Source organism: Rana temporaria, chromosome 7 (genome assembly GCF_905171775.1).
Source record: "Rana temporaria chromosome 7, aRanTem1.1, whole genome shotgun sequence".
Lineage (NCBI taxonomy): Eukaryota > Metazoa > Chordata > Amphibia > Anura > Ranidae > Rana > Rana temporaria.
Window position 1 is genome coordinate 95370300 of NC_053495.1, and position 288358 is coordinate 95658657.

A 288358-nucleotide genomic window follows, 5' to 3' on the forward strand; every position below is an offset into this window, starting at 1 on the left:
GGGAAAAAAAACGCGCTAGTGTAAACAATAAATTAAACTAAATTTAAACTAAACATTCAGTAAGAGGCTGCAGCTGGCGTGCGATACACAAAATGACATAGAAAATAGGAACAAAGCCGCACCATAAACAGTAAACTACATAAATAGTGATTGCCAGAAGTGTATATGTGTCAAGTCCAAATATAAGGGTTAACGAACACAGGACACCCTTGAATCAAAACCAGTCCATATGGTGAGGTTGATAACCAGCTGTTAACATAGGTCTCAAAGTAGGAGATTTCGTCACACAAATTCCCAGGCAAACTTCACACCACCAAAGTGACTGGATACATAAAATTAGTGAACCCTTCACCGGTAATGAGAGGCCGCTTACCAGAGGGCATGCACAAATGAGCAGATAGCTATAGCCCAGCCGCGGCCTTTGGTATTAACAGAATCACTCGGGGACAGATATCAGGAACCGCACATATGGTGTCACCATCCGATATATCCAGTGAGAGAGTAAAAAGGAAATGCACCATAGCGTAACTTTGTATCAAATGGGCGTTTAATAAAACATTAGATGTACTTACAACACATCAAAGTAAAAACAATGTTTAAAATCAATCATAGCCGGCCGGCATACAAGGAGCCCTCCTCCTCTGTGTGGTGACGTCACTGCGTGTCCTCCCACTTTTTTTTACGCGTTTCGTCATCAACAGGACGTTTTCAATGGGGGTACGGCATAGCAGTGATTCACCAATTATAAAGGGCTGCACCTCATTGTGAAAGGGGAGCAATAGCAGCAAAAATGGCATCTTAATTGTGGTCAACTTGCCAGTAATAGGCGGTGCGGCGCTACACCCCTAGGCAATAAAACTACCTAAAAACCTAATAGTGGTATCACCCTCATTCGGTGCACAATGTCTAACAGATAAAAATAGGCCTGGTTATAACATTTGTAGTATTGGCGACCACGGACGCCATCTTAAGTGAGGCAATACTAGAGATCGTGAAACTATGCCATTGGGCATTAAGATTAAATGTGACCTGATAGAATCTGCCATCCTAACCGGCAGAGATAAGGTACTTGGATCTACATTTCATGGTCAGGCAGGAATGCTAAACAGGACAGCCTGGCACAAGCCGCCCGTCGTTGCACTCCGCCATTCCAACTGCTCTCTACCACCATCTAGGACACCAAGCGAGAAACGCCTTGGAAACCAGACAGGGAAAACAGTCAGGACCAAAAACCAAAAAAAGAAGGATGCAGTTAAATGTCATCCTACAAAAACAATATTTTTTACATTATTACTTGAGAATGTCCCAAATAGCTATCACTAAAAGGTAGGGCACACTCCCTACCCTACCCACTCTACTGATGTTGGTTAAGCATCACTAAAAATAATAAAAAATATCGAAAAAAAAAATATTTTGAAAAGATCTTTTTTATAAAAAGTTCTTAATAGTATAATAACCTCAAATACCTATAGATACCTATGGGTAGTCGTACATACCAACAAGGGACTAACAGCCCTATTGGTAACGGTTGGGCCCTGCACCTCATTAATTGACAGTGCCCTAGGCCACCATAGTCCTGGGTAATTTAGAATAAACGCCAATATGGCACATATATAAGGATGAATGAATCTAATTATCAGATCCGTCATCCAGTAGCACCTGTGAATACACAGGATAGATGACAATGAGATGGGCTCATTCCAAGGGGAGGAACCATTTTGTTGCTACACTTAGCCCATACCCAAAACCTTAGTACGGTAAGTTGAAAAAAAATGGGGGGAAAAGGGGGAAACCCAAAATACATTGATCGGAGAAAATAATGGCATAAAATATATATAGCTTTAGCCTTCTAGAAAAACCACCATTCACAATGGGTTAACATATCATGCATTATTGATTAATGCGTTTACATCAGTTTCGATATTTAACCCATAAGGGGTATATGTCTTTAAACAATATATCCATCCCATTTCCATTTTTAAAAATTTCTCTCACAAGATTGCTCCCTCTCCAATGTGGTTTAAATTTGTCAATTCCCCAAAAAAGGGTGTTGGATGGATCTTTTTTATGTTTAAGCCTATAGTGATTAGAGACAGAATGATTCTTAAATCCAGAAAGGATATTAGTAATGTGCTCATTCACTCGGACCTAAAAGGACCTTTTGGTACGGCCCACATACTGCAGGCCACACGGGCACTGCAGCAGATACACCACACCCATAGAGACGCAGGTGATGCAAGGTCTAATTTTATGTTCCTTTCCAGTCACTGTAGAAGAGAAAACAGTCACACGCCTCTGCGTGTTGGAATTTAGGGAACAGACCCTGCACCTTCCGCACCTGTAATAGCCTGTTAATTGGTCAAAAAAAACTATGCCCGGGTTCGGAGGATCCAGAACATTAACGGCTAATTGGTTTCTTAGAGGCGGCACGCCCCTAAAAACTACCCGAGGCTTAGGGGGCAAGATGTATTTTAATAGAGGATCATTCTTAGCAATGTGCCAATGTTTATTAACCAAATGGGTAATGGCCCTATGTTGAACAGAATAGGTAGTTATAAACGACACCCCTTCAAACTGTTCCTGCCCACCCCTAACCTTCTCGCAAAGGAGGTATTCCCTATTTAAGGCTACAACCCCATTTAGGCACCCCTGTAGGGATTCATGAGAATATCCCTTTTCAAGGAAGCAGTCTGTCAGTATACTGGTCTGGGTAAGGAACTCCTGAGGATCCAAACAGTTCCTCCTCAGCCGGAGATACTGACTCTTGGGAACCGCTTTGAGCCATGGCTCATGGTGGCAACTATCTGTAGGGATGAAGGAGTTTCGATCGGTCTCCTTAAAATAAATCGATGTAGCGAACATCCCATCCCTAACCTCTATCTTGAGGTCCAGATAGTGGACGCAAGTCTGGCTTGCCTCATACTTCAATTGTATCCCTCTGGAATTGTTATTAAGGGACCCAAAGTATTCTGCCAGATCATGTTGTTTACCGGCCCATAGGAGGAGGATGTCATTGATGTACCTGGCCCAAAGGACCACCTGAGGAAGAGCATCAGGATAGATGACATCCTCCTCCCACTTGGCCATAAACAAGTTGGCCAAGCTGGGGGCATACTTAGCCCCCATGACAACTCCCGTGTCTTGTCTAAAGAAGTTGCCATCAAACCAAAAGTAATTGGATGCTGCTGCAAACTTTAATAAGGCCATCACAAATTCCCCCTGTTTGAACTGAAGCCCAGACTCCCTCATAAGAAAGCACTGAAGTGCTTCAAAAACAAAATCATGGGGTATAATGGTATATAGAGATGTCACGTCTATAATGACCATCCACATGTTAACTGTGGGGGAAAGGCTAGAACGAATAATAATGATATGCCTAGAATCTTTTACATAAGATGGAATTTTTTTAACTAATGGTCGTAAGTAAAAATCAATATATCTGCCCACCGGGGAAGTAATTGAGTCAATTCCACTCACTATGGGACGTCCCGGGAGGGCAGACCGGATTCTTGTGTAGCTTCGGTAAATAATAAATGGTTGGGGTACGGGGAGCTTTAGGGATCAAAAAAAGCTTCTCTTTAAGAGAAAGGATTCCTTCAAAAACACCCCTCTCTACAAGCACCTCCAAATTTCTCTTGAATTTGTTTTTGGGGTCGTTTGATAATAGAGTATAGGTACTAGTGTCATCCACGATTTTGTGCATTTCTTTGAGGTAATCAACCTTATCTAGGATAACAACCCCCCCCCCTTATCTGCTGGTCTTATCACCAATTCCTTGTTTTTACACAGAGAATCTAGCCCTTCCTGGAGGGTCTTATTGAGTCTGAGGTTAATTGGTTTTCTGCAAGCTGGTCGGTAAGTAGGCTTGGTTTTTCCCTGGGCATTCCCCAGGCTTTTGTTGTTATCTGCTTTAGCCTTCCAATGCTACTTACTGTTATGGCCAGCTATAGAAGGGGGCAGTGGACATGTTTATGCTTCACCTGTGGTGTTTATATTGGTCCATCAGTGCACCAACACCTTTGCAGCCATTGTGCTACATGCTGGGTGCTTGGTGTGCTCTTGTACCTTTAAAGGAGGGGTGGCTTCCCTTCAGTTCACCTGCCCCTGTCTATCCATTAAAATGCATGTGCCTCCACTGTGGGGACGCTCATTGTTTAGTGTTAGGACCACAGATTACAGGGTGCCTTGGCGCGGCTCTGTGGCTCACGCATGCGTTTGCAAATGCGTGCGGTCTGAACCCCTGTTTTTAACGCATACTGTAGACAGGTTAATTGGTTTTCTGCAAGCTGGTCGGTAAGTAGGCTTGATTTTTCCCTGGGCATTCCCCAGGTTTTTGTTGTTATCTGCTTTAGCCTTCCAATGCTACTTACTGTTATGGCCAGCTATAGAAGGGGGCAGTGGACATGTTTATGCTTCACCTGTGGTGTTTATATTGGTCCATCAGTGCACCAACACCTTTGCAGCCATTGTGCTACATGCTGGGTGCTTGGTGTGCTCTTGTACCTTTAAAGGAGGGGTGGCTTCCCTTTAGTTCACCTGCCCCTGTCTATCCATTAAAATGCATGTGCCTCCACTGTGGGGACGCTCATTGTTTAGTGTTAGGACCACAGATTACAGGGTGCCTTGGCGCGGCTCTGTGGCTCACGAAATGCGTTTGCAAATGCGTGCGGACCGAACCCCTGTTTTTAACGCATACTGTAGACAGGTTAATTGGTTTTCTGCAAGCTGGTCAGTAAGTAGGCTTGGTTTTTCCCTGGGCATTCCCCAGGTTTTTGTTGTTATCTGCTTTAGCCTTCCAATGCTACTTACTGTTATGGCCAGCTATAGAAGGGGGCAGTGGACATGTTTATGCTTCACCTGTGGTGTTTATATTGGTCCATCAGTGCACCAACACCTTTGCAGCCATTGTGCTACATGCTGGGTGCTTGGTGTGCTCTTGTACCTTTAAAGGAGGGGTATCTTCCCTTCAGTTCACCTGCCCCTGTCTATCCATTAAAATGCATGTGCCTCCACTGTGGGGACGCTCATTGTTTAGTGTTAGGACCACAGATTACAGGGTGCCTTGGCACGGCTCTGTGGCTCACGCATGCGTTTGCAAATGCGTGCGGTCTGAACCCGTTTTTAACGCATACTGTAGACAGGTTAATTGGTTTTCTGCAAGCTGGTCGGTAAGTAGGCTTGGTTTTTCCCTGGGCATTCCCCAGGTTTTTGTTGTTATCTGCTTTAGCCTTCCAATGCTACTTACTGTTATGGCCAGCTATAGAAGGGGGCAGTGGACATGTTTATGCTTCACCTGTGGTGTTTATATTGGTCCATCAGTGCACCAACACCTTTGCAGCCATTGTGCTACATGCTGGGTGCTTGGTGTGCTCTTGTACCTTTTAAAGGAGGGGTGGCTTCCCTTCAGTTCACCTGCCCCTGTCTATCCATTAAAATGCATGTGCCTCCACTGTGGGGACGCTCATTGTTTAGTGTTAGGACCACAGATTACAGGGTGCCTTGGCGCGGCTCTGTGGCTCACGCATGCGTTTGCAAATGCGTGCGGACCGAACCCCTGTTTTTAACGCATACTGTAGACAGGTTAATTGGTTTTCTGCAAGCTGGTCGGTAAGTAGGCTTGGTTTTTCCCTGGGCATTCCCCAGGTTTTTGTTGTTATCTTATTGAGTCCGGCCTTCTTTGTTTCAATAGCCCCCAGGTCTCTAATTAATACATCCCTGAAAATTTTAAGGGATGATGCCAATCCACCCGGAGGATTGAAGATAGAGGCATTGGTCAAGCCTGAATGAACATACCCATTGGTGGGAAGATGATTAACAAATGAATTGCCGATCATATATCTTTTAATGTTTATTTTTCTAATGAACTTATGGATATCCATATAAGTGTTAAACTTGTTCAGGCTCTTAGGTGGCGCAAATTTGAGGCCTTTATCAAGAATGGAATTCTCAGAGTCCATCAGAATTTTTGAGCTAAGGTTAAAAATGCCCCGACCCCCTATGTTTGTTGCCTTTTGAGTGCCCTGAGTCGCCTCCCCCCTCTATTCTCTCGCCTCTTTCTCCTTGCCTTTTGGTACCCTGATTTGGCCTGTGAAAACACCAATCTGAGGCACCATTGGGAGCTGAAATGCCCACAGACACATTTGGACCCCCTTGTGATTGGAAAACCGGTGGTGCAAACCAAGACCCCCCACTAGGAGTGGGGTACTGGAGTACATCCGGGGCTTGATAGCTATCTGGGCAATTTTTGTCACCAAGGGGAAAAAAGGCGTTAGAGTTAGGTATATTGTATTCCCACACAGAATTTGACTCCGGATGAAAATAAGAGGGAGATGTATAGTCTCCTCCCCCATACTGGCCTCGATGCCAATTATCTACATTATCAATATATAATCCCCTCCCCCTAGGGATATTCTGACCCCAACCTCTCCCTCGTGGTCCTTGTCCATGTGATCTTGGTATTGGATCCTGATGTTGAATCCCCATGTTATGAAAGGTTTCATACCCAGGGACACCTTGATATGGCCCATTATTATGCGTAGGTCGGAAGTTCGCTTTAGGGACTCCCAATGGGTGCCCTTGGCCTCTAAACGATGATCCTCTCGGACCCCCTTGACCTCTTCTGGGGGACTGTCTGGCCTGATTCCCTCCTGTCCTTACATTGGGAAAATTGTGTCTAGGAGTTACAGGAGCTTGTAATTGGGTATTAGGGGCGGGGTTAGTTCCTATATAATTGGAAATCTCCATCTCAGTGGAAATTTGCTTCCTTTGTTCCTCCGAGAGTTTTTTTGCCAATTAAAGACAATATTCCCGTGGTAATCCTCTAGATCCCTATTGAACTCTTTCTTCTTTTGTTCCTTATCCTCCTTCTCAAGAAGGTTCAGGAGATTCAGGGATTTTTCTTTATACTCATCACCATCTTTACAGGGATCCAATTTATCTTTAATACTTTTAATCTCTTCATCTAATCTCGATCAGAAACCTGAGAAAGGAAACTCCAGCAAGATTGAAGTACTTAAACCAATCTGGGAGGACGCGCAGTGACGTCACCAGGCAGAGGAGGAGGGCTCCTTGTATGCTGGCCGGCTATGATTGATTTTAAGCGTTGTTTTTACTTCGATGTGTTGTAAGTACATCTAATGTTTTATTAAACGCCCATTTGATACGGAGTTACGCTATGGTGCATTTCCTTTTTACTCTCTCACTGGATATATCGGATGGTGATACCATATGAGCAGTTCCTGATATCTGTCCCCGAGTGATCCTGTGAATACCAAAGACTGCGGCTGGGCTATAGCCATCTGCTCATTTGTGCTTGCCCTCTGGTAAGTGGCCTCTCATTACCGGTGAAGGGTTCACTAATTTTATGTATCCAGTCACTTTGTTGGTGTGAAGTTTGCCTGGGAATTTGTGTGACGAAATCTCCTACTTTGAGACCTGTGTTAACAGCTGGTTATCAACCTCACCATATGGACTGGTTTTGATTCAAGGGTGTCCTGTGTTCATTAACCCTTATATTTGCACTTGACACATATACACTTCTGGCAATCACTATTTATGTAGTTTACTGTTTATGGCGCGGCTTTGTTCCTATTTTCTAGTTCCTGTACTACTTTTTGCGATTTCAGGCCGCGATTTACATTGACATCTTTGCAGAAACCTGCACAGATGTCTCTGAAATCGCAGCCGAACTCGGGACTGCCAGCGGGAGTGAAATTATGCGAGTTCAGCTGAACTCACATGGCTTCATTCACGCAGCACAGTGTGAACCTGGGCGAAGGGCCAGAGATGTCGGCCACCAGACCAGGGAAGTCCTGACTAGTTGGCTCACCCAGATTTGACAATCCAGGGACAACAAAGACTTGTCCCACTTGGACAGGATCTCCTTCTGCAAGACTCAAGTGAGGAATTGAGCATACGATCCTGCCTCGAAGGCCACCATGAGACCCAGGACTCGCATGCAAAAGCGCAGCGACGACCACCTGGGGGATGCCAACAGCTTCACTGCCACCTGAAGAACCTGTAATTTTTTCTAAAGGGAGAAAAACCTTTGCCTCTGAGGAGTCCAGGATCAAGCCCAGGTATTTCAGGCGCTGAGTCGGCACCAACACCGACTTCTGGAGGTTCAGTTCCCAACCAAATTCTTGAAGGGTCTGACTGGCAGTCGCTACATCCTTGTCAGGAAGGGCATGCCAGCACCCAAAATGGCGACCATGGAGGTCGAGCTGGGTCTTCGGCTTCCACGGGAGCGCCGTTAGCGCGTGTGCGTGCTCCCGTGTGCGCGCATGCGCGTGCACGAGCGGGCGCCGTGGCGTGCACTCTCTGAGTGTTTTTGGCGCCAGACAGGCTATTTAGGCTGGCCTCTTCTTGGACTCAGGTGCTGTCCGTTCTATAGCGTTTAGCGAACCTACCTAGTAACCTGTATCCTGTTTCCTGTACCGTTGAACCGACCCGGCTTGCCTTTGATAACCCCTGCTCTCCGCCTGCACCGACCCGGCTTGTTTTGGACCCTGCTTTCGCCTACTGATTCTGCTACTCTGCTGCCAGCCCAATACCGACCCAGCCTGCACCGCGACCTCGCTTCCGGCTTCCGCCTGTGTTCTAGACGTATCCGATAGTGCATGACCCGGCTTGACCACTTCCTCTACCCGCTGACAGCTGCCTGGGACTACCACCTGCACCTGTGCCTCTCCGCTACCTGCTCAGCAACTCCAGCTCAGCGACTCACCAGCGATCCTGCAAGGCACTCGTGCGACTTTGTACTTTGGAGTCTCCTGTCCACTTTACCAGGAGCTCGGAGTCAGAGCTGCAAGAGAGGCCGTCTTCCGCACATCAGGCTCTTACCGTCAGGGGCGTGACAGTAACGGACAGCCATGACTGAGCCTGTGCGGGGACCCTCTCCTATGGACGAACTATGCCAGCATCTGGCCGAACTAACACGGGCAGTAAAGGACTTACAATCCGGCTATACCCAGCTGCAAGGACAAGTGCAAGCTTTATCTTCTGCTGCCCCAGGACCTGCGTCTGCCTCTGCTGCCCACCAGGGGGCCTCCGCTACTCCGGCAGTCGTCATGCTTCCACCTGAACCCAGGGTCCCGACCCCAGAAAAATTCCTTGGAGATCGCAGCAAGTTTAGGTCCTTCAAGAATGCATGTGAACTATATTTTGCACTGCAGCCGCGCACCTTTTCCTTGGAGGCAAATACACCAAAAAGGAAAACTCTGCGCTCCTGAAAGTTCACCAATTATAAATCCACTTAATGTTTGTGAAGAAAAAAACATACATTAACACTTTAATTTTCGGAAGATCCAGTCCTTTATATGGTTAAAAAAGGGAAAGTTTCCACAATGTACACAATATAATAAAAAAAGTATAAAAAAAAAAAAACAAAAAAAAACTTTCCAAATGTCTGCATCAGACCAGCACCCTCTTCAGACTTCAAATGGTTAAAGCTTGCGGTTTTAGTTTGTGGGCTGTCTAGCAAGACATCATTAGTGCAAATGGTGAGCACAGTACATTACCCAGCCAGATGTACACATCGATCGAATGTCCTTCTCCTGGCTGATGTAACAATGTCCGGGATCCTAAGCTCTCTCCTATGCGGGTATGGAAGCTTCACAGACCCGATAAATGTGACTGCTGGAGACACAGGGTGGATCAGCCTATCAGAAAGGACGCTCTCCCTGGGTGAACATGCAAGCGTCCCACGTCTGAGACACTGTTTCAGTAAACCAGCTGTACTGCAGGGAGAAGTTTAGGCGCCCTCCAGTGGGCAAATTGCAGTATGCGCTTGTTGAAAAATCAACAGCGTTGCATGGCGATTAAAATAATCGGATATAAAAGTTCTTATGCATGAATAGGATCTTCCATCATAAAAGGGGGATATTAAGAGGGGTCCTAGACGACGCGTTTCGCCCTTACAAGAGCTTTGTCACAGTCCTTTGTCGGCTTTGTAATCTCCTTGTTGCAAGGGGAACCGCAATCCTGGGCCCATCGTCACCTAGAACAGAAGTCCGAGTGTTTAACTGATGCAGCTTAATTTTTCACCGCCATGGCTCAGTTATACGAGGATCCCCAGCAGGCCGCCTCTGCTGAAGCGGCTCTTCGCTCTCTCCAGCAAGGTCGCAGACCGGTGGAAGACTACGTCTCTGAATTTAGACGATGGGGCTTTGACACTGATTGGAACGATGTTGCATTACGCTCCCAGTTCCGCATGGGCCTCTCTGAGCCCCTTAAGGATGAAATAGCCCGTGTGGGAATGCCTTCCACCTTGACGGCCCTGATCGACTTATCTATTCAGATTGATCGCCGGTTGAGGGAACGGAGATTAGAGAGGGCTGCGGGCCAGTCACGCCCGGTATGGATGCTACCACGGATTCCCAGCCCATTCAACCCTGCTCCACCGGTCCCAACTCCGACCACTTCTGACGCACCAGAGCCAATGCAGATCGGCTTGCTTCGCCCTTCCCTTTCCTTCGAAGAACGTCAACGCCGCCGCCAGCAGAACCTGTGTCTGTACTGCGGAGGTTCAGGCCACTACGTAAGATCTTGTCCAGTCAAACCCCGTAAGTGCCTCTCAGTTACTTCACCTTCTGCAAATATGAACTTACCCAGCATTTCTGCTCACCTTGCTCTCTCCATCTCATTATAGCTGCCAGAGGGGACCATCCAGACGCCCGCCATAATTGACTCCGGGGCCTGCAGTTGTTTCGTGGACCTATCCTTTGCTGTGAAACACCGTATCCCGCTTCAACCCAAACCACAGAGACTCTCCGTCTACCTGGCCGATGGCTCCGTTATCAAGTCCGGGGCAGTTACACATGAGACTGTCCCTCTATTAGCCACCATGGCTAACGGTCACAAAGAACTACTCTGATTGGATGCCATCGCCTCTCCTTTATTTCCGATTATTCTCGGCATGCCTTGGCTGAAAGTCCATAACCCCAGCATCGACTGGACCACAGATGAAATTAACTTCCGCTCACCCTACTGCCTTCAGCACTGCCTTCCAACCCCTTGTGACCAGCCTTCCCTACTATGTCTTGATTCAGACTCTAAAGCTTGTCAATTGGTGCCTACAGTATACCACGACTTTTTGGACGTATTTAGTAAGAAAGGGGCAGAGACGCTCCCTCCCCATCGTTCCTACGATTGTCCAGTCGACCTCCTCCCAGGAGTTGAAGTTCCTTTTGGCCGGATTTTCCCCTTATCTGAAAATGAACTGGTAGCCCTTAAGGACTATGTGGATGAGAATCTGAAAAAGGGGTTCATCCGCCCTTCCACGTCCCCGGCTGGTGCGGGTATCTTCTTCGTGAAGAAGAAGGACCACTCCTTACGTCCATGTATAGACTACCGCGAGCTAAACAAAATTACGGTCAAAAACCGTTACCCCCTGCCGTTAGTGCCTGAACTTTTCCAAAGACTTGGTGCTGCCATCATTTTTACTAAGCTGGATCTTCGGGGTGCCTATAATTTGATCCGTATACGGGAGGGTCATGAATGGAAGACTGCCTTCCGTACACGTTTTGGGCATTTCGAGTACCTGGTGATGCCCTTCGGACTTTGCAATGCCCCCGCCACGTTCCAGCACTTTATCAATGATGTCTTCCGGGATTTCCTGGACCTGTTTGTTGTGGTGTACCTTGATGATATACTAATTTTTTCTTCCTCCTTAGATGACCATCGCAGACACGTCAGAAATGTTCTGGCCCGCCTTCGACAACATGGACTTTACGCCAAGGCTGAAAAGTGCGAATTCGAACGCCAGAGCATCCAATTTTTGGGCCTGATTATATCCACTGAGGGTATCAAGATGGACCCTCAAAAAGTCGCAGCCATCCTGGATTGGCCAGCTCCCAGTGATAAGAAAGGCATCCAACGTTTCGTAGGTTTTGCGAACTTTTACAGAAAATTTATCAAGGGGTTCTCAGCAATCATCTCCCCCATCACCCATCATCTTCTGGAAGGGGCCGCACACCCAATATTAATCTACACAGACCATAAGAACCTTGAGTATCTGAGAACGGCAAAAAGACTAAAACCACGGCAGGCCAGATGGGCACTTTTTTTTTCCCGATTCACCTTTCATTTGACATACAGACCAGGATCAAAAAACATAAAACCAGATGCGTTGTCACGCATGTTTAGCAAACCTCAAGAAACTTCCCCGCCCGATACAATCTTGTCTCCCGGCAACTTTCTTCTGTTGCAAGGAAACTTAATCAATCAAATTAAGCAAGCTTCAGTAGGTAACCCTTCCCCACTTGGGACCGTTCTGTTGGCAAGGGATGGGCTACTCTGGCACAGAGACAAGGTCTTTGTGCCAGAAAGCCTGCGAGTCCCCACCTTGGGGTTGTGCCACGACCACAAGCTTGCGGGACATTTTGGTGTGAATAAGACGTCCGAACTGTTGCAACGAACATTCTGGTGGCCCGAGATACAGTAAGACTGTAAAAAGTATGTGGAGTCATGTACCACGTGTATCCGTAACAAGAACAGCAGGTCTAAGGCCTGGGGCCTACTCAAGCCGCTTCCGGTTCCAAGCAGACCGTGGCAGATGATTTCCATCGATTTTATTGTAGAGTTGCCGCCATCCGGGGGCTATAATACCATCTTTGTGGTCGTTGACCGCTTATCCAAGATGGCCCACTTTCTACCTATGAAAGGCACTCCTTCTGCACAGGAGACCGCACAGGTCTTCATCAAAGAAATCATAAGACTTCACGGAGCACCGGCAAACATAGTCTCCGACAGAGGGGTCCAGTTCACCTCCAGGTTCTGGAGGTCATTATGTGAATCTCTGGGGATCGAACTTTCATTTTCATCAGCTTACCATCCGCAGACGAATGGACAGACGGAGAGGACCAATCAGACTCTCGAACAATATCTTCACTGTTGTTCTTCTTTCTCCCAAGACGATTGGATGCACTTACTTCCTCTGGCCAGATTTCGCCTATAACAACTCCTCCCACTCTGCCACCAAGCAATCACCCTTCTTTGCAAATTATGGGTTTCACCCATCCTTTTTGTTCAACTCGGTTCCTGAATGCTCAGTACCTGCTGTCCTTGAAACAGTGGACTTCTTTAATACCAACAACAAAGTGTTACAGGAAACAATGGCCAAGACCCAGGCTTACAACAAAGAAGTTTTTGATAAAAGGAGAAGAGGGGAATTAATACTAGATCCAGGCGACCAAGTTTGGTTGGCAACCACTAATCTGAGACTCGCTTGTCCCTCGAAAAAGTTAGGACCTAAGTTTCTGGGACCATTCCCTGTGAAGAGGCGAATCAATAACGTCGCTTATGAACTCGAGTTACCAGACTCCTTGAGGGTCCATCCCGTATTCCATGTAACCCTGCTAAAACCTGCTGTGTCTAATCCATTCCCTGATCGAGACGTTGGCCCACCTGAACCTGTGCTTGTGAACGGCGAGGAAGAATTTGTAGTAGAAGCGGTACTAGATTGCAGAAGAAGGAGGAATCAGGTCCAATACCTAATCAAGTGGCAGGGATACGGACCGGAGAACAACTCGTGGGAACCGGAGGACAATATTCACGCCCAAAGGCTCGTTCAAGCCTTCAAGAACTCTCATCCTGACAAGTTGGCTAGATTGGGCATCCGGAGGCTGCCCTTTAGGAGGGGGCAATGTCAGGAAGGGCATGCCAGCACCCAAAATGGCGACCATGGGGGTCGAGCTGGGTCTTCGGCTTCCACGGGAGCGCCGTTAGCGCGTGTGCGCGCTCCCGTGCGCGCGCATGCGCGAGCGGGCGCCGTGGCGTGCACTCTCTGAGTGTTTTTGGCGCCAGACAGGCTATTTAGGCTGGCCTCTTCTTGGACTCAGGTGCTGTCCGTTCTATAGCGTTTAGTGAACCTACCTAGTAACCTGTATCCTGTTTCCTGTACCGTTGAACCGACCCGGCTTGCCTTTGATAACCCCTGCTCTCCGCCTGCACCGACCCGGCTTGTTTTGGACCCTGCTTTCGCCTACTGATTCTGCTACTCTGCTGCCAGCCCAATACCGACCCATCCTGCACCGTGACCTCGCTTCCGGCTTCCGCCTGTGTTCTAGACGTATCCGATAGTGCATGACCCGGCTTGACCACTTCCTCTACCCGCTGACAGCTGCCTGGGACTACCACCTGCACCTGTGCCTCTCCGCTACCTGCTCAGCAACTCCAGCTCAGCGACTCACCAGCGATCCTGCAAGGCACTCGTGCGACTTTGTACTTTGGAGTCTCCTGTCCACTTTACCAGGAGCTCGGAGTCAGAGCTGCAAGGGAGGCCGTCTTCCGCACATCAGGCTCTTACCGTCAGGGGCGTGACAATCCTCCTCTAATTCTGAGTCTGAAGAAGCTCTCAGAAGGAGGTTGTCCAGGTAGCCCACGATAGCGATACCTTGCTGTCTCAGCAAGGCCAGAATTGGGGCGAGCACCTTGGTGAAAATCCCTTGGTGCCGATGCCAAGCCAAAGGGAGAGCCACAAATTGGTAGTATTCGTCCCCAACTGCAAAACGCAGAAATGCCTGATGCATATGGGGACATGCAAGTATGCGTCCTTGATGTCCAAGGATGCTAGAAAATACTAGACATGTGCACTGCCAAAAAAATAGTTTTTTCCGTTTATGTTTTTTTCGTTTTTTGAATTTTTTCGTAAATTTGGGATATTCGAAAAATTCGTTTTTTCCGTTTTTGTTTCATTCGTTTTTTGAATTTTTTTCGGAAATTCTGAAATTTTAAAAAAAAAATCGTTTTGTTTTTTTGCCCTTTTTGTAAAATCGGGAAATTTTCGGATTTCCGAAAAAGCAAAAAACGGAAAAAAACTAATGAAACGAAAAAAAACGAATGAAACGGGGAAAAAAAAGAATTTTCGGAAATTTACGAATTTTCAAAATTTTTAATTTTTCAATTTTCGTAATTTCGTTATTTTCGAAATTTCGTATTTTCGAAGTTTCGTATTTCAAATTTTTCGAATATTTGAATTTTCGCATTTTTCAGTTTTCGAATTTTCGATTTTCAAATTTTTCAATTTTCGAAATTTCGAAATACGATAATTCGTAAATATGAAAATATTCGTAAATACGTTAAATTCAGAAATATGACATTTCTAAATTTCGAAAATCGAATTTTTCCATTTTCGAATTTTTCAATTTTCAAAATTACGAATTTTTCAATTTTCGAAATTTCGAATTTTTCAATTTTCGAAATTTCGATTTTTTCAATTTTCGAATTTTTCAAATTTCGAATTTTCGTATTTTTCAAATTTCGAATTTTCGTATTCCCGAATTTCGAAAATTCGAAATTTCGAAAATTGAAAAATTCGAAAATTGAAAAAATTGAAGTTCGAAAATTTAAAAATGTTTCAAATTTCGAATTTTTCAATTTTTGAATTTCGAATTTTTCAATTTTTTCCATTTCTAATTTTCGAAATTCGTAAATACGAAAATTCGGAAATACGAAAACTCGAAAATTCGGAAATTGAAAAATTCGAAATTTGAAACATTTTTCCATTTTGGACTGGTTTTGATTCAAGGGTGTCCTGTGTTCATTAACCCTTATATTTGGACTTGACACATATACACTTCTGGCAATCACTATTTATGTAGTTTACCGTTCATGGCACGGCTTTGTTCCTATTTTCTAGTTCCTGTACTACTTTTTGCGATTTCGGGACGCGATTTACATTGACATCTTTGCAGAAACCTGCACAGATGTCTCTGAAATCGCAGCCGAACTCGGGACTGCCAGCGGGAGTGAAATAATGCGAGTTCAGCTGAACTCACATGGCTTCATTCACGCAGCACAGTGTGAACCTGGGTCGAAGGGCCAGAGATGTCGGCCACCAGACCAGGGAAGTCCTGACTAGTTGGCTCACCCAGATTTTGACAATCCAGGGACAACAAAGACTTGTCCCACTTGGACAGGATTTCCTTCTGCAAGACTCAAGTGAGGAATTGAGCATACGATCCTGCCTCGAAGGCCACCATGAGACCCAGGACTCACATGCAAAAGCGCAGCGACGACCACCTGCGGGATGCCAACAGCTTCACCGCCACCTGAAGAACCTGTAATTTTTTCTAAAGGGAGAAAAACCTTTGCCTCCGAGGAGTCCAGGATCAAGCCCAGGTATTTCAGGCGCTGAGTCGGCACCAACACCGACTTCTGGAGGTTCAGTTCCCAAACAAATTCTTGAAGGGTCTGACTGGCAGTCGCTACATCCTCCTCTAATTCTGAGTCTGAAGAAGCTCTCAGAAGGAGGTCATCCAGGTAGCCCAAGATATCGATACCTTGCTGTCTCAGCAAGGCCAGAATCGGGGCGAGAACCTTGGTGAAAACCCCTTGGTGCCGATGCTAAGCCAAAGGGAGAGCCACAAATTGGTAGTAATCGTCCCCAACTGCAAAATGCAGAAATGCCTGATGCATATGGGGACATGCAAGTATGCGTCCTTGATGTCCAAGGATGCTAGAAAATACTAGACATGTGCACTGCCAAAAAAAATAGTTTTTTCCTTTTGTTATTTTCGTTTTTTATTTTTTCGTAAATTCGTTTTTCCGGTTTTGTTTCATTCGTTTTTTTTTTTCGGAAATTCAGAAATTTCGAAAAAAAAATTTTTTTTTTCGTTTTATTCGTTTTTTTTTGCTTTTTTTCGTAAAATCGGGAAATTTTCGGATTTCCGAAGAAGCAAAAAATGGAAAAAACGAATGAAACGAAAAAAACGAATGAAACGAAAAAAAAATGAATTTTCGGAAATTTACGAATTTTGGAAATTTCAAAATTTCGAATTTTCGAATTTTTCAATTTTCGAATTTTGGAAATTTTCGAAATTTCGTATTTTCGAAGTTTCGTATTTCACATTTTTCGAATATTTGAATTTTCGCATTTTTCAGTTTTCGAATTTTCCATTTTTTCGAAATTTTCATTTTCAAATTTTTCAATTTTAGAAATTTCGAAATACGATAATTCGTAAATACGAAAATATTCGTAAATATGTTAAATTCAGAAATATGAAATTTCAAAATTTCGAAAATCGAATTTTTCCATTTTCGAATTTTTCAATTTTCAAAATTTCGAATTTTTCAATTTACGAAATTTCGATTTTTTCAATTTTCGAAATTACGATTTTCGAATTTTTCAATTTTCGAATTTCGAACTTCGATTTTCAAATTTTTCAAATTTCGAATTTTCGTATTCCCGAATTTCGAAAATTGAAAAATTCGAAAATTGAAAAAATCGAAGTTCGAAAATTTAAAAATGTTTCAAATTTCGAATTTTTCAATTTTAGAATTTCGAATTTTTGAATTTCGAATTTTTCAATTTTCGATTTTTTCCATTTCTAATTTTCGAAATTCGGAAATACGAAAATTCGGAAATACGAAAACTCGAAATTCGGAAATTGAAAAATTTGAAATTTGAAACATTTTTCCATTTTGAACTGGTTTTGATTCATGGGTGTCCTGTGTTCATTAACCCTTATATTTGGACTTGACACATATACACTTCTGGCAATCACTATTTATGTAGTTTACTGTTCATGGCACGGCTTTGTTCCTATTTTCTAGTTCCTGTACTACTGTTTGCGATTTCGGGACGCGATTTACATTGACATCTTTGCAGAAACCTGCACAGATGTCTCTGAAATCGCAGCCGAACTCTGGACTGCCAGCGGGAGTGAAATTATGCGAGTTCAGCTGAACTCACATGGCTTCATTCACGCAGCACAGTGTGAACCTGGGCAAAGGGCCAGAGATGTCGGCTACCAGACCAGGGAAGTCCTGACTAGTTGGCTCACCCAGATTTGACAATCCAGGGACAACAAAGACTTGTCCCACTTGGACAGGATCCTTCTGCAAGATTTTCGAATTTCGAATTTTTCAATTTTCGAATTTTTCAATTTTCGAAATTTCGAAATTCGGAAATACGACAATTCGAAATGTGAAAAATTCGAAATTTAAAAAATTTGAAATTCGAAAAATTCCAAATCTGAAAAATTCGAAATTTGAAAAATTTCAAATCTAAAAAAAATCGAAATTGGAAAAGTGAAAAATTCGAAAATTAAAAAATTCGAAATGTGAAAAATTTTAAAATTCTCGGTGCACTTCACATTACACAGCACCCTGCACCCCTTTACATTACACAGCACCCTGCACCTCTGGACCCCTTTACATTACACATCACCCTGCACCCCTTTACATTACACAGCCCCCTGCACCTCTTTACCCCTTTACATTACACAGCACCCTGCACCTCTGGACCCCTTTACATTACACAACACCCAGCACCTCTGGACCCCTTTACATTACACAGCCCCCTGCACCTCTGGACCCCTTTACATTACACAGCCCCCTGCACCTCTGGACCCCTTTACATTACACAGCACCCTGCACCTCTTTACATTACACAGCACCCTGCACCCCTTTACATTACACATCCCCCTGTACCTCTGAACCCCTTTACATTACACATCACCTTGCACCCCTTTACATTACACAGCACCCTGCAACCCTTTACATTACACAGCCCCCTGCACCTCTGTACCCCTTTACATTACACAGCACCCTGCACCCCTTTACATTACACAGCACCCTGCACCTCTGGACCCCTTTACATTACACAGCCCCTGCACCTCTGGACCCCTTTACATTACACATCACCCTGCAACCCTTTACATTACAGAGCACCCTGCATCCCTTTACATTACACAGCACCCTGAACCCCTTTACATTACACAGTCCCCTGCACCCCTTTACATGACACAGCACCCTGCACCTCTGCATCCCTTTACATTACACAGCACCCTGCACCTCTGCACCCCTTTATATTACACAGCACCCTGCACCCCTTTACATTACACAGCACCCTGCACCACTTTACATTACACAGCACCTTGAACCTCTGCACCCCTTTACATTACACAGCCCCCTGCATCTCTGGACCCCTTTACATTACACAGCACCCTGCACTCCTTTACATTACACAGCCCCCTGCTCCTCTGGACCCATTTACATTACACAGCACCCTGCACCTCTGCATCCCTTTACATTACACAGCACCCTGCACCTCTTTACATTACACAGCACCCTGCACCACTTTACATTACACAGCCCCCTGCATCACTGGACCCCTTTACATTACACAGCCCCCTGCACCCCTTTACATTACACAGCACCCTGCACCCCTTTACATTACACAGCCCCCTGCACCTCTGGACCCCTTTACATTACACAGCACCCCTTTACATTACACGGCACCCTGCAACCCTTTACATTACACAGCCCCCTGCACCCCTTTACATTACACAGCACCCTGCACCTCTGTACCCCTTTACATTACACAGCACCCTGCACCTCTGTACCCCTTTACATTACACAGCACCCTGCACCTCTGCATCCCTTTACATTACACAGCACCCTGCATCCCTTTACATTACACAGCACCCTGCACTCCTTCACATTACACAGCACCCTGCACCTCTGGACCCCTTTACATTACACATCACCCTGCACCCCCTTACATTACACAGCACCCTGCACCCCTTTACATTACACAGCCCCTTGCACCCCTTTACATGACAGCACCCTGCACCTCTGCATCCCTTTACATTACACAGCACCCTGCACCCCTATACATTACACAGCACCTGCACCCCTTTACATTACACAGCCCCCTGCACCTCTGGAACCCTTTACATTACACAGCACTCTGCACCCCTTTACATTACATAGCTCCCTGCATCTCTGCACCCCTTTACATTACACAGCACCCTGCTCCTCTGGACCCATTTACATTACACAGCACCCTGCACCTCTGCATCCCTTTACATTACACAGCACCCTGCACCTCTTTACATTACACAGCACCCTGCATCACTGGACCCCTTTACATTACACAGCCCCCTGCACCTCTGGACCCCTTTACATTACACAGAACGCTGCACCCCTTTACATTACACAGCACCCTGCACCTCTGCATGCCTTTACATTACACAGCCCCCTGCACCTCTTTACATTACACAGCCCCCTGCACCCCTTTATGTTACACAGCCCCCTGCACCCTTTTACATTACACAGCACCTTGCACCACTTTACATCACACAGCCCCCTGCACCTCTGGACCCCTTTACATTATACAGCCCCCACAGCTCTGGACCCCTCTTAGTACGCCTCTGAGCCCGGTTATATGTGGGCCCCGGAGCATATAGCTCACTGGCCACCCCTGGAGCAAACGGGGTATGTTGTGGCCGACCCAGCGCGTAGCTAAATGCCTGCTCACGTTCAATGGCCGGACTGGGGAGACTTCAAGGATCTATATTATCTAGCCTGTCACCCAGCCGGCAGTTGATAGTAGATCTCAGGATCCAAATTTGAAAATTAAAAAATAAAAAAGTTCTTCAGGATCAATGAGCCCCTAGGGAGCCAGGTCCTTCTCCTACACTAGGCAGAAAAAACTGAGCTGCTGAGTGCAGGGTGAGGGGTTTTGACCAGAGGCACCGCCCCCTGGGTGGGGCTGTTCAGCTTTGGTTAAATTACATGTTTTTGTATATCTAACATGTCTGCCTAGTTCTCTCCTAATAGACGGAACATAACCCACTTGTCAAGACTAAAGGAGCTGTGTCCGTCCATGGACGAAAGAGAAAAAAAGAATGGTTGCTCTACATAAAGATGGCCTAGGCCAGCGATGGTGAACCTTGGCACCCCAGCTGTTTTGGAACTACATTTGACATGATGCTCATCTACACTAGCGTGCATGGGAACATCATGGGAAATGTAGTTCCAAAAAATCTCAGGTGCCAAAGCTATAAGAAGATTGCCAAGACCCTGAAACTGAGCTTTAGCACAGTGGAAAAGAACAATCAAGTGGTTTAACAGGACATGTTCCATTCAGAACAATCCTCGCCATGGTCGACCAAAGTAGTTGGGTGCACGTTCTCAGCGTCATATCGACAGGTTGTCTTTGGGAAATAGACGTATGAGTGCTGCCAGCAATGCTGCAGAGGTTGAAGGGGTGTGGGAGTCAGCCTGTCCACGCTCACACCATACGCTGCATTAAATTTATCTGTATCGTTGTTGAAAAAAGACACAAGTCCAACATATGTGTGTGCTTATCTAATAATTCTTTGGAACTATCGATTTTTTCCCCATTGAGACCACCGCTTGTAGAAGGGAATTCCACATCCTTGCCACTCTTACAGTAAAGAATTCTCTATGCAGTTTAAGGTTAAACCTCTTTTCTTCTCTAATTTTAATGAGTGGCCACATGTCTTATTAAACTCCCTTCCACAAAAGTTTTATCTCTATTGTGGGGTCACCAGTACAGCATTAGTAAGTTGAAATCATATCCCCTCTCAAGCATCAGCAGAGAGAATAAGTTCAGTTCTTGCAACCTTTCCTCATAACTAATATCTTCCAGACCCTTTATTAGCTTTGTTGCCCTTCTTTGTATTTCCATTACATCCTTCTTGATGACTGTTGCCCAGCACTGGACAGCATATTCTAGGTGCGACCAGACCAGAGTCTTGTAGAGCTTTTTAATGCATGCCAATATTCTATTTGCTTTGTTAGCAGCAGCTTGGCATTGCATGCCATTGCTGAGCTTTTTATGTATTAGGACCCCCAGGTCCTTTTCCATCCCAGATTCCCCCAGAGGTTCTCCCCCCAGTGTATAGAGTGCATTCATATTTTGGCCGCTCGCTGTATCACGGGAGCGCGCCCGCAAGGACTCATCACCATGCGAGCTCTCTCGCATGACTGTGGTGAGTTCTTGTGGGGAGGACCAGAGACAGACCCCGAGGGACCCCAGAAGACGTGGATCGGGACCACTCTGTGCAAAACTAACTGCACAGTGGAGGTAAGTATACAATGTTTGTTATTTTAAAGAATTTTCTTTTTCCTATAGTAACCCTTTAATTTGTTCAGATCTTTTTGCAAGGTTTCCACATCCTGCTGAGAAGTTATTGCCCTGCTTAGCTTAGTATCGTCCGCAAATACAGAGATTGAACAGTTTACCCCATCCTCCAGGTCGTTTATGAACAAATTAGATAGGATTAAGAGGATTGGACCCAGCACAGAACCCTGGAGGACCCCACTACCCACCCCTGACCATTCCGATTACTCCCCATTTATCACCACCCTCTGAACTTGCCCTTGTAACCAGTATTCAATCCATGTACTCACCCTATGGTCTATGCCAGCGGACCTTATTTTGTACAGTAAACGTTTATGGGGAACTGTGTCAAATGCTTTTGCAAAATCCAGATACACCACATCTACGGGCCTTCCTTTATCTAGATGGCCACTCATCTCCTCATAAAAGGTTACTAGATTGGTTTGGCAAGAGCGATTCTTCATGAATACATGCTGATTACTGTATACTGCTCTCATACTAAAATCTTGTTTATAGTCCCTTATCATCCCCTCCAAGAGCTTGCATACTATTAATGTTAGGCTAACTGGTCTGCAATTCCCAGGGATGTATTTTGGGCTCTTTTTAAATATTGGTGCTACATTAACTTTTCTCTAATCAGCTGGTACAATTCCAGTCAGTAAAAATTAGGAACAATGGTCTGGCAATTACTTGACTGAGTTCCCTAAATACCCTCGGATGCAAGCCATCTGGTCCCAGTGATATTAATGTTAAGTTTCCCAAGTCTAATTTTAATTCTCTCCTCTGTTAACCATAGAAGTGCTTCCTGTGATGTGTCATAAGGATAAACACTGCAGTTTTGGTTACTAAAGCCCGCCCCCCCAATTCCCTTGTGAAGAATGACAAGAATAAATTCATTACCTTCTCCATCTCCCCATCCTTTGTAACCAGATGTCCTTCCTCATTCTTTATGGGGCCAATATTGTCTGTCCTCCCTTTTTTTTTACCGTTTACATACTTGTTTTTGCTCTTCTCCGCTATGTGTCTTTCATGTTCTCTCTTAGCCGTCCTAATTACACCCTTACGTTTCTTGTTGCATTCTTTATAAAGTCTGAATGTCGACGATGATCCCTCAACATTGTATTTTTATATGCATTTTTACATTAGAGTTAAGCTATCCAGGACTTTCGTTCGCCCTTTCACATTTATTACCCAATGGGATGCATTGGATAATGCCCTTATTTAATATGCTCCTAACGCAAACCCATCTCTCCTCCGTGTTCTTTGTTCCTAAGATTTTAACCCAATCCATGCCTTCTAGCAAGGTTTGTAGTCTAGGGAAGTTGGCTCTTTTGAAATTCAGTGTCTTTGTATTGCCCTGGTTTCCTATTTGTGCGATTTATACTGAAGCCAATTGACCTGTGATTGCCGTTTCCTAAATTGCCCCGTATTTCCATATCCGTGATCAAGTCTGTATGGTTGGTAATCAGTAGATCCAGTAACGCTTTATTTTTAGTTGGTGCGTCTACCATCTGAACCATGAAACTGTCCTGCAAGACATTTAGGAACTGAAAAGCCTTAGACGAATGCGTGGGTCCCTCCGCCCAGTATATGTCTGGATAATTAAAATCCCCTATTCTGATAACACTTCCCATCCTTGCTGCTAATCCAACTTGTGATAGATCCGTCTCCCCTCCTCCCTCAGGTTGGGGTCCCATAGCACACTCCCAGTATTTTTTTTCCCCTTAGCTTCATCCCTTTGGAGTCTACCCATAAGGATTCCACCTCCTCCCTAGCAATGTCATCTCTCACATTTACTTGTACATTATTCTTGATATATAGGCATACCCCTCCCCCTTTTTTTACCCTCTCTATCCCTGCGATAAAGGGTATACCTTTGAATGGTTGTCAGCCAATCACGAGAGCTGTTGAATCACGTCTCTGAAATTCCCACAAAATCCAAATCCTTCTAGTACAACAGTATGGCTCCTGGCATTGGTGAACATGCCATGTATGTTAGACCAGTCGCATACTATCCTCTTATTGGGTGTTCCGAGATTGCAACTAGGACTTGTTACTATACTTACCTTGCGTTTATGTGCTTTAATCAATCTACCACTAATGCCCCCAATACCACCCTTTGGAATATGTTCCACGCTGACTCTACCTCTGGGCCCAACCCCCTGTTGCCTAGTTTGAAAACCCCTCTAACTTTGTTGTCCCAGAAGGAAGCCGCATCTAAAAATGATGCACAAGAAAGCCTGCAAACAGTTTGCAGAAGACAAGCAGACTAACGGCATGGATTACTGGAACCATGTCCTGTGGTCTGAGACAGATACATTTATTTGGTTCAGATGGTGTCAACCAGGTGAGAAGTATAAAGACAAGTGTGTCTTGCCTACAGTCAAGCATGGTGCTGGGAGTGTCATGGTCTGGGACTGCACAAGTGATGCCAGCACTGGGGAGCTACAGTGCATTGAGAGAACCATGAATGCCAACATGTACTGTTCCATACTGAAGCAGAGCATGATCCCCTCACTTCGGAGACTGGGCGGCAGTGCAGGATTTCAACATAGCAACTTCAAACACACCTCCAGGACGACCACTGTCTTGCTAAAGAAGCTTGGGGTAAAGTTGATAGACTGGGCAAGCATGTCTTCAGACCTAAACCCTATTAAGCATCCTCAAACGGAAGGTGGAGGAGCCATGGTTTCTAACATCCACCAGCTCACTGATGTCATTATGGAGGAGAGGAAGAGGACTCCAGTGGCAACCTGTGAAGTTTTGGTGAAATCCATGCCCGAGGATTAACCACTTCGTTACTGAGCCTGTTTTTCAGATTCAGTGTTTACGAGACTAAAACTGTTTTTTTTGCTAGAATATTACTTAAAACCCCCAAACATTATATATATATTTTTTTTCTAACACCCTAGAGAATAAAATGGCAGTCATTGCAATACTTTTTGTCACATCGTATTTGCGCAGCGGTCTTACAAGCGCACTTTTTTTGGAAAAAATTCACTTTTTTAAATTAAAAAATAACACAACAATAAATTTGGCCCAATTTTTTTATATATTGTGAAAGATAATGTTACGCCGAGTAAAATGATACCCAACATGTCACGCTTAAAAATTGCGCCCGCTCGTGGCGTCAAACTTTTACCCTTAAAAATCTTGATAGGCGACGTTTAAAAAATTCTACAGGTTGCATTTTTTGAGTGACAGAGTAGGTCTAAGGCTAAAATTATTGCTCTCGCTCCAACGATCGCGGCGATACCTCACTTGTGTGGTTTGAATACCGTTTTCATATGTCGGCGCTACTCGCGTATACGTTCGCTTCTACGCGCGAGCTCGTCGGGACGGGGCACTTTAAAAAAAAATTTTTTCGCATTTATTTTTAGTTATTTTACAATTTTTAACACTGAAATAAAAAAAAAAAAAAATTATCACTTTTATTCCTATTACAAGGAATGTAAACATCCCTTGTAATAGAAAAAAGCATGACAGGTCCTCTTAAATATGAGATCTGGGGTCAAAAAGACCTCAGATCTCATATTTGGGCTTAAATGCAAAAAAAAAAAAAAACAACATTTGGAAATGTCATTTTTTCAAATGACAAAAAAAAAAAATGTCTCTTTAAGAGGCTGGGCGGGACTGACGTTTTGACGTCACTTCCGCCCAGCAGAGCTATGGGGGACGGGCGAAGGAGATTTTTCCTTCAGTCTCGTCCCCGCTCAGCTGCCGGATGGTCGCGATCCCCTCCGCCGCTACCGACGGCTCCGGTAAGCGGCGGAGGGCGCGGGACAGCGGCGGGAGGCCCCTCTCCCTCCACCGATAACGGCGATCTCGCGGCGAATCCGCCGCGGAGACCGCCGTTATCGTGTACAGGACCGTCGGCACTAAAGATGGATACCTCAGTTGCGACAGCAGCTGCTGCCGTTACTGAGATATCCATCTTTAAAAACAGGACGTATTTTGACAATGGGCTGGAAAGCAAGTGGTTAAGGCAATGCTGAAAAATAATGGTGGCACGCAAAATAGACACTTTGAGCCCATATTGGATATTTTTACTTAGGGGTGTACTCCATGTCCGCCGAGTGCCAGCGATTGTGTCACGGAGCTGCAGAAAGGGAAAATGTAAAACAAATCATTTCCCTGTTCTTCCTAGTGATCTACTGCTCCCTGTCATCAGGAGCAGTGATCACGTGTCACTTGTAGACCAGCCCCCCCAGTTAGAATCACTCCATAGGACACACTTAACCCCTTTATCGCCCGTTTAACCCCTTTCCTGCCAGTGTAATTTACACAGTAATCTATCATTAATACAGCGATCGGTGCTATAAGAAAAAATGCATTATGTTCCAAAAATATTGTCAAAAGTGTCCGCTATAATGTTGCAGTTAGGAGCGCTGATCACCACCATTACTAATATATAAAAAAAAAAAAAAATTATAAAAATGCCATAAAACTATCCCTTATTTTGAAGATGCTAAATGACTCTGCAATTTACGGCGCCTGCGCAGTCAGCTCTACACGGCAGGTGCCGTAAGCAGCGGAGAATCACGTTGGCTATTTCCGGATGGCGTGGCGCGCCTATCAAGCCCGTCAATCAACTGAGCTTGATTTAGGAATGCCCATTCCCCGACGGATTCCCCGCTCAGAGCCGGAGAAGAGATACGGCAACAACGATAAGTACAAAAAAAAAAATACAAAAAAAATCCAGCATACTGCAGATGTCAGCAGTATGCTGGATCTAGTGACAAAAAGTTGATTTTCGGGTGAACCTCCGCTTTAACTGGGAGGATGTCCATGGACGTCCTCCCAGAATCGCGCGCACACGGGAATGTCCGTGACCGCCGGGTCCACCGGACCCGGCGCATCACGGTAAATCGCCGCTGATAGCGGTGGTTTACCACGTGATCGCTCCGTCCAATGACGGAGCGATCACTTGTAAACAAACCGGCGTCATGTGAGGACGCCGGTTCCTCCCTCCCCTCTCTGAACCGAACGGTACAGTGTGAGAGGAGAGAGGAGAGAGCGGATGCAGCACGAGTGCTGTGGGCTGGATCTGTGACAAATGCAGTCACAGAGCCAGCCATCCCTGCCCCAAACTACTACTACTCTACTGTGCAATACCCCACACTACTCTGCAATACGCCACAATACCCTGCAACGTCACCAATAGGGATTTTTAAGTAGCGAAGTTTGGCACCATTCCATGAGTGCGTGCAATTTTGAAGGGTGACAGGTTAGGCATCTATTTACTCAGCGTAACTTTTTCACATTATGCAAAAGAATGAAGAAAAAAAATACTACATTTGCTAAATTTTATAACAGAAACAAAGAAATTCATTTTTTTTTTTTTTTTTTTTTTACAGAATTTTCAGTCTTTTCTCTTATAGTGCAAAAAAATAAAAAACCCAACGGTGATTAAATACCACCAAAAGAAAGCTCTATTTGTGTGAAAAAACGACGAAAATTTCATTTGGGTACAATGTTGTATGACTGAGTAATTGTCAAATTGTGAGATCACCGAAAGCTGAAAATTGGTCTGGTTATTAAGTGGGTTTACTGGTGGTCAAGTGGTTAAAGTTTGCTGCACAACATTTAGACAAGCTTACGAAATACTGGGAGAATAATGTCTGTTTATACAAGACCAAAATTGAACTCTTTGGATGCCATAATACACACCATGTTTGGAGTTCAAATGGCACCACACGTCACCCCCAAACCAACAGTGGAGTTTGGCTGGAAGGGCGGGGGGGATACGGACAACAACATGGTGCCGGGCTGTTTTTCAGCATAGGGAACTAGCAAACTTGTGTAAAAGAGGAATGGTACTACTGCGCTACCATATATAAAACAAAAAAGTGGAAAAAACAGCAAAAAATATCAAATAATAAGAGCTGCGTATCTATTAGGTGAACAAAACCAAATTAATATGAAATGAATAAGTGATAGCGCTAGTATTAACTAGTGCTGAGTGAATACAGTGTGAATAATAGTAATATAAATCATACACAGTGAGTATAAATAGCAACACTTATGAAAATTACTACTAAGTCCAATGAGATGTTGAAATGAGTTCCTTATGGGTTAAAACCCATATGCAGCCCTATGGTAATCAGCTGGCGTTTCCTCCTCAAAGCTTCTCATTAGACAGACAACGACCTTTCCCATTAAAAGATCCAAGCAGAAAAAACTCCAATATAAAGGAAAAAAGAAAAAGAAAGAGGACAAGCCTCATAGTACAATACTGTATAGTAAAGGACAATGGACAAGAGACTACACCGACGGTAATAAACTCACAAAACCGCCGATTAACACAGGCTCTGAGATAGATTGCCGCTCAGTCTGATAGTCTCCTCACTAGGATCGTAGTCCCGTCAAACATAGGCTCCTCCCCACGCGTTCCGTCACTAGGCACGTGACTTAGTCAGAGACCCATGACTAAGTCACGTGCCTAGTGACGGAACGCGTGGGGGAGGAGCCTATGTTTGACGGGACTACGATCCTAGTGAGGAGACTATCAGACTGAGCGGCAATCTATCTCAGAGCCTGTGTTAATCGGCGGTTTTGTGAGTTTATTACCGTCGGTGTAGTCTCTTGTCCATTGTCCTTTACTATACAGTATTGTACTATGAGGCTTGTCCTCTTTTTTTTCTTTTTTCCTTTATATTGGAGTTTTTTCTGCTTGGATCTTTTAATGGGAAAGGTCGTTGTCTGTCTAATGAGAAGCTTTGAGGAGGAAACGCCAGCTGATTACCATAGGGCTGCATATGGGTTTTAACCCATAAGGAACTCATTTCAACATCTCATTGGACTTAGTAGTAATTTTCATAAGTGTTGCTATTTATACTCACTGTGTATGATTTATATTACTATTATTCACACTGTATTCACTCAGCACTAGTTCGAACTAGCAAACTTAATTTCATTGAAGAAAGGATGAATGGAAAAATCTACCACGGCACTGATAATCATCCTGGTAGATGGCAGCAGATTTTTAAGATGAAACGACAAGACAATGATCTCAAACAAAAAGCCAAGGAAACTCAACTGGTTTTAAAGAAAATAAAGCTGCTAGAATGGCCCAGCCAATCATTTGACTTGATTCCAATAGAAAATCTGTGGAAAGAATTAAAAAGATCAGAGTTCATAGAAGAGGCCCACAGAACCTTCAAGATTTGAAAACTGGAAGAATGGGCCAAAAATTACACTAGAGCAATGCATGCGACTAGTTTCTCTATGCAGAAGCATGCGCATTGAAGCGGTCATTACAAAGGATTTGGTACAGAGTATTAAATATATTTCAGTTAGGGCTCTTTCACACGGGGCGATCAGTAATGATCTGTCCCGTGCACCTCCGCTTGCTCAGCAGGGATCGCTCCGTTGATCCCCGCTGAGCCGGCGGATGACAGGGCAGTCCCCGCAAAATGTGCAGGAACCGCCCTGTCTTTTCTCCGCTCCCCCCTATGGGGGGGGGGGGGATCGGATGAACATGGACCGTATGTCAGTGTTCACCCGATCCGCCAGACGGATGAAAAAGTAGGTTTTTCCTCCGTCACACTTTGGCGGATCGGATGTCAGCGGGCATGTTACCGCTGACATCCGCGGCTCCATAGGGGAGCACCCGTTCAGGTCTGCAAAAAAAAGTGACAGGCGGATCTGAACGTGCGCTCCGTGTGAAAGAGCAATTGGTGTTCAATATTTTCCCTGTGTCAATTTTAATTACACATAACTTAAATTTCTGAACTTGTTTTGGTTTCTTTGTAGGTATGGATTGCTAGACATGTGGTTAAGATGTCATGTCAATAGCAACTTTGAAATAAATTTACCTAGAGAAAAAAAAAAAAAAAAAAAAAAAAAAAAATGGTGACCCCCCCCCGGGTAAGACACATATAAATTATATATATATATATATAAATAAATAAATAAATGTGTGTATGTATGTGTATATGTATGTGTATATATATATATATATATATATATATATATATATATATATATATATACACATACACACACACACACACACACACACATATATATATAAAATTTATATATACACACACACACATATATATATATATATATATATATATATATATATATATATATATATATATATATATATATATATACACACACACACACACACACACACACACACACACATATATATATACACACACACACACACACATTTATTTATTATACACACATTCATAAGTTTACATACCCTGGCAGATAATTTCTTAGCCATTTTTCAGAGAATGTGAACACACTTTTTTCACTCATGGTTAGCGTTTGGCTGAAGCCATTTATTAAATCAATTGTGTTTAAACTTTTGATCAGGGTAATTTGGGCAGTTTTGTGTTGGGATAAAAAAAAAAAAAAAAAAAAATAAAGTAAATAAAGTAAATACCCCTGTTCTTAATACTGAACGTTTGAGATCTCCCCAGAATGGCTCAATAATATTGAGGTCAGGAGACTGAGATGACCACTCCAGAAACTACAATTTATTCTTCTGTAGCCAATGACCAGTTGACTTGGCCTTGGACATTCCAACATGACAAATGATCGAAAACAAAAAGTATGTCCCATGCGCAGCTTCCTGGCTGATGAATGCAAAGGTTTCTCCAGTATTTGATAATACACTACATTCATCTTGCCATCAATTTTGAACAAATTTTTGGTGCCTTTGTAGCTCACATCCCCAAACACCTGTGTTTCACAGTAGGATTGGTGTACCTTTCATCATAAGCCTTATTGACTCCTCTCCAAATGTAGAGTTTATTGTGGCCAAAAAGCTAAATTTTTGGTTTCATCACTCCAAATGACTGTGCCAGGTTTGAGGCTTGTCTGTGCTGCTTGGCATATTGTAAGTGGGATACTTTATGGCATTTGCGTAGTAATGGCTTTCTTCTGGCGACACGGCCATGCAGCCCATTTTTCTTCAAGTACTTCCTTATTGTGCATCTGGAAACACACACCACATGGTTTCAGCGAGTCCTGTATTTTACCTGAAGTTATTGGTGGGTTTTTCTTTGCATCCCGAACAATTTTCTTGGCAGTTGTGGCTGAAATTTTAGTATGTCTACCTAGCCGTGGTTTGGTTTCAACAGAACCCATCTTTTTCCATTTCTTGATTAGAGTCAACACTGCCGATTGGCATTCGCAATTCCTTGGATATCTTTTTATATATTTTTTTTAATTTTATACAGTTCAACCATCTTTTCCCACAGATCCTTTGACAATTCAATGAGTGAAAGAAAAGGTGTGCGTTATTCATATCTTCTGAAAAATGGCCAAGAAATAAATTCTGCCAGGGTATGTAAAAACTTATGAGCACAACAGTGTTATCCAACTCACAATTGCCAAAAGTATTGGGACACCTGCCTTTACACGCAAAATTAACTTTAAATGGTGTCTTAGTCCTTAGGGTTCCATATAGAGTTGGCCCACCCTTTACAGCTATAAAAGCTTTAAATCTTCTGGGAAGGCTGTCCACAAAGTTTAGGCGTGTTTGACCATTCTTCCAGACGCGCATTTGTGAAGTCAGGCACGGATGGACGAGAAGGCCTGGCTCACAGTCTCCGCTCTAATTCAGCCCAAATGTGTTCTATCAGGTTAAGTTCAGGACTCTGGTGTGGAGAAACTTGACTGGCCTGGGATTATGGTGTGGGGCTGGGCTTATTCCTTAGCTCCAGTGAAGGTAAACTATTAAGGCGTCAGCATACCAAGACATTTTGGACAATTTTATGCTCCCAACTTTGTGGGAACAGTTTGGGGACAGCCCCTTTCTGTGCCAACATGACTGCACAAAGCAAGGTCCATTAAAATATGGATGAAGTAGTTTGTGTAGGCCAGTCAAGTTCCTCCACCACAGAGTCATGACTTCAACCCGATAGAACACCTTTAGGATGAATTAGAGCAGAGACGTCAAACGTCAGTGCTTGACCTCACAAATGTGCTTCTGGAAGAATGGTCAAACTTTCCCATAGAAGCACCCCTAAACGTTGGGGACAACCTTCCCAGAAGAGTTGAAGCTTTTCTAGCTGAAAAGGGTGGGCCCAACTCAATATTCAACCTTACAGACTAAGACGGCATTAAAATTTGTGTGATTATATATATATATATATATATATATATATATATATATATATATATATATATATATATATATATATATATATATATATATATATATATATATATATATATATATATATATATGTCGCAATACCTTTGACAATATAGTCTACACACACACACATCTATGCTGAGCCTGCACTTTAACAGGCTCAAGCTGATAAGTGTTGTCCATCTGTCGATGCACCTGTTACAGAGGCAGTGTAAATTTAGGCTGGGTTCACAATGGTACGATATGGCTCTTGTACAACTGTCATCCTACTTTGCCCTGCGACATCGGTCCTACTTCCATTCGACTTGAAGTCAGATGGTTAAGACAAGGATCCAACTGATGATATTCAATGGGCTGAAGTAGGACCAAAGTAGTGCAGGAACCTTTTTCAAAGTCAGACCGACTTGTGTAGGACCAGTTAAGACAGCTCTCATAGGGAATCATTGATTTACACACGTCGTGAGACTTGTGCTCCCAAAGTTGGATAAGTGCTATTGAGAACAGCCATATTCTGCAGTATAGATGGGAACAAACTGCTGTCATCGCCAATATCTCTGTTCCCCCATGTCATAATTAAATCTTCTGGTACAACTGCAAAGAATACAAGTTTGTTGAATGCATGTTCAAAGGATCTCCAAAAGAAACCTGTTACAACGTTTGCAGCACTGATCATAGTTTATTATGTAAAGCAACAGCAACATTTTCCTGGTTTACGAGCTCTTGATTCTGAACATGACCAGGCAGCAGTAAAAAGGCACTTATAATACACAGGATGAACCATTAGAAATGAGCACCCTAAATAGGCAGTGATACCAAAAAAAAAAAAAAAAATGCATTTCAAAAACCACTTGACCAATACATTTAGGTGTGTGCAGATTAACAGTTCATATATATGGTGCAGTACAGACAGTTCTCCAGTTACATATTTATATCGTCTAGATATACAAGTATAAAAAAATACTTGTAAAAACGTGATCCATATTTATGATCAATACATTTGGTCCTTAACTAAACTCTTCCCAAACAGACAGTGGGTTCTGCTCTCTGGATACAAATCTTAAAGAAAGCAAGAATAAATGCATCCAGTCAGAAAGTGGCATTAAGCAAAACTGTAAAAGGCAGCAAGAGATTCAAAGACTGAAATTCAGAACAGTCAAGATCAAAAAGTGATACAGTGCTTAAAGTCTACAAATCCATTCTGGCTGTCACAATAGAAAGTGCACAGACATTGCCTAAAACTGAAAACGCTGTAACCACAAGCCATGATTGTACATACAATTACAAATCTGATGAAAGCTATGGCTTTGGTATCTTAGGAAGACATTTTTTTTCTTTCAGTTTTTAATTAAGGCCCCATTAATTTTTCCCACAATGACGAGAGAAAAAACTCCCCCTTTAACAGGCTTTGAATAATATGGCGATTTCTAAATGACTGAGCAATTCTCCTGTATTACACCAGGGCAAGATGAAATGTGCTGGTGAAATTCTTAGTCAGTAGATTTTGCATCTCCAGAATCTGCCTTTCCATCCAGATCATCATCAGAAGCTTCATCAACACCTTTCCTTCCAACACGTCTTGTAACAAATTGTACATCACCACCACCACGTCTGTGCCAAAAGAGGATAAAAAAAAGAAATATAAATGCATGAATATAAAAACAAAATTCCTTCAACTCAACTACAATTTTTAAAGTCTAAAAAATTAACAGCTTTTGTGTCATTTAGTTGACACTGGGTGCGTTACACATTACAAAAAACTTCAAAACACATCTAGTTATTCTCACACAGCCCCTCATCCTTAATCAGTGCATTATTAAACACCATTCAAATATGAAATAAGGCATACACAGTGGGCAATAGATGGTTTGAATCTCAGCTGTTCAGCAGGGACTAGCTGAGATTTAAACGATGTATGGGCAGGCTGAATGTACACAAGTTGATCGATCAACTTGGGTACAACAAGCCTGTTGGATTTTACATGCGATTGGCTCCATGGGAGGGATTACCCCATCAACACCAACTGATGGGGAAAATCACGTAATTTTCTTTAAGAAAATCACTCCATCTATGGACATTGGTACTGCCCACCAAACATGGGGATAAATCTTGGCATAATTAATTTCCACTGCCTTTGTGGCTTAAATGGAGTGATAAACACGCATCTGAACCACCACTCATGTAGATGGAATCGAACACCATTGCATCTGCAGAACAAGGGGATGCGCTGGAGGAGAGGATTAAAAAAAAAAAAGTAACTGTAGTTTACCCCCAATTAACTTCTCCCCTAAATTACTTTATTTGTGTAATGATGTTTTGATAAAATGGAAATAAAAGTAAAGAAAAAAGCTTGACATTTATAAAAATTACCCAAGGGGCCGCTGAAAAAATAACAGCCAAGGCTGAAATCTGTCCCTTAATGGTGCTTAAAGCGGGGGTTCACCCAAAAATCAACTTTCTGCCATTAGATCCAGCATACTGCTGACATCTGCAGTTTTTTTTTTTTGTACTTATCGTTTTATCAGCCTTTGTTATCCGGCTCCGAGCTGGGATTCCTTCCGGGTATAGGCGTTCCTAAGCCAAGCAGAGTTGATTGACGGGCTGCTAAAGCGCATCACGCCTTCGGAAAATACTCAAAGTGACACTCGAGTGTTTACGGCGCCTGCGCAGTCAGCTCTACACGGCAGGCGCCGTAAACACCCGAGTGTGACTTTGGGTATTTTCGGAAGGCGTGACGCGCTTTAGCAGCCCGTCAATCAAATTCGCTTGGCTTAGGAACCCCTATTCCCCACAGAAATCCCCGCTCGGAGCCGGATAACAACGGCTGATAAACGATAAGTACAAAAAAAAACCCCAGCATACTGCAGATGTCAGCAGTATGCTGGATCTAATGGCAGAAAGTTGATTTTTGGGTGAACCTCCGCTTTAAGGCAAGTTTTTGATCCACTCCCCGCTGCAAAAATAGCAGAATCCTGTAAACTGAATATGTACAGACGCAAGCCCATATCCTCACAGAGATGTAGGCCTTCCACTTGCGATGATCCGAGAAGATGACTTTCACGCCCTCAGCATGGTGGAGATTACTGAATACGACAGTAATGATGGTTGACATATACGCCACTGCCGTGGCGTTGTCCGACTGGATCCAAATTGGGCATCCCTGCAGCCTCCGTGACCAAGTGGGGAGGCACCCCGCCTGATCGGCCGAAGTTCCAGCACATTGATCGGCAGGCGGTATTCTTCCTGCGTCCCTGTGCCGACTGAACGCCCTAAACACCCCCAACCGGACAGGCTGGCGTCCGTTGTGATCACCGTCCAATGAAAGGAAAGGAACGACCTCCCAGCATGAAGGGTCGGAGACCTCAGCCACCAGACCAGGGATTGTTTGACTAATGGCTCACCCGAATCTGACAATCCAGAGACAACGGAGACTTGTCCCATTTGGACAGGATCTCCTTTTGCAAGACCCGAGTGTGAAATTTAGCATACGGTACCTCCTCGAAAGTGGCCACCATGAGACCCAGGACTTGCATGCAAAAATAGGATTTTTGTACTCACCGTAAAATCCATTTCTCTTCTGTTCATGGACGGACACAGCAGCCTTTGACCTTAGGGTTATATCCGCTTCCTTCCAGGAGAGTTGGGCAGAAAAAAGCATTTTAAGTGTTAAAACACTTTCCTCAGTGCAGCTCCTCCCAGGGGGCGTGGTTCCCTGGGTATAACCCACACCCTGCTCTAGCAGCCTCAGTTCGTAACAAGCAGTACAAACAAAAGGAGGGGAGGGTGCTGTGCCCGTCCATGAACTCAGAGAAATGGATTTTACGGTGAGTACAAAAATCCTATTTTCTCTTCCGTTCATGGACGGACACAGCAGCCTTTGACCTTAGGGACGTCCCCAAGCAGTGTCAAAAAATTTGAGGGGTGGGAAAACACAGAAAACCAGGTTACACCCCAAACAAAACCGGAGTTACTCAACGGAGGAACTCCAATCTTAAACTTCCGCCTGTAACACCTGGCGGCCGAAGGAGGCATCAGAAGGTGCACTCACATCCACCTTGTAAAACTTTGAAAAAGTGTGGACCGACAACCAGGTCGCTGCCTCACACACCTGTAACACAGAGGCTCGATGTCGGAAAGCCCAAGAGGCACCAATCGTCCTGGTCGAATGCGCCGTAACCTGAAAAGAGAGGTGCCCGCCCCTTTAGGGCATAGGCCTCCAGCACAACTTGTCTGAGCCACCTAGAAATGGTGGCCGATGAGACCGCCAGGTCTCTTTTAGGACCAGCCACCGACACGAACACCAAGTCCGACTTCCAGAACGGAGCCGTAGCAGACAAGTACACTCGTAGGGCCCGAACCACATCCAGGGAATGTAAAGTGGCCTCCTTCTGGTTTTTCGGCTGAGGACATAAGGATGGAAGAAAAATGTCCTCATTAATTTGAAAAGCTGAAACGACCTTTGGGAGAAGACGGCTGAGGCCGCAGCACCACCTTATCCCTATGGATGACCAAGTAGGGAGCCTTGCAAGACAAGGTCGCCAGTTCAGACACCGTCTGATAGAGATAATTGCTACCAGAAAAAACACCTTTTGTGACAGTCAACAAGGGGATCTTCCGAATGTCCTCAAAGGGAGCACCCCGAAGCACCGAAAGGACTAAATACAAGTCCCATGGGGGTAGTGGATGGCGCACCGGAGGGGCCACATGCCAGACCCACCGTACGCACCAAAGAGTGCAACGCCAAGGGCCACTGAAAGCAAACAGCCAGACCCGAAATCTGACTCTTAACCGTACTTAAGGCAAGAGCCTGATCCATTCCCCGCTGTAAAAACAGCAGAATCCTGGACACCACGTATGTACGAGGGTGCCATTTCATCTCCTCACACAGAGATGTAGGCCTTCCACGTACGATGGTAAATCCTACGTGAAGTAGACTTCCGTGCGCGCAGCATGGTAGAGACCACCGAGCCCGATAGGCCTCGGACTTTCAGCGCCTGCCACCAGACGCACCAGGTCCGGCCAATCTGAGGCGATCAGGATTGTCGGAATCCCTCCCGCTTCCACTCTGTGCAGCAAGCGAGGAAGAAGATTCAGGAGGAGGGAAGGCGTAGATTAGGCAATAGCGACCCCAAGGTGCCACCAACGCGTCCGCCCACGGGTCCCTTGGCACCTTCCGATTGAGACGGGACGCTAGAAGGTCCATGTCTGTAGTGCCCCACTATTGGCACAGACTCCGAAACACCTCCGGGTGGAGTGACCACTCACCTTGGTCTAGTGTTTGGCGACTTAGGAAGTCGGCTTGCCAATTCTGTACACCCGGAATGTACACGGCCGACAGAGCCGGAACGAACCTCTCGGCCCACCGAAGGATGTGCGCGACCTCCATCGCTTGAGCTGAACTCCGAGTGTCCCCCTGATGATTGACGTACGCCACGGCCGTGGCGTTGTCGGACTGGATCCTGACAGTCGGCCCTGCAGATCCAGGGACCACCTGACAAGGCACAGCATGATTGCTTAGAGCTTCAGTATATTTATTGGCAGACAGGACTCCTCCTGAGTCCAGCTCCCCTGGGCTGACTGGGTGTCCCAAACGCCCCCCCCCCCAACCGGAGAGGCTGGCATCCGTCGTGACCACAGTCCAGTGGCACGGCAGACGCGACTTCCCGGTCCGAAGCACCGGAGACACCAGCCACCACACCAGGGAAGAATTGACCAGTTGACTCAACTGAATCTGGTAATCCAGATATGACGGGACCTTGTCCCAACGTGATAGAATTTCCTTCTGTAGCACCCTGGTGTGGAATTGGGCATACGGAAACCGCCTCGCAACTGGCCACCATCAGACCCAGAACCCTCATGCAGAATCGAAGAGATAACCACTTCTGGGTCAACAACTGCCGCACCGCAGATTGCAGCGTCGGAAGTTTCTCCGTTGGGAGAAAAACCCTCGCCTCCGCGGAATCCAGGACTAGTCCCAGGTATTCCAGTCTCTGAGACAGAACCAACGCTGACTTCTGGATATTCAGAAGCCAGCCGAACTCTTGGAGAGCCTGACACGTGATAGACACGTACTCTAATTCCGAGCCTGAAGAAGTTTGCAGGAGAAGGTCGTCCAGATATCCCATTATAGCGATCCCCCGCTGTCTCAGCAGGGCCAGTATCGGGACAAGCACCTTGGTGAAAACCTGTGGTGCCAATGCCAAGCCGAACGGGAGGGCCACAAATTGAAAAAGGTCCTCCCCGACCGCAAAGTGCAGAAACCTCTGGTGCTTTGTGCATATGGGAACATGTAGGTACGCGTCCATGAAGTCGGACGCCAGGAAGTCCCCCTGATGGAGTGCTGCCATTACCGAGCGAATCGACTCCATCCCGAGTTTATGCACCTTGACAAAACAATTGAGGGCCTTGAGGTCCAGGATTGGACGGACCCCTTCCTTCTTGGGTACTACGAACAGATTGGAGTAAAACCCCTGAAACTGTTCCAACGAGGGAACTGGTACAATCACTCCCCTGACCAGAAGATCCTGGACAGCCTCTGACAGAGCCCGCCAGCGAACTGGAAGAAGCTGGAGGCAGGAAGGAATAAATCTGTTTGGTGGACAAGAGAGAAACACTATCTTGTACCCCGAGGAAACTACTTCGCAAACCCAACAGTCGGAGAGAATAGACCTCCACCGAGCCGTGAACTTGCGAAGCCGGCCCCCCACCCGAGACACTGGCGGGGGCAGACCTTCATGCGGAAGCAGGTTTGTCTGCAGGCTTGAGGAATCAGGGGAGCTTTAGCCCTGCAGCAGGCGCCTCAGCAACTTGCAAACCTTTACCGCCGCACGAAAAAAACACTTAGGGGTAGTAAAAGAGGGCCCTTGCCTACGGCGAGGCTCCTAGCCCTTCCCAGACTGTGGGAGCAGTGTGTTCTCACCACCTGTGGCATCTTTAATGTCATCCAGGGATGCCCCAAAAAATAGGATTTTTGTACTCACCGTAAAATCCATTTTTTTAGTTCATAGACGGACACAGCATCCTTTGACAGTAGGGTTATATCCGCTTCCCTTTAGGAGAGTTTAGGCAGAAAGAAAAAAAAAAAAAAAAAAAAAAAAAAAAAAAAGCACTTTAAGTGTTAACACATTCCTCAGTGCAGCTCCTCCCAGGGGGCGTGGCCCCCCCGGGTATAACCCACACCCTGCTCTAGCAGCCTCAGTTTGTAACAAACAGTACAAACAAAAGAGGGGTGGGTGCTGTGTCCGTCTATGAACTCAGAGAAATGGATTTTACAGTGAGTACAAAAATCCTATTTTCTCTTCCGTTCATAGACGGACACAGCATCCTTTGACAGCAGTGTCAAAAAAATTTAAAGGGTGGGAAAATAACACAGCAAACCAGGTTACACCCCAAACAAAACCGGAGTTGCTCAACAGAGAAACTCCAACCATAAACTGCCGCCTGTAACACCTGCGGCCGAAGGGGGCATCAGAAGATGCACACACATCCACCTTGTAAAACTTTGAAAAAGTGTGGATCGACGACCAGGTCGCTGCCTTACACTCCTGTAACACAGAGGCATGATGCCGGAAAGCCCAAGAGGCCCCGATCACCCTGGTCGAATGTGCCGTAACCCGAAAGGGGGGCGAACGCCCCTTCAGGGCATAGGCCTGAAGCACAATCCGTCGGATCCACCTAGAAATGGTGGCCGACGAGACTGCCAGGCCCTCTTGTAGGACCAGCCACCGACACGAACAGCGAGTCCGACTTCCGGAACGGAATCGTAGCAGATAAGTACACTCGTAGGGCCCGAACCACATCCAGAGGATGTAAAGTGGCCTCCTCCTGGCATTTCGGCCAAGGACAAAAGAACAATGTCCACATTAATGTGAAAAGCCAAAACGACCTTGGGGAGAAAAGACGGCTGCGGCCGCAGCACCACTTCATCCTTATGGATGACCAAGTAGGGAACCTTGCAAGACAAGGCCGCCAGTTCAGACAGACACTCGTCTGATCGAGGTAATTGCTACCAGAAAAAAAATCACCTTTTGTGACAGTCAACAAAAAACCTCCCGAATGTCCTCAAAGGGAGCATCCTGAAGCACCGAAAGGACTAAATTCAAGTCCCATGGGGGTAGTGGAGGGCGCACCGGAGGGGCCACATGTCAGACCCCCTGACCAAACGTACACACCAAGGAGTGCGAGGCCAAGGGTCACTGAAAGTAAACAGCCAGAGTAGAAATCTGACTCCTAACCGTACTTAAGGCGAGAGCCTGATCCACTCCCTGCTGTAAAAACAGCAGAATCCTGTACACCACGTATGTACGAGGGTGCCATTTCATCTCCTCACACACAGAGATGTAGGCCTTCCACGTATGATAGTAAATCCTACGTGAGGAAGACTTCCATGCAGGCAGCACGGTAGAGAACACCGAGCCCAAGAGGCCTCGGTCCTTCAGCCCCTGGCTCTTAACAGCCACGCCGCTAAAGCCAGTGGCTGTAAAACAGGATGGAAAATCGGACCCTGTAACAGAAGATCATCTCTCAGGGGAAGACGCTAGGGGGCATCTGCCACCAGACACACCAGGTCTGCTTACCAGGAGCGACGCGGCCAATCAGGACCGATAGAATCCCATCGGCTTCCACTCTGCGCAGCAGGCGAAGAAGCTTCCGAGGGGGGGAAGGTGTAAATTAGGCGATAGTGACCCCAAGGAGCCACCAATGCGCCTGACGCGTCCGCCCACGGGTCATTAAACCCGGCCACGAACCGTGGCACCTACCGATTGAGACGGGACGCTAGAAGGTCCATGTCCGGAGTGCCCCACTTTTTGGCATAGACCCTGAAACACCTGCGGGTGGAGAGACCACTCTCCTTGGCCTAGTGCAGTGCGACTTAGGAAGTCGGCTAGCGATACTGTACCCCCGGAACGTACACGGCCGATAGAGCCGGAACGGCCCTTTCGGCCCACCGAAGGATATGCGTGTTGATTGACGTACGCCACGGCCGTGGCGTTGTCGGACTGGATCCTGACCGGTCGGCCCTGCAGATCCAGGGACCACCTGGCAAGGCACAGCTTAAAGCGGTGGTTCACCCTATAAAAAATTTCTAACACTACATTCAGCCCAGTTCTGCAAATAAAATTACACTGACCTTTTTTTTAGTCGCCGTAGATAGCGTTTATCCTTAGAATTCACCGCGGCTTCCGGGTAGGGAATCCCGCGGAAGTGGGCGTTCCTATTGACATGCCAATTGATCGACATGCTAAACGACGGCGTGTACAGCGCGTCGCGACTTCCCGAAAGAAGCTTGGGCCGGCTCGGCTCTATTCGGCGCCGGTGCGCCGAATAGAGCCGAGCTTCTTTCGGGAAGTCGCGACGCGCTGTACGCGCCGTCATTTAGCATGTCAATCAATTGGCATGTCAATAGGAACGCCCACTCCCGCGGAATTCTACCCGGAAGCCGCGGTGAATTCTAAGGATAAACGCTATCTACGGCAAAAAAAAAAAAAAAAAAGTCAGTGTAATTTTATTTGCAGAACTGGGCTGGATGTAGTGTTAATTTTTTTTATAGGGTGAACCACCGCTTTAATTGCGTGGAGCTCCAGAATATTGATCGATAGGGGGAGTCCCCCTGAGTCCAGCGCCCCCGGGCGCCCCAAACGCCCCCCCCCCCCAACCAGAGAGGCTGGCATCTGTCGTGACCACTGTCCAGTGGCACGGCAGAAAACGACTTCCCGGCCCGAAGCACCGGAGACGCCAGCCACCACACCTGGGGGAAACATGACCAGTTGACTCAATGAACCTGGTAATCCAGAGATGACGGAAGCTTGTCCCAACGTGACCGCAGTTCCCTCTGTAGCACCCTGGTGTGGAATTGGGCATACGGAACCGCCTTGAAAGAGGCCACCGTCAGACCCAGAACCCTCATGCAGAATCGCAGAGATGACCACTTCTAGGTCGACAACTGCTGCCCAGCAGATTGCAGAGTCTGAGTTTTTTCCGTTAGGAGAAAAAACTGCCGCCCCGGCGGAATCCAGGACTAGTCCCAGGAATTCCAGTCCCCTAGACGGAATAAACACTGACTTCTGGACAATACAGAAGCCAGCCAAACTCTTGGAGAGTCTGATACGTGATAGACACGGCTCCACTAATTCAGAGCTCAAAGAAGCTCGTATGAGAATGTCGTCCAGACATCCCACGATAACAAACCCCCGCTGTCACAGCCGGGCCAGTATCGGGACGAGCACCTCGGTGAAAATCCGTGGTGTCGACACCAAGCCGAGCGGGAGAGCCACAAAATGAAAATGGTCCTCCCTGACCGCAAAGCCCAGAATCTCTGGTGCTTTGAGCATAAGGTGACATGCAGGTACGTGTTCATGACATCCAAGGATGCCAGAAAATCCCCATCCTGAAATTTTGCACTTTGACAAAAACAAATGAGGGCCTTGAGGCCCAGGATTGGACAGACCTTGTCCTCCTTGGGGACTACAAACAGATTGGAGTAATACCCCCGAGACCGTTCCATCGAGGGAACTGGCACAACCACTCCCCCGACCAGAAGATCCTGGACAGCCCTGACAGAGCAAACCGGCGAACCGGAGGAAAACAAAATTTTGTTTGGTAGACAAGAGAGAAACTATAACTTGTACCCCGAGGAAACCACTACGCAAACCCCAACGGTCGATGAGGAGAGACCTCCACTGAGCCGCGATTTCATGAAGCCGGTCCCCCACCCGAGACATGGGCGGGGGCAGACCTTCAGGCGGAAGCAGGTATGTCCGCAGGCTTGCGGAACCAGGTGCGCTGCTGCCCCGCAGCAGGGGTCTTGGCACCTTGCAAACCTTCCCCCACTGCACAGGGTGGGTGAAAAAAAACGCTTGGGGGTAGTAAAGGAGGGTCCTTGCACATGGCGAGGTCCCTAGCCCTTCCCTTGACTGTGGGAACAGCATGCTCTTACCACCCGTGGCATCCATAATGATGCCATTCAGGGAAGTCCCAAAGGGACCGTTCACCCCTAAAAGGCAATCCACCAAGGCCTTCTTTGAGGACTGGTCCGCAGACCAGCACTTCAGCCACACAAGGCGGCGCAGTACCACCGCATAGGCGGAAGCCCTGGAAGCAAGAGCGTAACCAGGACCGACTCAGACAAATTTAAGACCCAGAACTAATCGTTCAGCCAGGTCCTTGCAGGTCTCGGAAGCATCCTGCTCCTGCAGCAAAAAACGTTGCCCGTACACCAGAGTCCGTGGCACCAGAACTCCAGCCAAAACCGGTCTCACAGCCGAACCCCCTACCACGAAGATGGAGCGGGCCACAGCCTCCATTCTCCCATCCGCGGGGTCCTCAAAGGCAGGAGCCCCATCGACATGGTGGAACTCAACCCGGACACTGGAGGGTCCACGGACAGAGGAGAGACCCACTTTACTAAAAAGGTCCTCCACCAGGGGATAACGGGTCGCAAGCAAAAACTGTCTGCGGCGTATCCCATGAAAATGGCCGCCGAGCTATATAAAGAGCGACTCCGACAAAATGGCGGTCGTTGCGCATTTAAAAAGATAGCGACACCCCAGAAAAAAAAAAAAAAAAAAAAAAAAACACCCTCACAGCCGTCACCCAAATGAGGGAGAGTAAACAAGGGAGAGAGGAAAGCAGGGCAAGCCCTCAGACGACCTCCCAGGGGAAAATTCCAGCCAGACCACTTACCTGAGCAAGGGGCCACTACTTACCCGTCCTGCGACCACCGGCTGGAGGTATCCCAGACAGAACCAACGTCCGCTAAATGGCATGGCTGTCGGCCAGACACACTGTGACAAAGCCATAAAAGACCGGTCATGTGTGCCCTAGAACCGAAGTTCCCCGTCCGCCCCTGTCGTGGACCTCCCAAAGCTGAGCTAAGGACCGGCACACGCTCGATGGCCGAACATGGTGGGACTACATGAGTCAAGACCCAGCCTGTCACCCAGTCGGCTGTTGATAGAAGAATCTCAGGATTAAAAAATGCAGGAACAAAATAAGAAAAAGCAGAAAAAAAAAAAAAATAGCAAGAAAAAAATCTCCAGAGTACAGGACTCCAGAAGTGCCTGACCTCTCCTGTCGTTAGGCAGGAAAAAACTGAGGCTGCTAGAGCAGGGTGTGGGTGAACGGAAGAGAAAGCCGTTCACCCTTTAAGGGCAAATCCACCAAGGCCTTCTTGGAGGATTGGTCTGCAGACCAGCATGTCAGCCACACAAGGCGGCATAGTACCACTGCATAGGCAGAGGCTCTGGAAAGCAAGGGAAGCGTAACCAGGGCCGACTCACAAATTCTAGACCCTGAACCAATTGTTCAGCCAGGCCCTTGCAGGTCTCGGAAGAATCCGCTTCTCCAGTTTCTGCAGCAACAACTTTTGCCTGTACAGTCAGTGTCTGCGACACCAGAGACCCGGCCACAACCGGTCTCACAGCCAAACCCACAACTGTGAACATAGAGCGGGCCACAGCCTCCACCCTCCTATCAGTGGGGTCCGTAAAAGGGGGAGCCCCTTCCACAGGCATGGTGGTGGCTGTACTCAGGCTGGATACGGGAGTGTCCACTGATGGAGGAGAGACTCCTCAAAAGGGATAAAGGGCCGCAAATTTTTTAGGAATAGCAAAAAAAAAAAAAAAAAAAAAAAAAAAAAAAAAAAAAAAAAATTTGTGGCGTGTCCAATCTCCATACATTGCAATTGCTCCAAACATGGAATACAGGAAAATACTCTAGCGGTGCTGGGCGGTCTTGCGGAACCCAAAAGGGACCGGCACATCCGGTGACCCCGCCATCCTCAAGTTTATGAGCATCACCGCAGAAATAAGACAAATGCCCTATCATGTACTGACCGTGGGGCAGAGTCATCCTCACAGTCCGTGTGGGTTAAGCCTGCATCGTCTGACATGACAGACCAGATCTGTGTCAGAGATATCCCCAGAAGCAGGCTCAGGGAGGGGGCGCTTTTGTACCCCCCCTTCTGGGCACTAGCTGCTTCACCGACATTGCCTCAACAGATGCGGCAGGGGGATTAAAGTATAATCCAGGCATAAGCTAGGGCAGAAACAGGTCCATATTGTCCCACCGATGTGTACTGCAAGGCAGAACACCCCACCGGTCACCTCCCGACTGTAAAAATAGAAGGTGAAGCCTCCCAGGGACTCGCCACCCCACCCGGTTGCAGAGAGTGCTGAAAACTCCTGGTGTGCTGGGTCTGTCACCTCCGGGAAGATTTGCGGCGCTTTGCAGCTAAAACTGACACAAGAGGCCAAGACATTTCCAAGATGGCCGCCGTTTGAGGTAAAATCACCAGCGGGCTACAGGAAGATGGCCGCAGAGCTATGTAAACCGCGACCATGGCAAAATGGCGGCCGTGGCGCAGTTTAAATTTCAGTGATGCACCAAACACCTCACAGCAGCATACCGCAGCACCCCCCAGAGTAAAAAAAACACAGCCCCCGCTATACACAGGCCCCGGTGGTAATAAAGAGACCCCAGAAGGCCGCCCCTCACAGCCGCTACCCAAAATGGGGAAGGAGGGAGAGGAAATAAGGGTGAACCCTCAGTCGACCTCCCAGGGGAAAATTCCTTACCTTACCTGAGCAAGAGGACATACTTACCCATCCTGCGACCACCGGCTGGAGGTATCCCAGACAGAACCAACGTCCACCAACGGCATGGCTGTCGGCCAGGCACACTGACAAAGCCATAGAGACCGGTCATATGTGTGCCCTGGAACAAGAAGTTCCCCGGCCGCCCCTGGAGCCTGTCGTGGACGACCCAGAGCTGAGGGCCGACACACGCTCAATGGCCGAACATGGGGGGACTACAAGAGTCAAGACCCAGCCTGTCACCCAGTCGGCGGTTGATGGAAGAATCACAGGATTCAAAAATGCAGGAACAAAATAAAAAAAAATAAAAAATTAAAAAAAAATCTCCCAGATTACAGGACTCTAGAGGGCCTGTCCTCTCCTGACGTTAGGCAGAGAAAAACTGAGGCTGCTAGAGCAGGGTGTGGGTTATACCTGGGGAACTACGCCCCCTGGGAGGAGCTGCACTGAGCAAAGTGTTGTTAACACTTAAAGTGCTTTTTTTTCTGCCTAACTCTCCTGGAAGGAAGCGGATATAACCCTAAGGTCAAAGGCTGCTGTGTCCATCCATGAACGGAAGAGAAAGAGCAGTGACGACCACCGCAGCCTGAAGAGTCTGTAGCTTGACTGAAGGGAGAAAACCCTTGCCTCTGAGGAGTCCAGAATCAAGCCCATGTACCCCAGGCGTTGAGTCGGCACCAACACCGATTTCGGGAGGTTTATTACCCAAACACTCGAAGAGTCTGACTGGTGATCGCCACATCCTCCTCTAATTCTGAGGCGGAAGCTGCTCTCAGAAGGGAGGTCATCCAGGTAGCCCACGATTGCGATTCCTTGCCGTCTCAGCAAGGCCAGGATCGGGACAAGCACCTTGGTGAAAACACTTGGTGCCAATGCCAGGCCAAAGGGGAGAGCTACAAATTGGTAGTGCTCGTCCCCGACCGCAAAGCGCAGAAACTTCTGATGCCCGACGCATATGGGGACATGCAAGTATGCGTCCTTGATGTCCAAGGACGCCAGAAAATCCCCCCGATGGAGTGCAGCGACCACAGAGCGAACAGATTCCATCCTGAACCTTAGTTCCTTTACAAAGCAGTGGAGGGCCTCGAGGTTCAGGACTGGACAGACCCTGTCCTACTTTGAAAGAACAAACAGACTGGAATAGAACCCCGGAAACCTTCCCGGCGGCGGTACAGGTACTATCACCCCGAGCTTCAGCAGGTCTTGCACTGCCCCACACCGGGCATCTCGGCGCGCCGGAAGATGAAGGCTGGAGGGAAAAAACCTGTTGGCGGACAAAATCTTGTAGCCTAATGACACCAGTTCCCAAACTCACTGGTCGGAAAGGAGGGGCAAACCTTCATGCAGTCGCAGATTTGCTTGCAGGCTTGTTTGGCTTACGAAACGAGGGACGCTTCTGTCCCTCAGCTGGTGCCTTGTCGGCCTGGGAACGCTTACACAGCGAAAAATCACTTCTGAGCGGAAAAGGAGGGGCCCGGCCTGCGGCGTGGCTCCTTACCTTTTCTGGATTGTGGAAGCAGCGTACTCTTACCCCCAGTTATATTCCTAATGTCATCCAGCGAGGCTCCAAATGGCCTCTCTCCCTGGAAGGGTAAATCTGCCAGGGCCTTCTTAGATGCCCGGTCCACAGACCAGCATTTTAGCCAAAATCAGGCGACGGAGCACCACAGCAGATTCTGAGGCACTAGAAAGCAAAGGAGCCGTATCCAAGGCCGCATTGCAGACATACTTAAGGGCATGCACCAACTTGTCCGCCAGTTCCACGCAGACTGGGGAAGCCTGTTGCTTTTCCAACTCTTGGTGCAAAATTTTTGCCCATTCAGTGACACCAGGGCCGTGGCCAATACAGGCCGCAATGCTGACCCCACCACCGTACACGGGGACCGGGCGATTGCCTCGGCCCTCCTATCGGCTGGGTTTTTAAAAGCTGGGGTCCCCTCCACCGGAATCGTGGTCACCTTGTTTAACCTGGAGACCGGGGGGTGCAAACTCTCCTCAAAGGGGTAACGTACCGCCATGCGTTTTGGGACCAAAAAGGCCCGCTGCCGGTTGTTCCCATTCTTTGTAAATAAACGTATCAAAATTAGTTAAGTAGGTGGAACGCCTTAGCCATGCGGACCCGCTTGTGGGACCCAAAATGGACCAACAGGTCTGTAGATGTCCCTGCCGTATCCTCTATCTTTAGGGTATCCCGCACTGCTGTGATAAGTGCCCCTACAAGTGCCCTTTCCTGCGCTGACCCGGAGTCATTCTCACTGTCCTGGTCTGCATACTCTGACACTTCAGAACAGGGGCCGTGTGCCACAGCCAGGCCAGAGTCTAAATCAGAGCTTTCCCCAGAATACGGTGGGGGGGAGTTTTTTTACCCCCCCCCCTTGCGCCCACACGCTGCTTCCACCCTGGCAACGAAAGACTGCCGACAATGCGTCCATAGGCACTGCAGGTGAACCGGTTGCCACCATAGGTATGTCTGGGGAAGAAGTGCCAGCTTCTGACACCATGCTAACCCACACTCGCCTGACACCCGGTAGGGACCGCAGGCCAGTTACACCAAAAGTCCACCCTCCTCGCTGCCACAGACTGAGGGGGCCCCCCGCAGGATTCAACACCCTGTCTCAGGTACTGCGCTATTGCTGTCCGCTCTCCCTCATGAGGTGTTCTGTGCAATTTGTGCCGCTCCAGCGCTAGAGGCCAAAACCAAGGTGAAAACTGCAAGAACTTTTAGACTAAGGCTATGGGAAAATGGCCGCTGAACCTCCTGAAAAACTACAGGAAAATGGCGTGTCCGTGCGGAGGCCTCCCACAATGCACACTAAAAACACAGAGAAGCGACAGCAGAGCCCCATCCACACACAGCCCCCCCCCTGCCGATAAGGAGCCCCCCCGGAAGACCCCCATTCGGTAGCGCAGCGGCCCAAGCATGGGGAGGAGGGAAAGGACAGGGAGAGAAGGAGAATAAGAGACCCCCAATTCGACCACCCAAGGAATGCCCAGCTGCCCCGTCCTGCTGAGACAGGTGGAACCATACTTACCCCTCCTGTGGGGACTGATGGACACCATTCCAGACAGACCCATCACCCGAGCGGGGTGGCCGTCGGCCACGGCACACGGACAGCATTAGCCGGGTCATATGTGTCCCCCGGAGCATATAGCTCGCCGGCCACCCCAGGATCAAACGGCCACGTCATGGCCGACCCAGCGCGTAGCTAGAGTCTGCTCACGCTCGATGGCCAGGCCGTTGATAGATCACAGGAATCAAAAATCTCAACAAAAAAAAATCTCCACTACCAATGGTCCCCACCGGGAGCCAAGTCCTTCTACACTAGGCAGAAAAAAAACTGAGCTGCTGGATGCAGTGTGAGGGGTTATAAGTCAGTAGGACCGCCCCTTGGGCGGTACTGTACAGTTTTGCCGTTTTAACATGTTCTGGCTAGTCCTCTCCTGAAGGTGGCGATATAACCCTAAGGTCAAGATTTAAGTTGCTGTGTCTGTCAATGAACGAAAGAGAAAGCATTTTTCCCCCCACACCTTCTCAGAAAAGCAAGTTATAACCTAAAGGACTATTGTGCTTATTTATCAAATGCACCAACTTTGCTGCCAATCCAAAAGAGAAGCATTTAGACCCCTTTCACACCAAGGTGCTTTTTGCAGGCGCTATAATGCTAGAAACAGCGCCTGCAAAGCGCCCTGAAAGAGCTGCTCCTTTCAACTGCAGTGTGAAAGCCCGAGGCCTTTCACATTGGAGCGGTGAGCTGGCAGGATGGTAAAAAAAAAAAAAAAAAAAAAAAAAAAGAAGTCCTGCTGGCCTCTGTAGGAGCAGTGAATACACCGCTTCTAAAGCAACCCTGCACTTTGCGGGCCTTTTTAACCCCTTGTTGGCTGGTAGCGGGGGTTAAAAGCACCCCGCTAGCGTCCGAATAGCACCGCAAAAACAGTGAAGCACCGCTAAAAATAGCGTTGTTTTACCGCCGACGCCCCCACCACCCCAGTGTGAAAGGGGCTTTATAGAAAAGTTTCATTCAATAGTCGGCCGGCCTGTTTCAAATTTAGAGTTCTCATATCGAAGTTAACCTTTGATTGATACTGCAGACTACATACAGGGATGTCCAGGAAGGTTCAGAATGCTAGTAGTGTGTGTTTGAGACATTATGTGTATAAAGTGGAATATGCACATAGACATTAGAGACACAGCTGCATATATGCCAGCCACCACCTATTCATGTCTATGGGTTACTGTACATAGCATTAAGACATCCCTGCAGGCACCAACAGCAATAAGTTTGTCAATACTGAATTAAAAAAGTAAACAAGGCATTCAGAGTCGGTTCACACTAGGGCGACACGACTTCCAGCGCGACTTTCAGAGGCGACTCCGACACGACATGAACCACAGGGCGATCTGGGGCGATTTACAACACAACTTTAAGTCGTCTCCAGGACAGGAGACTTTCCAGTGGCCAATCAAACAACAATCAGCTCTGGGAGAGGGAGGGGGAAGGAGGGGTTTGCCTGAGAAATGTATGTTATCTTCCTGGAAAGTAGCTTCAGATAAGACAGTGATCAGACTTGGAGGCGACTTCCATTGAAATCAATGGGTACAAATCGCCTACAAGTCGGATTGAAGTAGTACAGGAACCTTTTCTGAAGTCGGATCGCCTTGAGTCGTGTGTATTAACACCGCTCCCATTCACTTCCATTGTTTTTCTCTACAGCGCGACTTGGGACGACTTGAGGCGACATGAAGTCGGATCGCAAGTCGCCCCAGTGTGAACCGGCTCTTATTTTCATATTATATTGCAAAAAATAAAGAAAAAAATTGCACTGGAGGAAAAGCATACATTAGTCTGAACCAAGACCAGGGGAATTATCATCAAGGCACCTGCATTAAGGTGAAAAAACAGGAAGGTTTACAACCCCTTTAAGTTAAAAACAGTTTTTTGCTAGAAAATTACTTAGAACCGCCAAACATTAGATATTGTTTTCCAGACACCCTAGAGAATAAAATGGCGGCCGTTGCAATACTTCGTCACACCGTATTTGCGCAGCGGTCTTAAAGGCATTTTTTTGTTTAGTTTTTAAATGAAAACAGTAAAATTAGCTTAATTTTTTTATATTGTGAAAGATAATGTTATGCCGAGTAAATGGATACCCAACATGTCATGTTTCAAAATTGCGCCCTGCAGGTTACTAGTTTTGAGTTGGAGGTCTTTTGCTAGAATTATTGCTTTTGCTCCAATGATCGTGGCAATCAGGGCTGTGGAGTCGGAGGAAATTTTGGGTACCTGGAGTCGGAGTCGGCAAACAATGCACCGACTCCGACTCCTACTAAATTTAGATTGGAATAAAAAAAAAAAAAGCAAGTTTAAATGTCCCAATTCACAAAAAGTTATAATTAATGACTTCTCTACTGTAAGAATAAAGACCAATGCATGCAGTGCCTCACGTAACCGCAAAACGAACACGTTAAGTGACCGTGAAGAAGCATGCTTTTCATGTGCTTCACTATATGGCACGCAACGCACAATTAGGAGCTGCAATACTTATACTTTCCATAGTGTTGTGTTCTGCTTTTACAGGGAACGCAGCATCCATGTGTAACCTAGCCTCTCACTGATAAGGGATTAAATAAATATGTTTTTTTGCAGGACTAGAGAGAGACACTTGTATAAGTGAAGGGAATGGAGGGCCAATAGTTCAAGACTGAAGCTGTAAACCGTTGGAAAAACTGTCATTTAGCTAAGGCTATAAAAACTTGTAAACTCTGATTGTTAGCTTAAACTTTAAAAACATGACTATGGGATTCTCCTAGGAAAATAATGTTTTAGAATAAATGCCCCTTTCTGGATCCTCCCACTGCCCTATCTTCAGCAGCAGATTTGTTTTCATTGTGTTTGTCTTTTGCTTAAACTGTGCAATACAGTAGACTGTTGGCTTCCCAGCCAGTAGTCCTGTGGTAGGTTGCGTTTCTGTCCCTCAAGGAATGTATAAAATACATTTGCATATTAATACAGAGGAGTCGGAAGTACATAAAACTGAGGAGTCGGAACATTTATCTACTGACTCCACAGCCTTGGTGGCAATACCTCACATGTGGTTTGAACAACCTCAACACTTATGTATGCGTTCGCTTCTGCGGGTGAGCACAGCTGGGCACTAAAGATTATTTTTTTTTTTACTGCCCTTAAAAAAAAAAAAAATGTACTAGCAATGGCTGCGATCTGCTATTTTTATGGGGACTGCGATATTCCATCGGACAGAGCAGACACTTGGCTATTTTTAGATCTGATCGCTGTATAAAAATGTCAATGGTCCCAAAAAAGTGTCAATGGCAGGGAAGGGGTCAACACTAGGGGCGATCAAGGGGTTAACTGTGTCCTAGGGAGATTTTAACTGTGGGGAGGATGGGACTGACTGGAGACCGATCATTGTTCATACTTAGAATGAACAGATCAGTCTCCTTTCCCCTGACAGCACAGAGAGCTGTCTGTTTACAGCAGGGATCCTCAAACTACGGCCCTGCAGCTGTTGCAGAACTACACATCCCATGAGGCATTGTAAACCTCTGACATTTACAGACATGACTAGGCATGATGGGAATTGTAGTTCCTGAACAACTGGATGGCCGTAGTTTGAAGATCCCTAGTTTACAGCGACAGATATCAGTTTTGTCTCTCAGGAGCAATCGCGAGTGCCCTGCGGTTGCGCCCCCTAATGCTCTGGAAGCGGCTGACGTATACCTACAGCAATTTTCAGACGAGCCAACCTGCTGCAGTATAACTGGCAGCTGGTTGTCTAGTGCAGTGTTTGCCAACTCCAGTCCTCAAGGCACACTAACAGGTCATGTTTTCAGGCTTTCCATTATTTTGCACAGGTGATTTGATCAGTTTCACTGCCTTAGTAATTACCACAGCCGTTTCATCTGAGGGAAATCCTGAAAACATGACCTGTTGGTGTGCCTTGAGGACTGGAGTTGGGAAACACTGGTCTAGTGGTCAAAAAAAATAAAGTTTTTAAACACACTCCGTCCCGCCGAGCTCACGCACAGAAACAAAACGCATTCGTCAATAGCGGCCGCATATGAAAACGGTGTTCAAAACACACATGCAAAATTATCATTGCGATCGGTAGAGCGAGAGCCCTAGACCTCCAACTCAAACCATGTAACCTGTAGAATTGAAAATGTGCCATATGGTGATTAAAGGGGTTGTAAAGGAAATGGCTTCCTTTACCTTAGTGCAGTCCTCTTTCACTTACCTCATTCTTCGATTTTGCTTTTAAATGTCTTTTTCTGAGAAATGTTCACTTCCTTTTCTTCTGTCTGTAACTCAACACCGTTATGCGAGGCTTTCTCCCTGGTGTGGAGAAAGCCTCTTGAGGGGGCGAGCAGGCAAGTCAGGACACTCTACTTTGCAAATAGAGAAATGAGCTGTGTGAGTGGGCGTCCTGACACTCCAGCTCGTACCCTCCCCCTCAAGAGGCTTTCTCCACACCAGGGAGAAAGCCTCACATTACGGCGCTGAGTTACAGACAGAAGAACGGGAAGCAAGGATTTCTCAGAAGAAATAAGGACATTTAAAAGCAAAAACAAAAGATGAGGTAAGTGAAGGAAGATATTTAGGGGAAAAAAAATGTTTACTTTACAACCCCTTTAAGGGTAAAAGTTTGTCGCCATTCCACGAGCAGGTGCAGCTTTGAAGCGTGACATGTTGGGTATCAGTTACTCAGCGTAACATCATTTAACAAGCTAAAAAATTGGGCCAACTAGAGTTTTCCAAGAAAAGTGCACTTGCAAGACGCTACGCAAATACGATGTGACAAAAGTAGTCATCAACCACCATTTTATTCTCTAGGGTGTTGGGGGGGATAAATAAAAAATAAAAAAAAACACAACAAAAAAACACAATGTTTAGAGGTTCTAAGTAATTTTCTAGCAAAAAACACAAAACAGAACAAACTGATTAACTTGTAAAACAAGTTTGAAAAACAGGCTTGGGGGCTGAAGTGGTTAAATTATCCAGCTATCATTTTAATGGTAGGTTTGTCAGTGGGCAAACCTAAATCAGCAAGGGATCAAATACTTCCCCCCCCCCCCTAACTGTATAGCACTCCGACTACACATTGCACCAAGGTGAGCGCCCATGCAGGATACACTGCCCAAAGCAACAGCATGGGGCCTGGGTACAGCTCCCAAGGTTTACCGAGGTTGTGCCGATACAGATGCAGTGTTACTAGAAGGCAGTGAGTTAAAGAAACCAAGGTATAAAAAAAAAATAAAAAAAAAAAAAGAAGAAAAAAAGATATAAAATTAAACTAGTTAAGCCAAGAAGGATCTCTCCATAAATGAGAGGTCTATCACGTTGGAACACTAGCACAAAACTCCGTGCTCAAAGGAATACAGTAGGTTATAGATGCTCAAAAGTTTAGCAGTGTCAATCACCTGAAGGTACAAGCCTATAAGCCAGAATCTAGGAATATTTTGCCCTGTATTGTAGAAAATATCGGCTTATATCACACGATGATACATTGCCCTGGCCAACCATCAAGAACCCAGCTGCAGTGTACCAAGTTTGGAGAGCAAGTGCTGTAGACATTAGGTTTAAGCAATGACTTACCGAAGCTTGCTCTTAAGAGTGTTCACCTCCCGATTCATGGCATCTGCTGTTTCTGTGGCATCTTCAAGTTCACGCTGCAGTTTGCGGCGCATTGCATTTGCACGCTGTGCTTCTTCTTCAGCCTCCTCCACCTGGCGTTTCAACTGTTTCATTCGAACGTTGTTCTTCTCAGCCTGGCATCAAAACACACATTTTTAAAAATTGTTCAACTAAAAACTGTTCTATAGAATTATATTCAATTTCTAACCTGATCTTTGTATTGCTCTGCATTGCGCCTTTCATCCTCCACCTGCATCAAGACATCCTTTAGTTTTTTCTCTGTACGGCGCACTTGCTTGCTTGCATTCTGCCTTTCCCTGTAAGGGACACAAATATGGAGTTCCTTATGAAAAAAAAAATCGTATTCAACTTCAAATATGTTATTGTCAGTTCCAACCATCCCCATACCCCATTATCCGTACAATTGTTACTCAGATTGCATTTGTTCCTCTGCTGCTTTGGGCTGAAGGGAATTTATATTCTGGTACTAGTATGTTATTAATACACGATTACTGTATATACACACACTCACACATTTACTTGTAGACTAGGTACCGCCAAAAAGCAATCTAACACATATTTCAGAGGGCTGGTGAGCAGCAGCCGCCAGGCATTCAGGATGCGATACTACCTCCTAAATACCTGCATTGTTTGAGATCTGAATGGGGATTTTGTTTGTAGATACGGCACCACAACTGCGAGCCAAGTGTTTTGTTTGTGGTTGCAACGTGCCACATTCACTTGAGTCACATTTGCCAGTGCCGCTACTGGTCGATTACGACAGGGGCATCATTTTTGGCGCATGTGTACAGGCCTTGGCGACAGCATACTAGGTGGGTGGTCAGACAGCTACTCAACAAATAGCTCTGTGCAACCCCCTACCACTCCCATGTGAACAAAGACAGATTGGTCTTTCCCTGGTTGGGACAACCAGGGAAGAATCTAATCAAACAGATCTGGGTATTTAACAATATATAGGCACAAAAACAGATCGGTGTTTGATTAGATGCTTTAAAAAGGAAGGATAAATTAGGGGTTCTAAACCCTGTCTCCATAAAGCAATCACTACCCAAAGCACTCCCATTAGCCTGTGTTCAAGCATGAATGGAAACACGCAAGTCCGGCACGCCCATGTACATGTTTGCAACACACGCAGTGGACGCCTTGTACGGAGAAACGTAGCATTGGGTGGAGCCAAGGACTCCAACGTCATCACACTCCAGTTGGTTTGGCGTGAGCCGCCGCTGGTAGTCTGTTTTTTATTCGTTTTTATTTGGATGTCAGTAACCCGTTAATTTTAATAAAGGGTACCTTTTTGATATACTGCACCATGAAGTTCCCCCCCCCCCCATTAATAAATATGCCCAAACCTGCTCATTGAACGCCGTTACCCATCACTATCCCGGGAGGAGATAGGGTATGTGTCCCGGGATAAAGATCCAGCTGATACAAAGGGTTGCTTGGTATCCCATGGAGAGGTGAAAAAGTTTGTCAAGGAAGGATTTTCTGCTGTGGATCAACTTCAATGTCCGGAGCCTGGTGAACCAACCCCGGTGTGCTGAGCCCGTTTGATCTCCGTAACAGAGATTCCATCTGAGTCGGTAAGCAGCCAATTTAATCTACCTTTACCCGATGGCAGCATAAAACTGAAAATTTGTATCCCTGCTCCTGTGTTTGATTGAATCCTTGTTTTTTTTTTACTTTAAAAGTTGCTTTTTATTGCTTTTTCTTTTGGACTTTAAAGTGGAGTTCCACCCATAAATATAACATTACATCAGTAGTTTTAAAAAAATGTCATTAGTCCTTTACGACATTTTTTTTTTTTTTTTTTTAGATGCCTTCAAAGTGTTGTTGCTAGGCAGAATAGTTAATCTTCCCACTTCCTGCACCTAGGTGCTTAACCTCCCTGGCGGTATGATTCTTTCAGAAAAAAAACATGCTGAAAGCGGTACCATTATTTGCAAGGAAATTTGGCGTTTTATACTGTAGGCCTGTAATTTTTAGAAATAACTCACTTAAATCTGACCAAACAAGATTCTAATTGGCATCCCGGGTATGACATTTTTTTAAAAACAAAATTATAATATAATAAATAATTATAAATAATTATAACAAATAATAATATAATTATAATAAAAATTATTCAATAATGTAATCAAATCAAAATCACTGAAATTTGCTCAGTTGCAGAATTGTTGCTGTCATTTTTTTTTTTTTATGACGAATTTCCCCACAAATCGCTATCGCACAATTCTGCAAGTGATTATAATTTATTATCGCTGTTTTTTAGCTGATCTAAAACTATTTTTGACATAAAGGGACACTTTTGGTTGCTATGGACAATCTACAGTTTGCAGGGAGAAAGAAACGTTTTTATTATAAAAAAATGACATGCATGACACAGGACAGACCACTAGGGACAAGGGGGGTGTGTTTTTTTTACATACAGTACTGTAATCTATAAGATTACAGTATGCTGTATGTAATGTGTTTATTTACTTTTTTGAATTTGGCGCCGTTCTCCGTCCCCGTGCGTCGTAACGTCGCAGGGAACGGAGATCGGCGTCACACAGAGGCACTGTGTGAATCGAGCGAGGTCCCACTCGCTCACACAGCGCGGTGGCATCGCTGGATCCAGGGACAAGGTAAGTAAACCATGCCTGTGGATCTAGCGAGGCAAGCCCGAGTCTGACTCGGGGTTACCGCTCGCAGCAGGAAAATCTAACCCCGAGTCAGACTCGGGAATACCGCCAGGCAGGTTAATGCTTCCTAACCTACACCGCACAGACTCCTGGGAATGCAGTGGGTGTAACTTTCCAGGAGTCTGTGCACTCCCCAGTCTCAAAGAATCATGTGACTTGGACAGCACAGGTGCTGAAACCTGATCTGACACTGCTTGTGCAGCACTGAGCGTGTGCGAGTTTTGCAAGGCTGAAATCCAGGAAGTCATACAGTCTGGCTTCATGATGCCCACACTTAAGATGGCCCCAGTCAATTTCTATTTTATAAAGTGTCTAAATGTATATTTAAAAAGTGAAATTGTGGCCGGAACTCCGCTAAGTGATCACTCAGGATTATTGCTGAAAGTGTGCAGCAGTTTTCATTCACTTATATTGCTGCTTGCTTTCATCGCTTGTGTATGAACGGCATTGTGTTTATATTCACATTAATTCTCATATTTTTTTTCAAGTTTATATACACTTTTATAGTCGCTTGTTTATGCGATTTTTTTTTTAGGTAGCGCATTACTCTCACTTTATTACATGTATTTTGTTTTGCAAGTCAAAACCTGAAAACTACACTGTCTACAGGGTGACAATTCTGCATTATTTCAGAGCTGCTCTAGAAAGTGTAAAAGTGGATTTACTGGCAGTATCGACAGGTAATAAAACGGTTACAACGATTACTATTGGTATAACCCCTTTCTGCATTATACATACTTTGTCTCTGTATCAAGCTGTTCCTCAAGTTGTACAATCTTTGCTTCCAATGCAGTGATTGAAGCTTTAAACTTAGATTTAACAGATCCCTCCAACTCCTGAAGCTTAGTTTTCAGCTCTTTATTCTGGCGATCCATTTGTTGGCGAGCATTTTCATTTTTCTGAGCATTGCTGCGCTCTGCATTCAGATCAGCATTCAACTGGTCAGTCTTAAATAAAATGAAAAAAAAAAAAAAAAAAATGAATATGCCATGCTGCACAGAAGTATATAATATATATATATATATATATATATATATATATATATACACACACACACACACACACACACACACATAATATATATAAATATATATATACATATATATATATATACATACATATATACATACATATATACACATATACACATATACACACACACACACACTATGTTTTTTTCCATTAAAGCTATACAGTGTTGAAGTGGTAATAAATCTCCAACCTGTAGAGTTGCTTTCCTCAGTCTGTCATTGACAAGTTCTGTGTTGCCCTGTTCCTCCTCTAGTTCCTCTTCAAGCTGTGCAATGCGCGATTCCAAACGTCTCTTTTCTTCTACAGCTAGAGCACTAAAATTACAAAGATATAATATGAAGCAATACATCAAAAACTGCTTTTTTTGCATAACTGAGCTCCACTCATGTTTTATTACATAGTGTAAGGCTTCTTTCACACTATGGATTGTATGTCCGTTTTATAATATCCGTATTACACCTATTAACGGACGTTTATTAACGGATTTAATAACGGATACATACGGATAAATATTTTACCATTCTTCCTTTATTGAAAACGGATAATGTTTATCCATATATATCCGTATACATCCGTTATATCATTCCTTTCTAACGTCCGTTAATAAAAACCATTTCACCCTTTCTTGAAGTCCAGCTCCAGAAGTCTTTACTGAGCATGCTCAGTAAAATTAACGTCCGTTAACATAACGGACATTTACGGAGACATTTACTAACGTCCGTGCGCCATAGACTTCAATGTTAAAATATAACGGACGTTAATATATCCATTACTTGCAACGGACAAAAAATGGACAAAAAAGAGTGCAAGACCCATCACATATTCCGTTATAACTAACGTCCGTACGTTATAACGGACTATTATGGATCTTTACGGAACATAAAAAAAATCCCATAGACTTTAATGATATTTTATAAAGGACATATAACTTCCGTTTTTTAACATTATCTGACGGATTTTAATACGGATTATTAAAACGGATTTATTTTGTAGTGTGAAAAGGGCCTAACAATTTATTTCCAAGTTTATTCTTACTCTGAATAGCTTCATGTTCGGTCCCTCCCGGTACCTCCAGGTGCAGGGTGCTGCAATAGTATGCAAACCTGGGGGGGTTTAGAGGGAACTATCTGCGCATAAAGACATTTCCAACTTTTTGCATATTATTTCTTGGTAGCCATATGTTGAGGTCCTGATATTTTGGTCAGGAACAAAGAATGAATTGATTAAATTCATGGCTAATATTTCTAGCAACAAATATAACTTGAAATTCACGATGGACTGATCAAAAAAACAAAACAAAACAAAAAAAACAAAAAACACAGCTTTTTGGCTGTTGGGATTTTCATTAACCAAGAAGGGATTGGTGGGCTCCTAAACAGGAAGCCTTTTGCAGGCAATACCATTTTTGCACACCACTAGCTCAGATTTGGAACCTTTGCTCAGCAGTATACCCTAAATCCAGAAGACCTGTATTCTACATTAACTCCTTGCCGTTGAGCATACGCACATATGCGTCCTTGGTTTTTGGGGGTTATACAGGGATGATGCCCGCAGCTGCAGGCATCATTTTTCAGAGCAGGCGAACAGCTTTCCGGTGAGAACAACCGATGCGGCTAAAAGCCGCTTGGTTATTATACCGGAGGGGACATTCTCCTCCCTCCCGATCCACGATGTGCCATCTCCTGCGCCTAGAGAGACTGTCACAAAGCTATAAATGGCTGGGGGGGGGGGGGGGTCAGTTTTGTTGCCGATCACATGCGATGTCTGTGCATTGCAAGTTTGTATGGCTGAACTCGCATTGGATTTGCACAGTGTGGGTGTGAATCACATGCGATGTCTGTTCGCTACAGTGTGAACCCAGGCGGAACCAAGGTAAGCATGCATATTCCAAACCTGAGGGACGGCTGTGAAAGACAGACCATCACTGTAGTAAGCGGCACTACTGGAGTGATTGCTGTGGTCTTCTGGGTCCTGTGGCAAATGGATGTAGTTTTGATCACTCAGCCGCCAGTCACATTTTTTGCTTCCAACGAATACAAGGCGTACTCCATTTAGATAAGGTGAAGATGGCGATGTCACCATCCCACCCCTGCCTCTCCACCTCATCCAATCAGAATTGCTTGCATTCACCGCAAACAGCGGCCACATCGGGTGAACATCAAATTGCATTTTTCAAGTTTATCCCCTAGGTGGGGTTTGTTCACCCTTCCAGGCTTTTGCCACAAACCGTTTTATGCATTACAGTGTCCTCCATACATTAACATCCAGTGCCGTTTGTTCTAAAAAAAAAAGTTTAGGAGTTCATTACATTGCTGTGTTCCCATCCTGTAAACTACAAGACAGGAACACAATGGATTAAGCGCCTGAAAAAGTAAGAATGTTTAGAAAAAGGGCACTGTGGATTGATGTATAGGGAGGTTTATGGCAAAAAGTTGGTAAAGGTAAGGTAACCCTTTAAAGTGGTTGTAAACCCTTCATCGGAGGAGAGTATTACATAACGGACTGAGAAAATGTGTCAAAAGTGTTCAATGTATTTGCCATAATGTCGCAGTCCCGATAGAGAGTATTATATAATGAGCTAGTATGCTATCCATACTAGCTCATTATGCCTTTGTCTTGCTTTTTGTGCCTTTATTTCCTCTTTAATGGCCCTACTAAAATGTATATGCTTATGGCAGTAAACATTGCAGTCATACCCTTTGCCACTGCTGTTTGCAATCTCCTCTGCCAGTTCATCTCTCTCCTGCTGGGCTTGGCGTTTGGCACGCTCAGCAGCAGCAAGATCCTACAAAACATAAGATAAAAGGTTATACTTTACACACAACTTAAAATAGGACAATTGGGTATAAACTAAAATGTGTATTTTCAGGTTTATGGTTCTGCAAAGTCTTTGACAATCAAATTTCTCTTACAAAATTGTATTTAATAGATTAAATATATGGCATTACCTCCTGCATATGGATCATCTCTGCTTCAAAACTCTTGAGTTTCTTCTCATTTTCTTTGGACTGGCTCAAAATGTCATCTCTGGATGCTCTTGCATCCTCCAACTCTCTCTGGTAATCCTTCATCTGTGCCTGTGGCAAATAGATGTTTGTCCATTACTTTTTTTGAGAACATCCTTCAATGTTCACATTTTTGTGATTACAGAAAGAACACATACAGGACAAAACAATGTGGCTTACAGTATATGATAAAAAATGCGATCTTTATTCTATGGATTACAGACATAGCTTGTATGGACTGCAAGTTAAGCCATAAAGTACAACATATCCATAAAACGATTACATGAGAAGAGTGCTGCAGGTATGAATGATTTGCATTGCAATTACAAATGAATTGTGGTCCAAGTGTTCATTACTCTGTGTACATTCAGCTATAAACTCTGGAGCTGTAAACCAAGACTAAGTGCCCTTTCAGACGTGCGGACCATATGTACGCATTTTCATCCATCCGTTGCGGATCAAAACGGAACATACACGGGTCCCTAAGTGATTACAGGTGTCATCAGATGACCATCCGCTGACATCCGTAATCACCTGCCTCCGCACTGATCCGCATTTGCGAACGGAAGAAAATCCTATTTTTCTTCCATCTGCCGGATCGGATGAACACGGACATACAGTCCGTGTTCATCCGATCCCCCATAGGGCAGAGCGGAGGAAAGACAGGGCGGTCCCTGCACAGTGTGCGAGGACCGCCCTGTCAGCTTCCTAGCTCAGCAGAGATTTTTACGGAGGATCCCCGCTGAGCTTTTGCGGACACACGGAGCGGATCATTACTGATCCGCCCGTGTGAAAGGGCCCTTAAGAGTAACTGCACTTTTTTGTTTGTTTTATTTTCTCTAACAAACACACCCCTCCCCCTCTGGGCGATCCATGTACATTGCAGGGATTTTAACAAACTGCTGCAGATTCCTACCTTTTGTGATTCTGAAGTGAAAGCGTGACTCTGTATGGGTGTAGTTTCATAATTAGCAATTAGTTGCTGCACCTGCAGAGCTCTGAGGAAATAGACAAGGCCTGCGTCCCTTTTGAAGGGATTTCCCTTTGGGAGCATCTCACTAAAAAAATATTTTTATGTTGCAGGGTATGCCAAACCAAAAATCTGACTTGCATCTTAGTGCAAACATCTGAGAAAAAAAAATCAAAAAAATCAGTGACTCAATCAAAGGCAGGAAACTAAGTTACGGGAGGCATTCTGTACACCATCTGTGTGAAGAAAGTCTCCAGGTAGCCACATTGCTTTGCACTTCACAGAAAATTTACAGAGCTGCAGATTGAAAAGGAAAAGGTAATTTTTAACATTCATTCAATTACAATATGACTTGAGATGCAATTGTATATGCTATATTTTTAATTTGACAGTGGAGTTACTTTAAGGCTGGTTCAAGGTTGGTGGTGCAACAGTTAGGTCAAACCATCCTTGCCATCTTTAATTTCTGCAAGCGTAGGTCAAGCATTCTCAAATTTTAAATCAGGTTTACCTTTTCTGTCCACTGGTGTGATATAAAGAGGTTTTCCCAGCCAAACATAATAACCCCTTCACAGCCAGTGTCATTAGTACAGCATATTTTTAGCACTGATCACCATTTGTCACAGGTCCCCAAGAAGTGGCAAAAGAGTGTCAGACCGTCACAATATTGCAGTCCTGCTATAAATCGCCGCCATTACCAAAAAATATATATATATATATATATATATATATATATATATATATATATATATATATATATATATATATATATATATATTCCATAGGTTAGCAGATTATTAATTTTGTGCAAACCAATCAATTTACGCTTATTTTTTTTGACCAAAAATATGTAGCAGAATACATATTGGCCTAAACTTGATTTTTGATTTTTTCGTCATTGTATATGTCATGGCAGAACGATTTTTTTCTCAAAACTGGCCTTTGTTTATAATGCAAAAAGTTTTTTTAATCTTTGTTAAATCTTCTGTGGTCAAGTGTAAAATTAGAGATTTGGGTGGGGTCCTGTTATCCTTATTTCCATTACAAGGGATGGCAATATTCCTTGTAATTGGAATTAAAAAAATAAAAGGGACGGTGTAAAAAACAAAAGAAATATTTTTTTTTTTAAAGCATCCTCCATATGCTTGCGGCAAAAGTAAACAGTGTTTAAACCACACGTCAGATATCGCTGCAATCATTCGAATGAGAGCAATCATACAAGGGCAAGACCTCTAACTGGGAGCCTGTAAAAAAAAACAAAAAAAAACTAAATCTATGGATATTTTTAGGCACCGTAGTATGGTCCCAGTTTCACCAGCATGCACAATTTTAACCACTTGACGACCAGCAGCCGCAGTTACTATGGCAGCATGGCTTGGCTAAACTACAATGTCGCTTCGCCCTGTGGCCACTAGGGCTGCTCTCCCCCGGAGCCGATGCTAGTGCCCAGCAGGCACGATGACTGCTTGTAACCCAGCGAGAACTGGGGTGTGTGCACGCGCACACACACACACACACACACCGGTTCTTTCAGGGGAGAAATGACTGAAAATGTGTCCTCCATAATGTCGCAGTCCCGATAAAGATATATATATATATATATATATATATATGTGTAAAAAGTAATTCTATCCTCTAACTTTTGCGCAAACCAATATACACTTATTGCAATTTTACCAAAAATATGTAGAATACATATCGGCCTAAACTGAGGGATTTTTTTTTTTATATATGTATATAAAAATGTGGGATATGGCAAAAAGTAAAAGATAATTTGCTTTTTTTTTTTTAAATTGTCAGTATGTTTATAGCGAAAAAAAATAAAACCAGAGGCGATTAAATGCCACCAAAAGAAAGCTCTATGTGTGGGGGGGGGGGGGGAAGCAGGGGTGTAACGGATCGTCACCGATCCGTGATCCGAACGGGTCATCCCGTTCGGATCAGCACACCGCGTGATCCGCGAAGCGCTCCGGAGCCTCGGCCTAGGAAAGTCCCCGGCCATCTTGCTCCACCCAGTGTGCTTGCCAGAGCCCAGTGCACAGCGTGACACGCCTCCCCGCCTCAGCGCGCTGAGGCAGGGAGGCGTGTCGCACTGGGCTCTGGCAAGCACACTGGGTGGAGCAAGATGGGACCACAGACATGTGGAGAGGAGACAGATCTACACCTGCCGGTAGGAGATGCATGGCTGTCTGTACACCAGAGGGGGGGGGGGGGCCTGTGACACCAGAGGAGTGGGGGGCCCTGTGACACCAAAGGAGGGGGTGACACCAGAGGAGGGAGAGCCGCTGTGACACCAGAGTGGAGAGCGACACCGGTGATACTAGAGTAATGATAGTGATTAGGGGGCAAGCGGACATCTTGTTGCACCCAACAGAGTTTTAGAGTCAGTTATTTTCATCACAAAACGGAGCTCATTTGCTTAAATACAGTACATGTAAATCTGACGGACTGTTTACATGTTACATTTTAAAAGCCGCAGCAAACCTGCTGACCTTACATGGTTGCTAATGTGACAGAACACCTCTGATTTTCACATTTAACTAAATGTGAAAATTGGAGCTGTTCTGTCACATTGGCAACCATGTAAGGTCAGCAGGTTGGCTGCGGCTTTTAAAATTTACCATGTTAACAGTCCATCAGATTTACACGTACTGTATTTAAGTAATAAGCTCTGTTTTGTGATGAAAATAACAATCTGAAACTCTGTTGGGTGTAACAAGTTTAGTCTTTTTTTTTTTCCCTTTATTGCTGATCCGAAAAATGATCCGATCCGTGAGTTTTTTGATCCGTTGCACCCCTAGGGGGAAGACACAAATTGTTTGGGTACAGAGTCGCACGACCGCGCAATTGTCAGTTAAAGCGACGCAGTACCAAATTGTACAAAGTGCTCTGGTCAGGAAGGGGGTAAAATCTTCCGGGGCTGAAGTGGTTAAAGTATGACATGTTCGCTATCCATTTATTCTGCAGATCTTTCACATTATTAAAAAAAAAAAAAAATTGGGATTTTTTTTTATTATTCATTTAAGTGTAAATTGCCTTTGAAAGACCTCTGTGCAAACACTGATAAAATATTACAGCAATGGTTTTATTTTCTAGGGTCTCAGCTAAATATATTAGATTGGGGGGGTTCCAAGTAATTTTCTAGCAAAAAATACTGATTTAAACTTGGTTTTATGTTGCGTTTTTTTTTTTTTTTTGATACCCAAGACAGATCAGCGACCTGATTACAAATGAAGTTCACACATGACAAGCCACGATTTTTGAAATGTGCAACTTGATTCAAAGTTTCAGTGGATCATGGATTGTAGAGTTCAAATTCATATATAAAGCACAATGACTCTAGCTGGGATGCTTTCAAACGCCAAACAGGGTGCCCCTTAAACCAGGGAAAACCACACATAAAAAGCCGAGAGCACCAGACCAATGGACAGAGAAAAATAAATAAATATATATATAATAATTGAATGTTTTTAAACAGATCCTTGTTGTTCCTCAAATCTCTGCACATTATTGTACCTGCAATTTACGAAGCTGCTTTATTGCCTCTTCTCTGCTTTTGTTTGCAGAGTCAATCTGTCCTTCTAGGTCTTTCAAATCCATCTCAAGCTTCTTTCGAGCTGCTACTGCCAATGAACGTTGTTTCTTTTCATCTTCAAGTTCTGCTTCCATTTCTTTCACCTGGAATACAAAAGATAAAAGCCGTTTAAAATGTTATGTCTGTATAGTTTGCATTAGCCGATTAAGACTTCTTGCACATTGCAGCTTGAAAAAGCTCAGTACAGCTTTTTTTTACTGTACTAAAGTCAATTGTAATGCGCCTAGGCATACAGGCGCGGCGTAAACAAGCACTGTGTATTCTTCAGAGATGGGGAAAAAAAAAAAAAAGCATTTGGTCAGTAATTTACGTCAATAGCACGTAAATGTCCATTAATATTGTGAACGCGAAAAATAAATTTGCGCAAATACATCCAAAAACCGGCTGAACAAAAAAATAAAATTCCGATGCTCAAACAGAATCATCATGTGCAAGTGGCCTAAGACTGCATAATACAAGCATTTTTTTTTTTACCGGTTCCCGACCTGCCCCTGTAAAGAGATGTGAGCTGAATGTCACCCCTGCGCGAAACCCCATATAAACACACACATAGGGTTCCCTTTAAGAGCCACCAGGAGGCGCGGTGGGGTATCCGATGCACGCGGCCGGCGATCGCTTCCGGTCGTGTGCACGAGAGCCAGCACGGGGATTTGCGTGTGTAAAAAACACACAAATCACTGTCAGGATAGAGGAGACATCATTTGTTCCTATCAAGTAGGAACAAAATATGTCTCCTACCCTAGTCAGTCCTATCCCCATACAGTAAGAACACTGAGGGAACACACATTTAACCCCTTGATCGCCCCCTAGTATTTAACCCCTTTACCAGTGACATTTATACAGTAATCAGAGCATAGTTAGCACTGATCGCCATTTGTCAATGCTCCCAAAATTGTGTCAAGTGCCTGATCTGTCCGTCGCAATACCGCTAAAAATCGCAGATCGCCGCCATTACTAGTAAATAAATAAAAAAATTATAAAATGTTTGCCATAGTTTGTAGAATAACTTTTGTGCAAACAAATCAAGGTATGCTTATTGCGATTTTTTTTTTTATACCAAAAATATGTAGAATATATTTTGGTCTAAACTGATGAAGAAATTGGTTTAAAAAACTGAGACGTAGTGGGGCTGCACAAACTGTATGGGGGAGGGGGGGCATTATAGCAAAGCAACAAATTATTTTCCGCAAAATTGTTGCTCTTTTTGTCTATGGCGCAAAATATAAAAACCATAGAGGTCATCAAATTTAGAGACTCAAATTTAGCTTGGGTACAGCATTGCATGACACTGCAATTACAATTTAAAGCAGCGTAGTGCCAAATTGTAAAAAGTGCTCTGGTCAGGAAGGTGGCAATACCCTCCGGGGCTGAAGTGGTTAAATCACAGCCGTACAATAAGTGTTAATCATAGTGGGGGGGTAACTGGTTTTATGCGAGATCACCCAGACGTTCGGCCCCCTTCCCCCGCTGCTGGGCCATTGAGAAAGCAGTCAACAACTACAGTATTTGTAGCTGCCGACTATTTTTTCTGAAGGAGCATGGCGCTCCTCTAATTTCAACATTTAATAGAACCCACCTGTCTGACAAGTTGTTTCTTCTTGTCCTCACTCTGTTCATCACGCCCTTGCAAATCTCTATCAAACTGAGCCTTCATGGCTTGCAAGTTAACTTCCAGGCGGAGTTTAGCATCCTCTGTTGCCTGCAATTCATCTTCAAGTTCTTCCAACTGAGTCTTCATCTCTTCTACTTGCTGTTCCAAGGCTCGTTTAGACTTTTCTAGCTCATGCACCTGGGGAAAAATTGATAGGATGCTTGAATAAAAAAAACATTGTATTACATGTATGCACAAACATAAGACACCCACACAAAGTGTTCATACCACACCTCAAGCTTTGTGACCTTGGGCACTTCAAATAACCGTTGGGAAATTCAATTTCTAATCACTGACATTTACGCTTATTTATGCAAAGATTTATTTATAATGTATAATTGCAATCACAAATTTAATAGATAAAGATTAACCTACACTTTTCCCAACATCATCCTTGGAGCTGACCAAATCTTCCATCTCTGTACGCAGCTGTTTGTTGACCCTTTCTAATTCAGCCTTAAGTTCCAGAGCTTCCTCCAAGGAACGAGCCAAGGATAGGGCTTTGGTCTCTTTCTCACGAGCCTCTGCTTCTGCACGGTCACGTTCTTCTGCATATTTTGCAGAAACAGTCTTCTCCTCACCAAGCATCTATTAAATTAAAATATTAAAGCAAAACACTTTTAATACTAAACACAGATTTACAAAACCTTTTCCATTCTTCAGTTTAATTTAAAAATCTGATGTTACAGCATAATCGACCATATATTCTAAAATTTTAATTAGACACTTGGTTTTGACATAAGGACATCAGTTGGGGGAAACCCCATTCTATTTTGGCAAGCGTTAATTTGTTTTAACCGTTTGATTGCCAGAGTATATGGAGTATGTAAAGGAGCTTAAAAGGAGGAGCGAAGAGGAAAAAAAAAAAAAAAACACCCCTCAAATGTTCCCTAGACAGTAAAAGTGGTTCACCCTAATTTCATTAGGTTATTGCTCTTAATGAGTTTACAGTCATCTTCGACAGACTAAGATTTAAGGTAAATTGGATAGTCTCGTACATTTTTGGCAGCCCCACAGAGGTGGTTATCCAAGAGAATGGAAGGGTGGAAGCTAGTTAATCAGGAATGGCATTTCAGAATTAATTTTTTAATATCACTTTAAAAAAGGGAACCATTCTAAAAAGGATATAAAAAGGTTAAAATTCACTGAGCATTAATTATGCCACAGTGCAAAGTTACAATTAGCATTTTGATTGTATCTACCTGATCAAACTTCTTTTGCTTCTTCTCCAGGTTGGATACAATCTGACGCTGGTGATCGAGATCAACACCAAGATCATCCAGCTCCTGCTGAAGTCTTGTCTTTGTCTTCTCAAGCTTGTCATAAGCAGCTGCCTTTTCCTCATAGCGTTGATTAGTAGCTTCAAGGTCTTTCTGCAGTTTCTTTTTCACCTCTTCAACATTTTCTAAGGAACCAACGCTTTCTTCCATTCGCTTTTTCATATCTGCTATCTAAAATGGACAAGGCCATGAATCACCCTATACCGTTTGCTGCATATAAAGCTGAATTTGCAGAATACCTGCTTTTCACGATTAGTTCATCACCACATAGGTACAAATACTAAAAGGCATAACTACTATAAACTTCAAAATAGAATTAAAACATTAACAGGTTGTTTCTTAAAGATTTTGTTCACGCAATCCAAGCAGTATTCAGTATGGAAAACCATTCTAGCAAAATATAGACTGACCTATTACATCGTAATGTTAAAGTGTATTAGAGTTTCAGGAAAGAACTGCCCATGCATTTAGCATATTCCAAGCAGACAAAATAAAATCCCCACTCCATTACAAACTCTTAAAACACACCTGAGCTTGCAGTGTTGAGACTTGCTTTGATAGGTTTTTCTTTGCTTCCTCCTCCTCTTCCAACTGTTCCAGGAAGCCATTTTTCTCATCTTCCATTTGTTTGAGTTTTGTGCTAAAGCTCAGTTTTTGACGTGTCTCTTCTTGTAAGAGTTCCTAGATCAAAAATATGGATATCATGGATAATAAAGTCTGAGGACTCAATGAATTCAGTCAAAAATTTGGGTGTCATTTTACTTTAAGACTATCGACTGTCCTTAAGGCACAAAATTAACAAGGCTCTACATTTTTTTTTTCTTCAAACAAGTCCTTAACAAGAACTATAAAAAAGGGTCTTATTTAAAGTGGTTGATTAAGACTTACCTGTAGGTGCTGGAAATATCCTAAACCTCCACGGTTTAGGAGATATTTACAATAGAGACAAGCGCCGATTTCTATGGCGCATGCACCATAGACAACAGTGCAGGCGCACTTTAGAAACTGCGATCGTGCCATTTCTAAAGGAGGTTGTGACAGAACCCACTGTCCATTTTGTAAGGGACTGTGGGCGGGCCTCCTACCCACAGATTATTGCCCAGAAGAGACTGGAGACAAGCTGGCATTGAGAATGTAATGCTACATCCCTTCTCACCCATTCACCCCTGTTTTTGCTCATAGACAATGGTCTGGACTGGAGACATCTCTCCGCAGGGGATGTGTATTGAGAGGCTGCCTGCTTACCATAATCCCTTTATGTTTATCTATAGTCTCAATGTACAAATGTTTAGTTCCCATTGGTTGTTCCTTGCCTCCTACCCTCTATGACAAAGCTAAGGGGAGTGTCCCTAACTGTGTGTAAAAGTGTATGTCTTGTATTTAATAAGCAGTTTGTGCTCTGCATGTTTAACCCTCAACACCTGTGTGGATTGTCTCGTGATTGAGGGGTTAAGGGCTGGTTATGGCGAATCTGCAGGCGCGTTTAGAGGAAAGGAGACACAGGTCTGGCGGATGTGCCCACCTGGGGTATGCGAGATCCATCACAGAGGTCATGCTGTGACTGGCAGCTCCTGCATGGGAGTGATGTCATCTCAGCTTTGGCCAATCACAGCGCCAAAGCCGCAACACCCAGAAGTAACACTGGAGCAAAAGGTCACCGGCTGGTGCCGGGCACCACAGCGGTTGATCCCAGGTGAGTATTACACATTGAGCTATAGTATGCTGTGCATACTAGATTATGCCTTTGTCTTGCAGGTGTTATTTTTTGCAAAAGTGGGTTTACAACCACTTTAAGGCAGGTAACAAAAATCAAACTACTGAATAAATAAATAAAAGTACAAAAAAGGATACAGGTCTTCTCTTTTACACACTTAAAGAGGAAGTAAAGCCCCTAAACATAAAATAAAAGAAACCCTGCAAGACAAAAGGCATAATGAGCTAGTATGCATAGCATACTAGCTCATTATGAGGTACTTATTTGAGCTCAAAGCCCCCGCAGCGGCCCTCGTTCGCCTCCGTCGCCACCATTACTCCCGGAGTGACTTCCGGGTATCGCGGCTCGGGCGCTGTGATTGGCTGGAGCCGAGCCAACGTCACTCCCGCGCATGCCCCATCACAATCGCCTTTACCAACGGCACGCTCAGGACGCCTGCGCAGTTGTGCGCATGCGCCATAGACATCGGTGCAGTCTTTTCTACAAATATCTCCTAAACTATGTAGGTTTAGGAGATATTTCTTGTACCTACAGGCAAGCCATTTTAATCTAGGCTTACATGTAGGCAAAAGTGGTCTGTAAGGGTTTATAACCACTTTAATGTCGAGACCCGTCAATCACGGTTAAAAGTAACTGTCAAAGGCCATTTGTAAACTTGGCCACAGCAGGTATTCGACCCCTCCAGGTGGGCTGCATACTTGTTCCCCCCCGAAATACACTATTCTGTATTTTAAAAAACACATTTTCCTACAATGGAAAAGGTTAATAAAACTAGAAATCTTACACATACCTGAGTGTCTTGCAGCTGTGATTCCAAGGTAGAGAAATCTTTAGCAAATTTGCTAGATTTGCTGTCCGATTGAGAAAGGAGACTTGTGACATTGTCCAACTCAACCTAAAAAGACATCACAAAATATATACACCAAATTAATAGGTAAATATTCACCGCCCAAACCCTCCCCCATCTTACGGTTTGTGCAGCACCCACTACATCTCAGTTTGTGCATTGCCCAACCTCCCCATCTGCCCAATCTTTGTCCAGCAATACATTATATACACATGCACTGTACCTGCAGTCTGTTTGCCTTCTCTGACAGCTCAGCACGAAATCTGTCACCTTCCGATACTTTGACTTGCAGTTCCTGAAGCTGCACTTCCACTTTTTTTCTCTTGTGTTCAGAGTCGCCTTTGCCCTGCATAAGAGCTTTAACCTCATTGGCTAGTTCATTACGCTCACTTTCAAGTGCTTGTTTTGCCTTTTCCAAATTTCCTTTTACCTATGGAGGAAAAATAGGTGTTATTCACAGTATAGATCAACATGAAGCCAAATCAGTCTTGAGTACCATCTTTTTGTAGATTGAAAGCGATACACATTGTATAAAAAACAATAACCATGCCCAGCATGGCAAAGGTTTAGTTCTTGTCAAAAGAATGCCGTGAATAATCTGGCATGTTCAAAGTTCTGTAACATGCAAGGCTCACCCAATGAACATTCTTGGCAGTATTAACCACTTAGAACCCCAAACATATATACGTTTTTTTTCCAACACCATAGAAAATAAAATGGCGGTTGTTGCAATACTTTGTCACACCGTATTTGGGCAGCTGCACTTTTTTTTGGAAAAAACACTGTTTTGCGAGGTAAAGAGGAGGTCTAGAGCTAGAATTATTGCTCTCGCTCCAATAATCGTGGAGATACCTCACGTGTGGTTTGAACAGTTTTCATATGCGGGTGCTACTCACGTTCGCTTCTGCACGCGAGCTCGTTTAAAAAAAAAATAAAAATAAAAATGCAACAATGTAAAAAAAAAAAAAAGTCCCTGTGACGGAAGTCTTTTGATGTCGCTTCCGCTCTGCAATGGTACGGAGCCGGGTGGGGGCCATCTTCCACTCACTCAACTGCTTCACTACAGATTGCAGGGTCTTCAGAGTCTCCATCGGGAGGAACACGCTCGCCTCCGGAGTCCAGGACTAGTCCCAAGTATTCCAGTCTCTGGGACGGAACCAACACTGACTTCTGGATATTCAGAAGCCAGCGGAACTATTGGAGAGTCTGACACGTGATAGACACGTCTTCTTCTAATTCTGAGCCTGAGGAAGCTCGCAGGAGAAGGTGATCCAGATATCACACAATAGCAATCCCTCGCTGCCTCAGCAGGGCTAGTATCGGGGCGAGCACCTTGGTGAAAACCTGCGGTGCCGATGCCAAGCCGAACGGGAGGGCCACAAATTGAAAGTGGCCCTCCCCGATCGCAAAGCGCAGAAATCTCTGGTGCTTTGTGCATATGGGAACATGTAGGTACGCGTCCATGATATCCAAGGACGCCAGAAAGTCCCCCTGATGGAGCGCCGCTATTACCGAGCGAATCGACTCCATCCTGAATTTTGGCACCTTGACAAAACAATTGAGGGCCTTGAGGTCCAGGATTGGACGGACCCCTTCCTTCTTGGGGACCACGAACAGATTGGAGAAAAACCCCTAAAACCGCTCCTGCGAGGGAACTGGCACAATCACTCCCCTGCCCAGGAGATCCTGGACAGATCCTTCCGGCGAACCGGAGGAAGCTGGAGGTTGAAAGGAAAGAATCTGCTTGGCGGACAAGAGAGAAACTATCTTGTACCCCGAGGAAACTACTTCGCAAACCCAACGGTCGGAAAGAAGAGACCTCCACCGAGCCACGAATTTGCGAAGTCGGCCCCCCACCCGAGACACTGGCGGGGGCAGGCCTTCATGCGGAAGCAGGCTTGGGGTACCAGGTGCGCTTCTGCCCCGCAGCGGGGGCCTTAGCACCTTGCACACTTTCCCGCCGCACGAAAAAACGCTTGTGAGTAGTAAAGGAGGGCCCTTGCTTACGGCGAGGCTCCTTGCCCTTCCCAGACTGTGGGAGCAACGTGCTCTTACCACCCATGGCATCCTTAATGAGGTCATCCACGTATTCCCCGAAAAGCCGTTCACCCTTAAAGGGCAAATCCACTAAGGCCTTCTTTGAGGACTGGTCCGCAGACCAGCATTTCAGCCACACAAGGCGGCGCAGTACCACCGCGGAGGCCCTGGAGAGCAAGGGAAGCGTATCCAGGACCGACTCACAGACGAACTTCAGACCCTGAACCAATTGTTCGGCCAGGTCCTTACAGGTCTCGGAAGCATCCTGTGCCTACAGCTCCTGCAGCAAAAGCTTTGCCCGTTCGGTCAGCGTCTGCGACACCAGAGTCCCGGCCAAAACCGGTCTCACAGCCGAACCCACTACTGTAAACATGGAGCGGGCCACAGCCTCCACTCTATCTGCGGGGTCCTTAAAGGCAGGAGCCCCTTCCACAGGTAACGTGGTGGCTTTGCTCAATCTGGACACGGGAGGGTCCACTGACGGAGTAGAGACCCACTTTTTTAAAAAGTCCTCAAAGGGATAACGGGTCGCAAAGTATTTTGGAACGGCAAAAACTTTTTGCGGCGTATCCCATTCCTTACAATAATTTGTCCAAATAAGGAACACAAGGAAACGCTTGTGGTGCGCGGCGGTTTGCGGAACCCAAAAGGGACTGGCACATCTGGTGCCTACGCCAGATCCTCCAGTTTCAGAGTATCACGCACCGCAGAAATAAGAGCTCCAACAAATTCCTTATCAGCAACTCATCCTCACTGTCCGCGTGGGTTAAGCCCGCATCATCTGACATGACAGAGCCAGATGCAATAGCAGGGCCTGATTCTGTGTCAGAGGCATCCCCAGAAGCAGGCTCAGGGAGCAGGCGCTTTTTACCCCCCTTCTGGCCACTAGCCGCTTCAAACCTGGCGAGAAACGCCTTCAGGACAGCAGACATTGCCTCAACAGATGTGGCAGGGGGAGGGGCACCTAGGGTTAACTCCGGCATTGCTGGGGCAGAAGTACCAGGTTCAGGCTCCATAATGCCCCACCGCTGTGTCACCCGAAAATGCAAGGCAGAACCACCCACTGGTCACCTCCTGGCTGCTAACAGAGGTAGAGGCCCCCAGGGAACTCACCACCCCACCCGGTGCAGCATGAGCTGAGAAAAAACTGAGGTGTGCACAAAAGCTGGCTGCGCCTGTCACCTCAGGGAGATTTGCGGTCTTTTTGCAGCGCTAAAACCGCCGCACGAGGCCAATAGAAATCCAAGATGGCCGCCGTATGAGGAAAAACACCATAGGACTACAGGAAAATGTCCGCCGAGCCAAACAGTGACCACGGCAAAATGGCGGCCGTTGCGCAATTTAAAAAGACCCCCAGTGACACAGCACCCAACGCAGCACACAAACACATGTACTGTAAAAAAACACAGCCCCCGCTATACACACAGGCCCCGGCGGTAATCAAGAGACCCCAGAAGGCCCCCTCTCACAGCCGCTACCCAAATGGGGAAGGAGGGGGGAGAGGAAAGCAAGGAGAACCCTCAGTCGACCTCCCAGGGGAAAAAACACCAGCCACACCACCTTACCTGAGCAAGGGGCCACTACTTACCCGTCCTGCGACCACCGGCTGGAGGTATCCCAGACAGAACCAACGTCCACTAACGGCCTGGCTGTCGGCCAGACACACTGTGACAAAGCCATAGAGACCAGTCATATGTGTGCCCTGGAACATGTAGTTCCCTGACTGCCCCTGGAGCAATGGGGCCTGTCGTGGACGACCCAAAGCTGAGCTGAGGGCCGGCACACGCTCGATGGCCGAACATGGGGGGACTACAAGAGTAAAGACCCAGCCTGTCACCCAGTCGGCAGTTAATAGAATAATCTCAGGATCCAAAAATGCAGAAACAAAACAATAAAAAGCGGGAAAAAATAAAATAAAAATCTCCAGAGTACAGGACTCTAGAGGGCCTGTCCTCTCCTGACATTAGGCAGAAAAAAAAACTGGGGCTGCTAGAGCAGGGTGTGGGTTATACCCGGGGTGCCACGCCCCCTGGGAGGAGCTGCACTGAGGAAAGTTGTCAACACTTTAAGTGCTTTTTTTCTGCCTAACTCTCCTGGAAGGAAGCGGATTTAACCTAAGGTCAAAGGCTGCTGTGTCCGTCCATGAACAGAAGAAAAATTACCCCCTTCAATGGGGGTCAGAAACTCTTAAGAATTGCTGATATAAGATCTATTTGACACATTTGGGTCAAAGCAGATAGTTTTCCACTGAAAAATAAGCCATCAAGCACACCATCACTAAGAAGCAAAGCTTGCACATCTGTGGGGAAACCTAGTTGCCCAGATGCATATATTTATGAAATACACATAACAATGGAGGAGTTCATCAACCACTTCCCACCCTCCATATAGCAAAATGACAGCTGGAAAGTGGTTTCATTATCCTGACTGGGCGTCATGACGTCCAGCAGGATAAGCTGCCCGTGTGGTGATCGGTGGTGTCAGTCTGACACACCGCATCTCCGATCTAGGTAAAGAGCCTATGACGTAGTGTCTCTACCACATGATCAGCTGTGACCCATCACAGCTAATCAGAGTAAACAGGAAGAGCCGTTTATCCCACAGACAGCTCTCCTAAAAAAGGGGTCTGCGCTGATAATCAACCCAGGGGTGCCCACTTCAGACCCACCCAGGGATGGCCACCAGTGCCCATTAGGATTAGCCCGTCAGTGCCACCCATCAGTGTTGCATATAAGCTTTGGCAACGGTGCTTTGAACCCCTTTGGAGTCAAGTGTCCCACTCCCGCACAGCAGCGTTAAAGCGTTGCTAAAACTAGTGGCGCTAGCAGTGTGAAAGGGCTCTTAAACGCAACAGAAGTGAAAGAAATCTATGCAAACAAAAACCCCTTTTAACCGTGCTATAGCCAAATGAGGGCTACAGCGCAGCTCGATAACTCTGGGAGGGTGAACTATGACGTCCTCCCAGGATCACACACACAGGAATATCTGTGGGAACCACAGAAATGCGTTAAATGGCCATTGACAGCAGCCATTCACCACGTGATCGGTCCATCAAAATGATGGAGCGATTACTTGTTAAACCGGGAGTTGTCAGGCCGCCATGGGAGAGACCTGTCAAAGTGGGCCAGTCTGGATGAAGTCCAGGGCCAAAATTGTTGTCCCAGTCCAGCCCTGCCCTCTGTACAGTGCGAATGGAGAGATCAGGTGCAGCAGCGATGTGGGCTGGTTCTGTAGTGCCCACAGCGCTGCTCTGACAATTCAAGGACTGATTCATGCCGACTCATCCCAGCCATCCACATTCATGGCTCAACCATGCTCAAATTAGATTTTGCATGTTGGGCCTCTATGTGGCCAGGCTGTGGAGAAGCCTCCCACATGTGGTATTCGCCATACTCAGGAGTAGTTTTTGGTATTTACATGCCATGTGTTAGAAATAGTGTGTGTAGATATATACATAGCATGTAAATGCCAAAACACACACACACACACACACACTTTCCAAAAACACACACACACACACACTTTCCAAAAACTAGAATTTTTTTTTTTTTTTTACAAAAAAGACTCATTATGCCTCACATACGTTGGGGCGTTTCCTTTCCAAAATGGGGTAAATTTTGTTCTGGTGCGCCAGGGCCTTCAAAAGTGCAAGAGGTAGTCAAGAAGTGGTATGTAATTTATGTGGCCATGCTGTGTAGTCTCACTTGTGGTATTGTCATACTCAGGAGTAGTAGAATGTGTTTTGGGGTGCAATTTGTTGTATGTGAGAAATGACCTGCTAATATAAAAATTTTGTAAAGAATTGTGGGGGGGGGGGGGGGGGGGGGGGAATTACAACTTCAAAAAACTCACCATGCCTCTTAAACTCCTTGGAATGTCTACTTTCCAAAAAGGCATCATTGGGGTGTTTGTACTTTGCTGGTTTGTTAGGGTGTCAAGAAACGAGATAGGCATTCAGTACTTCAGGTGTTTTCAATTTTCAGAGATTTGCACCAAAGCTTGTGGACTCCAACTTTCACAAAGACCAAATACACCAATTTGGGTTATTTTTACCAAAGATATGTAGCAGTATCAACAGTGGTAAATTAAATTCCACTAACAGAAAGCGCCATTTGTGTGTGTGTGGGGGTGGGGGGGGGGGTGTAATTGTCATTCAAAATGTGAGCACTGAAAGCTGGTCTGGTTAGAAAGAGGGTTTAAGTGCCCAGTAAGTGGTTACATTTCACTGGAACAAGTGTCCCCATTGAAGGCATCCCTTTTTTTCAGGTAACATCTCAAAATGTTGTACATTCCAGGAGGTAATCAACAGAACAGACAGCCCCTGCCTAGAGGGGAAACAAAAACCTGAAAAAAAGGTCAAAGTAAAACAATGGCCTCCCATAAAGTTAATGGATTCTTACCCGTTTTGTCTGTTCCAACTGTTCAGAAAGCTCCTCAACAGCTTGTGCATGCTTCTGTCTGAACTCCTGAATTTGGACTTCATGAAGCCGAGCTTCCTCTTCCAAATTTTTCTTTAGGTGTGATACTTCCTGCTCACGTTTTGTTCTGAAAAAAAGAAAACAAAAAAAAAAAAAGTTATTTCCTATCTACAAATAGTACATTTAGAGGCTAGATTCCAAGAAGCAAAATGTATAAAAAGTAAATACCGGAGTTCTTGCTGTGCTGCTGTTGAGTCCAAGGTATCCTCAAGTTCAGTCTTTAATGCTTCAAGTTCTTCTCCTAGATCACGCTTTTGTTTCTCTGCCTTATTGCGTGCAGCTCTCTCAGCATCAAGATCTTCCTGTAGTTCACCAATCTGGGATTCCAACTCTCGAATTTTCTTAATCGCAATGTTTTTTTGAGTAGCTTCTTCCTCCACCCTGAGAATAGCGCAGACAAGAAGTTTATAGAAGAAAATAAAACATGGATAGGTAAATCATGCCCTTGTGCCACCAATGCCTATAACATCTATTAAAATTAAGCAGAGAAATGGCATTTCCTTTGTCTAAAGTGAAGCTTTCTGCAGCAGTCAAAAGCATGGCACAGCAATGGGGCTCATTACAAATAGGAATTTTACATTTATGAACAGTCATGCTTCATGTACAAGATTTAGGATGTAAAGCATTTCTCTTTTCGAAACCACACTCCCAACAATGGAAAAGAAAATAAACCCTTCATAAGAGGATTTCTGGCTTACATGTAAAATCCATTCCTTGGAGTAAATCACAGAACACAGTGAACCTTAATCAAGAGAAAATATAAAAATCTCTCTGCCAACCTAGCTACCTGACTTCTGAAGGTTCAAAATCCAACCCAGTCCTAGTCTGCTGGATATCTGAGGTCTGTCTGAGCGGTCTGCTGAGAAGGTATTTCAGGTACCCTACACAATAGGGATACCACAAATCCTCAATACCAGACCCTAAACACCTTGAACAGTTTGGGGACTGCAAAGAATCACTTTAGTGGCTCTAAAGACACCTTTGGAGGAAATAAAGTGTGAATGGTAGAGAAGCAAAACTAGCTTGTAACCTTTGGGCACCACCCAGTCGCAAAGGCCGACAGACATCACCCCCATCTGCACAAGTAGGGGCTCCTCTTCATTGCCAAGAGGACCGTCAGGTCCAGTTCATTTTCCAGAACAAGGGCATAGACTTCCAAGGTCTACCAAAGCAAAACTCAAGGCTCTGGCAGGATCCCCCCCCCCCCGGTCTGATTCTTTGGACGGCTACGCTTCCCTACCCCAAACTTTGAAGACTTGGCAAACTCCCACCTAAGGCTGTGGAGCCATTCCTAACACAGAAGGGTGATTAAAGATGCCACGAGAAGGGTGATTAAAGATGCCACGAAAAAGAGGTTAGAGGCCTTCTTTAGAAGACGAGGACCTTATTTCATCAGAGTAGGAAATTACCTTATTTTATTGAATTGCCCTTTCATGGCATACTATGGCGACTCAGCTTTTATGGTGAATAATTTCAGCCCAAACTGCATACATCACTTTCTGCGAATGAGCAAGCACTAGAAATATTGAGATGTTTGGCAGCTGCCAGGACACAAATGCAGTGACTTTAGGGGAGAGGACTCGAGAAGTGATAACTTAGTTTGTACAATATCCAGCAGAAAGACCACTGTGGTCTTCTATGTCAGAGCTTGGACCCAGATATTTCACTTGGGAGGCGTCCTTGACAAAAGATTCCTGATGTTTCTCAGACTGGTAATGCTTGACTCCAGGCATTCCAAACAAGTGAGAACCTGTGGTGCAAAACACATGGTAGCCTCACCATTCTGCCCCTTTTAAACACTGCTATTGTGGCATCTCACGCCACATGCATAATTCAGTCAGAGCTGCCCCAATACTCATGGGGGGGGGGGGGGGGGGGGTGTGGCGACGGACGACACACAAACACTTGCTTTACCACAGGGACACTTGCCAATCCAAGCATAACCCAAATAGACCTGAATATGAAGAACACTGTATCCTGTCATGTAGGATTGAGAAATTAGCTTTTTGCACCAAGGCTTCCATTTACACAGCAACAGCCAGGGGATAAAAGTCATCGTCACAAGAATTAAGTGTCGCAAGATGCAACCCAACAAATCAAAGATTTGGTCACACAGATTCAGCGCCTTTGTATACATGGGGTGGATTTTTTGGTATACAGAGTAGACATTCACTTATAACAAGTCTCTTGCAAAGAATGTTACTAACCTTGCTAGAGCAGCCTGCAGCTCTTCCTCCTTTTTAGCTAGTTGTAACTTTAATTCAGCAATTTGTGCTTGCAGCTCTGCAATTTGATCATGTAAATCGGTACTGTCTCCCTCTAACTTGCGACGTGTCTTCTCTAGCTCCTGACGTTGCTTCTCTTCTCTGCGAAGGCGCTCTGCAATATATTTTATTATAAAGCTATCAATTTTCTTAACTACCATAAGCTAGTCAAATTTTTTTTTTATTCAAGACAAAAAAACAAATTTGTATTGAATATAAAATCTGTATGCACAGATTTGACATATTTGAAAAAAAAAAACAAACAAACAAAAAGCAGCTCAGAAATCTGCATGCTTGTTCCAAGATGGTGGATTCACACTGAAACAAGTGGGTCAGCACAACAGACAGGCAACTAGGATTTTTAGAAACAATGACTGACATTTTTAGACGACATTTGATTTCCCTTCTGTAATGTAGGTTTACTTTCAATGACAGGTGTAGGTGTTATTTGTTGTTCCCTGCAATTTCTTCTCCAACTCCTGCCTGAACCAAGTATATAAAACTTCTCTCTGGTCGGCTAGGAGGGGGATAAACACTTATGCAACCCTGAAGAACCTTTGTGGTAGCAATATATACAAATCTTATCAGTTCAGGTAGTCAATCGTATATTTAGCCTGACTACAGCAAAAAAAAAAAAAAAAAAACCTTGTCCCCTTAGGCAGCACTTAAAATTCTAAAGTAGAGATTATGAATGCCCAATAACTGGTTATTTTTATTTTAAGCAAAAGTAAAGACAGTCAATTTAATCAGTAGTAGAAACCATAGCATGAGTTCAGCGATAAAGATGCAGGAAGCACACCCGCCAAGGCCATAGAATACAAGCATGTTCTGATATAATTAGGATAATGACAGTTCAGTGGATTCAGGTACTTTGATGCATCTTATGAGATTGCATTACATTTAGTCAATAAAATATATTTTGGCCATTTTGTCAATGACATAAATATTGTGGTAACTACTACTTTAGCACAGAGTTGATGCATTTTGTTTTTGACTGTAGAAGATCAATCATCACTACCTGGCAAGTCACTGAGCTGGAAAAATTACAGGCATTTCAGCTGTTAAAACAATAAGCTGGTGGTCACTCAGTGACCTTCAACACCATCCACTACCTTGTATTTCAGCCTTAGAATAAGACTCACCCAATATGTTAAATTGAGTTTTAAAAGTGTTTGCAGCATAAGCTGCCACAAGTACACACTATCAAATGCTTTAAAGCAACCAGATTAGTAGGCAAGTCTGCTAAAAATATGTATCAAAATAATGGAATGCTCCTAGTGAGCTCCGGAGGGTCATATGAAAACACTAATTCATTGCACCTTGGAGGCGACTGCATTTACAAAAAAATCCCACCTACTGAACACTATTACGCAATACCTGAAAAACTAGATGCCTGCCTGTCCAGCTGAACTGTGACAGATTCATTGACCTGAATAAATGTATTACATAAAAGCAGATAAATAACTGAATTTGTTCTTATGGTTAACAATGGAATGGATTTATCCATAAAGGCTCTGCCTCAAATTTTGTTATACCTTCCAAGTCAGAGATCATAGTTTCATGTTTGTTTTTGAGTTTAGCAAGGCTCTTGGACTTCTCTTCCTCCTCTGCTAGATTAGTGGTAAATTCAGCAATACGGTCCTCAAAAAGTTTCTTCTCCTACAAAAACAAAATAAAAAATTGGCACATATTTGTACATCAATGGCAGGTTTTCTCTGTTTAAACATAGCTCTACACAGATACAGAGATACACAATTATATAGATTGAGTTTTTTTGAGATTACATGTAGGTCTTTACCTTGCTCAATTTGTTTGCCTGATCTTCCAGAATTAGTACTTCTTCCTCCATCTTCTTAAGTTTTGCCTCAACTGTGACCTTTTCCAATTGCAGCTTTTGCCTGGCTGCTTCCTCCTCCTCTAGCTGTTCCTCTAGCTCCTACACAAAATTTGAAACATACAAAGTTACTTTGCAACCTTTCAGACACATGACAAAAATTAAGTGCCGGTTCGCACTACAGCGGCTTAGGATCAGACTTGTCAGGCCTCAAGTTGCCCCAAGTCGCTAGACAGAAGAAATGCCATTGAAGCGAAGAGCTGTCTTATGTACACTACTGAAGTTGCTCCTACTTCAGAAAAGGTTCCTGTACGACTTCAAGGAGACTTCTAGGCAACTTGTAACCATAGATTTCAATGGGCATTGCCTCCAAGTCGGATCTCCATCTTAACTGAAGCAACTACAAGAAAAGAAAAATGGTTTACCCAGGCAAACCCCTCCCACAGAGCCAATTATTCGGTGATTGGCCACAGTCAAAGTCGCCTGTCCTGCAGGCAACATTAAGTCATCCATCTAAGCTGCCGAGGTTTGCCAAGAGCCAGAGTCTGCCGATTAAGAAGGAAAGGAAACTATTGTTGTAGTGCATATTGATATTTGTCGTAGGGGGTCAATACAGCGACAGGAAAGTTTGCCCAAAAGAGATACACCATTGTGTTTTCTACCTACATGTTTTGCAGCACATGCAGTAATATACATCACAAGTTGTATGGGACTACCACTTTCACAATTATATGGGCAATTTTTTTTTACCCGATTTGACGATTGCTGAAAAAAAACATTTCACAGGAACTAGGGTTGTCCCGATACCGATACTAGTATTGGTATCGGCACCGATACAGAGCATTTGCGCGAGTACTTGTACTCGCGCAAATGCTCCCGATGCTTCCCCGATACTTTCATTTTTGTGGCCGGAGAGTCAGTGTCTGGGGAAGGCAGGAGAGGGCGGGGGAGTGCAGGCGCAGCACACCCTGTGGGGGGGGGGGGGGTGTCGGGCCGGTTCTCCCCTTCCGCGACTGAAGAGGACAGCGTGGAGACAGCGGGCGGCATGGCGGTGACAGGGAGGCAGTGACACAGGCTGAAGCCTGGCTTTGCGGGGGGGTCCGTCACACCCGAGACCCAGACGCGGCTCTGACAAATCTCGGCTGTGACTGTCTCACAGCCGAGCAGACCGCAGCCACCTCCCCCTCTGTGTATACTACAAATGCAGCACTTGTAGTATACACAGAGGAGGGGGAGGCGGTCTACTTGGCTGTGTGACTGCGAGACAGTCACAGCCGAGATTTGTCAGAGCCGCGGCTGGGTCTCGGGTTTCACACACTTGTGCGCAGATAATCCCAAACACATCTTAGACCCCTTTCACACTGAAGCATTTTTACAGCGTTTTAGCGTTAAAAATAGCGCTATTAAAATGCTCTCCATGCATCTCAATGGACCCTTTCACACAGAGTCCTGCAAGCAGCATCTTTGGAGCAGCTTTTGAGCGCTAAAAACGCTCCAAAAACGCCCCTCTCCATTGAAATTAATTGAAAGCGCTGTAAAAACGCCTTACCCTTTCACACTGAGGCACTGCAAAAACGCCCTAAAACGTTAGGATTTTAGCGGTGCTTTACCAGCGTTTTTCGGGTGCTGGCAGTGTGAAAGGGCTCTGAAAGCACTCAGGCTTTCACATTGGGATTGCAGATGAGGCTTCGCTCGAATAACGCCCCAGTGTGAAAGGGGCCTTAGACTGGTTTCACTTTCAAGAGTAACCGAAGGCCAAAAACTTTTAACACCACACACGCCGATTTTAAAACCTATAATAAATGAGCTCACACAGTTCCAAAATCTGTAATCACATTCATATAGCTCAGTAACTGGATAACTTCATATAATCCTGACAAAGTAGTCAGACATGCATAATCTCAAAACATTTAGGGCCATGTCAGGCAAGGCAAGCAAACGCGGCAACAACATCACTAAAATCCTTTACCTACATCCTTAACCTGGCTTGCTGACTGGAAATACAGTACGTCTCCCCTTGCTAGTGAGGAAGTTACAGTTTGTTGCACCTTAGTGGCTCTGTCGCTGTGTTGCTAGAGGAAGAATCATCTGAAATTGCCCTTAAATAACTCAAATGACAGAGCTCTTAACTTGAGAATAGCTCAGCCATGTCAAACTTACAAATTGTAAAGAGGAGGGGGCAGAACAGAGTGGGAGGTGACTCCTTGAGAAAAGAGGTTTGTTGGTCCCCTCAACCAACTGCATCTCCTAGAAGAGGGCAGCAGCCAGCTTGTCCTGAAGAAATCCAATGGTAAATTGTTGCATGATCCATCAGCTGTCCTCATATCCATGTGTACAATTTACAGTGTTAAGCCAATGAGCACTACGCATAGCTGCTTTTTGCAAGAACTTTCCATCAAGAAATCATGCTGTAGAAAAATATAAAAAAACAGGAAGATCACATTTGGCATACCCCAATATTTTGCTGCATTTTCTTCTTCTCTGTCTGCAAATGTTGACATCTTTCCTCCTCTTCCTCTACCCGAGACTCCAAATCATGCAAGATTTCTTCCAATTCTTGTTTTTTAGCTGCTAAACGAACTCGGATTTCCTCTGCTTCTGCACAGAGTTCAATCTCTGCTTGTAGCTGTTCTTGCAGTTGCATTTTTTCTTGTTGAAGCTAAAACCGGGAAATTTAAACAAATCACAATGTGAATATAAAATATGCTTTAAAAGCCTTTACTATCCATGAACAAACTGACTATACATAGTGTGGTCGAACACCTGTCATGCTAAACATTACCCATTTTTTTTTTTTTTTTTTTACAACTTTTAAATTTGTAGAATGTCAAAATAGACAAGGTTACCTACTTTAAAGCAGAACTCCAGGCAAAAACATTTTTACACATTATTGCAGCTTTCCTACCTTCACTGAATAGGTTATCCATCTTATGGTTTACTCAGTTGCTGTGAAAATAGCCCATTTCTAAATTAACTGTTCATTCTCAGTAGCTGCTATGCCTTGTATTCCCCCAACCACTGGTCTTGTCACAGTCCACTTGTAGTTCTTTCTTCAGTAAGCCGTGCTGTATTTTTCTGTGCTCACTAGTGGGCAGACTTGGGAGTCCTGGTCTGTATTGCCCATCAAGGCAGTGTTCCAAGAATGCCAGGCCATAACACCCTGGGGTCTGTCCCACCTCCCATATCTTCAGATAGAAGTCTCTGCACCTCCTCCACAAGTAACCGTATTAAAAAACACACGATAAAAGTATCGAACACGTCGCCTTTTTTTTTAGGTAAATATATTTCTAAAGATGCTAATCGACATGAAATTTTCACCGCATGTCGGTAACACATGCAATCCACACATACAAGAAAAAAAAAAAAAAAACACACATTCAGAAATTAAGTTGTGTAATAAAATGGAATGAGACGGGATAAAAAAAAAAAAATAAAAAAAAAAAGTATTGAACGCCTGAAGAAAAAAGGGAGGTGCAAAAAAGCAAGGAAAGCCAAGACACTAGCTGAAATATATCAGTAATTGGAAAGCAATCTGGTCCTTTGTCAGTGCAAATTATAGTCAGCTGGTTCAGCCTCAACTGATGGCCTATACTACTATATTACCAAGGTATCGCACAAGAAACATCTCATGATGGGTAAAAGCAAAGAGCTCAATAACAAATAAAAGAATGAGGGTAAAAAAAAAAGTAAGTTCGTACTAAAACTGACAAGTTCATTAAACATGAATCTACATAACGTCCGTCACAAAATAAACCAGTAAAAAGAAGCAAAAAATTATAATTAGGAGTCGTGTTTTAGCATTTTTGGAGCCAATATGTTAGGAAATGTATAGAAGCATGTGCTATGTAAAAGATCATACAAACGTTTTGATGCAAAGAGCTCACCTGTATCTGCAAGTGTTCCATTTCTGAAACTTTCTGTTCAGAGGCAGTTTGAAGGTCTTTTACTTTCTGAAGTTCTACTTCTTTTGAAAGCAGCTCTTCATCAAATCTATTAGCTTGTAAGAGAGGCTTAACCTAAAACAATAACATTTTTATTTTGGTTAGATCAGATTGCGATACACAGTAACTAAATTCTCAAAAGCAATACTACTTGGCATTCCTATGGATCTTGTTAAAAAAAAAAAAAAAAAAAAAAAAAAGTGTTTTTTCCTGTCTCTGGACTTTTAAATTGGCCCGTTTTTTTATTATTTTATTTATTGCAGCAACCAATTCATTTAGGATTGAGAAACAAAGCAAAAATGAATCCGAATCTTTGAGTAAGTTGTCCCAATGCACTCCCAACTATTTTTTTTGGAGATGGCCATCTGAGAAATGACAGAGCAAAGAGGAGCACGCCATCATACATGATTCATATAGTGCCAACAGTTTGCACATCACTTTACATGAGGGCAGATACTGCATTGAATTGTATTAGAACTGTACTGAGAATCAGCATGCCCTGCTCAGAGCTTACAATCTAAAAAGGGAGGGTCAAGTGATACAAAAGGGCAATAATTGTGGTGATGAGCTGATTGAGAAAATAAAAGTATAGTAGTTAGGTAGAGGCAGGATAGGCTTCTTTGAAGAGAAAAAGTTTTCAGGGGTTACCTAAAAGTGGAGATAGTTGGGACAGATTTGGGTAGGAATTCCAAAGGATGGGAGAGGCTCGGGAGAATTCCTGGGAAGCAAGCACAGGAGGAGATGAGGAAACTGGAGACCAGGATGGAAGTCTGAGGAACCGTGAACAATTTGGTTGGTATTCGGAGACTAGGCTAGTGATGTAGCTGGGGGGCCAAATTGTGGATAGCTTTGCAGTATTTTGAATTTTATTTGTTGGGCGAGTGGCAGCCAATAGAGGGATTGGCAGATGCGGAGGGGTTTGCAAGGTGAATGAGTCGGGCCGCAGCATTGATAATGGTCTGAATAGGCGATCGATTATTTAAAAGGTAAGCCAATGAGGGAGTTGCAGTAGTCGAGAGAGAACCAGAGTGGATTAGGAGCTTTGCAGTGTCTTTGGTTAAGAAGGGGCATATTTTGGAGATTTTGCTGAGTGTGTGTGGGATATCTGTAGAGTGGAGATTATCGCAAATGTAATCAACCTTATTTTTTTTTAAAGGTTCTCCAGGGCAGTGAGTTAGTGGGTGGATGATGAAGTAGAGAGTTAAAGGTAAAGAATTGACGGGACTGGATGAGAACGTGTTAATGAGAGTGATAAATAGGTCTGCAATTCCTAATGCCGCGTACAGACAGTCGTTTTTTGTGATGAAAAAAAAACTACGTTTTAAATCATGAAATAAAACAACGTTTTTGAAACTTTATTTTCAAAAACGACGTTGCCTACACACCATCGTTTTTTCAAAATGCTCTAGCAAAGCGCGGTTACGTTCAGCACTCTTTTCCATTGAAGCTAGCTTCATAACTTGCTTCTGAGCATGCGCGGGTTTTAAACATCGTTTTGCCCACACATTTTAATTGACACAAAGAACAACGTTTTTTTGTCGTTTTTCAGAAGACATAAGACGTATTCCCCCACACACGGTCATTTTAAATGACGTTTTCAAAAACAACGTTTTTTTCATCACAAAAAACGACAGTCTGTACGTGGCATTACACTTACTTCCCACAGTCCTACCCTATACAGCCGTCCTGAAAGAAGCATCTCTGCTAAACCTATAAATATTCAGTAGCGAAAAAATAAATAAAAAATATGGTGTATGCAACACCCCCCACCCCCCAAAAAAAAGCTTAGCATTGCCGTTTATAAGGTTAGTGGAAGCCACTGAGCATCTTCTGCTGGCACTGACCTGAGCCGTGTGAGTGGCGGGGGATGAGCAGTTACATCCGCAAAAACAAATGTAAACCTATCAACTTCATTTTTTTTTTTTTTATTATTGAACATGGGCATGAATGTTAAGAGTGCCTCATGTTTATGCAATTTGTAAAAAGTTTGTGTTCACATACTTTAAGGTATAGCATTTCTAATGGCTTCAATTAACAAAAATTAATACAAACCTTTGTGAAAAGCCTCCACCACTGCCAATTCCTGAGTTTAAGGTAGGCTGCACAATTCCTTTGAATCACTTTCATGGCAGTAAGTTGCTGTTGACGTTTCGCAAATGCCCTGAAAATAAATCAGCAGGTAAATTCAAAAGGCATGGTCAAAAAAACATAACATTGGCGCTCTTTGATATGGTTTAGCAGCCGGCAAACTATACCTTTTATCAGCAAAACAAATGGTCTAGCAAATAGTTCCATTTCATTAGAAAGTTGAATACAGTTAAAAACATCCATAACGTTAAAGTGAAACTAACCTGGTTTAAACATTTTTAAGGTAACCATGCTGAAAATCAGTCATCTTATAGCACCTACAGGCATTAGCCTTCAAATTGGAGTTGTATCAGATCCTAGGCCGACTTCTGTCAGAGTTGATATTAAGCCCCACCCACTATTACACTGTCAAATGGCAGATTAGCAAGCCTTTGAGATCAGCAGGCTTGCCTGAAATACTGTATTTCACCATGTAAGCTCAGTTTACTGATAAAAATAAGGGGAAATGCAAGACTTCAGTGGGTGTAAAAAAGATGTCTGCTTGGCATTTTCAGACTGTAGGCTTAGTGTGTCCGAGTGCACAAAGATGGCCATGACAGAACGTCACAATATCTGACGGAAACACCCGTGTTGCCCTGTGTGTACCGACTAGGCTTATGATTGCTGATCTCTAATAGCCTGGTAAGATTAGGTGCCTCAGTCATCCTGTGTATTTAGTGTCCATCTCCCTCCCTCACATTTCCTTAGTTTGTGTGAACTAAAGCTGATCTCTTCCCTGCCCATCCCGCCTTAATTGAGTATCCTGCCGTAGCTGCTCCTCCCCTTTGGTAAAATAGAAGGTAACAGACTTTTATCATCTGTTTCAGGAACATAAGTAGTGTATTTTTTTTCATTATAAAGCTAAATAATTTATTTGATCAGGACTGCGGTGTGGTCACAAGTCCTCCCACTGTTGGCTTGCATACATCAGAAGGGAATCCCAGCCCCTCCTACTGCACGCCATTTTTAAACACCACACACAGTATTTAATGAGTTTCTAAAACAGAGGGTAAATTATTATAATGTTCAAACTGTTTTAAAACAAATGTTTGTAAACCCTTACATATACCCAATGAAGTGATTGTTACAGGTGATAAATAGGAGAAAAATTCTCCTACATAAGTTTAACCTAAAACAGTCTTTTCTAAATCAGTTCAAAGCCCAGAAATTATAAAGCTTGCCTGAGCTGTCAGAAAACATGGGGTGAAGAGCTGAAATTAGAGTCTGCAGAGCTCTGAGAGTGGCTGGGGGAGGGACCTTCCTTCACAGTACACAGGTACAGAGCCAACAAGGGAAGAGGCACCTCTGGGTGTAGTGGTTTAAAACTATTTTAATAAAAGCACAAGTAATGGTCTCTCACATTTTAGAAGTGACAGGTAGGCATATAGGAGATGTTCCCAAGAAGGGAAGGGTGTCACCCGGCCGTCACTTTCTTCCGGGTCCTGCTGGAGCGCATGGGGAGGTTAGATTTCCATCACTGATGAAGAACAGCCGGCTGCGATGGGGGATCCTCAAACCGAGGCGTGGAGCTCAGATGGACAGCAGGCGGAGGATGATGATGTCACCGGGTCATCATCCTCCGCCTGCTGTCCATCTGCGCTCCACGCCTCAGTTTGAGGATCCCCCATCGCAGCCGGCTGTTCTTCATCAGCGATGGAAATCTAACCTCCCCACACAGCGCTCCAGCAGGACCCGGAAGAAAGTAAAAGGCCGGATGACACCCTTCTCTTCTTGGGAACATCTCCTATATGCCTACCTGTCACTTCTAAAATGTGAGAGACCATTACTTGTGCTTTTATTAAAATTGTTTTAAACCACTACACCCAGAGGCGCCTCTTCCCTTGTCGTTTTCCCATAGAACTGGAACATGGTTTCTGTTCCCCTATGATGGCTGCCTTGAGAGTGTGTACCCCCATCAAACTCTACAGACTTTATCCTTCTTGTCAGACTTTGTAAATTATTGCTTCCCGACTCTGCCCATCTTGCACATACCTATGGTGCCGATTTGATGCCTGAGGCATTGGTTTACTGTGCATTTTTTACTTGTTGGGTACAGAGCCAAGGCTGTTCAAAGACTACGCTGGAGTTCCCTCCCCATCACCTATTCTCCCTTTGTGTCGGGAAAACTTGTCAGAAGTGATTCATGCTGATTGCAAAGGAAGGAGACAGAAATGACATTTTGTACTCTTAATTGAGACAACTATAGAGGCATAGGCTTTGGTTATATTATTGCACGTCTGAGGTTTACAATCACTTTAGGTTGCAGGGCAGAGCTTGGCACTAGGATAAGAAGCTTAAAATGTTACTAAACCCACAACAGTAAAACCAGTCTGTATAAGCAGTAAAGCATGATTGTTATATGCACTGTGGAACCCAAGGGGTTAATCCTCCGCATTGTGTAAAAAGGCAAATTCATCTGATAGGACAGAGCCCTGAAAAGGACTCTTTGCTGCACATGCTCAGTTTAGTGTGCATTGTTAGAGTGGTTTCTTTTTTGAAAAGGCCGGAATGCGATCAGCACAGGGCCAGTCAGGAGAATAAAAACTCCTACAAGCTTTAATCAGTGCTTGGCCAGACACTTCCTTTACAACTTTTTTTTAAAAAGGGGCTCAATACCCGATAATCCTCCAACTTCTTATTTTTAAAGTGGAGGTTCACCCAAAAATTAAATTTTTAACATTAGATTGAGGCCAATTGTGGGAAGCACAATCGGGTGTGTTTTTTAAAAAAATCAATGCAGTACTTATCGTTTTAGAGATAGATGTTCTTCACGGCTTCCGGGTATGGGCTGCAGGAATGGGCATTCCTATTTGATTGACAGGCTTCCGACCGTCGCATACAGCGCGTCACGAGTTTCCGAAAGTAGCCGTATAGAGGCGCACCGACGTTCGGCAACTCGTGACGCGCTGTATGCGACTGTCAGAAGGCTGTCAAATAGGAACGCCCAGTCCCGAAGACCATACCCGGAAGCCACGGAGAACATCTCTCCAAAAGGGTAAGTACTGCATTGATTAAAAAAAAAAAAAAAAAAAAAACACCCGATTGTGCTTCCCACAATTAGCCTCAATCAAATGTTAAAAAAAAAAAAAAAAAAAAATTTCGGGTGAACCCCCGCTTTAACACACTTTCTATAAACTAGGATATACTAGGATCTAGAGATTTACACCCTTCGTCATCCAGAGATAGGAAGTACATATTCATATATATATTTTTTTTTTTAAAACGTTTTGACATCTGGGAGTCCTTTATTCAAAATCTTAACAGACACAAAAATCATGCGCACACGATATCAAGACCATACAACTTCTCAATGATGGCCCCAAATAAAAATGTAACTCTGGATTCTAAGAAAAAAAAATAAGCACATCTATATAGATGCGGCATCGATCTGATGTTACAGCTGTTCCCTGCCATCTTTACATCAAGAACTAAGGGATCAAAGATCACTGAGTTCTAGAGTCCACTCTGAGCACAGAGCAGTAAAGTGTCAAGACACCGCTCTGCCCAGTCAGCACTCATTGGAGCAGTAGACTTTAGAGGGGGTAGGAGCGGCTGGCTCATCCTCTCAGTGGCACACAAGAGGCTGAGCTAGCTGCCAGTCAGGCATCTGGCCAGATCATGACATTGTCAGGATCACTGCAAAGCCTGGGCCGGAGTGCAGAACCAAGTACACTTCTGTGAGCTATAGGAGACTAAGGGCAAAAAAAAAAAAAAATCTCATTGACAGGGCCACATCACATTCATGCACCATTTAATGCAAGACCAACCACTGCCCACCCAATAGTTAAAGTTGTAAAGGTAAGTTTTTTTTAACCTGAATGCATTCTGTGCATTGGGGGGTAGAGAAACTTTCAAAAGTAGCTCTTCCCCAAATGCCTGAACCCGATTCTGACCCAGCGCTGTGCACGTCAGCAGCAGCTTTTCTCTTCTCTCCTTGCTCTGAGGTTTGATTAAGAGCCATTCACACTTTGCAGCATGTGGTGGCAAATATTTTGCTGCATCCATGTAGGAGTTTGGTTAATGCTCAGTTCACAGGCAGTCATGGGCAATAAGGCATTTTTTTGGTGTACTGGTTATTGCATAGGACAAACGCGTTGATTTGGGGTCTCTAGTTCCTTAAAGTGGATGTAAACCCACTCTCATCCTTTCTAAACTACTGCCATGGTGCTGATCTATAAGGATATAGATGTCTGCTTCTTGTATCCTTACCCGTCAAATGTATCCCCTCTGTCTGTTATAAGAACTAAAAAACTGCAGATTCTGTGGGTGGGTCTGTTGTCTGGAGCTCGGTGGGTGGAGTCGTGATGTCAACATGCATTTTGTCCTATGTATTACTTACACTAAATTCTGACATGATCAGTAACATCCAGTCAAAATCCAGATAAGTAACCACATGACTTTATAAAAGGGGTGGGAATTAAAAAATAATGCCCGTCTCCAAGCTAGTGCATGAGATATATAAATAACCTGTCACTCACACCAAGGGGGCAGAACGGACCAGGGTTTTTCTCTGCAAGTGTGTTTTATCTCACTGAATAAAAGAGGATTGCTCAGAGCTGGATTAACTCTGTGTGGGCACAGATATTAGGAAACGTTACTCTACATTGTGACAGCAAAAAAGAAAAATAATTTTTGGTTTACATCCACTTTAAGGCCTAGGTTGTACATGGGCAGAAGTAAAGAAATTGATGCAAAAAAATAAAAAAAAATAAAAAAAAATAACTTGCTTTAAAACAGCAGTTTTGCCCATAGCGTGCATCCACAAGTGACAGTTTAACCAGAACCAATGGCTTTGCAGCGACTAGAAACAGCAATACTACGAAAGGGCTCAAGCACTGTACCTGGGTCTGTGTACACCTACATTTATGGTGTGCGATGGGACAGACAACCAACACTCCTAAGCCGCGTATATAATCATATTTCCATCGGACAAAGCGTAGTACTTTTGTCCAAAGGGCATTGGCCTGTGAACTTTTATTGCATACAAACAGCAAAGAATTGTCGGCCAAAAAAAACCCCACTAAACTACGATGTTTTTTAGCTCTTTAGCACCACCCTTTGGGCAACTTCTGCTAATGATATGGTGAGCATCGCTTCTGAGCATGCGTGTTTTTACTTTAAAATGTTCATGTACATGTACACAAGTCCGTCAGAAAAAAAAATCCAAAGCATGCTATTCCACATTTATTGGCGGAAAATCCAACAATTGTCCGATGGAGCATACAAGCGGTCGGCTTTTCCAACAGCCTGCCATCACACTTTTCCCGGCGAAAAATCCGATCATGTGTACAAGGCTTTATACTGCTACCCTAACAAACAAACCACAAACACGCGCACACACATTAGATATTATGTCTGTTTTATTTGGAAACCTCATGGTGTCAGTTTTATATTAAGTGAAAAAACATAGGGGGTTATTTGCTAAAGGCAAATCCTTGAAATTGCACTCGCTGTAGATCCAAAGGGGGACAGGCAAGGAAGAAAAAAAAAAAAAAAAAAAACCCACCATTTTAGCTTGGATGATAAAATCAGCAGAGCTTCCCCTCAGATTTACAGTGACTGCACTTCCAGTGCAATTTTAAGTGCACTTTGCACTTGTAGTGCAAAGTGGATTTGCCTTTCGTAAATAACCCCCCCATAGTCTCTGCGTAGCAGTTGGTCCTGTTAACTTCTAAAAAAAAAAAAAAAAAAGTAAGTGACTGGATCAGCCATTTTCTGAAAAGCATAAAGTTTCCAGACTAAATATCGATTGGTGTTTTTGTGCCAATGCCTCTAGTAGGATCAGAATGGTTAGTTTCAGTAAAATGTGCAGAGTATTTACGAAGCCTAAATTATAATCTTTCACAAGCTACAAATAGTTTTAAAGTTACCTACTTTCTGGCTAAGTAGCCTCTGCACCAGGCCTGGAAGGCAATAATCACATCTGTAATCTTCAGGTCCCTCTCTTCTTCAAGGTGAGCTAGGACACCAGCTCTGAAAAACACTTTGCTTTGACCAATGCGGTAAAGGTTGGAATCCAACTCAAGGGCTTTTATCTGTAGAAGACACAATTTGTTTTACACACTTAATTGTATATATAAAGCATAGTTACAGAACCTACAGCATACAAAATCATATGCAAACTAAATCTTACCATTATAACGCATGCCTGCTTTCCATCCATAAAACCTTTAGGAATAGAATTTGGGGTGAGAATCTCATACCTTTAAAAAGGAAATAAAAAAGTTCCATTAATCAAAAATGGTTTGAATAAGCCTATAAATAAAAAAAAATAAAAAATAAAAAAATTATATAAGCAGCCAATGTGCACACTGAATGCAAAAAATTTATGCGTGTGTTTATATTATATATAATCACCACAGAGACCACTTTTATCTAAAAGCAGACCACCCCCGCTGAAGAGGATACCAGGGTTATGGTAGCAACACGGTTACCATAGAAACACTACTACTCTGGGGAGGCGATTAGGATTTTTTTTTTTAACCACTTGTCACACAGGCCAATTCTGACATTTCTCTCCTATATGCAAAAATTTTTTTACTAGAAATTTACATAGAAAAGACCCTAGAATATACAATGGTGGCCGTTGCAACTTTATCGCACGGTATTTGCGCAGCAATTTTTCAAACACGTTTTAGGGTGGATTCTTTTAAAGCACAAAAACAGTAGTTAGTTTTGCATAAGATGAAAAAAGAAGTTACGCCGAGTAAACAGATACCCAACATATCACGCTTTAAAATTTGCACACGCTTGTGGAATGGCGCCAAATTTACGGTACTTAAAAATTCCCATAGGCGGCGCTTTAAATTTTACTGGTTACACGTTTTTGCATTGGACCCCTTACACACTATTTTTAGATGCGCTTTACCGTTTTCGGACGCTAGTGGGGAACTTTTAACCCCCGCTAGCGGCCGGAAAAGGGTTAAAACCACTTGCAAAGCGCCACTCATTCATGTCAATGGGTATACACCACTCCAAGGACGCTGCTTGCAGTAGGTTTTTTTTTTTTTTTTTTTTTTTAACGTCCTGCCAGCGCATCGCCTCAGTGTAAAAGCCCTCAGGCTTTCACACCGAGACTGCAGGGGAGCCGTTTTTCAGGCACCATTTTTTGCCTAAAAGCGCCTGATCATAGCAGTGAGTGGGTAGAAGCACCGGGAGGGAGACATCCTCTCTGGCCGCCTGTAAGAACAATCAAGCAGTGGAACAGCCGCTATGATCATTCTTATGGTGTAGGGAATTGCAGACTGAAAAAGCAGATAACTGGATGCCTGTAGCTGCAGGCATCATTCAGATATACTTGCACAATCAAGGACGTCATATGGCAGCCAGGAAGTGGTTAAACACAGTGAATATCACCGTTATAAACAAGCATTTTTACTGAATAAAATGTGTATTGTGTTTGGCCACAGCTAATCACATGGTACAGATGGGCTGCAATTGGCCCTGTCTGTACCATTTGATAACCAACTAGTGTTCAAAATGGTACACAATGAATGGCATGAATCAAAAGCCATTCGCCGTGTACAATTCTCATGTAATCTGCTGTGATTGGTCACAGCGATCACATGGTACCAGCAGAGGAGGGCTGGTACACTGAGCTGTCATCCGCTGTGTCCGGTGGACACAGTGGGCAACAGATTGCATCTGAGGGATTAAACAAAGATTTAGATATACATTTGTTAAAAAAAAAATTAAATACATACATATTGCGTTAAGGGTGGGTGTGTGCGCGCGCGCATATGTCACACACACACACACACACACACACACACACACACACACACACACACACACACTTTATTCCCTTTCTTTCATTTACATACCTTTGTCTAAATTCCTGGAAGACTACTCTATTAGGGAAGCCCTGCCTGCAGATACGAATTCCTTCCAGCACACCATTGCAGCGCAACTGATCTAGCACCAAGTGGGCATCCAGTTTCCCAGCCTACAAGATAGAGATGAAAATTTAAAAAGCTGTGAAAAAATCCAACCATACTAAAAGCCATTGAATATCAAAATTTATCATGACCTACCTTCTTTTCATGATTGGGAATTATGCAGCGCACAAAGTTTGGGTTTGTGTTCCTCAGTGTGGCCATAAGTTTAGAAAGCTGCTCCTTATACAACTGACCCACAGTGCGGAACATTCCTTTTCTAGTCTTGAATGCACCAGGCAAAGCACTATCACTCATGCCAGCAACTTGATCCAAACCAACGATGCGATCCACTAAAGTTGAAACAAGCAGATGAGCACCAAAACCAGCCTAAATAGGTATATGCCATTTTATGGGACACATTTACTTTCTAGAACAGTAATGAAAAAGTCAGACTAAATTTTGTTTTTTTTTTAGAGTCAAATTCAGATTTACATCACAGCCAAAAACACAAACATGCACAACAAAACTAAATAAACCCTTCAATTGTAGGGCAAAAATAAATAAAAAAACCTTACAAATGTATGATCTTGTGTGGCATTCTATATGATGGGAAACTATCCAGAAGAAACTCCTGTATTGGTCCTACAACAGGGGTTGAATCTGCTCTCCTACATGCAATCAGAAAATAATATCTTCTGTGTACAAACCACCAATGACAGACAGCTACCAGTCTTGAGGGAATATAGCTTTTTTTTTTCTAAAGGTTGACCACAATACCTACTAATGTGGGCTCTGGTGGTTATTTGAGAACGCATCTTCACCAGATGCTTCATTTTTCTATGGGCATATGTGATGGGTATGGGGATCTGCCCCAGAAAAGGAGTAATAGAGCTTAAATTAAAGTGGTAGGTGTAGGAAGGTGGTAATGTATGCAAATTTACAAAGGGTTAGAGATGGCAGTTAACCAGCTAAGGTTATGAGGGTAAAGCACGACCAAATTATAATAGCAATAATCTAACAATGAGATAATATTTAGCATTCTGGGGAAATCCAAATTTCCTTCCAAAAAAAGCCTTAACTGGTATGGTTATCCTGTTCCAAATTATTAAAACACAAAATCACTATTAACATACAACAAACTATGATTGTGGGGGGGGGATGGATTAGCATTGGAGTAATACTTGTGTGCAGTTGCCCTGGAGCCAAAACCGCAGAGTAATTCTGTTTTACCATATGCTTAGGTGCAGAAGCTTTTATAAGATTGTAAACTAGGCACATGTGCACTTTTTATAGTATACAAACACTGTTAAATAAAATATTTAAAAACAATCATCCATAATCTCAAGTAGGTTTCAATCAGCTTCCAGCTCCTGCCATTTACATTATAAGGCTGGTAGGCCTTCAGAGAGAAGGGAAGAGAAACTGCAATAAGAGTGCCTCTGTTGCGAACTTTGAAGATTGATTCACAGTGCTGGGAAATACAAACGTCTGTGGGGACCAGTTTAAAAAAATAAAAATAAATACCTTGACTTTAGCCTGGGCACAAGGGCACTTCAAAAACACTTGCGCCAATAATAGAAATCTATCTATCTATCTATCTATCTATCTATCTATCTATCTATCTATCTATCTATCTATCTATCTATCTATCTATCTATCTATCTATCTATCTATCCATCTATCTCTACCAATCTTTGCTCCAACAAGAGCTTAAACTGAATATCAGAAAACCAGCTCTTCACCTCTTCAAGAGATCCAACATAAGATGCCAAAATATTCAGTAATGTACTTAAAGTTTTTAGATTTCATCAGAACTTGGGGTACTATTGCTAGAATTGATGAGTGCCACACGTTTTTTTTTATGACCAGTTAATCCAGAGCAAAGAGGAGAAACTTTGGCTGAAAATGTCCTTGGTGGGAAAATTCTACAAAAGTTGTTCAAACTTATATAACTAAAGGCAAAAAAAACGTTAGCTTTGGATAGTGAAGAGGGATTAGAACACCTGGCAGGTTTTAAAGTGGTATTAAACCCAAAAGCAAAAACACATTGAAGCTTACCAATTCTTAGATATGATGGCTGAATTCGTTTTTTTTAGGCCTTCCTTTCTTCCACCAAGTGATTTGGCCGGTAAACCTGTTTTTCAACAGAACACACCCCTTCTACAAATGTAGAAGTTAGAGGGATGAGACAACCAAGTTACCACTGACAGGGGGCTTACAATAATCAGCCTTCACCTTTATCCCCCCCCAAAAAAATACAAATAAAAATCGTTGCACTGCTTATGCAACTGCAATGTGAGCCGGAGTTTGGCTTTTATTTGCTTATAGTATCCAAATATGGTAGTCCATCCAACAATACCATCCCTCTAGACTGACTATGCTCTGTCCAAAGGTGCCCCAGTGTTCCACTCCCAAAAAGGGTGTTGGTGGCCAGATCACCAGGTGAAAAAAAAAAAAAAAACACACACGACAAAAGAAAACAAAAATGCAGACACCACATCTTTTTGGCAAGCTACAATATACTACATTTTTGGTTTTGGGTTTAATACCAATTAACGAGATTCTCTCCCTCCATTTGTCCCATCACCACCAAGAGTAAAAGAAGAAAAAAAAAATCAAAATTTTGAGTTGTCACAGAATAGGAATAGAAAGAAATCCTTCAATAAAAACACACATTCTGACAACCAAGGACTCCTTCACTTTGGAGAGATCCTCTCATTTTCACTATGGGGCAGAAAATGAAGGGAAACCTCCCCTTGTAACACAAATGGCAAACAGGGGTTAGCATTCCTTATTCTATTCAAAACTTTTTTAATTTCCTATGGTGACACGTTGGACCCTGTCAAAAGAGGCAAAGGAGGAAATCGTCCACTGGAGAAACTGCTCCAGGGTACTGTCTAGGAGGAAATTACCCCGATATTGGGAGACTTCCTCTAACTTCATTATGTCTCAGATAGAAAAGTGAAAAGACATTTCCTTAATCCAGACAAAACCACCTTGACTCCTTCCCGCCGAGCTCAAGCACATATGCGTCCTCGGCTTTCGGGGGTTATACCGGGATGATGACCGCAGCTGTATCGTTTTTTAGAGCGGGCGATCAGCTTTCCAGGGATAACAACCGATGCGGCTAAAGGTCACTTGGTTGTTATCCCGGAGGAGCGGCAGGGGACTTGCCCCCACCCACCGGGCCTCCCGATCCACGATGCGGCACTTCCGTCGCCTAGACACAGACTGGCTCGAAGCCGGAAACGTCTCTGCATCATCTGAGGCTGTTCATTTTCACTGGATATATGTGAGGGTTTACATCCACTAACAGAAAATAGATGCAGGGGATTGGGGAAGGAAAAAAATAAAAAAAATAAAATAAAACCCACACCAAAAAAAATAGGATTTTCGTACTCACCGTAAAATCCATTTCTCCAAGTTCATTGACGGACACAGCAGCCTTTGACTGTAGGGTTATATCAGCTTCTCCAGGAGAGGTTTAGGCAGAAACACAGCACTTAAAGTGTTAACAACTTTTCTTCAGTGCAGCTCCTCCCAGGGGGCGTGGCTCCCCGGGTATAATCCACACCCTGTTCCAACAGCCTCAGTTCGTAACAAGCAGTACAAAGGATGGGTGGGTGCTGTATCTGTCCATGAACTCAGAGAAATGGATTTTACAGCGAGTACAAAAATCCTATTTTCTCTTCCATTCATGGACGGACACAGCAGCCTTTGACTGTAGGGACGTTCCCAAGCAGTGTCAAAAAAATTTGAGGGGCTGGAAAACAGCAAACCAAGCTTCACCCCAAACAAAACCGGAGTTACTCAACGGAGGAACTCCAACCTTAAACTGCCGCCTGTAACACCGTGCAGCCGAAGAAGGCATCAGAAGATGCACTCACATCCCTTTCTGGGACCAGACACTGACACGAACAGTGAGTCCGGCTTCCAGAACAGAGCCGTCGCCAACAAGTACACTCGAAAGGCCTGAACCACATCCAGGGAATGTAAAGTGGCCTCCTTTGGGTTCTTCGGCTGAGGACTTAAGGAGGACTTAAGGATGGAGGGACAATGTCCTCATTAATGTGAAAGGCCGAAACAACCTTTGGGAGAAAAGAAGGCTGCGGACGTAGCGCCACCTTATCCTTATGGATGACCAAGTAGGGAGCCTTGCAGGACAAGGCCGCCAGTTCAGACACCTGTCTGATCGGGGTAATCGCCACCAGAAAAACCACCTTCTGTGACAGAGTCAACAAGGGGATCTTCCGAATGTCCTCAAAGGGAGCTTGAAGCACCGAAAGGACTAAATTCAAATCCCATGGGGGCAGTGGAGGGCGCACAGGAGGGGCCACATGCCGGACCCCCTGCACAAACGTGCGTATCAAGGAGTGCGCTGCCAAAGGTTGCTGAAAGTTAACAGCCAGAGCAGAAATCTGGCTCTTGACCGCACTCAAGGCGAGAGCCTGGTCCACTCCCCGCTGTAGAAACAGCAGAATCCGGGACACCACTTCATCTCCTCACAGAGATGTAGGCCTTCCACATACGATGGTAAATTCTCCTAGAAGTAGACTTCCGTGCACGCAGCATGGTAGAAATCACCGAGCCTGATAGGCCCCGGTCCTTCAACACCTGGCTTTCAAAAGCCACGCCGTTAAAGCCAGCGACTGTAAAGCAGGATGGTAGATCGGACCCTGCGACAGAAGATCTTCTCTCAGGGGTAGACGCCAGGGGACGTCTGCCACCAGACGCACCAGGTCTGCTTACCAGGAGCGGCGCGGCCAGTCTGGGGCGATCAGGATTGTTGGAATCCCTTTGGCTTCCACCCTGCGCAGCAGGCGAGAAAGAAGCTTCAGAGGAGGGAAGGCGTAGATTAGGCGATAGTGCCACCAATGCGTCTGACGCGTCCGCCCACGGGTCTCTCGACCTGGCCACGAACCGTGGCACCTTCCGGTTGAGACGGGACACTAGAAGGTCCACGTCTGGAGTGCCCCACTTTTGGCACACAGACTCTGAAACACCTCTGGGTGGGGAGACCACTTCCCTTGGTCCAGAGTTGTGCGACTTAGGAAGTCGGCTTGCCAATTCTGTACTCCCGGAATGTACACGGCCGATAGAGCCGAAAGGTCCATTCCGGCTCACCGAAGGATGTGTGCGACCTCCGTCGCTGCAGCTGAGCTCCTTGTGCCTCCCTGATGATTGACGTACGCCACAGCCGTGGCGTTGTCGGACTGGATCCCGACCGGTCGGTCCTGCAGATCCAGGGACCACCTGGCAAGGCACAGCTTGATCGCTCGGAGCTCAAGAATATTGATCGGCAGGCGGGACTCCTCCCGAGTCCAGCGCCCCTGGGCTGACCGGGTGCCCCAAATGCCCCCCTAACCGGATAGGCTGGCATCAGTCTTGACCACTGTCCAGCGGCACGGTAGAAAATACTTCCCGGTCCGAAGCACCGGAGACGTCAGCCACCACACCAGGGAGGACTTGATCAGATGGCTCAACTGGATCTGGTAATCCAGAGATGACGGGAGCTTGTCCCAACGTGACAGAATTTCCTTCTGTAGCTCCCTGGTGTGGAATTGGGCATAAGGGACTGCCTCGAAAGAGGCCACCATCAGACCCAGAACTCTCATGCAGAATCGAAGAGACGACCACTTCTGGGTCGACAACTGCTGAACGCAGGGTCTTTAGTTTCTCCGTCGGGAGGAAAACCCGCGCCTCTACGGAATCCAGGACCAGCCCCAGGTATTCCAGTCTCTGGGACGGAACTAACACGGACTTCTGGAAATTCAGAAGCCAGCCGAACTCTTGGAGAGTCTGACATGCGATAGACACGTCCTCTTCTAACTGAGTCTGAGGAAGCTCTCAGGAGTAGGTCCAGATATCCCACGATAGCGATCCCCCGCTGCCTCAGCAGGGCCAGTATCGAGGCGAGCACCTTGGTGAAAACCCGTGGTGCTGATGCCAGGCCGAACGGGAGGGCCACAAATTGAAATTGGTCCTCCCCGACCGCAAAGCGCAGAAACTTCTGGTGCTTTGAGCATATTGGAACATGCAGGTACGCGTCCATGATATCCAAGGACACCATGAAGTCCCCCTGATGGAGTGCCGCTATTACCGAGCGAATAGACTCCATCCTGAATTTTTGTACCTTGACAAAACAATTGAGGGCCTTGAGGTCCAGGATTGGACGACCCCTTCCTTCTTGAGGACCACAAACAGATTGGAGTAAAACCCCTGGCCAGAAGATCCTTGATAGCCCCCGCCAGAGCCTGCCAGCGTTCGAGGAAGCTAGAGGTTGGAAGGAAAGAATCTTTTTGGTGGACAAGAGAGAAACCATCTTGTACCCCGAGGAAACAACTTCGCAAACCCAACGGTCAGGAAGAAGAGACCTCCACCGAGCCGCGAATTTGCAAAGCCGGACCCCCACCCGAGACACGGGCGGGGGCAGACCTTCATGCGGAAGCAGGTGTGTCCGCAGGCTTGCGGTACCGGGGGCCTTAGCGCCTTGCAGATTTTTTCCCGCCGTGCTGGGCGCACGAAAAAAAAACGCTTGGGGGTAGTAAAGGAGGGCCTTTGCTTTAGGCGAGGCTCCTTGCCCTTCCCAGACTGAGGAAGCAGCGTGCTCTTACCACCCGTGGCATCCTTAATAAGGTTATCCATGGTTGACCCAAAATCACCCTTAAAGGGCAAATCCACCAAGGCCTTTTTTGAGGATTGGTCCACAGACCAGCATTTTGGCCACACTAGGCGGCGCAATACCACCGCATAGGCGGAAGCCCTGGAAAGCAAGGGGAGCGTATCCAGGACCGACTAACAGACGAACATCAGACCATGAACCAATTGTTCAGCCAGGTCCTTACAGGTCTCGGAAGCATCCCGCTCCTCCAACTCCTGCAGCAAAAAGCGTTGCCCTTTCGGTCAGAGTCTGACACCAGAGTCCCAGCCAAAACCGGCCTCACAGCCGAACCCACTACAGTGAAGAAGGAACGGGCCACAGCCTCCACTCTATCAGCAGGGTCCTTAAAAGCAGGAGCCCCTTCCACGGGCAACGTGGTGGCTTTGCTCAATCTGGACACGGGAGGGTCCACAGACGGAGAAGAGACCCACTTTTTTTTTTTTTTTTTTTAAAGTCCTCCTCAAAGGGGTAACGGGTTGCAAAGTACTTTGGTACTGCAAAAACTCTGCGGTGTATCCCATTCCTTGTACAACAATTTGTCCAAATAAGGAACACAAGGAAACACTTTTGTGGTGCGCGGCGGTTTGGGGAACCCAAAAAGGGACCGGCACATCAGGTGTCTCCGCCAAAACCTCAAGTTTTTGAGTCTCCCGCACCGCAGAAATAAGAGCGCCAACAAATTCCTGGTCAGCAACTGACCCTGAAGCAGAGTCATCCTCACTGTCCGCGTGGGTTAAGCCCGCATCCTCTGACACTACAGAACCAGGAGGCAATAGCAGGGCATGATTCTGTGTTAGAGGCATCCCCAGAAGCAGGCTCAGGGAGGGGGCGCTTTTTACCCCCCTTCTGGGCACTAGCTGCTTCAAACCTGGCGAGAAAAGTCTCTAGGACAGCTGACATTGCCTCAACAGATGTGGCAGGGGGAGGGGCATCAAGGGTTAACTCAGGCATTGCTGGGGAAGTAGTACCTGGCTCAGGCTTCATAATGCCCCACCGCTGTGGGGCACAAACTGCAAGGCAGAAACACCCACTGGTCACCTCCTGGCTGATACAACAGAGTATGGGGGCCCCCAGGGAACTCGCCACCCCACCCGGTGCAGCGCGAGCCGAGACAAGTCTGAGATGTGCTGAGAAGCCGGCTGCGCTGCGTTTGTCACCTCAGGGAGATTTGCAGTCTTTTTGCAGCACTAAAACGGCCGCACGAGGCCAGACGAAATCCAAGATATCAGCCGTATGTGGCAAAAAAAAGCACCACAGGAAAATGGCCGCCGAGCCATATAAAGCACCACCACGGCAAAATGGCGGCCGTTGCGCATTTAAAAACACCCAGAGTGACACAGCACCTCAGTGCAGCACAGATTACACAGCGCAGCACACAAAAGACCATGCAGTGAACACACACAGCCCCCGCTATACACACAGGCCCCGATGTAATAAAGAGACCCCAGAAAGCCCCCCCGCTACCCCAAAGGGAAAGGAGGGAGAGGAATTAAGGGAGAGAGGAAAGCAGGGCAAACCCTCAGTCGACCTCCCAGGGGAAAATTCCAGCCATACCACCTTACCTGAGCAAGGGGCCACGACTTACCCGTCCTGCAACCACCGGCTGGAGGTATCCCAGACAGAACCAATGTCAGCTAAACGGCATGGCTGTCGGCCAGACACACTGTGACAAAGCCATAAAGACCGGTCATATGTGTGCCCTAGAACAAGATGTTCTGGGTCATCCATGACAGGCCCCTGGAGCAAAGGGGCCTGTCATGGATGACCCAGAGCTGAGGGCCGGCACACGCTCGCTGGCCGAACATGGGGGGGGGGGGGGGGACTACAAGAGTCAAGACCCAGCCTGTCACCCAGTCAGGAGTGGATAGAGAATCTCAAGATCCAAAAAATGCAGGAACAAAATAATAAAAAGCAAAAAAAAAAAAAAAAAAAACAACGCAAGAAAAAAATCTCCAGAGTACAGGACTCCAGAGTGCCTGTCCTCTCCTGACGTTAGGCAGAGAAAAACTGAGGCTGTTAGAACAGGGTGTGGGTTATATCCAGGGAGCCACGCCCCCTCGGAGGAGCAGCACGGAAGAAAAGTTAACACTTTAAGTGCTGCGTTTCTGCCTAAACCTCTCCTGGAGAAGCGGATATAACCCTACAGTCAAAGGCTGCCGTGTCCGTCCATGAACGGAAGAGAAAAACAGACAGCAGTAAAAACCTGAAAAGAGCTCCATTTCTTTTCCTGCTATATCAAAAACAAGCAAAACATTTTGGCTGCTGTTGGACTTTAAAAAGACAGTTCTCACTTTAATAGTAAACAAATTAATTAAAATCTCCACAATACTTAGCAGTACACCCCCCAATTAATCAAATCCTTATTTTGTTGCAAAAGCTGTAAGCACTGGTGGATTTAATAGCAGCCAACACTGCAGGGTGCATTGAAGTTATATGCCCCTCCAGCTTTAGAGAGACACTGGAGTAGCAGCTGAGAGTCGTGGAATGCTGAAGATTCTCCTGCCACTTGTAGCTCCGAGATGGTGAACATTTAATTCACTGGAGTAGTATATAATGTATTTTACAGTACCGTTTTTACTTGACAGTTTTTTTAGGCGGAACTGAACGGACACTCCATGCCGGTCCTATGGAGTGACGAATGTCAGTGGTGACATGCCTGCTGACATCCGCTCTATCCAGACGGATGGAAACCCCATTTTCCATCCATCTGGTGGATCGAATTAAAAACAGAGAGGCGGAGGATCCCTTTTCATCCGATACCCCATAGAGAGCTGAGCTTTGAGAGGTCCGTCCCTGCACAGTGAGCAGAGATGGACCAGTCATCCGCCGGCTCAGCGTGGATCAACGGAGCGATCCCCCCCCACTGAGCAAGCGGAGTCCGTGAAAACAGACACGTGTGTGTGTGAGAACGGTGCCTTAAGAGCGTGGTCTGCATGTATGATCCAACTACCCTAAAGGCTAGTCTGATTGCTTGCTACAGCATCTGCCAGTATCTGTGGGGAGATCAAAACAAACATGAAATAGCTGCCTAATCCGGTTTAAAAAAGTCAGAAAGATAATCCATCTGATGTCTTGGCAAAAGCAGCATTAATCCCAAAAATGTAATATATTGCAGCTTGGCCAGATGTATTGGCCTTTTTTCTGCCAGCAACATACCTCTGGGGGTTGATTTACTAAAACTGGAGCATGACAATCAGCTTCTACCTACAGCTTGTTCAAAAAAAAAAAAAAGCCCCTGAAAGCCAATTTGGACTGCAGCATTTTTAGTCTGGGAGGGGAGTGTTAGAAGTACTAGCAGATTTTAGGAGAAGTTTCTACATAAAAAGATGATTAAGCACAACTCTTAGACCCCCGTTTCAGACAGGCGAGGACGTTACCAGTAAAGTGCCGCTAGTTTTAGCAGTGCTTTACAGCTGTTATAGAGCCGCCTTTGACACCCCAGAAGGGGTTAAAAGCACTGCTTTCAAGGCGCTCATTCATTTCAATGGGCAGGAGCAGTGTTGCATACACTGCTCCTCCACCGCCCCAAAGATGCTGCTCGCAGGTCTTTTCTTTCTGTCCTGCAAGCGCACCGCCCCAGTTTGAAAGCACTCAGGCTTTCACACTGGGGCTGCATAAGAGGCAGTTTACAGGCGCCATTTTTAGTGCAAAAAAACCTGTAAAACGCCCCAGTGTGAAAGGGGTCTTGGTGGTATAGGGCCATGGTGGTGTCATCCCTGTAACTGCAAGAGCTTTTCTGTTGAAAAACACACTTACTGGTTTGATCATCAGATAAAGTAATCCTAAAAAAGTAAATCCAGCCATCACATCTAAGAACAAGTAGCCTGCAATATAATAAATGCTTTATTTTGGATTTAATACGGCTTCAATAATTTTGCATAAAGCCAGGTACTGCCCCAGTAACAGATATGATCAAGATAGAATTCTGATAAGCTCAAAACTTTACCAAAAAAAAAAAAAGCAATATGAAATAATTTCATTAAATGTGTTCTAGATTTAGTGGTTTACATTGAAAGACTGTGCAATGGGTGCATTTAAAAGGCCCTATAGGGACTGGTGTTTGAAGCTTTGTGAGCAAACTATTAGACAGGTGAGTAGCCACACCATGCACCAAAGTACCTGCCATTTCCATTTACCTGTAGGTGCACATAGTCCATTTCCGGAGATCTAATAGGGAGGAAATAAGGTGGTATGAAGAAGGTTTTGAACAGAAGTTAAAAGATTGGACCACTGAACTGTAAGAGGGGATGCAAAGACTTAGCAGAAGGTACACCAGCTGCAAAGTTGAAGATTAAGATATAGAACCCTGCTACAACAACGTCTCTCACAAAGGCTTACCATCTTTCCATAGGTCGGAAACAAATCTATCAGATGACTGATTAAGAAGCGTTGCAACATTATCATTCAGCGGGTCCATATTCTTCATCAGCCACTCATCTGCTTTGTAATCCACCTTTAAAAAAAAAAAAAAAAACACACACACACACACATCAAAACACATACACAGATCTTGTGCCGCACATGTTCAATAGGCCCATTAGAAATAAATGCAGTCTGACAATAGCCATTATTCTAAAGCAGTTAAAGCACCAAAGGTTGCAATTTGTGCACCCATGTTGTAAGCTGTACCCTAGTCAATTAATATATAAACAAGGAAATCTCAAATCAAGTGAGAGGCATTTCCAAAGAATTTATGGAACACTGAACAAACGAAAAAAAGGAATGGAACAGAAGGTCACTAGTAACAGAGGTTATGCAATACTTGAACACAAAGTAGAAAGGCAAATATTTTTGGGGCGTGGCGAGGGGTTAAAATGGTCAGGTTTTTATTGCCCTCCCCAACTGTCCTCATCACAAAAGACATCAATGATGAAGGCAACTCCAAAATTTGGAAGTGTCACCAGAACAGAAATGGAGGGAATCTGCCAATGGGGACACTTGTTCCCAAGACAACTGAGCAGTAAAGAAAATAAAAAAAAAATGGTTTGACTTAGCATATACCTTAATGCTAGCTGGTGAAGAAATCCAACACTATTTAATGTGGGAAGGCAACCCATATGCACAGTCTGCACATAAGTACCAGGAGCTGTAAATACTAGCCAATGTGTGCATGCACACAATGCATCTACTCAAGATAAGCACTGCTTCTTAAGTGCAAACCAAAACATTTATATACTGAAGATCATATGTCGTGTAATGCAGCCACCTCATCAGTTTCCATTTTCTCCTTTATATTCAGAACGATCCTGTCAGAACGCTTCCTGCCCTGCGAAGACCACACAGCATGGCATCTGTGTAAAAGTGCCTACAACTTAGATGTTCCACTGATTTTGGACTACAACATGCTTCTCTCCAATTTCCATCAGTTGAGGGGCTTTGTAGCAAAGGATAACCGAGAAAGCCGTTGACTTGGTTTAAAAATTCAGTTCACTGCACATGATTTATAGCAGAATCGAGGTGTAATTTTCTATACTTGCAGAAAATGTACTTGGCCTGACAAAGAAAAACGAATACAGCCACCAAGTTTGTAAATGGGCAAGCTGCAATAAATAAATCCTGCATCTGCTTGCACCTGCTTAAGACTGACTGAATAATAATGAATCAAATATTGTATTTTTGTTTGTGGTGCTCAGACGCAGTGAAGATACATATTCAGCCTTGAAACAAGAGGTAAAAGTTGCTCGATTGGCTGTACAGGGCGTTGCAGTGCCATTTTTAAGTGAAATCCCAATGTACTTGCATCTCAAAACCCAGAAGCTGCCCCAGGCAACCCTAGATGATGTAGCGTGTTGGTGGCTAGTAGACTCCCAGATAAAAATATAAATAAAAAAATAAATAATCAGGAAGTGTCAGAAATCTGACCTTTTATACCCTTTACTGCAGTGGTCATCAACCCTGCCCTACAGGGCCCACTAACAGGCCAGGTTTGCAAGATAACTGAAATACATCAAAGGTGATATCATTTGCTGCTCAGTGATTGCAGTTTTCTAGACTGCATCTCCCCATGGTAATACATAAAACCTGGCCTGTTAGTGGGCCCTGTAGGGCAGGGTTGATGACCACTGCTTTACTGGGTAGGATTTTGCTGCTTGTAAACGGACATTCCAAGGGAGGTTTGTGGAAAAGTTACTCCATAAAAACATGTGTTGGAGGTTGCAGTGTAGCGCTCACACTACAGCTCTATTTCCCCCTTCTCTGGCTGGAGACTGCAGGGTCGGAATAAAGTAGGATCGTCAATGTGCAGCATCTCCCTTTCATCTTACGCAGGGCTGCTGAAGAAAGTCTTGCATACGTTCCAAGTTACCAGGAACATGGCAGGGGAGGGGCAGCCAGAAGACACTCACTACACCAACATAAGTTGCTGCTTTTCAGTCTGCACACAAAAGCTGATCCACTGCAACCTAAAAAGCCTCAACAGCAGAGCTGCAGAGGATTTGCCTGAAATGCAAACCAAAGCCACTGTGGTTTGTTTTTCCTTTCTCTCCTTGATGCCCGACACATCAGGCTCTGCCAGTGCTTCAGGTGGTCGACACAGCCCAAGTGCTGGCAGACCACATGTTTGGCACCAGGGGCCTAGAAACTGTAAACCATTTTCCGAATTTTGGCATATGCAAAAAGTGTTATAAACAAGTACAAAGGGGCCACTGTCTAAAGTGGCTAAGGCACACAAATCTGGGTTACAACCAGATAGCCGAGTCAATTTGGGTCCTGCAGATATTGTGGGATAAAGCCCGTTTCTCGTAAATACAGTATGAAAGTATTCATTCTTGTAGCCAATATGTTAATATTTTGTGGGGTAAAAACAGATTTGCATTAGAGATCAATCAATTGTACAGGTTTGTGAAATGGTCTAGTTTACATAAAGGCAACTCAAAAACCATGACGCCTTACCTTCCCAGCATAGTGCATGATGCAAAAGTCAGCCTTTTCTTTAAGCTGCTTGGGCTTTTGAAACTTTGGGTGAGAACCTTGCTCCTGTACCACTTTCTCCACAAAACTCTTATCAGTAGCCTTAGGAAACCAACATTCCTCATCTAAGAGAGCCAGAACGCCTGGGGGACCAGCCTGTAAGACAGTGTGGTTATCAACACAGGGAAGAAAAAACACACACACACACACACACACACACACACACACACACACACACACCTATCCCAATGTACTCACTGGTTTCTCTATCAAGTCAATACAGGGCTGAAGATCCAGGCCAAAGTCAATGAAGTTCCACTCAATACCTTCCCGCTGGTATTCCTCTTGTTCAAGTATAAACATAGTGTGATTGAAGAGCTGCTGCAGTTTCTCATTGGTATAATTGATGCAAAGCTGTTCAAAGGAGTTCAGCTACAGGAAACATGGGTGAAAAGTTTACACTGATTAACCACCACTTGTATGTATAGACTTAGTGAAGTCCTTAATGTGGTTTTAAATTAAGCACATAAGGAAAATCCGCCTCAGTTATACTGCGGCAGGTTGGCTCCCCTGGGCAAAAATCGCTGTAACTGTACATCGGCCGCTTTAAGAGCTCTAGGGGGGCCACATGCCAGAGCTGATGCGCATGGACTGTGGGCACGATGCCCGCCGGCCACCCGCAAATCACTCCTCCCAGACAGAATGGGGAGATGCAACTAGACAGATCTCCATTCTGTCGGGGGAGGCAAGATCTGCTGTTCCTACTAATTAGAAACAGCAGTCTCCTCCAGGTAGTCCCATCCACCCAGTTAGTGTCTGATCTGTCCGCCACAATGTAGCGGCCCCTCCCAAAAAATAAATAGTGATCACTGCCATTACTAAATGATTCATACAAGCCTGCAAACAATTTGGAGAGGATTTTAACATTGTATTTTTTCTATTAGCCTGGTGCAAGTGTGAGTACCCTGATGTTTACCTACAATAAATTTCTATATTTCAACGATGTATTTTAAAATGAGGATACCATCTGTGGATCACACCTGGGGGAGCCTGCAAATCCTGCTACTTGGAGCCCAGAGTTGGTACAGCTGCGATCGTGGACCAAATTTAATTGTGCAGTCGCACAATTGGAGGTGAGCGCAGTCAACTGGGGGGGGGGCACGTGTGTGAAGTCAAAGTTATTATTTGGCTCATCATCACAGGGTGTAAAGTCTCACCTGAGTGAGTGATGCATCACATAGCAGCTCCGTTAGTTTTTTTTATTTTATACAGACTGGGAGTGTGAATATGCTTAGCGGCTGTGGATTGGTTTTCTTACGTTTAAAACCTTGTTCGGACACTCTTCATTGGTAGCCAACAAGACATCTATATATAGTGAATTGGCTTGCATCAGCGCTCTTAAAACTGCCGGTCTGAGCTTAGGATTGACATTTGGGAGGCAGAGACGCAAGGCCACACACTTTCAGCAGCTATACACACCCTCTTACCTGCTTTCACTTTGTTTTTCACATTCACTGTGCCAGACTTTCAGCTAAGGGAGAGAGCACAGAAGGGAGTGGATACACCCTTTTGCAAAGCAATACAGGGGAGGCAAGTTCATGCATGCGTGTCTTCTCCAGTTTGACACTCAAAAAGGGGGGGTTATCCTTCTATATGTATCCCCATGTCTGGTAAAGTCTGAAGCAGAGGAGGAAGCACTTCTAGATGTCAAACTAAGCTCACATGCTCAATGCAAATAAGCTTTATAAAAATGGTACAATTTGATTGTTTACGCTGTTCTAAGTGTAAAACCTGTGGCCGCAGCTCTTTAACCATGTGATTGGCTGTGTCCAATCACAGCCGGTCACATGTAAACATGGAAATGCAGGTAATCAGCACTCCTCACCTCACACTGAAAGTGTGTGAGGAGGAGAGCTGATCAGCGGCATCTCCTCAGGACATCTAGGGATGTAACCAGGGCACTGATCATCAGTGCCCCGATTACAATTAAGCGCCCATCAGCACCATCAGTGAAGGAGAAAAATTACTTTACAAAATTTACTAACAAAATCAAGAAATTTTCAAAATGTGTTTTTTAAAAAACCCAGAAGTGATTAAATACCACCAAAAGAAAGCTCTTTGTGTGAAGAAAATTATTAAAGTGTCACATGGTTACAGTGTAGCATGACTGTGCAATTGTCATTCAAAATGCGACAGCTCTGAAAGCTAAAACATGGCCTGGGCAGGAAGGGGTGTAAGTGACCTGTATTGAGGTGGTTAAAGTCTATAATTAAAGCCCAATTGGGTATCCAATTTAATTGCCAATGCAGCTTTTCAAACATAATTGTATGAACAGCCCCCATGCCAGATAGGTATGAATGAAGTTGACAATTTACCTCAAATATTTCAAAGCCTGCAATATCCAGAATGCCAATAAATGAAGCACCTTGCCTCTTCGTTTTGTCTAAAGCTTTGTTGATACGCATGACAAGCCAACGGAACATACGCTCATAAGTTGCTTTAGCAAGAGCCTCTATTGCAAAGTCCGCCTAAAAGGAAAGAAGGATGTACATGTAAAAAAAATGAAAAAAGCTAAAACAATTATATTGACCAATTCTATAACTGGATAAAATATTCACCTGTTCTTTGGTCTGGGCTTTCTGTACATAGTCTCGTCCAACCTTAATGCGGGGCATGAGGATCGCTCGTGTAAAGTCATTCACATTAATGCCCAAAAGGTGGCACACTTTCTGGGCAGCTATAAAAAAAAAAAAAAATATAAAAAAAAAATGAGTGTGTATATATTATACACACACAATCTCCCAACAGACCATAGATTAAGGTGTTGGTTTATTTCATGTGCAAAGAAATCATTTCCTTCAAGTATGGCGTGAGCGCTTTATTAATCTTGTAACTAAAATCTTCGGTATCCTACAAAGCTTTAGCATGATTCAAATCTTTATACGTCTGCATTGTGTGTCAACTCGAGCTGTGCACATATTGTGCATTTGTTTTGGGGTATTCAATGCAGTTTTAATGAGCACATTCATGCAGGTATGCCTTCTTGGTGCATGTATGTTTGTGGAAGACTCACAGGAAATTAATGTACAAGAGTAGAAAAATGTTTAACCACTTGCTGCCCATATAACATACAGCGGCAAGGTGGCACTGCTGCGCCGGATTACGTAGCCTAGCACGCGACCCCTCACTTACGGGTCTGGGGTGCAGCACCCACCGATAAATCAGCACAGAGGCAGAACGGTGATCTGCCTATGTAAACAAGGAAGATCAGGAGGGAAGGCATAGATCCTGTATTCCTGGGCGGGAGGACAGCAGTGGGGGTGTGATCAAAATTGCAAGCGTTTAGAGCATGCATGCTCCAAAACGCACGCCACTCTCCTGGTGATGTTCAGCTCGTCCTATCTCCCACTGCCCTGGAGCTCCGCACACCTCCAGCATGGCTGGCAACGTGAGACGCCACAGACTCCAGCCCTCCACTTGGATAGACCCCATACAGCGTGACTGATCCTTATATGCTGCGCTACATTTTTTATCTTGCGAGTACCTTCCTAAACGCGATACCTTTTTAATGCTGCACTTAGATTGGCGTGCTTTTACTTTTCAACAGGCAGGGAGAACTACAAAAAAAAAAAAATGCAACCGGACACAGCATTCCGACAATGGACACACTTATGCTATTGGAGATGAACTTCACTTTCTGCCTGGGGAAACAGTCATCAACTAGTGCGTTAGGGGAAATCGCTCTAAAAAAAGCCTAACCATTTTATTGATAAATCTGTTCAAAATTCTACCCATCTATGGTTTGCTTATGATTCACGATAATGTAGAGCAACTTCTTGGAAGAATGCATCTCCAAGATATTGACATTTTCAATATTTTTTTTTTTCTTGGCAGAAGACAACACAGAAATTGTTAGTAATATTAAACCCACACCAATTTAGGAGCCCATTACCTGTGTTATCAGGCATGGAAGCCTGATCTGTGTTGCGCTCCTTCTTAAATGCAATGTTTCCCAGCTGCAGGACTCCAGCAATCACTCGCAACAATCCTGGTGGGGAGAGAAGAAAAATAGAGCGTCATTAGTTCAAAGGCCATCTATAACACAGACATCATGTAGGAAGATTCAAAAGATGGGGTCTGTCAACTTTTATAAACATTGAAATTTGAAGATATAGTTATGGCAGCAGCTAGCTACCATAACCCCGGTATCTTCAGCAGGTGGCCCACTTTCAGATAAAAGTGCCCACTGTGGCAGATCACCGCACGGTCACTTCCATTAGGGCTGTCAGGAAGAGGCCCTTGTCCTCATCAACATGGGGACAAGGTGCTTTAGGGTGGCGCAGTGCCCCTTCTGCCCTAAAGCACCAACCCCCCCCATGTTGACGGCATGTGGCTTGGTATGGTCTAGGAGGGGGCGCTCGCTTGCCCCCTTTCCCGACCTGCCTGTGTGCTTGGATGAGGGTCTGGTATGGATCTGTGGGAACCCCCCACACCATTTGGTGTGAGGTGTTCCCCTTAAGATCCATACCAGACCGAAGGGTCTGATATCGTCCGGGGGGGGGGGGGGGGGAGACGACAAGATTCTCAGCACACGAGTCGCCCCGCAAGTCGGATCATCTTGATCAGACTTCTGGTGCGACCTCTATTTAAATCAATGGGCTCCCATAGGGAACCATTGATTTTAAATAGAGAAAGAACCGCCGGACGAGGCTTAAAACAGCGTTAAGCCTCGTTAAATCATGTTAACACCTTTTGCCGGCGTCTGGCATCTTTACAGCACCACTGCTGGAGCTTCAGAACACACTGGTCCTGGTCGCTTCTGTCAGCCAATGGAACATAGTCAAGTGGGGGCCCATCATTCCCTCACTCGACATGCTGTCCATCAGGGGAATGGACTGTCTCTGCCGCTACCGATAGCTCGTGTAAGCAGTGGAGATGACCAGGACACGGGAAGGGCACCTCTCCCGCTGCCAATTAAAGTGATCTTGCGGCTAATCCGCTGCAGAGATCACTTTCATCTTAAAAAGCGGACTGCAGGTTGTTGCAGTCTTCTGCCATAAGAATGGTATTTAACGTCAAAGAAAACATAACTACTGCGGGCAGTATGGAAGTGATTAAAATAATTCCAAAATCAAACTGCTTACCTGAATACATTCCGGTGTAAAAAAAAAAAAAAAAAAAGCCCAATAACTGTTCCCATCCATTCCCTAAATACCAACTTGCCTTCTCACCACTGCAGCACTGTCCCAGATTGCAGCACTGCTCTCCTCTTCCTGGACAATATTGAGGGCAGTGGCTCCATAGACTCCTGCTGCCGTCACTCAAGCTACTTTGAGGGAGAAGGGGCATGTGTCCATGGGGGGGTTCAAAAAAGGAGCTTAGGGGGCCGTTCTGGGCAAAATCGTTGCACAGATTAGGAGAGTATACATTGTGACGTTGTGCGATTTCCATTGACATCAGTGCAGCAACCCACACAGATGTCTCTGAAATCGCCCCCAAAGTCAGGACTGACCTGCTGAAATGAAATTGAGCGTTCAACAGAACTCACACAATTTCATTCCCGCTGTTGGTGTGAACCAGGGCTAAAAAAGGTACAATTCTCAAAGCTGAAAATTGAGCTTGGGCAAGAAGTGGATAAAGTGGCCAGGATTGAATCAGTTAAAGGGCCAATTAAAAAATAACCATTGGACGCTCCTGTGACAGTATGAGAATACAAGGAGCATAGCTGGGGAGGAGGGACATAGAACTACCACCCTATAGCAGAAAGGGTCAGAATAATAAACTTAATGTTACTAAACCCAGGACCATGCATTCCCTATATCTGGTCTCCTACAGTTCCCAGAACAGGAAATGCAGTAATTTTCATAAATATAAACTGCTAAATACCTTTTCTCATCAGCAGCATAGCAGTCTTGTGACTTCAGTGTCATTAATGCTTGGAGGAATTTTCATTCTCCTCTGACTGTCCTATGAGGCTGCAGGACACCTGATCCTCTGTCTGGCCAGTGCAGAGTTGGGAGAGTGCATGTGAACAGCACAGGGCCAGAAAAAAAAAAAAAAAAAAACACCCCTCAAGAAACATCAAACTGAATGTAAAGAGTGCCTCCAAGGCTCTGTTCCAACAGGAGATGGATTGCGGACAGTGGAAAAAAGGGGAGGAACAGAAAGCAGGACCAGCGTTTTTTTTTTTTTTTTTAAACACAATGTGCAGGATTAACCCCCTAGTTTCCACAGTGAGTATAACAAGCATGCTTTACAGCATATCACAGACCAATTCTGTAGTGAACTGTACATGCATAAACACCTACCAATTTGCTCCTCATCAGGAATTCCCATGATCTTCATTGCTTCTAAAGTTTCTTGAAAAAGTTCTTTGTCTTGCTGACCAGGAATTGTAACATGGCCATTAGAAAGGAAACGATATTTATTGTATGCCTCTAAAAGGAGATCATCTGCAAGAGAGTTGCAAATCACAGCTTAGAATAATATTTTTTTGCAAACATTTAGTAACAGTTTACCTACAGTTTGGGTTGCCCCATTGCCAGGGGCAAGTTGCTAAAGACAGTGATAACCCTTACTGGCAAGCCAGACAGAAATCTTGGCATCACTGAATTTTAGAATGACGGCGTGTAAATGGTTGTTAAAATAAGCGCTTCTCTGGCCCATATGCACAAAGGAACTATGGTCCTACATTTGCAGTCCAACCAATTGAAAAAGTGTTCAGTTTGGTTAGGCTCATCCACTTTGCTTCTTGTAGCCTAGCCACTGGGAAAGTAAGCAATGCAACCATCAGTAAATTACTACTGCTGACCAACACACACAGCTAAGCAGTGGATTGACTAAAGCAATACTGTGGGTGGGGGACCCCAACATTTGTATGAACTACATTGAAAAAAAAGAAAAAAAAAGAAAAAAAAAAAGAGTCAGACCTGGAATCTTTAGACCATTTTCAGTGGATGCTTTTCTGAAGTGTCTGGTTCGATCACATGATCTCTCCAGCTTCAGTGTAGAGATCGCCAGCAACAGCTGTAGAGTCTGAGCAACGACATCACCCAGGCTTGCTATGGGGCATCTGTTATTAGCTGCTCCTCTACACTGAAGCTGGCACTGGAAGCTAGTTGTGTGATTGAAACAACTTCAAAATAGATAAGGTATAGACAACTCCACTTTTACAGAGCAGATTGAATAGCCTTAAAGCAGGATTTTTTCCAACATGGTATACTTTCATGTACAAAGAAAAGTGTAGCGCTAAATAAATATGATATGAAAGATATCCTAAATGGATATCATAATTAGCATTACAAAATTAGCAATTAACACCATATGTGACCACCGTGCTGCAAAGTATTAAACAAACTAAAGTGCCAATCACATAAAAAAAGTCCAATATATTCAGTGACTGAAAAAATTTGATAGAAGATCCACCACCAAATGTCTGAAGGCTTACCAGAAAGATTGAACCCAGATGAGCATATACTCACTAGGGCAGGGATATGCAATTAGCGGACCTCCAGCTGTTGCAAAACTACAAGTCCCATCATGCCTCTGCCTCTGGGTGTCATGCTTGTGGCTGTCAGAGTCTTGCTATGCCTCATGGGACTTGTAGTTCTGCAACAGCTGGAGGTCCGCTAATTGCATATCCCTGCACTAGGCCAATCTAGCTTGTTAAGAGGTCATGAAGACCCAATAGGAATATTTTAGATATCTTGATGTACCATAGGTCCTGAAGCCTAGCATAAAACTCAGCCCAAAGGGTACAGGAGGTTCAACGAAGAGGCTCCAAATTTAAAGTATCATGTCAGGGTATCCATTCAGTGCATATTAAAAGAGGAAGGAAAAAGGGGCGCACATAGTGTAATTCTGCGGATTATTCAATAGTATTTATTAAAAGAAAGGACTACACTCACATTTGCAGTGATGTTAAAAGCCCTCATAAAATCATAAACAGTGCCATCAGTAGTCCTTTCTGACACGTTTCGTTCTAGGGAACATCTGGGGTACTGATCCACTGTTATACACACACACACACACACACACACACACACACACACACATACATAGGTATAGAGACCCCCAGACAAATTATGGCTCCAATGGGAAAGCCGCAAAAATGAGCCTTCCCTCTTCCGAGTTCTCTAAAATGGCGACCACGGCTTGCATTCCAAGCCTCCTTATGGCTATAGTTAAAACAGGAAGTAATGGACTTTTAACACCATCCAAGACTATTATTTCAATCATAGATAATTAAAATGTAGTAATGGTATATTAAAATTGGCCAGTATGTGTCCAATATGAAAATAAATCTGAATATACCCTATGCAGGGTGTAAATGCTAAACTGCACAGTGGCACACTGTACTTGGAAGTGGGCGTGCGCTCCAAGCCTCATAGTGGTACAAGAGCCCGCAATACGCTGTACGTGCGGCCAAGATCACTGAATATATTGGACTTTATGCGATTGGCACTTTAGTTTGTTTATTTAATACTTTGCAGCACGGTGGTCACATATGGTGTTTTTTGTAATACCAATTATGATATCCATTTAGGATAGCTTTCATATCATATTTATTTAGTGCTACAATTTTCTTTGTACATTTTATTTGCAAACTCTTGATCAATTTTGCTGTGTTATCTGCTGTAAGTCTTCACTATTTAGACATTTCTACTTTTAGAAAAAGAACCCATGAACAAGCCATTTTCTCCCCAGCATGCAGGCAGATAACTGAAGTCTATTAGAATGCAGCAGGTACAAGGACACCTGTACAACTGTAACATGGCCTAAGACAGGAACCACCCACCCCGCCCCCCCCAAAAAAATAAATAAAAAACTTCTTGGTAGACTTCGAGACATAAATTTACAAAAAAGGAGTGGGGGAAAATACCTACTTTTCAAGTGTTCTCCAGCACCAGACATCAGGTAGTAAAATATATGGAATGCTCGTTCTTCTTTGGCCTGGCGAATTGCACGTGATTTTTCCAGCAAGTCTGGAACTCAGTCAAGGGAAAAGACAAATACACATTCAAGAATAGAAGTATACCAGCTTAAGAATGTATTGCACCAAGTAACCAATACTATGAAGGTCTCAGAACAGCAGGTACTACGTACAACCTATTCTGCCAGGGGAGGCAGAAAGCGCAAGTGCAAACTAAACTGCACTTATACAGCATTGAGATTTGAAACAAAAATAAAAAAAAATAAAGTGTATGTTAGATTTGTGGCAGGCACCCTAGCAAATTCTGTAGATTCTTCTTTATTGCAATACTAAACAGTTTTCTAAAAGCCAATGACCCCAAAGGGAGGGAAAAAAACACATTAAAAAGCGGATAGATTTGAACTTGGCCAAAAAATGGAATCATAACAGATGCCAATGTGACCTGAAAAGGCAATGCTTGAATTAAAGGGGTGTTCCAGGCATTTTTTGTGTTTATTAAAAGTCAGCAGCTACAAAAAGTGTAGGTGCAGGCTTTTAATAAACACACTCGCCTGCTCCACATTCCAGCAACGTGCCTACCGGGGCTGGCTCCTCTCCCCCCCTCTCCGGCTGGCTTGTTCATCCTAAGTGTGGGCACCCGGCCGTGACAGCTTTCGGCTTCACGGCCGGGCACCCACTACGCATGCGGCGCTCTCTCATTGGACAGGCGATCGCATGGGACCTGTCATGTGTCCCAGGCGATCGCCTACTGCAGCCCCTCCCTGTAGGCGATTAAGCTATTCGCCTACGATGCCCCTCGGCGGAAGGAGGAAGTGGGACAGGAAGTCCCACTCCTCCTGAAGCCCCCACTAACCCCCCAAAAAAAAAATTACATGTCAAATGTGGCATGTAAGGGGGTGAGGAGTGGGTTAAGCGGAAGTTCCAATTTTGGCTGGAACTCCGCTTTAAGTTTTATGCTTTGATTACTTTTAAACACAACATAAGGTTTGTAGTGATCGGTTATCTTCATGTAAACATCAGGGAAATAAATAGATTGCACACAGTGTACCAACCCTATACAGCAGGGGTAGGCAACCATTCTAGACCAGGCTGTGGCACTTTTTGGTAGAAAAGTCCTTCAAACCCCCAAACATAAGTTTTTTTTTATTTAACAGAAACCCTATGGAAATATATATGCGACTTACACGCATTAGTTTCTGTGGGTGAGCATGGAGGGATAGGGTGCTTTAACAAATTTGTATTGTTACACTGTCCTTTTTTTGGATCACTTTTATTCCTATATACACGGCAAAAAGACCCCAAATTCCTCCTTTACTTATTTTTTGCTCTTAAAGGTAAATAGATTTTTTGTATTAAAGTCAACTTCCAACCTGGATTGAAAAGTCATTCTGGTCCTCCAAAGCCATAGGAGCGATCTACTTTGATCACTTCTGGGACTACTCAGTCGGATCATTCCACGGTCTCACTAGTTTGAATGGCAAGCCCAAATAACACCAGCCAGTGAGTGAGCAGGGGGTGGCAACCCCTTCTGCTACTTCTGAAAACGTTCCATCGCATCATGAGCCACACGGAATGCTTTCACAAGAAAGCCAGCCACCAGATGAAGAAAGATGTTTAAAGAGGTGGAGATCTACCTGAACATGGGAGAAGTCAATATCACTTGTGAATGAGACCCTCATTGCATTCGAAAGCAGCACCCTTAGGGCTCACAAAGTTGGGGGGTGGTAAAACCCTGCAGTTGAGTTTACAGCCCCCCCAATGCCTCCCAGGTTCACATCACACAGCAGGAATTAAACCCTGTTGCTTTTGGTGGGTGCTACTGCCTGCTTTATTTGACCCATTCAAGTAAATGGGTCCACTCTGCATTTGTCCCCCAACTGCATGCCTCTGTGGGGGCCGAGAGGTTAAAGCAGGTGGTCAGAAAGCAACACAAAGCTGCCTGCTTTAACACCTTGTTTGCTGTACTGCACAAGGTTGCAGGGCTCTTGCAGAGTGGCGTCATTCACTTGAATGAGTCCATGCTTGGCAGGTGCTACACCCACCAACCATGACTGGGCATATAATGCCTGCTGTGACATGTTTTTGCCACTGCAGCTAAAGGGGGCAAGTTGAGGCAGGGGTGGTTAAAACCCATGTCTTAACTATGGTGTTTTACCACCCCCCAAACTACAAATGTAAATGAACCCTTACTGTTCTGAGCCCCCTATAGGCTGCTTTCACAACGTGTTGTGGTTTACCTGCACCAGGGGTGCAGTGCATCAGTGACTTCCCTGGGTTAGCTGCACTTTGCAATAGACCATTATATTCTGCAGGTGTGGTGCACTTTCTGAAAGCGCATCAAATACGCCTGCATTCAGTAAGTGCACCACACATGCAGGATAGAATAAAAGTCTATGGCTAAGCGCAACAAATCTGCAGGTACACTGCAATGCACCCATGGTGTGGGTAAACCACAGCGCATTAGTGTAAAAGCAGCCCTCTATTATACCCAGTGTATTGCTACACACTGACCTGAAGATCTGTCCTGCTGCTGGCACCACTCGAGACCGCACTGTCATTCTTTGGCGTTTTGTCGCTGGTGCCTGGTCCCCCCCCCCCCCACTTGTTCCTCTGGGGGCTTCTTAGGCGTGGCTCCTTTGAGTTGGGTGTTTCTTCTTTGGGGAGGTGGGAACAATCACAGAACCCCCCGGAACATCTACCTGATTTTTAAACAACTGTTTTGGCTATGATAAGACCCATTTCATTCCTCAGTGTTAAATGTAGTATTAATGTTATATTTATTTTGGTGCACAATGAAATGTTACGAAAACTGAGATTTTGAATGCATCTCTTTAGACCAAACTATCCCCTAAAAGACCATATATGCACAGGTCGAAACGCATTGAATTGCCACACAGTTTAACATTGTGTAATGGAATGCCATGTATATCTTTGTTTGTATTGCTGTACTATGGCAAATGTATTGTACTGTATAGCCAGAATCTACATTTCATATGTATTATGACATTGTAACTTTGTTTTAATAAAGCCATTTTATTTATTCTCTTGATCTTGTTACACTACAGCTAAAAAAAATCCTGGGGGGGATTCTTATTTTTTCACTCTGGAGACCGCTAGCAGGAATAAGAGGTGGTGTGCTGTTGGTGTCACTCCACCTGGGACAGGAGCCAGCACTTCAGAGGCATCAGGTTATGCAGCTCTTGCTCCCTACTATATGGGATGGCGGGTCAGCAAGCCCAGACTGCGATCTACCAGTCCCCTGACCACAATCTCTACGGATTGCTAACCCCACCACTATACAATATACTATCCTTATGAATGCAAGCAGATCAATATATTCACCCACCACTCTAAACTACATAGAGTGGTGCCCGACTATCGCTCTACTAAAAATTGCAAACTAGTTTAAACATCAGCCTCGCTTACTTGGCAGACAACATACTGCCACAAACCTAAAAATATTTGTTGCTAGATCATTGATAAATCACGCCAACTTTACTAGCCTGCATGAATACATCCTTAGGATTTGTTGCAGGCAGACTCCAAGAGTATTCTTTCATACCACCCAATATTCACTGATGTTTTGAGGAAAGTAACATGACAACTAGCTTCTGTCAATAAATAGGTTTTAAACCAAGAATCATTTCCTAGATGCATGTTACTAATGGATTTATTAATAGCCCTGTAAAGCAAAGAAGAGAAAAAAAAAATGTTGTACTGTTCTGCAGAGACTTCTAGTAGGATACAGGCTGAGCTGTCCACGATGGCTGCAGTGTGCAGGAGAGGAAGCCAGCAACGGAAGGCACATAGCAATTATGGGCGACGTCACCAGGCATTTCACAGCCGTTGTCAGTTCTCTCACCTGCACATAGCATCCGCCGCTGGAGACCAGAATAGACTTTCCTGCCCTGAAAAAAAAATCTGTTTATGAAGGGGCTGGGGAGCTTGTTTGCTACGCAAACTTAAGATTTCAACACAGATTTACTAGACCTGGAGAGTGCAAAATCTGGTGCATAGACACCGATCAGTTTACAGGTTTTTGGTCAAAGCCAATTGGCTACCATGCATAGCTGCACCAGATTGTGCACTCTCCAGTATTAGTAAATCAACCACATTGTTCCAAAGGGTTAAAGATGTAGAAACTGATCCCCTGCACTGTACTTTGATGAGGAAACCTAACCTGTCCTTGGGACAGACTCACTCTGAACAATCAATCTACAATGAAAGCCTTCTGAGAATGTTTTTTTTTTTAAGGATACAGGTTTCAATATTTGCTCCCACAATGTAGCCGTTGACATCAAAGTTAATGCGAATGAATTTACCCTAAGGGGGAAGAAAAACAAAAAAAAAAACAAACACGTTATAATTTCTGCAAATACATTTTTATAGATCGGAAAGACCATGTAAAAAAAATGCACACATACCTTTTCAAAATATTAAAGTGGTTGTAAAGGTTTGAGTTTTATTTTCTAAATACAGGGGGTCCCAGACTTGGGAACGTAATAAGGACTGAATGTTTTTCGTAAGTGAAATCTGTTGGGAACACTGCTTGTAAGTGTAACTTCCACCTGTGCAGGTGATGTGAGATGTTTCAGGCTCTTCTGGCCATGCAGTACTGCAGTGTAGAATGTGGCAAGATAGCTGCTCGGAGGAATCCGGACCAATGTGAAGCACAAGCAGCTGGCATTGAGGCCCGTTCGCAAGTCAGTGACTCCCTGTAGGTCCTCTTACCCTTTTTCCTTAGATTTCCCTTCTGAATGTTTTTTTTTTTCTTTGTCTGAATTTCTCACTTCCCGTTTCTCCTCAGTAAGCTTGCCCCCATCACCCGAGCCATTCTGTCTGGGGGTTAGTCAGTGTGCTCGCCCCCTCCCTTGGAACTTCATCTCCCTGCAGAGATGTAGTCCCAAGGGAGGGGGGCGAGCATGTAAACTAACCCCCAGGCAGAATGGCTCAGATAATCGGGCAATCTTACTGAGGAGAAACAGGAAGTGAGAAATTCAGACAAAGAAAAAAACCATTCAGAAGGGAAATCGAAGGAAAAGGGTAAGTGACCCAACAGTGCACTAGCTTAAAGGAACCCATTTAGAAAAAAAAACCTTTACAACCCCTTTAAACGTTTCACCTTAGAGTATAGAAACAATCTATGCTCCAATACCCCCCCCCCCCCCCCCCATTTTGCTTAAAGGAGCCCAATTCGATCCAGCGATGTGCACAAGCACAGCAGCTCAAGCCACTGTCTCTCCTCATTGGACAGATTGAAAGCAGGAGTCATTGGCAGCGGCGGACCTGCAACAGAAAGTGATCTACAGCAGGACCAGAGGCTGCCATTGTCAATCTCCAAAACTGGAACTAGCAGTGTTTAATAGTCTCAGCTTAATCAGTCTGACATGTTCCTTGGGACAGTCAATTGGCCTCCATATTCAGTAAATTTAGACATAAAGCATCAAAACACCTAAACGAGAGCAAGTCATTTTTGCACGTGATGCATTAACATTTTCATGAGGTCAGAAGTGACTGAACAAATTGGACATTCTCTTTATTGGTCTTTTTGGAGTTTGCAGTGTAATGTTAAAATAGGTTTAAAGTTGTTGTACAACCACCTTTCCCTACAGGCAAGCCTATATTGAGGATTACCTGTAGGTACTGCAAATCTCAAACCTCCACGGTTTAGGAAATATTCACCATTTATGCCGACATAATCGGCGCATGCGCACTGAGGAAAGGGCACGATCCGTGACGTTTCTATAGTGCTTGTGTCGTGAACGTCGGCTCACGCATGCATGAGTGGGAGTGACATCACGCCTCTCCGGCCAATGGAGCTGGAGTCCACTGCCCCAGAAGGAAGAGTGGTTGAAGTTGAACACGATTAGACAGCGCTGACATCGCGGGCTTCTTCTGCAGGCAAGTGGCACATAATGGGCTAGTATGCAATGCATACTAGCCCATTATGCTTTTACTTTGCGGGGAACAAAGAGCAAGTAAGAGTGTGTCTGGGTAAATTTTTTGTTATAATTTAGTGTATTTGCAATAGATTTTTCCCTCGCTCCCCATGTTTTTTTATTAAACTCAGCAAGAGACTTACAAATCTAGAGGAGTTGTCATTTTTGACAGTCTTGGCATTTCCAAAGGCTTCAAGAATTGGATTAGCTTGCAACAACTGTCGCTCCAGTTCACCCTGAAACAATATTTGAAAAATTATGAAAAATGTTATTAGTCACTTTAAAGTAAAACTGCCCATGTGGCTCAAACCCGGTTTGCTTTAAAGGATATCTGGTTAACATTTTCAGCAGGTACAGAAAATCTTGTTAAAAAGTGCAAGTCATTTTTACATTTCTGTGATCCAAGGACCCCAAACAATGTTCCCTCTCCTCTAAATCACCAATCCCCCACACCAGCCTGAATTGACACTGTGCAGGTCACATGCAAATTCAGCCATACAAACCGGACTTGTGACTTTTTTCAACCCAACTATGTAAATTGCATCGCATTCGCACCAAAATGGTGCAGAACTTTTTTGGTCCGCAATGGAATCATGTTCACACCCATGTGATCCGATTCCTGTGTTTGATACTGCAATCCAATCTGGGGGTTTCATTAACACCTCCAGTGGTTTGCAGATGTCATTGTGAACCAGTGTGCAATTCAGTTGCGATGCGAGAACCGGGTATGAATGACAGGACTAAAGCCTAACAGTAATGGCTGGTTAAATATAAACCGGCCAACATTCCGCCCATGTTTACTGGAGTCGGTCCAACAGAGGGCATGACTAAAAAAAAAAAAAGTCTGCCGATTGGCTCCCGATAAGCACTTTTAGCCAATGGTGTCCTCCATGTCTAGAACACAATAGAACAGCATGGGAGATCGCTGAACTAATGGATAGCAAGAACAGGGTCTCCTCCCGAGATATATTTGCACAGATTCCCCCATCACAGTGTTGACTGGGCAATACCTTCTACCGAGCAATTGGCTTCTCCTGGAGTGGAAGCCATCCCCGCTTGGAGAAGACCGTGATCACTAGCAGCTGCTTATGACCAGACCCTTTCATTCAGTGTGGTGAAATAAAGAGTTATTTCTTCACAGCAACAAAAGGTTCCTTTAAGCTAGTGCATCGCCGTTTACACTGAGTGGCTGCTATATGAAGGTGTCTCACTGCTGCTAGCCCTACCAACATTGAAAACGTCCATTAGTGACGAAACGCGTCTGGGAGGCTGCGTCAGTGACGTCACCACGCCAAGGAGGAGGGCTCCTCAAGCCGGCCGGCTTTACTTTTACTGTTACACGCTGTTTTTATTCGTACTGATGTAAGTACATTACTTTTAAATAAATTTCCTTATCCTGCGGTATTACGCTATTGTGCCCCTTCTTTGATATATGTGTCTGGATCGCTTGATTGCTATTGTCCTGAGCGGGGGGTAACGAGAGTGAACCGCAACTTCTTTCCAACCCAATGCTGAGGCTTGGATCTCGCTGCTTAAATACAAGTGTTTCCACCCTGAAGTATCTAGAGGATTGAAAGGCCGTGGCTGGGCTATAGCCAAATGCATTAAAGGCTTGCCGTTTGGTAAGCAGCTTATTCTTACGGTGGAGGATTTGCACTAAAAGCATGCATGTCACCTGGGTGTTCGTGGTTTGACCAACTTTAAGAACTTAGTGTCATTCATCAAGCAAACCAAAGGCTCTATCCGATACTATTGTCTTCCAGGAGATTATATCAATTTTCATTGATTGACATTTATTTTGTATTTAGATTGGCGCGGCTATTTATATTATATATTGCTTTGTTTTTTCCAACGCCAGCTGCTGCCTATAGACTTTGTGTGTGAAGCGCGGTTTTTTGTTTTTCCATGCTTATGATGATCGCAAGGGAATCCGGTAAGCTGGTTGTACCCAAGTTGATTTGATCAACTTGGTACATTCAGCCTGCCCTTTAATGGCTCAAATCTCGGCTGGTTCCTGCTGAGCTGACCGAGGTGCAGTCTATGCCCTGCCTAGGTAAGCTGCAATATTGAAGTTGTTTTTGGGTTTAACTTTACCACCACCCACACATCCGAGCTAGAAAGTAAAATATGGAGGCAAAAATTACTAAGCACCAGCACCAAAACATTGGGAGAGAACATGGCCCTAAGTAAACTACAACTTGAGCAACTCTTTGCTATCCCGTGAAAGTTTCTCCTTTTCCCTATATCAAAAGAGGCAGGGGAGCCAAGGAAAGGCAAAGGGGAGGAAGGTAAAGTGACCCTGTGGCCTTGTCCTACATTGGCAAACAGGTTTACTTTAAAGTAGAAGTCTACCCTAAAACTAAAATCCCTGCATCTAGAGACATCCACGATCGAACAACATCATATCTAGAGATTATACACACACACACACACACACTTTTTTTCCAGGGTTAGTGCTAGCTCATGCATGTCTAGATGCAGAGATTTTAGTTTTATTGTGGACTTCCACTTTAAGTGTTTAGCCTTTTATGCTTATTTATATGCAGGAATGGTGCTCCTGACTTTTACTCAAATTTAGGTTTATTAAAAGTGTTTTGCACAAATACAATTAGAACACAATGGGACATATAAAAAAAAAAAAAAAAAACACGTTTGCGCTATGCATTAACAAAATGCTTCCACCCTCTACGGGACATGAAATAAGCATGGAAAAAAACAGCTCTGTTCATCTCGGCACACAATATAGCAAAAGAATGCAACCATTAGCTTAGACTCCCATCCATAGAAGTCCCTCAGTTGAAATATGTAACAAATTCAGAGGAATATTGGAAGTACTGTATAAAATTTCTCACTTAAAATTTAAGGGCATCTCATACTAACCTGATCTTTTTTGGCTTTGTGTGAGGTTGCAACATAAGCCAGATACTGGATAACTTTTTTAGTATTTTCTGTCTTGCCAGCACCAGATTCTCCACTGGAAAAAAGACATTTAAAAAAAAATAATAATCTAGTGTCATTTCAAGTGCGAAAGGTAAAAATAAACATTTTTGTTCAAAAAACACATTGTTCACCTAGGCAAGCTAGATTCAAATCAGATATCATTTATCACAGTTTTATTTGGAAGAAAAAAAAAAAATTGTCTGAGCCGGGCGGAGCTGCTATACCAACCATGCAAATTTAGTTCTGCAAACTCCCCCGCTAAGCTGTTGTGTCCCGACTGGGTGACATGTGCCCCCACACAGAGAACTCCAAACAGCACTCTTCCACTGGCTGAGCATGGTGACTGGAGTCGGTTAGATGCCGTTTTTGCAGCAGCTCGTCTGATAGACCAACATACACACGAGCCAAAGGTCGGCTTTTTTTAATTGTTGAATGCATCAAGATAAAAAACCGGAGTTAGGCTTACCGGTAACTCTGTTTCTAGGAGTCTTCCAGGACAGCCTCTGAGACCTTGGGCTCCTCCCTCCGGGACAGGAAACACACACCCCCACTTCTTTAAAGGCGGTCCTCCAGGCCTCCATCCTCAGTTGTAAACAAGAACTACCGGAAGCTCTGAAAGACATAATATACTAACACAACGTTAGTTCATACCTCAGATACCTAGGTACATAATCTCGGGTGGGAAAACCCCGGCTGTCCTGGAAGACTCCTAGAAACAGAGTTACCGGTAAGCCTAACTCCGGTTTTCTCCATTCGTCTTCCAGGACAGCCTCTGAGATGATAAGCAAGAAAACTCACTTGTTAGGGTGGGACAACCGCCTGGAGGACCTTTCGTCCAAACGCTTGATCCTTATCCGACAGCAGGTCTAACCTATAGTGCCTGGCAAATGTCGAGGAAGATGACCATGCCGCTGCCTTGCAAATATCTTCCAGTGAGGCTCCGGCCCTCTCTGCCCATGATGCCGAGACTGCCCGGGTCGAGTGTGCCTTAACCAAGGGAGGTTGCTTTCCTTCTGACTGGTAAGCCTCTGTGATGGTCATTGTAAGCCACCTAGCCAAGGATGATTTAGAAGACTTATACCCTTTGCGGGTTCCCGCAAAATTAACGAAAAGGGATTCAGAGTGTCTAAACCCTTTAGTGGACTCTAAATAATATAGGAGACATCTTTTGACATCCAATAAATCCCCAAATTCCCCCTCATCACTTTCTGAGGTGGAACTAAAAGTAGGCAATATAATGTCCTGCGTCCTGTGAAATGTGGACGACACTTTGGGTAAAAAGGAAGGGTCTACTTTAAGGACAACTTTGTCCTCCAAAATTAACAGAAAAGGCTCCTGAATTGACAGGGCCTGCAGATCACTGACCCTCCGGGCCGAAGTAATCGCTATCAAAAAAACCGTTTTCAAACTTAGGAATTTTATAGAAGATTTCTCCAGGGGTTCGAAGGGGGCTTTGGTTAGTGCCCTAAGGACTAAGGATAGATCCCAGGAAGGGCAAGCTCTTACCTTAACTGGCTTAACCCTTGCCAAAGCTTTGAAAAAATTGCTTACGTATTGATTTTTCTGGAGAGGGAACTCCAAAAATACGCTCAGGGCCGCCGTCTGCACCTTCAGAGTGCTGATAGCCAACCCCAACTCAACTCCTGCTTGAAGAAAGTCTAGGATCACTGGAATACAGGGCTGATCGATCCTACGCTCCACTAGCCAGGAATTAAATTTCTTCCAGACTTTGCCATAAATGGCTCTGGTGACTGGCTTGCGACATTCTAAGAGTGTTTTAACCACTTTGTCTGAGAACCCTTGAGAAATTAACAGCTGTTCTTCAGATACCACGCTGTGAGTTTTAATCTCCCTAACTGAGGGTGACGAAGCGGTCCTAGAGAAATTAGATCCTCTCTTGCTGGAAGCGTCAAAGGAAGATCCACCGCCAACTTCTTCAGGAGGGCGAACCATGGCCTCTTGGGCCAGAACGGCGTGACTATTATTAAGTCCGTGGACTCGACCAGAAATTTCTGGAGCACTCTGGCTATCATCCTTATTGGAGGAAACGCGTATGCTAGCCTGAAGCGCCAAGGACTGGCAAAGGCGTCTATCCCCATGGCTCGGTCCTGTGGGTGAACAGAAAAGAATGTCCTGACTTTGTTTTCCCCGGATGCAAAAAGGTCCACTTCGGGTTCCCCCCAGTGGGACACTATCTGGTTGAAAACTTCCCCGTTTAGGGACCACTCGTCCTGGCTCACCGGTTGCCGACTTAGAAAATCTGCCAGGGTATTGTGGGAACCCTTTAGGTGTACTGCAGACAGGAAGGACAAGTTTACTTCCGCCCAGCACATTATCCTGTCCGCTATAGCTTGAAGGGGTGGACTTCTTGTGCCCCCCTGCTTGTTCAGATATGCGACTGTAGCCGCGTTGTCCGATCTCACTTGAAGATGGCTCCCTGAAATCAAGGGTTGGAAAGCCTGTATGGCGTTTAAGACCGCGAGAAGTTCTCTTTGGTTCGAAGACCGATGTGCATCTGTTAGAGACCAGGAGCCCTGAGCCAAATGGCTCCCCAGATGGGCTCCCCACCCCAGCGCACTGGCATCCGTAGTCACTATCCGGGCCGTGGGTGGGTTCCAGGATAGCCCTTTTTCCAGATTGAAACGGTCTCGCCACCACCATAAGGCTCTTTTCACTTTGGTCGGTATGTGCATTGGGAAGTCTAGGCTCTCCCTCCTGCCATCCCACTGTCTTAGCATCGTATTTTGCAACAAACGTTGGTGATGCCTGGCCCAAGGCACTGCCGGGAAGCATGCTGACATGAGGCCCAAAATTCTCATGACCTCCCTGACTAAGGTGATCTGGTTGGTTTGTACCAGAGACACTGCATGCATTACCCTCAGAATCTTCTCCTCCGGAAGAAAAACTTTCATTTGTATCGAGGAAATCCTGTACCCCAAGTACAGGACCTCCTGGGACGGAATCAGCTGGGATTTGTCCCTGTTGATTAGCCAGCCCAGGGAGCCTAGGAGACCCTGAGATTCCTCTAGGTCCTTTTCCAGTTGGGGACCTGAGGAGGAAATGAAAAGCAGATCGTCCAGGTAGGGTATTACAGTGATCGCTTTTAGCCTTAAGGGTGCCAAGGCCTCGGCTAACACTTTCGTGAAGATCCTCGGAGAGGATGATAGGCCGAAAGGTAGGGCCCTGAATTGGTAATGGATTACCTCCGAGCCTCTCTGTACTGCCAGTCTCAAAAATCTTTGAGACTCCCGATGTATGGGAATATGGAGATACGCATCCCTGAGGTCTACTGTTGCTAGGAAGCACCCTGGGAACAAAAAATTTGTTACCGAAAATATAGACTCCATCCGGAATCTCTTGTACCTCAGGAATTTGTTCAGGGGACGGAGATTCAGGATCAACCTGAACTTTCCGGAAGGTTTTCGCACCACGAACACGTGTGAGTAAACCCCTTGGCCCTCCTCCTCCCGGGGAACTCTCACCACGACTTTTTGGTCCAAAAGGTCCCCTAACAGGAGATTTAAGGCTTGTGCCTTTTCTCGATCCTTCGCCGACCTGGTCAGTACAAACATAGGGGGGGGGGGGGGGATCGCATCGAATTCCAGCCTGTAGCCGTTCCTGATGATATCCAGGACAAAAGGACTCGGCGTGGAAAGAATCCACTGCGGGAGGAACTCCCCCAATCTTCCTCCCACAGGGACTGAGGCGTCACTGGGGTTTTGGGGTGGTTTGAGGAGGATTGAATAGTATATTTCCTCTGCCACGCCCCTTTGGCCCTGCCCAGTGTTTTTTGGGGTGACCATCTCGGTCCTTAGTCCCTTGCTGTTTGAAGCCCCGAAAAAAACGCTTGTTCTCGTTCTTTCTTTTTCTCAGGGAAGGACTTTTTTCTGTCTTGGGTTCTTTCCAATGCCTCCTGTAGACCGGGGCCAAACAGATGGTCGCCCGAAAAGGGGAGTCCGCAGAGTTTAAGCTTGGAACCCGAATCCCCTGGCCAGGTCTTGAGCCAAACTGCCCGCCTAGCGGCGTTGACCAAGGCCGCTGACCTAGCAGCTAGTCGGACTGACTCAGCGGAGGCATCCGCTAAAAAACCTACTGCCTTAAACAGTAATGGAAATGAGCCTAGCAGTTGCGGTCTGGGAGTACCTGCTGAGATATGGGACTGCAGTTGCGTAAGCCAGCATTCAAGATTCCTGGCTACACAAGTAGCCGCTAGGGCCGGTTTTAAGGCAATAGACGAGGTATCCCAGGCCCTTTTGAGCAATACGTCTCCCCTCTTATCCATGGGATCCTTTAGAGCTCCTAGATCATCAAAGGCTAAGTCCGTATTTTTGAAAATCTTGGCCAGTGGTGCGTCTAATTTCGGCATTTTATTCCATGGCTGGGAAGGATCAGCTTCGAACGGGAACCTTCTTTTAAGGCTTCCCGAGAAAAAAGGCCTCCTTTCTGGGTGTTCCCATTCCAGCAAAATCAAATCCAAAAGAGATTTATGTACAGGGAATACCTTGGCTTTCTGTGCATTAGACCCTAAATACATCTGGTCATGCTTAGAAAGTATGACTTGCTCCTCCCGAATCTCCAACGTGTCATAGATCGCTTTTAACAGATCTCCCACGTCTTCTAAGGTCAGCTTATACCTTGATCCCCTGGAGGATTCTTCTCCGTCCTCGGACCCTGAAGCAGAATCTGCCTGGGACGAGGCTGGGCCTGAATGTGTCCACCCACTTATTTCTGCTCTCTCCCCCCTTTCCTGCTCCTCCTCTGGAACTTCAGACAGGGCAGGGGTACTGGATGCCCTAGGCAAAGGGGAAGGAGTTTGCAACCTGTCCATCATTCCTCTGAATGATGAAAAAGTGGACGCCAATTCATCCCTAACGGAAGAAAGGATTTTACGGCACTCTGTTGCAGAATCATCCTTTACTAGGTCGCTGACACAGTCAGGGCATACTGGCTTCTTCCAAGTAAGACTCATCTTTGCCCCACAAACGGCACATTTCTTCCTGGGAGTCTGCACAGGCGGCACTTTGACCTGAAATAACAGACCAGGAAGTTTAGATTAGAATACTCCTTTTAACCTAACACCTCTGTGCAGGAAAAACGGAATATAATGTGCCTAACCCTCCACCAAAGGTTCCCCACCTTAGGAGGGTGAAAAGTGCCAACCTCCCAGAGTAAGAGAAGCCCTCCCTCACCCTCTTACCTGAGAGGCACCGGAGCCTGCAGCGCACGGATCCATAGCCTGACTTGCCTCTTCCATGCTGCGCGGGTTCAACACGGCCTGGCCGATAATACCCTGCTCCGGGCCTGAACTGCCTTGCCGCGCCGTTTTGATGGAGATCGGAACTGGTCCCCGCGGCGCCGATCGATGACGCGCATCCGGCGGAAGTTGTGTGTCACTTCCGCCCTGTGGAGCGCATACCCCGCCCCTCGGCTTCCGGAACGGAGCTTCCGCCTGTAATGAGGCCTTGTGGCTGGTTCAGCGTCCCCCGCTGCCGCCATCGCCGGAAAAAAGGTAGGGGGGGAGGGGCTGGCGCCATCGATGGTCCTGCTCTCGCTGAGCATAGGACGGCAATGCAGTCGCGCTCTACCCATGCTTGGTCAGAGGGGCGCCCAGGCTGAGGAGAAAGCCTGCCAAGTGCCCGAACCCAGGACAGTCCTGAGACCTGGAGCATCCTCATGTTCCTACTGTGTGCTCCTCCCGTCCGGTAGGAAACACAATAACTGAGGATGGAGGCCTGGAGGACCGCCTTTAAAGAAGTGGGGGTGTGTGTTTCCTGTCCCGGAGGGAGGAGCCCAAGGTCTCAGAGGCTGTCCTGGAAGACGAATGGAGAAAACCTGCCTTTAGAACCACTTTAAGCCCTATAGGGGGGGGGGGGGGGGGGGAGGAGGAGGTCAGGGTATTCAACGTGTAAAACTGATAAGCTTCTTGTTCAAAGTTTTTTTGAAACATTCAGCTTTTGTGACATTGAAGGTTTACATGGAGGATTATTGAAGTTATACCCAACAGTGGATTTTGCATCCTTGTAGCTCTTTAGTCTTTACTACACATAATGTTCTTGCCAATAGCACATTTTTTTAATCGATGCCTTTTTCTGTATGAACAAGATTTTACAATGACAGTGAGGGTTTTGATATCAATTTTTTTCTGTTGTGGGTTTTGTTATCCAACCAAAAATAGCACCCATATGTAGCCCATTTAAACAAGCCCCTTGGTTTGAGAAAGGGGCATTACCATCACAAAATGCATTGCCACAACCCCCTACAGCATGTAATGCTATCCTGTCACTTGAGATGTCTCAACGGCTTACAGAAATCCTTCACGAACAGCTTCATTGCTCATCACCCATCCACCACCGCAAGCTGGAGGGTGGACTGCCGTGCCATCTGCGAGACAATTTTCATTCCAACTCATGCAAGTGCATACTTGTTTTTATTTTACCCACGGTTTATTAAATACTACACTGAATCTATATATTTGCCAGCGGAGTCTCTCTAGATCCGGCTTTTGAGGAGTGAATGCAGACGCGACCAGTGATTAACCCCAACCGATTTAGGGACTTTAAAACAATTATAACTTTAGCAGGACTTCTTCATAATTTGGACTCTTTGGTGATATACTTTACAGATCACATTACAGGAAGTGTAAAATGTCTCAATGAGCTCTGAGACCACAGACCATTAAAATGTATTAAAATTAATATAATCTATACTTACGTGCAAAGGATGGCCTGATCTTCTCTGTCTGGAAGGAGAGAAACATTCAAAATGGTTATACTTTGAGATACAACTTGGATAAAAAAATAAATAAAAAAAATAAAAAAAAAACACAACACACAAACACCCCATACACAAACTTCTGCCAAATTCAGTAGCTTTGTAATGTGCTGCAAATTCAGGAACTCCTCTACAAACTGGAGGAAGTTATTTACATTTTGTAAGTTAAACTAAGGCAATTAAGAACATTTACTTAGTGTACACTCAAGTGTGCCTGTAGTGTACTCCGTGTAGGAAGATTTCCACTGCCACCCCCTCCACATTTGTCACTGGTTAATGACGCTGCACATGGGGAGCTCAGCAGCACGAAGAATAAGGTGGCTGTATAGAGACACCAAGTGCAGTGCCCCTTGCATTCACTGCCTGCCACAAATCAGGTACATGAATTCGTCACCGGCACCAATCTGTTGAATGTAGTCAATGGAATTCTACTAGCGTGTCTACAATAGTACGTATTCCCCTGAATATCAGTTTTTGAAAAGGACAGATCAAAAAAAATTATATATTTTTACGCAGGACAACAGAATTCACCCTCAACTATTTATAAAAGAATATTGGCATACCACTGCTGTAACAGCTCTACAACCGTATGAAGCAAAAAGGTTCTGGTGCCGTGTTTATTCCTTTGAATTGCAGTAAAACTACACAAGGTTTACTCTTTAAATTAGTCCATCTACTCTGTATTTTATATATTGGTTAACATAAAGATGACCAACTTCCACCAAGTGAATATAGATTTAGCAGATGTGATAACACTGCCCATCAATACAGAGCAATGGGTAGTTATATCAGGATCACTACATCTAAGCCCAGGGAACTCTATATATAAAAAATACATAAAAAAAAAAAAGTGCACAGGAAGCTTGCCTCACCTCCTTACACAGTATGATCCATAAAAGGAAGAAAGATGAAGCTTTAGTACAGTGATGCAACTACAAGCTGACTCATTTCTAGCTTCCGCTATATCCGTTTTGACACATAGCTACATTTATAAAATAGACCCAAACTTTGAAATGAATGTTATGGCATAACATTTATACATAGGTCAGCAGTTACACATTTTTCAGTGTGCTTATGTCATACGTTATCAATGGCCACAATTTACATACAAAGTTAAACACATAACATTTTTCCCATGCACCCATAGAACCAACGCTGAACTCAGAAAAACTAAAATGACTTCCCCAGCAGTGGGCAAGTCATCACTGCAAGGATTAAAAGCATATGTTCACACTAAATGCATATCTATTTGCAGGAAAAGTGCATTATATTTTTACTTGGAGCCTGGAAAGCATTGCACCCAAGATCAGCAGATCACAGGTGCCATGCAGTACTCCTGCAAACTTCTCAGCGTGTCTGCTTGGATGGGCACAAACTAAACAGATTGTTGCTTGTACGGGCAGACACACACTGTAGAAAAAAAAAAAAGTCACTTTCAGCGCCAATAGGTCTTCCAAGGTGTGATGTAACAGAAATCAGATAAGATGGTGGTGTAAAAGGTATATATGGTATCCCAAAGCTAGGTGGATGAAGCCTTCCACAGATGGGGTAATCCGAAAGGAACTACAAGAAAAAACAGAAATGGAAGGGGTGCACACCTAGTGTATTACCAGAGGGAGAAAAAAAAAAAAAAAAGAGAAGTATAAAAGTGGGTACTCAAGGCCATAAACCGTGCATGGACATGCACAAAACATGGGGTACAGCCAACATGTTTCGGGGGCATGGCTCTGGGGAAGGGGGTGCGCCTGAAATGCATTAGATGTACCCCGTGTTCTGTACATGCACTGCGTTTATGGTCTTTTGTCAGTTGCATTTTGCGAGTACCCACTTTTATACAAAAAAAAAATTTTTTGAATGCACTAGGTGTGCGCGCCCCTTCCGTTTGTTTTTCTTGTAGACATACACACTGACAAAGACTGAACGAACGAGAGTGCTCAAAAGCGTTGTGTTAGTTCATTGAAACCACAAGCCAACAGCCACCTTTCTTAAATGCCATATATCGGCCGACCTCCAATGTACTCCGACTTTGACTTCACTTTAAAGTCAAGCTACACAAATGAGTAGACAGAGGAATCACTGGAGAGAAAAAATAAAATATTGTATGGAATGCTCCAGTTTTAGTACACCAGTATTCAATCCAATGCAGCGACTCAAGATGTTACTACCCAACCAACATTTTCTGGTATACGGGGTATAGCTAGTTAAATTAAGCTGACAATTTTTTTTTATAGTAATTGCTTCTAAACTGCTGGTCCCCTGGCCGACATGCGGTTCCTTGGCCTTTAAATAGTCATTGCTCCAGGGAAAATACGCAGAAAATTGTTTAAAAACAATGGATTCAAAACACTAAAGCTAGCCACACATGGCTCGATGCTGACTCGGCCCACAGCTGAATGGAAAAACTGTTGATTTACCCATCCGCACTAAACAGCGTTGAACACCCACTAGACTATTGTATGCATCAGCAACTGACTACCTGAATACATGGACAGTGACTGCAGACAATAAGACCAGATTTTTTTTTTTAAATCTACTTTTGTAGAGCTGGGTAGTGCTTGCAGGACCATCCAGGGCTTGAATTTTCCGATACCAGAGTCAATTTGAGCCAAGTCATCTTTGCCTTTTTTAAAGGCAGGTACTTTGCTTTAACTGCCATGAGCCTTGAAAAACCATGTGTTGATAAGACCGAAAAGGGGACAATCTCAAAAGTTTATAAAATCCTGACCGCTCCGAAATTGCAGAAAGTACTTCCGTTCATCAAGAAATGGGGGGAGGAGTTGGGCTCATCTGTAAACGAACATGAGATTAGGCAGTTAATTAAGAGAGAGTGCATGCGACGTCGGTAAACAATAATATTATGGAGCAGAATTACAAATGTTTGGTACGATGGTATCTCACACCTGATAGGATTCATACGAGCTCAGGAACTACAAAGCACCTTTGTTGGAGAGGCTGCAATGAAATTGGTACAATGACCCACATCTGGTGGACTTGTCCCAAAATCAGAGTATTCTGGGCGGAGATAAGACAAAAAATTCAAGAAATATCAAACCTAGATCTCCCAGATGACCCGTGGGTCTGTATTTTACACGGGGCCCAAATGTCAACCAAAGTATCTGAGGACATTAATCCCACAGCTCTTGAATGCAGCAAAGAACCAAATATCTAGTAACTGGCAACAACTGGAGAGACCAACATTGATAGGATGGTCCAAAAAAAAAAATAGATGGAATTTATAGTATGGAATATCTGAGATTTAGAGATGGAGGAAACTGGGTGGAATTTGAAGAGAAGTGGAAAGGGTTTAAGTCAACGATGGAATATGCAGAGATTGACGTTTAAAATAACTGCCATGAGCCTAAGGCTTCTTTCCCACTCCGGCGACTTAGGACCAGACTTGTGACCGCAAGTCTCAGGACAGGTGAAATGCCATGCATCTCCAAGAGAGCCATTTCAATTGACACTGCTGAAGTCGCGGTGACTTCAGAAAAGGTTTCCTGCACTACGTTGACACGACTTGCCAGAGAGTGCAAAAGTCTTAAAGTCGGACTCCAAAGTTGCACTAAAAGTCGCACAACTTGAGGCTGCTAGTGTGAAAGGAGCCTAAAAGGTTATGTTGGAACAGAAATGCTAGCTGCTCAGAAACCCTCAAATCCACTTTAGTATATTAATACATATACAAACAGCTATAACATGACCCCTTACGGGCAAGGTTAAAACATTGATCATCTCGTGTCAACACCTGAAAGCGGGCGAGATATTAGGTAGGAGGGTCATGGGCAACCACAGCCAACTGATGCACAAAAGGGGGGGGGGGGCAGGGTCTACTGCAGCTCAAAATTTGGTGGAAAAATTTAACCCTGTACTACCACTTATTTACAGGCAGGGTGAATAAAAATCAATGAAAAGAAAAGAAAAAAAGATCTTTGAGTTAAAGATCTAAAAGAGTTTTCCATTTAAGATAAATTAAAGGGGTTGTAAACGGGTTTGTTTATTTTCTAAATAGGTTCATTTAAGCTAGTGCATTGTTGGTTCACTTACCTTTTACTTCCATTTCCCTTCCAAATGTTTTTTTCCCCCCTTCGTCTGAATTTCTCACTTCCCATTTCTCCTCAGTAAGCTTGCCCCCATCTTCCGAGACGTCCTAGATGGGGGTTAGTCAGAACAGCTTACTAAGGAGGAACAGGAAGTGAGAAATTCAGTCAAAGAAAAAAAAACATTTAGAAGGGAAATCAAACAATGCACTAGCTTAAAGGAACCCATTTAGAAAATAACAAACCCTTACAACCCTTTAAATTTAGTTTATTCAGCATGAACCCACATGTGTAGACATCAGCACATGCAAACTGAACAAACAGCTCGCTCGTGAAGTTTCCTCAGTAGCTGTGCCGTGACCAGTGGCTCCCACGCGCTAGTGTCATCACAGCTCTGGCCAGTCAGAGTCCACAAACCCAGAAATATCTCCAGTCACAGCAGTAACAAATGCACCAAAAGAGTTTACTACTTGCCCCATACAAAAGCCTTCCTATATTAAAGCAGAAACTTCCTGTGAGGATTCTGCCACTGGACTTTTGTTAGTGCACAATGCAAAGCCCATATTGTAATCAGCTACTAAAAGCACACAATTATAGCATTAAATATCTGCTCACCTGACAGGTAAGATACAATTGTATCTGATTCACACTGAGCTGTGAGGGATGAAGCTGTGCGAGAGTTCACAGCAGTGTACGGGGGCCGCTGCAACAACATGTTTTGTTTTTTGCAGTTTACAACCACTTTAAGCACAGTAGATTCAGTGGTCGGCCAAGAAAACAATGCAGCAGAGGAGACATCATGCATACTTCCCCTTCAACATGTTCAGCAGTGCCATCAGCACAGAACTTGTAGAAAACAGTGGGACCCAGGTATACCCATCTACTGTCCAGAGAAGTCTGGTCAGAAGGTGTGTTCAGGCAAGAATTACAGCCAAAGAGCCATATCCAAGATGGAAATAAGGCCAAGCGATTCAACTATGCACGAAAACATAGGAACTGACGTACAGAAAAATGACAGCAGGTGCGCTTCGATTGTTCGAAGGACAAAAGATGATTAGGACAGCCGTACTCCAATCCAACGTAGCTTTATTCGAAAAACCTGGATACAGGCACTACAAGTCACAGCAACGGAACCTAGGACAGCAATTGATTGTATAAAGGGTTGGAGAGTGGTACAATGAGTGCTGCCGACAGTGGCAGATTTTCATCATTATGCCATACCATCAGTAAGGCTTGCGATTGGTCCTAAATTGATTCTGCAGCAACCACCCCAAACATACAGCCAATGTCATTAAGAAATATCTTAATGAATAAACAAGGAGTCCTGAAGGTGATGGTTTGGCCCCCACAGAACCCTGATCTCAAGAGATTATGTCTGGATTACATGGAGACGGAAAGATTTGAGGCAGCATATATCCACAGAATATCTCCACAGAATATCTGTGGTTAGGTCTCAAAAAGGTTTGAAACAACTTACCTGATGATAGCCTTCAAAAACCGACAACATACCTAGAAGAACTAATGCTCTTTTGAAGGAAAAGGGTGGCGACATGAAATATTGATTTCTGTTCATCTTTCCCTTTTTGTCAAAGTTTTTTTTTTTTTTTTTACCACCACTTTAACAAATGGGTCCCCGGCAGGTTTAAGCCATAATGTACTGGTACATTCTGACAGGACTCGCCTACAAAAACACAGCACTCCAGCACCGCATTCTGAAAGCTCTTGCTCGTCCCCAGCAGCTCCCATCTTCGCCGGGTCTTTCTTTCGGGTTTGTGATCTTCGGCCGCTTGATCGGCTGTGCCGGGGTGAAGTCACTCTCGCGCATGGGCGTCACAATGCAGAGGCACACAGTGCGGTCCTGTAAATATGGTCTGAGCCGTGATCTCGAGCCACACATGCACATTACTCGCCGACAGGCAGTGGGGATATTTACGACAGAAGAGACCTCTAGAGGGTCTCTTATGAAAACCCCATCTGTCAGCGAGTTTTGTAAAAATGACTATCACTTTAACTGCTACAAAACTAACTATTAAATGCGGGGCTCAACATTTTCCTGGGGAAATTGCAACTAGCTTTTGTCAACCCATTCACTGTTGGCGCCAGTCATAAGCATAGTGTGCCAGAGCACAGGAGTTGCCAAACGATTAGATGCCACACACCAATCACTGGTAATCTTCCTTCAAGTCCCTCCTACTGGCCATCTTCTTGGACGGGGTGACACTGAAGAGCGAATCCACTGCAACGGTGTACAGGGACAGCATGGGATGCTTGATGATCGGACTGAAGCTGCAGTGAGGCCACACTCTGCACATAGATAGGAGCCGGGAGTTACTGATGAGGGTGACGGTAACCAACTCCCAGCATGCTGTGCGTGTGCTTAGGACCCGCAAAATGCATGTCTGGGCACAGTAAACATGATGAATGCTGATTAACCTTTTGCCGACCGCGCTATAGCAAAAATACTGCTACAGCGCGGTCGAGTTGTTCTGGGAGGACGTCCTCGTGCACTTCCTTGTATTGCGCGCTCGCGGGAGTGTCCGTGCTCGCCGGGTCCACGAGACCCGGCGCAACACAGATCACAGTGAAGAGCCAATGATAGCGGCTCTTCACCACCTGATCGCTCCCTCCAATGAGGGAGCGATCAAAAAGTAAACAAACAGGTCATCCTAAGGTCTTCTCTCCCCACACCGATACAGCGTGTGAGGAGAGAAGACATTTTACAAGTGAGTGACATTTGATCTTGTGCCACTACCGTGCCCAGTGCCACTACAGGGTGCCACTACAGTGCTCATCTGCACCACTACAACGCTCATCTGCACCACTACAGCGCTCATCAGTGACACTAGAGTGCCCATAAGTGAGTGCTCATCAGTGGATCCTCATCACCGCTGCCATATCAGTGGCAGATAATCAGTGCACCCTCATCAGTTCCCATCAGTACCCATCAGTGCACACTCATTAGACCAGCCTCATCTCAGCACCCATCAGTGCAGCCATATCTGTTTGTTTCCCTACCATAGTTTGTCACCACAGCCCACAGTCACCAGTATGGCAAAAAAGTTTTTTTACCGCCGAGCAGACATACCAACATATGTGCTTGACCGAGGAGAGCAGCGGGGAGTTCTCCGATTCTGGTTCAGAATATGAACCAGTTGGAAGCAGTGGGTCTTCTACAGATTCAGAGGAAGAGCAAAGTGTGCCCATAAAACGAAGGCATTCTGACATGGAGCAGCAGGCTACCACAAGTAGCGCTGTGGAATCAACCAGCAGCTTGGTGCCATCCACCAGAAATGCAGTGGCATCAACTAGCAGCTCAGTACCATCCAGGAGAAATGAAGTACCACTGCAGCAAAGGCCAAGAACTAGCAGAGTGTCATCTCAGCCCCAAAGGGTTAGGACCCATGCCAGCCTTTCCTATGCCCTTGAAAACCCTACGTGGCTTCCCCCCAATTCCGGAGCAGCAAACATCCCCCCTTTCACCGCCCAGCCAGGTGTTCAGCTGAACACAGAGAACTTTGCCCCTATTGATTTTTTTAATTTAGTTTTTACCCAAGACCTATTATCCTCCATCGTGGCCCAGTGCAACCTCTATGCACAGCAATTCATAAGAGACAACCCTGATTCAAGTTACGCCCGTCCCTATCAATGGAAAGCATTGACAGTGGAGGAATTTAAATTATTTTTAGGCCCAACGTTCAACATGGGGCTCTCAAAAAAAAAAAATGAATCATACGCATATTGGTCCAAAACCCCATCCACCACATGCCACTCTTTTCATCCACTATGTCAAGATCCAGATACCCCATAATAATGCGTTTCCTCCATTACAATGACAACACCCAGTGCCCTCCCCGAAATGACCCATCACATGACAAATTTAAAATTCGGCCACTTCTAAATTTTTTCTCTGAGAAATTCCCCCAGTTATTTGTCCCCGACCAAAATATTTCCGTGGATGAGTCATTGGTCCACTTCACAGGCAGGCTTGGCATCAAGCAGTATATTCCAAACAAAAGGGCCCGATATGGGGTTAAGCTCTACAAGCTATGTGACCAGGTCACGTCTACGCCTTCCGGGTGTACGAAGGGAAGGACACCCAAATGCATCCTCCTGAATGTCCAGAATATATCGGAGCCAGCGGAAAGATTGTTTGGGAGCTTGAATATCCACTCCTTGGAAAGGGTTACCACCTTTATGTGGATAATTTCTATACAAGCTTGCCCCTCTTCCGCAACCTTCACCTTCAGCGTGTGGTACAGTGCGACCCAATAGGAAGGGTTTCCCGCAAAGGCTCGTTAATGAAAGACTGCGAAAAGGGGAGACAGCGTCTTTGCGGAATGAAGAAGTATTGGCTATACGGTGGAGGGACAAACGAACGGGGGGGGGGGGGTCGATTTCAATGATCAGATGCTCAAACCATACCTTCCCACAAGAAAAAGCCGCTATTGGTATAAAAAGGACTCCATATATCTTTCCAGTTTGGCCATTTACAACACTTATGTCATTTACCGTAAATCTACAAGGACCCCCTTTTCTTATCTTCAGTACCAAGAAGAAATTATCTCCTTCCTTTTGTACCCTGAAGGCTCACCAGATGAGCAGACTGATTGCGTGAGCAGACTCCATGGACACTTTATTGAGAAAATCCCCCCCTATGAATCAGGCCGAAAACGTCAGAAGAAATGCCGGGTGTGCTCCAAATGAGGAACTAGAAAAGGGGTACTTGAGCATGCTCGCTCCCAATCTGTGCGCCTGTAAATGGACATTTAGAGCTTGGCTCTGCCTGCCCCCACTCTCTCATTGGCCCACTTGGCTGTGATTGACAGCAGCATGAGCCAATGAGGAGACACCTGCTGCACTTTCACATCGCTGGATCAAGATCCGCCTCATGCAAGTATAGGGGGGGGGGGGGGAGCTGCACCCAAGTTTACCCTAATGCATTATGGTTAAAAAAATTGCTGCCTCAAGAACCACTTGTTTGCATCCACAGTAATGCCCCTTACACACGATCAGAATATCGTACGACAGATCTTAAGACTTTTTTTGCTTAGTCACCAGTAGAAATTAAATAGGTTATTAAAATTACAACAAATCTGGTACCACAGAAAAAAAAAATCGGAAGGGATGTCATGTGTAGTAATGGATTTGTATTTTTGGACGATAACGACTAAACGAAAATGGTTCGATCTGGTTTCGTACGAGAAAATTTTGGTGCATTTCCAATAATATCGGATGAACTCATGATAGTCTCTCGCAAGCTCTGTTCCAACGATCCAATTATCGTACGATTCTTGCCCATTGGCTAGACCAGGGCTCAAAATTTCAAGTCCTGAGCCACTAGCCAGGCCTCAAGAGTTACTTGCCACCAGTTGCCCCACCTAGAGGGATGATTCGACGCATGCGTGGGTATCCTTATATGACAGCGTCGCACACGTCGCCGCGTCATCATCGCGGCGACGGCGCGACACGTCATCGCGATGGGATTTCGATCCGATGGTGAGTACACTCCATCGGATCCAAATCCGCGGATAAATCCTCTCGTCTGTACCCGGCATAAGTGTAGGCAGATTGGAGGGGGATTGGTCATGCAGCCCTGTCATCACTCGCCCCCAGCTTAAATCTACTCGCCAAATGCTAGTAGGCGAGTGGAAATTTTGAGGGCTGGGCTAGACTACTCATTTACTGGTCAATGAGACTGCATATGGTGGAAAAGTGCTGGGCTACACCAACTAGGCAAATTCTGAGACCCTAGTGGATTTTACAATAGCAGCATATTAAAAAAAATAAAAATAAAAATTAGAGAAAGTTCAGCTTATAAGAAAGCCCATGAGGTCATGATAGTACTTGGAAATGTCAGACAGCGCTAAGCATTCAGCAAAATAATTTCTCTCACTCCAACAAAAACTATAAAATAAACAAACATACACACACACACAAACACCAACGTCTTCTAAAAAAGACAGCAGTCTACAAATTCAAATATATTTGTCTGACTTCTAAACAAACCTTGCATCATGCTCCGATAAGCAGTATCTGTGATTGCATAAATGTGAGGTGGCATTTCATGCCTCTTTTTGCCCTTGTACATGTCCACAATTTCTTCAGAGTAAATCGGCAAGTTCTTGTATGGGTTTATTACCACGCAAAATAAACCGGAATAAGTCTAGATATTAAAAAAATAATTTTAATACGTTTGTAATACCAGTAGTAAACATTCCCCCACACAAACAATTAAAAACAAAAAGCAGTAAAAACAACCATTAAGTACCCCCACCTATGTAAACACCATAATGACTAAAGTAAAGCTAGCCATACAATGCTTTATCCTTTTAAAAAGGGAATGTAAACCCTCAAAGTTTTTTACCTTAATGCATTCTATGCAGCAGCCCCCGCCCCCTTTTAATTACCTGAACCCAGTCTTTCCAGTGACGGGGACGAGCACAGCAGCTCCAGCCCCTGTCTTGAGACCTCATTGGATAGATTCATAACAGCAGGAGCCATTGACTCCTGCTGCTGTCAATCAAACCCAGTGACACAGGATCCAGGGCCGAGTCATGCTGTCTGTCAATGGATGCAGCAGGAATCGGGAGCATGTCCGCACGAATGCCCCCCCATGAAAAGTAGCTCTCCGCAGGGGCACTCAGGAGGAGCATCGCTCTGTGCAAAACCCTTGCACAGAGCAAGCATGACACAAAAAAAAAAAAAAAAAACACAACACCTTTGCAACCCATTTAAACCTGTGGGGTAAAAGAAAATTCACTTTCTTTTTTGTAGTTACATCCAAGCAATTAAAGCATTGTTCATTGAAAATTTAGGCTACAGAAGTTTAGCACAGTTTCACAGGCACACACATTTTTAAGTCTCGACATGCTGGGTAAATAGGTGAACCATTGCATTTGTGTTCCTAAAGTTAAAAGTATAGCTAAAAATCAAAACTGGAAAACATTTTTCACAGAGCAGAGAGGGATTAGAACACCTGCCGTCAGATGCTTGGGCCTAGTGCTCCAATCACGACGCATGTCGTCACATCACTTCATCGGGGGACGACACACGTCGGGATTGGAGCACTAGACCCAAGCATCATCTGACGGCAGGCAGTCGAGCTCGGTGCTCGTAGATGTCATTGCGCGTAGATCTGTTGCAAATGTGAGTGCTTTTAGTTTTCACCAATAAATGTGTCTATGTTTTATGGGATTACGCGATGTGCCTTCTTTTCTCTTTACTACATCATAACTCCCCGAGTCCCATCTGCTGTGCATTGTGTAAATAGAAGAGACCAAAGAAGAAATACAAGCAGCTTTGCGAGCTCGACGCTCGTGGTGATACGCCCACCATTCACTTTATTAATGTGAGTGCATTAGTGTGCGCTGTACTTGCATCCATCCTTGGTTAACAGAGTTACACTATTTACTCCTCGTTCATCTCTCCACATGGTACCCTCTGAGATTGAATTTGCTGGTCGCTTATAAGTTCATCCTAGCTGTCTGTGCTACATGCGAGGTGTCAGGCTGTTAGACATTTTCAGAGGTGCGCGCACAGTATAGGTTTCACCTTTCTCACATTTGTGTTGGGACATTGGCATCAATACTCAGATCTTTCTCTGATCTGCTGGGCTGTCATTTTATCAACTGAGGTAAGCTGCTAGACATCACAAGAGGTGTTTTGACACTAAAGCTTTCAACTGTGTTCTCTCATCACTCAGCTTGGTTGTTGGGATTACCTACCAGAGACTGTTCCTTCACTCTACATTCCACTTTTTGCACTTCACTCCATTGAGTGTATTTTTTGTGCCATTGTTTGGCTCTTATTTCATCACGCGTATTGTATGTGCAGTATGTATTGGTATTTTATTTTTATGCCATTTAACCACTTATAGTTCACTTATCCCAATTTGCTGTAGATCTGTCATATTTAATTTTTGTATGTTCACTGTTCTAGTGTGTTACAAAGTGTGTTACATTTGCCACACCCAGTGAGTATTATTTTCCCTCCCCTCCTTTCACCACCCACAACTCCCCCCCCCCCCCCCCCCCCCCCCCTTTGCACAGCGCAGACACCACCACATTTTTCACTCTCTCATATTAGTTTCATTTTTTAAGTTGCATTAATAAAATAAATAATCTTTTGCAGGATATTCAAATTTTTCGAGTTTCACCTGTATTTCAATATGCTCAGTGTGAATGAGGCCTTAGACAGTGGCGCCTTTGTCCCCATTTCCTGTTTTTATATGACTATTGGCAGGAAACATCAAAACTTGCTTAAAGGGAAGACTATTGACAACAGTGCATTCCTTCTATTAGATGTATTATATAGACTATTTTTATAAATGACTTGGGATTACTAACCAACACTTGTCCTTTAATCTGAGGGTTGTATACTGGTCTTGCTTCGTTTGCGCTGGGTTTTAAGTATATCCCCTTCTGGGGCCATATTTGATATTGATTTGCAAAACAGGCATGTAATGGTCTTCAGAGTATCAAACAGGTATTTTGAGAAGACCTTTAGATATTTGTTAGTAATTTTGTTTTCTCTTCTACATTTAAGCCTTGCCGTCCCCTTATGCTTGCATGTGTGTATTAAATACTGGTATTTTAGTGATGCAAGAAATATTGGATAGCAAAAGCCAGAAATGTGATTAATTTAAAATTGTATTTTTATAGTTATCGAAAACAGATGCAAAGCTATACTTACATAAATTAGTCCAGAATAATATCTCTCCTTGAGATTGTGCAAGACGGATGCTTCATTTAAGCATGTCAACTCTGCCATGTCTTCAACTTTAGAGAACTTTGGAGGGTTCATCTTCTGGATGTCATCTTTATTCACCTTTACCTTTTTGCCATTCTCCGCTAGTTCAACAATCACCTCATCTCCAGCCTCCTCCTTCACACTGGCTGCTTCAAATCCCTGCTTTTCTGAGGGTACCCATACTTGTTTTTTTGCTGCCCAATCTGCCTGTGCCAAGGGATTGTTAATTTGATTACGATCCACGTAGAGGTACTTGTCTACATCTTTTTGCGCCATGGTTTTTCAGGACAGTGGACCTGCATTAAAAAAAAAAAAATAAGAAATCTAGAACCTTTATTGCATGTAACACTTAAACGCAAATCTATTTTCATTACAGTTCATATTGTATGTATACCTTAAAAAGTAAAAGGTTTGATGTGGCTCATTTCACATGCTTACTCTTTTCTAACTACGAAATCAAGATGTGTAGAATTACCAGTGGAGGGAGCAAACAAGTTACAATAACTGCCTCCCTTCCTAGTGGAAATCAATACTGAGAAATTAAGTCAACTACTGAGAGCTTCTCCAAGAACACAAGTAGATTTGCTTGGCATTAGTTCTTTTGAATTTCCAATCTAAAAAAAATATGCAGGTTAGAAGAAGATTAGAGTGCATGTTTTGGAAGATCCTGGTTTAAAAAATAAAATAAAAAAAATGTACACATATATATATATATATATATATATATATATATATATATATATATATATATATATATATATATATATATATATATATATATATATATATATATATATATATATATATATATATATATATATATATATATATATATAATCACACACACACCCCAGTGTTTAGCCAGAAAACAAATAGAACAGCACTGGTTATAATCTGGCATGAAGTGCTAGATGACCTTTACACTTGAATTGTCCATTTAGTTTTAAAAAAACACAGTGCCTTGGGGGGGGGGGGTATTCATACCCCCTTGAAATGTTGCACATTGTTATGTTACAAACAAAAAAATGTATTCTATTGGGATTTTACACGACAGACCAACACAAAGTGGCACATAAAATTGTGAAGTGAAAGGAAAAATGGTTTACTTTTTTTTTTTTACAAATGTGAAAAGTGTGGCATGCATTTGTATTCGGCCCCTTTGCTCTAAAAAGAGCCAACTAAAATCTAGTGGAATCAATTGCCTTTAGAAGTCACCTAATTAGTTAAGAGTGCACCTGTGTGTACTTTAATCTCAGTGTAAATACAGCTGTTCTGTGAAGCCCTCAGAGGTTTGATGGAGAACCTTAGGTGAACAAACAGCATCATGAAGGCCAATGAACACACCAGCCAGATCAAGGATAAAGTTGAAGTTTAAAGCAGGGTTGGGTTCTAATAAAATACCCCAAGCTTTGAACATCTCACAGAGAACTGTTCAACCCATCATCCAAAAATGGAAAGAGTATGGCACAACTGCAAACCTACCAAGACATGACTGTACCTAAACTGACAGGCCGGGCAAGGAGAGCATTAATGAGGGAAGCAGCCAAGAGGCCCCTGGTAACTCTGGAGGAACTGCAGCGATCTACAGCTCATGTGGGAGAATCTGTCCACAGGACAACCATTAGTCGTGAACTCCACAAATCTGGCCTTTATGGAAGAGTGACAAGAAGAAAGTCATTGCTGAAAGAAAGCCATAAGAACTCCTGTTTGCGAGAAGCCATTTTGGGGGACAAACATGTGTAAGAAAGTGCTCTTTATATACACCCTTGTGATTGATTAGCTGCAGATTTGATGGTTTTAATGGAATTGTATCAATACATTTGTCCTTTTATGTGTGTGCGCCTAAAAAGGTTGATGATCTCAGCCAAAAATTGTACTGTTCTATATATGGGATGTGGCACCCAGCAAGATCAGACTTCTAGAATAACTCCTATGATAACAAGGAAACCCCCCCCCCCCCCCCCCCCCCCCCCGATTCCCAACCCCAGGGATGCAATTCACATGCCAAATCTTAAAGCGGTTGTAAACCTTAATTTTTCACTTTTACCTACAGGTAAGGTTATAACAAGGCTTACCTGTAGGTAAAAAGAATATCTCCTAAACCTGTACGGTTTAGGAGATATTCCCCTCGCAATGCGGGCGGCGCATGCGCGGGGGGAATCCACGGCGAAAGGACCGGCAGCCGCCGGACCTTGCCGATTTTAAATCTCGCGCGGGAGTGACGTCATCGCCGCTGGAGCGGCGATACCCGGAAGACACGCCGGAGCAAGATGACATCTCGCTCGGCATGAACCAGGTAAGTGTTGTTCACCTCGTTTTGAGGTAAGTATTTCATAATCAGCTAGTATGCGGTGCATACTAGCCGATTATGCATTTTGCCTTGCAGGTAAAAAAAAAAAAAAAAAAAAATTATATATGCGGTTTACAACCGCTTTAAATGAAGAGATGGCTGCAACTAGGCCAAAGTGCAATGTTTAATTCACAATTCAATCTACTTTTACAACCATAAAAGTAAAAATGCAGTTTAAAATTCAAAATTTGTGCAGGAGAGAAAAAAAAAAGCCACACACCACACTCATTTCAGCCTTTGGCAAATATTTTAACACTTGGCAATCTGACAGTCCCATATTCACTCTGTTACAGCATTTCCGGCATCTGCCTGTAAGTGAAGCATAGCTGAAATTTCCTTTTTTGGTGATAGCAAAAGCAGGCCATGCCTTTCAAACTAGAAACAATGATGAAACCTCATTTACATAATCCCCCCCCCCTTTTACACCACACAGTGAGTTTGCTGCAATTTCCACACACTTGTCCAATTATATACAAACATACGTCATCACTAATGCTGAAATGTACACTCCACTGAACAGAGCTGGATACACTTGAAATCTGATCAAGGTGTGCAAACTTCAGAGAAAAGCAGCGAGCCAGTTAAACGAGGACATGGAAATTATCGGAAGTCCTTTCCACAAACAGTATTGTTAAGGTTGTGAAAGTTCAATCTAAAACCTACAATTTGTGTCAATTGTTAAACATTAAGGGTATTGAATGCCAAAACTTTAGGTTTTAGACACGTAGAACCATAGGCAAAACTTTTCATTTTGGATAACCAGCCATTTTTTTCAGCCCCATTGTGGAGATGTGGAGATGTCCTTTCACTTCCTGTCCCATATCTAAACAGGAAGAGGCAATTCCTGCAAATTAACCTTTTCACTGCCAGGTTAGTACCTGGCCAGGGTGCAGCCACCAGGTTTGTGTGTATATGCGACAAGCATACTACTGCCTGTGAGACAGAAGCATTCTGGCAGCTGCACTGTCACCCAATTGCTTTTAAAGCGGAGGTTCATCCTAAAAACATCCATGTACCATTACATGAAGCATACTTGTACAGTATGTGGCATTTTTTTTTTTTATCGCTGTACATACAGTTATATAGTTTATTTTCTTTTCGCCCTCCCGCGGGGAACAGGCGTTCCTATGAAGAGGCGTAGATGATTGACGTGCGGAAAAGGCGCGTCACGTGTTCCGAACATAGCCGATCTGAGACTCGGCTATATACGGCGCCTGCGCAGTCAGCTTTTAGTCTGTGCGCAGGCGCCGTGTCCCAGATCGGCTATTTTTGGAACGCGTGACGCGCCTTTTCCGCACCTCAATCATCTACGCCTCTTCATTGGAACGCCTGTTCCCAGCGGGAGGAAGAAAAGAAAATAAACTATATAACGGTATGTACAGCGATTAAAAAAAAAAAAAAAAAAAAGGCATACTGTAGCCAACGCAAGTATGCTGCATGTAATGGTACATAGATGTTTTAAGGTGAACCTCCGCTTTAAGTTTAGATCTGCGTTTTATACACTTTGTTGCCATCAATGTTCTTCATTAGCTTCCTATGGGGGCACTGGAGCCGAGTCACAGCACTGTGTCAATTCAGACAGAGCCCCGACTCAGCACCGCCCTCTCACCCGATTGGCTGACTGCCACGAGAGCCGATGGCACTGCTGCCGTGTCTCAGCAAATCAGGAGTAGTGTCCCGATCGATTGAGATGGCTCACATAAGGGGGTGCTGGGGAGGCTGTTACACAAAAGGTTTATCTTAATGCAGGGCTTGACAAATTTGCTTGGAATTTAGGAGCCAGCCAAAAGTTAGGAGCCAGCAACGCACCCCGTCGTGCGCAGAAGCAAACGCATACGTGGGTAGTGCCCGCATATGAAAGTGGTGTTCGCGAGGTATCGCCACGATAGCAATAATTCTAGCCCTAGACCTCCTCTAACTCAAAACATGCAACCTGTAGAATTTTTTAAACTTCGCCTATAGAGATTAATGGGTAAAATTTGTCACCATTCCACGAGCGGACGCAATTTTGAAGCGCGACATGTTGTTGGGTATCAATTTACTCGCCGTAACATTATCTTTCACAATATAAAAAAAAAAAAAAAAAATAGGGCCAACGTTACTGGTGTCTTAACCACTTAAGCCCCGGACCAATATGCTGGCTAAAGACCCAAGGTGTTTTTACAGTTCGGGACTGCGTCGCTTTGACAATTGCGCGACGTGGCTCCCAAACAAAATTGGCGTCCTTTTTTCCCCCACAAATAGAGCTTTCTTTTGGTGGTATTTGATCACATCTGCGGTTTTTAGTTTTTGCGCTATAAACAAAAATAAAGCGACAATTTTGAAAAAAAAAACAATATTTTTTACTTTTTGCTATAATAAATATCCCCAAAAAACATAATTTTTTTTCCCTCAGTTTAGGCCGATACGTATTCTTCTACCTATTTTTGGTAAAAAAAAAAAAAAAAAAAAAAAAAATCGCAATAATCATTTATCGGTTGGTTAGCGCAAAATTTATAGCGTTTACAAAATAGGGGATAGTTTTATTTTTATTTTATTTTATTTTTTTACTACTAATGGCGGCGATCAGCGATTTTTTTCGTGACTGCGACATTATGGCGGACACTTCGGACAATTTTTACACATTTTTGGGACCATTGTAATTTTCAAAGCAAAAAATGCATTTAAATTGCATTGTTTATTGTGAAAATGACAGTTGCAGTTTGGGAGTTAACCACAGGGGGCGCTGTAGGAGTTAGGGTTCACTTTGTGAGTGTTTACAACTGTAGGGGGGTGTGGCTGTAGGTGTGACGTCATCGATTGTGTCTCCCCTATAAAGGGGATGACGCGATCGATACGCCGCCACAGTGAAGCGCGGGGAAGCCGTGTTTACATACGGCTCTCCCCGTTCTTCAGCTCCTGGGACCGATCGCCGCACTCGAGTGGACCCGTGACCCACGGCTGGGTACAAGTACAGGAAGTATATATACACACACACACACACACACACACACGTGCTTGTGCCCAGCCGTGCCATTCTGCCGACGTATACGTGCAGGAGGCGGTCCGGAAGTGGTTAATTTAAAAAAGTTAAATACACCTCTACAAACTTGCATGCCTGTTGAAATTGCTGGCAATGCAATCCCCATTTAAAAAAAAAAAAAAGAAGAAGTGTATACACACACACACACGTGTCTTATCTCTACACAAAATCTACCTTTTAATCCATGAAGTTTTGAAGATGCATTCTTTAAATTCCTTTGCGTCTTGGCAGCACACAACATTTTTCCACAGACACTCAGTAATCAGTAAAGGCTTTAAGCAAAAGTGCTGGCAAAAACATGGGTAGCTTTTGCTGACCCAACTAGAAAATGCTTGCTGCCTGGCATACTTAGCCAACGTCTTCTAAATTTAAGAAACTGACCAGAGTCACCTGACAAACAAACAGGAATTTTGTCTTTACATTGTACTTGCTACAGGTCAGTGACTCAAGTAGCTGTGCTTTCAAAGTCATCTGCAACATCCTTTTTTTTCTGCTCAGTGCATACGTTTCTCTCTAGATGAAACTTCCAACTTAAATTTTAAGCAAGGGACAGCATCAGGGTGGATTGGAATTTAATCAAGTTGATTTAAATTACTTGAAAAAGGGCTCGATTTAAAAAAAAAAAGTCCCGGAGCAGTATCCTATGACGCACCATTTACTCACCGGCAGTCCCATTCACTTTAACCACTTAAAAGACTGCCCATTATTATACATAGGGTTGTCCCGATACCAGTATCGGTACCGATACCGAGTATTTGCGGGAGTACTCGTACTCCTGCAAATACCCCCGATACTGAAATAGAATACTTGTCTCCCCCCCCCCCCCCGCAAACCGCAAAGCCGCCGCCGTTAATCAGCGTGCAGGGAACATTACAGCTTTTGTTTGAATAGCTGTATCCCCGCCGCGTATAGACACTCCCCCTTGCGCGGGATTGGAGGGATGATCTGTCCAATCCCGCGCATGGGGGAGTGTCTATACGCGGCGGGGATACAGCTATTCAAACAAAAGCTGTAATGTTCCCCGCACGCTGATTAACAGCGGCACCATCAAGGTGGGGGGGACATGGCTGCATATGTGGGGGGACATGGCTGCATATGTGGGGGGACATGGCTGCATATGTGGGGGGACATGGCTGCATATGTGGACACATTTAAAAAAAAATATCGGTATTCGGTATCGGCGAGTACATAAAAAAAAAAAAGTATCGGTACTTGTACTCAGTCCTAAAAAAGTGGTATCGGGACAACCCTAGATGCAGCTCTTTGAAGTGGAATACTGTTATGGTAGCAGCTAGCTGCCATAACGCCAGTATCTACTCCTTCAGCGGGAAATGCGCTTTAAGATAAGTGGTCTCAGTGGCAGATTCGCCACAAGATCACTTATTGGTGGCGGGAGAGGGCCCCCTGCCGCTTACTTGATAATTACTTAGAAATTTTTAATTGCATTTTAGTGTAAATATGAGATCCAAGGTCTTTTTTAACCCCAGATCTCATATTTAATAGGTCCCGTCATGCTTTTTTTTTTTATTACAAGGGAGCTCACATACAGAAGTGAACGCATGCGCATATGAAAGCTGTTCAAACCACAAATATGAGGCATCAACGCGATCGTTAGAGCGAAAGCAATAATTCTACCTCTAACTTAAAACATGCAATCTGTAGAATTTTTTACGTCACCTATGGAGGTCTTTAAGGGTAAAAGTTGGTTGCCATTCCAAAGCGTGACATGTTTGGTATCAATTTACTCTGCGTAACATCTTTCACAAAAACACTATGTATGTATGTATGTATGTATGTATGTATGTATGTATGTATGTATGTATGTATGTATGTATATATACACATATATACACACACACACACACACACACACACACACACACACACACACACATTACAAGTTAAACAGCAATTCTAATGTTATTTTTCACTATTTTCACTGCCATCTCCCTCCCTCTAATAAGAACCCCCAAACATTATATATATATTTTTTATCCTAACACCCTAGAGCAGTGGTCATCAACCCTGCCCTACAGGGCCCACTAACAGGCCATGTATTACCATGGGGAGATGCAGTCTAAAATACTGCAATCACTGAGCAGCAAATGATATCACCTGTGATGTATTTCAGTTATCTTGCAAACCTGGCCTGTTAGTGGGCCCTGTAGGGCAGGGTTGATGACCACTGCCCTAGAGAATAAAATGGCGATCGTTGCAATACTTTGTCACGCCGTATTTGCACAGCGGTCTTACAAGCGCACTTTTTTTGTGAAAAAATAAAAAACAGTAAAGTTATCCCCATTTTTTTTATATTATGAAAGATAATGTTACGCCAAGTAAATTCATACCCAACATGTCACGCTTCAAAATTGCGCCCGTTCGTGGAATGCCGACAAACTTTTACCCTTTAAAATCTTCATAGGCAACGTTTAAAAAATTCTACAGGTTGCATGTTTTGAGTTACAGAGGAGGTCTAGGGCTAGAATTATTTCTCTCGCTCTACCAATCGCAGGGATACCTCACATGTGTGGTTTGAACACCGTTTACAAATGCGGGCGCTACTCACGTATCTGTTCGCTTCTGCGCGCAAGCTCGTCGGGACGGGGCGCGTTTTCTGGCTCCTAACTTTTTTAGCTGGCTCCTAGATTCCAAGCAAATTTGTCAACCCCTGGGTTAATGGGATGTCTGGTGATGCAGCACCACAAGGCGAGGGACGTGGCGGCAGCAGGTGAGTGGATGCCAGCCAACAGGCGCTGCCATGGATAGATATGAAATGACAGGACTATTCTAGCTGGTAGGTTAGAATCTTTATTTGCAAACAAATTGAAGGTTTCCTCATTTAGAATAAGCTGTCAGGTTAGTAAAACAGCAATATCAGAACCGATTTAGTCAGTTTGCAGTGTACATAGATTTGCAAAACCATGGGATAAAAGGAATATTTCTGAACTTTGTTTTATCTCATGGTTACTGGAAAATTGTGTGATTGCATCAACGCAGTGCATGTTAACTTAGCTTTGATTTATTGAAAGAGTTTACCAAAAAGTAAATATTGTACAATATATAGCCTCATGCTACATAACAAGCTCCATTTCATGCTGAATAAACTAAATTATCAATGTAATTAAAAAATAAATCTTTAGATTTTTATTCCAAAAGCATTAAAATAAGTTTGATAAAAATCAAAAAACCCTGGACAGCATACATAAAGAGTTTAGATTCTACACAAAGGAATTGTATTCATCTGCCTAGCTGAATTTCAGCTTGAATTTGAAATACAGCTTTAAGGGTTAATTCTCCTTTACCAAAAAAACTGCCTATGTGGGTAAGGTGTGCCTGTAGATAGAACAAACTCATCTCACGACTGCATCTTTGATTAAAGGTGTAGACCATTTATATACCTCAAGAAGCCCAACTGAAAAACTCAGATGGCCAGAGTACCAAGTAAATTAGATCTAAATTTAAACTGGTGACATTTAGTTTGCCAATCAACTGCCATTTTTGTAATAAAACATTGCCTTCATCCTTTGTTGCATCTTAGTGCCGCTGACCCCATCCAGCCTCTCGGTCACTTCCTGTTTACATGCCCTCTTTCTAGATTTGGCTGAACCTTGTTGCTTTGGACCATCATTACGATTTTGATAACCAGACCAGGTGTGTTGGTATGGCCATTTGAATTGTCCACCAGGTTTTCATGTGACTGGATGGCACCTAGCACAACTGTAGCTAGCCACCCCATAACAAACTGCATCAACAAGGACTTTCATAAGATACAAATTCCTTCCTGATCCCCCCCAGAAGGCAATCAAATATTTCCTGGACTGACAATCTGGCGGTATTTCCCCAACACACACCACCCCCCCCCCCCCCCTAATGGCCAGAACTATTAGTGCTTGAGGGAATCAGTTTTACACAGTCACATCTTACTGTAAGCCCTGGTTCACACTGGGCTGCGGGAGTGAAGCCGTGCGAGTTCAGCTGAACTCGCACGATTTCACTCCCGCCGGCAGTCCCGATTTCGGCCGCGATTTAAGAGACATCTGTGCAGGTTTCTGCACAGATGTCAATGTAAATCGCGGCCAGAAATCGCAAGAAGTAGTACAGGAACTACTTTTTGAAATCGGTGCAGCGCCGCAGATGCGACGTCGCACCGATTAGGGCGGTGTCATTGCCGACAATTGCCGCCGATTTGAGATGCGATTTCACATGTGAAATTGCATCTCAAATCGAAGCAAAACGTACCCTGTGTGAACCTGGGCTAAAGCAGCCTTTAAGTGGAGGTTAAAAAAATGTTCTCCTGATGTAAAGAGGGCCCCCTTGTCCTCTTTTGACCTTAAAGCGGAGGTACCGACGATTGTAGCTGCTGACTTTAAAAACAAAAAAAACAAAAAAAAAACAAATACGACAGCAGCTACTGACTTTTAAAAAATGGACACTTACCTGTCCAGTGCACTCGCAATGTCAGCAGCCGAGGCTGAGCAATCGCTCGGTCCTCGGCTGCTTCCGCCGCCATCCTCGGTGAGGGAACCAGGAAGTGAAGCCCAACGGCTTCACTGCCCAATTCCCTACTGCGCATGCGCGAGGATCGCAGCGCGCCGTCACTGGTCCCCGCTCTCTCCTGGGAACAGCGTTTCCCAGAAGACAGCGGGGGGAGTGACGTCACAAGCTGGATTCCCCGCAGGGATCAGACCCGGAAGTGGTGCAAATACCTGTCTCAGACAGGTATCTGCACCCCTCCCCTGAAAGGTCCCAAATGTGTCACCGGAGGGGGGAGGATCCAAAAAGCAGAGGTTCACTTTTTGTGTGAACCTCCGCTTTAAAGTGAATCACTACACAAAAATTCACTATATGGGCAAATTACATACATATACATGATAATCATTCCCCTCGCCTTAAAGTGGCTGGCACAATGTATAGTATAGGATTTCAGATCTGTGCCCAGTCTTGCCACAAAGTTAATCCAGCTCTGAGCAATCCTCTTTTTAGTGAGATAAAAAAACAGAAAACCTTGTCTATTCTTCCCCCCTGCTGTGAGTGACAGGTGATTTTCATATATCATGCACAAGTCTGAGATTTTTTATTTATTTTTTTAATTCCCACCCCAACTCCTTTCTTCTGAAGCTCTCCCATAATTGGCTGTTCCACATCTCAGCATGATTGGGCATGCTGAAGTCATGTGGTTACTTTTCTGGGTTTTGACTGGATGTTGGTGATCATAGCAGAATTTAGTGTAAAATACACAAGAGAAAATGCATGCTGGCAAGGGGAGTGTAGAGGAGGGCAGGGAGTCTGACATCAACACTCTGCCCACCGAGCTCCAGACAACAGATCCACCCACAGAATCTGCAGTTTTCCTACATATTCCAGACGAGGTCTTTGCACGGGGTAAAAAACTGTCTCTCTGAAGTATAGAATTCCTAACACAAGAAAGTATTTTACTAGATTTAGAAACTGCAGCTTAGTATTGCATGCCATTATTGGGGGGGGGGGGCTGGGGGAGAGCTGATCGCCGCCATTACTGGTAAAAAAAAAAAAAAAACTATCCTATTTGTAACCGCTATAACCTTTCGCAAACCAGTCACCGCTTATTGCGATTTTTCTTACCATAAATATGTGGAAGACTACGTATCAGCCTAAACTGAGGAAAAAAAAATGTTGATACATTTTTGGGGGATATAGCAAAAATTAAAAAATATAGAATTTTTTGAAAAATTGACGCTCTATTTTTGTTTATAGCGCAAAAAATAAAAACCGCAGGTGATCAAATACCACCAAAAGAAAGCTCCATTTGTGGGAGAAAACGTCGCACGACTGCGAAATTGTCAGTTAAAGCGACACAGTGCCGAATCGCAAAAAGGGGCCTGGACCTTTAGAAACAAAATGGTCCGGGGCATAAGTGGTTAAAATGAATGAGACTGTCGGTGAGTCAACAGCAAGTCATAAAAATTATGATTTAACACACACACACGCACATAAGTGGGTTGAAGGTCTACAGGAGTAGACTCCCTTAGGCTGGCAAATTATACAATTTTACTTTAGATTTACCAAGACTATACAATATGAGGTCAAACCTAAACACTTTCAATTTGTATGCAATCATATACCACATAGTTGAGAGAACACCTAAAGGAAATGTAGAAAATTGTATAATGTATGACCAACTTAAGTGGAGATTTCAAGTGAACACCCATGTTTTAAGGTTAAAACATTCTACAGGGTTACTAGAGTCACTAAAGATAGGATCCAGACAAACCGACATAGTAAACCCAAATGGGCAAAGGAAGAAACACACACACACACACACACACTTGAAGGAGAGGCTTGTTTTAAGGATATAGGATGAAGGCAACAAGGAGTGACTTGAAGGGGTTGCAAGAGCCCTTTCACACTGAGGCGCTGCAAAAAAAAGCATTCTGTGTGCAGCACCCCCCCTCAGCCCCCATAATACTTATCTCAGCCCATCTAGATCCAGCGATGTTGCAGTAGTATCTTGGCTGCCTGGAGACAGCAGCGTGGTGCCATTGGCTCCTGCTGCTGTCAGAGAGCCAATGAGAAGAGGGGGTGGGGCCAAATCACAGCTCCATGTCTGAATGGACACAGGGAGCTGTGGCTTGGCTCGAATGACGCCATAGCAAGCTGCTTGCTTTGGGGGCACTCAACAGGAGGGAGGGGCCAGGAGCATCAAAGAGGGACCAGAGAAGGAGAATTCGGGCTGCTTGATACAAAACCACTATACAGAACAGGCAAGTATAAATTTAGATTTTTTGTACATAAGATTTTAGTATCACTTTAAATACTGAGAAAGTAAACCTTCATGCAGACTGAGTAAAACAGTTAGATGACCTCTTTCTTGAGTAGGGAGCAGGCTCAGAATGTCTACAGGCTTTCACAGCAGGGGGTGGTCGTCAGCCCCTTCCATTAACCTCCTAACCCGAGCACCAGTGGCATTGCCAATGATGAAGTCATAAGAACAACTAAAGGTGAACTTTCCTTGAAGGATAGCTAAGAAGTGTTCATAGATGAATAGTCAGCACCCCAGGCATACAGCCAAAAAGCTCTTCACATGCAGATGTATATAAAAACGCCAAGTGAGGAAAAAAAAAAACATAGATGCTTGCAGGGCTGTGGAGTCGGTAGATAAATGTTCCGACTCCTCAGTTTTATGTACTTCCGACTCAGACTCGACTCCGACTCCTCTGTATTAATATGCGAATGTATTTTATACATTCCTTGAGGGAAAGAAACGCAACCTATACCACAGGACTACTGGCTGGGAAGCCAACAGTCTACTGTATTGCACAGTTTAAGCAAAAGACAAACACAATGAAAACAAAGTTTTATAAAAAAAAAAATATATATTAATCAATCAAGTGGCTGGATAGTAGCAGCAGGCATAAACATCAGGAACAGGATCTTTACCAGTTCAAAAATACAAACCAGATTATTTGGTTGTTTTAGAACAAAAACAAAGCTTATCAATAATGAACCAAAAACAAAATCTGTAAAACCTAGAAATGGTTTATATTAATCTTGAAATGTAGTTATAGGCTTAGCAAATGCAAATCAATTCAATGTAGAGCTCTAAGGAAGAGAATTGCCTCTGCCAGATCCTCTTTCATAGAGGCTCTTAGGTCAGTATTATTTTTAGGGCTGAAAATAATCTTTCGACACTGACTTGGGTGGGTGGCATTGCAGTAACTATTCTGGCCACATCACTAACGATTTTTGGATAAACAAGGATGGCTTCTTCAACAGTAAGTTTTGATGAGCGATCATACTCTTCAACTTCTTTTAGTGCTTTATAAAACTCCTGTTGGAATTTTTTTTTTAATTCCAATCTAAATTTAGTAGGAGTCGGTGCATTGTTTGCCGACTCCAGGTACCCAAAATTTCCCTCGACTCCGACTCCACAGCCCTGGATGCTTGCACCTGTCCATGACAGCAGTGCAAGCTGCAGACATACATTGAAACCATTTGGCGCTAGGAATGTTATTGGAGCATCGACTGTGGGACAAAGCCATTGGGTAATATCTCTCCCAAAAGGGAAAAGGAGCCCAGGATGTCAGGGCGTTTCCAGTCCTTCGCACTAGGGGAGATCTAAAAGACCCTCTCAGGCCTGAAAGAGCCGGCTGATCCTATAAAGGCAGGGCAACACACTACCTCCTGTTAGAGACAATCCTAGTAAATTCAGGTTATCTGCAGGGGTAAAAAAACCCTCTCCAGGAATGGACTCAAAGTAGGCTGCCATAAGGCAAACCACAAGGTACTAGGTGTTAATGTGCATGTTACTGCAACAGAATGTGAACCTGCCTCAAAGTTCATCTAAACCTGGTTAGCTTAGCAACATGTTACACGCTAAATACGGATGTGACGTGTTCACAGATAAACTTAGCCTTTAACCACTTAAAGGGGTTGGAAAGGTACATTTTTTTCCCTAAATAGCTTCCTTTACCTCATCCTTCCATTTTGCTTTTAAATGTCCTTATTTCTTCTGAGAAATCCTCACTTCCTGTTCTGTCTAACTCCGCACAGTAACGCAAGGCTTTCTCCCTGTGTCATGCTCCCCCTCCCTTGGACTACAGGAGAGTCAGGACGCCCACTAACACAAAGCTCCTTTCTCCATCTGCAACGTAGGTACTGCACTAAGGTAAAGTAAGCCATTTAGAAATATATATATATACACACACACACACACACACACACACACACACACACACACACACACACACACACACACACACACACACACACACACACACACACACACACACACACACACACACACACACACACACACACACACATACATACACACCTTTACAACCCTTTAAAAGAGGTTGTAAAGCTTTGTTTTTTAAATTTTCTAAATGGCTTCCTTTAAGCTAGTGCATTGTTGGTTCACGTATTTTTCCTTCGATTTCCCTTCTAAATGTTTTTCCCCCAACCCTTGTCTGAATTTCTCACTTCCTGTTCCTCCTCAGTAAGCTTGTCCCCATCTGAGCCATTTTGGCTGGGGGTTAGTCAGCGTGCTTGCCCCATCCCTGAAGGGAGATGCTGTGAATCCGCAGGGATGTAGTCCCAAGGGAGGGGGCAAGCACGCTGACTAACCCCCAGCCAGTACAGCTCGGATGATGGGCGCAAGCTTACTGAGGAGAAAGAGGAAGTGAGAAATGCAGACGAAGAAAAAAAAAGTGTAAGTGAAACAATGCACTAGCTTAACCACTTAACCCTCGGACCATATTGCTGGTCAAAGACCAGAGCACTTTTTGCGATTCTGCACTGCGTCGCTTTAACTGACAATTGCGCAGTCGTGCGACGTGGCTCCCAAACAAAATTGGCGTCTTTTTCCCCCCCACAAATAGAGCTTTCTTTTGGTGGTATTTGATCACCTCTGCAGTTTTTATTTTTTGCGCTATAAACAATAGAGCGACAATTTAAAAAAAAAATAATATTTTTTACCATAAATATATTTTTACCCCAAAATATATATAAAAAAAAAAAACGTTGTTTTCCTCAGTTTAGGCCGATACGTATTCTACATATTTTTCGTGTAAAAAAAAAAAATAAAAAAAAAAAAAAAAAAAAAGCAATAAGCGTTTATTGATTGGTTTGCGCAAAAGTTTACAAAATAGGGGGTCGTTTTACGGCATTTTTCTTAATATTTTTATTTTTTTACTAGTAATGGCGGAGATCAGCAATTTTTTCTGGTACTGCGACATTATGGTGGACACTTGACACATTTTTGGGACCATTGGCATTTTTATAGCGATCAGTGCTATAAAAATGCATTGATTACTATAAAAAAATGCCACTGGCAGTGAAGGGGTTAACACTAGGGGGCGGGGAATGGGGTTAAGTATGTTTCCTGGGTGTGTTCTAACTGTAGGGGGGCGGACTGACTAGGGGAAACAACTGATTGCTGTTCATACATTAAATGAACAGACGGTGAGGCATTTCTCCCCTGACAGCTCTCGGTTCTCGCTCTGTAACGAGCGACCGCGGGCGTCGCGCACGTCTCCAGCAGCACGCCCCTAGTGGCCGCTTCGCGAGGCGACGTAGAGCTACGGGCGGCTGGTCGGCATGTAGTTAAGGAACCCACTTAGAAAAAAAAAAAAACCCTTTACAATCCCTTTAACCAGGCACCTTCACCCCCTTCCTAGGTAAATTTTCAGCTTGCGGTCCTGTCCCACTTTAAATGACAAATTGCGCAGTCATGCAACACTGTACCCATGTGAAATTTTTATATTTTTTTTTTTTTGAGACAGCTTTTTGGTGGTATACAATTCACTTTTTTTGCTAAACGGAAGAGACCAAATATTTTGAAAAAACAAAAACATGTTTCTCTTAAGCCTCATGTACACTGCTGGTAAACGGACTTTAAAGGGGTTTTAAAGGTAAAAAAAAGGTTTCCCTAAATAGCTTCCTTTACCTTAGTGCAGTCCTCCTTCACTTACCTCATCCTTAGATTTTGCTTTAAAATGTCCATATTTCTTCTGAGAAATCCTCACTTCCTGTTCTTCTGTCTGTAACTCCACACAGTAATGCCAGGCTTTCTTCCTGGTGTGAAAAAGCCTCTTGAGGGGGGGGGGGGGGAGGCGAGCAGGCAAGTCAGGACACTCCTGCTCGCCCCCTCCCCCCTGGGCATGCCGGAGGCTGCCGCTGGTTCAATCCGAGCAGATGCTCCATCCTCAGACCTGTCCTCAAGCTCCATTGGGCGAGCGGAGATCGGCCAGAGAAATAGGCTGCTGTTGTCCTGCTAGAAACGCACCTGTCAGTGTATTGCGCCAAGCGAACCCCTCCTGGGAGTACATGACTAAAAAACACAGACTTGGCAACAACTAGTCCTCGTTGACACCAGAGAAGGGGGTCCAACCAACCAGTTACCAGACCCAAGAAAAACAAAAACGTGTCGGTGCTCCTGGAAGGTCTGGAAACACAAAAACAACTGAGGGTCAGAGGAAAGGGAGGGGCCTTTTTAATTGTATCTGATTTGGGTTTCCTGTAGAGGGCAAAGCCAATCATCTCTCAAGTAGCTGTCCTGGAATGTGAAAACTCAACCATCCATGCGTTTTGTGGAGAAGTCACTTAGAAAAGCACCCCCCTTCTTTTCTAACCATGGCCATTTTGAGAAGAGCAGATGATTAATGTTGCATTTGCTTCCTGTAATGAATCTTCCCTTCCCACTAAAAATATCACCTGAAAAAAGCTTCATCTGCAATCCCAGTGTGAAAGCACGAGTGCTTTCACACTGGGGCACTGCGCTGGCAGAGTGTCAAAAAAAGTCCTGCAAGCAGCTTCTTGGAGGCGCTTTAGGAGCGGTGTGCATTGAAATCGATGCCGTCAGTGTGAGGCAAGCCAATTAGCGGCATCTCCTCACAAGGGAGATGTGTATCGGCAATCAGGGGGGGACTGATCAGTGCCCTGATCACAATGCAGCCCCAAGAGTGTCAATCAGTGCTGCCACTCTGTGCCTGCCAAATCTCGGGTGCTCAAACTTCATGCCTTTTCATATAGATTTTTGTTCCCTTAATACAATGTCTGACTGTTTATTTAACTTCTCATAAGCAGTCTGAAATGCCTATGGTTGCTGCCTGCCTTTAAAGTAACCGCGCTCTTAGGATTGAAAGTATGGCACAAGCCCAAATGGAAAAAAAAAATACAGCATGCCCGATATCACACGGTATTGGGGATAAAACTGGCAGGGTGGCAATTTAAAATTATAGCAGCGTTAAACTTGAAATTACTAATAACTTCATAAATCCACCATTAAGATTAGCTAAAATTAAAATCCCTGCATCTTTTCTCATAACAGTCACCTGTTAAATAGTCATTGGCTGGTGTCTAAAAATATAAACACCTGCTTCTATTTATAGAAGGTTTGAAGTGAAAGGAAAAACCCAACTTATTCTTAAAAAAAATGTTCCCTCCCCTATTGTGCCTAACCTGAATAAAAAAAAAAAAAAAAAAAAAAATCTGTATACTTAACCTTTTTTGCTTCATGTGATCCTGCAGCTTGAGCTCCTGCATGTCCACAAGCAGCAGCTGCAGGGGGCGCTGGCAACACCACAGCTCTAGGATTCGGAGCCAACGTCTCCTGCTTCCTTACACACAGCTGCAGGATCGCATGGCCAGACAAAAAAACATGTACACATTTATTTTATACAGGTTACTATAAAAACTGACAGTTTTGACCCCCTAAAGCCTGCAACACAACGCTGCAACTGTGAATTGCATGCAGTGGCAGACGGCCCCATTTAGTTGAATGCGTTACATTCAGCGGCTGGCACTAGCCCCCCCAAACCCAAACAGGAGATTTTCACTGAGTGGCGATGCAGGGCATCTCAGCCACTGCATATGCACAGCCCCTTACACTGCCTTTGCAGTTTAATGGGCAATTGTATTTTGGTGCGAGCCAAGGCTGTGCCATGATGCAAGCCCAGGGGGTGAGTCACTGTCTACCTCAGATCCTGGGGTTGAGTAATCCACTTCCTTGGATAGCTGTGCCAAGTCACCAACTACCTCTTGTCACAAATGCATTTTAACAATGCTTGGCACCAGTCAACGTATAACAGCAGTGGCTGCCTAGTAAAAGGCAGAGTCTTTGGAGGACAGTCTTGGGGGAGAAGGCGAGTATTGCAGCAAAAGCTGCAATTTTTTTTTAAAGTTTTAAAGGAATTAAAATAAATAAAAAATCTTCGGGTCGATTTTTGGCCTGTTAAGGAATGTTAGGAAGCCCATGCAACACACTAAAGTGAACCAGGCTGGTATGGACTGGCCAGCTAGCTGGACCTTAGAAACCCTAAAGGGCGTGCAGACGGACCAAACACGACCCATATCATAAAGGACAATGAAAATACAAAGTCCTGTTTCTGCACAGCTTTCCACCTTATTACAATTGCCTGCGATTTTTGCAAACCTTTCACAAGAGCTCATTTAATGGGGCTGGATGAAATTAAGTTTATGATTTTAATTACAGAGCAGCTTAGAAGCAGGGTATTATGTAGGCTGTAGGGGGTCATGCTGTCCTGGGTGTGCCTCCTCAAACTGGACAATTGCCCCAACAAATCAATTTACCAAATTATAAAGAAAATTAACAGACTAAACAGAACAAGTTCCTAGGTACACTGCAAATGCACAAGTGATATAGCTTTTAGACAAGATATGCAGCCGTCATCCGTCTCGAGTTACACCAACCAGGAAGAGTTAATAAGTAGAACATGAAATGCTAACCCACAAGTTCTCTTTTCATAACTACATTCCTTTATACTGGCTTTTTAAAATATCAAATGCAATTGTGGTTGGATGACTTGCTTAGTGCATTCTAAAACACTAGGTCAGTTCAGAAGAAAGTGACAAATTAAGAGGGAGTAGGTTGGAGAAGAGGGTCAGTCCTAAATAAAGGATAGTTAGGAGCCATTAGACTCATGTTGGGTGTGGCAGCTTGTAGAGGAAACCTTACTTACAGGAAGTGCTCACAAAGGTAGCTGAGCTCTCTTATGCCACACACACACAAAGAACTGATTACACTATACTTTCCAATACAACTTTGTGATAATCCACATAATAATTGAAGGTTTTCTGCAATTCCATTAAACCATCTTTACTGTTTGAAGTTACTTAACGACAGCTACAGAACACATGTGACAAAGTCACGACCACGGTGGGAATAAACTATGCAGGACTTGGTAATAAACAATCTTCCAGCACCTAGCCTGTCCCAATGATAGAACAAAAAAGGGCCATGCAACTTGCAATCTGACTAAAACACACACACACACACACACACACACACACACACACACACACACACACACACACACTACAATCTGATGGCAGATGCATAAGATTTTACAAACTACTATGTACTTGCAATGGCCTTGTTTAGGTCCTCCCATTACATAGCACTAGTAAATCTAAAGACATTGTGTATGGCAAGATTATTACAGGTCTGGTGACCTCTAGGGTCCAACAACGATTTAGTATCACAGCCTACCTGGCTGGATACAAATTGAATAGAGACTGAAGGTGTAATATCTAATCATTCTAGTTCAGATCAAAACAGTGTATGAAGCCCTACCTAAATGATCCACTTGTATCCATTTGTATCTAGTCAGATAGGCTGTCTTTACTACATTGTATAGTCGGCCTAGAGCTACCAACCTTTATTCAATCTCCTTCGGACTACAGCTGGCCATAAATGGATCAAAATCCACCTGGTTCAGCAGGGGCCCAACCGAATATCAATCCATCTATGGCCGTTCCTGTTCAAGAAGAGCCAACCTAGTGATCAGCTCCTCTGGAATGAGGCATTGTAGAAATCTGTATTTGATCAGCATATCAGATGCCTATTGGTTGGAGAACTGATCAGCATAGTTTGGCAGCAGAGGAGTCCCTGATGTCAGAATACAATGACACAGCAGAGAGGATTATTTCATCCGCCTCCAATATGTGGATGGGGGAATCCATTTATTTTTGTAAACCGCTGTCTGGCAGTCCCACAAGAGAATATACAGTGGACTTAGCATAAAACACACGTGCAATGGCATTGAAAATTAGTGGTTTGGCTGGTACAAAAAACAAATCTATGGCCAGCTTTACCAAAACAAATACAAACAATCCATTCAAATATTTTGAAGTCAGGAAAGCACCTGTACTAGAGATAAAGGAGATTGTGCAATCAGATTGTATATGAAGAGTCTAACGGTGGCCATACACGCAATGCTCTGACCAAACGATTCTTCACAATATCAGATCTCTAAATTCTCAAGTCAACAATTTATCGCAAAACTGATCATTTAAAATGGAAATGATTCTGACTGGTTTGGATGAACAATCCAGTGGTAGGAAAGAATTCAATATGGAATGGTTTTTCCAATTGTACAGTAACCTAATGACAACAGAAGCAGATACAATATTAGGGTGTAGTGTATGGTAGCCATACATCTAACAATCTAGTTCCTGTGAACCCCGCCCCCAGGGCAGGCCCAGAACCACGTAGCAGTGTTTATGTAGATGCAGGTTGGGGTGGAGATGTCTCTTCATAGTAAGGTGTATGTAGATGCAGGTTGGGGTGGAGGAGATGTCTCCTCGGATAATAAGGTGTATGTAGATGCAGGTTGGGGTGGAGATCTCTCCTCGGATAGTGAGGTGTATGTAGATGCAGGTTTGGGTGGAGATGTCCCTTCATAGTGAGGTGTATGTAGATGCAGGTTTGGGGTGGAATGTCTCCTCATAGTAAGGTGTATGTAGATGCAGGTTTGGGTGGAGGAGATGTCTCCTCGGATAGTAAGGTGTATGTAGATGAAGGTTGGGGTGGAGATGTCTCCTCGGATAGTAAGGTGTAGGTAGATGAAGGTTTGGGTGGAGGAGATCTCTCCTCATAGTAAGGTGTATGTAGATGAAGGTTGGGGTGGAGATCTCTCCTGTGATAGTAAGGTGTATGTAGATGAAGGTTGGGGTGGAGATCTCTCCTGTGATAGTAAGGTGTATGTAGATGAAGGTTGGGGTGGAGATCTCTCCTGTGATAGTAAGGTGTATGTAGATGAAGGTTGGGGTGGAGGAGATCTCTCCTCGGATAGTGAGGTGTATGTAGATGAAGGTTGGGGTGGAGGAGATGTCTCCTCTGATAGTAAGGTGTATGTAGATGCAGGTTGGGGTGGAGGAGATCTCTTCTCTGATAGTAAGGTGTATGTAGATGCAGGTTGGGGTGGAGGAGATCTCTTCTCTGATAGTAAGGTGTATGTAGATGCAGGTTGGGGTGGAGGAGATCTCTTCTCTGATAGTAAGGTGTGTATGTAAGAGAAAGAAGAGCCTGCGGGTACACGGATTACAGGAAGCCGGCACCCCACCCTCCTCTCACACAGCACAGGAAGTGGCTCCTACAACACTGCGCCACACCATGAACTTTACTCTTTAAGGTGGAGAGATTACCATCCTACACGACCTCCACATAGAGGTCAAGGGCGGGTGTGGATTAGAGCGGGCTGCCCGGTTCTCCTCACACACGCTGCCCAGTCATGGCTGCTCTACACCCCCCTCAGGAAGGAGCAGCACCTGGCCGGCTCCCCGGAGTCACACTCTAGGAGTGGCCGCTCCCGCCCCCCGCCCGGAGAGAAGTACAACTTCCAGCTCCCCTCCACTCACTGACACGGGAAAGGTGAGCGGCCGGAACCATGAGCTGAGGTATGACTGTGCACACCGAGGACAGCACGGACCGTACCTGAGACAAGGCGCCTAGGCTCAGCCGGGAAGAAGAGCCGCAGAGAGATCCGAAGACTTGAACGATATCGCTGCCTCCTCAGAAGAAGTCGGGGGACCAACTACTATTCCTCAGCGATGTAGGTTTCAAGCAGGGAGGCGGCCGGACGATCCCGCCCACAGCTAGGAGGCGCGGCATAGAGCAGCCCGTCATCTCTGCTGACCAATCCGTGGCGCGGAACACGTTCCAGTCACGGCGAAGTTTGCGCGCTCTGCCCACTTAGCCAATCGTATATCAAAGTGACAGGAAACTAATGTCAGGAATACTGTAATGTTCTGGGGCAAAGGTGTAACAATGAGCCGAGGAGCCTGGTATCGGTGTGTGTGTGAGGAGAGAGAAGTGTCTTTGTTAGACACGGTGCTCTGTGACACTCCACATTCCTAGTGCAGTCCGGGAAGGGCGCATCCAGCCGTCTACACTACTGTCTGGGGAATGGAATGCATGCTTGTAACGGCTTCATTTTCTAGGGACATCCAGCAAACCATTGTAGGCGAAGATTCAGAATTAGGGGAGGGGCATTCATCTAATATAGGGTGTGGTTTTATAAGAGCCATTATATGAACTAATACCATACTTTACCCAGTGGTCTCCAAACTGGGGCCCTTTGCTAGACTTTATCTGGCCCTTGGAACACTATTTCTCCCATTGATACCAATGATGGGGCATTATTCCTCCCACTGATACCAATGAAGGAGGACTCTGTTCCTCCCACTAATACCAATGATGGGGCACTGATACCAATCAGTGGCGGCTGGTGCTCAAAATTTTTGGGGGGCGCAAGCGAAAAAAAAAAAACAATTGCAGCCTCACTGTACCTATCAATTGTCACCACTGTGCCATGCCATCAAATGCAGTCACTGTGCCATCAAAACGCAACCACTGTGCCATCAAAACGCAGCCACTGTGCCATGCCATCTGCTGCCTTCTCCTCCTTTTACCAGCCCCTTCATTTCTTGAATGAATACAGTGAGCGATTAGTACCAATCACTCAGTGTGTTCATTTATTACTGATGCATACTAAATTGTGTTTGTGCTTTGATTTGTCAATGAACAGGAAACATCAGAGCACTTCCTATTTATTGACTGTCCAGTGCAGCTGAGGCTGCAGAGAAAGGGACTGGCAAATCCCTTTCTCTTTCTCAAATGTGAGACATCAGGGGTCTGTGTAGACACCTGATATTTCACCAAAAAAAAGTAAAAAATAAAATAGAAAGGAGGGGGGCCCTGTCATGTACGCTGTACAGGGCCCCATTATTTCTAACAGCAGCCCTGGAGATAGGGCAGGAGCTGATTGTGCACAGGGAGGCAGAGGGAGAACCACATGTTGCTGGAGGGGAGAGAAGAATTGCTTCTAATCAGAGGATGCAGAGGAGGAACTTGTCATGGATTGAAGGGAGAGCACTGACAGTTAACTGGCATAATCCATATTGAAGCAAGGAAGTTTCAATCACCTCATCAGCTATATATATAGAGAGAATAAGGATATATGATATAGGATGGGATAAGAGGAGAAGAGCACACAGGTTTGCTATTCTAAATGGCGTTAAGTATGTTAACAAAAAAGCCAACTGAAAGCCTCAGATGATTCGTGAAGTTTAAGGGGAGATTTCATAGGTACAAATGTAGCGGCCTTTTTTTTTTAGCCAGCGCTGCTTTTAATTTAGAGGGTAGTCAGTAGTTAGTTGACTCAGACTGTATGATTTTTTACAAAATTTGGGCCTCTGTTCCAGCCATGGTTGTACTGTGAGTGACCACTATTGTTATCTGGGGTGCCGTTACCACCCCAGACCAAGGGTGGCAGCAGTCAGGTCAAGGTGTTTTGGGTTTTCCCCTTCGGCAGCCAATAAGTGGGAGTTGATCGTCCATGCTGGGGAGGAGTACTTAAGGGACAGACGGTCCGGGGTTGTCGATCCTGGGTCTGTCGTCCCACCACCCCCCGTGTGTGGCCCTCCTGGCCGGGGGTGCGTGTTCAAGTGTTCCTGGCTCCGGGACCACATTGGTCCAGAGTTGTGATCTAATAAGTAGGCCCAGTAGTCAGACTGGGTCTACGTTTGCAGCGTGGTCCTGTGCTGTCCATCCTGAGTAAGGAGTACACGGACGGTTTGGACCGATGAAACTGAACTTCGATCCGTTTATATCGGTTTGGTCCGATGGTGTGTACGCGGCCTCACACTCCCAATATCCCTCTATATTGGTTACGATAAGATGCCTATCTTAGAGTTTTTTAAATCGGTAACACTTCCCGCTGACACCGCTGATTGTGGAAGGGAGTTCCACATCCGTACTGTTCTAACAGTAAAGAACTACGCAGATAAAGGTTAAACAGCTTCTTGTCCAACTTCATTGAGTGGTCATGTGTCCTCTTGACTGACCTGAGACTGAAGAATTTTCTCCCTATGCAAAAATCACCATTTTCATATGTTGCGATTATTAGACATGTGCGGTTTGTTTTGTAGGAATCAGAAATTCATACGAATTTACGAAAATTCGTACATTCAGAAGCATCCAAAATCCGAATTGCTATACCTCCGAATTTTACGAAATTTCGTTGATGAATTTCGGATCCGGGTCAAATGTTCGTTAACTTTTCGTAACAATTACGAACATTCATTATGATGAATAAACAAACCCAGGAAGTCAGCACAGCACAGGGATGATGGGAGCCCATCATAATGAGCACAGCAGGGGTACAGCCCCAGGAGGAAGTCAGCACAGCACAGGGATGGTGGGAGCCCTTCATAATGAGCACAGCAGGGGCATAGCCCCAGGAGGAAGTCAGCACAGCACAGGGATGGTGGGAGCCCTTCATAATGAGCACAGCACGGGTACAGCCCCAGGAGGAAGTCAGCACAGCACAGGGATGATGGGAGCCCTTCATAATGAGCACAGCAGGGGTACAGCCCCAGGAGGAAGTCAGCACAGCACAGGGATGGTGGGAGCCCTTCATAATGAGCATAATGAGTCGACGACTGCCATTGGATTGAATGCGAATATTCGTTGAATGTTCGTTAACTTTATTATGAGGAGCTCCCACCATCCCTGTGCTGTGCTGACTTCCTGGGCTTGCTTATTCATCATAACGAATGTTCGTTAATTTTTCGTAACAATTACAAACATTCGTTAACTTTTTCATAACAATTATGAACATTCGTTATGATGAATTTAAAAGGCAAATCCAGGAAGTCAGTAGCACTGGGTTTGGTTTTTAAATTCATCATAACGAATGTTCGTAATTTTACGATAATTTAACGAATCTAACGAAAATTCGTATTTGGTACAAATCCAAATTGAATTTTGGACACGAATTACAAAATACAAATTAGCGGCTATTACAAAACGGAACAAAACAAAACAAATTTATTGACGGTGCCCATGTCTAGCCGGCAGGCCCATAGATGTCTATTGGGATACATGGCTACACGGACACAGCCGCTGTTTCCTAATGTGATATTCATACGAGTGCAGGCCTGTGTCCCCGGGTGTGTTCGGAGCCGTGCACTCGCACCATCATGTATGTCACTTTGGGACACAGTGGCTGTGTCTGTGCAGCTGCATGTCCCAATACCCATCCAAGGGACTGCAGCACAAGGATATACAGAACACCTATGCATCCCTGTGCCGGTTAAGCCTCATACACACGACCGGTTTTCTTGGGAAAAACCAGCAAGAAAACTGCTTCTTGCCGAGATTACCGTTCGTGTGTAGGAGGCTTTCAGGTTTCTCGTCAGGAAATCGGGCCAGAATCTCTTTTTTCTCGTCGAAATTCTTGTTGGCCTGTTTCCCGACGAGAAACACGAGAGTGTGTATACTTACCTGTCGACGTGGAAACCTGTGCATGCTCGAAATGACTTTGGCGCATGCGCGGTAGCTTCCACGGCATAGGTAGGGTGACGCAAGATGGCGGCGACGTCATCGAATGTGACGAGCGCATGCTCGTCGTATGCGATGACGTTACTGCGTTCTTTCCTTTCAGGAGAACCGCGGTTCTTTTGAAATAAGAGTCTGTACACTCGGGCGGCAAGAGTTTCTTGCCAAGAATGTCGTCAGGGAAAAGAACGTTTTTTTCCTGACGAGATTCTTGCCCGTGTGTACAGGGCCTAATACATCATGGCCATGCATGGGGCACACAACTCATCACCACATGTGAACAGGGTCTCACCTCAGCTACTTTGCTCCATGGGCAACTCTCCTGCTCACTTCTCTCCACTCTACCAGAACTTGGCAAAACAAATGCCACTAGTGTTGCAAATCCACTTTGCACTACAAGTGCACTTGGAAGTGCAGTCGCTGTAGATCTCAGGGGAAGTTCTGAAATAATGGGAAGCTCTGCTGATTTTATCATCCGTTCATGTGCAAGCAAAAATGCTGTTTTATATTTGTCCTCCTCAGATCTACAGTGACTGCACTTCCAATTACCAAAGCACTTTCAAATGCAATTGTAGTGCAAAGTGTATTTGCCTTTAGTAAATAGCCCCCTATGCACTTTACAAAGTGCAGTTGCTCCAGTAAATTAGGTAAAACTTCAATTTGTTAAGATTATCCAATCACGTGCAAGGAAAATAAAAAATCTGAATTTTTGCTTGCATTGGATGAGATGGAAGTCAGCAGAGCTTTTGCTCATTTAATAAGCCCTGGAGCAACTGCTCTTGTAGAGCACCATAGCTCCCAACTGTCCCTGATTCGGAGCAATGTCCCTCTGTCCCTCATTCTTCCTCATTTGTCCCTCATTTTGGTCTGATCTATATAGTTGTATATAAAATGCACTTTTTATCTTTCAAAAAGGTGTTTTCCAGCGCTAAACCTTTCATCCAATTTCGAAATTGCTACATTTGTAGATTCCAAAAGCCAATATAAAGGAATAGTAGTGATAAAAAAAAGCACTTGTGGGTTTAACCAATCTTGTTTTTTATACTATTCTCCTTTAAAGGGGTGTGGCAAGGGGTGTGTTCTATACCTACATACTTTTGCTGATAGGTGTTCTTCATTGTCATCTCAAAAAGTTGGGAGGTATGGAGCATATCTGCTATTTGCAAAGTGCACAGTCTATTTGCCTTTAGTAAATCAACCCCAATGCGCATATGCACATTAGATAACCAAGAGCTGCTTTCAAGACACAAGAATAAAATGCCAAACGCCTCTAGCCTCTGAAGCCTCGTACACACGACCGAGGAATAGTGTTGAGCAGAATATGCCATATTCGATTTCGCGATATATCTCGAATATATATTCGAATATTCGAGATATATTCGCTAAATTCGAATATTCGTGATATTTTATCGAAATTAAATGATTGCGATTTTTCGCTATTGCGAATGCGAAAATAATTGCGATTTTTTGATAACTGCGGTAGGAGCACTCTGATTGGCTCAGAATATTCGTGATATTTTATCGAAATATCGCAACATGCGAATGCGATATTTATTGCGCAATTTCGAGAAATGCTGGAGGAGCGCTCTGATTGGCTCAGAATATTCGTGATATTTTATCGAAATATCGCAACATGCGAATGCGATATTTACTGCGCAATTTCGACAAATGCTGTAGGAGCACTCTGATTGGCTCAGAATTAGGGGTGCAACGGATCGTTATTGATCCGTGATCCGCACGGATCAACAGCCTCGGATCGGCACACACGTGATCCGCGGGATACGCTGTAACAGCGACATTGTAATTGCATCCGCTCTGCTGCACTCACACAGCCCCGCCTCCTCCTAACCCCCAGCTTGTGATAGACAGAATGCTGGGATGTGTTCTGTCCATCACAGTGCGGGGTTAGGAGGAGGCGGGGCTGTGTGAGTGCGAGTGAGCCGATCCCTTCCTCCCTCCAATCACACTCTCTTCTATCGCTTCTCATACATCGCCCCGCCCCTTCTACACACATGCCGTGTCCCCATGTTATCTGCCTGTGTGTCCATCCAGGAAATGTAGGGGAGAATCACCGGGAACCGCAGAAGTGGGTGAGGGGCGGGTGTCCCTGGCATGTAGATCTGTCACAGGCAGCGCCGGTATTTGTGAATTTACCCTAAATGAAATAGCCGGCAGTTGTTTAGTGTGGATTGGAGGACTCTGCTGGTTTTCTCTCCTTCACTCCACGGGCTAAACAAGAGAAATGTATGCGTGTATGGCTAGCATTAGTAGAGGAGGGGAAAGCTATAATCTCTCATCCTTTTATCACTATTTGTGAATTTTGTTTTCTCTATCTTGTGACTGAAGATAAGAGAGTGAGGGGAAATGTCACTAATGTTGCCCTAAACCACCATAACAATTGGTCCCTACCTTTTACCATGCCGTTCAAAGCTATAAAATACAAATTTTGCTGAAGTTAAACTTTAAGTGGACCAGGTGGGTGTCCTTTCTCAAGTATTCAAGATTGATGGATGAATGCTGCATGTACTACAAACCATTGTCACACTGTAGTCAACCGTTATGGTGCAGATAGAACCAGGATCAATTGGAAAATATATATTTCCAGTTGATTGTCAGTACTAGTAGTGTAGGGATGATCAGTTGATGAGGCTGCAATTTGGGGCACAGTGAGACTACAGTGGAGGGCACAGGTCACACTGCATTGATGGGCATTTGTCTTGTCTTTTTTTTTTTTTTTTTTGCCGATCCGAAAAATGATCCGATCCGTGACTCCCGATCCGAGGAACGATCCGAACCGTGAGTTTTTTGATCCGTTGCACCCCTACTCAGAATATTCGTGATATTTTACAATACAAAATAATTGCGAATATTCGGCAAATGCGGAAGGAGCACTCTGATTGGCTCAGAATATTCTTGATATTTTACAATACAAAATAATTGCGAATATTCGGCAAATGCGGAAGGAGCACTCTGATTGGCTCAGAATATTCTTGATATTTTACAATACAAAATAATTGCGAATATTCGGCAAATGCAGAAGGAGCACTCTGATTGGCTCAGAATATTCTTGATATTTTACAATACAAAATAATTGCGAATATTCGGCAAATGCAGAAGGAGCACTCTGATTGGCTCAGAATATTCTTGATATTTTACAATAGAAAATAAAAAGTGTTTTGCATTGGTGGTGATTCTTTACTCTATCCATCTGTCACAGCCGTTTGTCAATCAAACACCTTGAAGATTGAACACGTTCATGCTGCATGCTTTGGACTTTTTTTCACTTCACATATCAAAGACATTTTTATGAAAGATTATTTTTCTATTATTGGGACTATATTTCTTTATATATTTGTTTCACTGTGTATTTCACAAGTTATTTGCGCTTGCTTATTTTATAATTTGCCCACATGTCTTGTCACTAGACATATTTTTTATTCTTGTAGAGCGACTCCATTTTCTGTCTTGTATTAAATTATGTTGTATAACATTTTTGAGTTGCTGCTGTATTCTCCCCTTTTTTTAAGGTATGCGCAATTTTTTCCTTCTTACAAAAAAAATAATATCAAACATACAAATATTCATAACAGAAACATACACAAAGCCCCCCCACTTTTGCATCAGAGACAATCAGAGTTCTCCTACCACAGTTATCGAAAATTCGCAATCATTTTCGCATTCGCAATAGCGAAAAATCGCATTTTTTTTTTTTTCAATTTGGCAACATAAAAGGATCGCCTCAGCTTAGCTACTCGGCCCAGGGTCTCTAATCATACCAGCAATGCTTTTAGACGTCGATAGGATGTGATCTGTTTTAAAAATCAAATTGAAAAAATGCGAATATTCGGAATTGCGAATATTCACCGCGAAATTCGAAATATAGCGCGATTTCTCGAATATGCTATATTCGAGTCGAATATTCGCAATGCGAATATTCGTGAGCAACACTACCGAGGAACTCGACGGGCGAAACACATCGTTTTCCTTGTCGAGTTCCTTGTTAGGCTGTCAAGGAACTCGACAAGGCAAGTTTCTCCATTCCCGTCGAGGAAAAAGAAGACATGCTCTCTTTTTGGCTCGACGGGATCCTCTACAGTTTCCTCGTCGAAAAATGTACACACGACCGGTTTCCTCTGCAAAAAAAAAATCCCAGCAAGTTTCTTGCTGGTTTTTGCCGAGAAACTCGGTCGTGTGTACGAGGCCTAACAGCACCATTTTTTCTGCCCGTCAGTATGAGGCCTAAATAAACCTGTTTATGAATAGGCAGACATTTGCTAGCATATACAAAAACTAGAACAAAAAAAAACTCGATATGATTTGACCAAAAAATGTGTGTCCAGCTGAAGTCTTTTCTGAATTGGCAGCGAGGCATACCAATGTGTTGATTCACCAAGAGGCCAAAGACCTTAAATTAACCCATTCATGAATCAGCACACATTCTTTGCTAGTGTACATCGAAGCTACAACAACACCTGAATATTGTCTGATTGGACAAATGCCATTTATAGATGAACTCGTATTTACTAGTGTTTACAAATAAGTGCACATGTATATAAAAATACTTTTCCTTTTAGATGATTTTGTTAACAGTTGTTGTTTGTAGCTCCTGTTCACACTCTTGATAATCTCAGCACAAAAATATACCTTTCAGCGCTTCCTTATATTACCTTTGTGTGAACTTAAATTCCAAGTAGGACAACTAAAAAGCATTACTGCAAAGAATCTTGTAACGCCAGAGGGGCTCGGGCAAAAGAATTCAGCAAGATGTCTGCAGGCAGTTAAAGGATTAGGGATAATTATAATAGGATGAACTCGCTGCAAAATATTTGGAGATTTGGGCACATTTTGCTCAATAATCTTTGGAAGTTTCCAAAAAAAATATATCACACTGGAATATCCCTTATAAATGTCAACTTTTTCATTTGTTGTTGAAACTACCTGAACTTTTTTCCTTCTAGAGAAAGGGAGTAAATAAACAAAGCAGGAATGTGAGAGCAGGATGTAGCTTGCCGCTTTGTACAGCATTCCTTACAATTGGAGGGGGAGGGGAGAAGTAATAAAACTAATATGTGAAAATTTTACTATAGGTTCTTAACTCGGTATGGGACATCTTATCTTGGATTTATTAAAATGGACTGTTTGCTAAGTCTGGATTGAAACTACTCAAATATTCCTGATACTGCAACACATTAATTAATTTTAGATAAAATAAAAAAAAAACGTATCAATGACTACTGGGAAGCATTACATCAACACATTGGAATCCTGTGAAATTTTCCCAATCAGTAAGACTGGACCAGCATTCCAAAAATGCCTGAATCATATGACATCACCCAGAAAAAACAATACAGTTTTACTTCCTCCATCAGCTCATCCCCCACAGCTATTACCTTTAGAATCAATTGACCCTCCCTTCTAGATCGTAAGCTCTGATGGGCAAGGCCCTCTGATTCCTCTTGTTCCAAAGTGTAATGTAACTGTAATGCCTGACTTTATTTTGTTAAGCTCTGCGCAAACCGTTGGCGCTATATAAATCCTGTGTAATAATAATAATATAATAATATTATTCTCCCATGCTCGCCTTTAGGACTTCTCCAGAGCCTCTCCAATCCTCTGGAACTCCCTGCCTTGGTATGCCCGATCAGCCCCTACCCTGTCCACATTTAGGAGATCCCTTAAAAGTTATTTATTCAGGGAAGCCTATCCCACTCCCACCTAACAACTGTCCCCAAGCCACCCACATCAAATCATTCTCCGCAGCTATTACCTTTTGTATCACCACCCCCTCCCTTTAGAATGTAAGCTCTACGAGCAGGGCCCTCCTGTACCTTCTGTATTGAACTGTACTGTGATTGTGCTGTCCCCCCTCTACATTGTAAATCGATGTGTAAAATGTTGGCGCTCTATAAATCGTGTACAGTAAAACCTTGGTTTGCGAGCATAATTTGTTCCAGAAACATGCTTGTAATCCAAAGCACTTGTATATCAAAGCATTTTTTTACAGGGTATAAAAGAGAAGAGAGGCACCTCTAAGTGTAGCAATAAGTTGCTAAAGGTTGTACCTTCATTCAATATAACCATATTTCTACACTTAGAGGCTCCTCTCTTCTTTTTTTATACTCAATTGTGACATGACGCTACGCAAAATTTAATAAAACATTTTGCTTGTCTTGCAAAACGCTCTCAAACCCATTTACTCTCAAACCAAGGTTTCACTGTATAATAATAATAATAATAATAATAATAATAATAGAGCTAACACATCTGGATAAGCATACTTTTTTCTTTTTTAAAATGACAGTTATTTTCAGTTGCTTCTGATGAGTTGTAAACTGTTTTGTTTGACTTCTACCTATAGGTAAGTCAATAAGGCTTACCTATAGGTAGTGGAATTATCTCCTAAACATGTGCAGTTTAGGAGATATTTAACTTGTAGTGTGCCAATGTCGTCATCGGCACATGCGCTGTGAAGAGACGCACCTCTGTGGCTTTTCTTCCCCAGCGCGTGTTGTAACTGAAGGCTCCTACACACATGCGTGGGAGTGATGTCACGTGGCTCCAGCCAGTCACAGAGCAGGAATCTGCGACCCCGGAATAAAGAGGGGTGAAGATGGACACGGCCTGCAGGCTTTGTTTGCAGGTGAGTGTCACATAATAGGCTAGTATGCATTGCATACTAGCCCATTATGCTTTTAATTTGCAGGGAGCAAAAGAGGAAGTAAAACCCATCAGGGTTTACTTTCTCTTTAACAATTACAAGGAATGTATGCTTGTGTCAAAGCTTTGTGAATTGAGCCTATAGTATTGGCGCCAACATTATTTTTGTACAGTGGCAGTCAGTTGAGAAGTATGATCGTTAGCAGTGTATCAGCAAGTGGGGTGGTCTGTCAATAACTTTGTTAGTACAGTGGTGGTCAATAGAGAAGTGCATTGGTTCAGTGGCTGTTAGTTGAGTGCTTCCATGAATTGGGTGTCAGTGGAAAAGTGTGTGGGTGCAGTAATTGGCAGTAAAGAAGTGTGCTGATATACAGTGGCAGTCAGTGGAGAATTGCATCCATGCATCAGCAATCAGTGGAGAATGGCACAGTGGCACAGTGGCAGCATTGGGAGCATTTGATGGCACAGTGGCAGTATTGGATGGCACAGTGGGAGCATTTGATAGCACAGTGGCAGCATTGGGAGCATTTGATGGCACAGTGGCAGCATTGGATGGCACAGTGGCAGCAGTGGATGGCACAGCGGCAGCATTGGGAGCATTTGATGGCACAGTGGCAGCATTGGATGGCACAGTGGGAGCATTTGATGGCACAGTGACAGCATTGGATGGCACAGTGGCAGCATTTGATGGGCACAGTGGCAGCATTTGATGGGCACAGTGGCAGCATTTGATGGGCACAGTGGCTGCAATTGATGAGCACAGTGGCTGCAATTGATGAGCACAGTGGCTGCAATTGATGAGCACAGTGGCAGCCTTTTTTGGCACAGTGGTGCCGTTTGATGGCACAGTGGTGGTATTTGATGGCACAGTGGCTGTGTTTTATGGCACAGTGAGGCTGCAATTGATGTTTTTTATTAGAATTTTTCAATTTGTTTGCGCCCCCCCCAAAAATTTGGAGCACCAGCCACTGCGTTGGACCATTGGAACAGAGGTAAGTATAACTGCCTGTTACAGTTTAACAACCCTCTCCATACCAACACAAAGCAAGACAAAAGCTGGAAGACTGTTCCAATAAACTTGGCACACATTGCAGTAGAGGCAACAATGATGTTTTAGCAGGCTGTCATGAATTATCTACTACATTTTACAGGGCACTTTAGGGCTGATTTACTAAAGGTAAATAGGCTGTTCACTTTGCAAGAGAATTTGCACATTGCAAGGGAATTTAGCCCAGAGCATAGTGAATAAGATAAAGCTTTGCTGACTTCTATTATTCAGTAAAAAAAAGTTTGTACTTCTCTTTTAAACATCATCTGCATGTAAAGAGGAAGGAAAACTGCAACTTCAAATACAATATTTCAGACGATAAAGGGCTATTCCCTTCCTAATTGGTTAAAGAGTTACTATAACCTTCAACGGGCCTCTAGATTAGACTATGCAATAAACTGTGAACCTAAAGCATATGTAGCTGGTTGTTTTCGGGTGGCACATTTACCTCATGGCTCCCCCGAATTCCTAGGGGTGGATGATGCATATTGCATTTGGTAGAAGTAAAGGAATGTCCACAAAAGGTGCTCTTTGCTGTGCTCTTTATTACCCAGCCGGGTAAAAACAATAAACTTATGGTGAGGAAAGTAGAGTTGAAGAAGAAAGGAGAACAGCAGATTCAGGCGTGCTGATAGGGAAACAGTCCTGCTCCCAGGCGTAACACTTTTCTGCGCCACTCCTGTGTGAGTGGGTTTAGCGTACCCGGACAGGCCTCTCTCACTGACCTGGCAGCCGGAGTAACACTCGAAGATTTGTAGGATAAAGTCCCTGCCACAGACCCTCCTTGGTGAACTTGAACTTGAGGAAAAAGTCTCTGCCACAGACCCTCCTCGGTGAACGTCAGGGAGACACCTCTGCCACAGGCCCTCACTGATTTGTAGTTACAGGAGATAATCCTCCTTAGATGAATTACGCCTGGATCTCCTTCAACTTGTCGCCCAGGTACCGACTGACAGGAGATCAATCCTTCAGTGTCTGGCTTCCTTGATCCCTGGTGGTTTGTCGAGGCCCTTTTGGATCGCCAGCCTCTCAATGGCGCTCCTCAGACGAACTCCCCACCGAACAGCAATACAGCTTGGGATCCTCAAAGGTGGGAACCCAGTCGCTCACTGGGTCCCCGTCGCTGTTCAGATGCTTCGGGCAAACATGGTCCCGGAACCAGGAACACCGCGTGGCACGCACACCCCGGCCAGGTAGGCCATAACGCCGGGGCGCCGTGATGTGGTCACCCTTAAGGTGGGTGCCACACTTGAAGAAGAAGACCCAGAACCAATGGCGTCTGCCCCATAAATACCCCTCCCCAGCAGCATCCAAACCCTCCTGATTGGCTGCTGGGAAAGAGCACCCAAACCTCGACTCCACTGCTGCCATCTACCGCACAGGGGTTGGAAGAACACCCCAGTGCAACAGAATGAGCCCACAGCACAGCCAAGCTGAGGCAGAGACCCTGTTTTGCACATAACAATTTGGATCAGAGTTTAAAGCGGAGGTTCACCCTAAATTTTTACTTTGGCTCAAGTAAACCTACAGGCATAGACAATAACTAATCCGTTTTTTTTTTTTTTTTTTATCGCGATCCTTACCTGAGTACTGCAGCGGTTTCTCTCCTGTCCATCACTATTCCCCGTGGGAGTGGGCGTTCCTAATCACAGGCTGTAATTGACGTGCTTTCGATCGGCGCATACTGCGCATCACGAGTTGCCGAAAGAAGCCGAACGTCGGTGCGGCTCTATACGGCGCATGCGCATCGACGTTTGGATTCTTTCGGCAAGTCGTTACACGCAGTATGCGCCGATCGGAAGCACGTCAATCACAGCCTGTGATTAGGAACGCCCACTCCCGAGGGAAAGCCGAGGGTGAAAAGAGCCGTATAACGGTATGTGAACCCCCGCTTTAACTACACTCTGATCTCCCTCTAAATTTAACTAGCACCGGTACCATAAAGTACCCAGGCGCAACACATATTAAACCCAAAACCGAAAATTTAAATATTGCAGCTCATCATTTAAGCATTGGAATCAGGGATCAGCAAGGTGTCCACCATAGGCGTGTGCATGGGTTGTGCCCAGGCACGCACGCCATAATCACCCGAGTACAATGCGCAGACAGTCAGTGTGTGCTGGAACGCTCTCCATGTACCAGCACCCAGCACATGAAAGAAAATTGCACTGTGGGCAGCAGCCAGGAAGGCTTTTTATCGTCCGATGTTAAGATAGTGCTGGTCTCTAGCATCAGGGGTCAGCACACACAAAACCCTTCCTGCTCTCCCAGCTCTGCATATACCACAGAGGATGGACGGGTTATCCACAGCCCCTCAAGCCTGCAGCGTGCATCAACAGGAGCCTATGCCAGGAGCCTGACCTGTCACTGTGAGTTATAGACAATTCTCTTCTGTGGGGGGATTGGGTATGCATACTGGCATAGCACACGCCTCGATTCTGCACCCTGTACATAGCACACGCCTGGAATAATGTCTTCCTTTTCCCCTTTAAAAATAAATACTTGCGAGTGTCGGCTAAGCCCCTTCCCTTCATGACATTGTGAAAAGGGGGCCGGTGCATGGGTAACCTTAAAATTATGCCCCCCCCTGAAAAAAGTTCTGCGGACGCCCATGCCCACACCTATCTTTGTACTACTAATAAGTTAATTGTACTGCTCATATATTTGAAGTGCTTAGTGAAATTCTTCATATTATCAATCCCACTAGTAAAGGGAGAGGTATTAAGGTCATTAAGAGCAGTAAGTATTGATACATCTCTCAATTACTGTACATGGTAATAGCTTTTAACATTACATTAGGCATGGTTCACACCTATGCAGGTTGCAGTTGATCCATATTCCAGGTGTATTTTGCATTTTTCATGACACGTTTTTGTAGTATATGGAACCAAAAACACAACCTGCTAGTCCCTAGCCCTTTCCATAAAATGTACAGATGTGAATGTGACCCATAAGAAATCATGTTAAGTGGACTGTAGTGTGTTTCTGCAAAACTGAAAAACGCACTCAAAAAATGAATAGGTGTGAACCAGGCCTTACAAAGTGTTCAACTGATATTTCTATCAGCATAGTTCTATGTGATGCTTTTTTAGCCATATCATAGTTAAAAAAAGAGGACATTAAAATTCCATACGTTTTCTTCCTTCCAATTATACATAAATAAGATTTTACAGCTAACACGGGCTTAAAGCTGAATTCTAGGTAGATATAAAAGATACAACATAATGCAGCTTGATAATCAATAACACATCATTGGAGCTGATCTCCGGGAAAAATAACTATTTTGGGCCTTTTGCTATTAAAAATAAATGAATCCATATTGATGTCTGTCCCACGTTTGTCTGCTGCTCTGTTCAGTAAAACTGTTATGCCCTGTACACACGATCGGTTTGTCTGATGAAGACGGTCCGATAGACTGTTTTCATCGGACGAACCGATCATGTGTAGGCACCATCGTTTTTTTTCCCATCGGTGAAAAAACCCGATCATTAAAACGGCCTTGCCTACACACGATCGTGAAAAATAAATGCTCTAGCAAAGCGCGGTGACGTACAACACGTACGACGGCACTATAAAGGGGAAGTACCATGCGGATTGCGCCACCCTTGGAGCTGCTTTTGCTGATTTTGTGTTAGTAAAAGAAGATTCGCACTTTTCAGTCTGTTACAGCGTGATGAATGTGCTTACTCCATTACGAATGCTAGTATTACCAGAACGAGGGCTCCCGTCTCATAACTTGCTTCTGAGCATGCACCTTTTTTTCACGTCGTTAAAGCCCACACACGAACATTTTTTACAACCTTAAAAACGACAACGTTAAAAATATTGTGAAAAAATAGAGCATGTTCGAAATTTTTAATGGCCATTTTTTAGATCGTGAAAAATGCTCTGGAGCCCACACACGGTCGTTTTTAATGACATTAAAAAAAACTACATTTTTTAGAACCCGAAAAATGGTCGTGTGTACGCGGCATAACAGTTTTACTGAATGGATAGAAGCGAAAAGGGTCAGACATCAGTAGAGCTGATTTTTTTTTTACATAGCAGATGCTCCAATTGTGTTTTTTTACAGCTTAAGGCTGGCTTCACACTGAAGCGTCAGCCGCGGTGACGGTATAGCCGCGCTATTTGTAGCGCGGCTATACCATCGTTTTTACCGCGATATTCGGCCGCTAGCGGTGAGGTTTTAACCCCCGCTAGCGGCCGAAAAAGGGTTAATACCGCCCGCGTTGCGGCGGTATTACAGCGGTATTACCGCGCTTTCCCATTGATTTCAATGGGAAGGCGCGGTATAGGAGCGGTGAACACACCGCTCCTATACCGCGGTAAAGAAGCGGCTAGCAGGACTTTTGGAGCGTTCCTGCTAGCGCGCCGCTTCAGTGTGAAAGCCTTCGGGCTTTCACATTGAAGAGTACAGGGCATGATTTTTCATGCGGTATAGCAGCGCTATTTTTAGTGCTGTACCGCATGAAAAACGTCCCAATGTGAAAGGGGCCTTAAAGCGTATGTACAGCTAAAATATATTTTTTAGTTTAGATAAAGAAGGGAAGGACTCAAACCCACGTCAAGGTATTATTTGCTGTAAGTGTCCTGTTGGGAAGATTTCCCTTCACTTTCTACATTGGAAATGCAATAGAAAGTCAATGTAGCTCTTCCCAAAATTGGGGAGCGATCCGGGACGACGGCGCGGCTATTTGTTTTTAGCCACTCCATCACGATCGCTCCCCGGAGTAGAAGAATGGGGAGAGCCGTGTGTAAACACGGCTTCCCCGTGCTTCACTGTGGCGGCGTATCGATCGAGTGATCCCTTATATAAGGGAGACTCGATCGATGACGTCAGTCCTACAGCCACACCCCCCTACAGTTGTAAACACACACTAGGTGAACCCTAACTCCTACAGCACCCCCTGTGGTTAACTCCCAAACTGCAACTGTCATTTTCACAATAAACAATGCAATTTAAATGCATTTTTTGCTGTGAAAATGACAATGGTCCCAAAAATGTGTCAAAATTGTCCGAAGTGTCCGCCATAATGTCGCAGTCACGAAAAAAATCGCTGATCGCCGCCATTAGTAGTAAAAAAAAAGAAATTAATAAAAATGCAATAAAACTATCCCCTATTTTGTAAACGCTATAAATTTTGCGCAAACCAATCGATAAACGCTTATTGCGATTTTTTTTTACTAAAAATAGGTCGAAGAATACGTATCGGCCTAAACTGAGGGGAAAAAAAATGTTATATATGTTTTTGGGGGATATTTATTATAACAAAAAGTAAAAAATATTGATTTTTTTTCAAAATTGTCGCTTTATTTTTGTTTATAGCGCAAAAAATAAAAACCGCAGAGGTGATCAAATACCACCAAAAGAAAGCTCTATTTGTGGGGAAAAAAGGACGCCAATTTTGTTTGGGAGCCACGTCGCACGACCGCGCAATTGTCTGTTAAAGCGACGCAGTGCCGAATCGCAAAACCTTGCCTGGGCATTTAGCTGCCTAAAGGTCCGGGGCTTAAGTGGTTAAAGTGCAGTTGCTCCAGGACTTAGCAAATGAGGGGAAGCTCTGCTGACTTCCTTCATCCAATCATGTGCAAGACATTTTTATTTATTTTTCTTGCATGTGATTGGGTATTCTTTGCAGAGTGAAGCTTTGTCTTACTTGTTAAGCTCTGGAGCAACTGCACTTGCAGAGATGAATTTGTTTTGGTAAATCCACCCTGCTAGGCTCCAGCCAAAGTGTTTAACCACTTAATCACCGCCTTTTAGACAAAACACGTCTACAAGGCGGTTCCTTAACTCTGGGAGGACGTCCATGCATGTCCTCCCTGAATCGTGCTCCCACGCGCCCCCTGGGGCACGCACACGGGAATGTCCGTGACCGCCAGGTCCAGAGGACCCAGCGCATCACGGATCACGGTAGCGGCGGTTTACCATGTGATCCGTCCAATGACGGAGCGATCACTTGTAAACAAACCGGCGTCATGTGATGACGCCGGTTCCTCCCTCCCCTCTCTGTACTGAACAGTACAGTGTGAGAGACGAAGGGAGAGAGCGGATGCAGCACGAGTGCTGTGGGCTGGATCTGTGACAATTGCAGTCACAGATCCAGCCATTCATCCCTGCCCCATACTTACAATACTCTGCCCCATACCCATACTGTGCAATACTCTGCAATACCCCACAATACTCTGCAATACCCTGCAATGCCCCGCAATACCCCGAAATACTCTGAAATACCCCGCAATACTCTGCAATACCCCGCAATATGCCACAATACTCCGCAATACCCCGCAATACTCTGCAATACTCTGCCCCCTCCTGCTTCTACCGACTCAACGCTACGATCGAAGCCAGGATTGTTTTTTTTTTTTAGGCTTCCCAGCCTAGAGGTGAGATATGGGGTCTTATTGACCCCACATCTCACTGTAAAGAGGACCTGTCATTCCATATTCCTTTTACAAGTGATGTTTACATTCCCTGTAATAGGAATAAAAGTGATCAAAATGTTTTATTTTTTGCGGAAAAACATGTCAAACTAAAATAAAGTAAAGTAAAGTGAACAATAAAATATATATATTTTTTAAAGCGCCCCTGTCCCCGTGTGCTCGCATGCAGAAGCGAACACGCACGTAAGTCCCGTCCACATATGAAAACGGTGTTCAAGCCACACATGTGAGGTATCACTGCAAACATTAGAGCGAGAGCAATAATTTTGGCCCTAGACCTCCTCTGTAACTAAAAACATATAACCAGTAAAAATATTTAAAACATCACCTATGGGGATTTTTAAGTAGCGAAGTTTGGCGCTATTCCACGAGCGTGTGCAATTTTGAAGGGTGACATGTTGGGTATCTATTTACTCGGCATAACTTCATTTACATTATGCAAAAGAATGAAGAAAAAATACTAATTTGCTAAATTTTATAACAGAAACAAAGAAAATTTAATTTTTTTTTACAGAATTTTCAGTCTTTTTTCTCTTACAGCGCAAAAAATAAAAAACCCAACGGTGATTAAATACCACCAAAAGAAAGCTCAATTTGTGTGAAAAAAAGGACGAAAATTTCATTTGAGTACAATGTTGGATGACTGAGTAATTGTCATTCAAATTGTGAGAGCACCGAAAGCTGAAAATTGGTCTGGTTATTAAGGGGGTTTAAGTGCCCAGTGGTCAAGTGGTTAAAGTTCAACAATTCAGCTTTTGTTTAAAGCGGGGGTTCACCCAAAAATCAACTTTCTATCACTAGATCCAGCATACTGCTGACATCTGCAGTATGCTGGATTTTTTATTTATTTTTTGTACTTATCATTTTAGTGGTCTTTCTTCTCCGGCACCGAGCGGCGTATCCTTCCGGGTATAGGCTTTCCTAAATCAAGCGCAGTTGATTGACGGGCTTGGATAGTGCGTCACACCTTCCGAAAATAGCCGACGTGACTCTCGGCAATTTACGGCGCCTGCGCAGTCAGCTCTACACAGCAGGCGCAGGCGCCGTATAGCGCCGTAAGCAGCCGAGAGTCACGTCAGCTATTTCCAGATGGCGTGACGCGCTATCCAAGCCCATCAATCAACTGCGCTTGATTTAGGAACGCCTACTCCCCGAAGGATTCCCCGCTTGGAGCCGGAGAAGAAAGACCGCTAAAACGATAAGTCCAAAAAAAAATAAAAAATCCAGCATACTGCAGATGTCAGCAGTATGCTGGATCTAGTGACAGAAAGTTGATTTTTGGGTGAACCTCCGCTTTAATGCATTTGTGGGTACCAGCCAAAATGCACATGCCTTTTACATTTTTTTTTTCTTTCACTAGGTTAACAAATGTATTTATGTGTTAGAGGCATTTATATAAAGCTTACATTTAATAGAAACAATTGGTTCAGATTTTTTTTTTTATATTGGCATACATTCAAAGGTCTCACATCCACTCATGTAGTTGTGTCCAGTTTAATTTCTTTTTGTGTTTTCCCTACAGAAATTTTAGTGAAAGATTAAAGGGGTTGTAAAGCTAATTTTTTTCTACCTTAATGTTAAGGTGAAAAAAAAAACTGGAAATGACGCCCCCCCCCGTTTTACTTACCTGAGCCCATTCACCTGCTGCGCTTGCCCCTGACGCAGTGGAGGTAAGTATAACATGTTTGTTCATTTCTTTTTTTTTTAAACAGGAACCTTCAGTGTCCCTTTTATCAGGTGGATCCAATTTGATTGCATCTACAAAGGCAGATTTATTTACTGAAAAATATCCCTCAGGAGCACATGGCTTCTCAACAAAAGATGCCTACACAGGGCTAGATTCAGGTAGGAGCGTGCAATGTTACGGCGGCGCAGCGTATCGTATTTGCGCTACCCGCCGTAAGTTATAGAGGCAAGTGCTGTATTCACAAAGCACTTGCCTTCTAAGTTACGGCGGCGTAGCGTAAATGGGGCCGGCGTAAGCGCATGTAATTCAAATGTGGATGAGGGGGCGTGTTTTATGTAAATTCTTGGTGACCCGACGTGATTGACGTTTTTCCCGAACGGCGCATTCGCCGTCCATGGAATTTCCCAGTGTGCATTGCTCCAAAGTACGCCGCAAGGACGTCATTGGTTTCGACATAAAAACGTAAATTACGTCCAGCCCTATTCGCGAACGACTTACGCAAAGGACGTAACCTTACGCCGAAAAAGCCTAACGTAAACAAAAATAGCGCCGGGCGTACGTAAATTTGTGAATCGGCGTATCTAGGTCATTTGCATATTCTACGCCAAAAACTACGGAAGCGCCACCTAGCGGCCAGCGTAAATATGCACCCTAAGATACGACGGTGTAAGAGACTTACGCCAGTCGCATCTAATGTCGACGTATCTTGCTTTCTAAATACAGAAAGAAGATACGGCGGCGCAGATTTGAATTTACGCGGCGTATCTATAGATACGCCGGCATAAATTCTCTCTGAATCTAGCCCTAAGTTTATATATGAAAAGTTACACCAACAAAATGATTTTCATGCAGACCGCCATGTCATATTATAACATTTCAGACTTTGTTTCTACACAAAAGCACACTTATACAAAACATTAATCCTGATGTGTATAAAAATATTTAGTTTCTTTATTTGTTTAATTGACTTTATTGAATTTTATGAGTTTCCACAGAGTGAACATTTACCAGAGCTTCAAATTGCATAGCAAGTAATAAAATAGCAGTAATCAGTGCATCAGAAATTCGACATTGTACATGAACCATGCAAAGGTTTGACAAAGACCTTGAACTAACATACACGCACGGTCTACAGTGCCTTGCAAAAGTATTCACCCCTTTGCATTTTTCGTGTTTTGTTGTCTCACAACCTGGAATTAACATGGATTGTTTGAGAATTTGCATAATTTAATTTACAGAACATGCCCACAACTTTGAAGATTTTTTTTTTTATTGTGAAGCAAACAAATAGGACAAAATAACAGAAAAAGTCAATGGCCCGGATTCTTGAAACACTTACGCCGACGTATCTCTATATACGCCGCGTAAGTGCACAGATGCGCCGTCGTATCTATGCGCCGTACTCTTAATGCAAGATACGCCTGAATTTTGGCTTCATCCGACCGACGTAAGTTTCCTACACCGTCGTATCTTGGGCGCAAGGGGCGCTTCCATTGAATTACGCGTTGAATATGTAAATGACCGAGATACGCCGATTCACTAACGTACTTGCGCCCGTCGCAGAGATATACGTAGTTTATGTAAGGCGTACGTCCGGCGTAAAGTTATTCCACCTAAAGGAGGCGCATCCCATGCAAAGGTATGGACGACGGAACAGCCGTCGTATTTTACATCGTTTACGTAGGACTACGTGAATAGGGCTGGGCGTAGGTTACGTCACGTCGTAGGCATGGATTCGACGTATCTTATGGAGTATTTTAGACGTGATTCTGAGCATGCGCACTGGGATGCGTCTACGGTACGGCGCATGCGCCGTTCGTTCGGCCCATCATTTGCATGGGGTCATGGATCATTTAAATGGATCACGCCCACCGTCCACCTACTTTGAATTAGGCGGGCTTACACCAAATGATTTACGTTACGCTGGCGCAACATAGGGAGTGAGTGCTTTGTGAATACTGTTCTTGCCTCTCTGTGTTACGTCGGCGTAGGGCATATGAGATGCGCTATGCCGGCATAAAGATGCGCCCAGGTATGTGAATCCGGGCCAATGTGCATAACTATTCACCCCCCCCCCCCTAAAAGTCAATACTTTGTAGAGGCTATCACAGCTCCAAGTTGCTTTGGATAAGCCTCTATGAGCTTGCCACATCTTACCACTGGGATTTTTGCCCAATCCTCCTTCAAGTTGGATGGTTTGTGCTTGTTAACAGCAATCTTTAAGGCCGCGTACACACGGTTGATCCATCAGATGAGAATGGTCCGACGGACCGTTTTCATCGGTTCCCCGCTGAAGCAGACCGATGGTCTGATGTGCGTACACACCATCAGTTCCAAAACCGATCGGGTCAGAACGCAGGGACGTAAAACACACGACGTGCTGAAAAAAACGAAGTTCAATGCTTCCAAGCATGCGTCGACTTGATTCTGAGCATGTGCGGGTTTTGAACCGATGCTTTTGTGTAATAACCATCGGTTTTGACCGATGGTCAGCCGTCCATCGGTTCGATTTTAAAGCAAGTTCTCTAATTTTTGTCCGAAGGACAACAGACCGATGGGCCGACGGTTTGGACCGATGAAACTGGACTTCAGTCCGTTTTCATCGGTTTGGACCGACCGTGTGTACGCAGCCTAAGTCTGACAACAGATTTTCTATTGGATTGAGGTCTGGGCTTTGACTAGGCCATTCCAACACATTTACATGTTTCCCCTTAAACCACTCAAGTGTTGCTTTAGCAGTGTGTTTGGGGTCATTGTCCTGCTGGAAGGTGAACCTCCATCCTAGCCTCAAATCACACACAGAGTGGTACAGGTTTTGCTCAAGAATATCCCTGTATTTAGCACCATCCATCTTTCCCTCAACTCTGACCAGTTTCCCAGTCCCGACTGCTGAAAAATGGATGGGATGGTGTTCTTTGAGTGATGTGATGTGTTGGGTTTGCTCCAGACATAGCGTTTTCTTTGATGGCCAAAAAGTAAAATTTTAGTCTCATCAGACCAGAACACCTTCCTCCATACATTTTGGGAGTCTCCCACATGCCTTTTTGCAAACTGAAAACGTGCCATTTTGTTTTTTTTCCTGAAAGTAACGACTTTCTTCTGGCCACTCTGCCATAAAGCCCAACTCTATGAAGCGTATGGCTTAATGTCGTCCTATGTACAGATACTCCAGTCTCTGCTGTGGAACTCTGCAGGTCCTCCAGGGTTACCTTAGGTCTTTGTGCTGCCTCTCTGATTAATGCCCTCCTTGCCCGGTTTGTGAGTTTTGGTGTGCGGCCGTCTCTTGGCAGGTTTGCTGTTGTGTCATGTTCTTTCCATTTGGTTATGATAGATTTGATGGTGCTCCTAGGGATCATCAAAGATTTTGATATGTTTTTTTTTTAATTGTTTATTTATAACAGGGAAGGGGCCCACATGGACCGACATGATACAAAGTAAGGCATGTAATCAGACATCATCACACAGACAGAACATGTCGCAGAGTGTCACATCAAACTGTACAGGATCTCCAGATCATGGGAGAGGGGGCACAAGCATCAACATATGTCATAACACAATATCCCTCATGCGCCCGAAACCACCCCAAACAGTCATCTAACCGTGTGTACTTTGGCGGCAGGAATCTTCTATTGCCGATGAGGACTCATGTGTGCCGACTATGTGGCAAACGAGGTTTCGGTGCCCTACGGGCCAGATCTCAACTTTTTCTTTAAACCTGAGAAGCTTCTCAGGTGTGTAGATAAAGAAAACAAAAACAAGGGACAGGCCAGGAGAGACCTGCCACCAGAAGAAACTAAGAAGAACAGTAGAGATTGAGGCCAAGTTTGATATGTTTTTATAACCTAACCTTGACTTGTACTTCTCAACAACAGTGTCCCTTACTTGTTTGGAGAGTTGCTCTGTCTTCAAGGCAGTGTTTGATTAGTGGTGCCTCTTGCTTAGGTGTTGCAGCCTCTGGGGCTAATCAAAAAGGTGTGTATATGTAATGACAGATCATGTGACACTTAGATTACACACAGATGGACATCATTTCACTAATTATGTGACTTCTGGTTGCACCAGAGCTTTTTATGGGCTTCGTAACAAAGGGGGTGAATACATACGCACATGCCAATTATCAGTTTTTTATTTCTGAAAAATAGTTTTATGTATATATTTTTCTAATTTTACTTCACCAACTTAGACTATTGTGTTCTGATCCATCACATATAATTAATTTAAAAAAAACATTGAACTAAAGGCTGTAATGTAACAAAATATGTAAAAAGCCAAGGGGGTGAATACTTTTGCAATGCACTGTAGATGAAAAGCAATACAATTTGAGTTTAAATTAATCAGAATGTAATGTGTTCTTAAAAAAGTAGTAACTGCTTGAACAAATCTCTGTGAGTCCAGTGTGATAATAAAAATTATATTAGGTGTTGTGTGTTTTCAACATACATGGTTGATGAGTACTGCTAGGAGGTTCAGCAGAGGGGTATGGCCGGTTTAGAAATAAAAGAGAATAAGACAAATGAGTGTGTGGTGGGGGGGGGGGGGGGGGGGGGGGGAGTAGCAGGAGAAAACGGAAGCATAGAGGAGGGTACAAAAATATATATTTAATTTAAACTTTTTCTTAAGAAGCTGTATTCTGTTCACTACCTAGAAAATCCCACATAACTACCACATTGAATTTGGAAATGTTTTCATATTAAGAGGAAATCTACAGTTCCTCTATATAATCAATTTATATTTAACATTATTCAATAGCACCAAAAATAAATCAGTCTGTGAAGTATCATATAAATGTAATTCTGTACATTATACCAATTGTATCATAATTCCCAAATAGGAAATCCCTCATATTCCCTTTGGAATATACATAAGTGTCCTGACACTGTAATTCAAATGCTGAGAAGTATAAAAATAACACATCTTAAATGTTAAAAGTACTGAAGTTCATATTGCTGACTCTCTATTGAGCAATTTAGGCCAATGAAAGAATGAGAATTTGTGTATGGTTTAGCAAGGTTCTCAATCATGGTAATTAGTTGAGTATTTCTTTGTCCACCAGCAGATATATATAATTTATATAAGCAGCTTATTTGCTTAATGTAGTATGGGTTTTATTTAAAAAGTGATCAAATGATACTGCATAAATATTCTGCACATGAAGTAGTCACTGGTGGGAGGAATCAACTCACCCGGAGTGTTCCAAAAATTAAGGTTTACTTTAATTCACTGGAGAGGTTGGTATTGAACATCTTCTCCAGGCTTCTCCTAGGTCCAAGGACATTGGTCATGGTGATGTGAAATCAGTTCTGCCATTATCTCACGTATGGAGGCTTACTGGGAACAGGGCCAGTGTGGACTTCATAACATCAGGTGATGACCTAATTTTTGCTGTCTAGGTTTGTTTCTATGAATGTGGATTTTGTTCTCTACCTTTGGCTGAAATGACTAAATCTGTGATTGCATTATACCTGTAATCACCGACCCTTCCTTGCATCAATACTTGTGTTATCACCTAGTATTGGCAATAATTCTGTATATAAATATTAGGGTTGTCCCGATACCGATACCAGTATCGGTATCGGGACCGATACCGAGTATTTGCGGGAGTACTCGTACTCCTGCAAATACCCCCGATACTGAAATAGAATACTTGTTCCCCCCCCCCCGCCGCCGCAAACCGCAAAGCCGCCGCCGCCGTTAATCAGCGTGCGGGGAACATTACAGCTTTCGTTTGAATAGCTTTATCCCCGCCGCGTATAGACACTCCCCCTTGCGTGGGATTGGACAGATGATCTGTCCAATCCCGAGCAAGGGGGAGTGTCTATACGCGGCGGGGATACAGTTATTCAAACTAAAGCTGTAATGTTCCCCGCACGCTGATTAACGGCGGCACGTGCGGCATCATCAAGGTATGTAGGACATGGCTGCATTATGTGGGGGACATGGCTGCATTATGTGGGGGACATGGCTGCATTATGTGGGGGACATGGCTGTAATATGTGGGGGACATGGCTGTAATATGTGGGGGACATGGCTGTAATATGTGGGGGACATGGCTGCATTATGTGGGGGACATGGCTGGAATATGTGGGGGACATGGCTGGAATATGTGGGGGACAGGGCTGGAATATGTGGGGGACATGGCTGGAATATGTGGGGGACATGGCTGGAATATGTGGGGGGACATGGCTGGAATATGTGGGGGGACATGGCTGGAATATGTGGGGGACATGGCTGGAATATGTGGGGGACATGGCTGCATATGTGGGGGGACATTGCTGCATATGTGGGGGACATGGCTGGAATATGTGGGGGACATGGCTGGAATATGTGGGGGGACATGGCTGGAATATGTGGGGGACATGGCTGGAATATGTGGGGGGACATGGCTGGAATATGTGGGGGACATGGCTGGAATATGTGGGGGACATGGCTGGAATATGTGGGGGACATGGCTGGAATATGTGGGGGACATGGCTGGAATATGTGGGGGACATGGCTGTAATATGTGGGGGACATGGCTGCATATGTGGGGGGACATTGCTGAATATGTGGGGGACATGGCTGGAATATGTGGGGGACATGGCTGGAATATGTGGGGGACATGGCTGCATATGTGGGGGGACATGGCTGCATATGTGGGGGGACATGGCTGCATTTGGGGACACATTTAAAAAAAGTATCGGTATTCGGTATCGGTGAGTACATAAAAAAAAGTATCGGTACTTGTACTCGGTCCTAAAAAAGTGGTATCAGGACAACCCTAATAAATATACACTCTTACAGTCATGTGAAAAATTAAAACTGGATTCCAGGTCACCTAATTCAAATATATTCCCTAATAGCAGGAGAACATATATACATTGGATTGCTGCAAAGATCTGGCAGAAATATAAAAAGCTGTGTGTACAGCTGTCTGTTCTACTGAAAATGGTCTCACGACCAGCTTCTGTCGAAACGGGAGTGCTCTCAAAACCAGCATTAGCTTGTTTGTGGATGATGTCCTTTTGACGCTTACACCCCATTTCCTCATCTCAGATTTCATGTGTCCCCAACCAATTTGCCTAATTCTTTAAAGAGGCCAATTCATGGCTCTAAATATTACTTCATTTGGAAGTGGTATCACATATTCAATCGCACTTTCACTTTGCCTGGGCATCCTCATTGTTGCACTACCTAGGGATTAAGTTTACCCCACATTATGCCTCCCACAAATTATTACTGTTACTCCAATCCTTGTTCTATATCCTGTGGAACTAAGACTTCTCTGCCAATCTTGAATAGATACCATTAAAGTGGTTGTAAAGGCAGAAGGCCATTGACACCCTCTGCTGTCAATCAAAGTCAGTCAGTCAATTATGAGACAGAGGGGGCGGGGCTGAACTACGGCTCTGTGTCTGAATGGACACAGGGAGCTGCGGTTCCGCTCGGGTGCCCCCAGAGCAAGCTACTTGCTCTGGGGGCACTCAACAGTAGGGAGGGGCCAGGAGCACCGAAGAGGGGCCCGAGAAGAGGAGGATCTGGGCTTCTCTGTGAAAAACAAAATTTCATAGAGCAGGTAAGTATAACTTTAGTATCACTTTAATACAATGAAAATTAGCCTTTTGCCTAAGATCCTATACTTTTTTAGGATAACGAGAATATTTGAGATTATTACAGAGGCATATCCTCATCTGGACTCATAAACAATCATTCATAAACATTCAAGAGTTGCATGGTCCACTCTTTACACAAATCCACAATATATCTTCTTCGAGCTCCTGATCTGCAACCAAATTCTGATCTTAACTTTTCTCTAGCTACCTGAATCAACTCATCAAACCTTTTTAGCCCCTTTCAATGCTTCACAGCATGAAAGTAAATAATCTAGAAAAATATTGTCCCCTTTCCAACCTCTACTGACAATTGTTAATAATTCTCTTTTTCAGCAGGGGATGGATTATCCTAGGTCCTTGGCCTGGTGAACTGCCAATCGTTTTTTCTACATCCACCATTACCTAACATCCTGACACTTCCCATCATAGGTGATCTTGCAGGAGCACCAAGAAGCTTCTCAGACGGAGTACTATAGATATGCACAGATCAGACATTGGATTTCCTGAAGCCAGACATGGCAGAATACATATGATATAGCTCCGCCCCTATATCCACCGGACCTGTTTAGCTCTATAAAAGTCTGACTGAGAGCTACCTCCCCCAATCTCCTTTTTGTCCTCAAAAGATCAACACCTACAGACCATTACACTCAGGATAAGCTCTTACCTGCTGACTACGTCGGAGTCCGTCTGGGTTCAGCCTCTCCCAGTAGACAGTCCCACATCTTAGGCGGCTAAACGCACCAACAAGGTGGGTAACCCCTTATGGTGATCTTTTGGGGTTGAGGTGTTCTCTAGTCAGAGACAACAATCCTCTTGTGGCATGCTTGTTTTGAGTCCAGATCCAGCAGGTAGGACTGCATGATGTCTTCTCTCCTATGGAACTCTTTCCAGGTCTGTCAATTTCTATAAAACTTCATGTCTCTAAATACCCCATACACTCTGTGCAGCTTTTGTTGTCTGATTTCCTTTAGATTTGCCAGGACCATGTGGTGCAAGGGCCTGCCTGATTGCATACAAATTGAGGCTCTTAAAGTTTGACCTCATATTGTATGGTTTTGGTAAATCTGAGGGAAAAAATCTTCAGAGGATTGTATAATGTGTAGCCAGCTTAAAAGTGTCCTTTTGTGTGGATGGTTTTTTTTTTTATTAGAACAGAGGTGAGAGAGGGCTGAGTCTCTCTCTCTCTCTCAGGTGATCTATTTGCAGAGAACAAATGACCAGGTAATGGATGCCTTTGCTATTCAGACATCCAGAGAGGCAGCATCTCATTCTGAGGAACAGTTAATGACAGGTAAGTCTTGCTTCACACCATCGTCTTCACACCAGAAGGTACGATCAGCATCTCCCCCCCCCCCCTTACTACTGAGGATCAATCGGTCCTGTGCTTCATCCCACTCCTGATGACCCTACAGATTACCCCCCTAGCCACCAGCCAAATACCTCCAGAAGTCCTAAGAAGAATCCCAAACGAACTCTGGTCAAATGGGGCGGGAAGACATCGGACATCTAAATGTCCCACCAGTGTACATCAAGCTGAAACCAGGAACACCGCTTCCCAGGAAACCCCAATACCCATTAAAGCCCTCACAAACCGAGGCTATTTCCTCCCAAATAGAAATCTTGGTCAATAACGGAGCCCTAATCCCTTGTTTTGTTCTAGCCCGTGCAATACACAGTGGCGTCACTAGGGGGGGGCAGAGGGGGCCATGGCCCCCTCAACATTATACTGTGCCCCCTCATGTGCCCCCCAAATTAAAATAAATGGACACTGGGATGCAGGGGACAGGGATGAACTGAGCCACATAGCGCTGGCTCTAGCTCCTCCTCCACCTGACTCCATTCCTGGCCACTGGTTGCTAGTGCCGCCTGGCGTCTAACAACCAGTGACGTCAGAGCCGGCATTAGTAGTTCTCTCTCCCTCCTCGATGGGTGAGAAGACACAGGCGATCGGCTTCTTCTCCCCTTCCTCCTCTCTCGTGGGGAAACTGACTGCATGGTGTGAACTAGAGCCATTGGAATGCATGGAAAACATTGTGCATGCATTTTGTGCAGAAAAAAAGCACACGGAACTGCATCTGGTGTAACTGGCCCTTAACAAAAACAGCATTATTTCTAAATGTTTTTGATTTCAGTCTTATGTGGAGTTCAATTTATAATTCGATCCGAATTTCAGTCCGAATTTCCGAAATTCAGATGAATTTTATTACGTTATTCGGAGCATTCGGTAAAATTTGTTTATATTGTAATTTGGGTATTCGGATATATCTCTGAATAACGTTTTTTTTTTTTTCAGAATATTAATTCGGAGCGAAACGAATCACACATGTCTACTTTGAACATGTTTTCCTTCGTGCACAAGGGTCCCCCAAGGCTAAAAAGAGAAGGGGAAAACCGCGCTGTCAAGTGGTGTAAATATGTGGTAGCTGCCTGCACAACAGATGAAGGGCCATATTCTGAGTATAGTTACGATGGAGTATCTCAGGATACTCCGTCGTATCTCTCTTTTTTGGCCAGTGTATCTCTGCGAGTGATTCTTAGAATCATTTTCGCATAGATACGCTTAAGATCCGACATGTGTAAGTCACTTACACTGTCGGATCGTAAATGTAATTACTCCGCCGGCCGCTAGGTGGCGTTTACGTTCAGGTCTCATTTGTTTATGCAAATGAGCCTGATACGCCGATTCTCGAACGAATTCGTGTCGCGTAACCGTTGCTTACGTAGTTTGCGTAGGCGTAAGGTTACCCCTGCTATATGAGGGGTAACCTTACGCCAGTCCCACGTAGGCCATGTTAAGTATGGCGTCGGGTCCGCGTCGTGTTTTCCCGTCGGGTACGTCGTTTTACAAAGTCGTTCTTGAATACGACTTTACGTCAATGACGCACACGTCGGCGTCATTGACGTTTTATGCTGAGAACTGGAGAATGCGCACTGGGCTATTTTAAGCCCGGCGCATGCGCAGTTCGTTAGAATCGGGGGCGCGCTTATTTAAATAGAAGCCGGCCCCTTGGATTTACGCCGCCCCCTTGGATTTACGCCGTGCCAAATACACTACGCCGCCCCAAACTACGGAGCAAGTGTTTGGGGAATACAGCACTTGCTCCTGTAAGTTGGGGCGGCGGAGTGTAAATGGCTTACGCGCCGCCCGCCCAAAAACGACGGGAATATGGCCCATACTGTATAAAGGAAAAAAATAAATGGTAAAGTGTGGAGCTGAAAATGATGATTTTGATGTGATTAAAAAAGTTAATGTATAAATAAATAAGATGGTGCTATCTATATGAACTGATCCAGATTGCACCTATGTGCTAAATGCAATATGAACACAATAAATATTGAATAAAGATTGGTGAAAACCCAACTATTGGTGCATTAAAGAAAAGCAAAAATTCTGATAAACAGAGTGTATAGGTGCACGAAATGATAGATGGGAATCTATATTAAACAGCAAATTGACAATACACCAAGTGTATTGGTAAACAAGTGAGTATAAAGTCCAAATATTCCGCTGAAATGAAAGTGGCTGTATAATCAGTTGTCTGAGGTTATCCACCACCGTGAAGATTAAAGGCTTACCAAACGAGTTGGACCCAGCGAGGCTTACGCCTGATGAGTCTAAGGGGCTTGTTGGTGTATCTCACCCAGGAAGAAGTGAACAAGTACGGCTTCCAATGGAACCAGGCAGAGTTATGTCGCAGAGTTGGCATCAATGAATATACGCCATGGATGAGGCAACAGTACTTCATACAAAATCCTCCCAATGTGTCAAGTTTTGGCCACATAGTGTAATTCTGTTTCAAAATGAGAACATTTATTAAGGCTAGTATCAATTCTGTACTCAGTTCTAAATAGTTGCTTGTACAGTCTCTCCTAAGTGCACTTATCTTTTAACAGTTTTAGCCAACATAATGGCTGAATGGGCAAGAGGCATTATCTTTTATTCTGTCTTTTAGTAAAGATGTATCACATGAAACATTAGTCAGAAAATGAAGGCCTGCTAGGTCACCTCGGGCTGGCTCCTTTTGCAGGTATAGCTATGTAAAACATTAAAAATAAGTGTCCATGCTCAGGGCTGTCTTAATGAGAGGGCACACCTGGGCACTGCCCAGGGGCCCCAGCTGCATGGGGGCCCCTGTACTTTCCACAAAGCAGGGTGTATAGGGGTCAGACTGCTGGGGGGATATCTGGGGTGTAGCGTGGTCCAAGTGCTTGGGGGATATCTGGTGTGTAGAGGGGTCAGAGTGCTGAGGGGGATATTTGGGGTGTAGAGGGGTCAGAGTGCTGGGGGGATATCTGGGGTGTAGAGGGGTCAGAGTGCTGGGGAGATATCTGGGCTGTAGAGGGGTCAGAGTGCTGGGGGATATCTGGGGTGTAGAGAGATCAGAGTGCTGGGGGGATATCTGGGGTGTAGAGGGGTCAGAGTGCTGGGGGGATATCTGGTGTGTAGAGGGGTCAGAGTGCTGGGGGAGATATCTGGTGTGTAGAATTGTCAGAGTGCTGGGGGGATATCTGGGGTGTAGAGGGGTCAGAGTGCTGGGGTGATATCTGGGGTGTAGAGGGGTCAGAGTGCTGGGGGAGATATCTGGGGTGTAGAGGGGTCAGAGTGCTGGGGGGATATCTGGGGTGTAAAGGGGTCAGAGTGCTGGGGGGGATATCTGGGATGTAGAGGGGGCAGAGTGCTGGGGGGATATCTGGGGTGTAAAGGGGTCAGAGTGCTGGGGGGGATATCTGGGATGTAGAGGGGGCAGAGTGCTGGGGGGATATCTGGGGTGTAAAGGGGTCAGAGTGCTGGGGGGGATATCTGGGATGTAGAGGGGGCAGAGTGCTGGGGGGATATCTGGGGTGTAGAGGGGTCAGAGTGCTGGGGGGATATCTGGGGTGCAGAGGGCTCAGAGTGCTGGGGGGATATCTGGTCTGTTTACCTGCGCTGTCTCCATTGTAGGGGCCCCAGAGCATTACTTTGCCCAGGGGCCCATGATGCTATTAAGACGGCCCTGTCCATGCTGTGTAAAATCCAGTAATACACTGTTTCACCATGCTCTACGCATGCTCTGTTGTTCTTAGGCATTTTTAGGCACTGCTGAGTTTTTTAATGCATGCTAATCTCAGATCGAATCTGATGAGTTTACTAAAGTCACAAACGTAAAGTGATGTGTTGTAATGCATTTGTATTGCATTTTTGAATAACTGTACTGATTAAATTAAAATCGTACAATCTGGCATCGCACAAATTTTTTTTGATCATGTGTACAGGGGTTTACGGGGGTTTAAAGTGGAATTAAACCTTCCTATCCTTTACAGCCAAGGAAGCTGGCTATATTTGATCTGCAATTGCCATGGTGCTGCACATGTGATCAGTTATGACTCCAGCCATTTGATGGCTTGACAGTTTGGTTGAAGAAACAAGCAAATGTGACAGTTAACAATCCCGGCATTCCAGGAATGTAACAGTTTTTTGAGACCATTAAATCAAAGTGTTTGGTTCCATTTTATGATTTACTGCTGTTCAGGGGCTTCGGCAAAATGGTGGCCTCCAGCAAGAAGAAACAGGAGCAATGTTTGAGGCAATTCACAACACACACTAAATTTGGTATCATAATTATTAATGTGGAATGTATGTTCCTTGCTAAAGAAGGTTATGTTTTATCAAGTTGTTATGGGTAAAGTTATGCTTTAAATAACTCATAACTGTTTATTCATTTGGTACAATGTTAATTTTTTCTTAAACAAAATGACAGCTATCTGTGCTACTCCTGTTGTTAAAGTGGTACTAAACCCAGTTATCTGCCCCTCACCTTGACCACCCCAACAACCACATATGAATATGCACAGGGCTTTAAAGTGGTTATAAAGCCTAAATATATATATATATATATATATATATATATATATATATATATATATATATATATATATATTTTACCCTAATCCATTCCTTGCATAAGGTAAAAATTGTTTAGGCATCAGTATCCCCAGCCTCTTTTACTTACCTGAGCCCTCATTTGATTCAGTGCTGTGCACGTCTGCAGCGGCTATCTTCCCTCACTTCCTGGTCTCACTGGCTTTGATTGACAGCAGTTAGAGCCAATGGATTAAATTAAGGAAGAAGGGGCAGGGCTGAATCTCGCTGTCTGCGTCAATAGATCCAGACAGCCAGGCTTGAGCGTGAGACCGCAGGAATGCCCCCATAGAAAGCAGCTTTCTATGGAGGCACTCGCTGAAAGGGAGGAGCCAGAAGCACCACAAGATAACTGTTCCTATTTTCACGGCAGAATATATCCCAGGAGGGGGTTGAGTAAAGTCACAGCGTGTCACACGTCCTGTAATGTTGCTTTAGCTATTACACTCCCTTCCATACCATTAAGAACATAAGCATCTGATCTGTTCTTAGCAGGATAGATCGGATAAGTCTGTCTGACAGCACACTCTGCTCTGAATGGCCTGAAAGGGAGGGCATGCAATAGCTACTGTCACATGGCATGTGACATACTGTAGTTAAGTCTCATCCCCCAAACCGGGCCATGCTGCGGTGTTAAGATCATGTAATCTAGTAAATTAACCATGTAGTAATACACGGCTCACTAAATAGGGAGTGTGCGCACTGTGGTGACAACATTACAGAGGATCTCTGAGCTTGCAGATCATTGCCATCAAGAAGAAGGAGGCCCTAAGAACTACAGAATCACCAGGTAATTTCATTTACAGAGATAATTTACGGAGGGCCGAGATAGGAAATAGATGTAATTAAGAAGGAAGGTTTATATGTACTGTATGTATATATATATATATATATATATATATACATACACACTATACACACTATATTACCAAAAGTATTGGGACACCTGCCTTTACACGCACATGAACTTTAATGGCATCATCCCAGTCTTAGGCTGGGTTCACACTACTACACTACTTTCATCCTACTTTGCTCTGCTACATTGGTCCTACACTGATCCTACATTGGTCCTACATCGGTCCTACATTGATCCTACATTGGTCCTACATCCATCCTACTTTCATGAACAGGATACTACTTTGATCAGACTTTGTGATAGTCTGACTTGTTCTTTGACCAATCAAAACAATACCAGAGTGAGATAAATTCCTTTTACTGCTGCTGTAATCACAAGTAGGATGTCAAAAGTCGGATGGTTAGGACAAGGCTCCTACTTTGGTCCGACTTCAATGATATTCAATGGGCTGAAGTAGGATCAATGTAGGACCAAAGTAGTACAGGGAGCATTTTCAAAGTCGGACCGACTTGTGTAGGACCAGTTAAGACAGCTCTCATAGGGAAACATTGATTTTCACACGTCATGCTACATGAGCTCCCAATGTAGGACCGTTGTAGGACAAGTGTGAACCCAGCCTTAGGCTGGGTTCACACTTGTCCTACAACGGTCCTACATTGGGAGCTCATGTAGCATGACGTGTGAAAATCAATGTTTCCCTATGAGAGCTGTCTTAACTGGTCCGACACAAGTCGGTCCGACTTTGAAACTACTCCCTGTACTACTTTGGTCCTACTTTGATCCTACATCAGCCCATTGAATATCATTAAAGTAGGATCAAAGTAGGAGCCTTGTCCTAACCATCCGACTTTTGACATCCCACTTGTGATTACAGCAGCAGTAAAAGGAATTTATCTCACTCTGGGATTGTTTTGATTGGTCAAAGAACAAGTCAGACTATCACAAAGTCGGATCAAAGTAGTATCCTGTTCATGAAAGTAGGATGGATGTAGGACCAATGTAGGATCAATGTAGGACCAATGTAGGATCAGTGTAGGACCAATGTAGCAGAGCAAAGTAGGATCAAAGTAGTGTAGTAGTGTGAACCCAGCCTCAGTCCGTAGAGTTTAATATTGAGTTGGCTCACCTTTTGCAGCTATAACAGCTTCAACTCTTCTGGGAAGGCTGTCCACAAGGTTTAGGAGTGTGTCTATAGGAATGTTTGACTATTCTTCCAGAAGCGCATTTGTGAGGTCAGGCACTGATGTGGATGAAAAGGCCTGGCTCGCAGTCTCCACTTTAATTATAGAATACCAAAGGTGTTCTATTGGGTTGTGGTCAGGACTTTGTGCAGGCCATTCATGTTCCTCCACCCCAAACTCGCTCATCTATGTCTTTATGGACCTTGCTTTGTGCACTGGTCCAAATCATTTAGTGAAGGGGGGATTATGGTATAAGGTTGTTTTTTAGGGGTTGGGCTTGGCCCCTTAGTTCCTGTGAAGAGAACCCTTAAGGAGTCAGCATACCAAAACATTTTGGACAACTTCATGCTCCCAAAATGTAATGGTATGCTGACTGAGCACCAGTGCACAAAGCAAGCCTTATAAAGACATGGATGAGCAAGTTTGGGGTGGAGGAACTTGACTGGCCTGCACAGAGTCCTGACCTTAACCCAATAGGACACCTTTGGGATGAATAAGAGCAGAGACTGTGAGCCAGGCCTTCTCATCCACATCAGTGCCTGAACGAACAAACACTTCTGGAAGAATGGTCAAACATTCCCATAGACACACTCCTAGACCTTGTGGACAGCCTTCCCAGAAGAGTTGAAGCTGTTATAACTGCAAAAGATGGGCCAACCCAATATTGAACCCTATGGACTAATAATGGGATGTGCTTTAAAGTTCATGTGCGTGTAAGAGCCCTTTGACACTGAGGCGGTGGGGGCCTTGGCGGTAAAGCGCCGCTATTTTTAGGAGCGATTTACTGTCGTTTTCGAGTCGCTATTCGGCCGCTAGCAGAGCGCTTTTAACCCCCGCTAACGGCCGAGAAAGGGTTAAAACCGTCTGCAAAGCACTGCTGCTGCGGCGCTTTGCCGGCTGTTCGGCGTGTATTGATCGCTCCTACAGCGCCTCAAAAATGCGGCTAGCAGGACTTTTTTTTTTTAATTAATTTTTTTTTTATTGATCTTTTAGAGAAAGGAATGTCAAGATATACAGGTACAAATACAATGAGCAGGCATAAACAAAGAAAGGAATAAGACAATGCCTAGTATATACATGGTAAGGTTTGAGAAGGAGTCCTTCATCTAAATATTGCATTACACAATCCAGAGGAACTATCAGTGCCTTAAAAAAATAAATAGAAAAAAACAACATATAGTGTGCAGTACCCTGAGATTGATGCCGTAATTAACTTTGCAAAGGTAGCATCCACAAAGAAGAGAAATATAAAGGATAGAAAGGGGGGGGGGGGGAGAGAATAAGAGAAGCATGGTAAGGGAAAAACACTAGGTTACCGTGATGGCTCCATTGCCGGCTCATGACAAGTCCTCCTGAATATGCCAACGCTCCCAGACTCCATTACTTTCATCCAGCCTGTCCTGTATTCTGGCCGTCATTTTCTCCATAAGTTCCACATTTTTGACCCTGGTGTAGAGTGCTTCCTGGGATGGGGGCATATTTGTATTCCAGCTAAGGGCAATAAGCACCTTGCTGCTGTGAGAATGTGCCTGAGCAGTTTTTTATAGGGTTTGTTTTTTTCGATTGGGAGAGGCCCAACAGGAAGAATTTCGGGGTCAAAAGTATGGGCACCTCTAAGAGGCGAATTAGTAATTGTATTGAGGTCCAGTATGGGACTATTGGAGGGCATGTCCAGTATATGTGGAAAAAAGTGCCCCTGGCTTGCTGCCAGCAGCGGTCAGAGGTGGAGGGATATACTCTATGGCACAGGTGGCAAACACAAGGCCCGCGGGCCAAATACGGCCCTCCAGGCCATTTCATGTGGCCCTCACACCTCTCCTGCAGCTCCAGCGCTCCTCTGGTCCTACTCCCGACCCTTACTTTCTGCTTTAAAGCAATGCATCCAGCTTTTTCCCAGCAGCAGCATAAGGAAAGGGGGTGCACTGTGATGTAAGGGAGAGTGGGTGTTACGGAACCATGAACCAGACGTACAACAAGAGATAAGTGAAAATAAGAAGGCTTTATTGAAAATCAAGCTGTAAAGCAAAAGTCCAAACGGATGGTGGAACCAGAGGTCAGGAACCAGAAGGGTAGTCGGACGAAGCCAGGATCAGGAACCAGCAGGGAAGTCAGACGAAGCCAGGATCAGGAACCAGCAGGGAAGTCAGACGAAGCCAGGATCAGGAACCAGCAGGGAAGTCAGACGAAGCCAGGATCAGAACCAGAAGCAGCAGCAGTCTTAGAAGCATGTGAACACAGGAGGACCAAGCAAGGAACTGAAGCCACAGACCTCCTCTATATGTGAGCCAGGCCTCCAGCTCCTCCCAGTAGGAAGGAGGAGCCACAGGGTGGGAGGCTACAAGAGACCTAGAAACCAAGATGGCCGCCAGCACATGTCAAACGAAGGAGACAGGAGAGAGGTAAGACCATGACAGTACCTCCCCCTCAAGGGCCCCTCCTCCGCGGTGCAAAAAACGGTTTCTGAGGGAAGCGTGCGTGGAAGGCTCGGAGCAAGGCAGGAGCATGGACATCTGCGGAGGGAACCCAGGAACGCTCCTCTGGACCATAACCACGCCAGTGGACCAAAAACTGCACCCGACCGCGGACCAGGCGTGAGTCCAGGATATTGCTCACCTCATACTCCTCATGATTGCCCACTTGGACCGGACGAGGCCGAGGAACCGAGGAAGTGAAGCGATTGCACACCAGTGGCTTCAACAGGGAGACATGAAACACGTTGGAGATTCGCATGCAAGGTGGAAGCGCAAGGGCATAGGCTACCGGGTTTACCCTGCGAAGCACTCGGAAGGGGCCAACAAAGCGAGGAGCCAGCTTGGGAGTGGGCACTCGAAGGTTGAGGTTGCGGGTGGACAACCATACACGGTCTCCGACCTGGTAGGAAGGAGCAGGCGCTCGTCTGCGATCAGCCTGGAGTTTCTGGCGTTGCGCAGAGACCTCAAGGGACTTCTGGATCTGTACCCAAGAAGCACGTAGGACGGAAAGGTGATTCTCCACAGCCGGAATATCCTGGGGAGAGAATGCCTCCGGTAACACGGCAGGTTGGAACCCATAATTGGCCATGAAGGGAGACGTCCCAGAGGAAGAGTTCACCGCCGTGTTCCTGGCAAACTCAGCCCAAGGCAGGAGGTCAACCCAATTGTCTTGGTGATCGGAGACATAGCAACGAAGGAATTGCTCCAAGGCCTGATTGGATCGTTCTGCTGCCCCATTGGACTGAGGGTGGTAGGCCGAGGAGAAGGAGAGATGAATCCCCAACTGGGAGCAAAAGGCGCGCCAGAACCTGGACACAAACTGACTCCCCCGATCCGACACAATCTCCTTGGGCAAACCGTGCAACCGGAAGACCTCCCTGGCAAAAATCGTGGCCAACTCTTGTGCAGAGGGTAACTTCTTGAGAGGAACACAGTGGCACATTTTGGAAAACCGATCCACAATCATGAGAATGACCGTATGGCCTCGGGATGCAGGGAGGTCCACGATGAAATCCATCCCCAGGTGTGACCATGGGCGCTCCCCGGTGGCTATGGGTTGCAGAAGGCCCAACGGAAGGTGCCGAAGGGACTTACTCTGGGCACAAACGGAGCATGCTGCTACATATGCGGCGATGTCGGAACGTAGGGAAGGCCACCAGAACAGACGTGAAACAGCCCAGGACAGCTGATTCTTTCCAGGATGCCCCGCGGTCTTGGAGTTATGGTAGGTTCGCAACAACCGAGTGCGCAACTCCTCAGGCACAAAACATCTGCCGTTGGGTCTCCCAGGGGGAGCACCAGATTGAGCCGCCAAAATCTGCTCACCCAGGGGAGAGGTCAGGCTGGTGCGAATGGCGGCCAGGATCTGATTCGGAGGTATGACCGAAGTCGGAATCGATTCCTCCCTGGACAGCTCGGAGTACTGCCGTGATAAGGCATCCGCCCTGATGTTCTTGGAACCGGGTAGGTAGGAGACCACGTAATTAAAACGTGACAAGAACAGAGCCCATCTGGCCTGACGTGGTGTCAATCTCTTGGCCTCAGAAAGGTAGGTCAGATTCTTGTGGTCCGTCAGGATGAGAACCGGAACCACCGAGCCCTCGAGCAAGTGCCTCCATTCTTTAAGGGCCTGCACGATGGCCAATAACTCCCTGTCACCAATCTGATAGTTGCATTCCGCGGGAGACAGTTTCCGGGAGTAAAACCCACAAGGAAGCAGAGGACCCTCTGGTGTTCTACGCTGAGACAGAAGAGCGCCTACTCCCGTCTCAGACGCGTCCACCTCGAGGACAAAGGGCAACCCAGGGTTGGGATGCGACAGAATCGGAGCCGACACAAAGGCGGACTTTAGGGCCTCAAAAGCTCGGATGGCCTCGAGCGGCCAGACCTGGGAATTACTGCCCTTCCTGGTCAGATCCGTGAGAGGCTTGGCCAGCATGGAAAAGTCCCTGATGAACTTCCGATAATAATTGGCGAAGCCCAAAAAGCGCTGCAGGGAACGAAGACCACTGGGCTGGGGCCACTGTAAGACAGCCGAAACCTTCTCAGGATCCATGGAGAACCCCTCAGCGGAAATGATGTAACCTAGGAAGGTTACCTGGGATCGGTGAAATTCGCATTTCTCAAGCTTACCGAACAGCTTGTTCTCTCGTAACCGTTGCAACACTCGTTTGACATCCAGAATGTGGGCCTCCATGGATTCAGAATATACCAAGATGTCATCCAAATAGACCACCACACACTGCTGCAACAGGTCACGGAAAACATCGTTGATGAATTCCTGAAAGACTGCGGGCGCATTGCACAACCCAAAGGGCATAACCAAGGATTCATAATGACCGGTCCTGGTGTTAAACGCGGTCTTCCACTCATCGCCCGCCTTGATCCTTACCAGGTTATATGCTGCCCTCAGGTCGAGTTTGGTAAAGACCGTGGCCCCTTTCAGGCGATCGAACAGCTCGGAAATCAAGGGTATCGGGTAAGCGTTCTTGATCGTGATGCGATTAAGACCCCTGTAATCGATGCAAGGCCTCAACTCACCGCCCTTCTTTTTCACAAAGAAAAATCCAGCCCCTGCCGGGGACGAGGATTTGCGAATGTGACCACGGGACAGCGCCTCCATCACGTACTCCTCCATGGCCTCATTCTCCGCAACCGACAGTGGATAGACCCTGCCGCGAGGAGGAACGGCACCAGGTTGTAACTCTATGGCACAATCATATGGGCGGTGCGGAGGTAGGGCAACTGCGCGTACCTTATCAAATACATCCCGGTACTCCTCGTATTCAGGAGGCAACAGAGAGTCCGAGGAAGTACACAGCAACTTGACAGGCCCATGGATGCACTTAGCCCCACACTGTGGTGACCACGAGAGGATCTCGGCCGATCTCCAGTCGAAAGTCGGATTATGCTTCTGGAGCCAGGGGTACCCCAAGACCACCGAGTAGTGTGGAGACGAAATAACTTGGAAGCAGACCGACTCTCTGTGAGCGACACCAATGGCTATCCCCACTGGAAGGGTCTCATGAGTCACGTGTGACGGCTGGAGGGGTCTGCCATCTATCGCCTCTAGAGCCAGCGGGGAACCTCGAGCCTGTAGAGGAATGGAATTGGCGGCAGCGAACTCACTATCAATGAAAAAGCCACCAGCACCAGAGTCCACCAACGCCTGGGTCGTCACCGAGCCCCCGACCCAGGAGAGGACAACAGTGATCAGTGGTTTATCAACACGGGAAACCGGGGACGAGGAGACTCCACCCAAGATCTGCCCCCGACAGGATCTCAGGTGCGAGCGTTTCCCGGACGGTTCGGACATGCCAACCGAAAATGCCCACCGAGACCACAGTACATGCATCGGCCCTCGCGTCTCCGGAGTACCCTCTCCCCCTCGGACAGGCGAGCAAACCCCAGCTGCATGGGTTCACCCCCAGACAAGTCAACACCAGGAGGCGTGGGAGGAGAGGGAGGCACGGGTGGGACAGCAAACGTAGGCGCCAACCTGTTAGGAGGCCTCCGCAGGCGCTCCTTAAAGGAAGGTCTCTCCCTGAGTCTGGTGTCAATCAAAATCAGGAAAGAAATAAGAGCCTCGAGCTCCACTGGTAGGTCCTTAGCTGCAACCTCATCCTTCAAGGCATCCGAGAGACCATGAGAGAAAGCAGCGACCAGAGCCTCATTATTCCAACCTACCTCTGCTGCCAGGGTACGAAACTCAATGGCGTATTCGGCTACGGATCGTGAACCCTGTCTGACGGACATAAGGAGCTTCGCAGCAGAGGCGGCGCGAGCCGGCACATCGAATACCTTCCGAAGAGAAGCAACAAAACCGGAAAACTCGGCAACCACCGGATTGTTGTTCTCCCATAAAGGGCTGGCCCAGGCCAAGGCCTTGTCCGAGAGCAGCGAGATCAAGAAGCCCACCTTTGATCTCTCAGTGGGAAAGGCATGTGGCAGCAACTCGAAATAAATGCCCACTTGGTTAAGGAAACCTCGGCACTGAGTTGGCTCTCCCCCAAATCGCTGTGGAAGGGGGGCAGAACCGCTCATACCCCGAAACACCGCAGGCGCAACAGGTGTCGGGGTAGACTCTGGCGTAACAACCGGAGCGGCAGTAGGAGCGGGCCCAGGAGCGACAACCGACCCATCGGCAACGGGAGCGAAATGAGCCGTGCGTTCAAGCAGGGTTTGCAACACCACGGCGAACTGACCCAACAGGGACTCCAGCTGATCAAGTCTGGCAACCAGCGTGGGTAGCGAGGATGGCTCTGTACCGTCAAAATTCATGGCTTGGTCCTAATGTTACGGAACCATGAACCAGACGTACAACAAGAGATAAGTGAAAATAAGAAGGCTTTATTGAAAATCAAGCTGTAAAGCAAAAGTCCAAACGGATGATGGAACCAGAGGTCAGGAACCAGAAGGGTAGTCAGACGAAGCCAGGATCAGGAACCAGCAGGGAAGTCAGACGAAGCCAGGATCAGGAACCAGCAGGGAAGTCAGATGAAGCCAGGATCAGGAACCAGCAGGGAAGTCAGACGAAGCCAGGATCAGAACCAGAAGCAGCAGCAGTCTTAGAAGCATGTGAACACAGGAGGACCAAGCAAGGAACTGAAGCCACAGACCTCCTCTATATGTGAGCCAGGCCTCCAGCTCCTCCCAGTGGGAAGGAGGAGCCACAGGGTGGGAGGCTACAAGAGACCTAGAAACCAAGATGGCAGCCAGCACATGTCAAACGAAGGAGACAGGAGAGAGGTAAGACCATGACAGTGGGGGACTCAACTTCTGATGGTGGGGGTGGCTCTTGACATCTAATGTAAGGGGAGGGGGTGCGCTGGACATCTAATCTTACAGATACAAGCGGCCCTTTTGAGGGCAATCATAATGCTGATGCGGCCCACAATGAAATTGAGTTTGACACCCCTGCTCTATGGCGTACGTCCAGAGTCAGGTACCAAAAGAAGAGAATCTTGTAAGCTTTTTCTTTATAGAGAGTACATAAGGAACTTTTGGCAGCCTGACTCCAGATCGCCTGCCAGGCCTCCATAGGAATCTCCTCCCCCAGCTCCTTCTCCCAGCGGAGCATGTATGCATGTTTGCCCCGGTCCTGTACGGAGTACGTGTTGAGGATCTGGTAGATATCTGAAATCAGTCCTCTACGTGTGGGTCCCTCAAGGATGATGCATTCAAATGAGGAGGGTATAGAAATTTGCAGGTGCGGGGCTACGGTTTGGGCATAGTGTCGAATCTGTAGATAACTGTAAAACACTTGTCAGGGAATGTCATGTTTGGTTTTGAGCTCAGAGAATGGAAGCAGTTTAGGGGATCTACTAGGTGTCTAAAGTGAAACAGGTTCCGTGAGGCCCTGTTAGGTTCCCACTAATACTTAATTAAAATAGTTTGATTGATTGGATCTCAGCTGTGGAGGTTTCTCAGCTGTAAACCACTACTTCACTCTTTTGTATGATTAAAGAGTTTAGGGTTTAAATCATCACAACCTCTAGTATGGAAACAACAGAATCAAAGAAGCTTATTAATTCATAAGCGCTATTTAAGCACAGATATATATATTTATATATGTAACTGAAAGTATCTGTAATCTAATAGTATGTTTGTACAAAGTCTCTGGTATGTATCACTAATAGTGAATCAAATCATAGGTAACTTCAGGCAGGTATAAACAGTTGAACAAAAGAATAAGTAGCAAGCAAAATCCTATTGAGTTCAGTACAAAGGGACTACAAATATCCTGTTTATGTAATTTAAGATACTTGCGGTACTGTTGGTATCTGCACAGATTGCTGCAAGCTGGCTTGTTATGGTCCTGGGTGTCACTCACTGCAGCATCTAGGAGTCCTCAGTGTCATTGTCAGTGACACAAGTTTTAGGAAGTCCCTGAAGAGTAATGCCTGTGCATGGGAGCAAGTCTCCTCCTTCAATGGAGGTCAGTGGTCAGGAGAGGTCTCCAGGGGTCTGCTGTGCGGGTTCCAGGTGACGGCAGGCGTCCAACAAAATAGCGGAACGACCTGCCGTCATGCCTGGAGGTTTAAATAGGCCCTGGAGCGCGGGAGAAGCGCAACACAGCTGGGCGCACTTCCGCGTTCCAGCGTGGAGCGCAAACACCGGCGCACCGGAAATGACGCGGCCAGTACAGAGAGGAGCGCAGCTGTGAGGAAAGGGTAAGGCTGCGCTCGTTCTGCAAATAACGCCAGTGGCGTTACATACTCCCCTCCTCAAGGGGGCTCTACCAGAGCCCCTGTTAGGACATGGACGATTAGGATACCTACGATGAAATTGCCTGATCAAGCGGGGAGCATGTAGGTGTGAAGAAACTTCCCAAGAGTCTTCAGCTTGAGTGTAACCTTTCCATCTAATCAAATATTGAATTGTAGAGCCCCTTTTCCTAGAATCCAGAATTTTTTCAATCTCATATTCAGTGTCACCCATCACGTCAACCGGAGGAGGGGGATGTGAAAATCTGTTAGGAAAAGGGTTAGGTATGAATGGTTTGATAAGGGAAACATGGAATGAGGGATGTATTTTCCAATCAGGCGGTAACAGTAATTTAACGGCATTTGAATTAATTACATGAGAAATAGGGAAAGGTCCGGTGAATTGACGTCCAAGTTTTTTCGAGGGTATGTTAAGGCGTAAATTTCTGGTGGAGAGCCAGACTAAACGGGAGGTGCTGATCTGTGAACATCATAGTTTCGTTTTTGTCGTACCTGAGCAGCCTCTAAATTTGAACGTAGAATGGGGAGAGTCTTCTTTAAGTTATCAAGATAATGTTCTACTGCAGGGACGTTGTTTGGGAGGAAGGAGGATGGTAAACTATTTGGGTGGAAACCATAGTTAGCGTAAAATGGTGAAAATTGGGATGAAGAGCTTGTAGAATTATTGTACGCGAATTCAGCGTGGGGAAGTAATTGAAACCAGTCATCCTGAAGGTGGGAGCAATAGCAACGTAAATACTGTTCCAAAGTCTGATTAACGCGTTCCGTCTGTCCATTTGTCTGGGGATGGTAAGCAGTGGACATGCGGTGATCAATCTTTAAGGCATTACATAGAGCTTTCCAGAACTTGGAGATGAACTGGGAACCTCGGTCTGAAATGATTTGAGATGGTAATCCATGGAGTTTGAGAATGTTACTAATGAAAGCTTTTGCTGTCTCAAAAGAGGTTGGTAAATTTTTTAAGGGAATGAAGTGTGCCATCTTTGTTAGTAGGTCTACTGTGACCATAATGGTATTTGCACCGTTTGATCTAGGAAGATCGACTATAAAATCCATTGATACAACCTCCCATGGTCTATTTGGTATAGGGATGGAAGCTAGAAGACCGAAAGGAGGTTTTCTTGAAAATTTGTTACTGGCACAAATCTCGCAAGAGTTGACATAATCATGGACCATTTTAGTCAAATGGGGCCACCAATAGTCTCTCTTAATAAGATGAATTGTCTTACTGATTCCAGGGTGTCCAGCTAAGGGAGAATCATGAAGTTGCTTGAGAAGTAACAATTGTAATTTAGGAGGAACGTATAACTTGTTCTTGAAGGTATATACTCCATCAGATTGCCTTATAATGTCTTTAGGAAGATGAGAGGAATTTCTGGATAAAGTCTGAGAAAGCAATTGTCTAAAGGAGGTGCTTACCCCAATGAAGCGGTTAGGAGGAATGATAGAGAGAGGTGGATGAGGTCTTCTAAGGAAGCAGGGAGTTCCACACGGGCAAGTTCATCCTTCATAGGGTCTGAGAGTCCTAAACGGAATTGATTTCTGAGGGCAATATCAGTCCACAGAGTTTCTCGAGACCAACACTTAAATTCGGAGATGTAGTCCTCTACAGGTCTCCTTCCTTGCCTCAGGTTTCTGATGGTATTCTCGGCCGTGAGTTGTTTGTTAGGATCCTGGTAGAGAAGAGACATTTCATCTAAGAAAGTGTTAAAAGCTCCCAAAAGGTCGCCGTGTTCTTCAACGTAGGCATCCGCCCACACTCTAGGTTCTCCCTTGAGGTACGAGATCAAGGTGAGAATTCTGACTCTGTCAGAATAATAAGTGCGGGGGCGTAACTCGAACATGAGACGACATGAACTTATAAATTGACGGAAAAATTTTCTGTCTCCGGAAAAGGGTTCTGGAGGGCAGACCTTGGGCTCAGGTCGGTCCCTGGCATGAGCAAAATTCTGGTTACGGAGGGCCTCATTTTCTAAGCGGAGGTCATTCATATTAGTGGTGAGAGTGTCTACTCGCTGTGATAGTCCTACTAAGTGGTTGGCAAACTCCGCTGGATCCATTGGAAAAAAGGAGGTTCCGCTATTATGTTAGGTTCCCACTAATACTTAATTAAAATAGTTTGATTGATTGGATCTCAGCTGCGGAGGTTTCTCAGCTGTAAACCACTACTTCACTCTTTTGTATGATTAAAGAGTTTAGGGTTTAAATCATCACAACCTCTAGTATGGAAACAACAGAATCAAAGAAGCTTATTAATTCATAAGCGCTATTTAAGCACAGATATATATATTTATATATGTAACTGAAAGTATCTGTAATTTAATAGTATGTTTGTACAAAGTCTCTGGTATGTATCACTAATAGTGAATCAAATCATAGGTAACTTCAGGCAGGTATAAACAGTTGAACAAAAGAATAAGTAGCAAGCAAAATCCTATTGAGTTCAGTACAAAGGGACTACAAATATCCTGTTTATGTAATTTAAGATACTTGCGGTACTGTTGGTATCTGCACAGATTGCTGCAAGCTGGCTTGTTATGGTCCTGGGTGTCACTCACTGCAGCATCTAGGAGTCCTCAGTGTCATTGTCAGTGACACAAGTTTTAGGAAGTCCCTGAAGAGTGATGCCTGTGCATGGGAGCAAGTCTCCTCCTTCAATGGAGGTCAGTGGTCAGGAGAGGTCTCCAGGGGTCTGCTGTGCGGGTTCCAGGTGACGGCAGGCGTCCAACAAAATAGCGGAACGACCTGCCGTCATGCCTGGAGGTTTAAATAGGCCCTGGAGCGCGGGAGAAGCGCAACACAGCTGGGCGCACTTCCGCGTTCCAGCGTGGAGCGCAAACACCGGCGCACCGGAAATGACGCGGCCAGTACAGAGAGGAGCGCAGCTGTGAGGAAAGGGTAAGGCTGCGCTCGTTCTGCAAATAACGCCAGTGGCGTTACAGGCCCAGGGCCATGACATCTGATGGGTGAGGCTTGCTGGCACTTTAGAATTGCAGAGGGAGGAGGTCATCTGTGAATATTCGGATTTGAACTCACATTCCCGAGATAGTTTTCGCCATAGCCGGCGAAGCTGGGACATAGACCCCAATAATCGACCAGGTTCTACCTCCACATTCGCATTCCAGAGGAGGATATTTGGGTGTACGGGTGCTAGCCAGATTTACTCTATCTCCGTCCATTTATTGTATGACCTTTGGGGAAACCAGGAGACTATCGCACGTAATTGAGCCGCTTGGTAATATCTAACTAGGTTGGAAAACGCCAGGCCCCCATCGGCGCGCAATGTCTTCATGACCGAGCAAGGTATCCTATGTCTCTTATAATTCCACACAAAACGCAATAGGTTAGCCTGTAGTTTGCGTAGGTGACCATAGGGGATGGGGATGGGTAGTGACTGGAACAGGTATAGGAGTTTAGGGAGGAAGACCATCTTGATGGATGCGATCCATCCCAGAAGACAAATTTGATGGGTCTTCCATTTTTTGACTAACTCCCTGATGGACTTATACAGAGGAGAAAAATTTGCGTAGTATAGGGAGGCGAAAGACAGAGTGAGGTTGACCCCCAAGTATTTTAAGGAAGCACGCTCCCAGTTGTAGAGGAAGCTGGACTGTAGATGGTGAAGATCTGCCTCAGGAATATTGAGATGGAGGGCCATGGACTTCGACACATTTGTTTTGTAACCCGAGAACGCCCCATATTGTGTAGGTTGGGTAAAGAAATCCGGGGCTGGGTCAGAGAAAGGATAATGTCATCTGCAGAGATATTTTGAATTCTTTTTCCCTAACCAAGATACCCCAAATTTCGAGGTTCCCCGAATGGTTGCCGCCAGGGGCTCAACACATAAGGCAAATAGCAGGGGGGAGAGCGGACAGCCCTGGCGGGTACCATTAGTGATTGGGAAGGTGGGTGAGGTGGCGAAAGGGGTTTTTACGTGTGATGTGGGGTTAGTGTAAAGATGTAGTACCGCCTGTAGGAAAGGTCCCTAGAACCCCATGTGGCGTACATGAAGGGCCAACCAAGTCGGTCAAATGCCTTTTCTGTGTCTAAACTCAGGATCAAGGATTCCAAGTTGTCTCTATTGGCCATGACAATTAGATCTATGACCTTCCTCGTGTTGTCGCCTGCTTGGCGGAGGGGGGCAAAGTCCACCTGGTCCTTATGACCAGAACGGGGGTTGGAGGAAAAACAAACTATAAGTGCGTTGGAAAAGGAACTTTGGATGGTAAACCAAGGGGGGTTGGTAATCAGAAAGTGAACCTCTTCGGTGTCTCAACCGAGACCAGCCCTTGGTGTAGATCAAGGATGAGGCAATCTGGGAGTGTCGCTAAATTAAATCATGTAGTGGCTCACGGACATGGGCCAAGTTATGATGCAGGTTGGGCACTGGAGGCTTGCTGCTTGGGGAGGTCAGCCATTTCTGTTTGGTGGCTTTACGGGAGGAGTCCGGTCCCCTAGATCTTTTGGTAGGAGGGACCTTCTGCCAGACCACTGGCAGTGGGGGCCGGGTGGCCACCAGGTCCCAGCCTGGAAGTTGAGGAATAGGAACTCCAAGGGTATCGCAGAAGGTGTGCAGGTCTTCTGGGTAGCGTAGGATAGCAGATTTCCCCTGGTGCTTGGCAGTGAGGCTGAAAGGGTATCCGCATCTATAGATAATGTCCTTATCTTGTAAGGTGTGGAGAAGGGGTTGCAGTAGTCTATGTTTTTCAAGTGTGATCCAAGAAAGGTCCGGGTAGATCTGTATCTGTCCTCTTTCAGCGGATAGGAGTGCACCCAGCAAATGACATCCCATGGTTCAGAAGCGGGACCTTTAGGTCTAAGGGCTCGGTGGGCTCTGTCCATTTCAATATGTTTGTCCGCGGTTTACCCTAGTAGGTTGTTAAATAGGGCTTGAAGAGTGGACTGTAGATCCTCTGCCTCCTCTGTTTCCGGCAGGCCCCTGTTCCACACAGATGTTGTTCCGTCGTCCCCTGTTATCCAGTACCTCAACGTGACACTGCATATCTCTCAGCATAAGGCGATGGTCTGAGCCCTGGATTTGGGTGCAGTGTATGGCTAGTTTGGTCTCCTGTATTTCTTTTTCTGCCATTTCTACTCTGTCTGTGTTTGAGGCCAGTATGGAGAGCCTGGATTTCAGCTTGGCAAGTGGCTTTCACGTCTTCTATGGGCTGTTTGAAATCCTCCTTTGTAGGAATGGCTTGTAGATAGGATTGCCACAGTGTGGGGGGGGGGGGGTAGCTGTAAGCCCCGCCTTCCCGGTGTTAGTAGGAATGAAAGAGTGAGCACTGCGGGTGGTGGTCCTCCGCGGGGTCAGCGTGAGCCCAGGGGGTAGGCTGTGGTGGAGGGTCCCAGGGCTCAGACCACGTGGGGTGCGAGATGCCAGTAGATCCGGGCTCCCCCTCGGTGACTGGGGCCTTGCTCTTGCCATCCGGTCATAGGAGGGGCGGTCTCTGCATTTCCCCTGGTGGAGCTGGATTCCCTGGTATGGGATTGTCTCTGGGCTTTGGGGGAGGCCGGGCGAGGCCCACTGGAGGCCTCGCCCGGTTTCCTTCAGGGTCTGAGTAGGCCTGAGATGGCGTAGGGCCCTGGAGGGCCGGAAAGTCCTCTGCGCCATATGAGGGGATGTGGAAGACAGGACTGCCCTCCTGTAAGCCAGGATCTGAAGCTGTCTGCAGCAATCATGGGTAGGCCTCTGTGCACTGGGTGTACTGTGATATGAGGGGCTGGATTAGGGCCTCGGCCTGCTCCTCGTGTTGTGTGGCCGGGAGGGGGAGAGTCTGCTGTAAGCCACTCACCGCTTGCTGTGGATCGTCGAGCCTTGGCGCCGGAGGCTGGGCTTGAGTGTGGTCTTGTGTGGGCTGCTGTCTCTGTGTAGAGGGGAGCGAGTAGGCCTTGAGATCGGGAGGCGGCAGCTTCCAGCGGCATTTTGTCTCCCCCGTCCGGCGGCATGTCGGGCGCTCTGAAGTAGTCCCGGAAGGACGCGGAAGACCCGGCGGAGGCTGGGATGATCCCCTGGCTGAGGTGGATAGAGTTGTCCTAGAGCCGCCCATGGCTGGGTGAGTTTTCCCCGAATTCTGTGCCTGTTTGCTGTGGGCTGGAGAGGAGCTCTCAAGCCGTATGTCCTTCCAGGTCGGCTTCCTGTCACGCCCCTCAGCAGGACTTTTTTTACCATGCTGCCAGCGCACCGCTCTACACCTCGTCTTTCACATTAGAGTGAAAGGTGCCGCTCTTTCAGGGCGCTTTGCAGGCGCTATTTTTAACGTTATAGCACCTGTAAAGCTTCTCAGTGTGAAAGGGGTCTTAAGGCAGGGGTCACAATAATTTTGGTATATAAAAATATTTTTTTATTTTTTGTGGGTTTAGAATCACTTTAGCTTTTGTTTAGCAACTGACTGTAGCTGTTTAGTCAGATTTCCAGCAGTATAGACAACCTTTGCTGCTACTGCTGTTACATCAGCAGTAGAGATAAGCAGCAGGAAGGCTCTGTTGTGAAAGGCTCTGCTTATCTTGTGAGGCCTTGTACACACGACCGAGGAACTCGTCGGAAAAGACACAACGTTTTTCCTCGACGAGTTCCTTGTTAGGCTTGTCGAGGAACTCGACAAGCTTGCTTTGCGTACACACTGTCAAGACAAAATCTCCTTGTTCTCAAACGCGGTGAAAAATGTGTTATCTCCATTACAAATGCTAATTTTACTCCCGTCTCATACTTTATTCTGAGCATGCAAGGGTTTCTTAGCATACACACGCTCGAGTTTCTCGTCGAAAACCAGCCCAACGAGGAACACGACGAGGAAATTGAGACTCCCGTCGAGGAAAAAGAGAACTTTTTTTTCCTCGTCGAGTTCCTCGACAGTTTCCTCGATGAAAAACGTTTCTTGATGGATTCTGTCGAGTTTCTCGGTTGTGTGTACGAGGCCTGAGGGTGCTTTTCAGCAGTCTGTCAGTAAGAGAGAAAGGGGAGAGAACTTCAGTGCGCTCTTTTAACTTTTACTGGAACTCTGCTATGCTGCACTTATTTTGGATCAAAAGCTATTCATTTTCGCAACATGTAAAGTAAAAATAAAACATTTAATTGGAAATTCTTTTGTTTTTGGAGCACAGCAGTGGATAACTCTGTAAAGCAGCATATTGAGTATGCCATTTTCTTCCCTTCTACCACAGGTGTAAGGAAAGCAAATTGCTCAATTCCCCCAACAGTACAGTCAGTGTTGATGGGGGAATCCCTCCCACAGTGTTATTGTGTTCTGCCGGACGGGAACCTTCTCACGGCAGAACACAATGATTACTACTAGCAGCTACAGCCACCAGCAGTAATCACACGTAAAAAATCAAACAGGCTGGTTGAATCCAAGTCGATCGAAGGATCGATTTGTTTACAAATATTATGACTTGCTGACTTAGGCTGCGTACACACGATAGGATCGCCAGAGGAGAACGGTCTGAAGGACCGTTTTCATCAGTCCAAACCGATCGTGTGTAGGCCCCATAGGTTATTTAACCTTCGGTCAAAAAAATGAGAACTTGCTTTAAAATTGAAACGATGGACGCCTAACCGATAGGTCAAAACCGATCGTTAGTATGCAAAAGCATCGGTTAAAAACCCGCGCATGCTCAGAATTAAGTCGACGCATGCTTCGAAGCATTGAACTTCGTTTTTTTCAGCAAGTCGTTGTGTTTTACGTCACAACGTCGGACCGTTCTCATCGGATGGACTGATCGTGTGTACGCGACCTTATAGTCAGAGTACTTTGCAGGAAGCTGCACATGGTTAGACAGCAAAGGGCAACGAGTAGGGTACCTCATCCCTTTAACCCCAAACACGTATTAATTACACAGGTTCTAAGGCTAATTTAATGCAGGTAAGGCACAAAGTGAGTTTAATTATCACCTTAATCAGCCACGGAACCTGTTTAATTAAAGGGTTTAAAGGGAGGAGGGTGAGGGCTATCTGCATCCTCCGTCCATTTTCGCCTGGGCCCAGGACTGATTCCTCTGACAGTTCCAGACAGTCTGTGGTAAGATATAGGACATTATCCCTCAGGATTGCTTAGGCTGTGTTGTACAGTTTTTGGCAATTGTGGGAGGATGACTTACACCATTGTAAGAGGAAACATTGCACCTGCATGAGGTCAGGATCCTTTTGTCGAATCAGTGCCCACTCCTCTCAGGTGTAAATTTCACCAGATCCATCATGGAGAGCAGGGCCCTGCTCCTTGAGGGAGCGCAAAGAGGCTGCCACAGGCAGGACAGGGGCTGATTCGATGGTTAGAGTCTTCTTGGCTAAAGTCCACATCCTCCCCTGGGTGCTCCACTGGATATCGGGCTATCGAGCGAGGCAGGCGACCCATCTCTGCTCCAGCACCCTTAACTTTGCCACATCCAAGTAGGCCAGTGGGTTGTTATTTGTGAAGACCTCTATTTTTTACCTCCAGTGAGGTACTCACTCAGTTTAAAGGAGCTGTAGTTGTGAGGATACTTCTCAGTAGGCTGCAAGCTGTGATCTTTTGTCCCATCATGCGGCATTTACTGGGTTTGAGTTTCAGACCATACTGTGCTAGGCAGCCAAACACCCACTCCAAATATTGGACATGGTGCTCAAAAGTCTTGGAGAAAAAAATGCTATTGTCCATGACAGACTAGCACAGAAACACAGAATCTCAATACTGAAGTCTTCCAAGCAATTTTCCATTAGGTTTTGAAAAGTGCTGGGGGCATTGCTCAGCCCAAAGGGCATGCAAATAAACTCAAACAGTCCCAAGGTTGTGATAAAGGCAGTCTTTTCATGATCCTACTGGTACTTGCCAGTAGCTGCTTGACAAGTCAAGGGTAGAAAAATATTTGGCCTGCCCCAACATCATTAGTGATTCTTCTACCCAAGGTAACAGGTAGGCGTGCCCGCTGGCTGGAATGCTCAAACTTGGCCAATAAGAAGGGTAAGTCCAAGCCCTTTAATACGTTCATGCCTAGAACAATAGTCACTGTAGAGCAGATTGGGCCACGAGTCACCACCACCCCTTTTCGGTCTTGGTCGTTGATCTGTACCTTTACCCAGGTGACACATTCCACCAAGATGGGCAAGCTAACGGCCACTTTAAGGGATAGTCAGCAGGGGACCAGCTGGTCCGGTGTCCTAAACCGTTGGACATATAAGTCATACTCCATGACAGTGACTCAAACCCTGTGTCAATCAGGCATGGGACCTCCAGTCCATTGACAATGGTGGTCACCACGGGGGTTTGGGCAGCCATGGACTGTGGTTTGCTGGGACCTTGGGTTGCCGGTCCCAGGGGGTTGTCCCAGGAGCTGCTAGTTTACATGTTACATGTTATACCTGTATTCGGGGCTTAACACATGCAACATGTTACTGTTGCAGCAGCCCCTGTTGTTACAGTAGGCCAGGGATCTTCTTCCCACACCCGCTGTCACTATTGAAAAAGCTCATTCACAGAGTTCTGTGAAAAGGGAGAACTACAACTACAGTCAGCTGTTGTGGCTGACGGCTTGTAGTTCTCAATGAACTGCCAGGGTGCTGATGAGTGCTCTAGGTAGTTCTTTAAAGTTTCCTGTCATTTAGTAACTGTCTGCCTGTACAAGGTAGACAGCTACACTGAAAGTCTGCAGGAGCCTGAGATTGCACCCACAACCTGATAATCATGGGTGCAATGCTTTGCAGTCTCCTAATTAAAAAGAAAATAATTGCACATTTTCTTACCTGCAAAAAGATGTGCATTTATAATTTTCTTTACAAGGGTAAACGTATCCTTTTCCCAGCGGCCTGCTTATGTTTTGATTTCAGGCCTGCCACATTTCTTGCTTACACGCCCAAAACAACCACACCAGCACTTACAGTCTTCCTCTGGATACACAGGGGAGCCAGACTGGCAGTGGTGCGCCATGCAGTGCAGAACGATACCTATTATTTCACAGCCAGCAGGGAGGGGCAAGGCCGGAGCGCCAGTGATGCTCTGACACCGCCCCATGCAGCTTGAATTCTCGCGACTCAAAGTGGGTAGGAGCTGGAGTGGGAGCTGCTGAGTCAGCAGGCACTGAGAGCCCATTTGCAGAAGTAGCATTGTGGATGGTGTCATGGTGAGCCCAGCTGTCCAGCACTGTTTTCACCGAAAGGCTTGGAATGCCCGGAGGATGCTCCCTTCTCCCTTCTCCGCTCCTCCTTCTGCCTGTTTAATTAGTATAAGTGAGTGCAGTGCTGGTTACATGCACTGTATCTCCACTGGGAAAGGGTGTACTACATGAATGGATTAATGGTGCTGGGGGATATCAAGGGTGTATGGGGGAAAACAATGCTATGGGGGGGGGGGATCTGTATAGGGGTATCAATGCTTGGGGTATCTTGTGTGGATATAGAGCTAGAGGTATCAGGGATGTAGATAGGCCACAGTATAGGGGGTATCAGGGATGTAGTGGGATCACAATACAAGGGGTATCTTATGGAATATGGTTACAGTGCTGGGGGGAGTATCTAGGGTGTAGAGGGGTCAGAGTGTTGGGGGGATATCTGGGGTGTAGAGGGGTCAGAGTGCTGGGGGGATATCTAGGGTGTAGAGGGGTCAGAGTGCTGGGGGGATATCTAGGGTGTAGAGGGGTCAGAGTGCTGGGGGGGATATCTGGGGTGTAGAGGGGTCAGAGTGCTGGGGGGATATCTGGGGTGTAGAGGGGTCAGAGTGCTGGGGGGATATCTAGGGCATAGAGCGGTCAGAGTGCTGGGGACACATGAATCTAGCAGATATATTATATGCACAGGACAGCTTTGTTACTTTATGTATGTAGTATTTTCCCACTGTTTCTTTGCTGTACAGTAGGGATGAGCCGAACATATCCCCCCCCCCATTCGGTTCGCACCAGAACCTTCGAAAGGACCGAACGTTCGTGCAAACTTTAGAACCCCTTGAAGTCTATGGGACTCGAACGTTCGAATTCAAAAGTGGTAATTTTAAAGGCTAATATGCAAGTTATTGTCCTAAAACGGGTTCTCCTGTTGACGTCAGCCGGGGAGGGGGGGAAGAGAGGAGAGAGAGAGGGGACAGTCAGCTGAGTGACAGGAGCCATGCTCATATAGGTACAGTCCAGCAGCTTTTTTACATTACACAGGCACAGGGACACTTATGCTGGCCATACACTCCACGAAAAATCGTCCGAACGAACTTTAGAAAAATGAACGTTCGGTTGTGAGCGCAAACAATAGTGCCATCATGTAATGACCGATAAATCGTTCAGTGAACATAAATGAAAAAAAAATTGTTTTTGTTTTTTTACATATACCAAGTGCAGAAAGTTCGGACGGGGAACACATTAACCTTCCGATTTATTGTTCGTTCGGCAGAAAAATTTCGGCCGAATTTTCATATAGTGTAATCCCCAGAGGGGATTACAGGATTTAGTAGCAGATTTGAGAGCAGCAGGACCGGGGGGGCGGGCACTGGTATGAGCAGACAGGCAGGAGGGAGGAGGACAGAGGAGACAGACACAGGAGAGCAGAGCTGCGGATGTCGGAGGTACGTACTCTAACCACGGTGTCTGGGCTCAGCAGCCCTGATATATGGTGGTCAGCTTACAGGGGGGGGGGGCATAGCCAGGCAGGATCAGCTAGGTTTTTAGGTGTTACAGGGGGCCAAATGACACAACACAGGTACTGTGCTGTATAAAATGCTTTAAGGGAATAGGATCTGTGTTAACAAATGCTTCTTTCTCCATAGGATCTATTACACCCCCAAGAGGCTATCTATCACACTACTCAAGAGAACTGTCCTAAGTGCCAAACTGAAATGGGAAATTGTATTCACATGATCTGGTCCTGCTCATATATCTAAAATTTTGGGCGGGCAGAGGTCGCTGACATAAACACAGTTAGTGTGGTTCATATTACTTTAGATTCTTTAATTGTCCTGCTAGGTATAACTGATATATAGTTTATATTCTATGCTGCATATTATGCCAGAAAGATGACCCTTTCCAAATTGAAATCGGCAGATACCCTGACGTTAGCTGCTTGGAGATCCATGATTAATGCTGTTTTTCCCCTTTATCAGTTCACCTACATAACTGCCCTAAAAATTTTGGTCGGCCTGGGTTGAGTTGTCAGTGAGGAGAGGAGAGCAGATCGCTGCAGACAGCCAGTGATCAGTGAGTATGAGGTGTTTTTTACAGCTTTCTACACACTGATCACCAGCGTAGTGTCACACACAATGTCCCACAGTAAAAACACCTGTCCCCCACATATGTGATGGTAAAATCATATGTCCCAATGATCATCTGCACACATATGTCCGTGATATCCGTGCATCTGTACATGATCATCTGCGTACATCTGTCCGTGATCACATAAACCAATTATTAAACACATAGGCCCGGATTCACGTAGATGCGCGTATCTTTGTGCGGGCGTAACGTATCCTATTTACGTTACGCCTCCGCAACTTTGACAGGCAAGTGCCGTATTCTCAAACCAAAGTTGCGGCGGCGTAGCGTAAATAGGCCGGCGTAAGCCTGCCTAATTCAAATGTGGTAGATGTGGGCGTGTGTTATTTAAATTTAATGTGACCCCACGTAAATGACGCTTTTTACGAACGGCGCATGCGCCGTCCGTAAAAGTATCCCAGTGCGCATGCTCCAAATTAACCCGCAAGAAGCCAATGCTTTCGACGTGAACGTAAATGACGCCCAGCCCTACTCGCGAACGACTTACGCAAACGACTTAAAATTTAAAAAATTTGACGCGGGAACGATGTCCATACTTAACATTGGTACGCCGCATGTACGCCTCATATAGCAGGGGTAACTTTACGCCGGGAAAAGCCTAACGTAAACGGCGTATCTGTACTGCGTCGGCCGGGCGTACGTTCGTGAATTCGCGTATCTAGCTGATTTACATATTTCTAGGCGTAAACCAGCGTACACGCCCCTAGCGGCCAGCGTAAATATGCAGTTAAGATACGACGGCGTAAGAGACTTACGCCGGTCGGATCTAATACAAATCTATGCGCAACTGATTCTAAGAATCAGGCGCATAAATGCGACAGCTCGGACTCAGAGTTACGACGGCGTATCTGGAGATACGCCGGCGTAACTCGTACGTGAATCCGGGCCTTAATGGGATTTTTTTTTTTTTTTACCAAAGACATGTAGCAGAATACATTTTGCCCTACATTTATGACAAAATTTGATTTTATTGGATTTCTTTTAAAACAGAAAGTAGAAAAAATTTTATTTTTCAAAATTTCCACTCTTTTTTTCCGCTTATATTGCAAAAAAAAAAAAAAAAGAAAGCTCTATTTTTGTGAACAAAATTATAAAAATGTTATTTGGGTACAGTGTTGCATGATCGCGCAATTGCCATTGAAAGTGCGAGTAGTACTTTTTCAATACTACTGATGTTTTTTTGTATGCATACAAGAGCTGTGGAGTGCTATATTGTAGTATGCATTTAAAATGTAATTTGTACTGTCTGTGATATCCAAATCCTAGTTTTAGTATAGTTCACTAGACATTTGTGCTTCTACAAGCTCCTATTATACCGATCACATCAAATCCTCCAGCAGAGCAGCAGACAAGCCCTGAGGTGTGTTGGTAGAGGAATCCTTGTATTGTGAGGAAGGCCAGCTCTGCACAGCTCTCCTTGTCTGTATATAGAAGAGGAGGGAGTCCTCCCTCCACCTCACTGACATCAGATGAATCCCTGTGCTGGGAATGACCCTGTGTGTGTGACTGCACAATTCTGTACTGGCAGCTGACAAAAGATTTCCTGCACTCTCTTCTCTACAGTTACACCCAGCAAACATGGAGGAGGATGTTCAGTCAGAGATGAGCGGCACATCCTTTGTCCCCGCCCATGCAAGACTTTTTTCCCATATAAGGTTACACTTGAAGCCGGAGAGTCCCATTTTGTCACTACCTGTGTACCCCGGAGGGCTGCCTTCCTCCCAAAATCATGTACACATGTACAAATAGTCTGTCCCCTCCCCCATCCTGCAGTGTGCATTGTTCAGAGCCTAGTGGGAGTCTTGTGTGTGTGTGTGTGTGTGTGAGGAGCACAAACTGTTTATTGACTGACTATGAACATATCATGTACAGCTAGGAGAGAACTCCCACTCCGAAAACATGGAGAGGAACCCCCTGCTGTGGAAGTACAGGGTTATATTAGTTTACAAATGTTCCAGGCTGCACCCTGTACTTCACAATTCAGGAGCCACTGTTTAATTCATTGATTTATTACCATCTACATCAGGGGTGTCCAAACTTTTTTCAAAGAGGGAAAGATTTGATGAAGTGAAAATGCATGAGGGCCGACCATTTTGCCTGACATTCTTTGAACTAGGGATGTCCCCATACTGATACTAGTATCGGTACCGATACCGAGCAGTACTTGTACTCGGGGGAAATGCTCCGATGCCTCACCCGATACCTGGGCAGGCAGGGTAGTTGCAAGTCTTCTCTCCCCCGTGCTCAGTGCTGTCTTCCCCCCGTGCTGTTGTCTTCCCCCCGTGCTGTTGTCTTCCCCCCGTGCTGTTGTCTTCCCCCCCGTACTGTTGTCTTCCCCCCCGTGCTGTTGTCTTCCCCCCCGTGCTGTTGTCTTCCCCCCCGTGCTGTTGTCTTCCCCCCCGTGCTGTTGTCTTCCCCCCCGTGCTGTTGTCTTCCCCCCGTGCTGTTGTCTTCCCCCCGTGCTGTTGTCTTCCCCCCGTGCTGTTGTCTTTCCCCCGTGCTGTTGTCTTTCCCCCGTGCTGTTTTTCCCCTTCCGTGCAACTCTCTCACCTCCCCCAGTCCGTCCGCGCAGTTCTCTCTCCTCCCCCCGTCCGTGCTGTTCTCTCTCCTCCCCTTCCCCCGTCCGTCCGTGCCGTTCTCTCTCCCCCCGTCCGTCTGTGCCGTTCTCTCTCCCGTCCGTCCGTCCGTCCGTGCAGTTCTCTCTCCAACCCCGTCCGTCCGTCCGTCCGTCCGTGCAGTTCTCTCTCCAACCCCCCCCCCCCGTCCGTCCGTCCGTCCGTGCAGTTCTCTCTCCAACCCGTCCGTCCGTCCGTGCAGTTCTCATCCGTCCGTGCAGTTCTCTCTCTCCCCCTGTCCGTGCCGCTCTCCCCGCTCAATCTGTCAGGAGGGCTAAGCCCGGCTCCTACCTTTTCCGAATGAACAGAGTCTGTGATCACCGACTCTGTCCATTCATATAACTGAGCATCGTAACCTCCTGTGTTTACGATGCTTCAGTTTATGAATGGAGGAGTTTCTCTCCATTCATTTCAGCTGAGGCTGCTGAGAAAGGGACTGGGGAATCTGTGTCCTTAGTCCCTTTCTCTGTCTTAAAGGGGAGATGTCAGAGGTCTGTTAAGACCCCTGATATCTCTCCAAAGACCCCCAACAGGGCTGATTAAAAAAAATAAAAAATTGCAATAAATATTTTTTTTAAAAATAAATAAAAATAAAATGTAAATAATAAAAAAAACACACTGACAATCCACCCCCCCCTCCTAAAAAAAAAAAAATTCACGGTAAAAAATAATATAGTAAAAAAAAAATTGTAAAAATAAATAAATAAATACTGCCACTGTCACATAACATTAAAAAAAGTATCGGTAATCGGTATCGGCGAGTACTTGAAAAAAAGTATCGGTACTTGTACTCAAAAAAGTGGTATCGGGACAACCCTACTTTCTTTGAACCATTAAAATTGTGTTTGTTCGATCACTAATACACTTCCCAACAAGAATTCTCTTGCCTTTGTGGCGCTTCTTCCTGACACACAGACGCATGCTCTGCTCTTTAGGGGTACCGTTAATTCTTAATGGTACCCCCACACATTGGAAAACGTGGGGTACTTTTGGTGCAGTGCAATTAAAAAAAAAAAAAGTTTGTGACTTCTTTCCCTGCATTTTTGTGGGTAGGGAAGCCCATTGAAATGAATGGGCTGCCCTACACGCAGAACACAGCCACACAGATGTGAACCAAGGGCTTGTTCCCATGTCAGGTTGAAGGGGCAGTAAAACCACATAGTTGAGCGTTTTTTTACCACCCCCAACTTCTCCCCCATTAGCTGCAGAGGCAGCAGCTGGGGGTGTACACATGCTGTGGCTGCAGCTGGAGGTATACCCTGGCTGAATGGTGCTGCACTGCAACTACCCCGCAACTGTGTGCACTGCACTGTTGCGGTATAGGCTTTACTGCCTGTCAAATGCCTCTGAAAAGCGATCTGTGCATTAATTGCTTTTCAGAGGAGCAGTAGTCCTGGCTGCTATCACAAACAAGCCCTACAAAAGCAGTTCTGATGGTACAGGAAAGGGGGGGGGGGTCCGGATTAAAAGTAACATGCACACACACACACACATGCACACAAACACAGACAGACAGACAGACAGACACTCCCATGTATATAGCCCTTTTAAAACAAATCTAGCTTCTAGCACACTACCTTTCCAGTTTCCTCATTCAGCCGGGTACTGCACTCTAGGGGGAAGCAGAGAGCACAGCACACTCCCCTGCATTTACTTTCACTTTTGAGGCTGACGGAGCTTCTTACAGTGCCGATGTATATTTCGGCAGGGGCTCGGGAGATCGGGCTCATCTGACAGCCCTTATCTCCCCTGATACCACGGCCCACCTGAGAACCAGGGGGGCCGTTCAAAACCGTCTTGCGTGCCGCGATTGGCCCACGGGCCGGACTTTGGACATGCCTGATCTACATGGCGTGCATTTTCCTTCCCTGTCCTCCAGGAGCCTACAATCTAAAGCTGCCATACGTATACATATCTTTTTCAGGCTGATGAAAAAGTTGAACAGATGCCTCCATACACGCTATACAGTGCTGATGGACGAATCTCCCGCCACGGCTATTTGTATTTCCACAGCCAGTCCCACCAGCTTCCAAAATACCCGAACAGTAGCTGCAACCCACCGGACACAGCCACTGTTTAGCTGACAATTTTCCATCTGGCTACTTCCATTTTTCAGTTGAGGGATGATGGGCGGGAGGAGGCTGCCATTAAAGCAGAACTAGATGTAACAAGTGAAAATTTGTAAACAGACGGGTTTGTTATTGCAGCAGAGCAGGGGCGTTGCTAGGTGGCAAGAAGACCAGGGGCTTTAGCCTGAAGTCCGAGCCTGGCAGGGGGGGGGGGGGGTGTTATCTACCTGACACGCACTGACATACACTGACCTACATGACACACACTGACATGACATACACTGACCTACTTGACCCACACTGACCTACACTGTGACTGACCTACCTGACATACACTGACATACCTGACATACACTGACCTACCTGACATACACTGACCTACCTGACATACACTGACACAGACTGAGTGACCTACCTGACTAGACTTCAGGTGATGTGACCTCCGAGTCCCATCAGAGTAGACTACACAGCACTGCAGCAGGCACTCCACTGGTGACTCCAGGCAGCAGAGCCATGACAGGAGAGGAGAGGAGAGCCAAGTGGGGATCTCGTAGTGACACAGCGTGGTGGCCGCATTGTAATCAGTCCTCAAGACTCTAGACATCCTTTTGTCACATTTTGTTCAATTGTGCCTCCCTGTCCTCAACGATACTCATTGTCTGTTCCCCATCTCCATGTTACCAACGTTACTGTATTCTTCTGTTATAGATGCTCACGTTCTCCACAAGGAAAAGCCCCTGAGGAAAGAATATTATCCTGAAACGTGTCGTGCATTAAATTTCCATTTTGGAGACATTTTCTGTGTCAATTCTTAAAATCATTGTAACTTACATTGATATTATGATGATGTTATTATGATATTGTTTTTATGCTTATCCATTTTAAAGTTGTCTACACCATTGACTTCTTATATAATGTTTAATAAATTACAATAATATTTCATTGGTTTCGTACCTACATTTTGTTGCCCCTAAAATCCCAACCCTTTCTTCTATATATTTATATATGGGATGGTGGCAGCGCTATAGTCTATCGTTGGTGAAACTTTTCCCCAAGACTCGAGTCTGGCTGCAATGCAAGCGCGTGCTTTTCATCCCGCAGTAGCCGTGCGCAGGCGCAGTGTGTCTCTATTCGCGCCGGCCATGCGTGCCTATAATGACGTCACACGTCCGGCGATCCTTGAATTCATTGGACCAGTGTGATGTCCATCATAGGACATGGCAGCGCGGCGCTTATGATGGCGGAACTGTGTGACATCCAATAGACTCGGTCATTTGGAGTTTGGCGCCGCCGCCACGTGACCGGACAACACCCTGCACACGTGGGAGTGACGTCATCACACAACATCCAATTGAAATGACCAAGGACTGGCATCCGGAAGACCCAGGAGAAAAGATGTCATCATGGCACCTCGCAATCTAGAACCCGGAGAGAAGGTGCCGGCAAGGGACCTCGCAATCTAGAACCCAGAGAGAAGATGCCGGCAAGGGACATCACAATATAGAACCCAGAGAGAAGATGCCAGCAAGGGACCTCACAATCTAGAACATGGAGCGAAGATGCCAGCAAGGGACCCCTCAATCTTCAGAACATTGGATTTAAAGCGGAACTTTACCCATAACAACTTGATAAACAAATAATGTTCTTTTTTTTTACAAATAATGTTTTTTAGCAAGGAACATACACTCCACATCAATTATCAACATTAGTTTGTGCTGTATATTGCCTCCAGCATTGCTCCTGTTTCTTCTTGCTGGAGTCTGCGATTTTGCTGAAGCGCAGAGCCCCTGAGCAGCAGTAGAACTAAACTCATTGATTCAACGGTTTCAAAAAACAGTTACATTCCTGGCATTTTAGGATTGTTAACTGTCATGTTTGTTTGAGTCCTCAACCAAACTGTCAAACCATCAAATGGCTGGTGTCATCACTGATCACATGTGCAGCAGCATGGCATTTGCAGATCAAGCAGAAGCAGCTTCATTGGCTGTAAAGGATATAAGGTTTTAATTCAGATTTAGGGCTGCATTTACACCTGGACATTTTGAATCACCGCATTTCTGCCTGCAATTTCAAAACGCTCTGGTAAAATGACAAATCTCCCAAGGCGCAATTCAGATGCCTTAAATTTTTAAGTGATTGTAAAGGCAGAATTTTTTTTTAATCTTTATGCATTAAGATAAAAAGCCTTCTGTGTGTAGCAGCCTCCCCAGCACCCCCTAATACTTACCTGAGTCCCATCTCTGTCCAGCAATGTCCACGAGTCCCTCTGAGACTTTCCCTCCTGATTGGCTGAGAAACAGCAGCGGCACCATTGGCTCCTGTGGCTGTCAATCAAAGTCAGTTTGCCAATCAGGAGAGAGGGGCGGGGCTGAACGACAGCTCTGTGTTTGAATGGACACACGGAGCTACAGCATGGCTCAGAGCGTCTGTAGCAGCAGAGACGGTTGGGTCCTCTCCCCTCTGAGACATAAGATTGGTCCCATAACATTGGATGATTATTTTATTTTTTTATTGTATTTAAGTGTAAATGTGAGATATCTCACATTTAAGAGGTCATGTCATGCCTTATTTCTACTACAAGGGATGTTTACTGACCCAATAAAAAAAAAAAAAAAAAAAAAAAACATCAATTGCAGCCTCACTGTGCCCATGAATTACAGCCGCTGTGCCATCAAACGCAGTCACTGTGCCATCAAACATAGCCACTGTGCCCATCAATTGCAGCCACTGTGCCCATCAAACGCAGCCACTGTGCCCATCAAACACTGCCACTGTGCTATCAAATGCTGCCACTGTACTTATCAAATGCCGCCACTGTGCCCATCAATTGCAGCCACTGTGCCCATCAAATGCAGCCACTGTACTCATCAAATGCTGCCACTGTGCCCATCGAATGCTACAACTGTGCCCATCAAATCCTGCCACTGTGCCCATCAAATGCCGCCACTGTGCCATCGAATGCCGCCATTGTGACCCCCACACCTGCTCGCCGTTTGCCCGGCACTTACTCTGTCTCCTGGGGCAGTGGGTGACAGCGGCAAGCGGTGTCCTCCAAGCATTTTCTCCCGTCCTCTCCTCCACCCTCAGGCATCCAAATGGCTGGGGGGAGGGGGCGGCGCCTGCGCAACCTTATGGACGCATCGCCACTAATAGGCACTTACTGTATTTTATTGTTTTTCATAGCTATTCCTGCAAAATGCACCTGCATGAAGTGATCTAGCAGGACTTAATTTTCTGATTAGTTCCAGGTAAGTATGTGTGCCTTTACTTCTGGTTTAAGCAGATTGTGTCCAGTTCCTGATATCCGGGGTCACGTTAAACCCTGATACTTCATCAAAGAGGACCAATTGCAAACAGGCAGGCTGTTTATTGTCTCTTCTGCAATAATTAAAACCTACCTGGCGGCTGGAAATTTTTCTTAGAATGTATGAGGTGTGTCTAAAACGTTTGGTGAATGGTCCAATATCTCAACGACAACATGGGCCAGGTGCGTGCGCATGCACATGGCTACCCAGGGACACGTCGAGAAGCGCCACCTAGAGTGGAGTACATGTGGCCAACAGGGTAAACCTGATGTGGGTAGGTAAACGTAGTCAGTGTGAGAGGTAGGGTCACAGTGCAATAGAAAATCAAGTTCTGCTACAAATTGGGTAAAGCGGCAACCGAGATGCATGAAATCTTGGTGCAAGTGTACGGCATGGAAGCCGTGGATAGAAAATGTTTTGCGACTGGTTCAAATGTTTTCACGACGGGAGGGAAACGACTGAGGTTGAGCCACATTCGGGTCGGCTGCCAACAAACGGAACCCCAGACATGTTTGAGCAATTGTGACAAATGCTGGCTCGAGATCGGTGACTGGCTCTACAATTGATAGCAGAGTAATTGGGCATTAGGAAGGGCACAGTGCGCACCATCATCCGCAAAGATTTGGGAAAGTGGAAGATCTGTTCCCAGTTTGTGCCGCACAAGCTGACAGATGAACAGAAAGCAAAACTAATGGAAACCTCTGTAGATTTCATTACCATATGTCGCCAGGATCCAACCTTTCTGCGAACCATCGTCACAGGGGATGAGACCTGGTACTGCCAGTCTGATCCGGAATAAATGGAACAGCGTTCACCATCTTCCCTGTGACCCAAAAAGAGTTGCCTGCAAATGTCCAAGGTCAAGACAATGTTGATCTGGAATGTGGTGGCAATCCAAGAATGTGTGACAGCGGTTCTGCGATTGCTTCCTAAAGAGGCCTTTGTTGCCAAAAGTGTGTTGTGAAGGTTGGCAATTATTTTGAAGGCCAATAAAAATCATTTGTTTGTATCTGCTGTTTTGTTTGTTTTCTGATACCATTCACTAAACTTTTTAGACACACCTCGTATACTAAGTTATGTATATATGCAGCTCAGTATACACTCCAACACTGTGCACTGTGCCTGTCAAAATCTACGACCTGTCAGATTAGGTAACGGAAGTGACATCCTGTCAGCTGTGCATGCGTCCACCGCTACCAGGGTTGCTAATCTAACAGAACACCTGCACTTAGAAGAAGCGGCAGCGGACATCTTACTACACCCAGCTATGTCTTGAATTTCAGAGTAATTTTAGCAATAAATTGAGCGTATATATATATATATATATATATAAATATACTATGTTGACATCAGTGATGGTGTTTGAATGTTACATTTTGAATGGATGTCGGCAGTAGGAAGGTGGCGGTGGCCATGTTGATACACCCCGCACTGCTCAGCGCTAAACTTTTAGGCTTTTAAAATTGCATGTAGCACCCTGGTGTTTAGGCTGGGTTGTTAGTAAATTGAGTTTGCCTGGCGGCCGTTGCCTTGGTTAATTGTTAGTAGATCCACTCATTCCTCTATAGTTCTGGACTTGCTGCACCTTCTCTCTTTTGTCGCTAGTTGGTGTTAGGCTGGTGACATTAGATAGAGAAGGGCTTAGCAAGGTCAGGTTATAAATGGATGGGGTGTCTCAGCCAATTGGTGGGGGTTTCTTTAGTCCCTTGGCCTGCTGGGAGAGCCTATTTATTTGGGTGGAGTCAGATGACTGGGGTTCTGTGCCACCCGGACGGCTGTCTGGGTGGACGTGTGTTATGCTGCCCCGGGCTGCTACCCCGGAAGCCTGAGGCCTATCCCAGGGATATCTGGCTGCTAGGCTGCCTGAGGGGCCTAACCAGAAGCAGAAGAAGCAGCGCACGGTTGGGATTGCAGGATTGGAGTCCAAATGAGAGTAAAGCCTCGTACACACGATCAGTCCATCCGATGAAAACGGTCTGAAGGACCGTTGTCCTAGGTTAACCTATGAAGCTGACTGATGATCCGTCGTGCGTACACACCATCAGTTAAAAAGCCGATTGTGTCAGAATGCGGTGACGTAAAACACAACGACGTGCTGAATAAAACGAAGTTCAATGCTTCCAAGCATGCGTCGACTTGATTCTGAGCATTCACAGGTTTTTAACCGATAGTTTTGCATACTAACGATCGGTTTTGACCTATCAATTACCATCCATAGGTTAAATTTTAAAGCAAGTTGCCATTTTTTTAACCTAAGGGGCCTACACACGATCGGTTAGGACTGATGAAAACGGTCCTTCAGACCGTTTTCATTGGTTTAACCTATCGTGTGTACGAGGCTTTACAGTTCAGCCACATGGGGAACCAATTGTAGTCGGAGGTAGAGGGGAAAGCTTTCGCCACTAAGGGACCATCCACCTTGTTACCGGAGACCATAAGCTGGAGCCAGTCTTCTCACCAGCTGGGGACAGTGAAGAAGTGGTAAAACTTCAGCAAATGCCAAGCCAGGGACCCAGTGGGACAGCAGAGGTAATGCTTGAGGAGCACCAGTGAGTGCCAATCCAGGGACCTAGCGGGTCAGCAGAGGTGATGACTGAGGGGTATCTGTGAGTGCCAAGCCAGGGACCCAGCAGGAAAGCGAGGGTGACGCTTAAGGAAGATACTGAGTTATGGAAGTGAAAGAGCTCAGGGGATCCAGTGGCGAGTGGGTCTTATGCCGCGTACACACGATCGGATTTCCAATGGGATAAAATCCGATGGAATTTTCTGTCGGAATTCCGATGAAGCTGACTTTCATCAGTCTTGCCTACACACGATCAGACTAAATTCGCAGTGACGTAAAACACGACTACGACGAGCTGAAAAAAATGAAGTTCAATGCTTCCGAGCATGTATCAACTTGATTCTGAGCATGCATGGATTTTTCTCCGATGGAGTTCCACACAGACGATCGGAATTTCCTATAGTTTTTAAATTTAAAACCTGTTCTATTTTTTTACAACGATGTAAAAATGTCCGATGGGGCCCACACACAAACCGATCATGGCATTAGAGTCTATCGAGAGACTGGGAGTTCCGTGAATGAAGACCTACAGTGAGAGACTTTAGAGTGCGAGGAGAACTATTCTGTGTTGCCAATATTTAAGTTAAAATACAGTTTGTGATTGTTACAAGATTTGTTGCCATAGGAGACAGCGATCCTACCTATACAGAAGTGGTATACGGCTGGAGGCCTTCCCCAATATAGCTGTCTACCTATAGAAGTCTCAGACTCTGACAATTATCATTGTATCATTGTCCTGGCCTTAACCCGCTCTCCCACAGTTCTGTTAAAGCGGTTGTAAACCCGCATATGGAATTTTTTTATTTTTTTTACACCTGCAAGGCAAAAGACATAATGAGCTAGTATGCACCGCATACTAGCTCATTATTAAATACTTACCTCGGAATGAGGAGAAGAGAACTTACCTGGTCCACACCGAGCGAGATGTCATCTTGACTCGGCGTGTCTTCCGGGTATCGCAGCTCCAGCGCTGTGATTGGCTGGAGCGGCGATGTCGTCACTCCCGCGCATGCGCGCGGGAGACTTAAATTCGGCAAGGTCCGGCGGCTTTCCGGTCCTTGCCGAATTAATAAAGGTGGCTGCCTCTACGTGTTTATCCCACCTAGATGGAAATGGACCACACTAAACACAGATCAACTTCTGTGTTTTGCGTAGTCAGTTTAGAATAAGGAAGAAAGCTGGCTGGCAGTGGCAGGAGCAAAAAAGTAATTAAGATTGTGAACACATAAATAAATAAATATTAAGGGTAACATCATACATTTTTATTGCTTATTTATTAATTCACGTATTTATTTATTACATGTGTTTATATAACACCAACAGTTTACACAGCGAGTTACATACTCTACATTCACATCAGTCCCTGTCCTAAATTAACTTACAATAGAAGGTCTCTATCCCACATGTAAACATACAAGCACATATATATTAGGGTCAATTTAGATAGGGACCAATTACCAACCAGCAAGTTTTTGGAATGTGAGAGGAAACCACAGTACATGGAGGTAACCAATGCAAGCAATGGAAGAACACACTTATTTAGGGCTTGTTTACACTTGTGTTGTCCTCTAAAGAGCATTCCATCATTGTTGCCTCCTCACCACCTGTTTTAACCCCTAAAAGCCTGCACCACTGCCTTTCACACTGGGGCCACGGCCCACTAGCCGCTCATTTTAGCCTCACTTTAGCGCTGTTTAAGCGGTGCTTTTTGGCCGCTAGCGGTGCGCTTTTAACCCCAAAGAGGGGGTTAAAAATTCCTGAGTTTTTCAGGCGCTTTCGGAAGTGCTGCCCATTTACTGCAATCGGCAGGAGCATTTTGGGAGCACTGTATACAGTGTTCCCAAACCGCCCCAAAGATGCTGCTTGCAGGACTTTTCTGAACGTCTCGCAAGTGCACCGCCTGGGTGTGAAAGCACTTATTGTAATGAATGGGAAGCATTTTTCAGGTGCTTTACAGGCGCTATCTCTAGCGCTAAAACACCTAAAAACAGCCTCAGTGTGAAAGGGGGAAAGATTGGGGAATTCTAGTAGGTAAAAATGTGTCTCAACCTCCTCCTCATCAACCTCAAAGCCTTATGCCGCGTACACACAACCGTTTTTAATATCATTGAAAAAAACAAAGTTTTTCTTGACGTGATTCTTGTCAAGCCTGCCTTGCATACACACGATCGTGAAAAGAAGATGCTCGATCAAAGCGCGTGACGTACAACACGTACGACGGCACTATAAAGGGAAAGTTACATTCGGATGGCACCACCCTTGGGGCTGCTTTTGCTGATTTCGTGTTAGTAAAAGTTTGGTGAGAGACGATTCGCGCTTTTCAGTCTTCGTGCTTTTCAGTCTGCTACAGCGTGACGAATGTGCTATCTCCATTACAAACTCTAGTTTTACCAGAACAAGTGCTCCCGTCTCATAACTTTCTTCTGAGCATTCATGTTTTTTTCTCGTTGTTAAAGTCTACACACGACCGTTTTCCACAACGTGAAAAACTACGAGAAAAATTAGAGCATGTTCTAAATTTTTAATGCCCATTTTTCACGTCAAGAAAAATGCTCTGGAGCCTAGACATGATTGTTTTTAACCACTTCCCTACCGAGTCATAGTAAAATGACGTCGGCAGGGACCTTTCGTCCTTCAGACTGGACGTCATATGATGTCATTGCTTTCCCGGCTGCTAGGGGGCGCGCGCGCGTCGCATTGCTTGGGACCCGGTGTGCGTGCGCGGCGGCCGCGATGCCCGCAATCACGACAGGACCATGGATCTGTGTGTGTAAACACACAGATCTATGTCCTGTCAGCGGTGAGGAGACTGATGTGTGTTCCCAGTACAGAGGAACACACATCGATTTCCTCCCCTTGTGAGTCCCCCTCCCCCTATAGTTAGAACACACTTTAGGGAAAAAATTTAACCCATTCAGCGCCCCCTAGTGTTAACCCCTTCCCTGCTAGTCACATTTACACAGTAATCAGTGCAGTTTTATAGCACTAATCGCTGTGTAAATGTGAATGGTCCCAAAAATTTGTCAAAAGTGTCCGATATGTCCGCCGCAAAGTCATTACTAAAAAATAAAAATGCCATAATTCTATTCCCTATTTTGTAGACGCTAGAACTTTTTTTTTTACCAAAAATATGTAGAAGGGGGCTCCCAGATTCCGATAAGCCCCCTGCCCGCAGACGCCGACAACCAACGGCCAGGGTTGTTGGGAAGAGGCCCTGTCCTCATCAACATGGGGACAGGGTGCTGTGGGGTGGCCGCAGTGAGCCCCCCTGCCCCATAGCACCTACCTCCCCATGTTGAGGGCATACGGCCTGGCACGGTTAAGGAGGGGGGGCGCTCGCTCGTCCCCACCCCCTTTTCTGACCGGCCGGGTTGCTGCTCGGATACGGGTCTGGTATGGATTTTGGGGGGACCCCCACGCTGTTTTTTCGGCGTAGGGTGTTCCCCTTTAAATCCGCACTAGACCCATGGGCCTGGTATGCTCTTGGAGGGGAACTCATGCCGTTTTTTTTGCTTAAAATTTGGCGTGGAGTTCCCCCTCAAGATTCATATCAAACAGTGCCTGATATTGGCAGGGATCCAAGTCGGATCCCCACTCATTGAAAGTCGGACTTCAAGTCCAGGGCAAAGTCGGATCAAAGTAGTATCCTGTTCATTAAAGTCGGATGGATGTAGGACCAATGTAGGATAAATGTAGGACCAATGTAAGATCAGTGTAGGACCAATGTCGCAAATCAAACTACGATGAAAGTAATGTAGTATAGTGTGAACCCAGCCTCAGGCCGGGTTCACACTGGTACGACAAACGCTTCGACATTGGGAGCTCATGTTGCATGACGTGTGAAAATCAATGTTTCCCTATGAAAGCCGTCTTAACTGGTCTGACACAAGTCAGTCCGACTCTAAAAATGCTCCCTGTACTACTTTGGTCCGACATTGATCAGCCCATTGAATATCATTGAAGTCGGACCAAAGTTACATAGTTACATAGTTACATAGTTAGTCAGGTTGAAAAAAGACACAAGTCCATCCAGTTCAACCACAAAAAAATAAACAAACAAAATAAAAAACACAATACAATCCCATACACCCAACTCCATACCCACAGTTGATCCAGAGGAAGGCAAAAAAATTCCCTCCTGATCCCCCGAGAGGCAATCGGATTTACCCTGGATCAACTTTACCTACAAATCTTAGTACTCAGTTATTTTATGTACATTTAGGAAAGAATCCAGGCCTTTCTTAAAGCAATCTACTGAGCTGGCCAGAACCACCTCTGGAGGGAGTCTGTTCCACATTTTCACAGCTCTTACTGTGAAAAAACCTTTCCGTATTTGGAGGTGAAATCTCTTTTCCTCTAGACGTAAAGAGTGCCCCCTTGTCCTCAGTGATGACCGTAAAGTGAATAACTCAACACCAAGTACACTGTATGGACCTCTTATATATTTGTACATGTTGATCACATCCCCCTAATTCTCCTCTTCTCAAGAGTGAATAGATTTAGTTCTTCTAATCTTTCCTCATAGCTGAGCTCCTCCATGCCTCTTATCAGTTTGGTTGCTCTTCTCTGCACTTTCTCCAGTTCTCCGATATCCTTTTTGAGAACTGGTGCCCAAAACTGAACTGCATATTCCAGATCAGGTCTTACTAATGATTTGTACAGGGGCAAAATTATATCTCTGTCTCTGGAGTCCAAACCTCTCTTAATACAAGAAAGGACTTTGCTCGCTTTGGAAACCGCAGCTTGGCATTGCATGCCATTATTGAGCTTATGATCAACTAAAACCCCCAGATCCTTCTCCACTACAGATCCCCCCAGTTGTACTCCCCCTAGTATGTATGATGCATGCATATTCTTATTCCCTAAGTGCATAACTTTACATTTATCAACATTAAACCTCATCTGCCACTCAGTCGCCCAATTAGACAGAGCATTGAGGTCGGCTTGTAAATTGGCGACATCCTGCAAGGACGTTATTCCACTGCATAGCTTGGTGTCATCTGCAAAGACAGAAATGTTACTTTTGATCTCAGACCCAATATCATTTATAAATATATTGAAAAGTAAGGGTCCCAGCACTGAACCTTGGGGTACACCACTGATAACATTGGACCATTCAGAGTAAGAATCATTAACCACGACTCTCTGAATTCTGTCTTTCAGCCAGTTTTCTATCCATTTACAAACTGATATTTCCAATCCTGTAGACCTTACCTTACACATGAGCCATGTGTGCGGAACTGTATCAAACGCTTTTGCAAAATCCAAATATATCACGTCCACAGCCACGCCTCTGTCCAGGGTTTTACTTACCTCTTCATAAAAATAAATCAGGTTTGTCTGATAACTTCTGTCTTTCATGAATCCATGCTGTCTGCTGCTTAAATATTTTTTTTCCAGCAAGAACTCATCCATGTGGTCTTTTATTTAACGTTCCAGTATCTTCCCAACTATAGAAGTTAAACTAACAGGTCTATAGTTACTTGGTAAAGACTTTGTTCCCTTTTTAAATATAGGCACCAAATTGGCTCTACGCCAATCCAGTGGTACTATTCCTGTCATTAATGAGTCCCTAAATATTAGATACAGTGGCTTTGAAATGACAGAGCTCAACTCACCTAGGATCCGTGGATGGATGCCATCGGGCCAGATTCACAAAGAGATACGACGGTGTATCTACAGATACACCATCGTATCTCTGATTTTTACTGGTCCTATCTATGCACCTGATTCATAGAACCAGTTACGCATAGATAGGGCTGAGATCCGACAGTGTCACACTGTGTTACACTGTCGGATCTTTTTTTGGATTTAAAAATGGCGCCGGGGGCGTTCCCGCTGATTTACACTGAATAATATGTAAATCAGCGAGATACGCGAAATTCACGAACGTACGCGGACCCGACGCTGTGTTCTTACGTCGTTTCCGTAGCGCGGTACCCGTCGTATACTTACCCCTGCTAAAAGCAGGGGTAAGTATTGTTAAGTATGGCCGTCGTTCCCGCGTCGAATTTAAAAATTTCCTACGTCGTTTGCGTACGCCGATTCACGAACACGCGCGTCGCAAGTCCCGCTCACGTCGCAACCACTGACGTCCTATTGACGTCAGTGGGAGCAATGCACGCCGGGAAATTCCCCGGACGGCGCATGCGTATTTAAATCGGCGCGGGAGCGCGCCTGATTTAAATAGTAGACTCCCCCAGCCGCGGAATTAGAATTCCGCCGGGGGAGTTAGGATCCGCCGTCGCAAGTTTGGAGGTAAGGGTGTTGTGAATTTGACACTTTCCTCACAAACTTGCGAGGGCGGATCTTAAAACACATAGGACATAGGTTACACGGATCTAAAGATCCGCTAACCTTTGTGAATCTGGCCCATCATGTCCAGGTGCTTTATCCACCTTTATTCTGTCTAAATATTTCTGGACCATATCACTTTTGAGCCATTGTGGATTTGGGGCTGTGTCACTCCCACCCCCATTATGGACATGAGCTCCCCCATGCTCCATTGTATACACAGAGCTGAAGAAAGCATTTAATACATTTGCCTTCTCTTTGTCCCCAGTCACCCACTCTAGATTATTTTGTAAGGGGCCTACATGCTCAGACTTCACCTTTTTACTATTAATATATTTAAAGAATTTTTTGGGGTTTGTCCTACTATCTTTTGCAATCTGTCGTTCATTTTGAATTTTTGCATCCTTGATTTCCTTTTTACATATCCTGTTATATTCTTTGTAACATTTAAACGACACTAGTGTTCCTTCATTTTTATATTTTTTAAAAGCTACTTTCTTATTGTTTATAGCTTTTTTAACTTTGACCGTGAGCCACATAGGTTTTATTTTTAGCCTTTTAAACTTATTGCCCATGGGAACATACTTTGCAGTGAGGTTCCACACAGTCTTTTTGAAGAATCCCCATTTCTATTCTGTGTTCATCTGTGTCAATAGTCCCTCCCTGTCCAAGTCCTGGAGAGGAGCCCTCATCCTTGGAAAATTTGCTCTCTTAAAATTTAGTGTTTTAATATTTCCTGTATGTATTTCTTGCTTATAGTTAACATTAAATGACATCATCTTATGATCACTGCTACCCAGTAGGTGCCTTGTCCTTACCATCTGACTTTTGACATCCGAAATGTGATTACAGCAGCAGTAAAAGGAATTTATCTCACTCTGGGATTGTTTTGATTGGTCAAAGAACAAGTCAGACTATCACAAAGTCTGATCAAAGTAGTATCCTGTTCATGAAAGTCGGATGTAGGACCGATGTAGGACCAATGTCGCAGAGCAAAGTAGGATGAAAGTCCTGCTGTTGTGTAGTATAGTGGTGTAGTATAGTGTGAACCCAGCCTGAACTAGTCCGACAAACTCTCCGACATTGGGAGCTCATGTCGCATGACGTGTGAAAATCAATGTTTCCCTATGGGAGCTATCTTAACTGGTCCAAAAACATGTCGGAGCAACTTTGAAAATGCTCCCTGTACTACTTTGGTCCGACTTTGATCCTACTTCACTCCATTGAATATCATTGAAGTCGGATCAAAGTCGGAACGCAGTCTTGCATGTTCCGACTTTGGCATGCGACTCGTACTCTGCTGATCTTGAGGGAGAACTCCATGCCGAAAAAGCGGCGTGGGGGTCCCCCCAAAATCCATACCAGACCCGTATCCGAGCAGCAGCCCAGCCGGTCAGGAAAGGGGGTGGGGACGAGCGAGCGCCCCCCCCCCTCCTTAACCGTGCCAGGCCACATACCCTCAACATACCCTCAACATGAGGAGGTAGGTGCTCTGGGGCAGGGGGGCACCCTGCGGCCCCCCCACCCCAAAGCACCCTGCCCCCATGTTATGAGGACAGGGCCTGGCCGTTGGTTGTCGGGGTCTGCGGGCGGGGGGCTTATCGGAATCTGGGAGCCTCCTTTAACAAGGGGGCCTCCAGATACCGGCCCCACACCCTAGGTGAATGAGTATGGGGTACATCGTACCCCTACCCATTCACCTGGAGGAAAAGTGTCAATAAACACACTACACAGCTTTTTAAAATCATTTATTAGTCAGCTCCGGGAAAGTCTTCTTCCGACTTCTCCGCTCTCCGTGGGTCTTTTTCTGACTTCGGGGTCTTCTTCCATCTTCTCCGCTCTCTTCTTCTGCTCTCCTCGCTCCCCTGTTCTTCTCCCGCTCTCCGGTGCCGTTTTCTAGGCTGCGCCGCCGCTATCTTCTTTGTAGCTCTTTTACTAGCGGCAGCGGCCAGCCCGGGCTTCCTCCGTCACCTTCTTCTTTGTCGCCTTCTTCTATTCTTAGACCCCCGAAACTGACTAATAAATTATTTTAAAAAGCTGTGTAGTGTGTTTATTTTTTTGACACTTTTCCTCCAGGTGAATGGGTAGGGGTACGATGCACCCCATACTCATTCACCTAGGGTGGGGGGCCGGTATCTGGGGACCCCCTTGTTAAAGGGGGCTCCCAGATTCCGATAAGCCCCCCCCCGCAGACCCCGACAACCAACGGCCAGGGTTGTCGGGAAGAGGCCCTGCCCTCATCAACATGGGGGCAGGGTGCTTTGGGGTGGGGGGCCGCAGGGTTCCCCCATGCCACAGAGCACCTACCTCCCCATGTTGAGGGTATGCAGCCTGGCATGGTTAAGGAGGGGGGGCGCTCGCTCATCCCCACCCCCTTTCCTGACCGGCCGGGCTGCTGCTCAGAGACGTGTCTGGTATGGATTTTGGGGGGGCCCCCACGCAGTTTTTTTGGCGTAGGAGGTTCCCCTTTAAATCCGCACCAGACACATGGGCCTGGTATGCTCTTGGAGGGGGAACCCATGCCGTTTTTTTGTTAAAATTTGGCGTGGATTTCCCCCTCAAGATTCATATCAAACACAGTGCCTTGTATTGGCAGGGATCCAAGTCAGATCCCTGTTCATTGAAAGTTGGACAAATGTCGAACTTCAAGTCGCAGGGCAAAGGAAGAGTGTCGTGTCGCACCAGTGTGAACCCGGCCTGAACAGCATAAAGATGAACCCTCACCTGTGGATAACTCATATCCACCTGTGGACAACTGGATATCTCAGATGCCTGAGTGAGGGAGGTTGTTTAGATGAGATACAAATTAAGGTTCCTATCACCCATTCCCAATGGATTTTTGGTCTCCCTTACCACCCTCAGTACCGTGTTTCCCTGAAAATAAAACCTACCACGAAAATAAGACCCAGCGTTCTTTTCCAGGAGGGCTACAATATAAACCCTACCCCGAAAATTAGCCCTAGTTTAAAATGCTTGTAAAATCCTATAACCCACTCTATTACAGTAGTATACAATGTACAATGTGTGTGTTTCTGTAATATACTGTAAATGCGGGCAAGAGAGCTCCGGCAGGCCACAGAAGCGCAGAGCGATGATATAATGAAGGTATTTGGCACAATTATATTATAGAAACAAGCATTTTATTACTGTCAGGCAGGGGGAGAGAGGAGAGAGAGGGGAGAGAAGACAGCACATTACATGGTAAGACCTACCCAGAAAATAAGCCCTACTGTGTCTTTTGTTGTCAAAATTAATATAAGACCCGGGCTTATTTTTGGGGAAACACGGTAGGCTTCAACTCTTTTCAAAGAGTGAATGCACAGAAAATGGCACTTCTAATTGTAAAGTTTTACTAAACCTTCAATAGTAAAATCAGTGTGTGGGGGGGGGGGGGTTATTTACTAAAGGCAAATCCACTTTGCACTACAAGTGCAAAGTGCAATTGAAATTGCACTAAAAGTGCACTTGGAAGTGCAGTTGCTGTAGATCCGAGGGAGACGTGCAAGGAAAATAAAAAACAGCATTTTAGCTTGCACATGATTGGATGATAAAATCAACAGAGCTTCCCCTCATTTCAGATCTTCCCCTCAGATTTACAGCTACTGCACTTCCAAGTGCACTTTCGGTGCAATTTTCAACTGTACTTTGTACTCGTAGTTTGCACTTGTAGTGCAAAGTGGATTTGCCTTTCGTAAATAACCCCACTGTTTATTATTGTGATGCTGTGATTGACTCACATGGTACAGGATGCTGTGATTCGCCCAGGTACCATGTGATCACTGGTGACCAATCACAGATCACACACAGTAGTAAACAATGATATCATGAATGGATTCCACTCATGACTATTGTTTATCATGTGACATGTGATCACACAGAATGCCAAAATCAAACCCCATTTAAATCAATGGAGCTAAATCTATCAAATTCAAAATGTGCATTTTCAGGGCTTATATGCAAGGAGTTGTAAAAAAATAGTATGGGGGGGGGGGGGGGCACTACCCGTGGGACCTGAACCAATGCAAATACAAATTATAAATTCATGCTACTGTGAGAAGTGATCTTTTAACACTGACATTTTTAAAAAAAAGTTTTCGATTTATGGCAATTCACATCTCCATCCTGCTTCTTTTTTTTTTAAAGAAAAACTGTCACACAGACCTTAAACATAAAAAACAACAAAAAAGTTGGTTGCTAACTTATAATAAACAATGAAATATAACTCCGCGAATAGGACAGTAAAGGGAGAAATCTAATCTCAGGTGTCGGAGATTACAAACACATTTAGAGAATATTATGATAATTTGTATAGATCGCAGGGGGCTGCAGGAGGGGAGGAATTGGATACATTTTTTAGGAATATTGAGATACCGGTCCTTATAGAAGTGGATAAAGAGGGAATAGAGGCCCCGATTACTCTGGAGGAAATACAGCTAGAAGTTGCAGAGACGGCTAATCAGAAATCCCCTGGGCCAGATGGTCTCCCAGCTGAGACCTATAAATCCTACGGGAAAGTACTGCTCCCGGAGCTTCTTAAAGTGTTGAACTGGGCAGAGGTGAAGGGGAAACTGCCCACTTCAATGAGAGAGGCAACAATAATAGTGCTGCATAAAGAGGGGAAAGACCCACTAGAAACCACGTCCTATAGACCAATTTCCCTACTCTGCTCGGATGCTAAAATATTGGCTAAAGTAATGGCAGCCAGGTGGAATAAAATCATTTTTAAACTCATACATCCAGATCAAACAGGGTTTATCCCTACCAGATCAACCAGCATGGATATAAGGAGGGTATTTCTTAATCTGCAGACACCAACAGAGAATATGGATAAAAGGGCGGTCATGTCCTTAGATGTGGTTAAGGCCTTTGATAGCCTAGAGTTGGGGTATATCTGGTGAGTATTGGGGGAATTTGGCTTTGGGCCCCATTACATTACAAAGCCCACTGCACTTCTGGACCCCTTTACATTACATAGCACCTCTGGATGGACCCCTCTACATTACACAGCACCTTGCACCACTGGGCCCCTTACATTACACAGCACCCCACAGCTCTGGACCCCTTTACATTACACAGCACCCTGCATCTCTGGACCCCTTTACATTACACAGCACCCTGCACCTCTGGACCCCTTTACACTACACAGCACCTTGCACCACTGGGCCCCTTACATTACACAGCACCCTGCACCTCTGGGCCCCTTACATTACACAGCACCCTGCACCTCTGGGCCCCTTTACCCTTTACATTACACAGCACCCCGTTACATTACACAGCACCCTGCACCTCTGGACCCCTTTACACTACACAGCACCTTACACCACTAGGCCCCTTACATTACACAGCACCCTGCACCTCTGAGCCCCTTACATTACACAGCACCCCACAGCTCTGGACCCCTCACATTACACAGCACCCCACAGCGCTGGACCCCTTTACATTACACAGCACCCTGCACCACTGGACCCCTTTACATTACACAGCACCCTGCAACACTGGACCCCTTTACATTACACAGCACCCTGTACCCCTTTACATTACACAGCCCCAGACACCTGTATGTAACACAGACACCCCCCTTAACAGTTCTGGACCCCCTGCATGTTATGCAGACCCCGCACAGTGCATACCCCCTCCCCCTAAAATACAGATCTCTCCTTACAATACAGAACCCCCTCTACAATACAGATTTACCCTACAATACAGAACCCCCCTACAATAGACCACCCCTACAGTGCAGACCCCCCTACAATAAAGAACCCCCCCCACAATACAGAACCCCCCTACAATAGACCACCCCTACAGTGCAGACTCCCTTACAATAAAGAACCCCCCCACAATACAGAACACCCCCCTACAATAGACCACCCCTACAATAAAGAAACCCCCCCCCACAATACAGAACCCCCCCCCCCCACAATACAGATCAACCCCTAAAGTGCAGACCCCCCCAACAATAAAGAACCCCCCCCACACACACAATACAGAAAACACCCCCCCTTACAATACAGATCAACCCCTACAATAAAGAACCCCCCCCCTAAAATACAGACGACCCCCCCTTCAGACCTGTAAAGCAAGCAGGCTCAGATAACCTGCTTGCCACATGCTGCACACACAGCACAGTACAGGCAAGGGGGAGGCTGCTTCACTGCTCGGCTGCGTGACTGAGACAGTCACAGGCAGCCAAGACTCAGAGCCGCGGAGCTGCCTAAGGAGAAGGGGGATCACTGCGGCCAGGTCCCGGGTGTGCCGACGGCTTGCTGGGATGCGGCTTGCACGGCACCCCCCCTGCAAAGCCAGGCACCCGGCACCACGCCATGCCACCCGCCAAGGTCCTCTTCAGTCGCGGGGGGGCGCCGGCCCGACACCCCGAGTGTGCGGCACGCCCCCCCGCCCACTACTTAACACGCAGGCAAATTAAAAAATCTGTGCGGTCGCCAGGCGCCCATGTTGTTATGGCGCGCTGTGCGATCGCACTGTCCGCACACCGCAAAGGCCGGCCCTGGGGCCCTCGTTCATCAGGTGGATAGAAATACTGTATAATGGACCAAGTGCTAGAATTACAGTTAACAACGATTACTCAGGTAAGATTCAATTGGAAAGGGGGACAAGACAGGGGTGTCCATTGTCCCCCCTGCTCTTTGCGCTTGCAATGGAGCCACTGGTTATTGCAAAAAGATCAAATATAAATATGGAAGGGTTCTTGAGAGCTACAGGTGAGGAGAGAATCGTATTATATGCGGATGATCTCCTCGTCCTGGGGGATACAGAGCAATCTCTCGGGCAGGCGATAAGCATTTTCAGGGAATTTGGAAGACTCTCAGGACTGGTCATAAACTGACACTTAAGAAGGGAACCAAATACTGTCAGAAATACCCCAATTGGAAGTAGTTGAGACAATGAAATAACTAGGCGTACATATAACAAGAGACCCAAATAAGTATATAAACAATAATATAATCCCACTTCTGGCCAAATTCAAAAGTAAAATCGAAATTTGGCAGCCTCTCCCACTATCGTTACCAGCGAGATGCAATTTGATTACATTTTGTGGATGGCACAATTACTATATCTATTGCATAACTCCCCGATTTGGATACATAAGAAATGGTTAAAAAAATTGATACATTGTTTAGAGAACTAATATGGCAAGGAGGCCAGTCTAAGATAAGCTTACAAACTTTACAGTTATTAACAAGGGAGGGGGTATGGTGGTGCCGCACCGCCGTAACTACTTTTTGCCAGCACAACTGCAACATCTAGAAGTTAGTAAAGATTCAGGAGGAGGTATAAATGGGGGTTTAATGATATTAGGGGCGCCCCATAAGACAGTAGTGGAGGTATTGGAGGCAAACTCTTTTGTCAATAGAATCCCCACAGTAAAGCTGGCTATAAAGGTATGGAAAGCAGTAAAGTCATTAAGGAGACATGGTGGTGTGACAGAATATACTCCCCTCTGGAATAATAGGAACCTTCAGGAGTTAGAGATGATAGGAAAGATCAAAGAATGGGAAATAAAGGGGATAGACAGGATGGCCCAGTTATATGAGGGAAGTACCTTAAAAACATTCACAGCCTTGAGAGATGGCATACCCAAAGTCTATGGGACACGAACATAAAAAATCAAAAGTTCTCATTTTAAAGGTTAATATGCAAGTTATTGTCATAAAAAGTGTTTGTGGACCTGGGTCCGGCCCCAGGGCACATGTATCAATGGCAAAAAAGTTTTAAAAACTGAAGTTTTTTCAGGAGCAGTGCCGCCCAGAGGCGATTCAGTTCGCATGTGCCGCGCTATATAAGTTTTTCATTCATTCATTCATTCATTTAATAATGCTTAATGTGAAGCAATAAAAGTGAAATATTCCTTTAAATTTTGTACCTGGGAGGTGTTTATAGTATGCCTGTAAAGTAGCGCAGGTTTCCTGTGCTTAGAAAAGTCCCTGCACAAAAGGACATTTCTAAAGGAAAAAAAGTCATTTAAAACTACTTGGGGCTAGAATGAATTGTCGGGTCCCAGCAATACAGAAAAAAGTCATTGAAAAAACGACATGGGTTCCCCCCCAGTCCATTACCAGACCCCTCAGGTCTGGTATGGATTTTAAGGGAAACCCCACGCCAAATTAAAATAAAAATGGAGTGGGGTTCCCCCCAAAATCCATACCAGACCCTTATCCGAGCATGCAACCTGGCAGGCCGCAGGAAAAGAGGGGGGACGAGAGAGCCCTGTGAACTGTACCAGTAGGATATCCCCATGTTGATGGGGACAAGGGCCTCATCCCCACAACCCTTGCCCGGTGGTTGTGGGGGTCTGCGGGGGGGGGGGCTTATCGGATTCTGGAAGCCCCCTTTAACAAATAGAACCCCCAGATAGCGCCCCCTCATGTAAATTGTTAACGGGGTACAATGTACCCCTAATATTTTACCCAAAAAAGGTAAAAAAAACAGCTTGGGACAAGTCCTTTAATAATTAAAAAATAAATTCCAGCGATGTAGTTCTTCTACGACCCGCCGCCTTGAACGATACTGACAGCTCTTATATAACCAAGGGTGGGGTTGACCCGTCACGTGGACAGGAGACCTCACCCCCTCTGACGCAACGGGGGCTTCCGGGTGGTTTCCCGTGGCATCATGGGTGACCCCGCCCCCTCTGATGCAACAGGGGTTTCCCACATCCTACCCATGTTGAGGGCATGTGGCCTGGTACAGTTCAGGAGGGGGGCACTCTCTCTCCCCCCCCTCTTTTTCTGCAGCCTGCCAGGTTACATGCTTGGATAAGGGTCTGGTATGGATTTTTTGGGGAACCCCATATTTTTTATTTTGCCGCGGTGTTCCCCTTAAAATCCATACCAGACCTGAAGGGCCTGGTAATGGAATTTTGGGGGGACCCCCACGCATTTTTTTTGGTTCGGGGGTTCCCCTTAATATTCATACCAGACCCAAAGGGCCTGGTAATGGTCTGGGGGGGAGGGAACCCATGTCATTTTTTTTCAATGACTTTTATCTGTATTGCCGGAACCGGACAATTTATTATAGCCGCGAGTAGTTTTAAATTACTTTTTTTCCTTTAGAAATTACATTTTGTGCAGGGACTATTATAAACACGAGAAAAATCCACTACTTTACATGCATACTATAGACACCCACCAGGTACGAACTTTAAAGCAATATTCATTTTTATTGTTTCACTTTAAACATTATTAAAATCACTGCTCCCGAAAAAGCGGCTGTTTTTTTTTTTTTTTTGCATTGATACATGTTCTCTTGGGCAGGACCCAGGTCCCCAACACTTTTTATGACTATAACTTGCATATTAACCTTTAAAATTAGCACTTTTGATTTCTCCCATAGACTTTTAAAGGGTGTTCCATGGCTTTCGAAGGGACCCCAAATTGTTCGCTATACGGCGAACGGGCGAATTGCCAATGTTCAAGTCCTGAACATAAAGCTCATCCTTAATTCCTGGACAGAGATGGGGGGTGCTGGGGAAGCTGCTGCACACAGAAGGCTTTTTTATCCTAATGCATAGAATGCAAAAAAAACTTCTGCCTATTATTTTATTTAAAATTTTGGCATTAAAAACTGAAATTGTTGCACTTACATGGTATTGTGTCTGAATACCGGCACCATTGTGTATAGCATGTGCCGGTATTGGCTTCTCCAAGCCTGGCCAAAGCCGGCGTTCGTTTTATTCCAGTTCGTAGCCTGGAAGTGATGTTACACAGGACCCAGAAGATACAAATCCATGCTTCAACATATGTTTCACCAAGATGGTGTCTTTAGGAAGACCTCAAAGATAACCAAGAAAAAAAGAAACTGCTAAAAATCGAAAAAGATGATTTTCATGTCCTTCTGCTCCTTCCTCTGTTCTCCTGGTGTTTCTTCTCTAAGGCCTCGTACACACCAGAGGATATCCGCTGGAAACGGTCCGCCGGACCGTTTCCAGCGGATAAATCCTCTGGCAGATTTGGATCTGATGGTTGTACACACCATCAGATCGAAATCCGCGTGGAATACATCCGCGGTGACGTGTCGCGCCGTCGCCGCGACGATGACGCATGCGGCGAATCATTACGACGCATGCGAGGGATGGGAGCGGACGGATTGATCCGGTGAGTCTGTACAGACGACCAGATCAATCCGCTGGACACGATTCAAGCGGATAGATTTCTTAGCATGCTAAGAAATTTTGATTCGCTTGAAATCGATCAGCCGGATTTTAATCCGCGGGGAAATGTCCGCTAGGCCGTACACACGACCGGATCTATCTGCTGGAACTGATCCGCGGATGAATCCCAGCGGATAGATCCGGTCGTCTGTACGAGGCCTTAATGTTCTTCTAATGTTTATTTTGTCCTTGCTAATCCACTCCGAGAGCCACAGCGCACACCCTCCGGTGTTATTTAGATCAGCAAAGATTACTGTTTTTTTTTTTACTGAAAGTCACAAACCAAAAATTGTCTATTTGATTGATTTAGGGAGCTTTTGATCAATTTCCACTGTCGATCACTTCTGATCAATCAAACAAATATTTGTGTGTATTAGGAAAACTATTCACAGCGATTTAGGCCTCATACACACGACCGAACATGTCTGCTGAAACTGGTCCGCGGACCAGTTTCCGCGGACATGTTCGGTCGTCTGTACGGCCGACCGGACCGGATTCCCGGCCTAGCGGACAGGTTTCCAGCGGACAAATGTTTCTTAGCATGCTAAGAAACATGTCCGCTGGAAGCCTGTCCGTCGGATATGTTCGGTCGTCTGTACGACGTCGCCGTGTCATCGTCGCGGCCACGTCGCGACCACGTCATCGCGTTCGCTGTCCGCGGGGATTTTGGTCTGATGGTGTGTACACACATCAGACCAAAATCCGGCAGCGGACATGTCCGATGAAAACGGTCCGGCAGACCGTTTTCATCGGACCGTCCGACTGTGTGTACAAGGCCTAAGTGATCATTTTTAATAGATCGCTTACATTTAGTATATATATATTTATACTATCAATATTTTCAGTTGATTACAAAGTGTCTAACAATATCATGGGGGTTATTTACTATAGGCAAATCAACTTTTCACTACAAGTGCACTGCAACTGCAACTGCGCATGCGCCGCCTGCAAAATATCCCAGTATGCTTTGCTCCAAATGACGTTGCAAGGACGTCATTGGTTTCGATGTGAACGTAAATGCCGTCCAGCCCCATTCACGGACGACTTACGCAAACTACGTAACTTTTTCAAATTTCGACGCGGGAACGACGGCCATACTTAACATTGGCTGCGCCTCATAGACCCAGGGGCAACTTTACGCCGGGAAAAGCCTAACGTAAACGTCGTAACTTGACTGCGTCGGTCGCGCGTACGTTCGGGAATTCACGTATCTAGCTAATTTGCATACTCAACGCGGAATTCGAAGGGAAGCGCCACCTAGCGGTCAAAAAAAAAATGCAGTTTAGAACCGACGGCGTAAGAGACTTATGCCTGTCGGATCTCCGTTGTGAATCTGGGCCTCGAAATCTAAGGTGGTAGATCTGAAACGAGGGGAAGCTCTGCTGATTTTATCATCCAATCATGTGCAAGCTAAAATGCAGTTTTTTTTCCCTTGAATGGCCCCCTCAGATATACAGCGACTTTACTTTCAAGTGAACTTTCATTGCATTTTCAAGTGCATTTGCAGTGCACTTGTAGTGCAAAGTGGATTTTCCTTTAGTAAATAACACCCGATACCACCGTGAAAGTAGTTTATAATTATCGAATTGTTTGAAATTTTAATCGATAATGAATCACTCATATTGTTAGTTGTATAGACACCTTAATACTGTAATTATAATGTCGCGTACACACAATCGGAATGTTCAATGGGAGCTTGTGTAGGCTCCATCGGACATTTGCTGTCGGAATTTCCGGCAACAAAAATTTGAGAGCTGGTTCTCAAATTTAAATTCCAATCGTGTATACACAATTCCGATGCATAAACTTCCACGCATGCTCGGAATCAAGCAGAAGAGCCACACTGCCTATTGAACTTAATTTTTCTTGGCTCGTCGTACATCTGGTACGTCACTGCGTTCATGACTTTCGGAATTTCCGACAACATTTGTGTGATCATGTGTATGCAAGACGAGTTTGAGCCAACATCCGTTGGAAAAAAATCCACGGTTTTGTTGTCGAAATGTCTAATCTCTGTACGCGGCATAAGAATATCAGTAACTTGCTCCATTGTGCATTGTGTTTTTCTCAAACTGATCTCCCGGCGACCTGCATACTCATGAAATAGTCTGTTGCACTGCTCTTATATAACAAGGATCTTATATCCACTTGAGAACTCATGGGGAGGAACAATCCAGCTTACAACTTTACTTTTCCCTAACTGGCTCTCTCATGCAGAGGTAGCTGGGAAAGTGATTTCAGGCAGGCCCTCCACAGTAAGAACTGGTGTGTAGGTAGATGATGTTTTATAGAGAAGTGCCCTTCATCGAATAGTGCCTGCGCATGCACAGGACAGAGCCGCAATCCAGCTGATTTGCCGATCAGCTGGAGTGACGTGACCATGGCACAAGCGCACATCACAAGAGGCAGTTTTTGACGGGAGAGAGAATATCACGGACACTATTAAAAGCTATTCACAGAGTGGAGGGACACTGTTGTTCTCATATTGTGCCTCGATGTTGCCAGGCGGGGTTTGAGTCTGCTAAAGATCGCTTTTTGTTATTGTTGCACAGCGGCTTTAGTGTCTTGATCAGCGCTTGTTGCCTGTGTCTAAGGGTGGGTTGCAGCACAGACAAAACCCCACCTTCAACACAGCCACAAGCCACCCTGCAACAGCGAGGCATAATGTAACAATTATGGTGTCCCCCTCCGCTCTGTATATAGCTTTCAATTGTGTCCGTGAAATTCCTTCTCCCGTCAAAAAATGCCTCCTGTGATGTGCACATATAAATATATAAATAACCATTTTTAAATAACATTAGACAAACTTTCCAATATCTTGGTTGTCTTGGAGGCAACAACTCAACTCAAATTGGACACTGGGACAAAATGATTTAACCGCTCCGAACTCCCAACTGCCTCCCACCCCCCGCCTACAACTTGGGGAGGGTGGGTGGGTGGCTAAGCTTCTTCCTCTTTGTTAAAATGGAGGACTGATGAAACGTCACTTCCTCCTGCTGGCTAAACTGTTCAGCACCACCTACAGGCCCCAGACCACCCCCCTTTCCTTAAAGGGGAACACTCCTGCTCTGTGAATGCTGCACTGTCATGCCGTCTCTCCACCTATTTGTTCCCTTTTTCTGCTCCAGGACTCTCTTGACATGTTAAGGACAGATCCTCAGTAATGACCCACCTGTAACAACTCTGGTGAACGCGAGTGAACCACAACTGCGGCTAGCAGGGATTTCAATGCACGTCCCTATGATATGTGTGATTTCAGTACTAGGCCCCATGCGTCACTCCAATCAGAGAACAGGAGTTTGGGGGGTCACTACATCATCTCTCTCACATATAGGAATGTGTTGAGCTACTAAGGGCGGAGGTATTACAACATGCCTCCAACCGCTAGCGAAGAAAAGTTTAGGGGAACATGTTCAGTACTTAAGGGCGAAGACCGTATACAAGTAACAACGTATGTCAGGCACGTAGCATATGAGAATACCATATGCAATAGCAATTTACTTAAGAGAGGCAACTTTAGCGTACAGTACTTGTAAAGGCTATATGTGAAGCGGTAATTGTAATAGTACTTATCCGTTTTGCAGGGATGAGAGTTTTCCAATAAAGAGAGTATTGCAGCAGCAAGGGACATCATCGCGCGGTCGCTGTATGTGTTCCAGCACGGAATGCAATACGGCGTGATGGCGCCTGTTACACCACTTGATATACATAACCTCCCCAACATACCCCAATTACCCAATAAAACAACTGACAACAACAACTGCGGCCTATTTAACAACTTTCCAATATCTTGGTGGTCTTGGAGGCAACAACTCACAAATTGGACACTGGGACAAAACTATTTAACCTAGGCCTCAGTCGCAAGACACCGACTCAGAGGCAGTACACATGTCCGCAGTGACCTACCATTTAACCCCTTCCTGGTTAAACCTCGTTAACCGAAAGGTACCCTATAACCCCATACCACATATGGGTACCACCATTTTACTCCTCTTCCAGAGACCCAATACTGCCACCGCACGCAAGGGGTAAAGCCTTACCCTTGCGCGCACCTCCAAACCCTTTAGGGCCCTCTGGATTCCCTCCTGCAATCCCAGGGCCCAAAGATCAATGCTAACAGCATTGAGGTGAACCCCATCACTCCTAAGATACCCCCAGGTATCCACTTCCAGCTCCCTGTGACGCACCACTAGGCCACCATTCCGGATAATAAATCTTCCCACTTCCTTGTTAACCTTGACTCGAGCCTTGTTCACCTTCTCAACAGACCAAGCCCACCCCCAAGCTGTCCTACCCACCATGTCTGACCAAACAATCAGCATCCTCGGGAATGAAGTGCGCAACCGCAAGTAGTCATACTTCACATCGCGGATCAACTTTTGCATAGACCTGGCCCCCGTGTCATTACCTCCTGCATGTAGTACTAAAATATTCAATGCTCTATCTAGGCGTGCAAACTTATGAACCTCTGGAATGACAGTGCTCCATACCATGCCTGGCACCCCGATCGACCGGACCTGAGCTTCTTGTCGGGGGATACCCAGCTGCCTTCCACTGAGCCGTACATCAGCCCGTCTGGCCACCCAAAACACATAAGAGTGATCTAGAATCCAAACTAGGCCGATCTCACCACCTGAAAAACATTGAAACACAAAACACATAATTTTTAATGTCTCCCCCCCCCCATAACCAATACACAGACTGAACAAGGAACCCAACGTGTGAACGCTTACTCATGCATCAAGTGTGGACGAATGTAAAACCTAAACCTGTCAGAATCCCATCGCCCAATTCACTTCACCGCGTCAGCATTCAGTCCCACCCGCGCCGCCTCTGTGGCATACCCCGCCGCCAATAAACATCTCCTAAACACCGCTACGAACTGGAATCTGGACAGGGCCGACCCATCCTGGTGCATCAAAAATGACCCTCCCAGTCCAGGACGCTTCGGAACGAAAGGATTCCACTGCCTGTACAGGACATATTGCCGCATCTGGAATGCGAAACACCAGGCGTCGCATGCCCTTGCCCCTCTGATCCGTTTTGGACCTACGCACCCACACCCTGACAGATTCCTCCGAACACTCCACGTCTTACACTAACAGGCCTCCTTGTGCCTGCTTGGAAGAACTGACCAGCTCATCAACCCTTAATGCCCCAAAAAAGCCAGCGCAAATGCTGCCTGGAATAAGGAACACTCGTATGCCGAGCTGCACACGGAATGCAAATGTTAAAACAAGTTCTGCAACATCACAAATGAAACAGGCTGGCGACCATCCTTATTCTTGCAACCTCTCCTGTACCCCTTAACCACCTGTTTCACACAAAATACCTTAGTATAATCCCTGCAACCTTGCCACATAAAAAGGAAGGCCAAAACCGCCAGCGTCCGATCCACCGCAGATGCAGAGACCCCCTGCTCCATCTTCAAAGTCAGAAAATAGAGAACGGCATTGCCCACCTCATGCCCCGCCGGAGGAATCCCCAGCCCATGCACAAACGCTAGCCATTCCCGCCATACCTTTGAATAGGCAGTCCATGTAGCCTCACTCACCGATCATTGAATCCACCTTGCTGCGCTGTCAAATCAATGCTTCACATCCAGTCGGGACAGATGACCCTGTGTTGCTCCGCTGCTGGTGCCAACTCCCGGAACCTGTCCCACTGAAAACGAGACAAAGCGTCAGCCAAAGTGTTATCAACCCCCGGAAGGTGCACTACAATCGGGAAGAGCTCCAGGAGTACTAAGTTCTTCAAGAACCCTGCCTCCTCCTACTCCTTAGGCCAAGGTGCAGCACTCCATTTTCCCTGACAGAAAGCCCAATACCCAGTGGAGCCAGCCGTGTCTGTAAACAAAAGTCAAAATTACTGATGGGCCCAGACATCCACAGCGCACGCCCATTGAAAGACTCCAAGAACTCGTGCAACACTCTCAAGTCCTCCCTGTGCTCACCATTCAGACTCACAAAATGAGTGGGAGCCCATACCCCAGCCGTTGCTGTGGACAGACTGCGGCAAAAAACCCTACCCATGGGAATTATCCTGCAAGCGGAATTCAACTTACCTAGCAGCGACTGCAACTGGCGCACTTCCGCTTTGAGGGCATCCAACTTGTCTTCTGGCAGTCGACATCCCATCCTCAAAGAGTCCAAAGCGATGCCCAAGAAGACAATGGATAACATAGGACCCTCCGTCTTCTCAGGTGCCAGAGGGATCCCGAAACGGTCCACCATGTATTTCAAAGTTCCAAATAGGATGGAGCAAACATTAGACTCCGGAGGGCCCACACATAAGAAATCATCCAGATAATGGATGATCGAGCTGAGCTCCGAGACATCCCGGACCACCCATTCCAAAAAGGAGCTGAAGGTCTCAAACTAAGCACAAGAGATGGAACAACCCATGGGTAAGCAACAATCCACATAGTATGCCCCATCCCAAGTGCATCCCAACAACCAAAAACTGTCCGGGTGAACCGGGAGCAACTGGAAAGTCGATTCAATATCTGCCTTTGCCATGAGCGCTCCCCGCCCACATCTGTGAACCCATGCCTTCCTCTTTGTTAAAATGGAGGACTGACAAAGCATCACTTCCTCCCGCTGGCTAAACTGTTCAGCACCACCTACATGTAGCGCTACCCCCTCAGGAGCCGCTGATTTTTGTGGGATCTACTCTCTTTGACTTGGCTCACCCCTATTTAACTGACTCGAACCCTCCCTTGACACATCAGAAACCTGGTGGGTAAGGTATTGTGACCTCTGCTTGGCTGGGGTCACAATAGCAGGCACACAACATGCAGCGATGATATGACAATAGTATTACCTGCTTTTATGGATGGTCCCTCCGGACGAGAAAATACACTTCACACAGTTGATATATTTAAATCAGAAAGAATAAGTTTACTTCACGTGAACTTAAGAAACAAGCTTAGATTCAAATCACAAACGAACAACTGTCAGGTAATGACTCACTATGATTCAGCAAGGGCCCTTGCAGGAATCAGCCATTAACATTAATGAAAAGACCTAAACTAAAGATTGGTACCATTCACTTAAACTACAGTAGGCAGTCTATGCTCGCGAGCGCCCTCTAGCAGGCAATCCTACAGACAGTTAATGTCCACGTTGCGGCCGATCGGTGCAAAATTTGAATTAGAATTTGTAATCCACAAGTGGCAATCGGTGAAGGAAATTACACAACAAAGTATCTGGAACAGCAACGTTGGTGAATTGGTCGCTCGTCAGCGCCAGTCACTCCTATAAGGCACTAAACAGTTAATGGGGCCTCTAAGTTTCAGCTGGAGGCCAAACACGTGTCTCCGGTCTGTGAGGTGGCCCTGTGGTGTCTGTCTAAAGGGAGAGTTAGAAGTTAAGCATGTGCTCTCTCACCCGACAGGCCGTTCCTCTCAGAAGGCGCGTTGGTGAGTCTCTGCTCCACAGCGCTAGGATCCCCGGACGAGGGTGCTTCACTGTTTTAGTTGTCAGCTGGGCTGCCTCTTCGATCTCCGGGAACACGGGCTGGATACTGGAGTCTTGCTTTCTTCCTTCCGGATGGCTGGTCTCTCGGTGGAGTTAGGCCCAGGTCTCTGGCCTAGTCGCACAGCTGGCTGCGTCAGCAGCTCCGCAGAGGAGAAGATGCAGGTCCGGAGAGAGAGAGAGATCAGGCGCGCCCTTTTCTTAAGTAACCTCCCCCATCAGTCTGTGCGGAGGTGTCACATGTTCCAGTGCTGCAGGGCATTGTGGGATGTGTAGTCTATCTCTCCTAAGAGTCAATGGAGTCCATATCTCCAGCTACTTGCAATCCCAAAATGCATAACTCCTTAAAGGTAACTTACATATTTACAAGTGTGAGCAAAGTTTCAGGATGGCCTGTCATTAAACTCTGACAGGGTGACCCCGCTACACACAGGCCCCAGACCACCGCCCTTTCCATAAAGGGGAAAACTCCTGCACTGTGAATGCTGCACTTTCCCACCCTGCCATGCTGTCTCTACGCCTATTTGTTCCCTTTTTCTGCTCCGGGACTCTCATTAGCAGGAATTATGACTGCACCGTACTTAGGGCCAACTCACACCACAATTTCTGTGTTCCAGGTGTATTTCTGCATGCATGTTTTTGAAACGTTCCGATTAATTTTTAATGCTGTGCTTTTTCCTTTTTTTTTTTTTATTCCTCTCAATACAGGATATTTGCATTCTGGTGCACTTTAGTGCATTTTCTATGCGTTGTTCCAGATGGGTTCAATACAAAAAAATGCAACATGTTCTACCTTTGTTGACTGCACTGCACTGGTGTGAAATAGGGCTGTTGGAAAACATGGGAAATATTGTGCATGTGTTTTTGATGCAGATTAAATATGTATTAGACTGCACCTGGCGTGAACCAGCCCTATTGTTAGTTATATGTCCACCTGGCTTTCCTCCTGCCTTTAACCCTATACTGCTGCTGCTTAAAATATCTCATTACACCTGGGTCTGCACTGTCATTGTTCTTCCAAGCCTTTCCACTGTTATGATTATACAGAAAATTAATAATTTATCCTTTCCTGTGACAACACTGAAGAAATTACACTTTGCTATAATGTAAAGTAGTGCGTGTACAGCTTGTATAACAGTGTCAATTTTCTGTCCCCTCAAAAATAACTCAACACACAGCCATTAATGTCTAAAGCGCTGGCAACAAAAGTGATTACACCCCTAAGTGAAAATTTCCAAATTGGGCTTAATTAGCCATTTTCCACTCCCGGTGTCATGTGGTTGTTGTGTGAATGGAGAGCGGGTGTGTTAAATGTTGGTATTATTGTGCTCACTCTCTCATATTGGTCACTGGAAGTTCAACATTGCACCTTATGGCAAAGAACTCTCTGAGGATCTGAAAAAAAGATTTGTTGAATTGTTGCTCTACATAAAGATGGCCTAGACCAGGGGTAGTGAAATAAAATTCAAGGAGGTATGGCAACCAAAACATTTTTTTGCCCAAGGTCCAAATCACAATTGTGTGCCATGAAAGATTGTACGTGTCTACTTTCCTTTTTTGGTGCAAGCCACACTCTCTGGCAGTTTCTTGCAAGCCACACACTTTGGTAAATGTCCCCAATAGTGTTCCCTCTTACATCAGGTGCCCCTACCAGAGTAATTCATTACATTGGGTGCCCCCATCAGACTACCCCCATTAATCAGTTGCCACCATCAGAGTATTCTCTTATATTAGCTGTCCCCATCAGATTGCCACTTTACATCTGGTTTCCTTGTCAGAGTGCCCTCTTACATCAGATTTCTTCATCAGAAGGCCCCCTTACATCTGTTGTCTCCCATCAGGTTGCCCCCTTATATTATTTGTCCCCATCAGAGTGTCCCCTTACATTAGGTGCCATCATCAGAATGCCCTTTTGCATCAGGTGTCTCCATCTATTTTCGACACTTTTTTTGTGAAATGGTAGAGGTACAATGTACCCCATTACCATTTCACACAAGGGGGGGGGATCTGGGGGTCCCCTTTGTCTTTTGTTAAAGGGGTCTTCCAGATTCTGATAAGCCCCCCGCCCGCAGACCCTCACAACCACCGGGCAAGGGTTGTGGACATGAGGCCCTTGTCCCCATCAACATGGAACTCCATGCCATTTTTTTTTTAAATTTGGGGTGGAGTTCCCCTTAAAATCCATACCATACCTGAAGGGCCTGGTAGGGATATTTTGGGGGAACCCCATGCCATTTTTTAAAATTTGACACAGGGTTCCCACTGGTGTGACCGCACTGATGGGCACAGATAAGCTGCACTGGTGGGCACTCGTGAGACTGCCTTGATGGGCATAGATGAGAACGCACTGGTGGGCATAGATGAGACCGCACTGGTGGGCACTCATAAGCTGCACTTATGGGCACAGTTGTGACTGCACTTATGAGCACAAATGAGACTGCACTTATGGGCACAGATGAGTTTTTTCTCATGCCGACATTTACTTGTGCCACAAGCTGATGTAAAGCATCAGGGCCCGGCTCTTTCTGTAGTGTGGATAGGGATGTTCTCATATACAACATACCGGCACACATTACTGTTAGAAAGATATCAAAGCTACAGCAGGAGGAATACTTCTAATACTGAATTACAGTGTGTATAATATATAGTAATATATAGTTATGGGATGTGTCTACAGGTCAGTAATGATTACATAAAGCAAGTAAGGGCAATATGATTATCTCCTGTTGTGGCTGAAGGGGGAGAGCACAGACTGTGTGTCACTGAGTATTGGGGTTGGCTGCAGAATTAGGGGTGTGATTTATGTTATAGTGGGCTTGTTCACATATACACGAACAGCCCTAGTGTACCCTCCCACATTCATTGCAATTTGTAAAGCATGAAGGGAAATGTAGTTTGATGATAGTGTAAAGAGAGGGGAGAGGATATGATGCAAACACTGTCCTAACAGCTCCTCCTTAGCAGAATACATGATGCATTTTTTGAATTAGAGAGCTGACTAAAAATTCAATCAGACTTTTCTCTAAGGTAAGGTAAGGAATTTCACAAATTTAAGAACTGTTTAGTGTTTTGTGTAAGGGGGGTGTACTAATTTTTTAAGAAAACACGGAGTTCTGCTTTAACGACATGTTATGCTTTTATTTGCCTGAACACTCTTCCTGAATGTTGTGCTGATGATCCTTCCACACGTTTTCCTGATTCCTGATTCTGCTCATTTCTGCTGCTGAGCAAATCAGGAAGAGAAGCTTGTAATTTTACAGGAAGACAGCCATGTCCAGAATCAATCCTCATTCACATCATCAGGGAGTTTACGCTCTTCTTTTTCTGTTAAGGATGGTATTGTCAGCCTGAGGCAAAAAAAGTGGCACGAAACCCAAAACAAATACTGTATTGCAACTTACTGGTCCTAATTTGTGAGGCATTTCTTCTTTATTTTAACCCTATGGTCAACCACAGTTATCACCCAGGCTAGACTTCACATATGTCTGCCTTTGTTCATATGTTGAATATACATCATAGATTGATTGCAGGGGCGTTTATAGGTGGCAAAATGACCAGGGGCTTCAGAACTGGGGGGGGGGGGGGGGGTGTTGGTGGTGTTGTATGTGGCACAGCTTTTTTTTGGGCTGGGCGGTGGGGTTGTGTGGCTTATCAGTGCCCATCAATGCTGACCACTAAACACACCTGCCTGACACTGACCATTACACTGACCTACATGCACTGACCTGCCTGACCTACATACACTCACTGACCTACATACCCTGACCTGCCTGACCTACATACACTGACCACTGACCTGCCTGACCTACATACACTGACCACTGACCTACATACACTAACCTGCCTGACCTACATACACTGACCACTGACCTGCCTGACCTACATACACTGACCAGTGACCTGCCTGACCTACACACACTGACAATGACATTCATACACACACTCACTGTCTGACCTACCTCAGCTCAGCCGTGGTGTGCGGTCACAGCAGGCAGTCAGTCACTCGTCACTGTTGTCAGAGAGGAGTCGAGCCGAGGAGGAGAGCCACCCGCCTGAGCGGGGATGTGGCGTTCTCGCCTTCTGGAGCCTGCAGGCTAAGATGGACGTCACGTCACACATCCCGCTGCACTTGGCCACTTACGACAACACTCGGCCACTTTCGGCCACTATGGCGCTCTGCCACTTTCGACCACACACGGCCACTATCGCACTCGGCCACTTTCGGCCGCAGCCGCACTAGGCCACTTTCGGCCGCACTCTGCCACTTAAGGCTGCACTTGTGATCAGATCGGTCCCGACGCTCGGGGCTAACAATAGAATGCAGCATTTTATAGACTCTGGGCTTTTCGGGGTCACATTCGGGGCTTTAGCCCGCCCTAGCCACCCCCCCTCCTGATGCCCCTGATTGATAAGTATACATTAGTGGTTTACAAAAGAAAGATATTATATATCGTTTTTGCTGTCTTTTCAGATTAAAAGAAGTCCCAAGGACACTGCGTTTCTGGCAAAACAGGCATTTTGTTTACTACCTGAAAATATTCTTAGCCTAAAAAATCACTGGCACATTCGCTCAAAAGCAGGCGTCTCAAACTGGCGGCCCTCCAGCTGTTGCAAAACTACAAGTCCAATGAGGCATTGCAAGAATGACAGTTACCAGCATGACTCCCACAGGCAGAGGCATGATGGGACTTGTAGTTTTACAACAGCTGGAGGGCCACCAGTTTGAGACCCTTGCTCTAAAGGAACCGCCACCTGTGCCATTTCTTTAGAGCCCCATGCTGTGAATGGGAGTGACGTCATTGCGGCTCCGGCCAGTTACAGAGTCGGAGCCTGTGAACCTGAAAGCAAGACCGATTAAGATGAGAGCGCCTGCAGCGCTGACACCTCGATGCTGGAAGAGCTTTGTTTTAATGTAAGTTTTACATAATGTGCTAGTTCGCGATGAATACAAAAAATGCCTTTACTTTGCAGGTACAAAAAATTTCAACAAACTGTCCAACGGTTTACAACCACTTTAAGACTAGTGCAGCCACCACAACTAATGCCCTGTACACACGATCAGAGTTTCCGTCTGAAAAAACTCAGACGGGTTTTTCCGACGGAATTTCATTCAAGCTGTCTTACATACACACAGACACACCAAATTCTGACAGTCGAAAACTGAGGACGCGGCATCACCTGGTGACCCCACCCCCCTCTGACGCACATGGACTTCACGGGGACTTCCCTATGGCTTTACCTATGGCGTCAAAGGGGGCGGGGTCACCGGGTGACACCGCGTCCTCAGTTATAAAAGAACTGTCAGAAGAACAGAAGCGTCACACAGCGGGAACTTCACATGGAAGCGGGTCGTCCGGAGAACCAATCGGGGAAGAAGAAGCCAGAGCAAGATGCGGACGAGAAGACCGAAGGAAGAAGCAGAGGTAGAACAAGATGGAGGAAGAAACTCGAATGCAGAAAAAAAGAAGCCAAAGCAAGATGCGGACAAGAAGATCGAAGGAAGAAGCAGAGGTAGAACAAGATGGAGGAAGAAACCCGAATGCAGAAAAGAAGAAGATGTAACAAGAAGCGGAGAAAGAAGACATTAATAAAGGAATTGGCACACTTTTTTTGTGAAATGGTAGAGGTACAATGTACCCCATTACCATTTCACACAGGGGGGGGATCTGGGGGTCCCCTTTGTTAAGCCCCCTGCCCGCAGACCCCCACAACCACCGGGCAAGGGTTGTGGAGATGAGGCCCTTGTCCCCATCAACATGGAACTCCACGCCATTTTTTTTTAAATTTGGGGTGGAGTTCCCCTTAAAATCCATACCATACCTGAAGGGCCTGGTAGGGATATTTGGGGGGAACCCCATGCCATTTTTTTTAATTTGACACAGGGTTCCCCTTAATATCCATACCAGACCTGAAGGGCCTGGTAATTGAATTTGGGGGGACCCCCAAACGTTTTTTTTTTTTTTTTATCAATGACTGTTCTCTGTATTGCCGGGAGCCGACAATTCATTATAGCCACGAGTGATTTTAAATGACTTTTTTCCTTCAGAAATGTAATTTTGTGCAGGGACAGTTCTAAGCACAGGAAACAAGCGCTAATTTACAGGTATACTATACACCCCCCCAGGTATGAAATTTAAAGGAATATTTTGCTTTTATTGTTTCATTTTAAGCATTATTAAATTCACTGCTCCCGAAAAAACTTCCGTTTTAGAAAAAAGAATTTGCATTGATACATGTCCCCTGTGGCAGGACACTTTTTATGACAAAAACTTGCATATTAACCTTTGAATTGAACACTTTTGATTTCTCCCATAGACTTCTAAAGGGTGTTCTGCGGCTTCTACCATTTACATATTTATTATTGCATTGCGCCCGTCTGCTGCGCCAGTTCACACGCTCAATTAATGATTTATCTGGCGCACCAATTGAGGCATGAACCGGCGCAGCGCATTTTTCATAGTAAATGAGCCCCTATGCCTTCAGGGATTCTGTTGCCCTTTAGAGACTTGCTAGGTTTGGATTACCCTGCTGGATATATTTCTGCTACTATTAGTTACTGCATGCAGTTCACTCCCAATTTCCAGTTCCGCCCCTGCTGGAAATGGACCCGATTGAAGCTTCTAGCACAGGATTCCATGACAAAATCTCTGTCTACACTTTATATGGCCCTGCTTAGTGTAGAATCTCCTAAGATGAACAGGCTATGGGAATACTGGCATGCGGATATACCAGCTCTTGATAGGGAAATCTGTGAGGAATGCTTTGAAAACTGTTCCAGGTTAGTCATAGCATCCAGAGATAAATTAATTCAAACCAAGTTCCTACATAGAGTATATTTTACGCCACAGAGATTTCACAGAATCTATCCACAGCTGTCTCATGATTGTACTTGGTGCCTCTCAGAGGTGGGCACTTACTTTCATATGTTTAGGACTTTCCCGCGGATAATATAGTTCTGGACAGAAGTTTTTGATCTCATCAACACCTGTTTACAACTGTCTCTCCCATGTACTCCAGAATTAGTGTTAAAAGGAAAAAGGAAATACTTTTCAAGTGGGCTTCCCTTTCCCCTCCTACAATATCCTCTTGGAAATCTACCATTATTGGGGTATTGCCCATGTATAAATTGACATATATTCACATAAATTGCCCCCAGAAATATGACAAAATCTGGCAACCATGGTTGGAGTGTTGATGTTGGTTGTGTATGTGTATATTTCTAATTGTATTCACTGCTGACTATCTGTAAGGCCCCGTACACACGACCGGATCTGTCCGCTGGGATTTATCCGCGGATCAGTTCCAGCAGACAGATCCGGTCGTGTGTAGGCCCGAGCGGACATTTTCCAGCGGATAAAAATCCAGCCGATGGATTTCCAGCGGATAAAAATTTCTTAGCATGCTAAGAAATCTATCCGCTGGAATCCTGTCCTTCGGACTTATCCGGTCGTCTGTACAGACTCACCGGATAAGTCCGCCCGATCACCATCCCTCGCATGCGTCAAAGTGATTCGACGCATGCGTGGAAGTATTTACCTTCCAGGGTCGCGCACGTCGCCGCGTCATCATTTTGATCTGATGGTGTGTACAGCCATCAGATCAAAATCCGGCCAGCAGACATATCCGATGGAAACGGTCCGGCGGACCGTTTTCATCGGATATCCGCTCGTCTGTACGAGGCCTAAGAGTAAAATGTATAGGTCTTCCCCCATAATTTATTATTGTGCACATTTTTGCTGTATTAGATCGGTTGTCTTTCCTTTTGATCTGTACTACTGCTGGAAGCCTGTTGTCTATGTATCACTTATGTGTGCTAATAAAGAGAAATCCTGCTTGTTAGGCCTCGTACACACGGCCGAGGAACTCGACGTGCCAAACACGTCGAGTTCCTCGGCGAGTTCAGCCCTGAAGCCGCCGAGGAGCTCGGCGGGCCGAGAGCTCCCATAGAACAACGAGAAAATAGAGAACATGTTCTCTATTTTCTCGACGAGTTCCTCGGCGGCTCCATCGGGCCGAAAGTGTACACACGACAGAGTTTCTCGGCAGAATCCGGCTCTGACCGAGTTTCTCGCCGAATTCTGCCGAGAAACTCTGTCGTGTGTACGAGGCCTCAAAGAAAATCTCCTCCCCATGTGCTTTTGTACTTTCCCTCTCTACAGCCTACACAACCTCTCAGCAACCCATGTTCAGCTTTACATCCATTATTCACAACTGTATGCCTTTCTGGACCTTCTTGCAACCTTGTCTTCCTCTACATTATAGAGGACATCAAGGTCATAAATTAACTCTTTTAATGCAAAATGTGTTTGAGGGCCCAACAACCTTTCCTGATTATTAGTAGTGATGGGCAAGTGCTTGGGCTTGATTTGTTTGGCTTGACTGTTTGCCAAACTTTAGATGCAAACCCCATTAAAATTAAGAGGCAAATCTTGAAAATCAGATAAGGCCATTTCCAAGGCTAATAGGTAAGGGATGGTCAAACAAATAGCTTGGGAAGCTGGGCATTGCCAGAAGGAGCATTTCCTAATGCAAAACAAATGTGTTACAAAATACTGTTAGAGGGGGCACATTTTTAATAAGAATTAAAGTAAAACATTACAAATTAGCAATTCCCTTAAACAACATACTTAGAGGATGCCTTAATCCTACCAGCGAAAAGGCACACCTCTGAAATGTACTAAAGAATAAGGCCCCTTTTACACCTGCGGACTGAATGTCTGCTTTTTCATCCATCCGTTTGCGGATGAAAAAGGGACATACATTGGTACCTATGAGATCACGGATGTCAGCGGATGAACATCCGCCGACACCCGATCTCACCCGCCTCCGCAATGATCCGATTCTGCAGACGGAAGAAAACCCTATTTTTCCTTCCGTCTACGGATCGGATCGGATGAACACGGACACACGGTCCATGTTCATCTGATCCCCCCATAGGGGAGAGCGGAGAAAAGACAGGGCGGTCCCTGCACACTGATCCACAGCCCTTTCCTCCCACACGGTGTCTGTGTTAGGAAAGGACTGCAGTTTAAGAATGTCAGTAAATTGTTTACACTTATAACCAGTGCCCCAATGATCAGTGCCATCTATCAGTGCTCATCAATGCCACCAATTAGTGCCCATCAATGCTGCCTATCAGTGCTCATCAATGCCGTCTATTAGTGCCCATCAATTCCACCTACACGTGTTACCTATCAGTGCTCATTAATGCTGCCTATTAGTGCCCATCAATTCTGCCGATCAGCACCACCTATCAGTGCTCATTAATGCCACCTAACAGTGTCCAACTGTACCAACTATCAGTACTCTTCAATTCTGCCCATCAAAGCCCATCAATTATGCCCGAGTCCTGCCTATCAGTGTTCATAAGCGCCACCTATCAGTGCCACCTATCAGTGCAGCCTGTCAGTTTACATTAGTGCCTCCTATCAGTGCTACCTATCAGTGCTCATTAATGTGGCCTATCAGTGCGTCCTATCAGTAGCCATCAGTGCCCTTCTATCAGTGCCCATCAGTGCCTCCTATCAGTGTCCATCAGTGCCTCCTATCAGTGTACATCAGTGCCTTCTATCATTGCCTTCTATCAGTGCCTTCTATCAGTGCCCATCAGTGCCTTCTATCAGTGCCCACCTGTGCCTCCTATCAGTGCCCATAAATGCCTCCTATCAGTGCCCATTAGTGCCTTCTATCAGTGACCATTAGTGCCTTCTATCAGTGACCATCAGTGCCTTCTATCAGTGCCCATTAGTGCCTCATATCAGTGCCCATTAGTGCCACCTATCAGTGCCCTTTAGTGCATTCTATCAGTGCCTTCTATCAGTGACCATCAGTGCCTTCTTTCAGTCACCATCAGTGCCTTCTATCAGTGACCAACAGTGCCTCCTATCAGTGCCTTCTATCATTGACCATCAGTGCTTTCTATCAGTGCCCTTTAGTGCATTCTATGAGTGCCTATCAGTGCCTTCTATCAGTGACCATCAGTAACTTCTATCAGTGCCTTCTATCAGTGACTTCGATCAGTGCCCATCAGTGCCTTCTATCAGTGCCCATCAGTGCCTTCTATCAGTGCCCACATGGGCCTCCTATCAGTGCCCATAAATGCCTCCTATCAGAGCCCATAAATGCCTTCTATCAGTGCCCATTAGTGCCTTCTATCAGTGACCATTAGTGCCACCTATCAGTGCCCTTTAGTGCATTCTATCAGTGCCTTCTATCAGTGACCATCAGTGCCTTCTTTCAGTCACCGTCAGTGCCTTCTATCAGTGACCAACAGTGCCTTCTATCAGTGCCTTCTATCAGTGCCTATCAGTGCCTTCTATCAGTGACCATCAGTACCTTCTATCAGTGCCTTCTATCAGTGACCATCAGTGCCTTCTATCAGTGACCATCAGTGCCTTCTTTCAGTGACCATCAGTGTCTTCTATCAGTGACCAATAGTGCCTCCTGTCAGTGCCTTCTATCAGTGACCATCAGTACCTTCTATCAGTGCCTTCTATCAGTGACCATCAGTGCCTTCTTTCAGTGACAATCGGTGTCTTCTATCAGTGACCAATAGTGCCTCCTGTCAGTGCCTTCTATCATTGACCATCAGTGCCTTCTATCAGTGCCCATTAGTGCCATATATCAGTGCTCATTAGTGCCTCCTATCAGTGACCATCAGTGCCTTCTATCAGTGACCGTCAGTGCCTTCTATCAGTACCTTCTATCAGTGACCATCAGTGCCTTCTATCGGTGCCTTCTATCAGTGACCATTAGTGCCTTCTATCAGTGACCATTAGTGCCTCCTATCAGTGACCATCAGTGCCTTCTATCAGTGACCGTCAGTGCCTTCTATCAGTACCTTCTATCAGTGACCATCAGTGCCTTCTATCGGTGCCTTCTATCAGTGACCATTAGTACCTTCTATCAGTGACCATCAGGGAATGCTATTAATATTCATCAGTGCCACCTGCCTTCTCAGGACAGCACGGCACTGAGCAAAGATCATGTCTGTCATGGAACAGTAGCACAGAGACATCGGCATTGACGTTCTATTTCCCCATCCGTCCTCTCTCACACGGGATGAGGAAGGACACACAGTTGATCTCACTGCTCCCCCTTCTCCCCCCTCCTCTCTCCTGTGTGCTCGGCGGGCAGTCAAGTGTGAAGCTAACAAGCTCACATTTCCAGTGCCTTCTATCAGTGACCATCAGTGCCTTCTATCAGTGCCTTCTATCAGTGACCATCAGTGCCTTCTTTCAGTGACCATCAGTGCCTTCTATCAGTGACCATCAGTGCCTTCTATTAGTGACCATCAGTGCCTCCTATCAGTGCCTTCTATCACTGACCATCAGTGCCTCCTATCAGTGCCCTTTAGTGCCTTCTATCAGTGCCCATCAGTGCCTTCTATCAGTGCCTATCAGTGCCTTCTATCAGTGACCATCAGTGCCTTCTATCAGTGACCATCAGTGAGTGCTATTAATATTCATCAGTGCCGTCTGCCTTCTCAGGACAGCACGGTACTGAGCGGAGATCGTGTCTGTCATGGAACAGTAGCACAGAGACACCAGCATTGACGTTCTATTTCCCCATCTGTCCTCTCTCGCACAGGATGAGGAAGGACACACAGTTGATCTCACTTCTCCCCCTTCTCCCCCCTCCCCTCTCCTGTGTGCTCCGCAGGGCAGTCAAGTGTGAAGCTAACAAGCTCACATTTCCCGCGGAGCACACCGGAGAGGAAAGGAGGAGAAGGGACAGCAGTGAGATCAGCTGTGTGTCCTTTGACAGTGGCGGAATGTCGGGCCCCGACGCAAGTGCGACTGTTGCGACCCTGGTAATTCCGCCACTGGGAGCTTATATGGTGAAATACAGTATTTAGAAATCTGTCGGACTGTTTACATGTTGAATTCTAAAAGCAGAGGTCTTTTGTCAGATTAGCAAACCTGTGCGATCAGCAGGTTTGCCACTGGTTTTAAAACTCAAAATGTAAACAGTCCGCCGGATTTCCAAATACTGTATTTCAGTTTATAAGCTTTTGTAGTGCCCCCTTACTTTCAGTATGGGCACTACGCTAAAGTTAGTGGGGAATGGGAGAGTTACTTTGCTCCCATTCACAATTTGCTTAATTGGGACTTCTGTCACTCCAGAAACGTCCAGTGGGTCAGTCTGTTCTCCAGGGATGTGATACCATCCCTGGCCTGCAGTTGGCACCAGAGGGGTTCTGGCAGAGCAACTTTCCCCAGCAGCCAATTAGAAAAGCTTTTCCCTCACGGGGCATGCTGGGGGAGGGTATATCTGTGACAGGTGTCATGTGCTAGGTAAGTCTTCGCGGGGTCCCGGTTCCAGGTGCAGCATCCACCTTCAGGGTGAGCGCATCCATGGACCCCGCCAGCGCGGCCCACCAGGCCAGAATTGCAGGCTACACAAAACCTCATCCGGAGGTAAAAGGGGACTCCAGTGACTTGCTGGGTCCCCGGTTCTATTGAAAGGATCCCAGGCTGGGTGCCGTTCGATTGGGGGGTCGGCTTGAGGGGAACCCGGAGGCAGGTTGTCCAACAGGGCTTGAACGAACCAATCAGGGATCTGGTGACCGGAATGTTGACAGGTACGTTTTGCTGTCATCCGGTGACCTATGCTAAAACCTACTGGGAAGATTCGCTCCATTCATCCATTTAGCTCACTTAAAGTAATTGGCCTGTGGCAGAAGCCCTATAGCCAGGTCTGTGAGAGAGATCTGTTCCTCCCAGCAAATCCAAAGTGGCACCTCGGCTGCCAGGCTTGTGAGAGGGGTCTGTCCGGGGGCACTTCACCCACTCAGAAAGAGTGGCGACGAATCACAAGTTGATACTACTGAGAGCAGAGGTTCATATCCAGGCCTGATACCGCAAGGTTCTCCCTTTCTCCTCATCAACCTTTTCTTCCCATTTGAAGTTGATGTTGGCCAGGAAATAAAGCATTGGAAAACCTTTATTCACTGTCTGGACCTTCGCTCACTACTTTGTTCTCCAACTGCACCCATACGCCCAGGGCAGGACTTAGGGTGGTGGGGGCCCCTGGGCTTGAGTGTTGAAGGGGCCCTCTGGAGCCGAGAATTGAGGGGGATTGAAGGTGTTGAGCGAGGGGGGGGGATCATAGTTGTTGAGCGGGGGGGTGGGTGAATTGAAGTTGTTGAGCGGGGGGGGGGGGTGCATTAAAGTTGTTGAGCAGGGGCCGACAGCCGGGACCACAGACTGTCATTAGCCCGGCTGTCGGCTTTCTTAGCCACAGTTCTTTCAGCAGCCACAGTCCTCCACACACCGCTGCGGTTCCTCCTGCTTAACCCTTTCACGGGACTGTGGGAAGAAGCTGTCTGTGCGGGAAAGTCCAGCAGAATGCGGTCGTGGTATGCGCAGGGCCGTTATCAGGAATTTTGGGGTCCCTTACACAGCTTAAGGCATGGCAGAGAACCGGGGGGGTGCTGCCGCCTGAAATTGAGAAGCGTGGGGGCTGCCGCAAATTGAGAAGCGGGGGGTGTTCGTTTACAAAAAAAAGAGGAAATAAAGAAAAATATATATATATACAGTACAGACCAAAAGTTTGGACACACCTTCTCAATCAAAGAGTTTTCTTTATTTTCATGAGTATGAAAATTGTAGATTCACACCGAAGGCATCAAAACTATGAATTAACACATGTGGAATTATACATAACAAAAAAGTGTGAAACAACTGAAAATATATTTCATATTCTAGGTTCTTCAAAGTAGCCACCTTTTGCAGCAGACACATCTCTACAACTGGTAAGAGGAGACTGTGTGAATCCGGCCTTCATGGTAGAATATCTGCTAGGAAACCACTGCTAAAGAAAGGCAACAAGCAGAAGAGACTTGTTTGGGCTAAAGAACACAAGGAATGGACATTAGACCAGTGGAAATCTGTGCTTTGGTCTGATGAGTCCAAACTTGAGATCTTTGGTTCCAACCCCCGTGTCTTTGTGCGACGCAGTAAAGGTGAACGGATGGACTCTACATGCCTGGTTCCCACCGTGAAGCATGGAGGAGGAGGTGTGATGGTGTGGGGGTGCTTTGCTGGTGACTGTTGGGGATTTAATCAAAATTGAAGGCATACTGAACCAGCATGGCTACCACAGCATCTTGCAGCGGCATGCTATTCCATCCGGTTTGCGTTTAGTTGGACCATCATTTATTTTTCAACAGGACATTGACCCCAAACACACCTCCAGGCTGTGTAAGGGCTATTTGACCAAGAAGGAGAGCGATGGGGTGCTGCGCCAGGTGACTACCTCTTGAAGCTCATCAAGAGAATGCCAAGAGTGTGCCAAGCAGTAATCAAAGCAAAAGGTGGCTACTTTGAAGAACCTAGAATATGAAATATATTTTCAGTTGTTTCACACTTTTTTGTTATGTATAATTCCACATGTGTTCATTCATAGTTTGGATGCCTTCAGTGTGAATCTACAATTTTCATAGTCATGAAAATAAAGAAAACTCTTTGAACTTTTGGTCTGTACTGTATATATATAAAAAAGGGGGGTAGCCATCTGGGGCCCTGGGGACCTCTGGGCCCTTTAATAAAAATAAAAAATAAACCTCTGGGCCCTTTAATAAAAAAAAAAAACATTTATAAAAAATGCATAAAAAAAGGGAGGTTGCCACCCGGGGCCCTGGGGACCTCTGGGCCTTTAATGAAAAATAAAAAAATATAAACAAAAGTAAAAAAATAAACATTTATAAAAAATAAATAAAAAAGGGGGGGTTGCCACATGGGGCCCTGGGGACCTCTGAGCCCTTTAATAATTTTTTTTTTTTATAAAAAAAAAGGGGGGGGGGGTTGCCATCCGGGGGCCCTGGAGATCTCTGGGCACTTTATTAATAATAATAATAATAATATATATATATATATATATATATATATATATATATATATAAATGTTTTTATAAAAAAAGGGGTGGTTGCTGTCTGGGGGCCCTGGAAACCTCTGGGCCCTTTAATAATAATAATAATATTATATATAAATATATATATATATATATATATATATATATAAAATATATAAAAAAACATTTATTTTTATAAAAAATAAATACAAAAAGGGGGGGTTGCCGTCCGGGGCCCTGGGGGCCTCCGGGCCCCTGGGGACCTCCGGAACCCTAAAAAAAAAAAAAATGTTTTTTTTTTTGTTTTTTTTTTTAAAGGGGGCCCCGTATTGGATGGGGCCCATGGGCTTGAGCCCAGTCAAGCCCAATGGTAAGTCCGGCCCTGCATACGCCACATTAAGGTAACTCAATATGCCGCTACTAAAGGCTACTATTTCAATGATTTCATTTCAAAGCCTATTGTTATATTTTACATTCTGATATTTTGAATGTTAGTTATACTTTTTTAATCTTCTCTTTTGCTCTCCTTCTGAAATGCTGCTATAGTGATTATTTTGTAGCATTGTCCTTTCGTTGTGCTTTATGTTCACACTACTGCTGCAGCAGGAAAATAGCATATACAATAGCAAATAGCAATAGATTCACAGCTAGAGGTAGAATTTGGATAAAAGAGGGTATTTTCTTTCAGTTTGATCACTAATCAGTCTGTACCTTTGGCTTGTCATGTGCAGACTGATTCTTCCAAACATTTATCAAGCCCTTTCTTGTCTTGACATTCCTTTTCTTTTTTTTTCATCTAATCAGCTTACAGATGTAGCACAAGCCTCCTGCTCTTCAGACAGAGTTACACAACCTTTATTGCTTTGAAGCACACCAAATGTAAATATCTGGATGAAGCCGTGTCGGCTAGCAAATATGTTGTCCAGATGTTTTTCTGTATGTTGACTGTTCTGTGACTGTGCCTTTTCCAATTTGGACACAAAGCTTTCAAACCTATCTGATCGCCAATACCCAAAAAAAGAGGTTTACTGAGGGCTGTCTGCTATTAGCACAGTTTGAGATTGTCAACTGATAACTGAAATAAGCCAGACTAGGTGACTACCATCACACATTCTTAAAGTGAAGCCATCAGCCATTTTTAACATGTGCTCCTTTAAAGTGATGTAAACTTGTTTTGTCTAGTTTTACCTACAGATAAGGCTTACCTGTAGGTGAAATGAATATCTCCTAAACATGCACCATTTAGAAGATATTCCAGCAAGCAGCTGGACGTCACCAGCTCATGAGCTCTGAAGGAAGGGCATACCTGTTCCGTTCTTTCAGAGCTCTGTGCCATGCCCAGGACTCCTGTGCCAACCAGACAGCCGACCGCGAACCCGGAAGAAAGACTGGGTGAAGATGGAAGACCTGTCAGCGGCGATAGCGCACCGCTGGAGGGCTTTGTTTTAACCACTTCAATACCAGGCATTTTCACCCCTTCCTGCCCAGGCTAATTTTCAGCTTTCAGCACTGTCACGATTTGAATGACAATTGCGCGGTCTGCGACGTGGCTCTCAAACAAAATTTACGTACTTTTTTCCCCACAAATAGAGCTTTCTTTTGGTGGCATTTGATCATCTCTGTGATTTTTATTTTTTGTGCTATAAACAAAAAAAAAGAGCGTCAAATTTGAAAAAAAACAATGGGCCAGATCCACATAGAATTGGATAGGCGCAGAGATACGCTATGCCGCCGTATCTTACCTGGCTTTAAGTCGAATCCAGGAAGATTTTGCGCCGTAAGTTACGGCGGCGTAGTGTATTTCTGGCGGCGGATTTCAAATTGGGCGGGTAGGGGGCATGATTCATTTAAATAAAGCGCGTCCCCGCGCCGATTGAACTGTGCATGCTCCGTTTTGAAATTTCCCGCCGTGCTTTGCGCGAAATGACGTCGCAACGATGTAATTTTTTTAACTTAGACTTGAGTTACGTCCATCCCTATTCACGGACGACTTGCGCAAAAAAAAAATCTAATTTCGACGCGGGAACGACGGCCATACTTAACATGGCAAGTCTATCTATACGCCGCAAAATACCAGCTTTAACTATACGCCAGAAAAAGCCGACTACAGACGACGTTAGAAAATGCGACGGCCGTGCGTACGTTCGTGGATCGTCGTAATTCGCTAATTTGCATACCCGACGCGGAAAACAACGCGAACTCCACCCAGTGGGCGCCGAAGTATTGCACCTACCATCTCGAAGGCGTACGAAGCCGTACGCCTGTCGGATCGAACCCAGAAGCCGTCGTATCTTGGTTTGAGGATTCAAACTAAAGATACGACGCGGGTAATTTGAAAGTATACCGGCGTATCAGTAGATACGCCGGCGTCCTCCCTATGTGGATCTGGCCCAATATTTTTTACTTTTTGCTATAATAAATATCCCAATTTAAAAAAATAAATAAAAAAATAAATTCTCAGTTTAGGCCGATATGTATTCTTCTACATATTTTTGGTAACAAAATCACAACAAGCATAAAGTGATTGGTTTGCACAAAAGTTATAGCGCCAAACAAAATAGGGGATACATTTAATACTAGTAATGGCGGTTATCTGCGATTTTTGTCAGGACTGCGATATTGTGGCGGACAGGTTGGACACTTTTTACACTATTTTGGGACCATACAGTGCTATAAAAATGCACTGATTACTGTATAAATGTGACTGGCAGGGAAGGGGTTAACACTAGGGGGTGATCAAGGGGTTAAATGTGTTCCCTAGGGAGTTATTTCTATTTCTATTTCAAGCTTATGTTATATAAAGCTTGCATTGAGCAGTTGTTACCTTGCCCTGAAAAGAGGCCAGATTGTGTTTGGGGGGCCTGCTGGCAAGATTGTGTGTCCTTATCGAATTTATGTCTTTGCAAAACAGATATGTTTTTGATCAAGGGTTTTTTGACCGGTTTATTTATTTATTTTGGGTGGGGGCTATCTTCGCCTGAAATATTTGTGAGGTTGTCAATGTATGTTGTTTTTAGGGTGTTCACTTTGATGTAATTGTCTGTGCTGCATTATTTTGCTAAATCTTTCTCAAGATGTTGTGACTAATTAATGTTTCAATCCTTAATAGATGTATGTGGGTCTATTTATCCTGTTAAATTCCAAAGCATAAACCATATTCTGTTTACTGTCTCAAATGAACCTATGCTTATTTTTATTTTTTATATTTATTTTTGTTTGATTTTTTTTTGTTTGTTTTTGCTTTCCTTGTTTTGTTGACCAATAAAATTACTTTCAAATTTTGAAGTTTGTTTTTTGATGCTACCGATTTTGACAGCTGCAGCTGAAATAGGCTGATTGGCAAAACAAAACAGGTGTGATTTTGTCTCGAAGCTCTTTTCCTGGTGCCTTCATGATGGCATATGCATGGATAGTCACCAGGAAAGGAAAAATACAGAGCGGTAAGTATTTTTTCCTTTTTGCTGCAGTGGTTCTCAGCCTACGTCCTCAAGTACCCCCGACAGGACATGTTTTGTGGATTTATCTTATCAAGAATTGCTGTCCAGACTTTCTTTTAAAGCACATGTGCAAGATGAAGGAAGACCTGCAAACATGGCCTGTTGGAGGGGGGGGGGTATTGGTGGACAGGCTTGAAGTGCTGATTTACAGCACTGTGCTTAAATCTAGCGCACGGCAATCCTATTCTAATTGTGGGTGTTTGAGGGAAGCCAAGTGAGTGTTAGAACCCCTGCTTGTGTTTTTTGGGTTGGGCTTTGTGTCCCTTTTCTTAAAATTGGCTTCACTTCCTGTCACACAGCTGAACAGGAAGTGAGGTTACCCTACCAATGTCTTTTCTTGGGGACACACATGTCAATCTAACTAGTGTCCCCATTAAGCAAATTGCACTCCAGCACTTTGTTGTGTACACCCCAAATGATTAGTTAGTTTGGGGTTTAGTAAAGGCAAATCCACTCTGCAGTACAAGCATAGTCGCTGTAAATCAGAGGGGAAGCACTGATGATTTTAACATCCAATCATGTAGAAGCAAAGATTTTTTTTTGTTCTTTTCTTCCTTGCTTGTCCACTTGTAGTGCAAAGTGGATTTGCCTTTAGTGAATGGACCCCAAAGTCCAAGATCCCTAATAATTTGGGGTGTACACAGCAAAATGCTAGAGTGCACTTTACATAATGGGAAACTATTAAGATTGATCTGTGTGTCCCCAAGAAAAGACATTAGTAAGGTTTTACTCTAACTTCCTGTTTGGCTATGTGACATGTGAATGAATTTGAAGTAGAAAGTGACAACATTTTGGAGGTGTCTTCACCCTATCAGGGGCGTGCAGACATCCCCAAAAAATGAGCAGACTTTTAATCCCTCTGCACTCTAGCCCCAAGTAAAAAGAAAGGATTTCATTTATTTTAAATTTGCAAAGACACATTCCTCGGATCAACTGTGATGCATGTCAATGGCCCATTGTTTATTAGAAAACACCAGTTGCCTTTCACTAGAAACATTTGTTAGTCCAATCCTGGAGATCTGCATCTGCTTTACTATCACTTTCCCTAAAAATTGGATTCCTGCACGTAGATGCGCGACCACCGTGTATTGGATATGCGCATATGTGGTTCTCGAAAAGCGGTGGTCAGCACACAGGACATCACTCCCCTACAGGAAGTTGCTTGTAATTCTGCTAAGGTCTCTGAGGAAGGGATGATACTTATCTTCAAATTAAGAAAATTGTTTATTTAACATTGGGTGGTGTTTGTGGGGGTCCCTAACACACAATCATACATATTAGCAACGCTGTATCCTGGCCTATTGGCACGGTTATATTTTCTTAGTCCTCTCAATAAAATTATCAGAAATTTGTGCTTAAAGTAGAACTATAATCAACACTTTTTTTTTTTCATTTTGGATAGAGTAAGGGAGGGTTATAGCCCCTGTCAGTTTATTTTGTACCATACCTGTCCAATTGTGGAGATTTCACTTCACTTCCTGCCCCATAGCCAAACAGGAAGTGAGAGAAAAACTATGCAAATTAAGGGAATCCAATGACCCCCCCTCCCCCCAGAACTAGTGTGTCCCCCCTCCCCAGAAAATTTCTGGGTGCGTCATATAAAAACAGGGTGTGGTCTTGACAGGAAGGGGTGGGTCATTTTTCTATTAGGAGGTGCAGAAGTTTAGTCAGGCCTAGGGCAGCACAAAACCTAAATATACTACTGCACATTAGGGCTTATTTAGACAGGATCCAATTTACAGCATGTTTTTAGATTGTGGGAGGAAACCCACGCAGGCACAGGGAGAACATGCAAACTCCTGGCAGATGGTGTCACAGGCGGGATTCGAACCAGCGACCCTTTTTTCTGCTAGGTGAAAGTGCTATCCACTACACCACTGTGCTGAATGAAAATGATTGAGGCTGAAAGCATGAGATCAGTGTTTTTTTTCCCGATCTCATGCTTTCCAGCTTGGAGGACAGATGTGGGGTCTTATTGACCCCGCCTCTCTCCATAAAGATGACCTGTCACACACTATTCCTATTACAAGGGATGTTTACGTTCCTTGTAATAGGAATAAAAGTGATCAAAAAAAAAAAGTGCAAAACTAAAAAAAATCTGAAAAAATAAATAAATAAAACGAACCCTGTCCCTAGTAGCTCGCACTCAGAAGCGAGCGCGCATTTAAGTCCCGCCCCCACATATGTAAACACTGTTTAAACCACACATGTGAGTTATTGACGCGTGCATTAGAGCAAGAGCAATAATTCTAGCACTAGACCCCCTCTGTAACTCTAAACTGGTAACCTGTAAAAAAAAAATCAAGCGTCGCCCATGGAGATTTTTAAGTCACAAAGTTTGGCACCATTCCATGAGTGTGTGCAATATTAAAGCGCGACATGTTAGGTATCTATTTACTCGGTGTAACATCGTCTTTCACATTATCCCAAAAAATTGGGATAACTTTACTGCTTTGTTATTTTTTAATTCATGAAACCGTATTTTTTTTGGCAAAAAAGGTGTTTGGAAAATTATTGCGCAAATACCGTTGGAAATAAAACATTTTAATGACAGACACTTTATTTCCTAGGGTGTCTGCTAAAAAAATATATATAATGTTTGGGGGTCCTGAGTAATTTTCCGGGAACAAAATATAATTTTTACAGGAAGGAGAGAAGTGCCAGAATAGGCGCGGCATGGAAGTGGTTAAAGTGAAACAATAAAAGTGAAATATTCCTTTAAATTTCATAGGGGGGTATAGTATGCCTGTGAAGTAGTGCATGTTTCCCGTGCTTAGAACTGTCCCTGTACAAGATGTCATTTCTGAAGGGAAAAAAATAAGTAATTTAAAAGTACTCATGGCTATAAAGAATACAGTCATTGCTCATAAAAAAAAAGTGGGGGTCCCCCCAAATTCAATTACCAGGCCCTTCAGGTCTGGTATGGATATTAAGGGGAACCCCGCCGTCAAAAAAAAAACATGACGTGGGGTTCCCCCCAAATATCCATACCAGGCCCTTCAGGTCTGGTATGGATTTTAAGGGAAACTCCACCCCAAATTTAAAAAAAAATGGCGTGGAGTTCCCCCAAAAATCCACACCAGACCCCTTATCCGAGCACGCAACCTGGCCGACTGCAGAAAAGAGGGGAGGACGAGAGAGGGCCCCCCCTCTCCTGAACCGTACCAGGCCACATGCCCTCAACCCTGGCCCGTGGTTGAGGGGGGTCTGCGGACTGGGGGCTTATCGGAATCTGGAACACCCCTTTAACAAAGGGGACCCCCAGATCCTGGCCCCCCCCTGTGTGAAATGGTAATGGGGTACATTGTACCTCTACCATTTCACCCCACAAAAGTGTCAAAAATTTAAAAAAAAGACAATAGCCAGTTTTTGACAATTCCTTTATTAATGTCTTCTTTCCGCGCTTCTTCTTCTCCCATCTTCTTCTTTTCTGCTTTTATTCGGGTTTCTTCCTCCATCTTCTTTCTTGGGTTTTCTCGTCCGCATCTTGCACCGGCTTCTTCCTTCATCTTTTTCTCCTTCCTTCGGTCAACTCGTCCGCATCTTGCACGGCTTCTTCTTCCCCGGACGATCCGCTTCCAATTGAAGTTCCCGCCGTGTGACGCTCCCGTTCTTCAGACAGTACTTTTATCACTGAGGACGTGGCGTCATCCGGTGACCCCGCCCCCCTCTGATGCCACGGGGAAAGCCATAAGAAAGTCCCGTGTGATACATGTGCGTCAGAGGGGGGCGGGGTCACAGGAGCGTCACACAGCGGGAACTTCAATTGCAAGCGGATCGCCTGGGGAAGAAGAAGCCGTGCAAGATGCGGACGAGAAGACCGAAGGAAGGAGAAGAAAATGGAGGAAGAAGCCAGTGCAAGATGCGGACGAGAAGACCCAAGAAAGAAGCAGAGGAAGAAGAAGATGGAGGAAGAAACCTGAATGAAAGCAGAAAAGAAGAAGATGGGAGAAGAAGAAGAAATGCGGAAAGAAGACATTAATAAAGGAATTGTCAAAAACCGGCTATTCTCATTTTTTACATTTTTGACACTTTTTTTTTGGTGAAATGGTAGAGGTACAAAGTACCCGATTACCATTTCACACAGGGGGGGGGCGGTGATCTGGGGGTCCCCTTTGTTAAAGGGGTCTTCCAGATTCCGATAAGCCCCCCGCCCGCAGACACCCACAACCACCGGCCAGGGTTGTGGGGATGAGGCCCTTGTCCCCATCAACATGGGGACAAGGTGCTTTGGGGGGGACCCCAAAGCACCCTTCCCATGTCGAGGGCATGTGGCCTGGTACGGTTCAGGAGAGGGGGGGCGCTCTCTCGTCCCCCCCTCTTTTCTTCAGCTGGCCAGGTTAAGTGCTCAGATAAGGGGTCTGGTGTGGATTTTTGGGGGAACTCCACGCCATTTTTTTTTTAAATTTGGGGTGGAGTTCCCCTTAAAATCCATACCAGAACTGAAGGGCCTGGTATGGATATTTAGGGGGAACCCCACGTCATTTTTTTATTTTTTTGATGGCGGGGTTCCCACTTAATATCCATACCAGACCTGAAGGGCCTGGTAATGGAATTTGGGGGGACCCCCACGCTTTTTTTTTATGAATGAATTTGCTCTGAATTGCCAATAGCCGACAATTCATTATAGCCCCAAGTGATTTTAAATGACTTTTTTTCCCGTCAGAATGTAATTTTGTGCAAAGACAGTTCTAACCACGGGAGACATGCGCTCATTGTCATGCATATTATACACCCCCCCCTAGGTACGAAATTAAAAGGAATTTTTCACTTTTATTGTTGCACTTTAAGCATTAATAAATTCACTGCTCCCGAAAAAACGGCCGTTTTAAAAAATAAAAAATGCATTGATACATGTCCCCTGGGGCAGGACTCAGGTCCCCAAACACTTTTTTGGACAAAAATGTTCATATTAACCTTAAAAATGAACTTTTGATTTCTCCCATAGACTTTTAAAGGGAGTTTGGTGGCTTTACATATTTGCTGCGCCGGTTCATGCGCCTAATTAAGGATTCATCCGGCGTGCCAATTAAGCCATGAACCGGCGCAGCACATTGCTTTTAGTAAATCAACCCCATCCCTTCCAGGGCCGGCGACTCCGGCTCTGTGAGTGGTCGGAGTCGCATGACGCATGCGGCCGGGAGCCTTCAGTCACGGCACTTGCTAGTGAAGAAAACTGCATGGAGCACCGTTTCTTCACAGTGCATGCGCCAATCACATTATAGGCACATTACAAGATAAATATCTCCTAAACAGCGCACGTTCAGGAGATATTTGCAGAATTATAGGTAAGCCTTATTATAAGCTTACCTATAGGTACAACTTCCACATTAGGGGTATACAACCACTTTGTACAAAATTGTAAACAGGATTTAAAGCCAACTCCTGCACTGCAAGGGCTAATTGCTCATTTTGGTCTGGAACAAAAAGAGAAGATTTACTTACCCGATCCGCCCCTCCTCTAGTCCAGTGGTGGCTGGTGCTCACTATTTTGGGAGGGGGGGCATAAACTAACATCAACACCCCCCCACGGGAGAAAGATGGCAGCGATCTTCCAACCCCCCTGCCGCCCCCCACCCATGGGAGATGGAAGATGTCGATTCACTGATAATGTGCCATTCGAGAAAGCTGCCTTACCTTATGGAGACAGGGAGAAGGAAGAGCCGGGGCTGTTCTGGCAAGCCCACAGGGAGACATTCTCGCCGGGGCCGAACAGAAACTGGAAGTGTGTCCGGAAACACGATTGTCCAGGGAGTCCTAAGACTTTCTGGCCAATAGGAGCTTCCTGATTTTCCTGGAGGAGAATTTGAAAAACATGACTGGTGTACTACTAGTGTCTTTGCTACTTAAACCAATAACAAACCCCAAAACCTCTTAACCCCCTAAATAAACCACGCAACACCTTCTGGATTAAATGGCCACTAAAGGCCCCTTTATTTAATACCAAAAGGTAAATATTAAAATAACTTTAATAAAATATCATTTATAAATATATATATATATCTTTATAAAACTTCATATATATATTTACCAAAAATAGAATAAATTAACTCAAACACAACAATTATACAAAACTGCTGTAAACGAGGGGTTCCTGAGAGAAGGGAAAGAAAAAGTGCTAGGTAATCGGCTGTACTCCATCAGGAAGCATCCTGGCCTCTAGCCGTGCTCCAATCAGCTCACGAGACAATGACTTCCTCCTTCATTTCACTCTTCAGCACGATTGACCAATAGCCCCCACCTAACCAGATAGGGAAGGTGCCCATCCCATGACAGGCCCCAACTACTACCAACCATCTCAGGTATATACATCCCATATATATATACCAACCACCATCCAACCCTCAGGAACCCCAGACCAATGCCAACGTCCACCTGAAACACAAAAATAACATTAGAAAACAAATACCCATACCAGACACTTCCACAGGGAGGGAAAAAAACAGTCTGTGTGTTACCTCTATCATGAATAGGGCCGGTGACTTGTCCTCAATGTTCCCCTATGGGGGAAGTTCCTCCACTGACTGCGCAGGCGCAAGCTTCCCGACGGAAATCCCCGAACCTCGCCCGGCATCCAGGCTCATTCTTTAACATCCCTGTGGATTGGAGGATGTTAAAAAAAGAGCCAGGAGGCCGAGCGAGCGAAGCGAGCCGTCCGAGCGCAGCGAGGACGTGAGGCCGACTGGCCACTTACCTCACAATCCACGTCGCCCTGGATGCAGGCCGCCGTTCGGGATTTCCGTCAGCAAGTTTGCACCTGCGCAGTGCTTGAAGGAACTTTCCCGATGGCTGGAACCATCTCAGCGCATCAGTTCGCGCATGCGCTGGAACTTCCATGATACATGGAACCAGCATGTCAGATCACCGGAATGACCAGCCCCGCCCACCCACTACTTTTAACAAACCCTACTTGTGCTAGGTAACCCCACCCCTAAGACCTCACTTCCCTATCCTGTGTGTGCACCGCACAGTGTTCCCCCAGTCATGTGGCCCCTCCGACCTGGGTTCCCCTTACTATGGGACTTTCTATAGCGAAAAAATCATTACCTATTGTCACACAAGTGGGTGTGCTTGGGGCTCTGTGCTCTGCACCCCGAGCCCACCCTTTTTTGAAGCCTATTGGAACCTAATCACATGCTTGAAAAACAAAACAAAAAACATTGATATCCATGCATCCGGTGCACCGCATGTAGATTAGGGCGCCGGACGCATGGGTGGGGGAGGTGCCCCTGTGCCCCTTATGGTGCGGCTGCCACTGCTCCAGTCCCTGCATTATCTGTACCCTCACATTCAAGCGGTCTAGGGTCCTAACGTCATCAAGACCAGAACAGGGTATATAGCCCTGCGCTGGATGAAATGATACAGAGGCACAGCCCATTGCCAGAACATGGGGAGCACCATCTGCAAGGGGAGTGGAGGATCAGGTAAGTAAAACTGTTTCTCCTCCCCCTTAGATAAAATGAGCTATCAATCCTTGCATTTTTTTTAGCTGCTCGGACTTGGGCCTTAATACAGTGTAGCACACATGATTGGATTATCTGACGGGAATTGTGTGTTGACAGGCTCGATCGTTTGTATGCTCCATTGGACAATTGTCCGATTTTCTGCAGACAAATGTGGGATAGCATGCTTTAATATTGTCCGCCAACAAATGTGTGTTATCGAATTATCTGATCGTGTGTACAAAAGTCCTTCGGACAAAACTCCAAAGTACAAACACGCATGCTCAGAAGCAATGCTCACCATAACACAACATTAGCAGAAGTTGCCCAAAGGGTGGCACTAAAGAGCTGAAAAACCACATTGTTTTGTGTTTGTTGGCCGACATATTCTTTGCTGTTTGTATGCAATACAAGTTCACGGCCAACACCCTTCGGACAAAAGTCCTACACTTTGTCCGATTAAAATCCGATCGTACATGAGAATGTTGCTAAGAATTTAGGTCTCACTGTGATCACAACATAAGTGTAGACGGGGCTTTTTTGTGGCAGAATGTGCTGCTGTACAGTATTGGCATGTCCCAGCACAGTTTGTACTCAGAAGCTCCAAGGTCCGAGGTCAGAATACAGATAAACATTGTTGCACTGACTTTAGAAGCTGCAGGGGCACCATGGCTATAGCCATATGCCGATCCTAAGTTTTTCCAGATGGTCCACTTATAAAACATATCTATACATTCTTTTACCTTTTCATCATACTGTTGCAGATGGATTTCTTTAGACTTAGGGAAAAAGCAAACCCAGTGATTCATAATTGTCAGTACAATGTAGACCACTGCAGTCACTGGGCCATTGTTAATTGTTAACACTTTAAACAAAAGCAGATCTGCATTATTTTTTGTTTAAAGTAGGAAATGGTTAAAACACGTTAGGCTTTTTTTTTCCTGTCTGTGTCTTGTTAGAAGAATTTCCTACATTTCCTGTCCTGAAGACACAACAGAGGTAAAATGAGGAGAAATCCCTACTCTGACAGTTGGCACAGATGTAGGCATTTTTTTTTGTGCCAGAAAGTGCTGGTGTGCTGTACCGAACCCTCCCAGGCCAGCCCTATGCTCTGAGAGCAGCTGCGCCACCCGCCCCTTCATGCCGTCTCTGCCATTCACAGAATAATATACTTACACATTCTGTGAGTGGAGGAGAAGCAGTTGAAAGACAAGATCTCCCCTCTGTCCATTAACAGAATGCGGTGCATTGTGGGGGGGGGGGCGGGGTTTGTAATGTAAGTTCTGTGAAAAACTGAGACAGCATAAAGGGGCGGTAGGCGCTTCTTTTCTCTATAGCAGTCGCTGCTGTTAAGCCTCATACACATGATTGGATTTTCATCGGACAAAGCGTAGGACATTTGTCCGAAGGGCGTTGACCGTGAACTTGTATTGCATACAAACAGCAAAGAATTGATGGCCAACAAACACAAAACAATGTAGCGCCACCCTTTGGGCAACTTCTGCTAATGTTGTGTTATAGTGAGCATTGCTTCTCAGCATGCATGTTTGTACTTTGGAGTTTTGTCCGAAGGATTTTTGTACACACGATCGGATAATCTGACGACGCACATTTGTTGGCGGACAATTTTAAAGCATGCTATCTCACATTTGTACAAACAATCGGATTCATCAGCAACAGCCTGTCATCACACAATTCCCGTCGAATTATCCGATTGTGTGTATAAGGCTTTAACCATCACAGCAACAAAACACAGGGCATCAACAAAACATTGCAGGGATGTGTTTTAACAGAAGCATACCTAATGTGTTTGGTGCTATATCACCCCCCCCCCCCCCCAAAAAAATACTAAAATAGACTTCGAATCTTGGCTTGTTCATCAGGGAGATTCAAACCATGTAGGCTGATTGTACCCAAGTCGATCTATTGATCGATTTGGGTACAACCAGCATGTATGATTTTTAAAATGCGATTGTTGCCAATGGCTATTGCTGTTAGCAATATTCACTGTGTTCTCCCTGCAGGGATGGCTCACTGCACCCCCCCCCCCTCCCCTGGGAGAACACAATGGGGGTTATTTACAAAAGGCAAATCCACTTTGCACTACAAGTGCACTGCAAGTGCACCTGAAAGTGCAGTCGCTCTAGATCTGAGGGGGACATGCAAGGAAAATAAAAAAAACCTGCATTTTTGCTTGCTCCTGATTGGATGATAAAATCAGCAGAGCTTCCCCTAATTTCAGAGCTTCCCCTCAGATCTACAGCGACTGCACTTTCAAGTGCACTTGTAGTGCAGAGTGGATTTCCCTTTAGTAAATCAACCCCAATGGCTTTCCACATCAACACTGGCTGTGGTTATGGGGGAATCAAGAGATTTTCTTTCTTACAATCCATGGATGCGGGAAAGAAAATCGCACCGTCTATGGCCTGCCTAAACTTCAATTATAATGAAATGTCTAATAAGGGGACAGCAGGAAAAGAAACAGTTTGAGATCATGCTAAAATCATTTTTCACAAGATATTTGTGTTTGTGATGCCCTATTTACAAGGGAAGATTTAAATATGGATAGAATTTGCAGCCTGCTGGAGGCCCACACTCCTGGGGGGCCCATCGGGATGCTAAAAAAATTGGCGCTTCATTGCTATTTACAATAACTTAGTTGCAGCTTTGTTAGTCTTAAGATTTTTGTTTCAGAGAAAAAAGGACAGCAATGGCAGTCTAAGGATAGGCTCAGTTTACTTTAATGTAATGCAAACGATTATTCAAAATATGGAGGCACCTTTCCTGCAGGGTTGTATTACCTGTGTATCACTTATGTACCACTGCCCGGGGCAGCAATTAAAAAAAAAAGATCGGAGACTTCCTTACTCATATTTATGCAGGTAGGGAATCCCATTGAAATGAATAAGCTGTTCCCTACACAAGATGCAGCTGCGCAGATCTGAACGGAGCCCGAGGTAATATTCTGACAACAAGGGAAAATATTTTTACACACACAGCTGGCTTAAAGGAGACATACAGCTTGTTTGGCTGTACATCTCATGTGGATCACACAGGAGTGCAGTTTGTTCTGCACTCCTGTGACCCGTTTTCAGCAAACAACGGGCTGAAGCCCTCTGTCGGCTGACATCACAGAGCCAAACGAGGCTGGGGCAAGATCGCGACAATGAAGTCAGAAGCCCCTGAGAGCCTGAGCCAGCAGCTCCCACCCCCTCCACAACCCAGTATGAGAGAGTGAGAGCGATAACACCAAATTTATCACACCTGCTCCCCATTCACACCTGAGACCTTGTAACACTAATGAGTCGCATGACACCGGGGAGGGAAAATGGCTAATTGGGCCCAATTTGGACATTTTCACTGAGGGGTGTAGTCACTTTTGTTGCCAGACATTAATGGCTGTGTGTTGAGTAATTTTGATGGGACAGCAAATTTACACTGTTATACAAGCTGTACACTCACTACTTTACATTGTAGCAAAGTGTCATTTCTTCAGTGTTGTCACATGAAAACATATAATAAAATATTTACAAAAATGTGAGGGGTGCACTTACTTTTGTGAGATACTGGGGGTTATTTACTAAAGGCAAATCCACTTTGCACTACAAGTGCAAACTAGAAGTGCAAAGTGCACTTGAAATTGCACTAAAGTGCACTTGGAAGTTCAGTCGCTGTAGATCCGAGGGAAACATGCAAGGAAAGTAAAACACAGCATTTTAGCTTGCACATGATTGGATAATAAAATCAGCAGAGCTTCCCCTCATTTCAGATCT

At 45.1% G+C, this 288358-nt stretch overlaps 2 protein-coding genes across 2 annotated transcripts in view; both read right to left on the reverse strand.

Annotated features, from left to right (window-relative positions):
* LOC120946202 (alanine--tRNA ligase, cytoplasmic-like) overlaps positions 1 to 9070 on the reverse strand; it is a 13757-nt gene extending 4687 nt beyond the window's left edge. Inside the window, exon 1 of the mRNA XM_040361023.1 lies at positions 8969 to 9070. Coding sequence (XP_040216957.1) covers positions 8969 to 9070 — 102 coding nt within the window. The remainder of the gene's footprint in view (positions 1 to 8968) is intronic.
* A 23586-nt stretch (positions 9071 to 32656) lies between these two features.
* MYH9 (myosin heavy chain 9) lies at positions 32657 to 168253 on the reverse strand. The gene is made up of 41 exons (XM_040359691.1): positions 168117 to 168253; positions 146472 to 146824; positions 143787 to 143943; positions 133687 to 133714; positions 126916 to 127009; positions 124179 to 124271; positions 122356 to 122419; positions 118050 to 118148; positions 115473 to 115616; positions 113117 to 113212; positions 111783 to 111901; positions 111540 to 111692; positions 109423 to 109596; positions 109147 to 109320; positions 106594 to 106708; positions 95751 to 95944; positions 95541 to 95662; positions 93851 to 93920; positions 93592 to 93752; positions 87643 to 87751; positions 85534 to 85665; positions 84102 to 84308; positions 81614 to 81751; positions 81351 to 81474; positions 79759 to 79930; positions 77720 to 77932; positions 77474 to 77618; positions 71260 to 71466; positions 70980 to 71084; positions 69004 to 69156; positions 68398 to 68646; positions 67571 to 67783; positions 67121 to 67333; positions 65466 to 65627; positions 60923 to 61051; positions 60671 to 60759; positions 58165 to 58288; positions 57681 to 57889; positions 54449 to 54557; positions 54202 to 54374; positions 32657 to 33608 (listed from the first exon to the last, which is right to left on the reverse strand). Exons 2-41 carry the CDS (start codon positions 146802 to 146804, stop codon positions 33488 to 33490), a joined length of 5886 nt encoding a protein of 1961 aa, XP_040215625.1. The 5' UTR covers positions 146805 to 146824; positions 168117 to 168253; the 3' UTR covers positions 32657 to 33487.
* Positions 168254 to 288358: the final 120105 nt, after the last annotated feature.

Coding starts and splice junctions, on each gene's coding strand:
- MYH9 (XM_040359691.1), bottom strand. CDS start 146,804: ATGGCGCAAAAAGATGTAGACAAGTACCTCTACGTGGATCGTAATCAA. Junction 143,944..146,471: donor ATTATTCTGGACTAATTTAT/GTAAGTATAGCT, acceptor TTTAATATCTAG/ACTTATTCCGGTTTATTTTG. Junction 61,052..65,465: donor AGCAGCTTCGTAAATTGCAG/GTACAATAATGT, acceptor TATTTGCCACAG/GCACAGATGAAGGATTACCA.